The sequence below is a fragment of the Pipra filicauda genome, unplaced genomic scaffold (genome assembly GCF_003945595.2).
Source record: "Pipra filicauda isolate LSUMZ 115617 unplaced genomic scaffold, ASM394559v2 scaffold16_size7369187_pilon, whole genome shotgun sequence".
In the NCBI taxonomy this organism is placed as follows: Eukaryota; Metazoa; Chordata; class Aves; order Passeriformes; family Pipridae; genus Pipra; species Pipra filicauda.
In genome coordinates this window covers 769780-1058137 of record NW_024104207.1, presented here as the reverse complement: position 1 = coordinate 1058137, position 288358 = coordinate 769780, and the positions used below count along the sequence as shown (strand labels likewise).

Here is a 288358-nt window from a genome sequence, read left to right as displayed (position 1 = left end):
TGACATTTTTTTGTAGGCTCATCTCAGCTATAGGAGAGTTTAACAACTAATCACAAAGGGATAAAAAGATGCGCATGCCTTTTACTTCCCTCTGTTAACGGAGACAAGTCAGATGTAGGAAATCCCATGTAAACTGTAGCAGTCCTTCCTCTGTCGCTAGTGGATGGTAGTGTCAAGCATGTAACAACACATTAATTTGTAATGCTCGGGAAAAATGATGCCTAGAAGTGCAAAGCAAGTCCCCGCAAGATCCCACAACCTGTGAAGATTTCTTGAACTTCTTGAACTTCAACACCAAACTTCTCTCTTAACTTGATTATATAACTTAATAAGATTATGTATTACTAAAAATTCAGAACTTGGTCTGTTCTTTAATCTATGAGATAAGGAAAAGATGGCATGGAGACAGAGCTACAGCTGCTTCGTTGTACCCAGGTGTGCACTGAGAAAACTCCTACTCGCTCATTAACTCTGTTCTTCATAGCTAATGACTACAGGACAGTGCCCTCTCTTTATCTTTCAAGCCTTTTCAGAAAGGTAACACACAAAAGGCAGGGGATGCTCTATTTTTCAGGAGCCAGGCAGCACATGATTCATTTTATCAAACTTTTGTGCCTTGGAGCCAAAGCTGGAGGAAAGACTATAGTACTTTAGGGACCTCAGGCAGGTCTCTAAATTGAAAGCTAGTGAATCCAATTTAAAAAAAATGCAATTTGCATGTGATTATAACTCGTCTGTATAAAATGCAGTTGTTTCACTGCTATTTTTGGCAATCTTAAGCTTCAACAAGTCCTTTTCCTCACACTTTCAAAATTACTCATTTGCATTTCTCATTTTCTCACCTTTGTTTCCCTGAAGCCCTGAATGTCAGAGGATCAAAGGATTATCTGGGTTACCCAGCTGCAGGGGTTGCTGAAGACTACACTGGGACCTTGCTTCCCTGAGCCTCCGAGAGATCTTGTGTTTGGAGCTGAAACACCACTGTATTATATGAATAACCGGGGCTTCCCTGCATTCACAAAACCTATTCTTACAGCAGATATGAGCACTTAATCCACTCAGTTTTGCTCCCTGAAGATTGAACCAAAGTTTATCCAGTGCTGGCTTGTCTGAAGGCATTCAGAAATTGCCACAAAACCTCCTTTGGAGCAGCAGCTAAAGCAGCCGGGTGATTACAATGGATGAGCTCATGCTTTTCCCTGTAACAAGCAGGGCTTTGTTCTCAGCTCTGGGGATGGGAGCCATGAATGGCAGGGAATACACCAAATATCAGGGTCATATGATGCAGGAGTAGGAAATTAAATTGTTTTCAATGGTGAGTAGGTTAGAAAAGTTAAAAAATAGATTTTACAAATATGGTGGGCAGGAAGGGAAAATTTTGTGCAGAAATCATTCTGCCCTGCTGTCCTCTGCATGTGAGCAGTATTTGCCCATCCACTACAGAGCTCGGTCTCTCTCTCATTGATGCCAGCTACAAAATCCTGGCTTCAAGCAGCAGAACAGAGATTTTATAGTCTGCAGTGCTGTTCTGCAGTGCTAAGCACGAGTCCTTTCATTTCACCCTTCCATTAACGTCACTACAATTTTTTCTGTAGAAGCATTAATGTAGAACCAACACAGTAATAATAAACTACTGCTTGTATATCAAAGCAGAAAACATTCTAGTGCTAAAAAATTATCAAGGAACAAAACAGAAAGGCATTTTAAATCTTCTGGTTTTATCTAGATGTGTAATTTTTAAAAAAAAAAGCTCTCAAGTTAAATTCTTCCCAAGTGAAACCTCATGCAGAACAATAGCAGAGACTGCAAATACCGTTAAATGGCTAAAAAGGTTAAGAAGGGATTTATGTGGAAAACCTGGAGATCATTAATTCAGGTTCCTATTTTGAGATCAGCTTGATGGTAGGAGATTAAGACAAAGACAGGCACAAATTCAGAACAGATGCCAAGATATGCTAGTTTACTACAGAGAACAAATGGTGGAATTATTCTACTTTGGCAAAAATAGTAAGCCATGTAATAAATATTTAGATAAAGAAACATTAAGAAAACATGGAGTTTCTGTACTTCTCTTCCTTGGATTCTTGTGTATTAAAACAATGGAGTAGCTGGATGATTAATTTTGCAGAAATAAAGAAAGGGTGTTAACCTGAAATGAATCACAGCTCATGAAGTTTATGTCATATTCTCGAATTGAAGGAATTTCCTTCAGCCCAGGAACATTGTGAGTGACATCTCTGCTGAACAGCATGCTCAGAGTGCCACCTGATGGCTAAGCTCTGCTTTCTCCTCACTCAGCTGCCTCCAAAATGTAACAGGGCCATCCATGGTCTCATCACTGTTTTCCTAAGTTATTCCCATACAAGAAAAATCTTCTGCCTAAATTACAAATGCTCCTTTGCTCAGGAAGGGGTACCCTTGATGTTACGTTCCCACCCGCTGTCGCCACTTTGCTAAAGTAGGCTGGTCTACACTGGATCTTCATTTCAGTGGGTGTATTTGGGGGACACACTGTGGCACTCAGTGGGGCTCAGTGGGCTAGGGATTGAACATCCAGAGGGGATAGGCCTGGGAGATCATCCACAGCTCCAAATCACCCCTAGGAGATAGGAAGGAGACACCTTCAAGCTTCAGAGAACCAGAGGCCTATGGATTTGAAAAGATATCTCAAAATCCACATTTTATGAATTAAATAAAGCCACCCTCAGTTAATGCTCCATTCTGCCTGCTGGAATTCCCCCAGATTCGCAAATGAGGATGACTTTTTCTGGAAGCATATGCTGGGTGAACCAGGTCACATCCACTGAGCTGCAGCCTGGAACTGATTCCTCTGGATGGACATTGCAGGGAAAACACGAGATTCTTGCCTGATCTCTGCCGAGTCAACAAGAGCAGGTTCTTCCTTCAACACTCCGTATAGGAGCCAGACATGATCCTGTCCTTCAATGCTTCGTTGCTGCATAGAAACAGGGCCATGGTCACACCTTCCCTTGCACTCCTCTCAGGTTTTGACAGAGGGGGACAAGAGCATTTGCTCTCCCCACTGAGAACAGTAGGCATGAACTTGCTTTCTGGGGAGGAGATGTCCAGGTCCACTTCAAGACAGAAGCACAATTCCCACTGACTTCTACAAGGAAAAGATCTCATTATGTTTGATATCCAGTTTTAATGTAGAAGGGCTCCACTTTGCCACCTGCATGGGCCAGCACCTGCCAAGTCATAATGCAGCCTGAGGTTTGACTTTGTAGCTGAAACAGGCAATCATGGAACAGCTGCAGAGGCTGCTGCCAGAATACAAAATAAGTATGATTGAAATATTGCTTTGTGTTCTTAGGTATCTCTGGTTCCCAGGAGAAACTGCAGGCAAAGCTTATGCACAGCAAGCCATGGGTTTATCTTTCCCAGAAGGAACCAAGAAAGAAGCTCATAATTGTTTTTTAAATAACTATACTTAGCCTTTAAAACAGTGTCTCTCATTCCTCCACTGGGCCATGAAGCTGATAAGATTTCAGAATAAGCATTCATTATGGTAATGTTTGCAGGAAAACATTATCAAGGACAATCTTACTTTATTTTAATCCTTAGGGGGTAAAACACGAATCCCTCTAAAATCTCATACCCTCTACAGAAAAACAGAAGAGGCAGCATTCTTACAAGCCAGGTGTATCAGAGGAAGATATTGATCCAAGCAATATTTCACTGTGACAGGAGTGAGACACTGGAGCAGAGGGCCAGAAACATGTAGACTCTCCATCCCTGAAGATATTGAAAACTTGACTGGAAAAGGCCTTGAGCACCTTGATCTAACTTCAAATCAGGCCTGTTTTGAGCAGAAGGTTGAGGCAGATGACCTCCGGGGGTCCCTTGCAACTTAGATCATTCCCTGTTTCTATGATGCGGATGAGAAGACTGATCAGCAGACCATGAATCTAGCATTGCCTCTCTCTCTATGGGAATGTTGCACCAACCTAGAGCCACCAAGTCGCTGATTCACCCAGCAGTCACGTCAGGCCAAGTCCTGCAGCATCACCCCTTGGGAAGCTCCTCTAACTGAGGCTGACCAACATGCGTGTGTGTCGTCCCACATTACAGGAAACTCCCAGAGGTTATTACCACTAAGAAAACACAGTATTTTAAATCCAGCTGACAAAATCAAGTTTGGGGACTGTATAGCACACCCTTTCCTTTTGAAAGTCCCCATTAAATGTAGGCACATTTCTTACTCATCACACTAGCTTTCCCACAAAACCTTCCTCCAATCCGTATGTCAGAAATGATCCTCTTTTCGTCATCCAGAAGTAAAGCTTCTTTATTAAGAGCAGCTGTCAGCTCATCCAGCTAGGCCAAGCTGCGGCTCTTGCTGGGCCTGTATAGACCTTTCCTGTGTCAAGAGGGCTTTTTGTTTCTCTTGATTCCCTACAGCCTATCCGGGATGGACAAAATACAAATTTCAAAAAGACCTTTTCCCTCCATTCTCTTACAGAAAACACTCCTAAAGTTCTCTTTGGGTTAATGTTACATTTATTATCTAAGCTATTTCTGCTTTGTCATTGCAGCCTATGAACACGTGGTCCTATGAACACAAATTTAAACAGTGGATCTCTGCTGCATGTTTTGACCGGTTTGGATTGAAAAATTCCTGATCTAACACCTTTTTCTGCTCAATTTTCACTTTATATTTGCCTGATTTTACAGCTACTCAGTTAACTGCCCTTCATGGTCTGAAAACCTCAGAGACAGCCTGTTGAGGGACACAGAGACATGCTTGAAAAGACACTCAGAGTCTTCTTATGGATGATGGTTGACCTCACAAATTTCCATGTGATGGTGCAAGAGGGAGTGAGCAAGCACCCTGCAGCACAAAGCACGTGGCCAGGCACATGCCAAAGGCAGACCAGTCTGGACCTTTCCCTGACTCTGCTGCCACCAGGGTCCCCCTCAGCAAGGTCCCCCAGGATCAGAGTAGATCAGGGCTAACAGCATCCACTGCCTGCCCTCCTGACCCTGCTTAAATTACTCTCACGCTGCCAGACATGATTCACAGACAAAAACAGAGGCAGTGTTCAGTGTGACTCCTGCTTAGCCCAAACCAGAGTCTCTGCCACTAACTCCAGCAGCAGAGGAGAATTATTTTTGCCTTGTTGTGTGGACATGTATCTGCTGGGACTTGAGCTCGTGACATGCTGCCTCACATAGAGTTACCAATAAGGAAAATAAGTGGGCTATGTGTCATGCTCAGAGTTTAATTAAATGTCTATTGAGTAGCCCAGCTTTCTCAGCTGGCAAAAATCTTCTGGAGGTACTGAGACACATCGACCTCTGGTAAAGTGTCATGGGATCACTGGCCACCGTTCTCCTTCCCCAAGGTCACCAAAGCATTTGGCAATGCATCGGTGCTTTCCTATTCACTCTGAGAAGAGCAAGACCAGCAGAGCCACCAATTCTTAAAAAATCTTGGGGTTTCAATAAAGCCCTGGAGGCAAAGGAAGGGAGCTGAGATGAGCCCATGGTGGTGTGGCCTGACATGTCTGTTCGCTCAGACACAGATTGGCTGAGGGCTTGTGTTTGCTCCTGATCAATGCAACACCAGAAACAAACCTGCCAGCTGAAACACCGTGTCCTTCATGCAAGCCAAAGCAAGCCTGACTTTATAACTGACTTCACTTCTTTCCATGAGCTCACACAAACAGCTGCAAGCCATCTCCAAAATTCACAGCCCTGTGAAATAGTGGGGTGAAACAGAAATGGAGGAGATGCGTGCAGGAGCTGGTGGTGGCACAGGCAGCCTGCAAAGGCAATCCCTGGCTCCTGGGGTATTAATGTACCCCCAGATTATGCTTGTAAACTGTTTCAGCAATCCCCCTGCTAGTCCTCAATTCCAAAAAATCTTTGAAAGACTCAGTAACCTGGAGAAAGCACACAAGGGCTGGATGCATGGACAGTTTGTGCTCCTTCTTCAAGCATCCCAAGGGCCCCACAGAGCACCATGGCCATCACACCACCAGTGCAGGGCTGAGCTCACCCAGTGCCTCCATTTGGGGTTGCTGGGGCACATGTAACTCCAGGAGCAGCTCTTCTTGCTCAGTCCATGCTGGCCTAAAGGGCTGTGGGAGGAGGTGGAAATACTGCAGGGAACAAAGGCAGGTGGATGAGAGGGCCAGAGCTGCAGTGTGGTGATGGCTTGCTTGGCTGTGAGTCTCATGGACCAAAATACCTCAATTGAACACTGCTGAAAAGCATCTGTCATGTCTGCCACTGATTTTGCTGTTTAATTCAAAACTCCTGAACAGTTCTGGGGTTCTCAAAACCAGAGGGGACATTATGTTTGTTGCTTGCAGTACTAAATTATTGCTGCAAACTTCTTCTTAGGGGCTTTGGAGAGAGAAAGCTCTTAGGGTGGAAAATACAGTGTACTAGAAGTGAACTTAACCCAAAGGACACAAGTGTGGACTGTCTCATGGGAAGCATGGTGCAGAAAATGCCAGTAAGGAGGATTCAGGGAAATACAAATTTATTGGTGCAGCTCAGGACATGGGGTAAACTTTTATTTCATACAGAGCTGGTGTTCCTGAGTCCCTTTTTCATTGCAGAGAACAACAGAAAAGGCCATCTGCAGGGCTGCCTGCATGGATAGCACATCCCTAGGAGAGCTTGGTCCTGGGTGTCCCAGGTCACTAGGAGCCCCTGGAATATTCTCCACCTCCTGCAAGCTGAAGGGTCATGGTGCCACACCACATTGGCTTGGACTCATCACTTCCCCTCCTTTTAGTGTGGTTTCCTCCTCAGAAAAGAGAGCTGATGGCTGTGCCCTCTCTGCAAAAATGCTTTGAGATCCCTGAACGCAGAAGTGCAAAGGGAAGCTGGTAGCTGCTTAACTGCTATTGCTGCCACTCCTGATGTCCTCAGGAAGGGAGGCAGGGCTGCCAGGCTGAGCCTGCTGGTTTCTTAGCAGCTGAATTTACAAAGAATGATTAAATACATGTAAAGCAGAGGACAGGCATCGATTTCCTTTAGTTTATTCCTCAAAAGTACATAAAAAGTGTAAATACTTTCAGATTTCAGCCGTGGGGAAAAATCCAGGCAGAGTCTTTTTCCTTCCCAACCTCACCTAGTTGCTCATCTTCTCCCCTGACACTTGCCAGGTCTCCTCTGCTTCATCTCTATCACAATCACACAAGTGATGCTCTGCTCTCTCCGCTCATCCAGTCTCCCCTACCTGGCACTCAAAGGTGTAAATACACAGTGTGGCTACAGCTGGAGCCAGAGCTTGCACAATGAGCAGTCCCAGCGCTCAGAGAAGAAAAACCCAGAGCAGAAAGCCCATGACATCGCAGAGGACATCCATGGAAACAAGTAGACCCGTGGTTATCTGCCAGACCATGACTGCCCACTTCCAGGTTGCTCTGAGCTCTAAGAAACTCTGTGGCTCTTCAGGGAATGTGGATTTCCCTCTTGAGCCCTGAGCCACAACCACTTGGTGCCCACAGTAGGAAGGTGAGTGCAGCCCTCTCTCCTCACAGGTGGAGCTAATGTGTTAAATGACTTCCTACCATCTCGTTTTGCAGACAGGGCTGTCAGGCCTGGCTGTCACTTGTCCCCAGGCGGATCAGTGTTGGCAGAGAGATGGAAAATTGCTTCCTCCCCTCTTAGCTTTTATTCAGGGATGTTAAAAAAAAAACCTAATGCTTACTGGCAAAATTTGTGGAGTTAACTACAGGAGATTAATAACTGCTGGATTTTTATATTGTTTGAGACTACTCAGCACAAGGATAACAGCTGCCTTTTGCTTCTGAGAAAGGTCCAGAATGAAACCATGACTTAGCTATTCAGCCAGGTGCTTTTTATCGAATGAAAAGTCATTTGCTCCACAAGGAAATGCTCCTAAATTTGGATTCAGCTCATCAGGAGGGTACCAGGTACCTGTACTCTGTGCTGTGAAGGTCGGAAGAAAAATCCATCCCTCATGCATTAAATAGGGGGCTAGGGAGGGTGGACACTGATGGGGTAAAAAATTAGGGAATGCAATATCAACAAAAGGAAATGAATGTTGAGCAGTACTGCATGCAGGTACCTGTGTGACAGCAGTACACCCTCTGTGGTAAGTCCTGTAGAAGCCTATTTTTATCCCTCTTCTTTGACTCAAATACAGCAAACACAACACTCCGGCGCCGTCTCCAGACAGCAGGGCTGGTTCTTGGAACAACATTCCTGTTAAAGCATCTGCACCTCTCACACCTACCAGCTTCTATTCAGTATCTCAGGAGAAAGTGGGCAGTTTTCCAGCCTCCTGTGGAGGAGCAAGAGGATTTACTTTTCTCAGTGCCCTGGGTGACTGTAGCTGTGTGCAGCCAGGTTGGTGTCGCAGAGGCAAGGCTGGGGCTCTCCCAGGGCAGTGGGGGTGCAGTGGAGGGCAGGGACAGCAAACTAACACAGCTGGCCACTGTTACATAGTCTGGACTCACAGAGACAGACCAGAGATCATAGTGGGCAAAGTAGCCAGCAATGTGCACAGATAAACCTCTTTCTGAGGAAATGTGGGAGACCTTTGTAGAAACAGTGAGAAAGTTGTTTATTGAGGGACAGCCTTGGCACATCCAGGCTGGCAAAATGTGCCCACGTGCCTGAAGAGAGAGACCCCAAGGAAATCCTATAAAAAACATGCTGACACAGGCTGCCACATGAACACAAACCAACCCAGGAGATGATGTGATTTTGAAGCTAAAGGACAAAGCCGGCACAAGGACAAATGGCTGGTTGTGAGCAACCTTAAGTGGGACACTGCCAGACTATGGCTAGCAGGGAGGTTTGAGAACAGGGTAACGGGAGTATTTTGGGAATGACTTGGTGAGTTAAAGGAGAAGATTTGTATGAAGTGCTGTTTGCAATAGCCAGGGTCAGCAGGCAGTGACCCACACAGTGCCAGCCAGCACCATGCAGCTGCGTGTTAGCTTTGGTCCCCGCGACAGCAAAGGATGGTGCCTGCCTGGTGCTGACCTGTGTGCCAGGGCACGAGCCCACTCCCCACTCCAGCTGATTTCAAGTGTAGGGGCTGCGCTCACGCCGGGCAGCTGTGGAGCTGTTTGCTGGAGATAGAGCCAAGGAGCTGGAAGGGTGCCCTGGGTGTGTCCCACCGCCTATCACACCACCGACGGCCTCCGATTGCCTTCATTTGGTTACCCTGCCATACAAACAAGATGGACAGCAATTCTTGGAAGTGCTGCCCTTCTCCATATGCTAAACCAGCAGGAGGGGAAGAACAAAGTCCCTGGGTCAGCACGTTGGGCTTTCCAAGTACACATCAAGGAGAAACTCAGGATCGAATTTTTAACAAAGACTTCCTATGAGCCATTTCTGTTCTGGCCAGGTTTATATTTATTTGTTGTCGTTGTTGAAAGGTAAATCTTCTGTTGTTTTATCATCAATATGGGGTGTTCTTGGCCAGTAAGAGCTGCCTTAGGTTGGGTCTTCAGGTCATATCGACCCTGAGGTAAAAGCTCACAATCCCAGGCAGTGTTAGTTTGCTAAGCAAGTCATAAATGCAGATTGCATCTGGCCTTTCATGCTGTCTCCTGTGCATGGGTTTGTACATACAAATGACTTTGCTGGCTGAAGTAATAGAGTTTGCATTTATGAGCCAGAAACAACTGAGAGACAAAAAAAAGGCTGGCTAAGCACTAGTGTCATGATGTTTTCTGAAAGGAGCTCTATCAACCTAAACCTCCTCCTGCTCACTTAGTGCTTCTCTTACCATTTACATTTGTGAAGAGCTTTTTTAAAAAAACCTTCATGCCAGCATTTATGTTGATGAGTTGTATTTAAGAAATATACTCAGTCTGAAAAATGCAGATACATTCCTCTTTTTCCATTTTAGGATTTCATTTTTGCAAAATCACAATCTCTTCTTCTCTGGGCACTCAGTGAGAGAAGCTGCAGTGCCCTGTCTGAGCCATTTATCAGACCCCTCACAGCCTCACACCTTCAGGAATTTAACACCAGTAGCTGAAGACATATGAGCACCTAGTAAACATCTGCCATTGCTTTCTTGGCACTGTGAGCAGACAGGCTCTCTCTCCACCCAGGCCACTTGAAGTGAGGAGAGGCTGAGGATTTTGCAAGACCACATTCCTGATAGCTTTGGAGAACCATGAGCTGAGGGATGAAAGTCAGAGCTGGGCTCTCTAGCTAAGTGAAGAAGCCGATACTGTTCCCTGCAAATCCACAGGCAATAATCCCTCTGACTTTTTGCACTTCCAAAGTGCCATTAAACTACGTTTGTTTTATTTGTTCTTCTAGTTGTTTTGTAAAAAGGTGAAGCCAACAAAGTCATTAAAGCCCTGCTGCTTTCAGTTAGAAAAGTGACAAGTCAGGTTGGCAATAAAAGCCCTGATGAAAGCTGAAGAACTGCTTTTCCTGTTCTGCACCCTGTGACAATACAGCAGCCACTAAGTACTGCAGCTTATTTTGAGAAGTGTGTCATGCACTCCAGTTATAGACAGAAACCAGCAGATTAGATGGTGCCCTGTTTCTATCAAAATCTTCATGAGATTTAGGGGACCGGGCACAAGTTTGGTGTCCAAGAACAGGAACATGTCAGACAAAATGGGTAAGTTGAGAAGAAATGGAATTGCTCACACCCTGCAAGGCAGCAGCCATGCACAGCAGAGAGCAAGGATCTGGAGCGGTGTACAGAAATAGAAAGCTGGTACTGTCCCTCCCCCTTCCTTCCCAAATGAAACCTACTTCCACCAAACTGCAGTGACACCTTAACTAAGGGACCACCTGGCTTCGTGCTTCAAAGTAGAACCATCCTGGTGAGATTAAAAGGTCACAGCAAATACTAAATCAGAAGGAAAATCAAGGAGCAGCACAAGACACTGCAAGGTGTTGTCAAAGGTGGGTTTTCCACCCACAAGGAGGAGGAGGAGGAGAGATGAGACATCCCACAGCAGAGAGTGATCTGCTGGAAAGAACAATGGTCCAGGCAGACAGCAGACACTCCCAACACACCCAGCAGCTCATACAATGGCTGGAAGTATCCAAGTGCCTTGCAAAGAAATGAAGTGTTTAACCCTTTCTGACTACAGATGAAAGCAACTCCTTTCCTCATATCAAAGTGTGAGGAAAGAGGTTGCTTTCATCCACAGTCAGAGGCTCCTGCCTGTGCTGGCTTCACACTTTGAGTCTCATGAACAGCTGGGGTTGCCTTTTGTCCTACTGTGTTTCTCCAGGTGGGCCAATGGCCCTTGGTGAGGATCCACTGGGGAAGCAGCTTCTCCCTACAGGGTGAATTCATCTGAGGGAAAGGCTGAGATTAACTTCAGGTTGGCAATCACAAGTGGGTATTGTGGTGCAGGTGTTTGTACAGGAAGGTGTAGATCTCACAGAAAGGCCTTGGAGAGAGCTAAGCTGACATCTCAATATTTACATTCAAAAATCATACTGGAAACAGGTTCAGTGACCTGTGAACTGGTTAACCCCTGGGAAAGGTTTCTCTGCTCTTGGTTGTGGTGGCTTATCTTCAAGTGGTGGCTTATCTTCACAGTGCTTCCATCCAGATGCACCCAGGGTTGGAACTGCTGTGGGACACTGAAGTCAGGCTGGAAACTCCAGTTCAGCCCATGGGTTCAGACTGAGGCAGGTATTAAGGTCAAGCACAGCCTGACCTTTCTGCCCAGTGTCACCAGTCTAACTTCTCACAGTGCTGGATATTGCACCAACACATAGAAGGATCTAATCATTAATTTAGGAACCAGCAACTCAAGGGCCAGATATCAAAAGATTTTCCCAGGCCTGTGGTAACGATTGCCACCCACATCTATCTTCTTCCTTTTAAATATTCTTCCCTTTCAAGCTAGAACACAGATGAGAAATACAAAGTATACAGAGAAAGCCTCATCTTAAAATACAGCCTGGCAATCACTAATGTAAGTGATCCAGTTCACTGTCTGCCTTAATCCAGACTATGTGGAAGAGAATGTGTTTGTCCCCAAAGAGCTACACAAGCCTATAAAACCCCAGAGAGTGTGCCCTTGATTGCATGAGCAGATGAGCATGCCAGAAAGCAGAAGGCACTCCTATTTTCAGCAGCTGAACATGTAACACTAAGGAAGGGTGTGGGAATCAGGAGAAGGCTCAGCAACATGAAAAGTTTCTAGTGAGATCTTTTTAAGTGCTCTCTTACAGCTCTCTGAACAGTTCTTTTTCTTCAGAAGATGTTTGAGAACTATCTCTGAATGAGACCTGTTCTGAAGGTTTCAGAGTGAATAGTTGAAATGTCTCATTCTCTGGTTAAACACCTTCCCTTCAATTGTCCATCTTGATAATTCAGGGTAGAAAAGTTTCTGCCTGAATCCTTTCTGTCTTTTGAACTTTCAGAAGATCAGAGGTGGGACAGGAAAGGATCTGGAGGTTGCAAGTTTTTCAAGCATCCACAAAGCTTAATGGCACATAGGATGCCTGGCTGGGCAGGAGCCATCAGGCATCTCCATTCACATGGTGGGGCACAAGCTCCAGGATGCAGCTGGAGAGGTCACTTTCTGGTGGGACTGTTTGGCAGCTGGTCAGTGAATCCCAGATGGTGGCAGCCAGCCATGGCTGGCATGGGGAGCTGTGGTGCAGGCAGGAGCCTTTGCCCGGCACAGCAAAAACCTGCTCTCACCCTCACTGCAGGCAGGACAGAGGCAGAAACCAGGGTCAGGAGTCCTGCATTTGATGGGTAAGATCAGACAGGTCTGGGCTTATGCAGGATCATGTGCTGAATGTGAGTCAACTGTGTGCTGCTCTTGCAAGGAAGGTGTTCTTGGCTGTGTTTATAGGACTGTAATAGCTAAAATATGAGAGGCAATTATGCCATGCTACTAATTGCCAATGACTCCCCAGATGTAGTCCTGTGTCCATTTTTGGGAATAGCACTTCAAGAAATAGGCCCATGGTGAGCATCTCTGGGAGAGCCACCCCACTGATAGAAATGTAAATAATGTGGAGTTATTTTATGATGGAATACTGAAGCTGTTTGTGTGATTCATCTATAAAAGCAAATGCTAAAAGGGGAGCTGAGGAAACATCTATTTTCTGTGAGTAATAAGGGATTAGTTATTTATTACTAATCATTACTTATTCTCCACATTGATGGTGATAGAATAAGAGGGGAAAAAATCAGTAATATTTAAATCTTTAGATGAAGAGTCAAGCTGTTAGGAAAACACTTGCTAACTATAGAAGTACTAAAGAGCTAGAACAGGCTACCTGCAGAGGATGTGGATTCTCTGAGAAGGTTACACAAATACTAGTCACTCATGATCTGTTGATACTAATCCTCCCTTAATGCAAAGGTCTTCATTAAATGCTCTCCTTAGGTCCCTCCCAAGCTGATTCTGTGACTTAATGTCTGCCAGACATCTGCTTCCTGGGTTACTGTTAAAAAATGCCTTCATTTGGTGGCTGTGGGCTCCTGAAAAGTGTGCTCCCACACAGTCAGTGAAGGCATGTTAGAGATGAGCATGTAAATTTTAACATCCTGCATACTAAGTACAGTGCGGCATCTCCCACCAACAGGTCTCCAAAGCCAGTTAGAAACAAGGAAAAATAACAGCCTGAGCTCCCCGTGGGTGCTCTGAAATCAAACTCATCAATGTCAGTGAAATCTGCTGAGGCTGTGATGAAATTAGTAATGGTGTAGTCAGAGTAGGATTTATATTACTTGCAGGAAATTATATATGAACCCAGATACTGAATAAGGAGTTTCAAGAGAAATATTGAATAACTTTTTATGCATTGTTACTTAGCCACATTACCATCACAGGATGGCTTCATGTCAGGAAGAACTGAACAAAACCTTACAGCTACTCTGAAGTGGACAGTGCATTATTTCCAAAGAAGGGAAATAATAAATAGAAATAATTAATGGAAATATATGACATATACTAGCACATCCACAGAAGATTTAAGGTACTCAAGGACTCAATGTTATCTCTGGGGCAATCAAATCAAGGCAACATCTTATATAGCTTCCTTCACAAATTGTCTTTTTCATTTCCAGTTGGCTCATTTTTATTCATTTGTATTTTTGCCCACACCATCCATTAGCTTAAGTAATTACTTTTACATCTTTGATACTTACACTACTATTTAGAGAGAGCAATCTTACGTTTTATTCTCACTTTTCATTTTTCTGGGCTACAAAACCCAGCTCTTTTAATGCCTTCCACTAGAGCAGGCCCTTCATTCCCCTGGTCTGTTCTGCACCTCTTGTGGTCATTAAGCTTCCCTGAGTGGGGGAATGACCAGAAGCGCATATGATACTTCAAAGGATGTTTCTCTATTGCCCTGTGCAATGACAGGAATGTTTCCCTTTCTGTAATGGAGATATTGTCTTTGATGCATTGTAGGAACATCTTCACCGTCTTTATGTCCATACAATAGGGATAGATGTGCAGAAATACTCCAGAAAGCTCTCTGTGAGGTAGTGCCAAAACTGAAAAGGATGCTGCAGGGACCACTCAAATTTCCATGTGAAGTTTTGTGCAGCTCCGGTGAGTCAAGGTCAGTTGGCCTTACATTAAATACAAATATTGCATCTTCTACTCTTCAGTCATGTAGCATCATCCTATGGTAAGCAAGTCAGAATGCAGCTGCATCATGAACTTTGGATGTTCAGGTGTGTAGCTGACCTTGTATCATATGATCAAAATTGCATAGTTGCTGAAGGTCCAGGCCTTTTCCATGCTCAGGTCCTTGAAATATGCAGCAACTGGATTTATAGGAATGCAGTCTTATGAGCTGAGACCAAAACCAACTTTCCCCTGGTTTATCCTTGTGCTGATTCAATCACTGATTATTTTCCATTACCAGCTCTTCAGTGCTCCCCTGCTTAACAAAGCCTCTCTAAAGCATTTTCATCTTTGATTGTTATCATCCTTTTCATCTTTGATTGTTATCATCCTTGACTACTTGGTCCTGGGGCCCTGACCCCAACCCTCTGGCTGTGTTCCTGGCCTAACCTCAGACCTGCTTTATCACCAGCCTTGTCGGGTGGTCTGGACTCCTGGCAGAGCCTGGATATTGTCTCAGGACTTCCACTGCCCTGCTGTCATGCCGTCTCCTGGAGCCCCATCCCATTCTCCATCTTGTCTCCCAACACCTTCTATCAGCTGAGTATATCAGCAATATTAGTATTCTTCGTCACCTTTTTGGCTGTTCTTCTTCTCTCTCATGTTTTCTTATTTGTTTCTGGAACCTCTTAACGTCCTCTTTTTCTGTATCAGGAATGAAGTTCATAAAAGTCCTCCCGGCTGCCTTGTTGCTTAAACAGCTTTTTCACAACTACCAGAGCCTTGGCCCCAGAGATCCATAACACAGTAATTCATGTGGAGACCATGTATTTTTTCTGTGTCTCCAGGTCTGACCAAGTGAGCAAAATTGACCTTTACCAGAGAAATGCACCCTGAATATAAGCTGTAAGGTTTGTACCGGGACAGAGAAATAATTCAGCCAGTGGTCAAGCGTTGGAAATAGTGCCCACAAAAGAATTAGTAACTTGGGAAGCAGCTTGTGCTTGGGAAGAACAAGATGGACCAGATATGATGAAGTTTGCCACAAAATTGAATTAATGATTATTAATGAAAAGACAGAGATGAAACACATCAGAAACACAATAGCTCTGTAGAAATAAGAGACAAGAAATTGCCTTCTGCTCTGAAAACAGGGTTGCTGAGAAATGTCCTGAAACACTGAGTTGGAATGAGGCTATTCTAAGGCTTCCCAAAGCAGCCACTGGCTCAGTAATCTTTCCAGCTAGCGTTCTGCAGACTCCCAGTGATACCTGGCACTTTTAGAAGTCAATTAACCATAAGTATTTTTTGAGTTTATAATTTGAAGAAGATTGAAAACCACAGCACACACCCCATACAAATGTCCACTTGTGTATATATGGTCAGCAAGGTGTTTTTTAGTTTACTGGATTTTTTCTAAAAGAGTTTAGTACTTCTAATAATGAAAATTTGAAATCACATCTATACATTAAGCAATGTAAATCATCCTTCTACACTATGGCCACACTTACTAAGCAGTCTCCTGCCTTAACTGATGATTTCAAAGAGCTTTGTCACGAATGAGCATGGGCTCTCCCTGGGGAACCTTTTAATCTAGTTTGGATATTATTGCACTTGCCTAAGTAAATTCATACTTCCAGTCAAGCAGAATGATCAGCAAGAGGTTCTGATCTAAAACCACTCTGTTCCTTCAAACAACACCACACCTACTACTGCTGCTGCAAAAAAAAAAACCATAGCAGAAGTTGAAAATGTTTCCAGCCTCTTTCTACACTCAAAATTATTGATTGCTAGAATATCCAAATGGCTAAGCAAGCTGGGCATGAAGACGATGCCGTGAAGAAAGTACTAAAAATACATAATTCAGTTTTTTATAATTTCACTGCTAGAGATGCGATTTCTTTATTTTATTTATTTCCTTTGAAACAATGCATCAAACAATGTAAATCATCCTTCTGCACTATGGCCCCATATGTCCTGTATGGAATCCTACTTCTAGTTGGAAGTTTTAGTCTTAGATACATTCAGAACTGAAAAAACTCCTGAGAAAAATTGAAAAATACTATTAAAATTTTCTTTGGATTCAGAGAATAGATATTTTCAAAGGAGTTCAGCCTGTTTGGGTGTATTTGCTTGGTAGCCAAGCAAAACAGGAGCTGAGAGGCAATTCAGCTGTGGCCTATAAATATATTGTAGACTACACACTCGGGGAGAAGAAAGCTTCTCATGAATATGTTTATGCTGGAAATTAGAAGGTTACTCAGTCCTCACAGCAATGATGCTTTGGAACAACCTTTCACTGGAGGAATGAGGCAAAGCCATTTTAAGTGGCGTCTCGATTAGCTGCAGGGATGATCCCACGGTTGTCTGTGACAAGAAATGACAGAGCGTGTGGGTCTGTGGATGGTCTCCTTTTCAAAACAAGCCCTTACTTGTCACAGTGAGAACTTTGGATGCTGAGTGTTTTGGAAAATCTTGCTTTTACTAGATGTCTCAAAGTGGGCAGAGGCCATTCATTAATATCCATAGGCGGCGGAGCTCTTCAAACCTCCTTTTCATGTGGTATTAACATGAGGCACCTGGAAGGTAAGAAAGAGACATTTGATCATAGGCTACAGGTTGATTTGAATAAATCAATGATATGAAGAATTTTCTTCAAAAGCCTAATAAATTCAGCATAAACACACAAAAGAAATCTTACTTGGACTTGCTACCAGTTATTATACAATCCCTTCCAACTGCCAGTTTATTATGGGATATAACCTTAGTGTTGCACACTGCCTTTCTGCAAGCCATGCTGGTATTCCAAAATTCTGCCATGACCAGACATTTCAGAGAGAATGAGGGTAATTATGGCATCCCTGGAGATGGGTGGCACCCTCTTCCCCAAGGGCACAGCAAGGCTAACCCCCATCAGCCAGATGATGCCCTGGAGGAGCACTTAGGGTGACACAGGGTGGAAAACAATGTGGAACTGCAGGGTGTAGACTAGGTATAACTGCAACAAGGCCAAAGGGAGCTTTGCTTTGCTTGCTTTTCTTATATCATAAAACTAAAATAAGTCTGTCAACCACCCACCTGATAATTATACTAGTTTTTTGCTTTGTTTTCCTCCAGCCTTCCTTGAGATTTTGATTTGGTTTATAGACTTCTTGGTGATCATGATCACAGATTTGATTTTGTGTATGTGTTCTGGACCTCATTAGGAACGTTTTGCTGCATCACTGTGTTTCCTCCCTCGTGAGATGTTTTTGAATAGCTGCCTGAAAGACAGGTTTCACAAGGAATTCCTGTAGCACAGAAGTTTGTCTGGCAAAACTAATTGAGGAGAAATGGCCCAATTAAGAAACTCATTGTACTTTTCCATTTCTAATGGCAAACTCTGCAACAATTTATGTCCTGTAGGAAGAGTTTGCAGACTTAGAAAAGGTCCTCATTATTTTTGAGCTGACAAGCAGTGCAACTCATGCAATCATCTGTGCTTGGCAGTCCCCAGAACCAAATGCTGCAGAGAGAAAGGGTAAGTGTTGTGGAAAGCTTTCAACAAAAGCACAGCTCATCTTTTGGCTTCTTCAGTTAATGACCAGCTTTCAGCTGACATCTACATGCCTACTCATAGAACTGAAAGCATTATGGACATCATTGTTTCATACAGCAAACCAGAATCACACCCAGGTCAGCCTACAACTAGTACATGCCCCACCATAGCTCAGCAAAAACTTTACATGTAATTTCTCAGCTTCATCTAAAACAGAAAGCCTGACAGCATTTCAAGGAATATTTCCCTAAGAATCCATTTTTTTAATGAAAGCTCATAAGCAAGAGTGGAACAGATATAGAGCTTACTCAAAACATCAGCTCTGAAAAACATCTGGTTATGTCTCTGCTACCAGAATATTCCTCTAGCAGGAATATTCTCCTGGATCTTGCCATTTAAATGTCTCCTGCTGGCAGCCAGCTTGAACCCCCAGGCCTTCAATCCATGAGCTCAGTATTAATGTCCTTCCACTCCTTCAAGTTCTCAGCTGAGAAATCTCCAAAGGAGAGGATAAACCTAAATGGAAATAAAATTCAGAGTTTTTTCAGTTAAACCATTTCAGGCACCAACATCTGCCTGTCCCAAACATACACAAAAAAATCCTTAGCAAAGTAATTCCCTCCTTTGGCAAGCAAACAGGTGATTGAGACAAACAGGTCAGCAGCTGGCTGAGCCACATCTAGGGCCATGGCCCAGATGACTTACTGGTCTTTGAAGAATACATTTCCTTCAAACAAGCTATATTGTTAAAAGGGAGATAAAAAAGATTAAGTTTTTACCTATAGGAACATTCAACCTTTTTAAAACTTCTTACCTGTCTTCTGGGCTAGGCTTATCCAGACTGCATGTAGTACATTGACAAGATTGTATTTTGTCCAGAGGTTGGACTCATGGATCTTGGAGGTCTTTTCCAACCTTAATGATTCTGTAACAAATGATCACTTGTGACATGATCACAAAAGTGCGATTGAAAGCAACTGGTTTATTTTCCATACATGATTCATTTGTGTTGCCTTCGTCATATGCCATTACTAAAGCAGAAAATTCCTACTTCTCTGTAGGAGTCAATAGTGACACCTTTCCTTCTTCCTCCTCCAGTTATTTAACTATGCAAGTTGATCTAATGAGTGCTACTGAAAATCTTACCCTTTGCTCCCTAGCCCGTGGCTGCATGACCCACCCCTTCCTTTTGCAGCACTTCTGGCCCATATACCTTTCTAAAAGCCATTTTGGCTCATTAAACCCCCCTCCTCCATTTTTGTTGTTTGTTTTCTGCCATTTTATTGGATCGACTCATTAGAGTTGGCCAAGCAGCAGAAACTGCACAAAGGCAGCAGCTTTCTGGGCAGAAACAGAATTCCCGATTTCTGTCAGCAGCGAGCCGATAACGTGGCTCACTGCATCTCGAAAAAACACACCGAGCCACCAGAACAATCAGGGAACCTGCCTCATCTGCACAGTTGAAAACCAGATTAGCTAAACTCCTGCTAGAGGTTCTGGAATCCACACTGACTTTGCGCGAAGAGACTCGACGCCACCCGTTTTGCCAGCTCATCTGTTCCGGCGGCATCCTCCAGCAGGAAAGTGGCGAGATGTCAACACAGCCACGAGCATTCCTGCAGTGATCACCCAACTGGAACCCGGGAGGATGCAAAGCTGCCAGTGAAGAAGGAATGCAAGCAACGACTGATGTGATGTTAACTCAAGGTTGAACGCAGAGAAAACCAAAAGGCAACAGATTTACCAAGTAGGAGTGGTATCCACACAAAGAACTTTATTTTCATAATTACAGCAGTGAAAAAGCAGACTTTTAAAGAAGGAGAGGAGAAAGAAGAGAGCTTTATGTCTGCATGTTTAATAAAAACACTTTCTCTAGGACAAAAATCATTTACATTCTGATAACTCACATTCAAACATAAATAGAGAAAGGCATCAGGGCATAACATTCAAATGAATACCTAGCAAAAGTAGTAACGTATTTGTATTAATAATCAAGAATGTAACACTGCAATATTTAATCTTGAATCTGTATATACAAATGCCATATCCTACACAGCAATAACTGAAGACATATACACCATTAGGAGCACATACATCGATTTCTGTTAAATAGAAAAGGTAGGAATTGTACCTAAAAAAAAGCTCTTCCAAGCTGGTATCACACAAAAGCCACTCTGAGCGGCAAACAACAAAAATAAACACTGAAATAACTAAAGAAAATTAGTTTAAAAAGAAATTCAATTAACAAATAGGAATCACAATGCAGGATTACCTCTCCCCCAAACATCCAATCGATTATTTTCCTCTAAGGTAAGTAACACAGCACACAGAAAAGTTGTTCTATTTCAGTATAGTACTAAAATGCAGGCTTTTGCCATTTGGTCCATTTACATTTTGCTGATTATTTCAGCCTGCTGTATCAGAAAGAAAAGTTGTGTGTGTCTCGATCTTTGGACATAAAAAACCAGAGAAATTACATTCTTCAGCATAGAAGCAAATTTTTGAGAAATCTGTGCATTTTTTTTTTTTTTTTTTTTTTTTTTTTTGGTTAAGCATATTTATTTTATTACTTTCATTCATGCAAAAACTGTGAATTAATCCCATTCCAGATGAGGATTTTACCATAAAATTTAAATAGTCAATTTATTAGATTACAGAACAATGGAAAAAAGCTTAATCCACATAATACCTTGCTACTGAACTCAGTCAAAATTACACTAACCTTACACATTTGCCTTCTTAGAGATGCAGGCATAATAATTCATTCAGAAAAGCTAAAAGACAAATTTAAAATAGAACAGATCTGATAACTATACTTATTCATCTTTACGTAAGAGGCTCAAACATTTATAAAACTACATGTAACCTCCAGAGAACACAGACACCAAATTGTTTAAACAAACTACAAGTACTCACTGCAGACCTGACAGTAATATTAAAGAAAAATTAATAATATCATTATGCTATCAAAATCTTATCTTTCCTAAAACTGTAAGTGCAAATCTGAAGTTGCAGTTCAAACGTGTAGAAAGCTTGAAATGAGTAAAATAATTCAGGTGTATAACACTATTAATGTTCTGTGTTAGCCACACAGTACTCAAATATAGATTGGAATTTTAACCAGGGGAAATTTCTTTTTGGTGAAAGAAAGATAAATTCAATGGGGTTGTGTTTCTGAAGGAGCAGGGAGAATCCTCCAACAAACATTCTGTCATTGCCAAATTGTGCTTAGGCACTGCACTCAATTAGATCAGCTTTGGCAAGCAGATTTGCAAAGCAAACACCTGTACAATCACAAACAAAATCTATTCACACTCTGAAGGTATGCAGCCTTCAATCAACATCTCACAGTATATTACAGAACATATTCTTCCTGGAGCAATAGGCATAGAAGACCTGCCCAGTCCCCCACCTCCACATCAATGCTTTAGTTTTTAAGCAGAATCCACATTTCCCAAATTTGATACTCATTCTTGGGACTCTACAGGACAACTGTCACCTATTCTACCATGTTAACTTGACGTATCCTATAGTAGAATTAGATATATATGTGAAAAATCCAGTTTGCAAAGATTACAAATGTAACAAGCTGCCAGTAAACAGTTCCTATATCTACATATGACGGTGCAAGTTAGCAGTGTCATAAAGGCACTTGTCTCTCACAGACAGTACTGTCTTCTCTAATCAATCAAAAATAGATCTTAAAAATATTTAACATCTGAAATGGTTTTTACTCCTTAAAGTGGTGCAAATCATCATCTATAGAACAGTAATTCCCTAGTTCATCATGAAAGAGCTGAGTGCAAATTATCCATAATTGAATATATCTTTATAATTAATTCGTTTTAATGCCATGCTCTCATAAAATGCCAAAAAACATGCCATAGTAGAAATGTGATTGGCACTAGCAGCCACAAACAAAAAGGTAGGTGCGTACAATTCTACAAGCAAGCTTATTTATGAAGATAATAAAACAATTAAGTGATGAGTTGCAAGGAGAGACATTTGCCACAAGTCTTTTCCAAGACATTCTTGAAGCCACACCTGACCATGTATCACACATTTACATCATTAGGACATCTTTATAGCTAGCTACCTAATTTTACAAAAATAATTCCAAAATGCTCGTTTCACTTCAAAGTGAATTCTGTTTGTTTTCACCAAATGTGAAAACAAGATGCAACAGCAGAGTTTTAAAAGACACCTAAGCAGCCACTAAATAAAGTTCAGTGCAGTTTTCAAGGGTTTATGGATGGCAGTTTGAAATCCTCGAAATCCCCTTTATCTGTTTGGTATAAACGCACAGATTTTCCTCTCCAAGTCTCAGTACCTTAAAGCAATGACTTGAAAGAGTTTCCACCAACAAAAGATGTGTTTTTGCAAATCAAAGGGCTCAGGTATTATAAAAAATTGACATAATTGGCTTTGCCTATGTAAATGCTCATTTGCAGTTGGCATTACAGCTCCATTAACTGAGAAATCTAGACGGTGTGATGGATGGAATAAATCAAGTACAATCCAGAAGCCAGCAGGCTTTTTGCCCTTAATACTTTCTGTTGTAACAGCACATTAAGAGTATATCCAGACTGCTGTGAAGTTGCTGGATGGAGCCTCATGCTTGAATACTAATTTTCACGTCCAGTCTCTTTAAATAATTTTGCCAGTATCATACCATAAGGAAGTTTCTGTGTCTTTGAAAAATCTGCATTCACTGAACATTGCACAAGGCTATTGAAACAAAAACAGGAGAGAAAAAAAGAAAGAAAGATAAAAAGCCATTTGTTCAAGTATTAAGCTATTCCTTCAGAGAATTGCACTTCTTTGCTTATAGCAGTGACCAGAATTGCTGATGGTGTACTGACAGTTGCCATGGCAAGTGGGTGACTGCGTGGGATAGCAGACATATAGCCCAGTCAACTGCTTATGCAATCTCCGTGATTTCAGCAAGCACAGAACACACCACTTTATTATGTGCTGCCAGTGATCTGCATAAAGTGCCAGAGGAAAAAGTGTTCTTCTGTGTCAGGCCGTGGCTGTTTCAGTATTCCCATTCATCTGTTTTCATGTCCAGGTAGTAAAGAATATTCTGTGCAAGCTTTACTGCCTGCTTCCTGGCAGCCTTACACCGCTCGTCACCTTGTGGATCAACAGCATCCAGGGCCAGAAGCTGTTTTGTAAGAAGTTCTTCCAATCTCATGTAGTTTTTATCCGTTCTGTTTCCATCAAATGAAATCACCTCTTGCTGAATTTGAGACAAGTTTCCAAGAACAGTCCAAACTGCTTTATGAGATTGATGTTCGGCAGCAGTTTGCTCTGGATACATTTGCCTTTTCTCCAGTGCTTCCTTCAAATCAATATATGTTATAAGAGTCTGAACTTCAATTACTGCTCTTCTCCTGGCCTCTCTAATACAGGGATTTTTTCCAGCACTCACCTCATCTAGGTGGGCAATCAATCCCTGCAATTCTGCTTTGGATCCCAAATACAAATCAGAAGCATTCTCTGTTTTTAAAAGTAAAGAATTAACTTCCTTCATCTTCTTGCGGATCTCTTCTATTTTTAGAATGGACTGATTTTGTGCCAAATCATAAGCGTGAGTAGAATTTGCTTCCTCTTCCAAGTCCAGGTATTTCTGCAATTTATTGATCTCTTCTACTACTTCCTTTCTGTAATTTCTGATTTCTGTGCGACCACAGACATCCAAAGCATCTAAATCAGCAATGAGGCCTGTAAGCACACAGGACAGGTGCCTGCAGGTGTCATTCCTGCTCACTCCCATCAGAAGAGCAATAAGAGTTCCTCTTGCTTTGTTCACATCACACATTACAGAGTTAATTTTGGCGACAGAAGGATGTGCATCATTAGAGAGTGGCAGGGACAGCTGTTGCTTCATACCATTTTCTATAATCTCCTGAACAGCACACACTTTTGTCAGAGTGCGATACCTTGCTTTGCGTAAAGAAACTTTCCCTCCAGTTTTCACCTGGGTAAGCCTCAACACAATGTCCTGGATTCCTTCTTCAAATTCGTCACTAATACAGTTTCCTCCTTTGTAAAAAGGCGTGATCTCACGTTCCACAAGAGACTGTGCCTCCTTGAATATGGACTCTATTTCCAGTCTGCGCGGATGGTTTGCATTTTGTTCCAGTTCCTTCAGCAGCCTCTCTGTTTCCTGGGCAGCTCGCTTTCTGGCTTGCTGGATATCCCCCTTCCCTTCCGTGTCTACAGAATCTATTTCAAAGAGCTGTTTAGTAAGGCTCCTTTCCAATTTCTTGTAATCTCGGTCGGTAGACAGACCACTGAAGACAGCCACTTGCTGTTCAATCTCTTTGACTTCTTTCTGTATTTCATGCAACCGTTTTATGGATGGGTGTTGGTTACCCATATCCATTCCTCTTCTCTCGTCCAGTTTCAGATGAACTGTAAGGCAAAGGAGAACAAGACTTGCTTAAGTGCTATGCAAGCACAGGTCGCAACTTTCACTTCCTGAAGCACTTCAGCACTAAAGCTATTTTAAAAATCTCTAGCAATAGGCATAAACCACTTGGCTGATATTTCACCGCCCTTTCTCTAATTTTTTTACACCTTTCTCCCGGTCGGGCCGCAGGGGTGATGCTTGAGTTGCCACACAACCAGCTCTCGGCGCTCACCCACAGCCTTCAGCCCTCCCTTCCCCACCTGCTCTGCAGCTGAAGCCACCGCAGAACAAACAGGACACCCGAAGCCCAAGGGAGAACCCGGAGGGGAAGGGGAGAACAGCGGCTGAGCGGAAAACAGCGGTTGTGCCACAACCCCGGGGCAGCGCCGCCTTCCCCGCACTCACCTCGCTCCCCTTCAGCACCCGCCGCCCGCGGCCCCTCCACGGCCGCCACCTCCCGCCTCCCCCGCGGCGGGGCCCGGCGGGGCGGGCAAACGACAACGGGCTGCCGCGGAGGCACCTGCGGGAGGCTCGTCCCCGGCGCCCCCGCCCCGCCGCCTCAACTCACCCTTCGGCCGCCCGGCCCAGGACCCGCTGCCCGGCCCGGCTCTGCGCCACGGGCCGAGCGCCGCGAACCGCCCGAGCCCCGCCCGGCCCGGCCGCGCGGAGGGAGGCGGAGGCGGGGGCGGGACCGGCCCCGTCCCGGCCCCGCCCCGCCCGCAGCGCCCGTGCGGCACCGCCGTAAAGCGCCGGGGCATGGCGGCCGTGCCGCTGCTGCTGCTGCTGCGGGCGGGCGGCTCCTGCCGCCGCCACCGCCGCCTCCTCACCGCCTCCTCCTCCTCTTCCTGCTCCGCCGGCGGCGGCCGCGCGGCTGAGCGCGGGGAGCGGCCGGACAGCGCGGTAAACCCGGACGGGGGGGCGGCAGCTCCTGCGGGGGCCGCGGGGGAAGGCTCGGGGGCCGACGCCCCCGCGGAGCCCCGGGCGGGGAGCGCTGGTGGGGCGGGGGCGTCCCGATGGAAACCCGCGTTCCCCGCAGAAACCCGCGTTCCCCGCGGCCTCTCGCCGCGGGTGTGTTTGCCGAGGCCCCCGGGGTTTGTTGTCGCCCGGCGGGGCCGTGAGTGGCGGGGCGGTTGGGTGACAGCTCTGCCCGAACCCGTCCGGGGCAGGTACACGCTGTGTGTGGTCACATGGATGCAGGAACAACGCCGGGCTTTGGTAAACTTAGAATCATAGAACGACCTGACTTGGAACGAACCCATAAGGATCATGTAGGTCTGACTCGCGGCCCTGCACAGGACAGCTCCAAGAATCACTCCATGTGCCTAAGAGAGTTGTTCGAAAGCTCCTTGAGCTCTGTCAGCCTTGGTGCTGTGACCACTTCCCTGGGGAGTCTGTTCCAGTGCCCAGCTACCCTCTGGGTGAAGAGCCTTTTCCTAATATCCAGCCTAAACCTCCCCTGGCACCACATCATGCCATTCCCTCAAGTGCTGTCACTGGTCACCAGACTGCAGAGATCAGTGCCATAAAAAGCTTGCGTATGTGCTAGTTCTTGCCATCACGTATTTTAACGGAGTGTTAGTGATAGAAAAATGAAAACAAAAAAAAATGTGCTTTTAAAAAAACATACTGTGATTCATGTAACAGAGTCAAAAGTATCTTCTCTGTAGTGCATTTTTAAGTAAAAGTAAATTGTAAATGTATCTCATTGTTCTTGGTTACAGTAAATGAACGTGCATAATTTCGGAACTTATTATGCTTGTATGTTTTAAGGTGGCGTGGAGTTTTGGGATTTATTTCAAATCAAGATATGAGCCGAAGTGCTCATAACAGAATTCCGTCTGTATTTCCCAGGGCCTGGGTTTCAGCCCCCCCGCACACTCCCACAACGACTGGATCGGGCCCCCGGACAAGCATTCCAACCTGCGCCCCGTCATCTTCTACGTGCCCCCCGAGGAGTCGCCCCTGGAGCGGCGGCTGCGGGAGGCACGGCAGGAGGCCCAGGCCTGCAACCAGCGCTTCTGGGCACGGCACAACTGTGCCTTCCGACAGGTGAGCCCGACACAACACCCGCTGCCGCTCAGCGCCCGCCTGCACACCCGAAACGGGGAGGTGTGGGCTCCCTGAGGTTCTGCCTGCCCTCAGTGGCTGGTAACTGCTACAGTTTCTTTTAAAACACAGTGTCTTTGCAGAAATTATATTTTTTGTCATTCATCTCTTTAAAAAAATCCCACATGTTTTATTGCTGTTTAGTATTACAGAATATTTGCCTTTTATCCTGTCTTGTGCTGAAGGTATAAAGTTGTAGCTGCCTGACATGCAAGACCTGTCTGTGACTAGAGCAGCCGTTGAAAATGATTCTATAGCTTGTCTTCTTCTGTCCTAAGTGAGAGAAATTAGGTGTAATTACCACAAGTAAAAAGGGACATGCACCATTTCACCCCAACAGTGCTAAAGTGAGGAATTTTCAGTCATGCCCTGTCTTCTTTCCTGATTTCAGCATCTCCTGACCAGTGCTCTGGGGTTTTTTTGAAGCACAGTAACAGTTCAGTAATTCACCATCATTTGTGATGAACTTTGAATATCATATGCTCCCAAAACTTGCCAAGATCCCAGACAGAAATGAAGCTTGGTTGTGTTTTTGTTTTTGTTTTTTTTTTTTTAATTCCACAGAAATGCTTTTTAAGTTTGAAAAACACACAATTATTGTGTTGCCATCTAAGTAATGTTAATTTTTTTTAGGCGGTATGTTTTTCTCTGTGCTCAAAAACTCAGTTACACAGTACAGCACATCTCCATAGTTTGTCTTATAAGTTGAAAGTTTGGATCCTGTCAAACAATCCTGAAGCTCAGCTGTAGCATTATTCCACAAGTAAGTTTCATAAGTATCAGTAGAACGTTTGCATGAATTAATTGAGCCTTGCAGAGAGCAGGATCTAAGTAACAAAGTTACGGGTTTAACTAACTCACTGGATTGAGGAAAATGTTTAGTTGACACTTCGAAGTATAATGAGTTGTTGCTAGTTATTTCAGAGGGTGTTAAACACCACATTGCTATGTAATTAAAAACAATGGTTAACTTCAAGGACTGACTACATCAGATTCTAATGTGGAAAAACATGTTTTAGGAAAAAGAAGAATTTATTTATTCAAGACTGAAAGCCAAGGGTCTGGAAATGAGAGATGAAAAAGGTTAGTGAGATCTTTGTTTAAAGTTTAGGATGCATTCTGAATTCCACTTAAATTTGAATTTTGTTAGTTTCTGCTCTTTGTCTTCTGTCAAAAGTAAATCTTACAGGTAGGATTTAGAAGTGTTTTCAGGAGCATGATAAAAAAAGAAGGGAGGAGCTCTTCAGAGATGTGCATGTGGGGGTCAGATCATCTGTTGCACTCTTCTTCCCTTAATTCCTTTCCCGCAGCAGGAGGGGATGTGCTGAAATCTTAGCCCAGTAATATAATAGTTTTATAGCCTGTGGAGGAAGGGGCTTTTTACTTTCACACCTCCTAACCCAGTGAGCTGGCTGAGGCAAACATACAGAGTGTTTGCCTCAAGTGCATGTTACAGTTGGGTGGATAAATTCACAATATTTGCCTTCAGGTCCGTAGTGTATACAATGAACACAATATTTTTCCTTCAGGGGAAATAAGACAGCTTCTGGGGAGATGGCAGCTGCTATCTGCCTGTGTTTGCCTGAGCACAGTTGCTGTAAAATAGTTGCCTCTCTAATTCATTATGTGAAGCTGAAAACAAAATGCCTTCATAATAACAGTGAATTGGCCATTGTAGTATGAGGTTGAACATTTTGTTCATAGAATAATGATCTGTTTGAGTTTAGTAAAGCAACTGCTCTGACATTCTGTGTATCACAGACCATTATTTTTTATCTGTTTGTATCCTGGTGATCAGTGTATGGTTGAGAAGTAATTTTAATTAAGTTCTGTGTTGTTTTGAAAACACTTCTTTTATATTGCTATTTTGTGTTTGTTTTGGTTTTATACCCTAGAGATAAAAAAGAGTGAGCATGTACCTTCCTTAAAAATATAATTATATTGACTGCATGCATCTATTACACAGCTGTGAGTGTATATAAAAATAGACAATAACCATATACATGAACAGTTGGAACAAAATTTACTGTTCTATGTAATTAATCAGTTCTGCTGATACCAATATTAAGGTTTTACTAAGGCAGCCTTCAAATAGTTTTAAAGCAAATTTATCCCATAGTATGTTAATCCATTGTAACATATTAGTTTTGTAAATAATGACAAATAGAACCAATCAATAATTTACACTTCTGTGATCAGTCTCAGGAGCCTTAAAATGCGTTTTGAAACAGTAACAAGTTGAATATCACCATTCCATCTCCCTCACCATATTCATGTTCTCTGGGACATTCACATTTGACTCTCATTGTAGGGACATTTTGTTCCAGAAGGTTTGTATGGGAATTGTCTGGTAGAGTTGAGAATATTTGTTGGTTCTCAGGATTACACATCTGTGTTGTATCCACAGGTTTTCCTGTCCTTCCTTTTATATTCTGCTGATGAATGGCACATTTAAAATCATCTTTTGTATTTGTTTCTTCACGAATCACTAGATTGTTTGTAAGTCTGACATCTCAGAACGTACACTTTTTGGTATAAGTTACTTGAAATTTATCAACAGTAACAGAAAAAAACATACATCTGAAAATACCATGTCAGCTATGGATAGTGTTCTTTCAATATTTGCTTTAAGGGGGGAAATTTAAATAACTAAGTGCTCTTACTGGTATTGTTTAGACTTACAGCCCTGGGAGAAATTAGTTTTATTCAAAAGATAAAAGGGCTTTTTCATAGGGGTTCACTAGTTCCCTAAATCATCTAAGGGCTGATAAACTTAATCACTTCCATAAATAATAGGGACTTAGGAACTATGTCAACTTCAAAATTATCGGTATTTTTAATCTGCTGTGTTCCCTAGCTAAGTTTTGAAAAGTTGGAAGATAAAATTCAGAGTTACACAGGAAGCTTGTAGGAGCAAGGAGTCAGACCTCGCTCTCCTGCATCTGAACCCAGGGTTTTAATCCAATTGCCTTTGTTAAACAAACACTTATTTTTAGGTCAAAAAGCAACACTGAATGCAGAAGAAATGGCTGACTTTTACAAGGACTTTCTAAGTAAAAATTTTAGAAAACATATGCAGTATAACAGGTATGTAGAAGGTATTTATGTTGACCATTATACATTACAGACTAAGAGAAAGATAAGGTCAAGTTTAAAATTTGAACATTTTTCCCCATAATTGGTGAAACAGCACCTAAAACTATAATTTTAGACATTTTTTACGCTATTACGAGTATTTGACAGAAATTTGCATTATTGTTTGAGTTCTGCTGCTGCTTATTGTTTATTTAGTGGAAAGATGAAGCTTGTGTCTGAGATTTAAAGAGACAAGATCAGGCACTCAATTTTTTTATCTTAGGGCATGGGTCTTTCCATGCTGCTAATTGAAACTGATAAATATGCAAATAAACTGGTTGAAATTTCTGTATAACAGATTCTAGTTGACTGTTAAATGAGGACTAATAAATGTGATTTGTCTCGAAAGAAAATTGTTTCATTGAAGTAATATTTAATATTCTTGGTTCTATCATTTTGCAAGCATATAGTAAAAATGAAAGTGATTAGCCTTGAGTTTGAGGGGGTTTTTGTGTGGCAAGGCATTAGTAAATTGATTGCCTGAACTCATCCAGTGTAGAACCTCAGCTATAATTTAGTAAACCCCCATCCACCTTTTCACAAGATCTTTGTTTCATTGTTTCAACGTTACTGTTTGTACAATAACTTGACAAACTGGGTTGGGGATCTGAAAGGACTGAAAAATTACTTCTGAACACACATAACCCTGCAAGTAGCTGTGAACACTTGACAAAGAGCTAGAAATGAGGAAGGAATGGGAAGCTGGAGGAGGACAGCACTTAATCCAGTCACAGTAATACTGCCCACTGAATATGAAACCACAACTTCAGTTTCCTCTCTGTATTGGATTGAAAGGTTATTGGGCTCAAAAGTATCGAGTGTTACTGGGTTCCTAACGGTGCAATGCTAGTGAGAGTTCTGCTGTCACTGTAACTGATCTCTAACAAATTGTGGTTTAAGGTTCTTCCTGTAAGAACAATTTAACTGTAAAAAATATTTAAAACAAATACAGACATCTGTCTTGCCCATGGGGGACAGGGCGGCAACCTCACTATAAACTGAAGCAACAGATGGAAAGTAAGAAATTGCTTTTAGTGGAAGGATTGTTGTTCAAATTGCCTATAACTGATAAATGGGAATGCAAGTAGTTTATCTTGGTACTAGTCACCATTTGCCATTGTTGGAGTGACCCTGTGATAGTGTCCCATCCTCATGGTGAGAGAATTCAGGCTTTGTGCTTAAATGTGATCTTCCTTGTTGCTGCCTTGTAAAATCAGGTAGTGTCAGCTGCATCACTGTAGTTTCAAAGTAGAACTGCACAGCCCTGAAAGCAGCAGAGCTTTTTACTGGCACTCTAATTTTGAGGGGTCATGTTATAAAAATCTGTTTATGCATTTAGCTGTATGTTCTTTTGCAGTATTGCCAGCTGGCCTGAAAACTGTGGCAGCTGAAGTGTCGCAACTTCTAAAATTTAGATAAAATGGAAGCAATAACTGTGCATAGATGCCTTGAATATTTAGTTCAGGGTACCTAGACTGGAAATACAGTCTAGTTTAGGAAAAAAATTCAAGAAGGATATAGGAAATTAAACATGAAAGGGGAAGAGAAACAGTTGCAATGTTAGCATGATATTTTGATTTAACATGACATCTGAAGGGGTAGCTCAGTGTTGCTTGTCAGTGTGAATTTGGCTACTGTCCTTACTGAGAGGTTAGTGTCTCGGGCTTATGTTAGATTTGTACATGCAAGATTTCCCACAAAGATCTCAAGAGAAGACCTAAATCCTAGTGTTCATTGTTCCTTGCTTGTTCTATGATTCTATGTATTCTATTACTGCTTGTGCAGCACTTTACAAAATGGGGGCAGGGTTCTTGTTAGAAATTAGAAAGAAATTTTGATATTATTTTAGTTTGTAATAAGGGCAAGAATTTGAAGCAAGTTCTCAGAGGTTAAAAAGGGCTGATACAGACTATTCTGTGTATAACTTGAACTGGTTCCAGAAGCCATGCACACTTCATAAAAATTAAATTATTTAAAGATGTAAAGACTAACTCCGGCAATAGTAAAGGCATCATCTTTAAAGGATACTGCAGTAGAAAGATAATGTTTCCTGTATTGGGTTATACAATAATATTTGAAGTGTGATTTGATTTTATTTTTCCCTGCCCTCACAGGTGGCCAACTATGCCCTTCTTGACACATCCACTTACAAACAAATCTTAGCCATTGCACAGCACTGTCAGGAAGTTATGCTAGATAGTTTGGTGATCAGCTTTACTTTTGAAACATGAGATATGGTGTTAACTACTTTATTTTACCTGATTTCAAATACAATTAGAACCCTGTAGTCCATTCATGGATGTGGACATACACGTAGACTTTTTCACAGGTTATTTAACTCCTATTAGGCAGGAAAAGTGTTACCACAAAGAACACAAAATGCAGGTTATCACTGAAGTGTCATTTGTCAATGCCAAAGGATATTTTAATATAATTGTGTACCCTTTTCCTGTTCTTGTTCTGTGTGCTGATTATTTTCTTGGCTTTGGAATCCTAGAGATTGGTATAAACGTAATTTTACGATCACATTCCTCATGGGACAAGTAGCACTGGCAAGAGCTCTGAGGTGGCTTCGTTGGAAAAAGAAAAATGTAGAACGTTAATCACAGCTCTGTGAAGAATGCAACACTAGCTAGGCCTGGTATAAAAATGTTTATAGTGATGTTCAGAATCTGAATGATGTAATAATTGCTTGAGTCTGTTTGTTAAACTATGTCAATAAAAGTCAATATTGGTCTTAATTTATAATCACTACGCAGATTTCCTTTAACCTTTATTCCAAGAAAATATAAAATATTTCTCCACCAAAATAAAACTAAGAAAACTGTTAAAAACTCTTTCTCGTTTACATCAAATGGAATGGGTAATAATGACTGTCACATTTTTACCACAGAACCATGGCTGCTAAATAACATGTGATTCAGTCTGCTCTCCTGAACTCTGGTCACAGAATGATGTCTCCACCAACCATATTAGTATATAAAGACAAAAATGCCTCATTTTGCAGCAGTTGCCTGTCTGGGGCAGTAGCAATCCATATGTAATACAAAATCGATGAAGGAACAAGTATGATTTGTGAGTATATATGCAATCCATTTTGAATAATCCTCTCTTCAGTGTGATTATTCAATATTTTTAGTAAAGATTTAAGATAGGATTTCCTATAAATTACTAATGCAGTAGGATCTTCATAAATATATTTTTTTTTATTAAAAGGAATGTGTCTTCCTTGGAGAAGAATTCCTCTAACCTATAATTGGTAAAGATTTTAGTTGCCAAGCAATAAAGCAGATGCTTTATTGCAGATGCAAGCCACTTAATCTTGGTAGAAGAGGAAACTGGTAACTGCTGTAAGGAGAACAACCTTACTACAAGTAAGCACTACTTTCTCCTGGTTCATTTCTTTCAAAAAAAGATGCTGTTCTCAACAGTTTCTCTGAGGCACTCAAAACTACTCACCTGAGGGTGATTTTTCTGGCCTCCAGGTATGTAACATCACTTGGAAGTATGTTGGTTCAAGTGAAGTCTTAAAGTGTTATGCCATGTATTTGTAATTTAAAAGAAGTTTCATTCCCCAGAATGTTCTCTCTGCCCTTTTATACAGTTAAATGATTTTTTTATCCACTGCCTACTAAGAGGATTCTGATAAAAAGAATGTATGCTGTCAGATGAAGTGTATTTTCCTAAAGCTTTGCTGTAGGGAAGGTTCTGCTTTTGGAAACATCATCTCAGTAGCCATTGACCTGTTTTTCATATCTAAACATGACATGATTTATTCACAGACTTTTTCAGCTGGAGCAAAAAGAGCTTTGTCTGTTGTATCAACTGTAATAATTCCTTTGCAAGATGAAATAAATATTAATGATATAGTAGTGGATCTCACTGTTGCATACAATGATGATATTATTGGTGCTAAAGTGGTCACTGAATTGTGTAAGTGTTGTGTTATTAGTAAATTAAAACAGTAATTAATGGTGTTTGCTGAGATAATAGCCAATACTTCTAGCAAAAATATTTGTGAATGTTACACTGCATCAGTGCTGTAATTAAAAATTTACAAAATGCCACCTTTAGAAAAATAACTTTTTAAAATAGACTACTGTGGGTATGTAATGTAAGTCTTCAGGGTTTTACAGTAAATCATATCTTACAGCATATAAACTTTGACCATAATGTGAATGCATACTTTAATAAATATTTCTGATGTAAAACAATGGATACTGTAAGAAAATACCCCAGAAAGGGAGGGACCAGACTGGTGGTTAATGACCATATGTTCTGACAGCCTGTGTGTAAGATCCCTGAGGTAGTTTCACATGCTTTAAGTGGGTAGAGGTCAATCAAAAGCATTTTCATCTCCTGAGCTGCTCACTTCCATTAACACAGACATTTTTGTGTCTGCCTGCTGAACCAGATCAGGAAATTGATTCACTGCTAGAATTAATCCAAGGAAAAAACTGTTCGATGTTGGTTGAATTAATATGCCTCATCATGCAGATATGTGTTGTTTGGCATGGGGGAGCTGTGGGAATTCAGATGGAAGGTTTGGATTGTGCTTCAGTAAATTCACAGTTAAAACTGTTTTCTGAACATGTAATTTTAGTATTGATCACCTAAAACCAATATGAGCACACAATGGATCATGCTAGGATTCCGCTCTGAGCTTTTTTGTCTTTTAAATACCTCCAGGGACAGTGACTCAAGCACTGCCCTGAGCAGCCTGTTCCACTGCCCAACAACCCTTTTGGTGAAGAAATTTTTCCTACTACCAGACCTAAACTTCCCCTGGCACAATTTGAAGGTGTTTCCTCTCATCCTATCACTTGTTATTTGGCAGAAGAGACCAACTCTCACCTCCCTACAACCTCCTTTCAGGTAGCTGTAGGGAGCCGTAAGGTCCCCCCTGAGCCTCCTTTTCTCCAGACTAAACAACTCCAGTTCTCTCAGCCGCTTCTCACAGGACCTGTGCTCCAGATTCTTCACCAGCTCCACTGCCCTTCTCTGGACTTGCTCCAACCCTCAATATCCTTATCATGAGGGGCCCAAAACTGGATGCAGCACTTAAGGTGTCTCAACAGTGCTGAGTACAGGGGGACAATCACTGCCCTCATCCTACTGGCCACGCTATTTCTGATCCAAGCCAGGATGTCATTGGCCTTCTTGGCCACCTGGGCACACTCTTGGCTCATGTTCGGCTGCTGTTGACCAGCACCCCCAGGTCCTTTTCTGCTGGGCAGCTTTCCAGCCACTCTGGGCCCAGCCTGGAGTGCTGTGTAGTTGTTGGGATCCAAGGGCAGGATTTGGCACTTCCCCTTGTTGAACCTCAGACAAATGGCCTTGGCCCATCAATCCAGCCTGTCCAGATCCCTCTGCAGAGCCTTCCTACAGTCCAGCAGATCAACACTCCTGGTCATCTTGGTGTCATCAGCAAACTGACTGAGTGTGCCCTCGATCCCCTTATCCAGATCATTGATAAAGTTATGAAACAGGACCGGTCCCAAGACTGAGCTCTGGGGAACACCATTAGTGAACAACTGACAACTGGATGTGGCACCATTCGCCACCACTCTCTGGGCCTGGCCAAACAGCCAGTTTATTACCTGGTGAACAATGCACCCATCTGAGCCATGAGCAGCCAGTTTCTCCAGGAGAACGCTCTGGGAAACAGAGTGAAAGGCTTTACTGAAGTTAAGGTAGACAACACCCACATTTCCCTCATTCTCTGCGGGTCATCTTGTCACAGAAGGAAATCAGGTCAGTCAAGCAGGACCTGCCTTTCATAAACCAGTGCTGGCTGGGTCTGATGCCCTCATTGTCCTGCCCATGCCCCATGATGGCATCCAAGATGATCTGCTCCATCACTTTCCCCGGCACTGAGGTCAGGCTGACAGGCCTGTAGTTTCCTGGATCCTCCTGGCCCTGTAGATGAGTGTCACATTTGACAACCTCCAGTCAACTGGGACCTCCCCATTTAGCCAGAACTGCTGATAAATGATGGAAAGTGGCTCAGTGAGCACTTCCACCAGCTCCCTGAGTACACTGGGGTGGAGCCCCTCTGGCCCCATAGACCAGTGTGTGTCTAAGTGGTGTAGCAGGTCACTGACCATTCCCGCTTGGATTATGGGAGCTTCATTCTGCTTCCCATTCCTGTCTTCCAGATTAGAGGGCTGGGTACCTGGAGAACAACTGGTCTTGCTATTAAAGACTGAGGCAAAGAAGGCATTAAGTACCTCTGCCTTTTCCTCATCCCTTGTCACTATGTTTTTCTCCCATCTAATAAGGGATGGAGGTTTCCCTACATAATCTCATGTCATGCCTGTAGTCCTCCTTAATTGCCTGCCCCTACTTCCAAATGTTATCAACTCTCCTTTTTTCCCTGAGTTCCTCCCACGTCTCTCAAGTTCAACAAGGCCAGTCATCTTGTCTTTCAGCACATGGGGATGGCCCATTCTCAAGCACTTCCATGGTTTCTAACACATCAATATCCCTTGTGGCTTTGCTGCCACATGGATTTCTGTCCCCTATCTCTCCTGAGACAACAGACCGAAGGACCTCCCCAGCACACTGTCCCTCAAACACAGGCATGTTGCTCCCAGGCTTATCTCTAGCAGGCCTGGTTTTATCCATTTGCCCCTTCCAATTCATTAGGATTCTGTGTGGAGTACTGAGTCCCTTCATCTAAACCCTATTGAAGGACTGAGGTATTTATCTATTAGGTAAGTGTTGAGCTCTGATTTAGAGTATGTAATAAAGCCACTGTGAAAAGATATTAAAAATAATCCATCTGAAATATTGAGTCTCATTATCAAAACCCACATACATTTACTGAGATGATTACATTTTCTGAACAGACAAAAGCCATATCCTTTTCACCAGTGTTGCGTTGCTTTTGGTTTGTTTTTTTCTTGACTCAGAACAATTGTAATAATGCCAGCAGCTTCCAGATATTATTGATCATAAAACCTTTATACATCAAAGGAAAACTAAGGAGCTGCCAAAGACTACTAAAAATAAATTTTTTATATATATGAAGGCCTGCTACAGTAGCTGAAGCTAGTGAAATAGATCAAAGAGTGACTTTTCTGAGCACATTTTCTGAGTATGGGAAGAATACAGGGGAGTGTTCTTATCATTTAGGTATTTAGCTAATCCTGTCAGAAGGAACAGCAGTATTTAATATTTAGTAGTGTCAGCATGTGCCTTTTAATCTGTCTCATGCACTCAGTAAGTGCATAATAAAGCAACAGTATTTTGGTAATATTTGAATAGTTTTAGTTAGCTTGAATTGACTTGGGGTGGTTGTGTTCTGATAATCTATGTGGGAGCTTGCTATTCACTGAATTTCTCTACTGGAGCATTAATTCTGATAGAATATGAGAGGAGTAAGAGGAAGTGTCAAATGGGGATTGAGTGGCAAACTGACTAAAGGTTGGGTTGAATTGACTATAGCACCTTTAAATATGATTGGTAACAAACTGTATATCTTAAAAAAATTAAATGCATTTCTCAATGTCATTGTGAGTTTTAAAAGTAGTGGTAGCAACTACTAAGAAGACAGCTTCTATGTTTAACTGAACATTCCCAGGGATAATATTAAAATCTAGTTCAAAACTCAGATTTGTTATTTAGGAGCTGACCCTTCCTGGCCCCATTTTAAGCAGACTGTCCTGTTGGCAATTTTTAGCTTCTACTGTCACTAAGCAAGATTGGTACCCTACAGGGTAATCAGATTTAGCCAAACAAGAACTTAATTTGCATCCTGTGCAGAGCCCATGGGCCAGTCTTTTGCATAAAGACTGGAAGGTTGAAATGGTTTCAGGAAAGGATAATATATGCTTGGAACTGTAATATGCATAATAACATTTTCATATTAAAAATTATATCCACTGATCGTTGTAAACTGATTCACAGAATAACAACCCCATAGTTGAATATTCAGGTTTATTTCACAGGAAAAAAAATAGTAAGGGAAGCACAACTTACTTTATTTTTTATCAGTTTATGCCTTAAAAAGAGTTTATAAGTACATGGCATGTAATTATCTTGAAGTACATACTCATTAATATTCATTATTATATAAATCACTTCTTTGTGCCTTGACTTTGCATTCATTAATGAATTAAGATTTACCCAGGTATTGTGAAATTTATATGACTGATACATTCAAATAGCAGATCCTGTGGAAGTGCAAAAGCAGTGCTTTTGGCTAGAAACAGTAAAGGCAAAAAATTGCGTGATCCCTTTTTAAGTGTGATCTTACTCAGGAGTATTATTTTGTAATAATTTCCCCACTGTCAAATGCTCTGAAGACTTGGTTCATTTCATATAGTGGCTTGTGTTTTACTAGTTCAAACCAGATACACATTTAAATAGAGTCTTATATTTTGCAGGGAAAGGCACAGTGATTTTGCTTGTTGGTGTATGCAGGTTCTCATCTTTAGGGTGGTCCCAGGGGTGTTGTGACCAGGGCCTGAGACAGCAGGAGGCAGAAAAAAATGACTGTATACATCTCCCGAGGCTGGCAGGAGGCAATCAGCACTCATCCTAAGCCAGGGCAGCCCTGAAGCTGCACCTGTGATGGACCATGACTGGCATGAGTTTCCAGCAGCCCCCACGCCACTCAAGAATTTCCGTCATTCAGCAGTGCTCTGTTCACACCGCTGCCTCCAAAGAGCCCACTGATATGATTCAGCTGCAGAATTGGCTGTGATACTTTCATCAGCTGAGCCAAAACACATTAACAGGCAAAACACAAGTTTCAGACTCATAAGAAATTCAGGTCACTATTCATATCTCATTGTAAAAGAACTTCCTGTTGACAAATTGTAAGAAGTCCCTGCCATGGAAAAACTCTCATATGGTGATCAGGGTGTAGCAGACATTGGCTGTTTTTAAAGGATTCCAGAAAAGTTACAGACTTTAATTTCTAGAATGACTTGAATAATTAGAAGTCTAAATTCTTGGGGGAGGGCAAGGGGGGTTATGTCTTGTTTTGCAAAACAGACTTTGTAGTCAAGGCTATTTAAGAAGACAAAATCCATGAATTGCAAATTTCGAAAGAGATTAATTGACTGCCTTGATTGCCTTCCAAGTGATTGTATTATCCTGGAGTGTCATATAGAAAATAGCTGGTATGACGCAGCATAAATATTCTTTAAAAAAAAACAAGTCAAGACAGTTCTGACCTTAGTAGCTGTAAACTACAAATACTTTGGTAGAAAACTCTTATTTGTACAAAATTGTAGGAGAATAAAAGACAAAATGGAAACTAAATTCTAATGATTATGTAAGAAAATGTCTTCTGGATTTACCCACCTTCTTCTCACATTTACCAAAATAGTATTTCACTTTTACTGTCATGTCTGGAAAACCTCCAGTTTCCTCAGGCCTCATGAAAATTCCACCATGAAAAACAGAACAAAATACTAAGCTGACATATGAGTAAATAGCCACAGGTGCCAATTTGTGCCAAAGAAGAATTCAAGCTCACTTCAAAGAAAAAAATCAACTCTGCCATAGGTTATTATAGAGCAACTTTAATTGACAAGAGATGCTAAAAATTAATTAATTTGCTGTGGTCCTTTGCTGCTTCTCTGATGCTTCTGCAGTTGGGAAAAGAGGGGTCTATTCAGTGTGACATCTGGAAGCTTGCTGGGCTTGCCTAACAGTTACCACGGTATTGCAGCCATAAATCTGAGTGCCACAGGACTGAGTAAAACAGGCTGACACTGGGACAACGTGGCTGAAGAGCTGCCACTGGACAGAATATATTTCCATCTCAGAAAGATTCTCCTCAGGCTTTTAAATCATGAGGTTCACACTTTCTCTAAAAGCAGCAAAGCAGATTATTGCTTACTGTCTTGAGTCTATAATTTATAGGTATTATCTAACAGCCACTTAGCAGTCAGTGTTCAATTTTGTATCTAATTAACAATGCCATTTCAGCTTTTAGTTCTACTGTATGTTTACATGTAATTTAGAAAAGCAATCTCACTTGTTTACAATGAGAACTTCAGGTTTGGGCACTACTCAACAAAGTTCACAACCAAAAATTCAAAGAGAAAGAAAAGAAGTGAAATTACTGAGAATGACAGTTAACACAGCATTCCAGCCTCCTCTGGCTGCAAAATGAGTGGGGTGGGAAATGACAAACATGTGAACCATCCTTTAAAAATATTTAGAGTGCTTTCTGCATTGGTGCACGATAAACCTGGCAGCAACATTTTGTAGTTATGCAATTAATTACAGGGATATGGGGCATGTTAAACTGCTCCCCACAAAGGAACCCTTTACTGGGCAGATTTCTGGTCGGTGTTATACACTGAGGAAGGAAGATACTGTTACTCATCAGCCTATTCCGTGTGAGTCATGGCAGTTTTCAAACATATGGTGATGGTGTACTTTGTGGCCCTTCGGCATGTAATAAGAAGTGTAACACTGTGTAGGCAGAACATTTCACTTTCATAGCTAATTTATATTTATCAGTTGTTGCCAGCTTTCTCCTACTGTTTACTGAGGCATGTGTCAGTTCCTGTTTACAGCTACGTTATCTTCAATAGGTAGGGTTTGATACAAAACTATGTAAAATTGCACTATATATATGTCTTTGAAACAATTTCAATCTATTTCAGCTTTCATTAAACAATCTTTTTAAATATTAAGGAATAATCTTATGTTAAAATACACATATTCAAAATCTAAAGCATTGCATATGGCGTGTTTCAGCAATTCCCCAGAACTTCCCCAGGAGACTGTAGTTAATTGATGTGGCGGAGTGAACTGCTCCGTGTAATCAAAACACCACCGGGTGTTTTAGGTGACAATGGTGTCATAGAGAACTGTGGAATCATGATTTTTTTTTTTCCCTTCAAAGAAATAACTACAAGCTCTGCTCTCTGAATTTTACGATGCCCACCTGGCCACCAAAGTCAAAGGTCAAGGAGCTCTGCTTTAAATTCCTATCCTGCTTTAAATTATCTATAATTATTTGTCCTCTAAAGCAAAATTGTAGCCTCAGAATATCTGTAATGACCTACATAGTGATGAGATAACTTCCTTCTTAGCCAGTTGCTGCATAAATTACCTAAATTACCTAAATTGAATCTAGCCTTTTTGGCTCAAGGCAAACTGCCAGAACACAATGTGATGCAGCAGTATCTGCCAAACTTGACAAATGAATAGCATCCCCTCACTGTGTTTTCCTATACATATACTGGTCAATAAAACACCTATATGCAGATGTATGAGGAATTCCTTTCTTCAGAAACAGAGACCTACAAGGCTAGTTTCTAAGACCTCCTCTCACAATCTCTGATATAGGGAGTGGATATGCTAAATTTGGATAGGCTAGATTACTGATGGGCCCCATGGAGATCCTGGGCAGAACTATCACATGGGAGCCAGGTCCTTGTGGTTGTCCAAATCACACAGGGAGCAGGGAATAGTACAGGACTGAGAAGGCACAAAGTTGGTTTAAAACCATTCTCTCAAACTCTTCTCATCTTGGGTATCAGTCTCAGTTCTAGAATTTTTTTGGAGACTGTCCACAGGTTGAGTTCTTCAATATTTGCTCTCAGGTAACCGACAGACAAGCCTGAAGAGCTAAGTAAGACACACCATCCCTCCTGTAGGAGTGAATTACACAGTCATCTCATGTTTCAAATCTAAGACTTGATAGCAGTGATGTACGTATCTTGTTTTCTTCTGTATCATTCTGAAGATACAGAAGAAGTGAAGAGTGTGTCCATGGACCGTCTTTGAACTTAGTACTTTTCAATGGATTTCTCTATAAACTGGAAAGAAAATATTTTATTAAAACAGATAGAAAAATATAGAATTATAATAGAAAGGATAGGAATTATAGCATCTGGAAATTAAGCAAAAACTCCACAGTACATACTTGCTGTAGGAAGAAGGAGGCAGCAAGGAGAGAGGTTTCGTATCCAAACCTCTGGGAATAAGATCATCTGTCCTTATCCTGCATCTGCTCTGTTTCCCAGGAGACAGGACAGGGAACAAAATATCTAGCACAGGCAGTTCTGTTTGCTATTGATTTTTAGAGTGACTCTGCCCTTCTCAGCCCCACGTACTGTCTACCATCCATCTTGCCACAGGCATATTCACAGAAGCCATTTTCTGTAGAGACATAATTGGTCACTGGCACAGAAATGACAGAAACAATTGTCACACAGCAGAAACATTTTCATTTCCCTTTTCCTTGGGGCAAACTGTATTACCATGAATTCCCCAGTCCAGTGCAGCTGGGTACTGCCTTGGTCTGAAGGCTAACTCCAACAATGAAAAGTGGATGTAAAATGGCCTCCCATAAAAAATGAGAGATTCCAATCAACATTGGATGCCAAATGAATTCGGTATAATTCCATATAGAGTTTTAGTTCAGGAGGAGAGAAAAACATTTAACAGAAGAAAGGGAGTAAAACTTTGGCAATTACTGTGGCATGTGCAGAAAAGAATACATCAAGTGAAAGGGAGATTACTGATAAATCAGACTTAGGAGCAAGCGTTTTCTACAGTGACCATGGCACAAACAATTGCAGCACGTTAGACTCAAGAAAGATGAAGCAAATGGGAACAGAGAAGGACAAATTGAATGATCAGGGAGATGTAGAATCTCTCTTAAAGAGATTAAGAGTTCAGTTTGTTTAGCCAAGCAAATTGATGGTCGGGAGGGGAGAAAGGAGTGCAGAATCTGCTAGACAGGTGAGTGGAGGAAGGACCAGCTAAGAGGGTTATCCAGGGAAGAATCTTCTTTCTCTACAACAATTTAATTAAACATCTAAAAGAGAAGTGTTACCTTTGAGGACGTCCTTAGAAATGCAAACACATAGAGAAATGGGGCCAATCACTAGCCAGGGAAAAGAGCTAGAAAAAAAATCACACAGTTTGGCACACTATCTGTATGTATATATTGCCCTTGAGACTGAACACTGGAGGAGTGAGGTTCTTGGGCAGGAAGAGCAAGATGCCTGCTTGGTTTTCAATAGGGTTTGATAATTACATTTAGAAAAAGACCAGAAGAGGTGGTTATCTGTAATGCATTTTAGACTTTGGAGACTTAGTTCTCTTTCATCAGTATGTGCAAATTTCTACTTGGAAAAGGTCACATACAGGCATACACTGGCATTAAAATTTCTTGTGATTACCTTACACATGAGCTTTAATAAAAGGCAGCATCTGAAAAATCATAACTTCCTTCTTCTGTAAATGTATGTAGTACTTTTAAAGAGAATAAAGAGAATACATCTCCTGTATCTCCATGAGGAAGCACCAGTCTTCTTGGTACTCAGATGAGTTCATATCCCAGTCTGTATCTCTGCCAGGTACTGGCTGGAGAAATGAATGCCTTTCCTATATTTTCAAAGATTCGCTTCTCAAAATAAGAAACGTCTCACACTGGTTAATGAAATCATCCCAGATTTACATTGATGTGTGACTGAAATTACAATCACAGACCTCACAGGTTGTTTTGTGTTTATTGTTTTAGTTGGTTTTAGTTTTTTTCTTAGGAAAAAGCATTTTTCATAATGAAACTCTGTAGAATTTAATGAGAAAAGGTTATCTAAAAGCCTCCCTCACCATGGATCCTACAATGACTACCGAGATTATCAAGTATCACCTAATCTACTTGCAAGTAATCTGGCAGCAAAGCCTGATGAATTAGCAAATCTCTGTAAAGGAATGCTGACAAGCTGTACAGGGCTGGTGTTCAAAGAAAGGGAAGGAGATAATGTAAGCAGTAGTAAAGCAGGCACTTAGAATTTTGCTGCTTTTAACTACATGTTCCTGGGTTTGAACACAGACACAAGATTTTATGTTTGGAAGAGTCTCTTTGTTGTATTTGTGGAATAAACTTTTTCCTATCAATACTAGGCCTTTTCCCAATATAAAGGTAAAAAAGGGAGCTGAATCATAGTTGGGAAGTAAGGATATGGGAGAGTGAACAGAAGTACTGTACCACAGACCAAATGTTCTTATTCCAGTAGTGGCCAAAACTGTGATATTCCACCAAGAGCGTGTTTTTTATTTCCTCTGGAATATTTAATACACTTCTGCAATGGTTCAGTGGCTGAGGTAGGTGCATACAGAAATAAATGTAACTTCCTGTGACTCATATGCAGCGATTAATAATCCTCATAACCTTGAATGAGCAACTGGAACCCCAAGAGAGAATAAACTCACTGAGAAGTGAAAGTATAGAGGAAGGAAGGGAGGAGCATAAATGGAACATTATCTTTCTTCATGTAAAAGAACTAAAAGCCATGAAGAGTGAATATAGAGAAGAGAGTATTTCCAAGATAGAAGGGTGCTGGTAGTCAATTATCAGCTGACTACAGAATATGGAAACAAGTAAGAAAGAAAATTGCTTCATCTTTCAATGAAATGAGAGGTATGGCAGAAGTAAAGACAGAACAGAAATTGCTGGTTGAGCACAGTAAGTATGTACTGGTGTAAACATTCCCTTGTAGAGGTGGGAACCTACTCCTTGAATGCACAGAGTAAAGATACAAGTCTAATTATCATCATGAGCTCTCCTCTGCAGACCTTTAACCTGTTGGGAATTTTGATGCTTAGAAGTAGGATCTTGAAAAATATTGCCAGTATCTGTAAATTCATACAGCATTGAGTATTAGAGGTTGTCAATCCTTAGCCCCTTAATCATTTATTATGAAGATAAAAGTGGAAATTGGGATATATAAATATAGCTGCATAGCTGAAATTGTCTAGTATTTATGTTCATATTAATATCGATGTGCAAATTCTCTAATATAAGTTTCTAGCTTCCCAGTAGTTACTTTACCTGTATTACCTGAGGTTTAGAAGTCTGTTTTTCACAGTAGAAGTGTTTTAGAGCTACTTGAATGTGCTGCTTAAACCTTTCAGTCAGTATCTTTTGGTCTTGAGCAACAGCATAGCTCTGTAATAATTGAGAGATGAAAAAATATCTTGTTAACAAAATATTTATGTCCAGTGTGAGCATTATGCTCTGAAAAAAAATAACAGAAATTAACTGTTAAGAGTTGACTTAACACCGCATGCTTTATTTCCTTATTATTTCTCTGTGGATGGAAAACAGAAGGGAAAAGCACACTGGCTTTCATTCGTTACAGCTTCCTAGAAATCCTTGTGACTCTGAAAAAGAGAATTCACTTGTGTGTAAATAAAGCTTATTGACTTGGGAAGCAGGATCATGATCAGTGTTTATTTTACTTAGAATTAATGCCTTGCCCAACAGTGGGTTCCCAATGGTAAGTTCAGGCATCTTGACAATGAGTCAAGTGAAGCAAAACACAGTCCTTTCACCCCAAAGTGCCTGAACTCCCTGATAGCAAGGTAGATCTGCATGCAATAATTGCACATGTGCACAAAAGAGTTGGGCCAAAATTGTGCCTGGGACTGTGTATTTGACACTTCAGAGTCCTAAGCAATGATTTTTATGTTTCCTCTTTTCCATAAAAGATATTCTTGTAGGAAATACAAACTAAAAGCATATGCAACTGTCAAGTGATTGTGATGAAAAGCCAGACAGGTTGCTGAATCTGGCCTTTCAATATTTATTATTGCCCGGATGCTTTTAAACAGCACTTTAGAAGCAGTTGAAATTATTCCAATGTAGTGCTTTATTGTGGCCCTTACTTCTAAAATGAAATCATAGATTTTACAGACTGTAGGAGTAGATTTTAAAAAAATAAAATTCTCTTTTGGTGGAAAGATCCTCTAAGACAGATGGATTTTTTTTTAATACAAAACTAAAGTAAAATGACCCACACTTCCTAAATGAAGTGAACCTGAATTTCTTTAGAGAGGCTTGTTCTATTTCTGCATGTCAGTTAAACCGACCTAAGTTTGCTGTGTGTATTTCTCACACTGTTGCACTTCAAAAACCCAAGGGCTTTGTGCTGCATTAGTTGAACTGTTTGCTTTTTGCTCCCCCACTGTGAATTACAAACCTCCCTCTCTATTCTGGGAGAGGAAGGAAATTGGTATATTGAGAATAAAGAATCCAGCACTGTAAATAATGTGTTTTGGGGTTTTGGTTTAGTATCCACTCAGATGTCTGCAGAAAACCATGGTGATCTTGGTGGTGGTAGACAAAAAATAGTCTAGAGACAGCATGTCTAGATAATTTAATCCAAAAAGCAGGGCATACAGCATAACTAGTTCCCTAAGAGAAAATGGAAATGTGGGCAGTAAATAGTTTTTATGGCTAGATGAACCTGGATAATTTTATGTAGATGAGACAGGAAAAACAAGATCCAAATGGAGAGGAACTCTTTGGATATTTCAGGTCAGGCAGAAGCCTTAAGGATGGGGTGCATTCCCCAAGTCTCTCCTGTGTCTATCTGTGTGCCATAAACAGAGAGGAGTAAAACTGCACTTTAGTTCCACTGAGCTAATCAACCTTCCTGCAGGAGGGAGCTTATAGTGTGTGCTGCTTATGTGGGAAATTGCCAGCACACATATACTTGATTAGCCAGCATATTATGAATCAGGGTCATAGCCGGAGTAGTTGCTTTGTTCAGAGATGCTCAGATCCCTCGGGTAAACAGCTAATTGCAGGAAATCTTTTAAAGCAAATGTGTGATAGGAAGAAAGCAATGAATATTGTTTATTCAAAAGGCAGGAGTGGTTCCTTTGAATCAGTTCTCTTGCATAATTATGTAATTAGGGCATGTTCTATTTTTAATTAAGTCTCCTGCATATTCATGAAAATACTCTGAACTTGTAGATCAATTGGCATGACTCTTTAAAATGTAGTTTATATAAAGGAATGCCCTTCAAATCTTTTTTTTCCCCCTTCATATTACTGTGCAAACACATATTTCACATTGTTATAGTTAGGCTGTATCACCTGTCAAAAGTAAAATATTATGGTAAACCATCAATACAAAATTTCCAGAGAAACGTTTTAAATGGAGATGAAGAACACAAGAAGCTGCTACTCTGAAATACTAGTATCAAAATTGTTTTTTGTTGTACAGCTTGACCTTGTAAGATACCAATCAGTGTGTGGAATTCAGTAAGTATACTTCATTTCCCTCAGCTTTTCAAATCCAACAGTAATTCTCTGTATTTGCAGTCTGCAGACTATCCATGTTCCTCTAACTTTGTTTTGTTTCTTGTGGGCTTCTGTGGCTCTTCCTGTTCTTCTGCCTCTTTGACAACAGCATTAGCTTTGATTCCTCTTCCGACTTCCTGCTTATTCTTAGGAGTCTTGCTTTCTCACCCGACTCTTGTTCTCACATCTGCCATTCTGTAGACTTGCTCAGTGCTGTATGTGAGGGCAAACAGATGTAAGCTGTGCTTTCCTTGAATATTTTTAATATTACCATTTAAGTGAGGCTGCACATTTTGATTTACCACTATACCTGTGTATGTTTCCATTAGCTTATGATTCATACCCTGTACGTACTTCAGGGTTACACAAGGCAGCAGGACTAGATGGTCTTTGCAGGTCCCTTCCAACTGAAGAGTGTTATTCTATTCCATGTGGAGCTCAGATGATAATGCACCATAATGTAACTCTTTCATAAAGATAGGTTGTCACTATCCCCTGATGATTTACAATGTTCATTTTACTTCTTTGCTATATTTAAGAGTTTTCTTTCACCTCAGACCTCTTTCACCTTCCTCCCAGATCTCAGGGCTTAACTTCTACCTAGTGGAACACAACATAAAGAAAATACTGTGGCTGTGCCTGCCTTTCTAGCGAGAGTGGAGATGAAACTGGAAGCTGAAGCAAAGAAATAATTCTTGTGACAAGTGTCACTGAGTTCTCACAGAAGTCTGTCTTTTCATGTGTAAACCTGGAGAAGAGTAGGGATTTTTCACTTAGTTCCATGTGGAATAAAGACAAGGGCATTGAAATATATTAGCAGCACACACTGAGCCGTAAGGGGGGGCCCAGCCTTTACCACAGCGTTCGTCCTTCAGCCTGTTTCCTGCGTTGTGACTTGCTCCATGAGCCACCGCATGCTGTGGAGCTCTTCATGTGCATTTCATAGAATCATCAAGGTTGGGAAGAGACCTTGAAGATCATCCAGTCCAACTGTCCACCCATCACTGCCACTGAAACCTCTAAACCACATCACCCAGCGCCAGATCCAGACATCCCTTAAATACCTCCAGGGATGGCAACTCCACCACCTCCCTGGGCAACCTATTCCAGTGCCTGACTACCCTAACAGTGAAAAATTTTTTTCCTAATACCTAATCTGAATCTCCCTTGTCTCAGTTTAAGGTAATTTCTTCCGGTCCTCTCATTGCAGGCACGGTAGAAGAGACCAGCTCCCACCTCACTATACCGGTACTTTCAGGTAATTGTAGAAAGCAATGCGGTCCCACCTGCGCCTCCTCGAGTCTGAACACCCCCAGCTCTCTCAGTCCTTCCTCATAAGATACGTTTTCTAAGACCTTTCATGAGCCTTGTTGCCCTTTGATGGATATCCTCCCGCACCTCAATGTCCCTTTTAAAGTGGGGAGATTTTCCCAGACGCGTTCGACTGAGACAGAGGCATCAGTTTCACGAGTCCTGCAGTCACCAAAACCCTGAACTTTTTTCCACAACACTGGGCTAAAAAAAACAGCGCAAAGAGCATCAGCACCGGTGCCCCGCTCTGGAGCGAAACGACCCCAAGTGTCAGGGAGGGCGCCCCGAGGAAACGCCGTGTTCTGCTCTCCGCTGACATAAGCTTCGGGCAGACAAGGCCCTATCGAGGTCTAGCAGCCTCGGGGATGCACCTGAGCCCTTGACATCCCTCGGGAGCATCCATGTCTGCGCTGCCCCGCTGCCGGGGGCAGGGATGACGCCATGGGTGGGGGGCGGTGGGAAAGAAGGGCGCGCGGGCGCTTGTGGGAGAAGGGGGGGAGCCGCCATGTCAGGAGGGGTGGGAGGGAGGGAGAGGAGCGCGGGGCGGGACAGGGGCGGCGGCCGCAGCAGCAGCAGCAGCAGCGGGGCGGTGGTGGCGGCTGCCGGCAGCTGTCAGCCCCCGCTCCGCCGGCGCCCACCGCCCGCCTGTCACCGCTTCGGGGGGGGGGGTGGAGGAAGCACTGAGTGCGCCGAGGTGCTGACCCGCTTCCTTCCTTCCCTCCCTCCCTCTCTCCGGTCCTTTCTCTCCCCCCCAAAAAAACCCTTTTCCTTCCTCCCTTCCGCCCGCCCATCGCTGACATCCTCCTCCGGCCGCCTCCCCGCCCCGGGCTGCGCGGCCCCCGCCGCCCCAGCGAGCGCTGCGCACATCGCCCGAGCTGCAGCACCGAGCGGTGAGCGGGGGGAGCCGCCCGGGCCGGGGGCGGCGGGCCGGGGCCCGGGCGGGGTGTGTGTTTGGGTGCGGGTGTGCGCGGCGTTTAATTCTTTCGCCTTCTCATCCGCCGCTGCGCAAACAACAAAAGGCTGCGCGGGCCGCCGGGTCCCCCCGCAGCGCCGCCGCTGACAGCCGGCCCCGTCCTTCCCCGCGCCCAGGGCGGGGCGCGTTTCTGGGGAGGCTGTTTTTGGGGGCGTTTTGTGAGTTGCGCTCAGCGCTTTGGCTGTGGGGAAGGGGATGTCCCCCGAGATGGGGATCGGCTCGGCTTTGTCCCCGTTTCCTCTCCCTCCCGGCTCCCCTCGGTGCTGCGGCGGGCGCCGCCCTGGGAGGGAGCGGGGTGAGCCGGCCCTGCGGCTCCGGGCGTGCGGCGCTTTGTCTGCGCCTCCCCCGGCCCAGGGGGGTCATTCTGCTGCCGGTTCGGAATCGGTGGAAGGCGAGGCCGGGATAGGTCTTCCTCAGGCTTTGTACATAGTGACCGGATTTGTACATTGTAGGTCACCTGCCGTGCTGTGGTCGGAGGCGATTCGTAGACTTGGGACTTGGCCGGGTTTCTACACCTCTAAAATAAGGAAAACATTGATGAGGGATACGTTATCCTAGCAAAAATACACAACTGATTTAAATGATAACTGCATCTTTAGGGCAGACTAATTAGAAAGAGGCTTTAAAACCTTACTCGTTTTGTCTTCGTCGTTCTCGTATTTTTAGGTAACAAGATGCCAGATTTGTAGATCTGCATAGCAGTTGTCTGTAATCACAGGGAGGAACTTCTTGACACCTTATTGAATTCTATGTTCTAGGCACACTGAAGCATATTTTAATGACCAAGGTGGCATCACCTAGTGTGATGCTATCGCCTGACTTTTTGAAGGCTACTAAATCAAATGATGGTGCTGTTACGCTGTTTTTTTTCCCCCTGCTAATGATTTACATCAGGAGATGTGATGTAAATGTAGCATTAATACTCAAATACTGGTCATGGAACCAAAATACAGACTCAGAAAGTAAAACTAGCTAGCAATAAAGTAAAGTCTATTTTTATAGTTTGCTTTGAACAGCAAAATTGCGAGCCAGGGTCATTCAGGATATAAAATGCTTTCATGGTTATACATAAAAATACATAAAACTAAAACGGTTAGAATATAATTTTTAGCAGTTTTGTGATTGGCAGGAGGTTTTGCAACAATTACTCTGCCAAGTAATTGTCTCTTTCACTTCCACTTTTGCATTTGCTTAATAGCAAATGTCACGTAAATAGCAAACTTAGGGGCAAAGGATGTGCATTGGAAGCTAAAAATGAACCTTCGAGATTTTAGACAGCATTTTAATTAAAAAAAAAAACAAACAAAAAACTGAAAGCAACACCTTTTTGAATGCACAGTTGGTTTAAAACTCTTTTGGAAAATAGCTGTAATTGAGTATGAATTCCAAAGCTTCAGCGAAACACGATAGAGGATATTATAACCCTAGGATTACAGATACAATTGGAAGTTACACATTCAGCATTTACTGGCAGCAGAGAGAAAGCTGATCCATCTGGTGAGTCTGAGCAGAAGACCTTGTAAGTCACTTGCTCAGTAATTTTTGTGACCACATGGTTTAAGAGGACCTTTTCCCTGAAATTACAACGGATATGGAGAACTCTAACAGTTCCATTGGGATACTCGTTTTATATAATGCAGATGCATTTGGGTAAATGCAGGTAATCCAAATGGTCTGTTCCTGAAATTTGCCAATCAATGCAGTATCACTTCTGCATCATGTTGCAGTTAAAGTTTGGCAACCGTCATGTTTCTGAAGGATGATGATGGAGCTGGACAATTCTAGTAATCAAAAATTTTAATAGCAGTTCAAACTTAGATTCCCTTCACCTACTACCATATGTAATTAAAAAAGAGAATAAAGTTGTCCTCCAAGGGTCTTGTGAAATAGCCTCATGTACTGTTTGTCAAATCCCTATGATATGCTTAACAGTGCCTTTGTTAATGGAAAGAAATTTTTTAAAAGGTCTGTGTTTGACAAAAGAAGAATCACATAGACAATTTTTAATTAAATATGCAGGAGTCCAGAATACAATCTTCTGAATGTTTTTGACATACAAGATTCAAAATACGCTGTACAGAAACTTTAGGCATATAAGGGCAATTGCTGCTTCCTGCATTTATGAAGAACTTCCCATATTAATGTCAGAAACACATCACTTCTGTGCTGCTCATACAGTGCACATCTCTCTGTGTATCTTCTTGTGTATACACACATACCTATGTATGCCATTTAATTGGGAGTTTGGGGAGATATTGTAGCCTCATATTCAATTCTGAGTCCATTTAATGCAGCTTCTGTTTCTCTTGAGATGTGGGCTTGTGCAGTTACTCTTTCATTTCTTCCTCTGTTTGACTCCTCTGGCAGACATGCAATTGGATTTACCCTGGGATTAACAGCATCACTTCAGAGGCATAGCTCATGATTATGTTAAAACTCAATTTGGTGTACAAATACTTGTAAAATAATGTTTTTGTAAGAGGAGCGACAAATATGGAAATTCGGGTAAATTTGTAAGTAAGCAGAATATACTTCTGTATTTAATGTTGAAGAGCAGAGTAACAGATAGTGATGGGGACAAGCGTGCTAGGTCTAGTTAAATAAACATCCTTTGTAGCCAGTCTACCTCCCGGGTGTTGTTCAGTATGACACAACTATTATAAAAATGGACCAATTCCATCATCATTGCAATAAAATGAGTAGTCACAGGCTTTTCTCTTAATTCAGCCTCCATAATACTTTGTGTTTTCTAAGTATTTCTATTTGTTTTCTAAGAACATTATGTTTACCGTGGCCAAAGTTTAGAAAAATATTTATTTTTCAATGTTAACTCTCATTTTCCTTCGAACAAAGGCATAACAAACATGATGTCTAATACGTACTTTGTTTTAACCAAGTACCAGTCAAAGACAGATTGTTGATTCTGAAAAGAAATCTCTTTGACTTCAAAATAGAACTGGTTGTAATAGTTATCCTGAGTCACAATCAGCTTCAAGTATTTTTGAGGTATTAAGGCTTTCCCAATATTTTCTTTAGTGAAATGTTTTCCTTTCTGAAAGCAGGGTGTAGAAGAAAGTGTGATTCTTTTGAAAAATGCCTTGATAAATACCTGACCAGAAAAAGGTGCAGTTATGCTGACTTAGACTTGCTAAAATGCTTTTGTTGCCATCATTTTACAGGATTTAAGTTGGGCACTTTGTTATGAGGATCAGAATCAGAATTACTGATGCTTGCAATGATAGAGGAATTATTTCCATAGGGTTCTGTGTGAGGTGCTTTGTAGTCATCAGGCATAAGATGACACTATATTTGAGGTTCTTTTGTGCTAGACAATTAATATACTTACTAATGACTAAAGATGTGTTTGTGCTTCTAGTACCCATGATATGTTTGGGAATGTGAATGAAGGGTGAACACTAAAGCACAGTTAACACTAGATATGCTAATTTCTGTTGATGTATAGAGAAAATTAATGTGTGGTAGTTGACAGTTTCTTCAGATTCAGTTGGCTAAGAAAACAGATGCAAGTAATAGTATCTGTGTGTTGATTTAATCACTTTTTGTTTCTTTGAATCCAGCTTATCTCCCAGGGATTCTGCTCTTTAACTCTTTTTAGTGCAATCAGGAACAATCTTTACTCTTCATGGAAGCTGTGTTTTGGCATTTTTGTAGAATAAAAATGAGTTTATTTTGTCAAATTATTGTTTGTTGTTTATGTTTCTTTTTCAAAATTAGGAAGTCATCTTATGTTCCAAATATGCTTTCCCTCTATCTACTTAAATGTACAGATTTTGTATATGATTTCTCAACATCAAGTCGTGCTTACAGGTAAAAGCAGTAAAATACCTTTTGCAGATAGACTAAAAAGCGAGCAGTTTCCTATTTTAGTTCTTTTAGATTCTGCCATAAACCCCATTCATTGTGTTTAGATTTTGTTTCTGGGATTATGTCGGAACTATAACTGATTTTATTAAATTTTAAAGTGACTAGAGCAAAGGATGTAACCAGTCTAGTAGGTAGTGCAGGCTTCCTTACATATCTGTAGGGTTGGGGTGTGGCTAATTATACTCATCTTACTGTGTGATGTACCCCGACAAACCATTTGAAAAGTTAACGTTGCACTTATTAATATTCAGAAGTTCAAGAAATGTCTGATGTAAACCAACTTTTTGGTACTACTTAAAAAGTTGTATCTACAAGTTAGTCTTTTTAAAGGACAATACTTATATTTCTCAGAATTATCAGATAACTGTTTATCTTAATTCTTATCAGTGTTTGTATGTAGTAGTTAAGTAGTTAAATGTTAACAAAAAATTAAGATTGCTGGCAGCGTGGTATTATTTGTATGTGTGCCACTCCACAGTGCAGAGCGTGGTGGTTTGAAGCTTTGAGTAAGGGATTGCAGTAACTGCATTCCTCCTGTATCTTGAGTTTGCTCCTTCCAGCTGACAGCAGCTGAATGATTTGCAAACCATGTCATACAGATTAGGGACTGGCAGGGGAGGAGCACAGTTGTGTTGGGGTGGTTTATTTTTTTCCTGAATAGAATAGTGTGTTTTAAGATTAAGTGCTTTTGTGGATGTTCCTTTATCAAACAATGGGTGAATAGCATAGGGAAGTCATGGTTCTGTCTTTCTCTTCTGGTCTGGGCAGCTTCCATTTCAGAGAGGCTGCTGTTACCTGTCATCCCTCCTGTCTTCGGCAGGTGTGGGTTTTACTGTGCCCCCGCCTTTAATGTTTCATTTGTTTGTGTGCTTAAACTGGATGTTCCTCCTTGCTCCCTGCCCCCAATCGTATTTAGTGTGTGTTTGGAGGGAGGAGGGCTGATTAAAGATGTGGGATTCCTCCCTGCCCCTCAGTGCAGAGGTTGGCAGTGTGTAGTCATTTTAATGCAACTAGTGGGATGGTCATCTGTGAGGGTATAGGAGAGGTAACGGGCTTGAGCTGGGAGGAGGACTACAACCTCCTAAAATGCTTCTGCTCACAGAATAGGAGTATATAATTGATCTCTAAGGATATAATTGAACTGTTCTTCTCTTTCAGAGCTGGTTTATATAGTTCGACAGGCCTGCAGCTTGTTCCATGTCCCTGTTCTACCAGCACATCTCACTGCTTGGCAGCCTGGGGAAATAGGTGTATTTTGAGTGTTTGTGTCCTGGACCTTTTCCTTTTCTGTCCCCTCATTTCTGACTGAAAAATAATCCAGTAAAAGGCACAAAAATCTTGGTTTTGATTTATTATGGACAGGAGTGCTTGTGCTAGGATGATGGGGGATGTGAATGAAATGTATGGCTGGATGAGGAGCATCACCAGGTTATTATCTCTGGCCATAGCCTTGGTGAGTGAACAAATGCTCATGGTTTGGTGTTTGCACGAAGCCAGACCAGATGACTCTATGGCCATTTCTGACTCTAAATTCCTCTGTACATAGAAGGCAATAATGTGTGGAAGATACAAGAATGTGCTGTTGTTTATATTTACAGTTTCCTTGGATGTAGTAGCCCAGTTGCATTCAGTATAATAACTATTACTGTACTGAAACACAGAGGGGTGCAGGAGTTATGATGATGTTTGGAAGTGTGTTAGGCATAAATGATAGTGACCCAGAAGTCTTGCTAGAGGTACGAATGAATGAATCCTCAGGAAGACATGTTATTTTTGAGGAGTGATATATATTGGAAGGGTTTGGTGTGCTAACCTGATCACTGTGCCTATTATAAGGCAGAATTATGTTTAACAGAGAGGATGTGATAAAACTGCTTCGTAAGGTTCTGGTCTGGGAGCATTCTGGAATGCAGGATACTGGTCCTTGGTTGGCATTCCCAAAGTCTTAAGAAATAGTGCAGATATGACATGCAATGTTTTGTTATGGTACTAATAGATGTCATAGCCAGATTTTGTCATTATTTTTTAATTGGTTGTCCATTCTATACCTTATGAAAAAACAAGAGGCACCACAGGGTGACTTTGAATCAGAGTAATTTGATGTTACTTAATTACATCTCCTTTCCATTGTTCAGAAAAGAGATAAAGGCAGATTAATGAATCAATTACTTTACTTTTAAATATTTTTTATTCAGTTAGTAGAAATATCTCTCCCAGTACTTTTAAGTAAAGATTATATTCTGCATGTTGATTTTAGCAGACGCTTAAATTATTGTTGTTAAAATACATCATTTAACTTAAGAAAAAATTTCTTGAGTTTGGAGTGTGTGCAGAATGCAGGTGGGAAGCAAAGATGCACAGCACAGTTTTGAAAGCAGCAGTCAGTGGGGTTTGAGTTACAGTGACTGCTGGTAATTTGTGTGGCCATTGAATTTTGATCCCCACCCATTTGTTATGATAACAAATGGCCTGAAAATATGCTCACTGGCTTTTTTTTTCTTTTCCTTTTTTTTCTCTCAGCCTGTAGTCTGACTGCACATGAAGCAATATGTGCCAGCACATGATATGGTGCTTTTAATGGCACAGCTGTTTTAGGAAGCCACTGTTCTGCCATCCTTTGGAGGAGGATGCTTTCAAAACATGCTCATCCAAGTGAGATGGTTTAAGAAATAGCACTAAAACGTAACTTTAAGCTTCTTTTGTGTTTATTTTCCAGTTAGTGTGTGCTCTTGTTCTATGTCAATCCACCAGAAGAGTGTTGTGCTGCAGCAGGATGCTGGGAACTGCCACACTAGTGGTGTTACCACAGCAAGGATTTCAGGAGTCCCAAAGGGTCACCCGTTGCCCAGCACTAGCTAAGATAAATCATGAATGTGAAAGATCAGTGGAGAGGGGGCTGGAATTATGGTTTGGTCCTCAGGTGTGAGTGCACACAATGTTAAGGTGCATTTGTAAAATGCTGGGTTAGGGCCTGCTGTACATCCTGGCCCAGTAAAGTTCAGACCACCTGAGTAAGACCTGCAGATTATGGAGTACTTAAAAGGAAGTTATTTCCAAATCAGCTCTCTGCAGTAGTAGGTAAGAAACAGTGAGTGATACGAGGTTCTTTTTCTAGATGATTGCATCATTTTCTATGCTTTCTATGAAATTAAGTATGTAAGGTATAGAAAAAATTAGTCTGATAATTGGTGATTGCCATCAAAAGTATCAATTTGATGTAATATTTTATGGGATAGCATTCATTTCTTCTTAATATTAATGCCTGAACAATTTAATTGTGAAACTTTTTCTGTAGTAATTTCGTAAGAATTAGGTTAGCGGTTTTGTATTTCTTTTTTTTAATAGCAGGATAAGCAGAGGAAGCTGTTTTTCCTAAAGCTCAAAGGAAGACCCTACACAGTTTATGCATCTTAAAATGTAAACTATTAGATAGCTTCAAAACCAGATTTAAGGACTTGTTAAACCTAAAGGCTAGTGTGTACTGAAACAATGTTAGTGGATGTTCCTTTTATGTCTGCAGAAGAAATTGCTGGTTTTCTTGTTTCAGTTCAAATAACCCTTCTCTTTAGTGTCCTCAAGCATGTAAAAGCAACGTAATCTGTACTCACAGTAAATTGTCAGCAAAGTTTCCCACATAATTCCAATGATACAAGACAAGATATGGCCCTCTCTGCCCTTCCTGAATGCATTTTTTAGATGTTTTTAGGTATGCTATTAAAAGTAGATTTGGTTAAGATTATGGATCTGATGTTAGTAAGTGGTAGCTGATGGAGTTTTTAATGTATTATGGAAGTCTGATTTGATGGGAACATTCCTGTGCTTTTACCTAAGTGCTATTTAGAGCTTAGATAAATAGATAACGTAAATGGATGCTTACTTTCATTAGTCAATAAAGCAGTTCTTGTCCAAAAATAACACTGCAAAATGAAAGAACTAGAGGCAAGCTCAAAAAATGTTTTGTCTACACTACTGACATCTTAAAATTCGCTTTGAAAACGCTTTTGGTTTTACTGTACCCCTCTATCCCAGGCTCAGACTCTCTCACTAGGTAGAATCAGTCTTACCAAGACACTTTGCTGAAGACATGGTTGCATGAGTTGGCAAGTTCATGAAGAGCCAAGTGCCATTTCCACACAGAAAGAGATGTAGATTCATGGAATATTGAGGGAAAAACTGTGGAATTTGATAATGATGATGGATTTGTAGCACAAACTGTCTTGACAGTATTTTTTAAAAAATACAGTCAATTTTCCTTCAATCCACTTAACGTACATAATTTATGAAGCATGTCTTTGTAACTACAAAATACTAAACGACAATACAATTTTTTGAACAATTAGCCTTGATTTTTCCTGATGTGTCTTTGATTCTTGTGACAAGCCTTTTTAATAACTAAAGGTAAATGTAATTGCTTTTTAAGTGATTAAACTTCTGCCTTCTGCTGCATTTAAATATGTTTATTCTGTTTTTATGTAACTACTCTTAATACAGTCACTGTCATTTTGTTAAAATGATCCAGTGAGGTGGGTGTTTTTGTCATAAGCAGAAGGCAAATCCTCTGTGGCCCAGACTGGTATGTTGTCAGCATTTTAGGGAAGGCAGAAAGCTCTGCTTTCTCGAGGTCCATTGGTGGCAGCTTGGAAGTGTTTGTTTGTCCTTGCAGAAACTAAGGAAGTGCTTGCTTTGAAGGAGCCCAACAGACGCTGTTTGCTGTTGACACAGCAGTGGTACAGAAAGGAGGCAACTCCCTTGCTCCAAGGGCTCAGAGACCTTGCGATTTGCAGCCTGTGCATGTTCAGAGATTGCACGGACATAACTAAAATCTTAAAAATCAGCAGTAGAGGTCTTTGCCCAACACTACCAAGCAGTGAAAGAGGTTTGTATTTGGTTTTTTAACTCTGGAAAAGAATGGGGTTTAGATCTTGCCACAGGTCTTAGGGGTAGGTATGTTGTTTCAGATTTTGAGTAAGGAAGTTATGTACCACCAGCCTGTAACAGAGGATGGTAACTTCAATTAACAAAAGAGTTGATCAGGTGTACCTTTTTGAAAGTGTGGCTTTTAGTGCAGTTGCTCTGGACTGCTGACTGTGTCTACTAAACTGCCTTAGACACACACACGCCTGTCGGATTCCTTTTGCGCTTGCTTCAGCTTTGCCGAACAGTAATCTTTGATGTGACAACAAATGCATGGAAGGATCTTAATATACACCCAGCTTTATTTGAAACCTGAGATGTTAGAAGGGCTTGGGAATGTATACAGAGAATAAATTTGTTCATTTTACTTGCTTATGGTTCATGTGGACTGATTGTAGGATCTAAACAGATGACACCTTTCAGAGAAAGACAATCTACGCTGATTTTAGGACATGTTACTATTCTGTGTTTTAGTAACTATCTGTTTTTAGGCCTTCAGAAAGGTAAAATGTAGTTGGTGGGATATGCCAGAAAGAGGATACTTTCCCTTAATCTGTTTTACACAAATAGTGGGGGTAGTCACATCGTGTGTAGGTCTCTGTCTGCTGCAGTATGTGAGCAGGAGGAGCAAGGTGGGATTTGGCCTGCAGCATTAGGGAATTCCATATATGCTTTAATCTAAAAGAGATTTTAGAAATAGATTGACAAGTCATCTGGCTTGTCTGCAGTTAAAAGGATACAGATTTGCTGTATCATGATAATTGCAATGCCAGCTAGTAGCTAGTGTTTATTCAGTGCAGTACTGTCAAGGGATTGACACCATAATCGTTTCTTTAAGAGGGAGAATAATCTGTGTAGTTACAGAACGCTTTTATGTCACTGACTGCTTTAATACTGTGTGAGGATTTTTTTCTGAATTAACCATTTCAGCAGGAAGTAATTTTAATGAAAATAGTTTGCTACAAAAGAAGGCAGGCTGAGGGCTGAAGTTACTCTCAAGGGTTTTTATCTGTTATCATTGAAATGTGCAAAAGTATTGATTTCAAAATAGTGTTATTTATCTGTAAGAGTCCAGATACAATTGCTAAGAAACAGTATATGCTTCACTAGTATTAAAGTAGCTATAGAAATCTAAATAAAAGGACTCTGCAGCAGAGCAAATCTTCATAGCTTGTACTTTCTCAGCAGTGCAAATCATCTTAGCTTGTGCTTTCTCAAAGAGAATTGTCAGCATCCCCCTTGCTAAGGGTTTTATAGGAGCTATTTTTGCTATCATCTCTTTTTTTAGCAAATATAGTTTGTTAGCCTGCTTTTCTCCTTAATAATTTTTTCATCTTCCAAAGAATCCCAAGATGTCCCCTGAAACGTATGATTTTTTTTTCTATGGCAGGCTCCAATGTTAGAAGATTCCAGGATTTATCAAGGTAGACACAGTGGCTTATGTTCTTCAGCTAAACAAGTGCATAATCCTCTTCACTTAAACATAGTTTAATGCAGTGCATTGGCTTATTGATAACCATTGGGGTTTCCCAGAGCCTGACAGTGTTTTTCAGAGATGGATGCTGTTGCAGTGCAGCCTCTTCCCTCTGATGCCATGTGGAGAGTAGGCTGCTGCTGGCAGTCTTGACAGAAAAGCAACACCCATGTTAGTCTGGTGGAAATCTCTGCCTGTATTGAAGTTTTCTGGTGTTTTACACTTTTTAGTCAAGCTGTCCTCTGCTTACTGGGCATTTCTTCAGAAATTGGTGGACTTAACTTTATAAATGCTAAAACTCTGCAAGTTATGAATGAGTGTCCAGTTTGCCTACGAGCACAAACATCTTGTGGTGGTAAGGGTTATAGGTCAAATTATGAATATGATCCTGAGCTTTTCCTGGAATATGTGCTGTTGACATTAAAGGACTACAAATGTCTTTTTTATAGTATTTACCTTGCATACCTTCATTTTAAATCAAGTAGTAGGTCAGACTTCTGCATTCAGTATTAGCTCAGAGTGGAAGGCTGACAGAAAGAGCACAGTAAGATTTTTTTAAAATTCAGGTACTTGTTAGTAGGAAGTTGGTAGAAAAAAGTGACTCCCCTTGGTAGAGGGGCAGTTGCTCTTTAGCTTCATGTTGGTTGCTAGTCATGAGCAGCTCCCTCCTCTTACCTGCCTCTGGTCAGTGATTCACAGCCTCCAGGATGTGCTGCTAATTGTCCTTTCTGAGTGGTTTTTGATGTAGCGTGTGTTACCTGAGTGCTAAATTGTGAGGATGCTTTCTGTGAATACATATTTGGAAACCTGAGGCAGTGCAGAAGTGCAGCAGTTTTCTGTTTATAGAACTGGGTCAGTGAGTGTGCCTTCAGTCTGACCTCCAACAGGACGCTGTTTGCAGGTGCAGTTCCAGATTTTCTGTTCTATGTCGATTCAGGTACAGATGATGAAAAGAGGGATGGATGGATAGCACTGGCAGTAAAGCTACAATCCTGAGTATGTCAAGAGGAAAAAGCTGCTTTTATTCTTTCGGGGGGTTAGAGATAATGTATTGGAATAAAATAAAGGCAAATCAAACACAAGAGAGAAAGATTATAAATTTCCTTATGTATGGGAATGTGACTTGTGATGGCAGAAATAGGCTCACAGAGAAAGAGAAATTAGCATCTTATATTAAAAAAAAAGAAAGTGATCATTGTTCCTTCAGACTTGGAGATTTCTGATTGTAAACGATAACAAATATATTCAAACCAGAGTGTTTGTTATCCGAGTCATTTGACAAATACCTTTCTAAATGTATGAAAGGCATCCGTGGGTGATTCATCCTTGTCGTTTCTGCATTTGGCTGAGTTGCTTTAGGGAAGAGTGCAGTTAATGCAGTGTTTGACACACAGCTCAGTCCCTCCACAGACTGTTTTTCATCTCCTGCCTTTGTTGGTGATTTTCTTTTTGTGCTTGCAAGGCCTGTGATGTTTTGAGGATTGTTTGAGAAGGCAGTTTTCCACATTATGAAGATTAGCAGTTAAAGCAGCTCTGTAGTATTTGAAGATGGTGCATTCCATGATGTAATGAGACGTGTTCTTGGTCTGAACAGGGAATTAATGATTTGTAATTTGCAGCTCATACAGAATTGAAGTAAGCACATGGCAGATGTAGGATGCTGAGCCTTGCCATTTAATTAAGGGGGAACTAAGGGTGACATTAGGGTTAAAAGCCCTGAAAAGACTGATTATTGTTACAAAACAGAGACCTGATAGGTACATACTAGAGATACAAAAAGCTCAAATCAGTATATACTGTAACTGTGTGGAATTTGCAGTGCACATAGATGAGTGGTATGGCTTGAGACAGTCTTGTAGCAGCTTTTACTGTTAGGAAGGTGATTTTCTTTTTGCAAACACATTATTCTGTAATTTTCAGCTATGCTGCTTGCTAGCTGTATATTCAGTGGATAAAGTCAAGGGAGAATTTGGCTTGACACAGCAGTTTAGACTTTGGGGGTTTTGAAATTTATTTGTTTTTAATTGTGTTTTGAAGCAATAATGATCAGACACTAGATACATTAAAAATTTATCTCCCAAGCTTTTAGTACTTGAAACCTGTTAAATAATGAAAATATCAATACAGAGAGAGGGAATCCTTAGGGATTCATCACAAGGAAAAAAACCCCAAACTGGTATGGTTTTGTTTATTTTTCTTTCGGATCTGTGCTAATCTTTAGTCAAGGAAAAAAAATCTTGTAGGTTTTTTAGAATAAAATTCTTCCTTGATAGGTTTTCCTACGCAAAGAGGGATTCATATGTTTGTGTTTTGGCCCAAGAATATTTTGAGGTGATCTGCAGGAAAATGACACTTCCTTAAAAGTAGCTGAGTAGGAAAAGCTATTTATGTTTAAGAGATCCTTAAATATGAGTTGAAGAGCTTAAGTAGCTAGTTGTGATGTGTGTATGTCTGTAGGAGAATTTAGGCACAAATTGTGATGTAAGCATTACTAGTACAGTTGTTTTGAAAGTTTTATGAATAACAATATACTTAAACTGATTAAAGATAACAGCCACTTAAGTCGTTTGTATATGATGGGATTATCCCAGTGGTTACACGACTGAAAGACAGGAGGCTTGGCTCTGCTTCCTTTATGCTTTCTTTGGTTCATATTCTCCTATTCTCAATCCATTTCTTTGATTTGAGTTTATGTTGCAAAATTTTGTGGAAACCTCTTTAGTAGGTGTCATTGCAGGGCTTTTTATGTTGATCTGTCAAAGTTATTTAATTTTTATGTGGTTTAAGAAGGTGGCTTGATTTTTTTTAAAAAAGTGTTGGAAAGCACTAAGTTACTTTTGTACTTCAGTAAAGTCTATATTGTCAAAAACAAACAAGGAACGTAATACTCAAGATTTATGTAGGCACATACTTAATAAGAGATGTAAATTTCTTAAGCCACCAGGTGAGTTTGTAACTCTGGCTACATTCCATTTTTTTTTCTCGTCCAAAATTATGTTTTCCAAATAAACTTTTCTGCATCTTAATTCTTTGTTTTGTTTTTCAATTGTACACTGAGTTAAAAAATAGTATTTTAATCTATAATTCCTGTTTTATAACAGGTAAAATTTTCAGTGTCAGGATAAAACTGACAGGAGCTTAAGAAGCCTTTGCCTGTGCCCTTTTTCTTCTCTAGGGAAAAAGTATATGAAGAAAGAGTTAACATTTTTTGAAAAGTGACAATAGGAAGGCAGGGTACGTTTTGTCTCTTTTCCTCTGTATGCATCCTACATACAAACTTAAATTTGTTGGCTTCCTGTATGGGGTTTGCTGCCTCGGGGTATGCAAATCTAATAGTATGATTATGTATTAACATATGTTGCTTGATGAATAGGTAATTATCTTTTGTAAAATATATTAAAAAAATAATGGAAATAGCATCACACCTTCACGCTACTCTTAAAGGATATTTATTCATTTTACTCCTACAAAGAATCAGATCTGATAGCATGACAAATTACACGTTTGTTATGCTCCTGTTTTCTAAATTATTCTCCCAAACACAATCTATGAAATGCAGAACAGCATTGTCCAAATTTTCTGTAGTGTTTTATGCAGAGGTCATTTAAACAGACACCCTACAAAACCTATGCCAAAAGTTGTATTCGTGTGAGCAGGAGAGATCGGGATTGTAACAGTTCTAACCACAGAACACTTGAGAATTGTTCTCCAGGCTGCATGGACCATCAGGTCAGTCTGTGTCTTGATGCAGCTTTTGGCTTGACTCCAGCTGCAGCATGGTTTGCTGAGGCAGTGGAAGCTTTTAGCTGCATTTGGTTTGGAATGAGGTGGCTAAAAAAATCTGGCGCACCGGATTTAGACAGCACGTATTAGTAAAGCAGGTCTGCTGCTGGGATGCTTTTAAGTATGTTTTTGCCCCATTGGGTTTAAACCTGCTTTTCCTCTCTTCAAAAGCTGCTGTGCTGGCTTAGCCATCCTTAATTGCTACTTCAGTGTATTTAGCCAGGGCTGTGGACCTGATCTGACAACCTTTTTTTCCTTTTGGTAACAAATCAGTGTCCTGGTTTCACAGCTTAGCTGTAACTGTGCACACAGATGTGTGTTTAGGCTGGATTTCGTGTGTCACACAGGTGCTTGCTTTCCAGGCTACTTCATTCTTTTTTTATGAAGACATGGCCATTGCAAGGCCTAATGTACTTCTTGGTGTGAGTTTCTGGGTTTTGTGTAACAGGGAGTGGGTGCTAATTTATCAGTATTCACCCCTTAGAATTCATTTTATTTCTACTGTGGTGTTTAAAATATGTAATTTTTTTTAAAAATGGCATCTATACGTGCATTACAGCCATACATGGATACACCTGCTTTTCATCTTTGCTGTAGAATGGCATAATACTCAGGCATGCAGAAGGAGCTGTTCACATGGGACACACAGATGGTCACTTCATTAAATGTTCTCTGCTGGTTTTATTTCCTTATAATCAAAGGTTTGGTTCTTTGCATTCAGGTGTGAAATTACCAAGAGTAATTAAGGTTGAGCTGTATGCTGAAGTTAATGTAATGGATAACAATTTCTTATATGATTGTGGGTGTTAGAAGCATTTATTTACAAATTTGGCTCCCATTAAATTGCAGTTAATTATTCTTCACAACTTCAGAGAGTATGTGCTTTAAAACTGTGCTTTTAAGCGTTCTGGGTAATAGTTCTCAGGTTATAAATGAGAAATGTGTAAAAATCCTTCTCCTCATCAGGTTTTCATGAGTTAATTTCTTATGTCATGCTAGATTAGCTGTTTTATACAGATTTATATGCTCCATATTAATTTATATGTGAATATGAAGTTCTTGTATTGAACTGGGGTAAAACTAAATTCACTGCTTCCCCAAAGTAACTGTGTTTTGAGACAGTTGATTATTACAAAATAAACCAGTGTCATGTACAGCTTTTTTTTTTTTTTTTGTAACAAATGAATCTGTTCCTTTTGGGTATTTCATTGCAGGAGATCATAGCAGAGAGGGTAATTTGAGTACATATAAACAGAAGGAACAGTCTTTTATTTTTAATGTAATACAAGTGCATAAGAGCACATCTTCTGGCTGTTGTCATGATGTGCATATTGCATGTTCCTTATAGCAGTTTTAATTCAATATTTAAGTGGATGTAATTTTTTTTCTTCTAAAACTACACTTGTTTCTGTTTTAATGCAGTTTAATTAACATTAAATGTTAGTTTATCAGTGCTTCTCCAAGTGTCTTTACATAGATGTGATAATTTATTGCTCTTGAAAAATCTTTCCTATTTCATTGTAATTTATATTTCCTGGTTCACTCAGAGATATAAATATATTAAGTGTAAAGGAGTAATTTCTCAGTTCTCGTTATTTTCATTATAGAACATTTTTCTGATGACATTTAAAAAAGGTCAAATTATTTGCGTAAACCTGTTTATCACTTCAGTAACAGCACGTGGGATAAGTTTCCCGAGTTTCTAAACTTTTTTGGATCTTCATTTGCATTTTGTAGAGATGTTGACAAACATTCAGAAATTTGCTATCCTTAATGTAGGACACAAGATACTGACAAAATAGCACCAGTGAAATGCTTCTTGCAAGGGTTGTGTTACACAAACTGCTTTTTCCAGCATGAGGCAGCTGTTGCATCTTGATCAAAACACCTGCATCTAGACCTGTAGGCAATTGAATGTCTGTGTGTAGCTGTAGAGTTACAATAATGAATGTAAAATAGTCTTAGGGGGAAAATATGTAGTCATAACAGTTTTTGTAGCCTTGGGAAAGGATGGTGTTTTCTTTTTACTGGAAAAGGATGACTTTTTTCTCATAATTGATTGATCAAGCCTTTTAGAAGGCTGGATGGTATTTCTTCAAATTCTTCAAGCTCTATTTTGTGGTTATTTTTAGAGTTCTAGATCAGCAGCACCTGCAATTAGCTATATTTATTATAGTGTCTGTTTTATACACCAGCTACTTTCGTACCAGTTTTTGCACAAACTAGAATCCTGGAGATGCAGCCCTGTTCTTCAGTGCTCCTTAGAAATTTTTCTGCCATGCTGTAGTCTGTATTTTATTATCTGGTGTTGTCTGATTCATGAATGAGTGTTAATATTAAGTCTGGAAGTAGAAACTGGAAAACTTGAAACAGTGTTCAAACCCAGAACTTAAAACATTGTAAAAGTTGTGCACAAATATAATTGCATTTCGAATATACATTTCAAATTTGTATGTTTAAATGACTTCTTAAAAGAAAACTTCATTCATTAAGAGAGAATTACTTGTTTTATTTTTACTTTTGTATTAACTATCGTACTCTTCCATTTCAGAATGTATGAAAACATGTCCACAATGGTGTATTTAAAGGAAGAGAAGTTGGAGAAGCTTACTCAAGATGAAATCATTGCCAAAACTAAGCAAGTGATCAATGGACTAGAGGCACTGAAGAATGAACACAATTCAATTTTACAGAGCTTACTTGAAACACTGAAATGTTTGAAGAAAGATGATGAAACTAATCTGGTTGAAGAAAAATCAAACATGATTCGAAAGTCACTGGAAATGCTGGAGCTTGGCCTTAGTGAAGCACAGGTAAAATTGCAGTAAAAATAGAGCTTTTCAGACTTTGAGGATTTGCATTTGCCTTACTGGGTATTAGTAAAGTGCTGGGGCATTTACATTTTTCTTGTATGTTAAGGAAGACTGCTGTAATTAATAGAGGTACTTACTGTTTGTCTTGCCGTGTTACTGAACTAATTGTGCATTCAGTGTTAAAGCACTGGAGCTATTAACTGAGCTCCTCTTTATGTCAGTGAGACATTTATATTTTCTGTTTGGACTTTTCCACAGCATTAGGCAGGTAATGTTCGAGCAGCTCAAGAACTGAGCAGTGGCATGTTAACTCTAAATTATTGCATAGGAAGGTCTCACACGTACTCCCACACACATAAATGAATTTGCTCCAGCCTTTGAGCTCTGACACAACCTTAAATTCTGTGTTTATATTCCCTTGATTCTGAGATTCCTTATAGTAACTCATGCTGCTCCTAGAGCTTAAGAATCTCTAATGCTTATTAAAATTTTACTAAACCAGAATTGAATCTAAAACATTTCAAAAGTTAAGAATTGAGTGCAGAATCTGAACAGCTTTCCATGGTGCATTAGAGAAAGGACTCTGAGCTAATTTCGGGGAACTCTCCTAGTTAAGGAAGGTATCTTGTGCAGAAGATGAGTGAAAAGATGCATGCTTAGTTGGGCTGTCAGGACTATGTTTACAGTACAACTTTAGGGTATTTTGTACTAGATCAAAAACCTGAAACAGTGTGATGTGACAGTCACCAGTGTAAAATGGCAGAGTGCTCACAAATGAGTTGAAAATACCAGTGAGTTGGTTCTATATTAATAGAGAATACTAATAGGCTATATTAATATAGAATATAGGCTTCATATTGGTCTATAACTGTGCTCAGACTTCTCATCTGAATTGAGCTATTATTGCTTGGTGATCTGGAAGCTGTGTGCATTGGATCGTGGTGAATTGAGACTGAGAGAATGAAATATGGGTTACCAGACATGGGAACTTAGAAGCCCTGGACATTATGGTACAGACTGTCAGGCCTTGTTATGTTATATAAGCTGCGATCCCTCGTATTGGGAGGAAATACTAGAAGATACATGGAATAAAATTGCAATAGTCGAGTTACCTTTAATGGTTGTTTGTAGAAGATCCGTGAGTGAATTAAAAACTTCTCTGTCCTAACTTTGACATGGTATTGGGACTCTGAAAAGCTGGTTCTGATTCTTGGCTCTGTCACATTCAGCAGCCTCAGTTGCAGATATTCCTGCCTTGTTTGCTTCACCTGGTGCTTTGTGAACTGTGATGGTGAGGAGCCAAGAAGCCTTCATTGCTGCCTTTGTTAGGAAACCAATTACACTTCAAACTACTGCTCTCAGACTCAATAAGGCTACTCTTCCTGCAGCTTGGTTGTAACAATGTAGTAATTTTTTGTTGTTGTTTATTTAAATTGAGAAATGGAAATACGTTATAGATGTTTTTTGTGATATGCATGTAGGTCTGGTGACATAAGTGTTATTTCCATGAAAATGAAACTAACATTGCTGAAGAAGTGATCAGCCTTTCCTTTCAGTTAATTCTAAAGTAAGATTACAAGAGATTTTAGTTTGCCATTGTAGCTTGTTTGATGTTTGAATATGTTGACCTTATTACCACAACTTTCCTAAATGTTCTTTCTGATGTTACAAATGCCACTGTTTGAATAGACCATGTAATTTAAAATGCTGGATATGTAAATATGTAAATAGGTGGGTGCTGAAGTCTGGAGATTTGGACCAATTTGGAAATTATACCTGGAGTTTTTCTTACCTTTATAGGAAAAAGTTGTTTGTAAAGGCTTCATGAATTTTTTGACACCTGAAATTTCAGCTAAGGACACCATCTGTTTCACATTAAATACTTAATTTAAAAAAGAATGAAATTGAGGAGATGAAATACTAGTAACTTGGGGACATCAAACTGATCTAAAAGATTTGTATTCTCACCAGTGGTCCACTCTTACAAATTGTGCTTCCTGGGAGCTGTTCTGCATGTCAGTAGGAGATTGCATAAACAGTGAAGGAGAATATCTTATGCTGCTAGTGTTTGGCTTTCATTTAATAAGCTCCTTTTTCATTTAACTTTGCTTAGCAAAAAAAACCCCCAATCCAAGCAGACTGCTTTTAGGGCTGTTCTATTTTTGTCCGTAATATGACTGGGTTTGAATGTCTGCACTCTCAAGCTTATAAGTAATATAAAGTGCTTATATATATTGCGTGATCAATGGCACATTTAGAGCTCAGTAGTGTAACTGTCCCTTTGAAGTATCATCGTTATGCTGAGGTGTTCATCCTTATGAACTGGAAGCAAACGAATCCTCCTCTGTCTGGAAAAGCTGCTAAATTAGGACTTCGTGTTAGTTCTTAGGTTATTTTTGTGATCCTTCAAGTTAAAAGTGCTCCATTTCATGTTAGTAGAACAAATAGTTCATTAATTCCAGTTCATCAATCTAGTTCAAATTTTTCATATATTTTAAGATTATATTTAATTTTCAGGGAATTCTAAAGCAATTTAAGCTTCTGATAGCATCATGGAAAACAGTAATTAATAAGAAGTTCCTCTAGGTTGGGACCCCAACATAGGAAGGACATAGACCTGTTGGTGCAAGTCCAGAGGAGGCCATGAAGATACTCAGAGGGCTGGAGCACCTCTCCCGTGAAGGCAGGCTGAGAGAGCTGGGATAGTTCAGCCTGGAGAAGAGAAGGCTCTGAGGAGACCTCACAGCCACTTCCTGTACCTAAACGGGCTAGAAGAGAGATGGAGAGGGAATTTTACAAGGGCATGTAGTGATGGGACATGCATTAATGGCTTCAAACTGAGAGAGAGTAGGTTTAGATTGGATGTAAGGAAGAAATTCTTCCTTGTGAGGATGGTGAGACACTGGAACAGCTTACCTAGAGAAGTGGGTACTGCATTCTTGGAAGTGTTGAAGGCCAGGTTTGCTCAGCCTGGTCTAGTGGAAGGTGTCCCTGCCCATGGTGGGGGATTGGAATTAGATGATCGTTAAAGTTCTTCCCAACCCAAACTATTCTGTGATTTTAACTGGTAAAAGAATTTCAAGGAACAGTGAGAACAGATCTGTAAAGAAGAGAAATGTGAATGTTTACCAAGATTTCACAGCTGACAGGTTTAAATAATAAGAGGCTTTTATGTTAAATATAGGACTGGATTCTAGGGGAAGTAAGTCATGTGACACCTTCTGCTTTTTAGGTAATGATGGCCTTGTCAAATCACTTAAATGCAGTGGAATCAGAGAAGCAGAAACTGCGTGCTCAGGTTCGCCGGCTGTGCCAGGAAAATCAGTGGCTACGGGATGAACTAGCCAATACACAGCAGAAACTACAGAAAAGTGAGCAGTCTGTGGCTCAGCTGGAGGAAGAAAAGAAACATCTAGAATTCATGAATCAATTAAAAAAATATGATGATGACATTTCACCATCAGTAAGTAGCTGTATAGTAAAAAGCACCTTACATTTACATGTGTTGTAATCTGCCTATTTAGCAAGAAATAACAAATACATTTTGCCTTCAACATAAACTTGTCATTAAAATTCTTACCTTGTACCAGTGTCACATAGGTTGCAGAATGATTCTGAGTTCATTCTTTTAAATTTTTAAAGAGTATGTATTTTACTGTCTGTAGATCATAAAATACATGAGGATCAAAATCCATAATACTCATTTACTATCATGTAAGCTTAAAAAGTATGAAGAACAGAACCAACCCAAAATCTCACTTCTATAAATTCAGCAGGTAAAATAAGTCAGGAATGTAAGCTATGAGAGATCCTAAGTAACTTAGGCTTATTTTGACTGCAGGAAAAATACTTAATTTTCATCCAGTGAAATCAGTTTTTAGCTTTTGTTGAGAATTTACACTAGAGTAGTCCTTTCAGGTCCTCCTGTCAGACATTGTGATCCTCTACACATTTTCAAGCCCATTGTGTTACATATCTGTAGATTCAGAGAGAAATTGGATGCAACTTTAATTTACAGAAATAACTTATTACTTAAAAAAAAAATCTGATTTATTTGCCCTTTTAAAAATATTTTTGTTTTATTTCCTTCAGTTAGATGGCACTGTAGAGAAAAATTTCATTTTTTGTGTTCAGACCTTCTCAGCTGTGTTTTGGAAGGAATAGTTTTTCATAACTAATTATTTCAGCAACATAATGGTTAAAGATATATGCGGTTCAGTCATACTTAACTGGCTGCTTGACTAATCCTTTCTAACATGTGTAGTGAGAGTTGTTTTGGTTGGTTGCAGGCGGAACTTTGCAGTTCAGTTTTGTGGTTTGTAGCTGAATACTGCCTGAGAAGCCTGTTCAGAAAAGTGACAGGAGGAGGGAATATTGGGATTTTGATGTGCTAACTGTCAAGCTGTAATCTGCAGATGGCCTAAATAGCACTATTATTTGAAGTTTAATTGGCAAATAGAGTCAGAGTAAGCAAAGCATCTTTATCATCACTAACCATATGGACAGTGTCTGCTGTTAGCCTTTGAAATAGTCAGTTCTGTAGACTCAGGATGAGGTTGAATCTGCACACTTAAAATTATGAACTTCCCGTCTGAGATGTAGTCCCATCAATTTGCTATTTTTGCAGTGCACCTGCCTTACTACCCTTGAATTTGGATGCCAGCAGCAGCAGTTGGCTTTTCCTCCCTTGTGGAAAAAGGTGTTGGATGGAGAGTCAGAAAAATAGGACTGTGTTCTGCTCCTGGGTCTTCTCCTTACTGAGCTTAACATTTCTGAGAACTTCAACTATTTATATTATGTAGAGTCCACATTTAAGAAATGGAATTGAGGGGTGATCTGTTTCTCTGTTGTCCATTTGGAATGATGTAAAATACATTTGGATGTTTAAAGTCAATATATACTGATGGATTGTGCAGAAATTAATATGATTCCAGATGGAGACTATTGGAAATGAACTTCCTTCCAAGTGGGTTTTTTAAGTTTTTGAACTTAGAGATCACAAATGCAAAATCAGTTATTTGTATGGAAGCTGAGTACTCAGATATTGAGGTCTCCTTAATCCTCTGCCTTGCTCATCTGTAACTGCTCTCTATGACTAAAAAAGGTACCATGGTCAATTCTGTATTCAGCAGTGTTTACTCTTCACTGGGTACTTTCATTAGATCTAATGCCTCTTTGAGAATAGCAAATGTGTTCTCGTGTGCCAAAATTGAGACTGAAATTTAGGAGACCTGATTTCTATTCCTGGCTCTTCTGAAGGTGTCCTGTATTGTTTTGGGACAGGGTGTGTAAATACACACCCTGTAAGACCTTTATAAAACTGTGAGAAATGTTATTCTTGTCAGTTCTGAAGTTCTGAATATGGGATTTTCCTTTAACATTGCTGATTAAATGGATTGTCCTTTTATGCCTTAAATTTAATTTCTTGAGTTTGTGGTTGTTCTATAGGAGGATAAAGATACGGATTCCACCAAAGAGCCTTTGGATGACTTGTTTCCCAATGATGAGGATGACCAAGGACAAGGAAGTAAGTGCACCTCAGATTACAATGTTGGTGTATTTCTGCAATGCAGAGTATGAAGATGCTCTTTACAAAAATGAATCCATGCTTGGGATCCTCTGGGACACAGCTAGAGTGGTGAATGCCTCTCCTGGAATAAGGAAACCAGTCATTGATACACGTTATATACATTGATGTGTACAGAACTGGAGCCCAGTTTTTTAAAGAGAGTTTAGCAACTGTTGTAAAGATCTTTAGAGCGACTTAGTTTCAAGATTCCTCCCACAATCTTTCCTGTGGGCCTCAGAATGGAAAAGGTTAGTTCCAAGTGACTGAGGTGAATTGTGGCCAAATTCCCTGAATTCTGTTAATGACCTTTTTAATGATCTAAGATTTTTATGGCAGGTTTCTGTATGAAGTCTTTTTCATATAGTCTTTTGTCCTTTGCTCAGATTGTCTGCCTTAGTTTTACTACTCATTCTGGAAGTATTGTTTGTCTTCAGGTCAGAAGGGCTGAGGAATATGCAGTGGAGTTTGAGGTAGAGGTTTGGTAGTGGGATTGAAAAAAGGTATTAGCAGATAAGCCTTGCTTAGTAAAATGTGCTTTTTGTGTGGGTGTAAAGCTGGTATTATATAAGGTATTGATATTGTAGTGCCTGTGCAGTATGCTAGGAGAAGAATGGTTCTTAGTAGACAAATGACTTCAGGAAAAATGTCTGAAGTGACCCACCTTTGCAATCCACAGAGTTTCAAATTTCCTTTATGGGCATGCACACAAGGCACACTGCATTTTTGATAGCATGGTAATGCTGCCCATAGCCAGCAACGAAAGGAAGGCTTGGAGAGTTTACAATAGGTTAGTGTTGATCATGACCTCCTTCCCTAGAATTTTGTAGTAGAAAAGGTGAATAGCAAAGCTGTCCATATACTCATGTAGTCATGTCCCTTGTTTTGCTTTACAAAAGACAAAGATGACATGTTAACTCTCTGACCTCCCAGAAAAATGCTGGAAATGCTTTGGTGCTTTGGCAGGCAGCGACTGTGGGCATAGGCTTGGAATTGTGTGATTCCAGTGACATAAAAAGACTCCCACTTGCCATAAGAGTGTTTCTTGTGTAATAGAAAGGAGAGGAGAAAGTCCGACTCTTGGCTGGAATCCTTATCCTGTGCGTTCTTAGAATTTAATGAAAATGAGTTAGAAGAAATTTTCTAAATCTCCTCAGGAATCTCTCAGGTGAAGAGAAAAGGAGGAGTAGATTTTTCAGGGAGTGGGAGAGTGAGGGTTGCAGCAACCAAAGGTTAAGACCCCCTGGCAAATAAGTGGCTCAGCCTGATATTAGTAAGTAAAACCTAAAGGTTGGCTTTGATGACTCATTGCCTTTTTCTCTGGCAGTTGTTATTTCTGGCATCCAAGGTGTTTCAGTCCTTTATGTGCCAACCTTAAGTGCTCCTTGGCATGGCAAACAAAGGGAAACAAAAAAAAAATTGTATCTTTGGAGGAGAATCAAGGAAAAAGGACAAATCATTGAGCTTTTCTGCAGGTGTTCATCTTTTCTATGTTAGTGTTCCTTTCCATGGGGAAACACTGATATTTGCAAGTGCAAAATTATACAATCTTGAGAACTGTTAATGGTTTGATGAGCTGAGTTTCCAACTTTCTCCATTAGTTTATTACATTTGGTCCTTTAGAATTGTAAAATAATATTATGATGATACTGGAAAGAATATGAAGAATAAAATGGTCATATTTGCACTGTCACTGCTCAAGACAGCATGACTGCTGTGAAGTATGCTCTGATATTAATGCTGTGTATTGAAGAAGTAAAATTCAGTGAGTCTCACTGTGTCATTGAGCAGTAAGATATTTTAGTTACAGTCATCTTTTAATCAACTTGAAACCTTGCTGATTTCTTTCAGTTCAACAGCAGCATAGCAGTGCAGCAGCTGCTGCCCAACAAGGTGGCTATGAAATTCCAGCAAGATTACGGACCCTTCATAATCTTGTTATTCAGTACGCTTCCCAAGGGAGATATGAGGTTGCTGTGCCTCTCTGTAAACAAGCTCTTGAAGATCTGGAGAAGACTTCGGGTCATGACCATCCTGATGTTGCCACTATGTTGAACATACTTGCTTTGGTGTACAGGTTTGTATACTGACACAGATAAATACCAGTTTAGTAAATACTTAGTATTTGGCTACAGCCTTTTGATGTTCAGACTAGCATTTTTTGACTATTCTATTTTCCATTAAATTTATTTTCCTTTTTTTTTTTTTTTAATTATTAAAACCCTCAAGAGGGTCCTGAAATATTTGCATGTCTCCCTATACTTAAAAGTCAAACAGCTTGCTGTATTTTTGCCTGTGCCTTGGCTTTGGGAATGAAGCTGGGTTTGCTACTTTTTGTGTATGAGGGGACATGTCTTGATGACTTAGAGATAATCTAGAGCTAGAAATTGGACAGCAGTGTAGAAATAGTACATGCTCAGTACAGTCCCCAAGCAGCAAACTACTTTATGGTTACAGGCTTCAGGTTTTTACTTCCTGATTTCTGAATATATTCTTAGTTACTCCTCTTTTGTTGTAGCATCTTTAGGCCAGTAGGGAAGTCACTTTAGTTTTCATGACTTTCTGTTCTGAATCACCAGTATTGATTGTGTCTCTTTAAAAATTCAGAGACCAGAACAAATACAAAGATGCAGCAAATCTCCTGAATGATGCCTTGGCTATCCGTGAAAAGACTTTGGGCAAAGATCATCCAGCGGTTTGTATACACACAATATCATAATTTTAGTTGTGTTTGTCACTGAACTTTTTTTCAACTAATTCTAATATCAAACTTAACAGGAAAGTTTTTTTTAAGACCTGGCTTGTCTTTAAACAGTACAGGTAGGAGACCACGATGTGACATCCTTTGTTTTCTCTTAAATATTTATCCTGCCTTTTGAGCATTATATTCAGTGCTGTTTTCACTGTGAATGGCTTGCATATACTTGATTTTGGATTGCATGGATTTTCTATGGGAAATCAATTTGTGAAGAAAGATTTTAATTTGCTTACTGAAATCACTCTGTTATAGTCAGATTGAAGGGGCGCTTCTGATTTGTTTTACTGCTGCTTGTAAATGAAACATAAATGAAGCTTTTTGTATGATTCATGTGATGCCTCACTTCTTGTAGCCTGTGGGAAGCAGGGCAGCTCTGAGTACAGTATTGATGTGAGAGGTTTCTTTGTAAAAGAAGAATGTGTCAGGAAGATGTGTGCACTAAGTGATATTTCCAAAAATGAAACAAATTTATGTCATGATTTTGGGTTTTTCTTTCCTCTGTTGTGTATGTATGTGTTTTAATTATAATTATTTCTTTATTTGCAAATTTCATGTGCATGGAAGATTTGAAAACATAAATGCCTTGCAGATGTGTTCATTTTTCAGGTATTTGTATCAGCAAATTTCAGTGAAATTAACATTTCTCTACTGTTGGCAGGTGGCAGCAACTCTAAACAATCTTGCAGTACTTTATGGTAAACGGGGAAAGTACAAAGAAGCTGAACCACTGTGTAAGCGAGCTCTGGAAATCAGAGAAAAGGTATGAGTGCCAAATGCAGCACCTTTGAATGGATTTTTTTGAGGGAAAGGGCAAAGTTCAACTCTTCTTTTTAGTGTTTGGTTGGGTAGATCTGCCAAATAAACCCCAGAGTTAGCAATGCCCTAGTAGTTAGCAGTTTCTGAAGTTCAAAACAGTGGGAAATTCTGGTTGTGCTACAGAATTGTTGAAGCACTCTGAGTATATACTAAATTCTGTATTTTGTAATTAACCTTCTTGACATTTTTCTTTCCCATTTGATGGCTAGATAGTCTTTGATTTGACAAGAACATTGGAATTAAAAAATGAAACATCATTAAATTTTTTGATTGTTCTCTGACAATGTGGATATTTATTTTAGTCCATGAGACTGAATGCCTGTATCTTCAGACTTTGTATAATACTCTCCTTTACTCCTAAAGTAAATTTTACTACTTACTTTATTCCTCTTATGGGTTGTTCTACAGCATTCTCAGTTTGTAATAGAGTTCAGTAATTTTCATACTTTTCAAATGCAGCTTTTGTTTTTGTCATCCTCCTGTTGAACTGATGATCCATAAAAGTAACAGGGTGTTTCTAAATTATTTATTTCTAGGCCCTGATATGATGATTAGAGAATGTTTTAATACATTATATTTAATTTTCAGGTCCTGGGGAAAGATCACCCTGATGTTGCCAAACAATTAAATAATTTGGCTTTGCTATGCCAGAACCAGGGTAAATATGAGGAGGTTGAATACTACTATCAGAGGGCACTTGAAATCTACCAAACTAAGCTGGGACCAGATGACCCAAATGTTGCGAAAACAAAGAACAATCTGGTAGGCCTTTTCTAGACTAAATACGAGAAAAATGTTCTGATGGATTGAAATGCACTTTTATTCATCATGTATTTATTATTTATTATTGTATTTGTTATTTATGAAGATAAGTAAAGCAGTGTGCTGATACCTTTGGGGGGGGGGGTATTTTGTTTTTAGGCATCCTGCTATCTAAAACAGGGCAAGTTTAAGCAAGCGGAAACTTTATACAAAGAGATTCTTACTCGCGCCCATGAACGGGAGTTTGGCTCTGTAGATGGTAAGAAACTGAGTCCTTGTTTCATTTGTGTAGTTATTTTGAAATAAAATTTGCAGGAAGTCAGTAGTACCCTGATTAAAAGTGTTGTCTGCTTTAGGTGGACTTAAAAGTGGACGTAGAAGGGTTGAAGTACATTCATCAAGAAAGCTTTTAGCTGCAGCAGTAATTTTTTGTTCAAAAGCAGAGTTTTTCTTACATGAGGTAGACTTGGTAGCTTATGATTTATGAATTGCCTTTTATCTTATGCCCAACCAAACCCAATTTTGGTATTTTTATGGACACAGAAAAATACATGTCACTTTCCAGTCACAGGAAAATGTCAATGCAGGATTTTTAATTATATAAATAATGACATTGTCAAGGCAAGTCTTCCTTTTATACATTTAAAGAGTGAGGAAAATACATTTAAATTGGGAATTACACTGTACATTGAAGTCACATGCATTTTATCAACTATAAATTGCAGAAAAGAATTTTCATTGCATTGCATGACAGTAGCATACACACCACTTAGGAGACGTCAGAGCAGTTGTTATGATAAAAGAAATAAGTGCATGTTTTCTAGCACAGAACTAGGCATATGACAAATTGGTGGTGGTATATATTGACTTCAAAGCTTCTCAAAAATAACTGTTTCTAAGTTCAGATAAGAAAAGAAGACAGAATTGTAAAACTGTAAAAGAAGAGGTGCATGTTTTATTTATCTGCTGCTTGTAGTATGGACAGTAAGTTTTTTTTTGTGGTGGTAATAGTATAATTCCTTGGTTCACAACTTCATTTCAGAAATCAAACAATGAATGCTTTGTGGTTTTGTTGTTCTATAAAATATTTTCTTCTCTTTCACCAGAGGAAAATAAGCCTATCTGGATGCATGCAGAAGAGAGGGAAGAATGCAAAGTAAGACCATTGTCGTAAATCTTTTTTTTTGAGCTTGTTTTAAGTTGCAAATCAGTTATTTTTTTTAATGATACTTTTGTTCTAGGGGAAGCAAAAAGATGGCACATCTTTTGGAGAATATGGTGGCTGGTACAAAGCTTGCAAAGTTGACAGGTGGGTAGTTTCTTGACAGGACAAACAACACAGCAATACTCAATATTGCAGATTAAAGCATGTTTAAAAATTAAACCAAACCAGCTACTTGCTTAGGACTATAAAAACTATAGTTTTAAAAATTCAGCGCTCAAGGCTGGGTTTCAGGAACACAGTAGCAGTTTTCAAGTCCTGAGGCTGTTTTTAATCTAGGCTGGTTAGATCTAGTAAGTGGCATAAAATTGCATCAGTTGTGTTCTTGGCAGTCCTTCATGTGGCAGCACAGGTCACCATTCCTTCTTTCTGTACTGCTGAAGGCCTACGTGCCTTCTCTGCCCCATCAGGGCCTCTGAAGAGAGCCAGAAATGAGTCTGTGTAAATAACTAAGCCTTTAGTTACTTAGCTGGCACAAGAAAACAAAGTTAAACTGCTGCAGTTAAGTGCTATTTGAGTTTCTAAAGCTTGAAGAATATAGTTGTGTTAATGAAAGCACATACTTTAAAGTGCAGTAAGAGAAATAAGGACTTCAGCTTGGATTATACTTGGTGAAATATGTTTTGTTTGCTTTAATTTTGTTCCATTACTGCAATTTTTTTAATGTGCAGGTGGTACAATGGTGAAAAAACCTGCAACTAGTACTGATTATCAGTGAGGGTTTTTAGTTTCTTGAGTGTTTGAATTCTCCTATTTAACAAGCATCAGAACCTTTGTACTGAAATCTGCTCTTTTTTTATCCATCCTGAATTCTGGGTGCAGTGTGTTTTGTTGGTTTGTTTTTCATGTACTAGTTCATTCTAATGCATGAGAAAATCTTTTGTCTCCTGTTACTGGAGCAAAACTGCACACAACAATACTGTGACTGAGCTAATTTTGTGCCATTGAAACAAAAATGTCTTGTTGGAGTGTGAGACCTGTTAATGGAACAGGCAAATTTTTTTTCTTTTGTTATTCAAGCACAGTTTGAATGCACAGAAACTGCAAATAGGTATTAAATAAAAGCTGGTGAAAGAAACTGTTAATTACTTCAGTGACTAACACATGCTAGAGTAATAGTCACTGTATGCATGAATAAGCACATTTTCTGGAAGCTTCACAATTATTCAGTTGCACACGCTCCTCTAGAGCTAAATTTTCACCTTGAGATGCAGCTGAGGAACACAAGGACATAGCACTCTAGTTTCAGGGATGTTGACTAATCCCAGTGTGAGCTGTTAATGCACTTTGAAAGGGATCAGCAGGTTATTCCATGTACATGAAGTACAGTATAGTGTATGTCAAGAGAGACAATAAATTATTACAAAAAATACGATAAATACTTTCTTAATTTAAGTTTTTATTAGTGAACTGAGAAGAGTTTGTGTGTGTGTGTATATACATAAGTCTTTTTCTTATTTTTTTTTCTTTAAATAGTCCAACAGTAACAACTACTTTAAAGAACCTTGGGGCACTTTACAGACGACAGGGCAAATTTGAAGCTGCTGAAACATTAGAAGAGGCAGCAATGAGATCTCGTAAACAGGCAAGTATGAAAATTCACCTGAATGATGTTTCTGCATTGTGGTCATGCAGATTTTCAACTTCAGTGTCACACCTACAGAATATATAAACTTGGAGCTATTCAGTGTCTCGTGCCTGGTGTTGACCTCTGACTGAAGTGGTGATAAAATTACAGTATAAGCGGGGACTTGCTTTTAATGTGGGGAAGTCCTGTGCTGTCTTTGAGCTCTCAAATCTACTGTTCAAGTAACCCTTTCTCCCTTCTCTTAGAAGGTACAAGAGAGTTTGTTTTTGTTGAGGTTTTATTGGCTTTTTTTTTTTTCCTTTCCTTTTTGGATGATTTGAAAGTATGTAAGACTGGACAAAAAACGTGTTGTCAGTCAATGTTAAAATGGAAAGCAAAGTAAGAAAATATAAGTAACATGGAAGTTCAATTTTAATTTCAGTATGTATACAATAACAAATAAGACTTGTATTTTTATCAGAAGTGTCTTGTTTTGTTGTGGGGGTTTTTTTCCTTATATGTCCATGTAGAATTCTAAACTTAATTTCTAAATTGAAGTGAATGGACTTAGGTGATGGACCATATCTTTATTGATAATGTACTGGTTTTTTATTGGTTATAGTGATTTGAAGTTGTTTTTTAAAGAATGATACTGCAGTGTTTGATGTATATAGAAATAGATGTCTGGAAAAGGGAGAGAGTAAAAAAGTTCCTGGCAAACCTCATGCTCTTTTAGTGAATTCAGCAGCAGCTCCCTTTGATATAAGGTGGCCTAAGTTCTTTCTTCCATAAAAAAGAAAGGAAAACCTGTGAGTGTTTGCCAAAGAATTGGAATGAAACTGGTAAGAAGAAAGTATAAATCTGGGAGAAAAGTTCTTCAGCAAAGAAAATTCAAGGAGTGGGGGAGAATAGTTGATACAGATACTTTCTTTTACTGAAGATGATTTTCACATACTTTTACTGAAGGTCCATTTTCAGAGTGTCTCATTCAAATATGATTTGAAAATAAGAAATGAGCGTGCATTGCATCTTAACATAACTTGCTTTGGTTCTTGGTTTTACAGTTGCCATTACACAAGATAACTTTTTAGCATGAACAGATAAAACCAGGATAAATTGGCATAATATAATAGTAATTAAGAAGCCTGGAATCAAACTTAGCATGTTGTTATGTTTGTTTCCTTCTTTATATTAGGGAAAAAAACCCAAAAATCAGACCACCAGATTTTCAAGTTCAAATTTTTACTGGGAAGCATGGAATTGATTATTTGGGAATTAAGGCTCTTGCTATTGGAGAAAGTCTCTTTTTTAGAGTCCCTATTTAATCATCCCTCTTCTGGCTTGTCAGTACCACTGCAAAAACTCTTCCTTATCTCCATTTTCCTTAGAGGCTGCTGGTGACTTGCTGATGACACTTTATTATTAAGCAAGCTTCAGATTTTCATTGTGCATCATATACCACCTATACCATTAATCCATAATATATGACAGTAAACACAGCACTAGTTTTAGACATGTAGGAAAGAGTGTTGTGTTACTGGCAGCATTTAAACACTATGTTTTTATTCTAGGTCATTCAAGGAGGACAAACAGGGTTAATACATTTCTGCTTTTGGGCTAAAAGCAAAGAGGTACCTTTGTTCCCAGGTGTGGAAAAGCATCAGTTTTCCACATCTCTGTTCTCCTTCATGCAAATTTTGTTTGCTGTAGCTGCTGGGTGGGATATCTGTGCTAGACTTTTGAAGACCAGTAGTGTTCTTTGTCCTTTGTCTTTCATGACAGAACTGAACAAACTGAGAAGATGCAGTTTCCTGACCTTTCGTTATTTTATTTTTTTCACATGTGAGATAAGTGAGAGATGATAGCTTTGGAACAGACCTAGACTCTGTTTTACACACTTTGTGGTCTGTGCTGCTGAAGGATTGGTGCAAAAGCCATTGTGAGCCTTTGCTTCTCTGCTGTCTGAGAGCTGCAGCCACTTTCTGCACCCTGCACCCACGGGGAAGTGAAAATACACCATCAGTATGTGTTGATTTCATGTAGAATTGCATTAGGATGAACTGTTCAGCTCCTCAGTTAGGAGTAAACTCTATGGGAATCAAGGACCTGATTTCTCCGTGCCACTAAAACAACTTTCATTGTTATTCATGGACTTTTAAGAATTTTGACATCCTTTTCCCTTTCTGTATTGTGGTCAATGTTATGGATTTGTCACACAGATCCCTGCTGCATTTGCTGCTAATGCTGTACTGTAAAAGATGCAGAATATGTTCTCAAGTGTAAGGCATTCATCTGGAATCTCTTCCTATTAGCAAATACTCTTTATGATGTGGAGTAGGTTTATTGTAAAGAAAACAAAACAAAACTGAAAATAAGTATGGTTTGAGCTTTGCTATTTTGTAGTTTCTGTATTAAAGATTTTGCCTTTATTTTTAATGCAGAATTTTCATAGGAGGTACTTTAGCACTTTTAAGATATTTAAAGGATTATTTGATAGTTGATGGACATTCTTTACCACAAAGTAAATGTATTTTATTGACACATATGTAATCTGTTTATTATAAGCTTATTTGCTATTTTATTTCTTTTTGAAGGATTAAATTGTTCTACAGTGCTAAGTGTCATATGTCAGTATTTTTAAATAACACAACCTGCTTCTTAGGTATTAGATATTCAGACACCTGCAACGGTCTTTCCAAAGGTGGGTGAGGGCTGCTCCATTTGATAGGTGGATAACTAAGGATTGCATTGACTATTCATGACCTATAAATTGCTTAAATATTTAGCTGGTGGCCAGATGGCTTCAGGTAAGTGACACAAACACCATGAGGCTTAGACAAGTGATAAGAAAGGAGGAAAAGAATGTGAAGTCACTGAATTCTCAAACTACCAGAACTGTCTGTCCCCTTCACACTGTGTTGGTTTTTGCAGTGTGTAAGCTGTAGATTAATGCAGCTTGTAACAAGATAAAGCCTCTTCCCGTTTTATCTAATTCTCAGGGTCTTGACAATGTTCACAAACAGAGAGTTGCTGAAGTGCTGAATGACCCTGAGAGCATAGAGAAAAGGCGGAGCCGGGAAAGCCTCAACGTGGATGTGGTAAAGTACGAGAGTGGCCCTGACGGAGGCGAGGAAGTGAGTATGAGCGTAGAGTGGAACGGGGTAAGTACAGTACACAGTTTAGAACATAGCCTAGAGAAATCACCACCCTGACAAACGTGGTTGTCCACCCACCAGCCTGTTGTGCTTTCAGTAGTTTGTTGGGTTTTTTGGGTTATTTTTTTCTTTTTTATGGTTGATCTACTTTGTATTTTGTAATTTTGCAGAATCAATTAAGAAATGAAGAATTAATGTTTTGCCTATTCATAATGTTAAAAAAATCGTAATATTTTAAAATTTTAAAACATCCTTTCTGTCGTTGTCCTGAGTGGTGACATTTCTGCAAGAATCCCAAGCAGTTGTATTTAATGCCAAGTTGTTTAATGCTGATTGAATGTCCTGGTGGTGGTCTGGTGTACAATTGCTTGTCAGTGGTTTCTTTTACTGGTAGAAATATTCTGGCAATTAACTTACTTTTGCTTTTTTCCCTTCAATGCCATATTTGCCTGTAATTTAAATGTTTCTTTAAAAATACTGCATCAGTTGGAATCACAAAGACCATTTGCTATGGAGATGTTTTGAGTGTTAGCTGTTTTAAAATAAAGTGACTAGTCTAACACTAAAGTAATTCCAATCTCCTTACCCAGCTTGCTGGAGGAAGGAATGTAACTTTTCAAGCTGCTGTACAGTACATTTTAAGAGGCAGTGCCATCACATACCAATGTGATGGTGTCTTCATGTTTCTTAATTGAAATTAATACCCCTTTCCCCATATTAAAATTTGACTGGAGTCAGGGCTTGTTCCTGTTTGTTTCCCATATATTGGCGTCACTGTGTTACACTGATCGTCATAAAGTAAAAGCATATATACAATGTGATTATTTCATGTGCATTTTTCTAACCATTGTTTTCCTTTAATTTGAAAGACAGTGCAAGCTTTCAGTTTTTGGTCTGGCTTATGTAGTTGTTTGCTTCTGTCACCAGCTTTCCCATGCTTTATCCCATTGCCAGCAATGGGATATATATTGTACTGTTAACTAACTCCCAGCTGTAGTTCTGCTGAAATTACTCTGTTAGTTTATAAAAGTGGTGTTGCTTTTGCTGTATGGGAGGGGAAGTAGCCTACTTTGCAATATTGAGTGTTCTGAAGCTTCATTTCTCTTAAAATAGCAATCTTTTTTTTTCCCATCTTTTTGTTGGCCACATAAGACAAAGCATTCCTAAGAAACCTTGGTAAAACACATAGTGCTTTAGTCTTAAAGGAGAATGTTCTTTCCATCTTTGCTTTTGTCTCTTTATTGTTTTCTTGGCATTGGTGTTCTCAGTGCCAAGACAGTCAATCAGCATCTACTGTGAATAATACTGCATCATTAATAAAGCCAAAGTCAGGTTGGATAACTCTCTTTAATTCTCATTTTGCCCATTCAGCATTAGAACTGTGTACTGTACTCCTCCCTTAATTTTCACTGTACTTTGCATGACTAAATGTTCTAAATGGATTAAACTTTTTTCTGTTATTGACATAAATTAAACATGCATGCAGGTTTTGGATGGAAAGGGCCTTCTGGGGAAAAGCAATAGACAGTATTTCTAGGTCAAACTCAGTGATAAAATTTATTGATCTGAAAAATTAAATTTTGACTTCTCAGGGTAAACAAACCTCATTTTTAGTGTGCTGAAGTGGCAGTGCTTTATTCTCATCTTCGTTATTTCTTTCCCCCCTCCCCCTTAAGAGAAGATGTTTTGTATTACATGTTTTACATGAAGTGGGCAACTCTCTCTCCCTCTACCCTGCGAGTGTTTCTCAGTGGTGTTCTTCCCTCTACTTCATATTGTGTAGTTTTTTCACCCTTGTGTGTTCCCTCCAGACAAAATATTCTGATTCATAAAGTGTAGTAGAATCTTTGACTTCTGCGTGCAGAGCCTGAAGAGAGGCCTGCCTTTTCCATTTAAATTCTTTGGAAGTGGTCAAGCTGACTCCTGCTCTTTGGCTGTCAGAAAGAATTGTTGGAGTGTGTAAAGTGACAAACTTCGACGAAAAAATTTTGCTGGAAGATGTAATTAAGTGCCTTCCATGTGTAATGTGATCCATATTAAGCATTTGTATACTTTGATGTAAAGTCTTGCATTCTTACAAAAGAACTGAAATACCTATTGAGGTAAATCAGCCATTAACTGTTAAAGCAGACACATTACGTGAGGTTGTTATAGTGCATAAACATGTTACTTATAAAATCCATCCAAAGAAATACTTGGCCTTAAAAATTTAAGGTAGAAAGGCCAAGATTTGAATCCTTTATTATATTCGTATATAAAAAAGAACAGTGATTATCTGTAATTGGCATTTTTGTAAATTGATCTTGCAGCCCATTGCAGAACAAATAAAAATCTTTGTGGTACTTAATTTAAGAGAATGTTCTTAGTGTGAGGAAGCATCTTTTCTTACTCTAACCCATATGCTTCAAAAGGACTTTTGGGCACATAAGCCCACTTCCAGATGTGAAATGAAAGCAGTAAATTTCACTGTTAATGAGAGCTGCTCTTGTTTTGTAAGTGTCAGACAGTCAGAGGGACATTGTAGCTGACAACTACAAAGTACAGGAGACGGTGACAATGGGGAGATGTAAGCAAAAGTAATAAGGTGATTCTCATTCTGAATGAAATAAACATTGTCAATTAAACTTTGCCATAAAAATCTCCTGTTTTGTTTTTGGTTTTTTTTTTGGTTTCTTTGTTTACTTTAGATTTAGGAATTTTTTTTTTTTATCCTGAACTTATGTTTTAAAGGTGTTTTGTTAATCATGCAGTCAGTGTTTAACTTGGGAGTTTGATGTTCTTATTTCAGATTCAAAGTGCCCAAAAACTCGTCTGCTTACTCCTAATGTACTGATTAGGTTTACTTTACAGTTATACTCTGTACCTACCAAATTTGTCTTGCCTTTGTTCTTTGGATGATTACCACTACTATAGTATTGCTGGTTTCAGACTGTAGGAATAATTAGCCTTTTCACTCATCTTGTGCTTCTAGTTGGAATTTAGATTTCAATTTAATCAATCCTGTAAAGCTGAAGTCTGTTTTTAAAAGTGTGAACAATATATGCGATGTAGTTTGAAACAGAAATACTCAGATTTTGATCTTCTGATCACTTGGTAGCAAGGCATTTTGCCATTTCCAAGGATAATTTTAATTACTGTTCACTCCAGTTGTTACAGGTAAAGGCTCTCAAGACAGGTGTCTTAAACTTATCAATAATAGTCTCTATACTTAGACCGAGAGGGAAAATGTGTAAATTGAACCACAATTTATTTTAAAGGTGGATTCTTTCAGCTGCCTCACTGCATAAGGGAAAGCAGAGAAAATTCCACTTGGATTATGTATATATATATATATACACACACACAGATATGTTCTAAAAAATACTTGTGAAACTGAATTTACCCGGGACAGTTGGATTTCAGTTCCTTAAAGCATGAACAGAATTTTGTCTGGAGGTTTGGTGAAGACTTCTTTCTTCTTGCACTTTTTTTCCAGGGAAAATTCCCGACAGAAGTTAAAGCTGAAATGAATGCACCTTGCTCTGTTCCTTGCTTCTCTTTTGTTTATTTATTTATTTTATTCTTATTTTTGTGTTAATGTCAGCTGGAAAAAATAATTATTTTTTTTTGTTGACAAAATGTAATACTAAAGGTGTCCCTTCTTAAAGGTGTTTTGCATTTTATACAAATGCTAACTTTTATGCTCAGCATCTGTCATGCTCATCTGTCAGTCCCATACCAGTGATGTAGGTGAAGCTGTATAAAGATGTAGGTTCTGGTATTTACAAGAGCCTGCACTTTGTGCTTAAGGGCCCTCCAAACACTCACCCTGGACTCCAAAGCTTTTGAATGTGACCTAGAAATACTGTAAACATAACTGTTCAAAATTGAAAACTGTTGAATTTTTCCCAACAGTTTCATTCAGTTTTTCTCTCTCCGTTTCTGACAGGCCTAGATGCCTTTTGTGATTCTTATACTGTCTCCTGCATGACGGGCGTGCACCATCTTCAAGCTTTAACTTCTCTCTTCAGTACTGACTGCTGTGTTTTAGCAAACCCCTTAAGATTCTTGTCAGAGCTACACTTCCCTGTAAACTGGCCATTCCTTCAGTGCTGGTGTCTTTTTTGGTTTTCTATTTCTGTACATGTGTAGCTTTGCCAGATATGTATCTAGTCATACAAAATGTTATTACAACCATTTGCTGTGTAATACATTAGTAAAAAAAAACCAAAACCCAGACAAGTAACAATGACCTTTATAAGTAGCTGTTCACTATGGAATAAAGGTAGTTAAAAGTATCACACAAGGTATTATTGAAATGGCATGATGGTGATCTTTACAGGAGAAAAACCAAACCCGTAAAAGTAAGGCATGTTCTCCAAGTGCTTTAAAATGTATTTAGAGACCTATTATATGGTTAACATCAATATGGAACTCTGGATGTCTTCACTTATGATTATTCTAAAGTAGCATTGCTGTTTAGTCTTTGTGTGAGATTTTGGCAATTATGCTTTTCTCTACTAATCTTGGTGTTCAGTGATTTGTGTATTTGTCTTTCTAACTTCTAATAAACTCACTCCAACTCAGGTGTCTGTCTTTGCTTAGTAGTGCTTTTTTCTTTCACAACTCTTCTTTCATAATCACCTATGTTTTCTATGAAGTAGGAAGTGGTCACTTCTAATCTTACTAAACTGTTGGGATCTTTTTAAGAGTAAAACATTTAAAAATAGAATTGTGGTCAGTTGGAAGTTTCTCTAGGTCAGCACAGCAGTGTAAAACATGAATGCAATATATGAAAAATTAATTTCATTGTGTTTTATGTTTTCTTTGGTGGAAAGTTAAAACAAAGCACCAGAATTTGACTATGAGTGTTTCTGATCAGAAATATATTTTGTTTAGGGATTTTAGGATTAATTAAACATATTTGCAAGTAATGTAGATGTTTAGAAAGAACGAAACAGTTTTTCTCTTTGATGGAATGCTTTTGCTCGGGGCTCTGTACTCTGTTAACCACGGTGTGCTCATGTGAAATGGTGACATGGTGGTGGTGAATTGTTGGACTACTGTGGTGGGGTTTTATTAGTTATTATGAATCATGGCTTGGGCATGTCTTCACCTTTAGAAATCTGTGTTACGCTTTGGAAGGAACCCTTTTGTTTTGGTAAAGTCGTAGCTGTATGGTGTTACGTGTTTAGGTAATTGTATATGGTATAAGTATATATTAATAGCAGTTAAAATACAGTAATTCATCAACGAAAGGTTCTGGAGCCATGGCAGGGGGAGGGCAACAACCTCTTGCAGTTTCACATGTGTTCAATTTCTTTCAGGATGGCACTGGATCTCTAAAGCGCAGTGGTTCCTTTAGCAAGCTTCGTGCTTCCCTTAGACGCAGCAGTGAGAAGCTGGTTAGGAAGCTGAAGGGAGGAAATTCCCGGGACAGTGAACCAAAGAACCCAGGGTAACTATCTGTTCTTAGCTGTGCTGGTGTCTCCTCCATCTGTGCCCCCACTGTAGCCTAGCGCAGTACCTAGGGCAGTGTTTTCTTCCCTGCTTAGCACCTGCATATCATACAGAGTTATATCTCAAAGAAAAATAAAATAGGAAATTATTTCTTAAAACTCTCATTGTAAGTTCTGTAACATCCGAGGAATTATATCTGCTTTTAAGAGTTAACTCAGTTTTAACAATATTTTTTTTCCTTTTTACTGCTTTAGCTACTTGAAGATTTAGAAAAGCGTCGTAGAATTATCGATAAGTGTTAGTTATCTGAAACATTATCCTTTTCACACAGCAGTGGAGAATAATATATGTTACTGAGTTTTACAGTAAAGCCTGAATACCGTGAACCCACAATCTTCTTGATATTCTTGATACAGCTTTATATATTCCTGTGGGTATAAAGAGAATTACCAACTTGAGCCCTTCTCAGTTTCTGTTTTTGGAAAAGTCAGATGTCAGAGAGCAGAGAAAAATGTTGAAAAACTTGAACCTAATTCTGCATCTCATTAATATTCTGGCCTCAGCAAAGTCAGTGGTAAAAATTCAAATTTTAATGAGTCTGACTGCTCAGTCTTTCCTATTTACTATAAGATTATGGATTTGAAAATGTCTAATATTTCTAATAAATCCATAAAATCATTTCTCATGACTGCTGCGGAGAAATGTTAAAATGCACCTACTATTTTTCATAATGGCACTTGTGAGTGTTCACCTTCACCCCCAACATAATTTCAACCAGTTTTGTAGGGTTTTTTGCCCTTGCTGTGGAAAACTGGAACTCATTTAGTTGACAGGAAACTCTGTGACAGTGTGAACTTATACTTAAAACAGTCATATTGGAGAACTTGGAGCAACTGACTCTGGGGAGTGTAGTGGATGATGATTATGATGTAACTTGAGACAGTGCCCTGGAGGCAGGTTCTCACTGTGTTTCTGTAAGTGCTCCAGTGAAGTTTTGCCTTATTGTTTTTATGTGGCTGTAAAGCCTTGTGTACAGCTGCAGTACATGTAAAATTATCTTCCTCACATATCTGTTTCAAATTCAGCCTGATTTTTAGAATTATTACTTAAAATTTCACTGCCAGAGACTTGATGTTGCAGACACTGAATGGAATTCAAGATCAAAAATCCCTTTGCATTTATTGATACATTACTAAGAACTACCTCTGAGATGATAAATTTGGAATAAGCTGTGAAAGGCATGGGATTAGAAGAAGGAAATGTGTAGATGTAAAATCCTTTGGGGAAAACGAACAAAGGCAAGCCAAAATAGAATAAAAGGGATTTCCTTCTTTTCTTCAGTATTAACATTTTTATATGTTGGGTTTCTGTTTCTGTTCAGTTCTGTCCAGAGTTCCTACATTATAGTTCAGATATATTCTTTTATAAATAGATATATATATCCATAGCTAATTCTGCATTTTCTCCTCGTTTTTGTGAGACGTGGAAAAGTTTTCAGTTCCATAAAAGCCAGGACTTTTGTTCCTTGTTCTCTATAGTATTTGTAGCTGACTCTTTCTGAAGGTAAAGTAACCCTGTGATTATAGGTGTAGAAAATTATGGTTATGTATAACTGAAGACATTTGGCTTTGCAGTGTCCTGCAAGAACTCACTTGCCTTGTTACTGTTTGCACTTCAGTCGTGTTACCTGACCCATGTAAAAGTCATCTACCAACATTAACAATCACATTGTGGGGTCTGTAGCACCAGGTGAGATTTCCTCAGATAAAGGCAGAAATGTGAAACAAACTTGAAAGCAGAGCAATATCTTTCTTGCTTTTCCTTACTGATAAAATATTCTTGTTTTTTACATGTCACCATAGTTCTCAAAGGATAATTTAAAACTTTCAATAAGTGTATTGCATTGACAGGCTTTTATGTAGATAGTCACTTTGAGTATGTAAGACAATAAATATTATAATTTCTGTTCTTGTAATAAATAGACTTTTAAAATCCTAATTTATATTAGCTGGTTTTAATATCAAATGCAAAGATTGCTGGTATTAAACACCAGCTTTGTAGATCATGAAGCATAGCTGTACATATTGATATTCCAAGGAATCATTTTGATTTCATTTTCTGAAGAAACTTCAGTAAGTAAATCTTTTTTCTGCCTCTGAGTTTAACAGAAGAGATATTCAGTTTTTATAATGCAGATCTTTTGGGTTTAGTGTGTTTGATAGCTGAATATTACAGTAATGACATAGCACACGTATAAATAATTTTTGCTGTGAAATCAGCCACTCTGGGTAGAAGACTTGTGTGCCTCCCTCCTTACCAGTGCATTCCCTGCCTGTGTCTCTAGGAAGACTTTGTTCCAAAGTTGATTTACACCTCTTGTTCATACTCTGCTTCTGTAAATAGGAATTGATAGTGCTGGTGTGATTCTGAGTAAGAAGTGTTTGAATAGCAATGCACTAATATAACAGGATGAAAGAAAGACTTAGTTTTCATGCTGTTGCTTGATACAGAATGTTGAAGAGAATAAAGTGGAAAACTCATCAGGGAAATTTTCTTTACAATCATGCAAAAACCTTTTTGACAAAAGACAAATATCTTAAAACTGTCCTTTGAAACATGCAATACCTGAAGTGAGGTATCAGTTCTTTATCATATTTCAAAATTCAGTTCTGTAATAATTTAACTTTGCTTAATCAGTGTTATTTTTTCACTTCGAAAATTTCGACCATAAAGCAGAACAGTTAAGATTTTTTAATTTAAAAGGGCAAACCAAGCTTTCGTTATTGCTATTACTTATGCACCAGAAAAACAACTGCACGCTTTTTATACAGTTGTGTTTTAGCGTGGAGGAAATTAAAAGTGCATTTGCCAGACTAAATTCTTAAGTATGTTGTTTTAAACAAACCCAAACAAATAATCAACCCAAAAGCAAGCCGGTATCTCTGGTGTGAATAATTTTTTTTGATTGGCACTTTAGCAAGAACCTAAAATATGGGTGTAAATTATTACTGATGGATTTTCTGTTTCCCTGGAATGTTTTCCGTAAACCTTTATGCTCTTTTGGAGAATTTTCTGTAACGTTTTGTTTGTTTTACAGATTAACTTCCTTTGACTTCCACATATAACCTCTGTTGTACCTGTTTCCTTGAATAAATGAGAGGTGTACACCATGCATGAGTCCTTGCTTTGTTGTTGCTAACACTCATGTCAAATATTTTAAATTGTGTGCTTCTGGCTTTTGAAACATTCAGATGTAACTAGGAAAAACCAGTCAGCCTGTGCTGTGTGGCAGCTGTTGTCTGTGTTAGTGTTTTGGTTCATTGTCCTGCTAAGCTTTTGCTTTATGAAAGCATTTAAAACTCGGGCTTGACTTTGACTGTTAGTGGTCCTGCTTCAGTAGAAAGAAAAAGTGGTTAATATCTAACGTGATCTGTATGGATAAACCTTTCCGTGTTACTGGAAGGCACTGGAAACTTTGCACAGGCCAGTTGTCTCAGGCTGTGGTAGCACTGCAGGGTTAGGGCTCGTCCTGTGAGTTGTTCATCAAATACATATTCAAAGCTCTCGTTTAGTAGTTTTGAACTAGTTAAAGAGTTAATGAAAAATTGGAGCAAACGCAGAACATCCTGAGTCACGGACAGACACTGGGGTAAAGGACATCAGACATTCCCGTTGTGGTCACCACCACCGTAGGAATCTTAAGGCTGATGTTGAATTTTATTACATACACGTCAAAATATTTTTGTTAAATTTTGTATAGGTTTGAGAAATGTAGGTAAATTATTAATCCTCATCTCAAACAGCAGCAGATATTGCAGTTAATGCAGTGATATTTTGACTGTCAGTAGCTCCTGTGTAGGTGATTGATTTTTTCCCTCATCTGTTGCTTTCACCATGTTCCAGGGTGCTTTTTATCACTGCTTGAAGTGTTGTAAAGCCAAAAGCACAGCCAAAGTTAACAGCAGCAACCGTCTTGTTTCTCTTCACTTAAAAATGTTTAAAATAAAACATTTAAAAATGCTTTTTAAAATTGATTTTGAAGATGAGGCAGAAAACTAACTTTTGTTGTAGCTTTTCTAGGGTAAATGCTGCCTACATGACAGACATACTTATGTTTCACGATTTTTTTTCCTAAACTGTCTGAATGTTTTGATGCTTTTGAAAGAAGCCACATAAAATCGAAACTGAGAATTAGTTATTTAAAAATCAATGCTAAGTTAGTGTATTAATTTGATACGGTTTAAAAATTGACATTTTTATCTTGAGTTGAAATTAAATTAGTTGCCTGAAATGTTTAAGCTCTAAAGAGCTTGTAATTTTTTGGGTTTACGTGTAATTGAGAGCCAAATATGAACATACTTGAAGTTCTGTAGTTACCTTAAAGAGTGTCCCTCAGATCAGTTCTGGGGCATTGTTCCCGCTCCCTTAACTGTGCATTGCTTGTTGTTGTACTTGTGTTTTTAGAGCTGTTAGTTTTCAGCCATTCTGATCGGTTTATCCTTGCATGTTCACTGTCCTGGTTGCAGCATGAAGCGTGCCAGTTCTCTGAATGTTCTTAACATGGGTGGCAAGGCTACTGAAGATCATTTTCAAGTAAGAAGCCCTACAATACTCTTACAGAAATAAATATCGTTAGTAGGGTTTGGGATAAAAGAGTGTGATAATAAAACAACAAACTTACAGTGATTGTAAGATCCTACTTTAGTAAGATGTTTGAAGCACATGCTTAAGGCATCATTGTGTAACACTTCTGTGAGTTATGCTTAAATTTAAGCAAGAGCTCAAGTCCATCCAGTAAGGAGCACTGGGTTTTATGGTACCAAGCACTCTCTGGCTTTGGACTTTCTATTACTGTGGATATGAAACTTGAATATTATGTTCTTGTAAAAGCAACTTAAAAATGCAGGAACTGTTAAGCCCAGATCAGTATTTTTTAAATTCAGCCCCTTTATTGCAAAGAGCCCAGTTACCTTAATTGTTGTCAGGTTCCCATAAACATGACTTCAGATGTTTCTGAGGTTGGACAGGAGCAGTCTGACAAGTTTGTCTGATCTGTGTTGAGCTTCTGCTAATACAAGACCTTATTTTGCTTAATTGTTCATGGTGTACCCAAGTGCTACTACTCCCCACTGCCTGTTTTTACCTAACAAATCACTGTTTCTTAGATTGTCAAATGAGTGAGTGATGTTCTGCCTTCTAAACACTGCTGTGCATTTTACTAACACAGTAACTGCAACTAATTTTAGGAAGATAAAACTGCTTCTGTACTAACAAAGCTGTAGGTGAGGATCTTCAGCACTGTGTGTCCTGAAGTAGGAAAGCCAAAACTGTGTGGCTCTCATTTTTGGTGTAAAGGTGTCATAACTGTATTATCTCTAAGGAATGTACTGCAGAGTTTTCTGTTGTTGGAATTGTATGCAAAACCTTGCTTAGGGTGAGCTTCAGCCAGAAAAAATGCAGGGTAAAGCACAATTCTCTGCAGCAGCAGCACCAATGTTTCAAAGTGCCATGCCCTAGATGCCCCTAGGCTGGATCCTTAGTGTGTATTTAATTGGTGTGACTTCCAGAAGAGGAGTTTATTGTTTGTGTGTACACTGTGATGTTATAATTCTTGTGAACTTCTGTGGTTCCCCCATCGTAGACACTCATGGCAATTCCCATAAATGGGCCCTTGCATTTCTGGTAAGGCTTGGGTCAGGATTGGAAAGGTGTATGTATATACTTTACAGTATTGCTAGTGGAAAGTTGGGGAAAACCATGTTTATTAGAATATGGAAAATCAACCCCCTCCCCACCATCAACAAGAGCAGTTCCCAGTAGTTCCTTATATTTGCTTGTTCCTGTTTGTTAAAACTAGTAATTTTGTTTGTTTTCTTGAACCATCTGGACATTTGCTTAATGTATTTGTTTGTTTTTTTCCCCTCCACACAGGAACGAAATAATTGTCTGACAGACTCGCGAGCTCTGAGTGTCAGTCATACAGATTTGGCGCATTGAGATTTTGGACAGAAGCTAGTTAATATTCCTGTGTGAATAAAGAAGCACTGAGACCTTCAAAGCTTTGGTTCCTCATCCTTGTGTATAGGAACACCTAGTTTGTAGATGTTGTTGGTTTTTTTTCCAATGGACTGCTGTTTTTACTTTTTAAATAGGGATGGTTTTAAACACAGCATTAGTGTTTTCTTTAAAGGAAAACTATAGATACGTATTGCTCATTGCACTGCTCCCATTCATGCTACTTACATTGATTTCTTTAATAGATCTGAATATTACAGCAGCCAAAAAAAAAAGTGACAATACAAACACACTCAAAGCCTACTGAAATGCAGCGGTGTTTGAAAATGCAGGCAAAACTAAGGGTGTGTCCAGAAATACATACAGCGCTGGAATGAGAAAAGGATAAATTCATGTGCATTGCTGTATAAATTCCAATTGAGCATTCTGTAGTGGGAGGGGCTTGCCCTTGCACCACTGATCCTTGTAATGAGAGAAGCCTTGGCTGGCAAAACAGCACTTAGACACGACTGACTGAACCACTAACTGAGCTGTTAAATTTTACAGAAGCGATACGTATGAATAGCGTGAGAAGCAACACCTGTGACCATAACTTTGCTAATGTAAGTCTTAGGGCACAATAGTCAATGGAGATAGGATGGGTTTTGTCCATCAGGAGGAAAGGAAAAGACCTTTACCTTGTGTGGTGGAAGAATATTCAAGTCTTGGACTGCAACTGTCCCAGAGCAGCTGCTGCTGCTCTCAGGGGAACACTGAGCCTCAGGTTGACTTTCTCGCTTGTCCACTGGAATTCACAATCCCATTCTCTGTTTGCTGAAAGTGCCCCAACGTTTCCTTATGCTGATCCCAAATCCTGCCTTTCTCCATAATAGCTGGTGACAGCAGAAGCAGGCAACTACACGCTGGGATGTTAATACACTGTGGAGTAGCTGCTCTGCAAACGACCACTCAAATCTTAAGGGCCTCCATGGAAGCACCAGATGGCCAAAAGTGATGGCAAATGACCTGTGTGACCACATATCCACATTAAATCCACTTAGGTTAATATATATATACATATATATATATGCTGTCTGTATACAGGACTGCTGCTGGAATTAAGTACGTATGTTTTAAGGGTTTTATAGACATTAGGATTTCTTTTGCTTTTCTGTAAAGCTTGTAATTTTGTTCTTTTGTGAAAATTCTTTGTGTGAAGTTGGATGAGGAAGTAAAAAAAACCCTACTGGTGTGCATACAAATGTATTTTTGGTCATAGTTGTGAGCTGGAAAATGCTGAACAAATTTGACTTTGGGAAAAGCTGGAATATTCAAAGTCAGCAGTAACTGAAGGAGGTAAAATATAGGAAGATACGCAAGTTTTAGTATTTGAAGAGGCTGTGAAAAGTCATTAGAATTAGCACTTAGTAGAAGTATTTGACTGGGTTTGCACCTGGTTTTAAGTTGGTTACAGTAACTGATGCAAAAAGGTGTCTGTGTAATGCACTTAACTATGTTTACCAGGAGGTACCGTCTGAGCATCTCTTCAAAGAAAGCTGCATGTGGTGCACCTGCTGTAGAGACAGTTTAGGAAGGGTGAGATACGATGCTGCTAATAATTGTGTAGAGGTTTTAGCACAGAGTAGTGCAATTCATTAGTGAACTCGAGCAGGAACAGGTTGTTGCTCGGTTATCTTAACAGTAGATACTCATATAATGTTGACTCTTGAGTTTTAATCTTTTTATTAAGAGCTTTTTATATTAAAAAAATATGTAATATATATACTTTTATTTTCCCCTCCCTAAAGCAAAACATGTTCTGTAGAAATTGGCAAATAGACTCTGCACAAAGGCAGACTGAGCTGGCTTTGCAAAAAGAACTGTAGGTGAGGCTGCCAGGCCAGGGGTGCCCATCTCTGGCCAGGAGGCAGCAGGAGAGCCCTGCCCCAGCCTTGTGCCCTGAGACACTCACTGCAAACACCCCTTGGAGACTCTTTCAAACCAGCACGGTGCTCCTGCTGCAGGAGCAGCTCCATGGGCTGCTTGGGAGAGAGACCCTCACAAAAGTCTGGCTTCAAAAAAACCCCCCTGAAACTATTTAGACACAGAACTGATTCAGTAATAAGGAATTACTTAAACTGAACAGTGTGTTTCCCACATTCGTCTTTTAGGTTTGAAGAAAAATGATTTTTTGCAACCTCTCAAAAAAACCCAACCCAGTGTAAATAGCCATAAACTGTAACCATGCCAAATTACAGTGTACAGTAAGCTTCAAAGTGCAACACCATGGTGTGTTGATGCTGATAGCAGGGGAACTTTCTTGTTCAGGATGTTGCTGTTGGTGGCGTTACTAATACTGTGCTTTTAAATGTTTTAATCCTTTGTATAGATTTTTAAAGTGTGATGGAAGTTTAAGTTGTTGAGCTACTGTTTATTAAACAATTCTTACATTTAAAAGGTTCACTTTATTTTTTCAGAGAAGAAACAAATTACAAGACTTCTTTAATCCATAAATCCCCAAGAATGGTAGCCAAGTCCTTACTGTTAGGAGCCAGTGAGCTGTTTGCAGTTTGAGAAGAACTTGTAAAGTAGAAAAACCAAGTTAAAATCAACATTCCCTGAGTTTGAATTGTGAATGAGTTACTGTCAGGACATGGTTTGTGTACATTTATATTTCAGATGGGCTTCTCAGTTCTATTTTTCCAAGATTTTCTTTCTGGGTTTCCTCTGTTCCAGTTGTAGCTAAGTCTGCATAAAGAATACATCCAGAACATCCAATTGTGTAATTCCTGGGTGTCTTCAGCACCAAACTAAATCAACAGCTCTGATGAAACAGAAAACTAGAAAAGACTTTCAGAAGTGACAGACATCTTGTTAGGAAAAGTGCAGCCTTGGTAAACAGTTGTGGTTTAATCTGGCATTTTTGTCCTTGACCAGAATTTCAAGGGCAAACTTATGGAAAACATGAGAGAGAACTCCAGGTTAGGCCAGTTCCTCTGGATTGTCTGTGAACAGTGGTGAATCCCAGGGTGTACAGCAGGATGTGGAATGAATCATACATGGAATTGTTTCTGACAGAAAGGTGCTTGTTGCCCTTCTGTCTCTGGTTGTGTGCCAGTCTTTACCACTATTGGCAATATTTGGTCTTGAGTTTAGATCTTACTAAGTATTCTTGTAAAATGTACCTGTTTCATTATTTGCTCCTCTTCTGGAGGAATAACCAACATATTGTTGTGATATTTGTGATGGTGATTGCAGTACTGCAGTGATAAAACAGCACTTGCAAACCACAAAAACAGTTGGACATGTTGTCTACAGTTTGTACATTAAAATAAATGACACCCCATCCCCCCAAGTCCTCCTGAATGGTAGTAAATTAAAATGGTTTGAGCTTGAGAAGTATCTTTGCTTAAATTATACCATCTGAATCCAGAAATTTTGCAAGTAGTGTGTTTCACTTGTAAATATTTAGTAAAAGGGCTGTGCAGTGCTGCTTTGACAGTGTGTTTACAGTATGTGGTGAGTTAAGTTACTTTTGTTGTGCAGGTCATGTATTGTGTCTGAAGGCTGCTAAGAGAATTGCATTTTTGGTTATGTTAGTCTGTACTGAGAGAATAAATGTTCCAAGATGTGCTGCTGTGAAGTTTCATTGTCACCGACTTGCAGAAGTGCACACTGGCTTTTAGTTCTTTTGTAAATAGTTAGAATTGAGGGAAATCTTGGAACATCTGCATTGGATTATTCCCCTCCCCATGGCCCCAACTGTTCACAAACCCAAAACCCAGCAAAAGCAAAACTAGAAGAGCGTTCGTAATGTCAGTGTATCCTTATTGAGGAGATCACCCCCATATATGACTTTCATGTTTGATTTAAAAAAGATAAATAAACCTTCCAAGACTGGCTTTCAGATGCTGCATTTGATCTGAGAAGTTACTTCTCCTCAGAGCTATGGATGAAATCCCACTGAGAGTTCACCTGCCTGTCTTACCCCATAGAACTGTGTTGAAAGTAAACTTCCCCAAATGTTATCTGTAACACAGTAGCAAATCACTGTGATTGAAGAAACTTGTAATGAAATTGTTTAGAGTGTTTTACTACATCTGTTTTGTTAATAGGTCAGTTGTGTAAATTCTTTACCAAGTACAAATGAATTTGATTCTCCTTTTCCAAAGCAACAAACATAGAATATGATCTTTTTGCTGAAAAATGCCTCTTCAAATACATCACAGATCTGTAGTTTAATTTGAACTGTTGAAAATTTTTTCAAGTGTCATTTAATGTTTCTTTTCAAAGTGTAGAGAAATATTTAAATGTAGTCTTGCAGGATAAAGACTTAATACATTCTAGAATGTAAATCATCTTTGTAAAAACTACTTCAGTTTTTTCTTGTATAGAAACAAATCTCAGTTGTGAAACCCAAAGATGAATAAAGCTGTATAAAGGGAAGGTTCTTAAATTGCATTTATTAAAGTTCTGCTTCTTACAACCCTTTTGACAGAAGGGTTCAAAGCAGGCAGGTGCTTTGTTCAGTTCCCATGGGGGTTTGCAGCCCCAAAGCTGCACTTGTGTCAGATGGACATTCCAGGCTGGATGGGGGTGGGACTGAGGGACGGGACAGGATCTGGAGATGAACATTCAGCCACTACAGGTGACCCACTGATGGCTGTGAGCTGAAGGGGTCAGTTGGATGTGAGAGGTTTGGGGTTTGTGTGTGATGATGAGCCAGAAGACAAACTCTAATTGTCCTGACTCAGCTGGAGAGTTAAGAACCAACACGGGCAGTGATTGACAGGAAGACTTGCTCAGGCAAAACGTTACTTCAGTTTCCAGGTAAAGGTGTTTTTCACCAGGTAAACTGGGACTTTGATTACAGACTCATCTTTGACTTTTAATGCTTATGGCTCATTCCTTGCAGAAGAATGATCAAAATATTACAGACTGAGCCTTAAGGTGTGTGTGTATCAGACTGATCCATGTTCAGAACACAGTGAAGCCAACTCCTGGGATTGGAGCCCAGGTTTGATGAGGCTCCTCTGTAATGCATGTCCAGGTAGGAGTTGACTGACTCACAATAATCAGCTACATCTCTCTGTGGCTTTTTTTTTTCCAGTCAGTAGTAGGATGAGCATTATATTGGGTACTGTTCCAGTCCCAGATACACAGGCCGGGGACAGAAGAGGAAAAACTGGAGTGTTACCTATGCTGCAGTGGTTGATCTTCATTGAATTGTTAGCAAGGAGGCACAGAAGGGAGAGATTTGAAGAGGTAGCCATGACACTGAGCTGTGGCACTCTCACTTTTTCCTTAGAGTACATAAAGGCTTCTACAGCTCATGGTTGGATTTTATTAAAAAACACCATCAAGCACAGTTGTTTCCAAATACAGAGAATTAAGACACTTTAAAAAAGCAGTTTAGAGAAAACTTGTGCTATTTGCACAAGGTCCCTTGAGATACCTGAAGGGGTTGCAGAAGCACTGAAAGCAACTCATCCTTTCTGCTTGCTCAGTTTCCTTCCTTCAGCTTCAAGCTGGGATTGTTCCTGTTCTCTGGAACTTCCCAAGGCAGTCACACAGGGACTCTTTTCCTTGAGTCACAGCTGTCCCCTGAGAAGTCTTCTGGCCAGGGAGTTCCAGCTGAGGCAGCATACAGCCAGACAGAACTCCTCCTTTCTGCTGCCCAGCTGTGTGCTTCCACATGAAAGGATGGCTGCCTTTATCCTGAAAGAGGATGACTGGGAAAAGGTAGAGGAGGTCTCTGTTTCACTAATATAGTGTACCCTGGCCAAAAGACAGACCTGAGCTTTGTAACCACAGAACAAGGGGATGGGGGCTGTGGTTCATTATTTTTCAAATGAAAGAGGCTAAAGAGGTTTTTGCTATGAAGGGAGTGGGACAGGAAAGCAGGAAAAGAGTGAAAATAAAGCATTAGAAAAAATTGTAGAAGTGCTGTGAAGCTGAACATGCCCATCTAGTACAAAGGCAGTACAATTTTAAATCTTACTGTAAGGTGGTAAAATCAAGTACATTTCTGGTATTGTATTTTTTAAAATCCAAATATTAATATCAAGTGGTTTTAAAACAGGAGAGCTGCTTTGTGACAAAGCTGCCTTGTGTTATTTCAAAGAACAGCTATCCTTAATGGCAGCATGAGGCCCAGATCCACCAGCAGGCAACATCAACTGATTGAAGTTGAGTCCCTTTGGGTCTGGAAACAGGGTACACAACTGCAGTAAATGCTGGTTCTAGATGAGTATGTTATTAAAATAAAATTAGACATCAGGTGTCCCCCATCATGGGGGTTGCCACATCCCACTTCACTGTGCAGCCTCCACCTGCCCACAGCTTCCCTCCTCCAGAACATTTCTCTCACCAGGACAAGATGAATATTCAAGTGTAAAAACATCTTTCACAATGCAGACAAGGCTAAATGTAGTCATACCATTGTTCACATACTTGACCCTCCACTTCTCTCATCTAGGAGGAATTGCATTTTAGTAGTAATTCTTCCTGAAGCATAGTTCTGATACCTTTTTTTGAGCAGAATACTTCACTATGCAAAGGAGTTATTTTATCCCTTTTACACCTTCCAACTGTACTGTATAGTAGCAAGAGGATGGAGGGAGATGAGGAGCAAAAACTACCCTTAAAGTCCTCACACTTCCAGTGCAGTGTGATGCCACTCCAGATGCTTGTCCAGGCAGGGATATCCGGCTGGCCATCAGTCTCATCAGCAGCTGATTTGCCCAGGTTATTCCAAGTGCTGGAACAACTCTGTTACCCACTACCCTGTAAAGAGAGTATTACACATTTCTGCACACACCAATTTCATATGAAATCACTTCCGTTGTAAGAAAACTGCACTGGAAGAAATGATCTACTGTATCTCTATTTAACATTGTTTACCAAATTGAAAACCATAGTCTTAGCAGACAGAGGTGACAGGGTGTTCTCACAAAACTACATGCTAAGTTCTCTCTATGGCAAGGTAACGGCTGGAAGGGCTTCTATGCAGAACAACTGTCATTCTTCCAAATACAGCCATGGGGAATACCTGCCTCTGGATGGGCCCCCTCTTGTGACAGGAAAACCACTAGAGAAAAATGATTGAACTGTAAGTGTTTGAAGTGTGTAACTGTTGGCCCTGGATTCCATTTGAGGTTATATTTAGAAATGCTGGGTAAATATAACACTGCATACATACTACTTTCAACCCAAAGTTTCAAACAATTTTTTTTTTCATGGATAAAGTGCAATTTCTCCACTAAAAGAATCACAAGATAACCAGGGAAAAAATAATAATTCAATCTTATCCATGTTCTGTGTCAGTTTCCGAATCTGGTGGTCATAGAGGACTCCTCACAAATAGCCATTTATGTAGCACTCAGCTTATGTAGTAAATCAAGGTTAAAGTCAGGATTCAACCAACAAATAAGTATCTTTGAATCCTGTTAATATCCTGGTGTCAAAAGATAAAATTTTGGTTTTTTTCTGAACCCACTAAGAAAGCCAACTGCCAAGGTTTGGTTGCTGTAGTTTTTAAGCAGACAGAAAATGCATTCAGTTGTATCAGAGATGAGATGCAAAAATACTCCAGTGTAAGCAAGGACACCAGCCATTAACTCCAGGGAAGTTTTCCTGCTAACTTGCTGCTGAGGAGTTATGACCTAAGTGTAGATGACAGCTTCTCCCCCTTTATAGCACATGAGTTAGTGCTGATCTCCAGCAAACACAGCACTGCTGGGTAAATGCCCTACTGCCCTTCACAGGCTCTCCTAGTTTATACTGGAGTTACAAAAAGCACAGTGTTTAAATGCTGCTGTGTTTGACATTGTTACCCTCTGCTGGGGATGACTCACCTACAACTGCATTGAGCAGCTTCCAACTCGCTCACTGCATCTGTCACCTAAAGCAGAAAAACAACATTTGCAGATGACCTGTGCTTGTGTATTTGTGTTTAGTGAGCAGGAGGGCAGGGAAGGGAACAAAGACAAGAAAATCCAAATTATCGGATCATACATGAAGCCAAGTTAGAAACCCCTTATTCTTTCAGCCATAAGAGAGTTGTGAACAAGCTGAGTTTACAGTGCTAGAACTATTTAGCTAGCTACAGCCTATTTGAATTAAACTACTTCTAGATGCTTTGTTTGTTTAAAAAAAAAAAAGAAAAGAAAATACAAACAAAAAACCCCACACTCACAAAAGATGTCCTGTTCTCAATGATTTCATGACCTTTGAATTTTCCCATCGGTGACCTGTCTGCACATTTACTTACCCCTTTCTGAGGCCATATTCCAATTGTGAGTGCTTCACCTCCAGCATTCACATGCTCCTTCAATTTGTGAGTGGACTAAGAGCAGTGTCTTGCCTTGTTTTCTTAAAATAATATTCTTTTTGACCAGTATCATTGTGGCTTTTTTTTGTTCAGCTCATGTCAGCGCATGCATTCTCGTGCTTTAGTAATCTCAGCAGTTACACAAAAATGCTGAGCTCCACAGAAATGCATCAAAGGCCCTGGTGTTTCACTGTATCCTGGAATATAACTGTGCCTGCAGAGTTCCCAGAGCAATCCTGCTGGCAATGGCATTTGAAGCCAGTGTTAAGAAAAAACTCTTGTTACTTTGTTTTGGTCTTTTGTGCCATTGCTATACATACCTGTTTTTGTTAGCTTTAGTGGGCAACTTTTGAGAATGTTAGTGGTCTATAAAAGCTTGGATGATGTTCTTAAATTTTGAATAGAAAATTTACTAGTTTAAAGTACATCAGTTTAAGTAAGCTTCAGTTTCCATCAGTCATTAATACTCAGTTGACAGTGGTAAATACACCACCATGAAACTGGCACACAGAGAGTGCACCATCATCCTCCAGCCATTTATTAAATGGTCCCTGTAGAATAAGCAGCAATTTTGATGTCATACCTGATTAATGCACATTATTGGAGTCCTGAATCTTGTGCTTAAACTGTGAAGCTGTGCTCCAAAGGTCTGCAAATACCGAGCCTTCATGACGGACTCCGAAGCCCCGAACTCGCAGCGGAACAAGGCGGCGATGGAGTCGATGACCACCAGCCTCACCATCCCCCTCGCCAGCAGCAGGGAAAGCCTCGTCGTGATGCACTTGTGGAAGGTGTCCTGCCACACACACACAGCAGTGAAACAGGGCAAAGAACTCCACTTGTCACACCAAGAGAGGAACTACAGGTATCGTCACTGTAACACGAGCTGAAGGAATTCCTAATCACGAAGGGAACTTGTGGATCTTTAAGTCTCAGTAGTAACAATTTTTTTGCAAACATCTTGTGGCTTTACTTAAGAAAAAAATGAGAAGACCAAACTGCACCCAACAGTTACTGGCAGCTCTGCCTTTTTAATTCTTTTACTGATATTTCAAAATCTCAAGGGTGCAATACTACAATCCTAAGCACAGAAACTGCATCTACACACAGCAACAATGAATTGTAATAATCTGTCATGCTGGACTTACCAGTGAGTGTAGTGTTTTACTTTCAAAAGTATTTTAGAGATATTTACATACTACTAAAGGACAATTCTCTCCTTTTTACAAAAACATACTCTGTAGCTTCCAGAAACTACCATTAGAACTTTAATTAAGATTTCTAATGAAAGGGACACAGAAAAGGTAGCTTAGCTGCTGCCTGGACCACACAGTGAATAAGTTTGAAGCAAGATGATCTTACACTTGCAAACTACAATTAAAAAAACCAATAACTGGAATGATTCAACAGCTGCTACTTCAAGCCTTAGAGAAAACAGAACTTCTGATATTCTATCAATAAAGAGCATACTCATGGCTACTTGAGAAAAGGCACAGAAATGGGTTTACAAGGCAAGAATACAGGATTGAGGTTCATTTATTTCCCCCTCCAGTTCTACTCTGACACTTTACAGGTAGAGGGGCAAGAGAGCTGCACTGCTGTGGTGATTCTTTGCCATTACCCATTCCAGGCATCCCTTTTTGTATCCTTTCTTCCCATCTGCAGTTTACCAACTGTGGTGTTATACTGCAGGATAGTCAGTACACACAGCAACTTTTGCATATACACTTATATCCTGTCTCCAAACTCAATGAAGGTCTCCCCAGTACCTGCAGTAGAACTAGTTAGCAGTAAGTCTACTACACTTCAATAAACATAATGACTTACAAAATCTACTGCATGACTCATTCTAAAGAAATATTAATACTTATCTTTCAATATATTTCATAGTAAAACTCCAGTAGTTCTTTAACAGCAAATTGTAGATTAAGTAGTATTTATCCATTACAGATCTTAGTTTACTCTCAGCCTTTTGAAAGGTCTCCTATATAAAAAAACACCCCATGGTTACTGGATTAGAGTGTAATAATTAGGCATTCTTATTTTGTGCTACTACTTACTAGGTCTGCTGCATGCTCAACAAAAATACTGTTTCCAAATTTGATCTTCTGTATGATTTCAGCTGGAACATCTGCACGCAGCTTATGTTGTTGGCCTATGAGTTGCTGCAAACGTTTACTTGGGAATGCATCTTCTGTGCAAATGTAGACAGCTCCTGCAGCCAAGGAAACCACCTGTGATTACAACAGGGCTCTTACGCGGTTTGCTTAATAGCACAAAAATAAAATAAGACATTCTGCACTCAAAAGCTACACATTTGAACCTGGAAATTCATGTTACTTTATTTGCAACCATATTGAATCGATGATGAACAAAAACCTCAATCCTGTGACTTTCCTGGTTTTGCCAGGTTTTGCCTTTTTTTTTTGGTGCCTGCTGACACAACTGGATTTTGTCCTCTCCACTGGGTGACGCTGGTTGGAATACCCAACCACCTACTCTGGGTGATCAGAAGTATCATATTTATCCAGCCTACAAATAAGAGTGACACTGTGTGGTCTGCCTGTTTCAGTTAGAAATCTAAAACACAGCACCAGACCATGAAGAAAATTACCTATCCCAGCCCAAACCAGTACAACTAGTACTTTGATTCATTTCACTCACTGTTTCCGGATTCTAGGTTTTAAATCTACACATGGAGGGGTACTGATTGCCACAATTTCTAAGCCAGTTTAAAGAGGACCCCTCATTCCAATTAACTTTTCCTGAAAATGGTAATTAGATTAAAAAAACATTATACTTCAATCACGTTACTGTGAGTGATGTCTAAATATTTTCACTGTGGTTTCCAGTTAACAAGTAACGCAGAGAAAATTAACCATACACATCAAAGATGTTGGGGAAAGAAAACAAAAATACATGCAGTATTTTCCTTACAAAAAATTGTTACTGTTATTGCAGAACTAATCAGAGTTAACAGCTAAGATTTAGAGGGCTACATCCAAGGATTAAGCCCACTCACTGAAGTGGCTGGAGCTGCCAACACAGCTTGGCAGATGATGTGTTTGGCAATATGAGACATCCTGACCATTTCCACCCCAATGGTGCATCCCTACACTGGCTCTCCAGGAGGTGCAGAGTCCCATTTCCACATGCAACTTTCAAATCCTCTACACAGTCCACTCAAAAAACCATGAAACTATATCCAATAGTGGAAACAGAAAGATCTCAGGACTAGATCAAGTAAAAATTAATGGTTATTATATCAATAAAAATATTTTGCTGATAGACACCTGCATAAGACAGGGTATTGAATCCTGATAATTTTCTATATGAGACGAAGACGAGTCTAAGCCAAATTTATTTTAGGACTAAAACTGCATCTTCATCTTAACTTTCCCCAAACTCACTGTAAATTCACATGTGAACACCCTTCACATGTGAAATGTCAAAGGAATTTTAAAGTTCAAGTGAACACAGTTATTCAAGTAATTTTTTTTATCTAAACATTTGTAAAAAAAAAAAAAAATCTAATTCTTCCTTAAGAACAGTTCTGCTTCATAGAGTATTTCCCACCTCAGTTTAGTTTTGTAGAGCTACAAGATACTGGTAAATTACTAAATCAATATTGAAGATCAATGCCTAATTATGAGGCAAAAGCACTTAACAGGCACGCATCTTTAAAGATAAGTGAGTTGTCACAACCCAAATAAAAAGAGGAGAGTTGCACAACACAAACAGAAAAGCCTGTGGCATCGTGCTATTTGCAGATTATTAGGAAGCTGCAAGTTAAGAGTTAGGGTAGTTATCACTTTTGAGAAATAAGCTGACGGAGACTCTTAAGGAGTCAGTCAGTGATCACCTAAACATCTTTCCTCCACAACAACCAGACAGATATCAGCTATTTCATCAAATCTATTTCATCAAATCTGTTATTCAGGCCAACAAATGTGCTATGGTGGTTGTTGACAAAAAGCACCCCCCAAAAATCAATCAAACAAAAATAAAAACCACTAAAACCCCATCCCCTGAAAAGGACAAGTTTTGATTCCTATGAACATAATCTTTCATGCACCAAGTCAACTTGCTACCAAGAATCAGCAGCAAACACAGTTTTCTAATTCGGAATTCCAATATAAATATTAATTTGTCCCATTATATTCACATATTACTTATGAATATGGGCATATAAAATAAATTCAGCCAATATGCAGCTGAATACAACTGACATTCCTGGAATGGCAGAAAGATAGCCTGGAGGCAAAGGATGCCTTTGTTTACTTTCAGGATTTCTTTGCTGCCAACCTGCTAGCATTGAGAATTATAAACAAGAATAGCACTAAGTCAAATGAAGTACATGCAGAATAAATCCATACTGTTTAAAGACATGTATTTCAACATCACCACTTAAGAAAAGGGAAGTTTCTAAGCAGTAAAAAATACAACCCACTAGCACTCAGATCAATCCTACGCTGGTAGTGCTAGAGCTGTGTGAGAGTTTCTAAGCAGTGTTGTTCTCCTCAAGTTTCCTAAAGGATAAAACTCCTCATATTTAACATAAGCTTTAATTTTTGTATTTCCCATCAGAGACTCAACAGAACCCTTATTTACAGACTGCAAGGACATCAAGTTTCATTTTCTAAGTGCTTTGCAAAGAGCAAAAGCACTTTTTGCTGCTATGACTGCGTGCAGCCTAACAGATGGCAAGATACCCCACTGTGAATAAAGAACAACGAGAATTAGGATTCCACCTCTTCTTTAGCTCTCCAACTTCAGCAACAGGGTATTTCCACCTTCTATACCTTCGAGTTCTGTCCTCTGAGCCCTCCAAAACGTTCTGGTTCTCCATTCTATCCTATCTTCCAGGAAACACTTGGGAGCAGGTAGATTGGGAACACAGACATGACAAGGCAAATGTAATAGCACTGAGTGTCTGGGGCATAAAAACCAGGATCATCTTCAAACACAAATAATGAAAAGACTTGCCATCCTGTAGCCCTACAAGCAAGACTATAGTCTGGTACAAGAGACCAGAGTGCCATTAGGATGTTGGGCACCTTCTTCTGTATGTCGTTCTGGTTTGTTCCTTTATTTCAACCTAAACAGGGAGAAGTGCTGGAGCAGGAATAAAAACACATTTGCATCCTATTTGCAGCAGTTAGCAGCACCACACAAAGGAATCAAACAAAATATACTTGCTTCTGATTAATGACATAACTTAGAGTAATGTAAGCCAGGGGCTAATTATGGCCCTTTAAGCAAGATCTTAATTTCTACATTCCATGATTTTTCCACATGGGTGGATATAGTTCAAGAAATTATTAAGTTTCCCCACAACAAACCACTGAGCTGCCAAATAAAGCCAGTGCTGCATGGAAGGCACAGAGAAAGTCACAGAGAAAACACACCTAAGGCAGACTACCAGGACACCAAACTCTCAGAAGTGACACAAGTTTCCTCCCTTTCTAAGGCACCATAGAATAGTAAAAAAAAAAAAAATAAAATAAATTAGGAGTTAGATCAGTGTGATAGAAGAGGAAAAAATATACTCAAAGAATAAACCTGTATATTTAGAATTCTGCTTTAAGACATCACTTTGGCAAATCAAGGAAAATCACAGCTACAAAACAATGCTGCCTTCCTTCAATGACATTTCCATCAATTTTACTCTGTAAATCACTATTATTATTGTTTATCAAACAAAATATTCTTTGAAATTTCAAAACCCCAACTAGGGAATATATACCATGTACCCAAGATGTTTGTGGAAAATTACCTGTCCAGCTGTTTTGCTGAGGTTGTTACCTGAGGATTCAATGGGTACCCATGACAGCAATACTTTTCTTATATTGTTTGAGTGTGTTTAGTTTAACCCAGAGTGGCAGGCAGGCAAACAACAGCCAACAGTAATTTTGAATTAAATTCTCCTGTGCTGCAGGACATGTGCACAGCATGCTCTACTCTCTGTAAAGGTGCATTACTCACTAACCAACTTGTTACTGAGGTTAGACATGCACTGAACATGTGCATCTACTTCAATGATGTTCTTAAAGACAGTAAATTCCTCCAAATAGCAAATTCATCAGTATTTACATTTCAGCACTTACCAGACTCTAATCCACCATATTTGTAAGGATACTGCACACACAGGCACAGCTGTAAACTAATCTGAGTCTTCCCAGCAGAACTTTCCCCGGCAAGCTCGGTGATTCCCACTAAAGGAATGCCACCTTTCAACAAGTTATCCAGCACTGAACATCCCAGGCTCAGCTTCTGGCGTTGGGAGGTGAGATTATCATTATCTTGGTAGAGCTGAAGTGCTGCAGTGTTTGGGATTTTTTTTAATGATTTAAAAAAAAAAGAAAGAAAGAAAAAAGAGTTTAATTTATTATCTTTCTAACAGAGGCTGCCTACAAGGATTATATCTACAACAGATGCTTTCTTTGCTGATGGAGAATTTTCCTAATTCAGGATGGTCTTCTCCAGTTTCCTTTCCCCACAAAGCAACTGCTGAATGTCTGTTCAAAAACTGGTAATTTACACTGAGCCCTTTTCCTCCTCTCAAACTTTTTTCCCTTTCTCTGCTTCCAAGGTGTCTCTATGGAAAGCTACACTCTGGGAAAACATTGACAGCAAGGTTCAAGCCCAGCAATTATGGAAATGGAAAGCTATAGCAGAGTATACAACAGCACAGCAGGCAACCTGGCCAAGGCCTAAAGACATATGCAATCACAAGAAAATAAATCTTAAGTACAGAGCTGTCATGAAGCATTTGTACAAGAGGAACTATTATATCCTGCTTGATTTGGAATGAGGTGTTTTTACCAAATCAGTTTATGCAGCTTTTAATATATAAGTTTTGCAACTAGTCGTAGTCCAAAAGGAAAATGGCAAACGAGAAAGAGCATGTGAAAGAAAAATGAAATATCTTGTTCCTCTAATTAAGTTTTTCATACTGGAGGACCATTTTATCTTGTTTCAAGCAGGCTTGATCCTGAAGAACGACACCCATCTATTTCCATCTACTCCCAGAGCTTCCCCTAGGATAGTCAAATAATTCACTACAGCGAAATAAAAACACTTGCTTTTTCATTTTTAAACCACATTACTGTGCCAGTGATGAGCCAGAACCATGTTTTCTCCCAGAGACAGTTATTTTAAGTTTTAAGTAGAACACCTTTTTTGTATTGACTACATTACCTGTGACCATGCTGTTCCTCCTCAGCGTGAGAGAGACTGTTTTCAGCAGGCACTGTATGTCTGCACTGGAGAGCTTCATCAATCTTTGCAAGTCTGCTCCAGAAAGGTTTAAAATCTCTTTTACTGATTTGATGTCAGCTGAAATCAGAAGAACTTTTATAAATACTTTTGGGCTGGATGACAGTCTTAACACAGGAAAGTTTTCCCAATTTCTACCACTCGTTTGCCTAAAGTTTATCTACGCTGCATTCTGGTAAGGTGGGCAGGCAACACTCACCTGGAATGTATCAACACAGGCTACAAAATTGTTTGGAAAATGATTACAGGAGCATGGCCTCACTTCTAATTACTCAAAAATTTGTTTATTAAATACTTAATTATAGTTCTGAAGTGTTAGTGTCCATCTACAGGCTTACACCCACAGACAGTTAGACAAAGGAAGACACTGTAGTAGCAGATCTGTTAGTGAGACTTTGGCAAATTAAGTTACCTTTCTTCAAGGCAGCAACTGTTCTAGGGTTCAAGTCAAATTGGTCCCAGTCCATTTCCTGACACTGCACAGGGACGAGCAGAGCATCACAAAATTATCTGTGATTAAAGCAGCTTTTATTGCAGACACATGCAAGAAAAAATAAGCATAAATCAGTATCAAAAGTTTCTAGGACCTTTTCTTTTTTAACAACATACATAACAGTTATCTTAGAGAAGTAACAATTATTCTGGGATTATTATTATTATTATTATATTATGGGAATTATTTTATATAATAATAATAATTACATATATTGATACAATAACTATTATTCTATTATGTGAATACTGTGGCCAGCAGATTGAGGGAGGTGACCCTCCCCCTCTACTCAGCCCTAGTGAGGCCACATCTGGAGTACTGTTTCCAGTTCTGGGCTCTTCAGTACAAGAAAGACAAGGAGCTCCTGGAAAGGGCCCAGCAGAGGCCACAAGGAGGATTAGGGGTCTGGAGCATCTCCCTTCCAAGGAGAGACTGTGGGAGCTGGGCCTCTTTAGGCATGCAAATATCTCAAAGGTGGGTGTCAGAGGATGGTGCCAGATCCTTTTGAGTGGTGCCCAGTGACAGGATGAGGAGCAATGGCCATAAACTAAAACACAGGAACTTCCACCTCAGCATGAGGAAGAACTTCTTCACACTGAGGGTGGCAGAGCACTGGAACAGGCTGCCCAGGGAGGTTGTGGAGTCTCCCTCTCTGGAGACATTCCAAAGCCACCTGGATGTGCTCCTGTGTAACCTGCTCAAGGTGACCCTGTCTTGGCAGGAGTTGGACAGGATGATCTCCAGGGGTCCCTTCCAACCCCAATGATTCTGTGATTCAACCCACTGGCAGAAGTCTTCTCAGATGGCTGTTTACATATATCCTACTAAAGAGTTCAACTAATAATCCTGCAGTTAAGAACTACTAGTAATTTTAATTGCCTGTGCTTCTGGACAGTGCTTTTGCTCTGAAGCTTGCAAATACACTGGACAGTCATTTCTACCCTGACACTCTTCACGTGAGCTTTTCATTCTCAAATAGAAAAAAAATCTCACACGTGCAATTTGGGATGACCCACGACTACTCATGCATTGGACAGTCAAATACGCATTTATTACCTAAAAGCAAATTTAATATTAAAACGTTAAAATCTGTTTGTTGCTTTTAACAACATTAAACAGTTCTTTTAATACTTTGGTCTAAAACACAACTCTCTGGGTGCCTAGAGGAGTACTGTGAGGTTCTCAGTATTATTCTGATAATGTTTATGAGGGACAGCGGCAGACACTCCCTCATAACTCCCAGGAGTTATGTGAGAATATATGACTTTATGAACAATCCCTTTTCCAACATGGGGAGGAGAAGCTGTGATGGACGCTGATGGCAGACCAAATACAAGAGAAGAAACAGTTACTTTGAAGCAATACCTATTTAAAGTTACATTCTGACAAGGGTTAGAAGCCGAGACTTACTGGAGTCAACCATGATTACGACGACCCTTGACTGAGGGGCTCCAAAACATTGCGCACGCTCCGCTCACACTGATGAGGCACCGGGGAGAAGGGAACACCGGGAGCGGGTCACGGGGCAGCCGGGGGTGTCCCACGGGCCCGGCACCAGGCGGGGGGAGCGGAGTGCAGACACACTGCGGAAGAACAGACAGACGGACGCGAGGACCGACCGCACCGCCTCCCCGCTCTCACTCGTCACGAACACCCGCAGCCAATCAGCGAGCAGCTCGCCCGCCGCGGGCCAATCAAAACTCCTCCGAGCGGCCGCCCAGGCGGGACAGCCAATGGCAGGGCGCCGGTCGCCACCGCCCCGCGGGGCCGAACCGTGCCCGGAGCCCCGGGCGGGCGCTGCCGCACCGGCCGCGGGCCCTCGGCGGAGCCGCGGGATCCGAGCCTGCCTACCCGCCCGCTCGGGGAGCAGCTGAGGCGCCTCCTCCAACGCGGAATTCGGGGGGGCGCGGCCGAGGCGCCCGCGCGCTTCGCTTCCGGGTTGTGGTGCCGAAGGGGCGGGGCGGGAACAAGCCCCCAAGCGACACGCGATTGGCTGGGGCGCTCATCTCGGGTAGGCGGAACGCTGGCAGTTCGCTCTTCCCATTGGTCGCACGCCGTGTCCGTCCCGCGGGACCGCCCGGCCATTGGCCAACGGGGGTGCCCGTCCCGCGGCCGAGCGGCGGCCGCGGCGGCGCGCGGGGGAAGATGTCGGGCGGCGACGCCAAGAAGCTGGTGCGGTCCCCGAGCGGGCTGCGCATGGTGCCCGAGCACCGCGCCGCCCGCAGCCCCTTCGGCCTCGACGAGCCGCCGTGGGTGCCCGACAAGGAGGTATCGCCGCGGGCGGGGGCGCTGCACTTATCTTTCCCCTTCCTTCCCACCCTCTTTATTTCCCGTGCGTTAATAGATTAAAGGACGCAAGGCTGGGGCTGTCACTCGTTCTTCAGGGGCGTTGCGGCCCCATCACAAAAATTAGCGACTTGCTGAGTTAAAAGTGTCGCGATCTGAGCAGCGTTGCTTTAAATGCTTATAAAGGTGGTTCTGAAGGCTTTAAGTGCTTACGAAGGTGATTCTGAAGGCTCTGTAGATGTAAAAGTAATTATACAACGTGTTAAGGCGATAAGGCTGAGTTAGAACAGCCCTTCTGGCTCCCGGTGCGAATGTTCGTGGTGTTAAACAAGCACTGAACAACTTAAGACTGTTTCAGTTGACTTTGCTTTTAAACACCAAGTAAACAACGTGATCGTGATATTGTATCTAATTTCATGTAATGTGCGCTATTTGTTGCCAGTCCCCACAGCCAGATGATAATGCAACATAGAACCGATTGTTTGTTTATTTATTTATTCTGCGGTGTGGACACACGCCAGTGCGTTTAAATGTGACCGGAATGGAGATTTATTTTAGATGAGCCAACGTGAATTTAAGCCGGGAGTCACCAAACAAAGCCATTCTTTGGCAGATACGGACGTGGCTGGTCTGTTTTGTGTGGGAACATTGTGTCCTCCCTTGGCTAAGAACGAGGAAGAAAGTTTTTTTTACTCTACCTGATGTCTCTTGAGGCAGAAAGTTCTGTGTAAAAGTAATAATTAATAATTCTGGAGACTTGCTCTGCCAGCACAGCTTCTACATCTCAGGCCCACCTGAGCTGCCATAAGGGGGATGAGCAGTAAATCAGCTGCTGTTTTTGTCTGAAATAACAACCCTTTTTTGGGAAGTGACCTTTTCTATTTATTTTAATAAACAAGCGATCTGCTGCAATACCTAGTGTGAGTTTCCTCAGGTTATTCTCTTCCATGCTTAGAAAACCCATCACTAGCAGCTGTTTTCTGTCTTATATGTAAGACAGCTGTTTTCTGTCTTATAAGTAAAATAAGATAAATTTTCAGTGGCCGGAGCAGGGTGTCCTTGGAAGTCTGGGCTGAGCTGCCCAGATTCCCACCCAGCTGGCGCCGTGTGTGCTCTGGGGCTCTGGGTGTGCTGCAGGTGGGGTGTGTGTTTATCTGTGAGCTTGTAGCAAAGTCTGAGCAGTTATTGTGCAAGTACCTTCCCTTTGTGCTTTGCTTCTGCTGTGTAGGTGAGTTGCTGCACCCCTGTGCGCTCACCTGGGCCACCTGGAAACCTGATTCCTGACAGATATCATTTGTGTAACAGTTAAATTGAAACTGTTTTTCTCCTTGACCTTCTGAAATGCAGTTTAGCATGTCAGTAGTTCTTGCTTATAGCATGCTGGTTACATTAAGGAAAACAAGGTACTTAAAACTCAGTCTAATACACAGACCCATCTTAATTCTACTAGAGGTTGTTTGAGGGTTGTAATAGAGTTTATTTAAACTAGTTGGATGTATTTAAAGAACTAACTATATTTTAGAGACATCAGTCTGATATGTGTTGTTAGTTTGAATTTTATGTTACAGTTGTACTGCAGGTATTCATTCCCCTTAAAGTTCAGCTTTTCCCCATAATCTGCTGATCTGATGGTGTTGAATTGTGACTGAATGTTGTCTTTGCATCAGGCTCAGTGATATTTGCTGTTGAGAGGAAGTGTCTTACGGGCAAATGTTTTAAGTGCATTTGTTAATGCCAGATTAAGAATATGAATTGTTGTTTTGTAACTAGTTATTTTACTAGATTTCGTAAAGAATTTTGAAGTTCTGAAATCGTTTTGGTTAACAATTGCCAAACGTGTTACAAACATTTCCCTCAAAGAAAGCACATATGTGATACACAGGGAAGCTTAGAAACACCATGTTTTTGCTAAAAAATGAAATCTAAAGAGACAGTGTTATCTAGTTAATGAATTAGTTGAGAACTATTGATCTTGTTACCATGTCAGACATAATTAAAAACTGTCTTCGTCCAAGACAAGACATTGACTGGTACTAGACAATGCTAATCTGGTTTTTCAAATCCATTGGCTTCTGCTGTGCAGCCAGTAACACTCACAAACTCAGTAGCTTTATTTTTCTTATGCAGGGATAGTCTACTGTCTTGGTTTTTTGAAATTAAGGTCACCTATGACTTATGGCAGTTAGTTTTGTGAAGCTTATATAGCATTGAAATATAATTCAAGTTATTAATTTTATGTCACAAGATTATACAGTCTTAAAATATCAGTTACTTTGAGGAATTTGAAGTCTAAGACTGAAGCAGGACTATTGACAACTTTGCTTTTGGTAGTCTTATTTGTAATACAGACAGAGAGTTGAGGTGGATAATATTATGAACATCTGCGCTGAGCATCATTAAACTTGAGACAGAGCTTAAAATGCTGGTCACTGCCTGTGTCTTTTCTGACTCGGAATTTCTTTGTAAATCACCGGCAGAGCTCAGCTGGTGATGTTTCTATTAAGGAAATCTTGGACTAGAAATCGAGTGAAGTTTGTCAGTTTGGCTGCAGAGGTGGCCAGACCTCGTGACATCCAGCTGTGCACCAGATGCTGCCATGGCTGAGGAACACTGTGTGCTGCACAGGAACTCACAGATGTGGTGAAAGCGATTCCCTGGGGTTCCTCAGTCTCTGCAGGAGGGAACTGAGCTTCCCAGAGCAGGGCCCTCCCTTGGCTCGGGCTCTCGGAGGCAGCTCTGGTTGTGTGGCAGAGCTGCCCCTGGAGTGCTGGTGAACTTGGGCAGCTGCAGTATCAGAAAGCACCATGAGCTGTATCTGGCCCGAGTTCCCTTGTGCCGTTTCCCCCGCTGGCACCATCTGCTTTGGTCAGGCGTGTTCCTGGGGGGAATTTGGGCAGCTCCTGAACTTCCACGTTTGCAAAGGTTCACTGTGTTAACGAGCTGAACCAGGTGTTCCTGTGCATCACTTCTTGAAACGCTGTGTTATTATGTATGCAAATAAAGCATGTGAAGTGTAACTATAACTTCCTGTCCATCTGTGGGAGTCTCACCTCTGGTTGGATCCGTGGTATTATGAAAATCAGTTACCACACTTGAGCAAACACCTGAGAAATTCTACTCTATTTGTAATGAACCAGCTCTCGGTATTTTTAAATTAATACCAAGATGCAACAACTGTTGGATGCTCTTCCATTTTCCTCTTGCTAAATGAAGTAATCTGATATCAGTATTAGTGGCTGACTGTACGTGAAATGAATATACTTGTGACATAATTTTTTTTTTCTTTTTTTACGTCTTTTTGTTTGAAGATATGAAAAGTAACTTGGACATCGTGCTTCCTTCCCTCTAAATGTGATAAAACCCCTTCAAGCAATAAAACTTAATTCAGTACTTGTCACTCTCTAATTCTGTCAGTGTACAGATGAATATGAAAATATCACCTTTCAGGATATTCCACAATAAAGGTCTTGTCCCAGGCAAAGCAGAATTTGATATTATGCAAATGGTTTCACTTGGTTCTGGTTACTTAAAGCAGAAATGCCCTTAAGGAACAGTGTATTGAACCTACTTGTGTCAGAACATTTTCCTAGGAAAATCCTGTTCTGCAGTGCCAACTGCCATATGCTGTTGGACTTGTGATTTATTTATGACTGCTCAATATATCAGGCAGGGCTATCATCATGGGTCTGGAATTCAGAAATATTTTTCTATAGAGTTTGTGTTAAATAAGAGGATGGGTAATTTGACTTCTTCCTGAGAAGGACTTGTATGTTTAGCATAACGTTGTGTATGAAATCTACGTAGGACAGTATTTGTAAGAGTTTGGGTTTTGGTTTTTTTTCTAGTTTGTGACTTGCGCTTTCTGCATTTGCCAAAACACAAATAAAAAGACCAAAACCAGTAAAACCAACCAAACAAAAAAACATCACCATGCAAACCCAACCAAAAAACCTCCCACTTGTTTGCATTCAGTATACCAAAATTCTTGCCAGGTCCAGCTCCCAGACAAGCTACACATCAAAAATTAAGACACTCAGTCAAGATCAGTGTAGAGTAGAACCTGGTATTAGCTGTCTGAGTTACAGACATGAAACCGGGGGAATGCTGAAGTTACTTCATGTTGAAGGTTATTCATCAGTGAGTGTTGGAATAAGCTTTTGTGAAATAAGCCATTGTGAAAAGAGGTGGTTGGATGCCTTAGCTCTGTATGTGTTATTTGAGACGGTTCAGGAACATTTCTAGTTCTCTTTTGTGTGGGATTTAGAAACAGCTTGTTGTAACAAATTCTACAAGTAGCTGTTTATGTTCCCTTACAGTGAATGCCATTACTCTCTAATGTGTTAAATGTCTGTTTAGACATAAGAACGTTTCATGTAAACTATTGCCAATTATTAACAAGCTTACACTTCAGAAGAACATGAAAGTTTCTAGAGAATTTTTAATTTAGCTGCTGTAATATTTTTTTTTTTTTGCTGTAGTTGTTGAACTTGTGACTGATTGAGTATCTGCTGGAGCAAAAGTCCCCCTATAGAAGCTGTTGTAATCTGAAGGGATTTATAGAAAAAAGGGTTAAATATTGAAATATGTTAATTAAAGGCAAAGGGTGATTACTCTGTTCTTAGCAAATAGCACCTGCTTATCTTAGGGCATGTGTTTAAGATGACATTCTGCTGTAGTCTGAGATAGTCTGGTTTAGGTGTTTCAGTTTGTAGAGTTAAAAACTTACTACAGGATCTAACCATGTTCTCCTGAGTCAGGTGTCAGGCACAATTTTGAATTAGTATTTGCAAATCTAGAAATAATTGCACTATAAGCCTTGGAAAGTAGGTTTTGATACGGTGGATAAAAATATGTAAAATCTTGTTGAAAATCCAGTGATCTAATTGCTGAGTATCAGCCCTTTCGTAAGTGACTTTTATACAGAAAAATCTGGTTGTCCTGCGGTTACTGATCACTCCTGCTAGTTTAAACAATGAAAATTGTCACCCCTTAAACTCTGCTTAGTTGTGAGAGATAAACTCCTTCAATTTTTTTTCTGGTATTTCTTTTGGGAGGAGTGTGGGTGTAAGCTTGTTTTAGGAAAGAGATATTTCAGGAAGTGACTTCTTGTAGCTGGAATAAAAATTAGGTCTTGGTGGCTTGGAAGAAAACCAAGTATCTCCTAGCACGTTTCAAAAATGTGTGAGTACTGAGAGCATTAAAATACATAAACAATGTTTTAGAGAGTCAGCAGAGCATCACAGGATAAAATGGTGAGGACAAAAACTTATATAAAAACGGTTGACTCTGGAATATAGAACTGTCTGGATAGCCAAACATTATCAAGTGTGGTAAGTACTTCTGAGACGTAGTTTTGCCTGCTGGCAAGATGCACTATTCCTAAGGGGGAAGTTTGGCAGCATTTTTGGTCTTACAAGTGGGGATGACATTATTTTGCTACATCAATATTAAATGAAAGCCATCCATGGTGGAAAGATAAGGGATAGAAATTTGTTGGAGGTGTTTCTTTATAAGGCGTAATATAAAGCTCATTCTTTGTATATGGTGGTAGAATTAAGAGTTTAGAAATTTTGTAGATTAATCTTAATTTGTACTGTTTTCCAGTGCCCAAGATGTATGCAGTGTGATACAAAATTTGACTTCATAACTAGAAAGGTAAGAGAAATCAATGAAACTTAAAGCAGTAACTGTTGCAAAATACTAATATGGACTTATTTTGAGTTAAATGTAGAGGATTTCGGTTGAATACCCTGCAAAGTCTAATGTAACTTAGTTTTTCTTTCTGTTCTGCCTTTTCTGAGTAGAGTCCTTCCTTTTGGTTCTGTTTCTTTGCAAAGCTTCTTGTTGCTCACTGTGTAATACAAGGGTTTTTTTCTAAATTACTGGGTACCTGCAGGATTTACAGTCAAAGGAAGAGTTCGAGAAGCTCGTGCTGGAGTGGGATGTTAACATCAGTACTGACATAGCACCCAAATCAACTAATTCAGTTGTCTTTGGGGAGAAAAATTAGTTGTGGAAATGTAATGTTTTCAGGAATAATGAATTATAGTCTTACATTAAAGAACCATATTGTTAAAATGTAAAGAACCAAAACTCAGATTTTCCTTCTGTTCTAAAAGTAAACCAGGATTTATCTTCGGTTTGGAATAGAGAATTTCTGATTAAAGTAGAAAGTATAAACTACATAATTAGTATGTATCTCACTGCATGAAAACACTAACATTAGAGTAATTATGTTCATTACATACCAGCAAGCAGATCACTGGGGAATGCTACTGGTGTGCAGAATATGACATGGAGAAGGAAAGTACTCTCCCAGAAAAGGCCAACAATGATTTTTAGGAGGGAATATCATTCCTTCGTATAACTCCACTGACACTCTTTTAGCATGCCCTTGTGAAAGTGAAGAAAGATGGGGAAGTGTGACTTGTAGTGCAGTGACAAAGTCAATATTTTTTATTTATTATTTGGAGGGAGATGGAAGGAGAAATTTTAAACCAGACACACTCATACCAGATAACAGGCTGCTGTATTTTACTTGTGTTACTTTTGGGAAGCAATTGCAGGCAGCCCTGGGAAATAGGTACTCCAGAGAATTTTGCGTTTGGAAGGAAAGCCTAACACTGACCGAAATTGCACTGTATCAGTTCCTTGTATCAAACTGCTCAGGCTTGTTTTGAGCCACAAATTAGTTCCTGCTTGCCTGGGAATACTTGTTCTGTCACGAGAACTTGCATCAGGAAGATCTGCTGGCACTGTCACACCCCAAGAGTGATCTGGAGCACAAGCCACTTGTTGCAGATTTAAGAGCTGTGAAACACATTGCAATACTTGTTCTGGTTTTGCAACTTCATTGGATTTGTACTCTGCTGCCTGATATTTCTGATAGAGGAATAGCTTTAGGTTCTCAGTATGAAGATTTTTATCTTTTTTTCCTTGGGAGAAACTTGAGAATAAGTTTTAAAAGAGAAGAATAGTATCTTCAGTTGAGGAAGAATAGAGACTTCAGTTGAAGTTTCCCAAGATCTTTGCTTGGAAGTAAGAAGGGACCTGGAAACCAGTCTTGGGTTTTTATTGACAGTGAGGTGAAGGATTTGCTGGACACTGGAGAAGCCCTTTCCTCTCTGGTCTGCTTCAGAGGCATCTTTACAAGAGTGCCAGCAAAGGCTTAAAGTGCTGCTGTTCACGCTATACTCAGTCCTTTGTGTTCAATCTACAGAGATTTCTTTCTGCCACTCTAGCACTTACATTTCCTTTACCTGTCCCTCAGCCTGTGTCTTTCACACCCGAGAAACTGTTGGGGAGGACGAGATGTAACATAGTAACCTTATCAAATTATCCCCTCCTAGTTTCCTTTGTAAATAAATAAACAAAACGTTCTCTCCCGCTCAGCATCACTGCCGGAGGTGTGGGAAGTGTTTCTGTGACAAGTGCTGCAGCAAAAAAGTGCCTCTGCCTCGCATGTGCTTTGTGGATCCCGTGCGCCAGTGTGCGGAGTGTGCCCTGGTCTCACAGAAGGAAACGGAGTTCTACGACAAACAGCTCAAAGTGCTCATGAATGGTAAGGACCCCGTGCACAGATGAGCTGTTGGATCTCGTTTGTGTTTGTTCAAATTCTGATAAACACTAAGAGTAATGCCTCTCGTCCTGCAAGCTGCGCTTTTGTCTCCTTCTTGTCGTGCCCCTTGTTTGGCAGGTAACAATTCTCTGTTACCGGTTTATTTAGAGAGAGGTTCACACTTCTTAGAAGTGTTTATACCACGCTTCTTAGAAATGTTTACATCTCTCAGTTTATACTTTTTGGTCTTTAAAAATAGTGATTTAGTTAAAGACATATTTTTAATGCCTGTGAGAACAAATGTGTATGCAGTTGGCATTTTCCTTGAAATAATGCGTCTTTTAGCCATATTCCTGCATCTATTTAGCCATTAAATAAGGATGAAAAATACTTTAGAGTAGAGAATAGTTTAATATTTTTGAACAAGATACAGTGCTTGTTTCAAGCTTCATCTGAGAGCTTTGATCTTGCCCGTGGCCTACAGCTGTGGTTGATGGCAGATCATCCTGAGTGGCCAATTTTCCATGGGATTAAAACTACATGCAGTATAGCAATTCGTGCTCCAATTACATTAAGAAAGCTGAATCTTCAGTTTTTAAACTATTCTGTGATCCTCGAGTGCCTTTTGATGGTCTCTCAGCATGATGCCAGTGTGCACACTGGGTAAGCTAAGCCCCACGTCTGGTGAGCGTGGATACTCCTGGGGAGATCCCGGGATCAGAAGGGAGTGTGTTCATCCCTGTAGCACACAAATCATTCTTCACTCTGCTTTGCCATAGGGGTGCAGACAAGTTTTCAAACAATGTCTTCTAAACTGAAGACTTTTTTTTATAAAGCGTGTCCTGTTTGCCTTCACGTTCTGCTGTTCAAGTCTGAAGTTGTTCCTGACTTGCTGTAGAGCCACAGTTTGTGTTATTTTCTCATTTCCCAGACCAGCAGTATTGGGATGAGGTAACACAGGGACCATGAGGCATGGAGGAAGTAAAGGGGTTAGGTGTGTAGGCTGCTTGAAGTTATGAATCACTTCTCTAATGTAGCAACGATGATTTTCCCCATGTCAAAGCAGTTTTGAGGGGGAAGAAACACAACATGAAGGCTAAAGTTCACTGCCCTCACAGCAAGACTGAGCCAGCCTTCAGTAATGAAAAAGAGATGTCTTTGCTGTTTATTAAGCATAGAACTGAAGGTCATGTCCTGCTATTAGATTATTCTTTTTTGTTGTTGTTTTGAATACTGAAACAATAACTTGTGTTATGATGACCACATAGGGTCTTTAATTGCCTGTCTTTGCCACCTCCAGTTCTCTTCTGATTTTTAAAAGATTCATCTTAGATATCATGTGCATTTCTACAGCATGTGGGAGAAATTACATAGCATGTGTGAAAGGTCCTGTGATTCAGAACATGATAATTAAAGATGAGATTTTTATACTTGAGTGTTCTGCTGATGTTAATCAGTTTAACATTTCAATTACTCTCTTTATTTCACCCAATTTTGTGTATTAGTAGGTAAAAATTAGTTATCCTCTTTGATACTTGAATGTTCCTTCTTGAACTCTGCATTAGAATACTGAAACATTTCTTCCCAGGTGCTACATTCTTTGTAACTCTTGGAACATCTGATAAATCTGAACTTATGGTTTGTCGACTTTCCAGCAACCAGAGGTAAGAAGGAAATTGCACTTGTAAACTATAGTATTGTTGCACTTACAGCTCTATTATTATCTGATACCCTAAAGAAACTATAAGAGTAATTGGAGAGAGTAATCACATGGAAAGGATAGATTGATTTATCTGACGTTACTGGAGTCAGTTTGTTTGAATTTATTAGGGGTGTGGATCAGAATGCCTTGGAAAGGTGGATCTCCACTCACTGATAATGCCTCTTGGTGCCACTGGAATACAGTGGTTTTGCCACCTAATAGGGGATCACAGGAAGCAGGGGCAGGGAAAAAAGCTTGTAGGCACTGAAAAAAGCTTGGTTTGGAATGATTCTAACACTACACCATATTGTTTAGCATTACAACCAAAGTATTACTTTGGTCATCCCCTGTAATTTGGTTAACTAGACCACTTTGGACTCTGTTCACTTTTTCCTCCGGAGCTTTGGAAGAATAAAATTTTGTAATAAAAGAAGAGCTTTTAATATTTTGGACGGATCTCCTGGCAAACAGAAATAGGTTTTGTGGGGTTATTTTCCTAAAACTGAAGAACTTAAGTGAAAAGTAATACTTCCTGCTTGATTTCTTTCCCTCTTCACCCCAAAGAACACATAAACAGCATCACTGAGAGATTATGTTTATTTTTGTTTTCTTTGATTTGGACTTGATATTGTAGAAAAAAAATTATTTTTTTAAAAAAAGTTTTTCTTCTGTTATGTAGATACCTGGTTTTGGATGGAGACAGCCACTATGAAATTGAAATTATACAGATTTCAACAGTTCAGATACTTACAGAGGGATTTACTCCTGGAGGTAAATTTTTCTTTTAATATAAATGAACTATTTAGAAAAAAATGTGACATTGTAATTATCGCTTGAACTAGACAGTGCACTTCTAGGTTATTGGTAACTTCAATGTAACTGTGTTAATTACAGCTGCTCTCAGAATAGAGTGCAGTGTGTGAAACCCTGTCCATGTGGCTACTGGGATTTTGGAGAAAACCTAAGAATTGAGAAATTCCTTTACAGCTGTAATATGGGACAGTCTCTCAATAAACCTGAGTAAGGGTGGTCATCATCTGTTCAGATCCTTTCTCTTGGCTAAATACAAATGTCTATTGATTTAAAAGCTCATAGGAGGAAACTGTGGTCTTTGGTATTAGCCTTTTCCATTTCAGAATCCAGCTGGGATTTCTCTTCTGCTGGTACAAGCAGTTGTTAGGAGAGTGGAACTGTGGGGGAGAAAAAATAGTTAAACTATGCTTTTTAAATTTCATTCAAGATGAAGGGGTGGCCAAATGAAACTGGTAACATCTGTATTGGAGTGCAGCTACTTACTGCCTCATCTCTTACCAGATTTTAGAGTATTTCAGGATGAACTTGAATATGATTTGACTGAAATGAGAACAAACAAGGTCAGGAGTTTCAATAATTGTACTTTATCAACACCTCTGTCACTGCTGCGTTTTTCTAATTGCATAGCCTGTCTGTGCAGTATTCAGCCAGTGCAGCATGTTAACTTTAATAAACTTACCTTGGTATTCAAATCAACCAGATGTGCTGCTGAGTCACTTAATGCTTTAATTCTTTGTTCACTACTCTTCTGACTGCTTTATCTTTTTTCTGCCTGCCTTCGTTCTCGATGGTAGAAAAAGATATTCACACTTACACCAGCCTTCTGGAGAGCCAGCCTGTTACTGAAGGTATCAGCAGTGCTTTTGAGCGTGACTCACCTCAGCATGTTGGAATGACCCCCCCTCACATCTCCCTGCAGTGCTGTTTATTTGCGTGATCTGTAGCTGCTGTTCAGTTTGCCTTGTGTTCAAATCTGAGGTGCATCTGTTCCTTTCCATCTGTCTGTTTATTAAACCAAGAATGAATGTTTTGTAACACTTTGGAGGAGAACTAAAGCACTCAGGGCCTTCTTTAGACCAAGTGAACTGTTGTCCATGCTGGAAGGGAGAAGGGAAGATGAGAAATGGTATCTTCAGTGGTACAGTGTTACACACCACATGCTTTAACAAGTGTGCTGAATTGGGTATACCAGAAATGAAAAATATACTCCCTGTGTGCTGTCCAGAAAGGCTTTGCACTGGAACTGTTAATTAATGGCTTGCTTTTACATATTTTTAAAAGAAAGAAGACTTCTTATCATGCAAGGTGTGTTCTGCCTGACTCAGTAATGTCCTGAAATGCCAGACATGGGCAAACTAGTCAAGGCTGTAGGTGTTTATTTCCACTGATTTAAATAGTCCCTTAATCTGCTGTTCTGACTGGCAGATGCAGGGGAGCAAGTGATGAAGTTGAATTTCCATTTAGCCTCAGAGAGGAGCAAATAGCTACTTTGATAAACCCTGCTGTGGGCTTCTGACTGGATTGGTTAGACCGAGACTGTGATTTGTTTGGCTCCTCAGATATTGCAGTAACAGCCTTCGGGAGCCCTCTCACGCAGACACTTTTTAAAAGAGCTTTGCAAAGTGGCTGTGTGTGCTGGTGCTGCTCCTGGGGCTTAGTTTATGCTCCACTGCTGCAGGAAGTAATGATAATGAAGCATAGCATTCTGAAAGCTCTTGTTTAATTTGTGTATTTTTGCTTTGGTTTATCTTCATCTCTGCAGCCAGAGTAAGAGAGATACAAACGTCTGTTGTGCTATTGTCAGAGCAGCTTCTTCTGTTGCAATTTCCTTCAGGAAGTAAATTTGTCAGCTGTTATCTAGTCTTGCATAAGCATTTCTCTCAACCTTTGCCAGGTTTGGAAGGATTTCTGACTGCTGTGCCAGACTCTGTATCCAGCTTTGCCATCAAAGTGGATACTAGTAGCTAATCTTACAGACTGCAGGCTACAGTGTGAAACTGTGGTATCACGTCTTGACATGATGATAGTAAATCATGAGGGTGTTCTCAGTGTTCGTGGCTTCATCTGATGGCTTATGCAGGTTCTGCCTCGGTGAGAATTAAACAGTTTTGAGGCTGCGGGTTCCACTGCCTGGCACTACCAGCCGTGGTCACAACCTCCTTGGATACAGCAGCTGTTGGTGCACCTGCAGCTGGTTGTGCTTTGAACCGAGCAATGAGCATCTTTCTGCAAACATGCTTATGAGCCGGAAGAAGTTGTTTTACTTAGTTGGCAAAACCTTTTGCTGTTCAAGATGTTATTTCTCTTTCCAGGAGGCAACACTCGTGCCATAGGTATGATTCTGCAGTACAAGGTACCTGGGTCGGAGGAGGTAACGCAGATGAAATTCACTGCCGGTGAGGACTTCAACTGTAACAGGAAGCTGTCAGCAAGTTGGCTGGCAGCTATGCATAAGGTAAGCACAGCAGCCAAAACTTAGAGAAGGCTTAGAAGAAAATCTTTACATGGGGTGTTTAGTAGCACTAAAGAGAGCAGGCTGCCTTAGGAGTATTTCTATTATTTTTTTATTAAGAGCTTAAGGGCGTCATTGCTTAGAAAACAGAAGCTATGGATGGCTGTAATGAACATGACTTTAGATTTATGCTCAGATAGTTGAAGAAGTTATGCACTCTAAAGGATTTTCCAAGATCTTATGTATATCATTAGATGAAAAGAAGTAGGAATTAGACTTTAAAGTTCCTTAGGATTTTGTTTCTGGCTGATGAATGTGCATTATGAAATACTCTTTTGAACCTAAATTCAGCTAATTGTTTTTACTGCTTTATGAATGCTCAAAGACATTGTTGATTTTTGAAAACAGAAGACTTTAATCTTTTGCTGTTAGGCCCTGTATGGGTAATGAAGAGTCATATTTCCTAAGTCAAAGTTATGGTGGAAAAAACCGAAGCCACACCAACTTCATTCATCTGATCAGTTGCTCATCAGAACTGTTACTTATAAGGTGCCTGCCCAGGCAGGTGTGTGGCTGTTTGCTGCTTTACTGCCATTGCTGAGCTCCCCAGTTTTCCCAACCCCAGCATTTACCTCTGTTCAGCCCAGTGTGCTCAAACTTTCTATTGCCATGAAAGTGCATTCAGTACTTCCTGAATCCTAGTACATGCCTTGGGTGGAAGAAAACAGAGGAAGAATTTAAAGCCTTGGATTTAAAGGAGATTTTTAAAGGGGTAAAAAAAAGAGATCAGGTGGCTGCAAGTGAAAGTTCAGTTAACAAAATGACGTTTTGCCCTGGTGTTTGTTAGGCAACAAAACTTCTCTATGAGTCCCGGGACCAGTGAGAACTGCAGACTTGGCCTCCTGAGGGAAGACACAGACACCAGCCTCCACAGACCTGCCTCTCACTTTTTGCTGATTTGACAGCTGGAAATATTTGCTGTTCTTGACTCTCTCATTCCAGTGTGGTTCATTATGTAAGAACTGGCAAATGCAATGTGAGTATTTTTTGAACCATGAGTATTCACGGTAGTGTGCAATATGTATACAGTTAATGCTTTAAACAGCCTCATCTTTTAAGACTTTGTATATTTTGTTAAGCCTTTACTGGCACTTAATATGAAAGTGACCTGCACTACAGCTAATGTACAGCACAACTTTTATAGTAACAATTATATAAACTGTTTGCTACAGAAAGCAAACAAATGTGTATGTCTCTTCTACAGAGAATAGCTTTTGGGTATAGATCTCAGGTTTTTCCCTCTATCCAAATGTTTAAAATCAATGTACAAAAAAAATCTGCCTTAGATATGATTTTATAGAAATCACTTGGGTTTTTTTAAACATTTCATTTTCGACATCTAAATATTTCACCAAATACCACCAAATTTGACTTACATGAACATGACCTTGAAACTTCACTTCTGTAATAAATAAGCTTCCAGAATAATTTTTAGTTTTGTATTTTCTTTTTTGGTAACTAGCTTTTGTTAATCTAACTGTAATACTATCGAAATTGTATACAACTTAATGTACAAATATGAATAAATTAATTCACTTATTTAAAAAAAAATGAAGTGATGCTTAATTTTGTAATATAAAACTTCTTTAGTGATGGACACCGTGGTCTCTGACCTCTGAAACTTTCAACTTCTTATAAACAGCACTTCAATTTAATGCTAAATTAATTAATTAATTTGTCACACTTGGAACACTGGAATACTAGTGTAAGGAGGTTTCAAAAGCATCTGGCAAGTCCTTTTCAGTGCAGCTTATAAAAAACAATGAGGAAAGGTGAGTTTACAGCTAGAACCTGGCAAGCTACAGTTAGTGTTTTCATGCAGACTGTGACCAAACCCACGTCTGCTGCTGTGACCTCTATAAAGAGAGTGGAGAATGCAGCCATGCCTTAGCAGTACTTTATTGTGCACATTTACATGTTCTCTGAATTAGTGTATCATAGGCTCTTGAAATCATCACATTCATGTAGCAAATTCTTCAACAATAATACCCTTTCACTTTTCACCACAATATATACAGTTAATGCTAACCTGTGGTAAAAGCAAGTTACAGCACTGCAGAAATGGATATATAAATTATACACAGAACTTGTACATGAAGAGTTAATCAAATTGCATACTGTTAAATGGGATAAAATTACAAGAAATATGGCTAAAACTTATAATGGGAGATTCAAAATATACTTTTGGTATATAAAATCATGTACAATTAAAACTCCAGTGAAGTGCCTGTTTGTGGATTTTTCTTTTTTTGCTTGAAACTACAATGTAGTGGAACAGGTTATTGCATAACTTGCCTTGGCAGCAGGTGTAGGCTGCCAAGAACCACAGAAACTGTCCTCAAATAAGCTATTGCCTTTCTTAAATCCTTCTCTAAACCTTGTTTCTTTCTTCTCCTTGTCTTGGCATCTACACGACCCTCTTCCTACTTCTATCCCGTCCTTCATATTTTCTTCTAGACTGACTCAGGCAGACTTCAGCTGACACAGTATAACCCTCACCAGACTCTTACCCTTTTCAACTATTGCACTTTCATCCCTGCAGACGTACAAATCCTTTAGGCTGCTGCAACTTCAGTACTAACTGTTCTGTCCAGGCTGGACAAGCTCAGGTGGTTAGTAGGGAAACCTTTACATTTGTAGAGGTAACACCAGTGCTGTAGGCTGAATAATAAGAAAATAAAACACCACGTGAGATACTGTGTAAGGACTTTGAGAAGTGTATAAATACTGTTGTTTTGTTAGTTCTCTAGCTTGATTCTAAATGCAAATAATGCAAGATGCTAGACTAGGTAAAGCTTTTGTTGGGGTTGTCCAGACTAGGATTTAAGTGTTTAGCATGTTGCCACCTAAAATCCTAGCCCACATCAAGCTTTGGTAACTACTTAATTATGCATGTAACAGGTGAAGATCTCGTGTCCTAGAACCCAAAGAGCTGATTGGTAATGAGAACTCAACATTCACTGGTATCGAACAAAATATCCAAAATCCTGACGTGGGACAGTTGCTGTGGGGGGGTTGGAGCAAACCGGACAGCGCATCTGCACTCCGCAAGTGACACCTCTGAACATGGAACACAAGAAAGCTCCTACCACGGAACTTTGACTCAAAACACTGCTTTAGACGAGAGTTAGCGCAACACTGTAGGTAGTGGAGGTATCGCTCTCCTCATCAGTGGTGGGTCACATAGAAACGATCCTCATTTACAAACTGCAGATCTTGAAAGTCGTGGATGCTGTCCATTTAACAAGAGAAAGCACCATTAAAACTAAATATCATAGTTTTATTTCTCTGTGTGAAATGATCAAAAATGATGGCTCCAGTGTATGTTTTAAGTTTCCAGTTACCAGCACGGTATTGCACTGTTGTAACAACTGAATTCAAGCAAGGGTTCGCTGTCGAGGTTTTATTCGTGGATATAACTAAAAAAAAAAAAGAATAAAAATATTAGGCTTTGGATGGTTAATACCAACTTAAATAATTTTTAACCAAAGGGTAGTTTACTAACAAGAACTGAGTGATGAAGTGTTTTGGGGGGTGAGATTTTTGTAAGCTACAGTATGTTCTTAGGCATCTTCTGAAACACTAAACCAGAAGCAGCAGGAGGCCAAGGATTGGCCAGGATTATTCCTGCCAAGAGGAGCAACATCACTGCTCTGAAAATGACCTGGTGCATTTAGATCAAGATCCACACTAGACAAAGGATGCTTTTACATAAGTAAAAGAACTCCCTGTTGAGCACTTGAGAGAACTTATTTCCTGCTCTGCAAGGTTTCCTTATGCATGTCACCCTCTGTAGCTCTCTGCTTGGTCGCTTTACATTCCTGGTCTCTGATGACAACTGTGTTCCATCTGACTGAGAGCAGCATAAACGACTTGCCCACAGTTGTCATCTTCAAGGCTCTTTCCTGTTTTAAACTCGCACATACTTATGTTCTTATCTTGTGCCACGTACTAAAAACCTTCCCAAAGAACTTTCTGAGCCAAGGCTTCAAGCTACCTAATACAGCCACCACACTTTCCATAAGGGCTCTATGTTTTAGCCAGGGAGGGAAAAAAATCTCATTAAAGCATGAACTGTATTAAATATACTAAATTGCCAAATGAAAACCAGCACTAATCTAACAGCAGCCTCTCCTTTTTGTTTACAATGGCACAGAGGCCAGAGAGAATAAGGATAATCTGCTTCGCACCACTTCATAGTGGTATATCTGGATGATGCACAGAGGGATTCTGACCAAAGATCCATCTTGTGTTCCTCCTTCAGGTGCAAAAAAAAAAAATAGAAGGGAGAGGGTGACTTAAGAAGAACTTACCCCAAGGAGGTTTTTAGGCACATAGCCTTCTTTGTCATTGAGGCGGGCCCACCACCACTCTGTTTCATTGTCATCCTTGCGCCTTAGAATAGTGATGGCATCACCCTCGTGGAATGACAACTCGTCATTGTTCTGGGCTTCGTAATCCCACAGGGCATACACCACCCCTTTATTCATCACTCCCAGTTTCTCTTGCACTCCTGTTAAAACAGATTGGAGAGCACACTCGATGGTAAAATAGCCTGGTTTTGTCCTCTTGAGATTTTTAGTATTGACACAGTGGCCCAAATTAGTCTCCTATTAAAACAATTTCATGAACGGTTTTCAGCACTTCCATGGTGAAATGCTGTCAGAAATTTCACTGCATGATAGAACCAAATCTTGCAGAATAGTTTAGAGCATGAGGTTTTTCTCTTATTATATAGGTAATGGAAACTGCTTCCTACAGCAGGCCTTGTACAGAAACACTTGAGGTTTTTGAAAATCACACAATGTCAGATATACAGAACCTTAATGAAGCTTGTATACTCTGATGGAAATTAAAATTTGTCTGCTCCATCGAAGTGCTTTTCTGGCAAAATATCTCTTAGTAACTAAACACATTCTGTAAGTTAATTATTTATAAAGTACACTTGTTTCTTCATGTGATCTGCTAGAAATTTGTGCATCTGGAAGTTGGAATATTTCTGTGAAAACACTTGACAACTCGCTGTTACTGTCAAAACCTCCCTGTGGAAGCGTTTCCTTGAAATAAAGCCAAACTAAAACTTCAAAAATCTGTAACATTAGATTTTGCCTGTGAAGTAACTCAAAAACCAGAAGGACTAAGAGCAACATCATAACAAAAAGACAATTCTGTTTTTAGCACTTTGAAAGCACAGGCACATGATGGGCCATATCATCATAGGGCCTAAGCAGATGTTTCATGCACATCAGAGAGACAAAACAGGATGACTGTTAGAAAAGCTAAATGAGTTTGTAAGGCAGTGTCACAGCTTACCATACAAGAACTGGGAACACTGAATATAACCTTCTTCCATCTCCTCACACTTGTCTGCAGCAGTTTCTATATCACTTATAGTTGAAGCAAAAATAGCTGCCCCAGATTCAACCAGTAGTTTACAGAGATGAACACTATTGCAAGAAGCAGCACAATGCAAGGGTGTCCTGAAATAAAGCAAAAAAATGTACATGTGAAAAAATAAACTTCCATGAATCCTAATTACTTTGTCTTGCAATGTAGAGCCTGTCTGTTTTGAAAGGAAGTTGCTCTTTATGATTACTGTATGTTTATGTATTGTCCAAAACCTGTCAAGCAACTGGGTTGGATTCCAAGATTTACCTGACTCCAGTAAAACCAAGCATTCTAAAATAGATGATAGCAAAAATACTGATTTTCACAGCTTACAGAGCTGCTGGGTATAAAAGGGTATTTTCCAATACAAGGAAACCTGAAAGGTAAAAACCAAGGTGAGGGTTCACATGCCCTCCCCAAACACTTCAGGAATGCTACAGCTACCTGTAAGGCGAGACTCTTCAAGAACACCAAAATCTGTGGTGGGTTCCATGGTGATGAAACTTAAGTAAATTAACTTGTCATTGGTTATTTACAGTTTAATTATTTCACCATCTGAACAAGAAATGCAACTATACCACTACTTAAAGCCAGACTGTAGTCTAGTTTATGATTTAAGTGTGCTTGCTGAGGAGCTGAACACAGTGTAACTTTGCATTTGAGTTCACCTCCACCCAGAGCTTAGAAAGTTTGCTTGGGATAAAGGGGAAGGAAATTGTTGCCAAAACAGGACTAGACTAAATTTTAAATGTGCATCCAGATGGTTTTCCTCCCAGATGCTGGGTTAAAAGTCTTGACACTTACCACCCATCACTATCTGCTGCATTTACATTTACACCAAAATCGAGCAGGAACTTCACAATGTGGTGATGACCAGCACACACTGCATTATGCAAAGGTGTAATGCCTTCGTCGTTTGGTTTACTGGGATCATCAACCTGTTGAAAACATAAAATAGTTCAGCACTTTCTTTTTTCTAATTGTGGAATGAGGTTGTCACTGTTTAGAACCTTACCTCATATATGATTCGTTGTACCAGATCAAATTCTCCCTCCAAAGAAGCATCCAGGAGGAGAGCCAAGGGATTGAACTTCACTCTCAAACCATGGCCTGTTCTTTCTGAGTTGGGTTTCTTCAAGTTGGTACGTTTTGTCTGAGTAGAGATGAAGGTTGGAAGGCATCATTTCAGGTTGTACAAGTGTGAAAAGGATTCGGCTATGAACCTCAGCTTCCTTAAATGGTATTTAGAACTAGGCAAACATTTATATTTAGAAGTCTCGAAATAAAAGGCTTGATATATTACTATGTCTTATGCAGTTAAAAAATGAAAAGGTAAGCCAATATAATTTCAAAGCTTCTAAGTAAAAGATAGTGAGTATAAGGAATGAAATAGTTAAGTCAATGTTTTTTTAAGCACCATCATCTTAATAGTATTTAATATAAGCTGAATGTGTTTCTGGTGGATTGTCTGTAACACTGTGAAAACTTTTGCTTAGCCTGGAAAGCACAACACTGTTAAGACTGAGTTATCAGTCTGCACTCAGAGAAATCTATGCCTTGAATTAGCAGAAGTCTCTGCTGTAGCTGAGTGTTTGCTGAAGGAAAAAAAAGTACAGAACATGAAGGTATTTTATGTGACATTCTAGCAGGTGTTATCAGAAGCAGCATTTTCAAGATCTGAAACACATTTAAATGTGTTTTGAGAATATTCTGAATCCTTTGCATGTGTCCTTGTCACTTTCTGGGGAAAAAAATAATCTATTATTAACTACAGTTTTTATAGAAAGCTTTTAGTCTCTAGCTCTCTAAGATCTGTTTTCACTTATGCTCCTATTTAGTATGGCTATTTCAGATTGGAAAATAAACGCCTCACAGTATGAATAATATCTGTTGCTGGCATATTCCATTCTCCCAGAAGTACCCTGGCCCATATGCTCATGGAAGATGCATACAAGGCCTTGTGCACACTGCAGTTAAATTCTCAGAGGAATGCAAGGTCCCTACCTGAGTCAAAAAATGGAGATGAACATTGGTTTCAAAGTGTGAGTCACATCACAACAACTAAGACTAAAATTCAGTTTTCTCTGTATTTTTCAATTCTACAAATGCGGTAGATTTTGGCAATGACAAGTATTTAAAAGATTTTGGTGCAGCTGGAGGAGGGACTTGGGAAGCAATTCAAACTATGCGACAAGCCCATTAGGAAAACATTTTTGCTATCACAAGTCAGCTGTGCTGCTGTTGGAGTTAGCCCTGGTCTCCCATCTCTGTGCTGAGGGGAAAAGGAGGGCACTCCCCCTCAGAACAGCTATTTCATCTTGCCTGCAAATTAAAAAGCTTCACACTGACATAGCTTATCCTTAGTTTTGTACACACAGTTATCTTTGCAGGCCTGGAGAAAATAAATAAAATAAAAAATTTAATGGAATCTCAAATTCCAGAATTAGTTCTACAACAAGAACCCCAAAAAAGTTCTAAAACCTACATACACAACCTCCTCTTGCCTGTATACATATTTTCCTTATTAACAGCTACAGTAGTAAAGAAGCTAATCCATCAGAATTCTCCCTGGAATTCCTCTGATTTTCTTTTCTTTTAGTATCGTGAAACTTCAAGTGCAAACATACCATGCAGCAGAAGCTTGCAGACTTTCAGTTATGCTTAAACACACAGCTAATTCCATAGTTCACAAAGCTGTTCTTTCCTTAGTTACTTACTGCAGGAAGTGGAGGAGGAAGAGCAGGTGGCAAAGGAGCTTCCTCTTCTACTGGAGAACTGACCTCTGGCGTGGGACTGGGTGACTGCTCAGTAGAAGTAACTATAGCAGGATTGTTGTTGTTGTTGTCTTCGGTTGTCTCAGATGTTTGATTTGTAGTTTCAGTGCTTATCAGTTCCTCAGTAGCAGGAGAAGGTAATTCATTATCATTGGCATCTGACGAAGGGGGAGGCTCATCGGGAAGAGGAACCGTAGGTTGCACAGGAATTGGTTCTTCAATATTGCCATTGGTACTGGCATTCCCATTATCAACGTCAGCTAAGATACCTATGAAGTCCTGTGGATTGCCTGGCTGATAAAAGGGAGCACTTTCTATTCCTCCTGCCAGAGTATTAAAGCGCTGATACAATAATTTTTGTATGTTTGGTCCACTCGGGCCTTCTGGTTCAGTGATAGAGCTGCGTTTCTTCAACGGCCTCGGAGCGTTGGCCAGTTTTCTCCTCAGGGCCTCAAGGTCAGCGTCACTCTGGTACCGTAGGGGCGAATGCACAATAGGGGTGAGCTTAGTAGGGCTGAGAGGACGGGGAATGTTTTCCACGTTGCTGTTTTCACTGGGTGGTGGAGCGTTTTCCAGCTCTTGATCTTTTTCAGAGACCTCAGGCTGAGGCTGAGGCTGTGGCTGTGAGGAAGTCTGGGCGGGCAAAGAACCGTGAAGGAATGGCAAGGGTGAGGGAGAGGTTGAACCAGACTGTAATACAGGTTTTCCATAAACTGAAGAAAAGAAAGAGGGAAACCAGTGAAGAACTGTTCTCAAATTACATATCAAAATATTTACAAACAAACTCTGTTGCTATTTGTTTGATACTAATATAGAAAGCAAAAAATACTGTACTGGAAACTATCAATACAGAAAACACTTACCTGTTGGTGATGCTGATGCTTCTTACAATTATAAGCTACAAGTATCATCTGGAATGTTTTTTCCTCTTTCATGAGGAAACAGTAAGAGGAGAAAAACTGTCTTATCTAGACACTGTTTTTTCAACTTAATTATGAAAGTATTGGTAGAGTAATCCAGGCTGTATTGTTCCAGTTGCATCTTGTTTTAAATAAAAGGTAAATCAATGCATACTTATAACCTCAAAAACAGATAGAATAATTTTGCTGCTATGCTGCACACAAAAATAACTTTCCTCACAGATTTAGACGAGTTTTTGAAATTGATATGGAAAGTAAACTAAGCCCAATAAGTAGATGTGAACAGTGTATTTCAAAGAAAAAAAATAAAGCAAAAGATATTCTACCTGCTTTTACTGACTTATTTAAGGTATTGTACACAGCTTGTTGATAATTCTTTGGTGGCGTTGCTTGCTGAAGATACATGGAGTAGATGGAACTGGAGTTCACTGTCTGTGGCCCCTTTCTGGGAGACTGAGGTCTTGATCCTTTATCAGCTAGAAAAGGTCTGATTGCCACAGTCAAAGGGAGTTCTGGCCTGCCGTCTCCTCCTGGGAACAAGGGGGGACCGGAGGGTTGGTACGTGGGGCTGGGAGGTACCGAAATTCTCTGCTGGATCTGCTGTGAGGAGCTGGGCTGGTGCACGTTGCTGGGCGGCGGGAGGGGAACGGGCCTTTGCCGGTTTGCTATACTGGTGCCAGGTCTGGGCAGGCTGCCATCCTTCCTTCTTTCTAGAGAGTTTGTAGAACCTGTTCCTAAGGGAACTGGGCTTGGATAGGTCCCATAGTTTTGAGGCAACTGCTTGCTTACACCAGGAACTGTTGGTGGCACCTTTCCCAGGTCAAGACCCTATTAAGAACAATAAATAGTATATATCATTTAATTAAATAAAATACTCATGAGCAAGAACATTCCTCATTCAACAAAACATACTAACAATCTTGTGGGACAGCAAAGAAGTTCATACAATTTGTGTTCTACCTGAGTTTATCACGGGACCTCATCATACCTCAGACAGAGCCCTCTGTTTAAAGGCACCTTCAGCTGTAACACATTTATATCAATACAGAACTATTTGCATACATGCAAAGCCTGAATAACTTGTTTGAGGTTCTGGATCTCAGTGTCTAGTTGATAACATATCTGACAACATATAGTGTAATAACAGAGTTTACTAAAACTATTTAAAGACCAGGTATTTATTCTTTAAAGATTATAGTCTTAAAGAATTTTTAACATACTAGACCAACAGTGCAGACAGGCAACATCAGTGGACTTGCTTAAGGATGGATTTAATTACTACTTCTGTGAGATTTTTATGAGTGAAAGAGTGCACTGAAAAAGTAATAACGTACACCAAGGAAAAAGACTAACAAAAATATGAGTTCGAAAAACAAGAAAGAGGAGGAGATGATTAGGAGAAGCAAAGAGAGAGAAAAGGGGAGACCAGATATGTAAAAGAACAGGAAAGAATATGAACTATTGAAATTAAAAAAATTATATAAATTTAATAGATCTATAAATATATCACAGATGAAACCCACCAGCTTATCAGTACTTCCTAATGCTGAAGTTGGCAAAGGCTGGCTGGATATAGTTCCTTGTTTTAAAGCAGTATCCATGCTTGATTCTTTCCAGTCTGTGTTGGAGATCTGAGGGGGTTTTACCACAGGAGTTGAGCTCTGTTTAAGTATTGGCCAATTTCCATCATTAGCTTGAAAACAGACAAAAATACTAGATTTAAGATAATCCATAAAAGCATTGCAAACAAGCAAAACAACATGTGAAATAGAATTGCTTAGATTACAACAGGATTAATTTGATTCTAGAAGTGAGATACATCATTATTAATGTGTGATTCATAAATTAATCCTGAAAGCCAAATCACTGCATATAATGTGCTGTTCATTACCCTTTGGCATTCAAATTGCACGGAAAATTTCTATAGAAAAAAAGATGGGTAAAATTTGGCTTGAGTGTTGCATATTCTGCTATTAGAAGGCAAACAAATTCAGAACAAAAGTCCTTACAGAAACACTTCATCAACACAATTCTCTGGGTACTATCCAGAAACACAGTCAAACTACGCTCAGTGTTAAGTCTACATAAGCTCCCAGTGGACCTACTCCAAATTTAAACTATGGTTACCAGATTCATTCACTCATAACAGGATGTAAAAATTCCTTTCAACAGCAGGGTGGAATAAAAGCACACATGCCTTTGCTGGAAGTGGTGGTTAACTTACCTTTTGTTTTTCTTTAACATACTCACTTGATTAAAACTGCCCCAGAGATTTCATATTAAAAAAAATGTATAAAGTCAATTGACATCAACAACTCAAGTATCAAAACACAAGTCATGGGCTTTTATCTTCATCATATGCAAAAAAATATGCATAGCTGCACATAAACTGAGGCAACAAATCCTTAATGAAGTCCTAGATGCATTGACATTTTATTAACTGTGTGAGACTATTTAGTTTCAGTTCTCTAAGTAAGCAAGAGAGTTTAAATAGCCTAATAATTAGATCTGGTTTATAGTAACTAAATAGATCACATGTTAGAGCCTAAGGATTTGATTTGCCTTTAAAAGATTAAGCTTCAGGTTTCTCTTCCTCTAAGGAGACCAGAGATCATTTCTCCCTCTCTGTGGCCTGTAATTATCTCAGTGGAGCACTTGAGATCAGTAAAGATGACACATAACACATAACTAACTTTACTAGAGGACAGCAGCTAAAATGGAGTGGGCTCGTGTGTGAGAGGAGGGAGATTGAGATTTCTGGACTCCACAGTAAGGCAACATCAAATGAAAATCAGGTATTTAGTGGCAGTTCCCCATTTCATTTCAGTTTGGAGCCCCTAGAACACAGAATCAGCAGGACTATTTCTAGAATTCTTTGCCATCCTCTGTTTAGTATAATGGATAGTCTCAGAATAAGCTGCATAGGAACATTCTATCGACAGTGAATTTAACATCACCACTCTCTACTTTCTGTCCATGAGCCTTACCCTCTTTCTTGAGTAGCCCTTGAAAAAGGGTTAACACTTGCAAATGTTTACACTGACAATACAGCAGATAGTCCAGAAATCACTTCTCAGACTTGCAAACTGCCAGGAAGTAATGAGGCCCAGCTTCAGTACTGGCAACATCCAAGGACTGAAGCTTTGTGTGTTTTGTTCATGATTGTTTATAATGATCTGGTTATCAAGAGCGAGACCAGAAAGAGATGACTGCCTAAACACTTAGACCCTAAATAATGGCAAATTTTCTAACTATGGACTGAATGAATGTTTACTGTACAATATATGACATTCTGTAACTCCAGTAAAACATTTGATTTGAAGATCAATAAAAGCTGTCATAACTGATTCATGCTAAACATGAAAGCATCTTGAGCTGTAAGTTTAGTTGTGATGAAAACACAGGAACAACAGCAGAAGTTACAACAAATTTAATTATCTTACCTGCAAATTCAAGTCTACACTCTTCTAATAGAAAGACAGATATACAAAACCTTATTGTAATCCTTGGAATTCCAAATATCAGCACATTCATCCCCAAATTCTGAGGTAACAGATTGGAAGTAAATTCAGACTCTCTCTCCTCTCTCTAACTTCACTGTGAGGGTGGTGAGACACTGGAACAGGTTGCCCAGAGAAGCTGTGGATGCCCCATCCCTAGAAGAGTTCAAGGCCAGGCTGGATGGGGCTCTGAGCAACCTGCTCTAGTGGAAGGTGTCCCTGCCCACAGCAGGAGGGTTGGAACAGGATGATCTTTAGCATCCTTCCAATCAGCATTTGTCATGAGTGCAGCTCTCAGGTACTCCCCCAACCCAAGCACTTAATGGAGCTGCTGCTGGAATCTGCAAGTGCAGTGTATGGCACCAGAGGCTGCCTGATGGTGCTAAGGGGAGGCAACCAAACAGCATTTGCCTTCTGCGATCTTTGGCCACACTGAACAGGTTTTGGACGCTCTGTCCCATCAGCAACACTCTCCTGACAAGGCCTCCCCAGCTCCTCTCTCAGCCACCCCACAGCCATTCCGGCCAACTGGCTTCATTTTCTCCTCCACATGTACCCTCTTCCCAGCCTCCTGTAAACCTAACACCTGGTGTATTTCAGCTTTACATAAATAAGACAGTGACATGCAGACACAAAAGGTTTTGTACATTTTCTCTGACTTTACCTAAAATTTTTGTAGGTCTGGATCCAGGGTATTTAGTACAGCAACTGAAGCGCACTCCAAGTATAACATTTTAGTCCCAAGGAAGGGAGTAAAATTTTGCTATTGACTTGGACAGAGTGAGTTTTTATCCCAACTCTGCAGCCAGTGCAACATGGAAATTCAAAGTTTCTCACAAAGTAACTCAAACTAAGCCTGTATGTTATATATCTATCCAATCTAAGATATATTAAAACATGCTTTGGTGATTACCACAAATTTTCTAATAACATTTAGAGAATTTTGAGGTTTTTTCAGTGAAGAAAACTCATCCCTGGTGCACTACTCCAGTACTCCTGGGATGAATTTGCTGCAGACCTGTTTCTTTCAAAGATGAAAAGCAACTTCTCAACCATTTTACATTTCAACAGCATCTTCTACATGCCAGATCACAACACAAGTTCTAAAGATGCTGTTTAATATGCATCTGTATGCAAGAGCTCAGATAACCATATTAAAAACTGAGTTCTTAGCTAGCCAGAGATCTTCTATGGACTCACAGTGCTGGGTGTCAAACAGAGTAGGTGCCAGGCGGATGACATTGTGAACAGCAGACTGAAGAGAAGTGGGAGGTGACAGAATAGGATCCACTATTATGTCTAAATCAGAAACCTTCCAGGTGTCTGGAGATTTTTTCACACACCCACAGTCTGTCTCTACCGGACACACCAAGGCAGATCCAGTTACACAGAAAAAGAAAGAAAAAAAGTGGTGGAAAAATTATAACAATGACAATGGAGAAAATTAGAACAGGAACACTCAGATAATGAGAAATAAAAGCATGACAGTTGAAACAAAGTCTCAATTTCTTCTGGTAGTATATAAGCTTTTCCTTACATAAATCTATTTTACAGAACTTCATTCAAGTACCTTCAGAGTAATAAACACAAAGTCAGTCCTAAGGCAGAATAATTACTTTTATAAAATCATGAAGTCCTGAGGTAGGTCTAGAAGTGGATATGTATATCTCGGAATGTTGATATTACAAAATTGTGAATTATTTTTTTGTTGGTGAACTTCAAAGTTATGAACTGTGCCTTCCCATATGCAGAAGAAGAATGCATATGTCTGAAAACAAAACTGTTACAAATCTGTCCCTTGACCCCACAGTTAAGTGTTTCCATATTTTCCATAAAACCACAGTGATGTAGTTTGTACAGTCTTTGAATATCTTTAGCTTATAAAGGTATTGTTAAATCACTAATATCAATAGAAATGATTGGGGCCTCTTTTTAAGTTCTGTTTGGATAATTTCACTTCCTATCCTTGGGGTTTTTGGGGGGGCATTTCTGACATTCTTTCCTACAGAGAGGTTCAGAGTGTCTTCCCTCCATCTCTTCCTCCCCATCTGGAAGCATGCTACACATTTTGCTGGAATATTCAGTTTTAAGTACTTGAATGTACGTAAATATTGCAGAAGCTATGGTCTACTAGTCATTCCTTATCTCATTTTTTATCTCTCCTAGGAGACCAGGTAAACTAAGTTCTGTGGTTAGACCATTGGGATCATGCACTTTTATTTGTATTATGTATGTTTTCCTAGCTAACCATTTCTTAAGAATTCTGATTTTGCCAAGATGTGAGCAGAGAGGTGAAACTTGCCAGAATTGAGAACTTAAGGCACAAATATCATGACCTGCTTTCTTCAGTTTCCAATGTAAATTAAATAATAACAATAATAATAATTCTATTTTATAATGTAGATGGAATTATTGATTATTGGAGACATGGGAGCCAATTTTAGACAAAGTTCTGGGGAGTCCTCTGGAGGGGAAGCTTCTTCACTGAGTAAGGCAGAAACAAGTAAACAGCATCAATATTAAAGTTATTTTGTTTCAGAAGTGCTTCAAGCATCACAAATTCTCATATCTCAGCTGGAGAAAAAACCTCATATAGTTTTATTCTATTTCTTTATTTAGTCTCTTTCTGAGAAGTAATATTATTTTTACCTGCTCACTAACTTTGTTTTACCTGACAAAAAGCAACATATCGTAAGCAGTTGTTTATAATACAGTTTGCCACAAAGTTGATTTCATTTTTATATCAAAACACATAAAGTAATCAAAAACCCATTAAAAACACAACATCGAATCTGTGAAGGAACATGTGCTCCCTTTTAGGGGTGTAGCAGACAGTAAAATTTCAAATAAAACACTCAATCTCCTAAGAAAAAAAAAATCACAGAAAGAGGCAAAAATATCACATATCAAATGATCGATCCAATTCCCAGAACAGGATCAAGACATCGAAAACCTGCCCCTTCCACTACAGAGATGATGTCAACACTGGGTCTCCTAAGATTATTCCCTTTCTTTATTACCCCTTTTCAAACCATATGTATTAATAAACATCACACAAGTAGTTACCGGATTTTGATCTTCCATGTGTTGAGTTTGAAGCAATGGTGAGAGACTGTGGTTTAACTGGATCTACTGGTACAGCGTAAGTGCCAGCACTTGGAACTTGGATGTAAGGTCCCACTGCTGCCACCCTTCCTGAAGCACTCAAGGATGACTGGGGTGATGAAGTTCCATTAATACGATTCAACTAAAAACAATCAGACAAATTGAAACGTGAATGTCCACTTAGCCCAGGCCTTTGTGCACAAACAAGGACGTCTAAACTTACCATGCGCTGTAGCTAAAGCACATTAATAGTTATCATACTCCATGCTTCTACAAAAAGATAAAAGTAGTAGAAAGCACAAATTTTATTTCTTAAAACCAAAACCTTGAAACCTAAATTTCTTAGTCACAGCACATACATCTCTCACAGAAACCCTTATCTGTGTCAGGTCTCTTTCACTGTGACTTTCTTAAGGCAACGGTCTAAAATGAGTTCTTAAATTATCAAATATTTATGTTGGCTTTTTTCTTTAAAAGAAATACCTCCAGCTAGGAATACATATGGAAATCCAGAACTGATCTCTCCAGTCCTTCTTTTTAAAGTTCCAGACAACTATTGTGACTAATTTTATCAGACCATTTCTATTTTTATCCATTTTCCATACTGTATTTTACAAAACCCAATTCTCTTATGCATTCCTCTTTTGAAACACAGTGCATAGTCATACTTTCCTTCCTAGAAATATAAACTGCTCTGATTTTTAATATAGTATCTATAATTTTAATATGTCTCTGCCATAAACAAAAATAAAAGGAAACATATTGTGTCTAACAGTTTTTGGATATCTATGGGAAACCTTAAAATATAGTTTTAAGAAGCCTGCTACTTTTAGCATAAGTTCTTTAGATGTAACTGTATTACTTGACTGGGAAAAACTGAGATTCTACGTAGTTTTTATAGGCCCTTGATATACTGAAGTGTGGCCCTTTTAACAGTTTATCTTACAGGAATGTTTTCTTTTTGACGTGCCTCAACTTTTTTCTTGTATAGTCGTTCACGGAGCTCGTTGATTCTCTTGTCCATCATAGCCACCTCCATATTGCGTTTGTTTAGGAGTTCTTTCTGTTGCTGAAGCTTGGAGTTCTGCTCCTGGTTAAGCCTGTTACGGATCTTCACAAAGAAAACAGGAAAGAAAAAAAAAAAAAGGAAAAAAGCACTTGTTAGGACAGTTATTTCATTCTGTCTGTTGGCAAGTTGGTTTTTAATACAGTGTTAAAAAACCTAAAGCAATTTGGATCAGCAACTTGTTCTGGCATCTCTAATTTATGCTTCCACACATCCTGTCAAGTTAGCATTTGCAACCATAAACAATTCTTAGAAGAAAACAGCAAAAGAATGTCCTCAAAAAACCCTAGTGGATGCCTATTAAATACATACAGATTGCATCCACGTATAGGAAATGGATTGAGGAATTAGGCATAAAGACATTTCAGAACAGAATTCTACTGTGAAAAATTAAGTCACAGAAAAGGTTTGCTAAAAGTTATGTTTAACCAAGACAGTTTGTCTATCATGAAAACTAAGTGATGGAAAACATACAACAAAAATTATGCTATTGATTCTACTTCGAGTTCCACACAAAGCTTCTCGGTGTCTGGAGGGGAGGTTGACTGAACTGCGAGTGCAGGGACTGGGCACAGATTTTCCTCTCTGCATGGGGATTAAACTGAAACCTTCACAACAGGTTTCCAGTAGATTAGAAGATGGATTACCTTTATGGTTTAAATCAACCGTGACACTCTTTATAATTATTTCTCTTGCTTTGCCATTGGCATTTTTTCATACCTTCAATAACTCTGACATTGTCTCAGTGTTCCAATTTTCATGGTAATGTTACATGCAAAAAACACCTGAGGCAAATTTAAGGCTTGATAAACATGTATGGGATTGTTGTGAAGCACAAGAGAGAAATCTTAATCTATTGAGCATCTTTGCACTTAGAAATACTCAAAGGCAGATATGCCTTGTATAAATGGGGAAAGGGAAAAAAGAGAGAAAGAGGACCCTTACTACTATTCCATGATAATGGGATGGATTAATTTGCATGTTGTATTTGCTCATGTAAAGAAATGAGTGAGACTAATTTTGAAATTAAAATTAATTTTAAAATATTCAATATATTAGAGCTGTTGCCTTGATCACAATAAAGTACACGAGTAAATTAAAAAGAGCCCTGAAAATCCCGATCTGCTAGCAAACAGATGGACAAAATTTCAAATGTGAACTGAATATTTCATTACTCGTGTGATAACTACAAAGTAGAAAAGTACCAAAATTAATTTCTAAAACAATTTTTGGGAGAAATTAACACAAATAATAGATTATGTAAACATTCGCTATTTCTGTATTAGGGGCTGAGAAATGCCACTTACGTTAAAGAAACATTATATGTTAAAGAAACAACCAAACAGTTATAAAGCTAATGAAGTTTTTTTTTGAAAAAGGCTTATATGCCAGCTACAACTTTACACATTAACAGCATTCCAATATACTACTTTTATGACATGTAACGGAACTTGTAAGAGCCATGCAACTTTTTAAAGAGTAATGCAACTTTTTAAAATCTGCATTTATAATCCAAATAGCATCTTTTTGTTACTTACCTGTAGCTCCTGATACAACTTTTTTAATTCTACTGCTGCAGGCCCTGTCATTTGTCCATTGTAAGACTGAAACCCATTCAGTTTCCCTTTCCTTAAATCCTCCAGTTGCTGGGTAAGTTGATCCACTTTTAACACTGCAGCCTGCAGCTCCTGCTGCTTTTCCTGGAACATGGCACTTATATGCTCAATTTCAGTTGCTAAAATTAACAAGATAAAAATAACAAAAAAAAAATTAAATAAAGGAGAAGTTGTTAATTTCTTAATTCTACAAGTATTAAGAAATACAATACGCTAGCTTTAAATCTAGTATATGCAGGCAAATATAAAATATGTGTTGCAAATTTGCTAACATTGTAATATTTCCTTATAGTTAGAGAGCACTTATTCTGACTTTATGTTTGACTATATAAAACAAACAAAAAGTTCTGTCATATACAAATTTCATGGAAACACAGCAACCCCTGTAAGACAAAAACCATTCTATCTGAAATCCTGCTTCCATGCTACATTGACTAGTAATTACAGCATTATTTGCTAGTCACTCAGTGAACAGTAAACAAAATAAATTAAGAACTCCACGTACACAGATTGCCATTCATAATCTTGCTGTAGTCCACTTGTCCTCTCATGGCACGGATTTTTTTCAGCTTTGTCTCCTGGGTTTCAACACGTTCTTTAAGTTTTTGGAGCTTTTCACTCTCAGAAACAGACTGCTGCTGCCGACGTTCTTGCTGCTTCAGGTAACGCAAACGTTGTTCCTGACAAAATGAGGTTTTAGACTTGTTACCCATTTATTTAAAAAAAATAATTTTAACATAGAAATACCTATCACTACAATCAGGTTTTTTACTTCCACAAATCAGAAAAGGTCGGATGTGGTTAAAATATGTGTCAGTTCTAGAAAAAACTCTTTAACATCAAGTTAACAAATCTGTTTCAGAGCAGATTTTCTTAGACCAAAAATATCATATTTACATACATATGCAAATGTAACCCTAGTTTGAACACCCATTCAAACACATCTGTGAAGCTTCCTCTGGTATTTCTTTTCTGACACTACTAACGGTTTTCTTGCTGTTGCAAAATAAATTTCCAGTGCTGTTATCCAGCTTCCCAAAGATGACAAAATATGTCCAGCAGACCATTTTAAACAAGCTGCTGTAAGATAATGCTCCACTTCTAAATAACAGTCCTTCTGCTGGGCCCACAAAGAAAATTGTCCTTTTTTAATACTATTTCCATCAAGAAAGAACAACAGAATCATTCGGTTGATTCCTAGGTGGTCCATGCATCCAAGGCATATTATGTATTACAATACACTTCAAACAATGTCAAAACCATTAAACCCACTCCCCACTCTACAAACACACTTGGATTCTTACATCTGGGAGACTTGGGAAATGTAATACATGAATTGGGTATATTCTCACCTTACACACTATTACTGTACTGGCGTGAACGAGCTGCTAAAGATGAGCACAGAGTCGAGCCTGGTCTGCCAAAGACCATGAAGGGGGCCACACAAAAGTGACAAACCCTCACAATATTTTTATAAAGACACACAGGTTGTTATAGTACCATTTACACCACAAGACTGTGCACTGCCTAGCCTAAGATTATTTTGGTAAAATGGATTTCTCAAGCTATTTCTTGAGCTTATTTGAAATGAATCAGTTTGTTTTTCTCTACCCATGAAACTTATGCTTGCATATGTTGAAGAAAATGGGTATTTATGATGATCTGTATATAATTATTACCTTAGCAACCAACATTTGCTGTTGATTTTCAATCTGCTGCTGTTGTCGGGCAGCCATATCTTGCAGCTCAGAAAGAGTGAGCTCAACACGTGGATTCCCAACCTGCAGAACAGAAAATTTTACATTAATGTGTTGATGTATATTAAATGTTCTGATGATACAAGCTAATTCCCCACTCCTCAGAGGAAGGCTAAAGCCTCCTCCCTGGTCCTCAGAGGAAGAATAACGATGGACACCTATGAGAAAGTAAGGAACCTCAGAGCAGAAAGGAGGGACACAGACGGAACAGGGGCAGAAAAAGCAAAAAGTGAATGGAAGAGGAAAACGTTAAGAGGTGAAACAAGAAGAAAAAAAAGCCCTTGTCCTACATTTAACACTGCTCTGTTCACATGTTTGGTAGCATTGGCACACAGTCCTGGTATGGCACATGAGAACACACATGCAAGCAGGTATTTTAAGCAGTACAGCAATCTGAAGCTTCTTTCATTTTCTAACATTTTCAGTGTAACTACCTTGGGAGCTTTACGTGCTGGTTCATGTTATTTACCTATGGACAAGACCATGTGAGAACCTTTATATAAAGCATCACTAAGCTCATATCCAAAGATGGTGAAATTAATGACATATTGGAGCATTTAAGGTAAGAATTTGTGAAAAATAGTCTGTACAAAGTGAAACAAAGTAAAGTTAATCCCCTTTGGATAAGTAAGTGGCTATTACTTTGAATGAAATGCAAGATGTAGCAAAGATTTATCACTCCTTTTGCATTTCAAAACTAACACATAATTTACAAAATAAAAATAGAGAGGCAATTGACGAAAATTATTTAAAATTCACGTGTGAGACCAAATCTCATGTGTTTCAAAAAATGAATGCATTGTTTCAGTATACTTACAGTTCTATCAACAAATATAGTTTACATCTATACATCAAAGTACTTCAACCACACTTTTTCCTACACCATGTCAAGAAAGAGAGTGCAGTGTAACAAGACAGATTCCAGCTGACACTTCCCAGATACCTGTTTTGCTGCTCAGAAAACCAAAACCCATAACCTTAGAACTGCACAGTTTAACCACCACTTCAGAATTTCCACAGAAAGAAAATACCAGTCTTTGAAAAATTGTGCTGCAAAGTTCAGAACAGCCCAAGATTTGTTTCAAAGTCTTTAAGCGCAATTCAATCAATTTATGGGATCAACGTAAAAGCTGGACTACTGCACTCTAAAAATTCAATAAACCATGTACTATTTTCACCAAACTACATGACTACACTATTAGTAAACCAAATAAAAATTACATCACTTCCTGTCCCCAGTATAGTCAACACTGCTGAAAAAGAAAAGACAATTAAATGGTTTGGACATATTGATAAATAAAACTGTTTCAAATTAATGTTTACAAAATGGAATGAGGTCTAAATGTTTTATGGACATACAGTTAAAAAAAAAAAAAGATAAACTCACCCCCCCCCCCCCCCAAATCAATCACACATCAGATTGTGGATCTGATCATACGTGATCCCAGAGGAAAGCTGATTTAGCTGCTCCACTTTTCTGGGCCCACCCTACTGACTACCAATAACCTTGTCTGACATATCCTCCTGCAATACCTGTACTTCACTCTAAGAAAAGTAAAATTCTCCTCTAATATCTTGTTGATATCACAGTACCTAAGCCACTTTGATTGACTTTTTTTCATATTTCTGCATCTAATTCCTACATAAGTAAGTATCAGTTCTCTAACCAATGCATAATATAAAACTATTTCTTTAAGCTTCCTTCAGGACAGGAAAATACTATTTGTTTTAACTGATTTCTCTTTGGGGTTTTTGTTGTTTTGTTTTGGTTTGGTTTTTTTTACCTGAATTAATATTGGATTGCTATCGTTAAAGCTGCTTCATCTTGGCATGATATAGACATGTCAGCTAAAATGTTTAGATAAAGTTAGTCCCTGTTCGAATATTTCCCACTGAATAAATTATGAAGCAAAATTATAAATCTTACTGGATACTACCACTGAAACTTGTCTTACTAGTCAACAATAATGAAAACTATTTATAGAAGTAATTTGAAAGGGTAAAGTCCACTCAAAACACTAATTTTCTATTTCAACATTTTGCTAGTGAACACAGTTATTAAAAAAAAAAAACCCTGAACTTAGAAGTGAGTACTTTAATTAGCAGTAGCATGACTTATGAAGAGTCCTTCCCAATATTCTCTAAGGCCAAATAACTTGTATGCACTTGTGGCCACCAAGAGAGACATTTTATTCTTAATTACTGACTGAAAGGCACTAATTGGCTAAGAAAGTAAGGAAGCTTTTCCAAGTGCCATCCACAAATCAAAACGTGCTTACTTGAGACAAGAAAGTAACACAGAAAAACCAGATGCTACTCTCAAAACATGTTCAGGCTCTGCTGACTTCCTTTGGTATGACCAACTGCCAGAAAAAAAAGTAAACCTCTACATCTTCTTCTGCTGGATTCAGCAGGTAATTCTTCCAAGGGGCTCAAAATGGCATGAAGGCTTCCCTCTGGATCAGTAATTTTAAAAAGTTAAAAGGGGAGTGTGTGTGTGAATTGATAGCATTTTTCTCACTATACATGTGCTCTCTCAGAAATATATAACTTGCATCAGATAATGTAAAGTTTTCCCAGTGCTTCCCTTCTTTCTGCTTTGATCACCAGTTTAGATAACAACATTCTATTTCCATTAGTAATTTTGAGCATAACACTGTACAAGAAATAGAAAGATGCGTTATTCTGCTAAGAAATCTTGTTAAAAATATATCCAGACTCAAAAAGTAGTATCTCTATACGGGTTGTGCATATTTCAAAGTGAAAAAGCCATTTTACCAAGTGAAAATTACAGATTTTCTAAATGGGTAGTATAACCTGGAATAAACAGTGACAATAAGAAAGTGGTTTGTAAAACCAACAGAAACAAAAAAAACACCCAAACCTAGTTTAATCCAAAAGCTCAATATTTTTACTCCTTTAAATAGGCATATTTGAAAGTATATCTTACAAAGCCTGGAAAAAGCATTTTGTATCATGTAAAATATAGAAGATTAATTATAAGATTAATGCAAATATTAGCGTCTCCTTGAAGAAGCTATTAACTACTGTAAAATGTTCCATTCAGAAAGTGTAATGTCTAAAAACCTTTTATAGATGGCAAAGCACAAGAACATGGGAAACAGTAATAATTAACCAGTTAAATACTAACGCCCTATGAGAAATACCTTAACGTTCACCTCACTGAATACCAGTAAAGTGTCCCTTTCACTTCCAACAGCTACACTACACCCAGGAAAGTAAAGAGACAGCTGAGGAAACGTAGCACTGAACCTGTAACTTCACTCGCAGCTTGTTCCTTTTCATCCACATGGCAAAAGCAGTAAACAGACTGAGCAGAATTCCTCTTCGACATCAAGTCAATTGGTTTTAGATAGACTGTTGCTGATTTCAGGTCTCCAAAACAGGACAGCATAATTTCTGAACCAGCATAAAAAACACCGAACCTTTCTCTTATCGAGATCTAGTTAAATCAATCAGTCTAGAGCATTTCATATTAGTTGAGTCTGCTTGCAATAATCTGTATGCAAACACCACCACTGAAAAAAGTCAGACTCAGTCCTTCAGAACTCCAGGCTATGGACGGCAAAGAGAGCACTGCATTTTTAGTTCTTTAATGAGGCTGTTGGTTTCTCAGATTCTTGAGTTTGTGCTGTCCATACTGGTTATTAACAATTCCATCCACGGAGTAAGACACTCACCTCTCATAACAAACATCAGCCTATCACATTTAAGGTCCAGACCTCCTCCTTTCTCCTGCAGCAAGGGAAACCGACCTCCTACAGAACTGACTCCTGAAGGAGGTACTAAAAAGCCACTACAAATACCTACTCCTCCAGATTCCACAGATTCATCTGCTACACGGTGATACATCAAAGCAGACAGTTTTGCTGAATTGTAAATTTCTTTTCATTGATTCACAGGAGCATTTACACAGAGATGAATTCCTAAATGAAATGCTAAGACAGTAAACACAGCACTATTAGGCACTAACGAAGTATTATGTATGTCTCATGTAGACAAGAATAATTTACACCTATATTCACCAATTTCATAGTATTGACAAGAATCTTAAAAAAATTGTATTTATGTTGTTGAACTGCAGTTTAAAAGGGCATGATGAAAGATAGAATTTGTAATGAACTGGAGTTTCAGCTTCTGACATCACCCTCCTACTACAAGCTAATATTTTACCATTTGATGATTAATATTTTTGAGACAGGTGAAATGAATGGTACAGCAGTAATTAAATAGTTTGGGGACTAGTTTACAAGCAGACTCAAAACAACTCATACCTTAGGTATTTAATTAAGGAAAGGAACCTCCTTTAATATTTATTTCTACATATTAGTCCTGTCACTCTGAAAATTCATTTTCTTATTCCTCCTTCCTTTCTATGCTGTTATGTTTAGTATCACAAACACCTCAGTCTACATACTTCTGGGCTATTATGAATGGCTTACTCATTGGCAACTCACAATGGTAAATGAAAAATTGCATCTGAACTCAAAATATTTCTTTGACAAGCAGGATATACTGCAGTCAAGGGCAGCTGTAAGCAATAAGGGCAGATTCCAGTGGTTTTTTGCCTTTACTCCCATCAGAAAACTCTCTTTTAGGAGAAATCTAATTATGTCAATATTAAAATAAAAACCCCATGAGACCAACCTTTTGAATAGATGATTTTTAAAAAGATGATAATTGGGATGTGGTCTGATTTTATGCATTTCTTTGCCTCCATGTTTAACCCATGAAGATACTTATTTCTGATAATTTTCCAAGTTTGCACTAGTAAGAACAGAGTTACTTTGAGAATAACAATGAATCATACGCCAAACACACACCAGAGACTGTTATGATTTCAGAAGATCTTTAAAGGAAAACAACAAATATTCAAAAGCTTTACGAGCCACCACAATGACTGGTAGTCTCATGTTTAGGTTCAGCAACACCCAGCCACTCAAACAGCCAGTGTAAAGCATACTGTGACCAATTAAATAAAAAAGAAAAGCAGAGTAGTACAAGAATTTACCAGTCATTTCCTGCACATTATCTCTTCGGATCTTTTTCTAGGTTTGCAAGAACCACCATGTCATCAACTTCCCTTATCTATTACTTCCTTCTTTTTAAGATAGGTGTTCACACCCATCTCCCACACAAAACTTAAGTTCCTTTCCCAAAACCCCCCACTAGGAACCATAGGTTCAGGTACCTCCAGCCTCCCGAAACTGGACAAACTGCTGTTTGTGCATATTCTTGTAAACTCAAATCACGTTCAATCAACTCTCACATGTTTTCTAGTCTTCTTCCTACCATTCACTCCCATCACCTCTATCCTTATTCCCTCATTTACTACTTCTCTTTTCGTACTTTGTTCCACTCTCCTCTCTTGTCACAGTGAGAAATTAAGGTGAGGTTAAACCACCAATTGCCAAGGTGCCACTTAAATAAAATGTAATCAACTGGCATGCAGACAGTCGAGAAGGTCTGTGCCTAAGCTTTTACCGTGGAGCCCAGAAGGGCTGGTTCTGACTTCAGTCAGCAAAAGTGTAACCCAGAAAGCTTTTCTGCTTCTACTTTCAACCACCCATTAATTTATTAAAAAGTCGATACCGAGCAGCTACTGAAGCTAGCACAGCATACATCTCATCTGCAGCCCAGCTACACTTTATTTTTTACATAGACTGCCACTCTAAAACTGTAGTACAGATAAGGCCTTTTTAGCCAAAAAAAAAAAAAAAAAGGTAGTCCTTCTCTGGAAGTCCATACCTCCTCTCCTGTGATGGTAAAGATAACCATATCTTCAACCAGAAGAAATGTGAAAGAGAGAAACAAACCACTCTTTAGCCAAAATGGGACAACACCAGCATATCAAAGGCTGGTGGGGCAGGGATAAACACTACAAAATCAAAACCCCAACCCCCCAAAAAACACACTACTATTAGAGGCAGAAACTGAAACAGAGAAAAATCCAAGAAGCAACTCCTTTGGGCTCATGAAAGAATTTACACCTCCATGTGGGATTCATTAAGGAGACAATTTTGCCATGGCAAAACCAAAATATCTTCATCATCCTAAGAGGAGAGAGACAGCAGAGGCCAGAAAGGAACTGAGTTGCTCCTGAGAAGGCTTAAAATGGCTACATAGAAATGCAAAGTAGATACTTTGGCTTTATTGCACATACTGAAAGACTCTACTTTCCATAATCTATAGCAGTTTTCAGTCATTCTTACTTCCTAGGGCACAGGAGGAAATACAGAACTCATCTCCAGACTAGGAATTTACCTTTGTAGGGCTGTCAAACCCCAGAAATCTACAGAGCTAAAAGACAAACAGAACTGACAGGTTCTAGGTATACAAGCACATGGACAAAAAGGGAGTGAAGTCTATTACATAAATGAGCGTTTTTCCCAGAACAAAGCAGAATGACAACCATAAAATGAACAGGGGTAGGTTGGAGTGCTCCCCAGCCAGTGAATTCCAGACTGGGATCAGGGCTCTGACAGTTCTCAGCCTCCCCAAACCAGGGAGATCTTACCTCTGTGGGCCATTCCTGCATTTCCTCCTCTGTGCAGCACAGGGAGAACAACTCTGGCTGAACAACTCCAAACTGCCAGAGCAGGAAAGGAAGGAACAGCTCGCTGTGTCTGCTGAATCTAGCAAAAGATTTCCTAGTTCTCCAGTGCTAACTTGGACTTGAGCAGCAGAAGCCTCATTCAATGTAACAATGTTTGGGGGATGCTTCAGCCGAGCCAGTTGGCAACAAAGCTTTAAAGGTTGTTGTTATGGATATCCAAAACACACTTTGGGTAACTCTGCCCAGCAGAACAGTAGTGATGTGGAAAACAGATGGAAGAGAGGGGAGTTCATTATACCAATTCTGTATCAAGGGTCTTATATGAAAAGTATGTGGCCTCCTCGTGCTATCTGAAGTCTTATAGAAGGAGAATGCAAGATGGAGCTGAAGATTATTGATCAAGATCGTCTTACATTTCTGAAACACACTGACCCTATATATCACCAAATTTAAGAGTTTTAGTAGATCTTTGACCACATTTTCAATAAAACCTGATCTCAGTGCAATGCACAACGAAGACAACTCGAAAATCCTTTGAGAAAATTCATGTGTAACGCTATAAAGACAAAAGAAAGTATCTGTTTTTATTTAAGCTGAGATAGAGTTTTTGCTGATCTCGACATGGATGACATTATTTCCAGTTTAGTGGCTTTATCCACAGCTCTGCCTTGCATTTTTTTTTTTAATTGGGTCAGAAACATGCCGATAGCAGAAATCCATTTTAAAGAATCCAATGACAATAGCACGTGCCTTTTTTTAGCTTAATGGAAATGAACAAGCTAATTAAACCCAGAAAAGGCACTCAGAATATTGGGAATTAAAGGAAAATATACCTTGTACGTGCTCTCTCCTGAAAATCAAATAATCCTGAAATTAACATTACAAATGGAACCGGGTAACTTTACTCCAAAAAGTTATTATAAAATATTATTGTATTGTGCAAATAAACACACTAACAGTTTCTAGGAACAAACACACTTCAGCTGTATCACAGTTCGCTGAAAAATTTCACATTATCTACAGCTGATAAAATCTTAACATCTCTCAATCTACACTATCTTGTTAGAAGTTCCTCCAACTTGCTGATGCTTGTAAGTCACTCTATAATAAAACGTTTTAAGTCTATTCAGCATAAGCCAGAGACTCTAGATTTCCTATCTTCCTATATTGCTTTCTTAGAGATCTCAAAAGTGAGGCTGTCCCCTATTTTGTCCAGAATGGTTAAAAAAGGCAGAATTTAACAAAAATTGAAAACAATGTTAAAATAAATTTTCAAAATTAGAAATGGATTTAAGCATATATTGAACATCTGCTACATCTGAAATAGACTGTTTATAAATTACTTCTAGGAAAGTAGTATCTGAAACTTGTTTATTTAAAGCACTACTTTCTTCCTTGTCCTTGCAGCCACTTTTAAACAGCCACAGAAATGTTTATATTAACTTTAGTGTTGGCTAAAATATCCAGTAGCTGATTTGAATTAAAATATTAACCTCATACTCCTAAGAAAAGTAAATTATCTTAAAAGAGATTATGCATTCTTGTAGAAATCTCAGTTGTGAACAAAATCTTCTTACAACAAAAACCTTTTTACAACACCAATCCTTGTACTCAAAATGATTTTGAGTAATAGACAAGTTACAATACATGTTGAAAATACACTGCCAGTACCTTAAGAAATAGTCTTGGAACTATATCTTTCTGTGTCTTCTGATAGGATTGCTAAGGATGGTTAAGATGCATTTATCATTAGTTTGAGTAACATTTTTAGCACCAATTTTGTGTTTATTCTTCCCTTAAGTAATTGTTTCAATATGAAGTTTTTCTGTGGTGATGTCCATATGTTCATACAAGAACAGCGTGATAAAACATCGCTAAAACACAGAAGCACAGAAAATAAGTATCCTGTAATTGAAAGATACGTCGTGACCTTAGTGCAGGACTCGCACTTCCCACAAAGCCGAAGTGTCAAAAGCCAAAATGCCACGGTCAACTTTTAAATAATGAGCTTTCGATAATGTCTTAAAACATAAGACAAATAGCAAATGCATGTAACAAAATCTGATTAACTAAGAATTCAAGTCAGAGATAAGGCGTTACAAAACCCGAGCTGGTCGGCATTCCAGTGATGTGACAACCAAACCCACAATCATTTAAACTAAAGTGCAAAAGCTTCACAGAATTTAAATAACACATGCACTAAAGTGTAAAACTAACAAATTTTGAAAAGTAATTAATTACCTGTTTGTTATTTTCCCATGTAATTGTAAGAAAGCACATCTTTATTTCGCAGCACTGCCCATCAGCTGCAAACATTTGTGTTGCTTCAACATGCTCCAACTCCATCTTTTCGTTATTGTCTACACTAATTGTTTAACTCTTTGTTGTGAACAAGCCAAAAAAAAAACCCTGTATGCATCTTAAGAGTTCCTGCATGGTTTTTTGGCTCAGTGCAATCAATAGAAGGTAGGATGCCTTTTAATCTTATTCCATATGAAATAAAGGTTTCCCCAAACTCTTTATCAATATGAAAAGCTGTCCCTCTGCATTCATCAACAATCAGCTAACGGAAAAGGCTAGTGGATTTTGCCAGCAGTAAAAGACCTAATCACGGCAAGATCAAGCCAGCTGTCAACTATAATCAGCTTGATTCACTGCACTTTTCATATTCAATGGAAAATGTTGAGCAACACACAGTTCTTTCACAGTTATCAGGTTAAACTGAAAGTATAAGAATATAGAAAATTTAGCTTTAAAAGCACATGAATTATTTGTTTCATTGTATTTCTGTAGTGTTAGCAACGCTGTGCCAAAACCGCATACCGAAAAGACCAGGAAAACCACTAATTTTTCTATGTAATTTTACTGTTTAAAGTGACAGCAAACCATACCACCTGAAACTTAAAGAATTTATTAACAGAGACTGCCTAAGATAAAAGGCAAACTGTACAGTCAGAAGAGATACCACAGTCTTATGCAAATAACCTTTCCAGTGTTTGCTATATGCTTTTTCCTACATAATACGGCTTCTCTTAAATCTTGCATGCAACAAGATGAATACGTGAGCCAGCAATAAAGCTAAAGCATGTGTGCAATGGCATAAATCAAAAAGCTGCAAGCCAGAGAAGACTGGAACAAGCCAAAACCTAGACCTAAGGATTTTAAAATACTAAACATTACAGAAAATACGAAGCTCCATTAACAACTTATGTATCTAAAAATCAGGATACTGTAGGAGATAAAAAAACCCAAAACATAAAAAGCTGTAATTTACCTTGTCCAACTCACGAATGACATGCAAGTTCACTCTCTCTTCCTTCTTTCAAGAAAGTAACTCAAGCATGATTCAGTGCACTTACACAAGAGATCCAGCCAAATGGGTCTCCATAAGGACACTGAAGAACTCTATGTCCAAGCACAATACAGTGACTATTCCAGCTGCATAAAGAACAGGCTTATTTTTAGCAAGCAAGAAAAGGTATGAGCTGCAGAGTAAGATCATCCACTAGGAATAAGAGAAGAAAAACAAGTTCAACTCCCTTGTTCCTAAATTAGCCAGAGGGACTTTCATTTTTCTCTGCTTTGATCTGAGGAAGACTGCAGGGGGGAACAAACCTAACAACAATTAGATCTGGAGGCAGCTGTGGAGACAATAGAGAAATAGAAAGGTTCATTTCCCTGGGAAAAACATGCAGGTGGGAAATAGGTATGCCTGGTGTCCAGAGGCGAGATGGACAGGAAACTAAATGAACAATTCAGTGAACACGGAAAGGAGGGCCAGAGAAAGGAGGCCACGGCAGCACTGCATAAGAAACACCACAGAGACTGTGGAAAAGATGAGAGAAAACACTGATCTGCAGATGACACAGCTACATAAGAGACACAACTCTAAAGGTGGACTGAAAATTAATAGTTGGCCTCGTAAGTACCAGAAGAATCTCCTGCTCAGAATTGAAAGCTGCTCAGAGAAGGAGGGACAGTCTAAACTCTCAAGCTTTCACATCCCAGCTCTTACAGCTCTGCACTGACACAGTGATTTTCATAACCCATCTCCTGTAAAGACCTACAGAAATAAAGGAAAGGACAAATCTCATCTTCCCTACAATAACTTATTAAAATATTTGGCTTAACTAAAAAATGATACTAAAGTGACTGCAAAAGGATACAGCTGTGACAAAAGGCACTGAGGTTTACAGTGCTCATGTAAGGACTGTAGAAGCACAGCAATGCTTCATGAAAAATAACAAATTAAGTCTTTAAGTAACGTTTACTTTATGAGCTAATGTGTATAATGTTATGTGTCAGGCTGAAACACTAATTTATTCTATACCGTTCCAACTTTATGTAAGGGCCAAGCAACTCAGGATCTCTATGTGCAGTGACAACTGGAGGCAATTCTCCATATGCTTCTTTTAGTTGGAAATCTAGGGAAAATGGTGAATTGTATTGCTCCATGTTCACAATACAAACATACGAAAATAAATACCATAGCTAGAGGTTAAACAAACAAACACACAGGACTTCTCATCCTCCTCCTTCCACGGATATCTGCAACTAGGTATTGCTGTAAAACTGCAAAGCCATGACTGAGGAAAAGCTAAGTCAGACCTGTAAAAATCACAGAATATGCAGAGTTGGAAGGGACTCAAAACACAAGTCCAGCTCCTGATCCTGTGCATCCCCAGGAGTCACACCACGGGAACTAAAGGTGTACATGAATAAATGGTACAGTTTAGGTCTTTCCTCCTCCACAAAATGGGAAGCCATCTGTTGCCTATTATGGACTAGAAAACCAAATATTTAGTACCTGTAACTTGAACAGAACTCTCATGGATGCCCACAAGAGCAGTAGAACTACAAAACCTGTATACTACAAGTGAGTGTATATAAGCCAATAAGTGTACAATATACAAGTCTGTATATTGTATCTCTCATATCCACGGCCATCTAGATAGATATCTGGTATCTAGAGTGACAGAGATTAAAATTTAGGTAAATACATGGAGAAAATATGGAGGAAAACAGTCCTTTCACAACGTTCCAAGGGGGTTCCAAGAATGCTTCCTGGTCCTGATTATTCAAACAACCCTTACACTCCTCAAAGCAAATTAAATCAGATGTTAAGAGTGAATATTAGTCAAAAACTAATGCTATCATAAATAAACTTGTAACAGGAAAATAATCACAGAGCAAGTGTGATGGAACTTATGAAGTTATTCTCATAAAATTTAAGCATCTAGTAACGTTGTCCATTATGGACTGAAATATATTTGAGATTGCACAGGACATGTCAAAACACTTTTCATGACATTCCAAATCCAAGAAGGATGTGATTCTGCCTAAAAAGTTTAAAAAGAGGCCTCAGAGTGAGGTAAGAGGTCAGAAGCATATGAATTCCCTACAATTTCACAGAAGTTCTTTCTATGGGATCACACAATTATTAGTCTTGTAGAGAGGCTCCCATACATAACCATCCTTTACTGAGGTGTGAAGAGACTGGGATTTCTAGTCCAGCAAGGATTCTAAACCTATTTATATACACTAAAATTAGCTTTAGACTAATTTTTTTTTTTTTTACTTCCTAATTTATTTTTTTTCCCTTAAATCCTTTAGTTGGATTAGTTTTTCTATTTTTCTGAAGAGCAAAATACTGCCAGCTGTCTGGAAAATGCTTCAGACAGACAAAGAACTGTATCAGTCTACGGAGAATCCAAACTCTATTAAGGTGACCTCAGAATTGAACTAGGAATGTGATAGTGCAGAAGGCTGCTGTAGGGGCAGAAAGGCTCCTCTCTCTGACAGGTAAACATAATTTCAGGAATGGATGTCTTAGATGGATGTCTTACCTTTGACAGTAAAAGTGGCGAATAAAATAACTTTTTGTCTTTTAAGAAGAGCAACAGAGAAAGTTGCAGCAGCAAATTAAGGAAACTTGGATCTGATTTAATTACGCTTTTATTAGGAGGTCAAAATGTTCCAGGAAGCCTACATGAAAATTTCTTCAGAAACAAAATATTTTTCTGCAAACTGTTGAAATTCCTTGTGCCTAAATTGCTTTAATTTTTTTAAATGGAATTATGTGCTTATACTTTGCTATGAGTCCTCAGAATCTAGCCTTCAAGAGTGACAGAGTTATTTATTCATTTTGAACAAATTTGATTAAAACCTGTCTTATGTGAATGGCAGCCTCTTCCAGGCACATTGTTAAATGTTACAAACAGAAAGTACTTAATACTTACAAGCTTATATTAAATTGAATTTGCAGCTCAGCTTTGAAGAACAACTTCTATCCAGACTAAGCTCTTTATCCTTCAATATTTCAAATGAGAAACTTCAAGCAAGTACATATAATGTACTTCTCATCTCTTGAGGTTACTACCTCTGTTAAAAATGTAATTTGTTTGCCTTTTCCCTCACAATTAGATTTTTTTATATCTTCACCTGACAGGTTAAGGAAACCTATTATTATTTTGCATGTGCAAGTATACTTGTAAATGGTTCCCTCACCCCTAACAAAATGTACATTAGATGTTTAATGCCTTTTTAACTGGTTACACTTGTATGGATCAAATTATTAAAAATAATGAACAATAGACAATTCTACACCAGGTTCTGGTACCACATGTAAATCTATTTAAACTCTAAGCCTAGAATTTGACAAGCCATACAACAGGCACTCAAAATCAGTGTAGCTTTACTACTGTCATGATGGAATGGAATACAGAGGCTGCACGAGATGGTATTCACTCTCCATCAGCAACCATTCACTATCCTAAATTAAATCAGTATTATGAAAAACTGCTTTGCATGTACATATACGTAGAAGTTTTAGCCCACCTGTTAATGGAATTTTTCTAAGAATTCCCCCAGTATCTGAGTCTCCTGATGCCAAAACAGTTGGACTACGTGTTGTAAAGTTTTTACAAAAAGCCAGATTTGAGACACTTCTACAGAAATAGTGAAGATTAGTTCTGTTATCTAATCAGCACAAAATTTTAATTCTCAACTTCATCTATTGGTCACAGCTTCAAGATTAAGAAAATTTTCAGGACCATGTGTCTACAGTTTGGGATGATGGTGAAGTTTTCTTCCTGTACATGAGTTTTTTATGCTAATATTAACACAAATTTCATAGTGAGAGATAAAAGGAGGTTCCATTTTGTACTTCTTGGCAAGGGCTTCAGTCGACATCCATTAAGAAAAAAGCTTATTGATATCAGTCTTTCTAAATTGAGGGAGCAATTCTAATATTAGAAACAGCAATAATAACTTTAGAAGAAAATGGTACAGGAGACCACAAACTGACATTTTATACTCCCCATGTAAGTTACCAAGTATAAAATTTAATTTAAACCAAACAACTACAGCAAACAAATATTTCTTCATATACAGTTTTCATTACACTAATCTACTTTTATTCAGTCCAATATATGTGACTTCCAATGTGTCCCTATACCCCATCCTTTTTTCCCCCCTGAGCTACATCTGCTTTCCTGTTTTCTCATCTCTAATACATTTCTGGTTATCTGATTACCTTTTCATCTGTACAAATGTCATCACCGGGTCAGTGCTCTTTCTGGGACTTCCCTTAAGCACATCTGATCCACTTCTCCTGTCGATGGCCAGTGGCTACACCAGGATGGGGCTCCCCAGTCCCTCTCCTGTCTGCCACTGACCCCCAGTGGTTACACCTATATTTGCTCTGCCTCGCCGTTCTCAAACTGCTGCTTCTATGGAATGAAGTCTGGATCACGATAGGACATCTGGAAGCAAACAAGACCCAGCACTGCATGACCACTGTTTCATGGCCGCTGATTACAGAATCAAAGAATAATTTAGGTAGAAAGGAGCCTCTGTAAGTCTCCCGGTTCAATAAGCCCTGATTGGAGCAGTTCAGACTGCTCAGGACTTTAATCAGCTAGGCAGAGATTCCACAGACTCCAGCCTGTCTTTTCCAATATCTGTTACTCTCAATGAGAAAACGCTTCCCCCCGTATTTATTTAGAATTTCCCTTGTTACAGCTTGTGTTCAGATCCAACTGACTCAGTTACACAAGCAAAAGAAAGGAAGAGAAGGAAGAGGCAGCTGTTCTCAGAGAAGAGAAGCCTTCCTACTGACCAGTCTCCCTGGTAAAAGGAAATGTTTAGTTATGTAAGTCTTATCTTCACATATCTATACCTTTGTATAGCAGCAGAAAGAGCCAGGTCCTGATTACACCATAATTCCATTTCCAAGAAGTCGTAAACAAAAAGCCAACCCCAAAAGGTTACCTCAGGAATAAGAGAACTTGTCAATTTACAAAATCCTGCATAGTTTTTCCTTTAGATTTTGTTAAGCAGAATGCAAAGTTCTCAGATGAACACTTACAGGTAAGTATTCTTTTTACAACAACATGTTTCACCACTGGAAGCAACTTACGCTATTCTATTTTTAACTTGGAAGATAATCTAATAAAATTTCAGCATTTACATAATGTGATTTTAAGCTAACCACTATTTAAATAATTGCTGATCAAGCACATATAGTTTCAAGGAACAAAAAATCCTACTGCATATGACAAAATGCCAATTAATAGAGTCATCCAATTTTAATTCCAAATAGATTGACCATCATTTTTTCCAAGATTATTGATTCAATCAAAGCAAATATTCATCTTAAAGTTTTCTATGCATGTCACACTTGCAGCTCTAACCAGATATTAAGTAAAAATCAACTATTTCATCATTAAAGCATAATAAAAATATACCTGAATGCAGAGTATTTGATAAGATTTGAGCTGTCTTCAATGTTCCATTGGTTTGTGTTGATTTTAGTGCTAGTCTAACATTCAGCATGCCAGTAACAATGAATAAGCCTAATGCATTACGTAAGTGTAAGCTGATTAAATCCTTGATCCTGAAGCCACCTCTTTTTCCCCCTCCCCCTCTGATTTAAAACTTAGCACAATTAAAAATCTTACTTTTAAACACTTCCAATACATAATTTGTACCATTTCAGGCACAAAACCCACCACAATTTTACATTATTATAGCACCTTCAGGTTTTTGTCTTTCTTGTATTTTAATATTTTCCTAAACCTGGTAAAAGTCCTTTTTAAAGTGATCAGTTCCCTAACAAATTTTAATTTTGTGGCCAACTATTTGGGATTAAAAAAAAATAACATGTATTGAATGGCATGAAGATAGCAGTGTTATTCAAGTTACTAGGTCTAAGCTTTACCCATAGAAGTTCACAGCAAATTGAATTAAACACAAAGCCATGCTACTATAACTTAGTGCTGCCAAGAAGGGAGATTGTAAGGCATTCCGCACATGCTAGTCCTAATTTCCAAATATATTATGTCTCTAATGTAGTATATATGCTACAACCTACATGGAGGAATAGATCAGGGGAGGTCATGAAAGAGTTATGTCCCCCCAGCACTTTACAGCACTATGATCTCACTACATTGTCAATATGACAATGGAAGCAGGATAAACGGATCCCTGCAGCAGAGGGTATCAGCCAGTGTTCTCTACAGAAAAGGAACGTAGAAAGCAATACATGATTAACTGCTTTGAATAGGGAAAAAAATTCCTTCCACTGGGCCCACACGCCATACACAAAACAAGCTGCAAAGACCTGCAAACTGACTAAACAACTTTGCTGCTACATGAGCGTGTCTGTGAATTTTAGATGTTAATTATCGGGCAATGCACAGAACTGTTGAATCTGCACAATTATTTTTAACATTTTAGTTATCTTTTTTATTTAAGACCTCTCAGCTTGAAAAACCTGATTTGTTTGCTTTTACACCTTTTAAGCAGTGTTTTCCCTGAGAAACAGCCATATGCACATTTGAAAATTAACAGTGTTTCATAGAGACAATATAACTATTAATTGGTGACCTCAAGTGCTTTTATTGAAATTTAAAAATGTTTAAAAATAGCAAAATATAGCTACAGTGCTTCGGTAAAGGCAGCAGAATGGCCCTGAGCAAACGAGAGCAGACTATGCTCTGCAGAGTCTTCATTAGTACTGAGGACGAGACAAGAGAGGAGAAATCAAGGGGAGTTTCAGCTCAGGAGTGGAAGGATTTTAAGCCATGGTAATTTTGAAAGAGATTTCCTATGTTTTACTTGTAAAAGAGACAGTGTTCAAACCAGGATTCACAGGTTGCCTATGCTACGTAATATGTGTTTTAAATTAGAAACCGAGTTATATTTTAGTTAAAAAATCAGGCATAGAAATGAGCCAAGTTCATAAAAAACAGTATAAAGAGACAGCTCTGAGGGGTAAGCAAGCTCTTCTACAAGCATCTGAAAACATCCCAATCCCTAGATATATTCTCATGTTTTAACATATGAGGCAATGCCATGAAGAGACCAGTGAGAAAAATCAAACAAGAAAAGATGTCTGGAGAGGCAATACTAGCATGAAAAAACAACATAGTTGTTTTTTTCCTTCAAACAGAATAAATAAAACAGATTAGAACATTCAGTAATTAATAAGATTCTGAAGCTTCTCACATCACATACATGGATTTCTTTCTAGACAGAAAATTTAGAGTAGTTGATGAAAAAGACATTGTCCCATTCAATTTATAACAAAAAAAACCAATCAAAATAGAACAAGATATTTTTTCACCAGTTCCCACCATAACATCTTGAAAAGTAGTAATTTTTAAAGCATTAAGTATTTGAGTGGCATTGATCCAAACCTTTAGGACTTATTACATACCCCATTCTCTGTACGTTTCTCCACAGGTATATTTATGCCATTTCTTTGATTTTGGGCTTGACGGCCACCTAAAAGTAAAGTATCATTCTTAGTGCAAAGTTCAGTTTTCAACATAAATGGGTTTTACTCTTGAATCTGTTCTTGAATGTACAACCAGTTCTCTTCAAGAATTTACATAAAACTTTTACCTGTGAATTTTTATTCTGCCAGTTTCAACTCTTTCCTATCAGGTTATCAGCAGAAATAAAGCCATTTACTTCACAGACTTTCTCAGTTAAAAGTACAGACATGCAGCTCTACCTTTCTGACTTCTACTTAGGCAATATGTCATGAAGAGCAGTGTAAGTGAGCGCGACTACTCAAATTTCATATTTTGCATCCACATGAAGCCATAGCTTCAATTTAATACATTAACATTATAAATATATATAGTGGAGGAAACTTTTCTAATTTCTAAAGTTATAAACAACTGTAATCTACAAATTGATCCATAGGTCAGTGACAAATGAATGAGTTGTGCATGCATGGTTCACAAGCAACATTGTCTTTGTACATGAAACTCTGTGGCTTCAGGTGTATCTTAAATTTCTTAACATACTTTATATTTGCATTGCCCAAAGGATGACAGAATTTTCTGAAGTACCTAATTAACACAAAATTCCTCATACATTTTTGGGCTTGCTACTTCTGAATTCAAAACAAGCAGGAACAACTTAAAAATAAGAGAAGAAACCTAAGCTGAAAGCAATAAGGAGTCAGCCAAGACTTGAAATCCTGTTGTTAGAAGTAGTCAGATTAGTTGAATGAGTAAGGATAATCTGAGCATGCAAACACACATCTCACTGAGACACCTTTCCTGTCCTTCAGACAGTCTGACAGCTATTAAGTAAGTTTAGAAAACTAAAACCCTTCTATTTTTTCATTCTGATCTTTTTAAGAAAGCTCGCTTAATAGGGCACTGTTTACTATAAACACTTGTCCTGTAGAACCAAGTAGAGCAGTGATTTTTCAAGATGCAAATTATCACCACTATTAAATATACCTGCATGAAGTACTGAAAAGTAAAGGCACTGAAACCTCTGCCAATGATGCCTGTAAAGAAGACTTGAGTTTCTAAGGGAGCCAAAGGAGTTTACAAGTCTCCCTCTGGTGCAACTGAAAGAACACGAGGTCAAAAAGAATAATCCCAACCTCTAAAAATGTAGGGACTTTCTTTCAATAGGAAAAAACTGCCTCAAGTCTCTATACCCACCAAAATTTTCGGATCAAAATTAGGATCAGAAGAGAAACTGATCTTACTATTACTAAGCAGACTGGTAGAAATTATTCTAGAGAAAGAAAGAGAATAAGAATAAATGTGCCACTGAGGAAGTTTCAAAATGGCTTTGGTACAAGGAAGTTGTATTACATGCAATTATTGAAGCTTACTGAAAGAACTGATAACCAAACTCACTTCAGAAATCTTTGGAATATGTTTTGGTAACAACACTACAGGATGACTGTACTTACTCTGTTCATTGCTTTCAGCTGGTGACTCCTCATGACGAAGAAAAAATTTCACCTCTTCCCTGCGGGGACCCCATTTCTGTAGGTGGTCATACATCATGTGATCGAAGGGTATGGGACGTTCTGAGAGCACAGGACCAAAACAAAACTTGTTAAAACTCCTTTAAATTAAGCAAAATTATACAAAACTCTTATTAAGGATCAGAATATCCTTTTGGGTAGCAATTGAATCGATCCAATGTATTTTGTCTCATGCAAAGTCAAAGAAACAGGTAGCAACAGACAGCAGTTGCACGGTACTAAAAGCTGCCTTGTTACTGTGGCACAGCTCAGTGTTCCACAGCAGTACACAAACAGTTCGCAACACCAGACAAAAAAATATCAGTGTTTAGTAACCCTAATTTAGAAAATAGCAACTCTGCTCCCCATCACCACCACATGGGTATTTTGTTCTATTATTAAAGTGATTCATTCAGTTTGAACTGCTGGGTTTCCACTCAGCCTAAAAGCCTTATCATTATATTGACATTTCGTCTCCAAAGAACTTGAGCAGGTGCTCCCACTCCAGTACACTATGCTAGACACTGACTTCCACTATATCTGGAATTACTGGCAACTCAGTGAACAAATAAAGACTAAATTCCATGCAGCAGTCAGTATCTTTGTTTTTCCCTAAAGAAACAGAAAACATAGTGTAGTTATTTCTTCCAAACTGATAAAATATATTAAGATGCTGCATGTAATATAATCAGTATTTCAAAATGAAAATACATTTAAAAAGTGAAGTTTTTCACTGCTTCCATAATTATGCTTGCATTTATTATCAAATGTTTTTATTAAGGTAAGAAAATCTCCGGTTTAAGATCTAATATTAAGCACAGTATTAAAATACATCTTCTAAACAGAGTAAAATTATATAGAAGATATTTAATTAGCTTTCCTGCGTGCAGCACCATGTCAAACCAATACCACTAAAGAAAATCGTACTTCAGTGGAAACCAAAGCTGAATTTTGCATTCTTCATTGTTAAAAGCAAAATGCTCTTGGCTGCCAAAACCCAAACCACAGCAACTCCTACCAGGAAAAGCACCACTAACAACAGATTATCCATTTCATATTTTACCCATTTGTCATGAGAAGACAAAATCATTCAAAGATATAAGAGAAATCTTGGGGAAATCTTGGGAAAACCACATCACAAATATACAACAAAATTCACCTAAAGTTATATGCATTGTGAACTACATAAATGTATAAATGTCTTAATACTCTTGGGATACTTAGTTGTACTACAGAACACTACATTTTTATCACTTGTTTCACAATGCATTTAACACAATAAAGTGTTTTCTCAAAATATGTCATCTCATATATGTATGTGATTAACACAATTTAGCCACAGTTAGATCTAGTGGCTTTCAATGGGAAAGGGTCATTTAAACCACAAGCTAATTATATTCATCAGCTGACTGGTTACTTATCTTAAAAAAAAATCCTGCAAAACAAACAAACAAATCACAACACCTGGATTTAAGAAAAAAATCAATTATTTTCTTAACTTCAGCTCGCTCCTCACTCAAGTGGAGTCCAAGAAACATTGTCAATAATGTTTAAGCACACAAGAATAAGGTCAGTGGCTTATTACAACTCAGTGCTTAAGCAGGAATTTTAAAAACATGATTTTCAGGTTTTTCAACTCCTAAAGTAAAGTAAGATTTCAAGTGCTTTGAAGCATATCCACTAAAATTGCAGCATGAGTCTTCTAAAGATCACAGAGTGTAAAAATATTTAAGTGGTTTACTTCAGAGACTTTAGGACATAGATGATATGAATCTTTAGGAATTTCTCCCAAATAGAAAAATTGCTAGGTAAACCCAGCTAGAACTGAAGCTTGGTAAGAAGGTACTAAGAAACTGGATGTCTGAACAGGGCTGGGCTAATTCTGGAATGGTGAGGAGTGGCTGCAGCCTTGCTCCTGGTTAAGCTGGTCTCCCATTAAAAGTAATGGGAGTTTGTCAAACAAACTCCTAGGAGTTAGTCAAACTAAGAGGTTTCATTTACATAATGTACCTCGAATGATTAAGGCTAATATTTTTCAGACATGGGAATGGAAAGAAATGGCAAAGACATTTTCTACTATTTGTGCAGTTTTTTTACAAAAGCAATTTGGGATATGTTGCCCTAAATTAGGCAGAAAACAGGTTAAAGTAATAACAGCATCATCAGCATCACTGAAGCAGATGAAAGATAAAGAAGCACTAACCATTCTGTGCAACTTGGCTACAGGACAGATCCAGAAAAGAAAAAGGACGAAGAAATGGACATTAACACTTGACACAAGGCATAGTGAGAATCTACGTCTCCATTCCTTTCCTCAGTTTAAATCCTTTAAATCTATTAAAACTGCAAAAAGAAAGCACCATCTTATATTTGCTGTATAATAGTACTAAGAGATATTTTCTGGAAATCTCTGTTCTTTAAGAACCAAAATCAAAACAAAACAAAGAGCCAATTGTTAGAGCTTCAGACATATTTCACAGAATATGCTGAGCTGGAAGGGACCCGCAAGGATCACCAAGTCCAACCCTTAGCACTGTATATTTGTCACTAATTGTTTTCACAATACTACTTCAAACTTTTTTTTTTAGTTAAGTACAAAAGCATGAAGAAAAGGTGAAATAGGAAAACTAGTGTAGAGAATAATAAACAGGTTGTGTCCCTATACTTTAATATGTCAAACATATCTAAAGAATATTTGTTTTAATGATTAAGTGGAAAACCATGGTGTGTGCATATACCCATACTTATTTGCAAAAACTGCCTTAGATTTTAAGTTGGATCAAAATTCTAAAATATTTTTGAGAACTCAGCTAGACTCCTTTCCTTTTAAGTAAAAGTTTTGAGGATGGGCTTGTTTTAAGTGCTCTGAAATGAAACACCCTGTAAGACAAACACAGATACTGCAGCAGCGTTTCAGAAAAGAGTTGCAAAATCCTTCTGTTGGAACTACATATCCACAACTTAAACTTTCAGGCTTCAGAATCTCTTTTTATCCTGACTAGAAGTGTCCTGCTAAATGTGTAATAAACACATTTATGCCTGCTCTACATGAAACCAGAATGCACAGTAATGGATTATCTCCACAGTGGGGGAGTTCACTGTGAGGTCTGGAATGAGTCTTTTTCCCCCCAAGTTTGCAGAAGCACACTTGTAGTAAGCAACTATTTCTTTCACACCCACTTGCCTCTAAGTTACCACTGCATTGAGGAATATCAATTACGACCAAATACTGAAGGGCATTCCAGATGTAAATGAAGTGAACTACTGGGTGGATTTAAAGGCTGAAATCCATTTTCTCTCGGCATATACTACAAGTTCCTGGCATCACACCTGTCTTTCCACCTCCTTACCAACTGCTATTTGCAATAGCTGGGGAATGAGGAAGAATATTCCGTGTTTTTTTCTGCTGTTACAGTATGAGAAATCTATGTAAAAAGAGGAAGCTTCAAACTGACAAAGCACAAGGTGGTACAAAGTATACTGATGTATCAGGCATGAATGCTATTGACTTTTTCAGCTATTACTCATCTCAGGAAACTGGAGAGGGAACAGGAATGAAATACCAAAATCAAGTGTGAATAAGCCAAATGCTTAGGTCATGCAGTTCTGAGAAAAATCAGCTTCTTAACTTTAATGCAAAGAATATCTAAAATATTTTACAACTCATGGGAAGCTCTTCAACCATTTCTTTGTCACACAAAAACAAACAGATAAAAGCTACAATAATAAATAAACAAGTATGTTTTCCAACAGCTAGGTTATTGTAATGTTCCTCTGAACTCTAGAAATCTTACATAATTTTTGGAACCAAACTTGCATAGATTTTAATACCATTTTTCTGGAAGAAAAGAGTCTCTCTCACCCTCTAAAGATAAAAATGAAGTGTTTCTCATTTTTCTGTACATACACATTCAGAACAGGAAGATTACTGGAAGAGACTTTTGGAAGAGTATTTTGTCAGATCAATACAGTTTGGGAAATGGACAAGCTTTTGGGCAGACAGACTGTTATTTGTACTGATAATAAAACTACAGTCTGCAAGCCCTGATGCTTTGAATTTGAACAGAGATGCTTTATTCAGCTGGGCTACCTAAAAGAAGCTGTAGCTACCTGAAAAGAAGGAGGAGTTAAGCACATTCACAAGAGCACAGGTAGAGAGCTCTTTAAACCATAGTTTAAAGATTTTTATTGTTGCAACTGTTTCATGTAACTGTTTAGACTCCTATTTCCTACATGAGACCTTTCTTCTGAGCAAAATTATTTTTAAAAACTTCAGCAGAAAGAGCTCAGTTTAGCTCCCAAGAGCAGAAGGAAAAGTTATCATATTTACATCTTGTTAATAAAAAACAAAACCCAAAACTGTTTCAGTGAGAAATTTATGTACCCCAGACTTCGGGTCAAGAAGCTGAGGTGACAGATTTTATAACATTATCCTACATTTAAGAACAACAAAATAAATGCTTGCATCAAAATTCCTGTCAGAGAACCTTAAAACCCGTGTGCAGGGTGCAGGACACCTTTTTTTGCTGACAGTACAGGCCTCTTTGAAAGATCCAGAAACAGATGCAAGTGTTCAATTCTCTCTTTCATTCCCTCTAGTCTTTTCTGTTCCACACTTTCAGCGGAACAGACCTATACAGTTATCACCTTGGGAATTTACCACGTGAAGTTAAGATTTGTGACTCTTGCACCTTCGTGTGAGCTTTAAAAGAAACTTGGAGCCAACAACAAGTAGAAGCTCTGGGCAGGAGTCTGCTCCTACACTTAGGTGTCTGTATGTAAATCTCTGCTTCAGGACACTGGGTGACACACAGTGCTCAAAGTTAACAGACAACAATCAGCTGAAATGGGTAATCTCCATGTTCTACTCACCATAATATCCAGATGTCCACTGACTTTAATGGGACCAAAGACATATGATTCTCAGGGTAGTTACCTAAAATTTAGTCTTAGTCCCTCCATCACAACTTCCTAGATAAGTTTTATTTCCCACTTTATAGAAACTTTTAGCTTTAGGAATCTAACATTTGAGAAATAACATAATGCATCCACAGATAAAATATTTTCTCAATCTTAAAAGTTATCATAGAAAAGCTGTGCTTCTAAGGTCCAAAGGTTGCAAGGTATAAGTGCTCCTGGAAGATGCTGTGGATCACTTTTCCAGTTTCCAGTCACCCTTTGAAGCTAGTTGACAACATTCTTCCCTGCATTTTTTAAGAACTACACCCTCCAAGTATTGCGAAAACAAAAGTATGTTACGTTTTCACAGACAAGTGATTGGAAAATATTAAGGATATCTGAGTTTCATTAAAAAAAGTCTGCAGACCCATTTTAGAAATTGGTGATGCACTTGGCATCATGCACTCTCCATTATCTAAATTCCCAGTTTGAAAAAGTTTTACCCCTCCTGCAAGTTCTATCCTTAAAGACAATTTTCTAAGTAACCATATATTGAATTTGTGTTCCTAGAACTGCAGACATGCTTAACCTGTCCCCTGCTCCCTCTTGCCTAAACTCGGAGTTTTCATCCAGTTAGGAAATTACTACTTGAGGCACCTTTTCCCTTTACAAAGTCTTAGAACACTTTGGAAGAGAGGAGGAATAGTTTTCCCAGGAGGAAAATATTCTGGATTGCTAACATGTAAAAGCTCCAAAGGCATCTGAATAATACCTATTTTGTCTGACAAAAAGCCCCCAACCAAAATAAAACACCTCTATGCAAAATTTAAGAATTCAATATCAAGTTATGACCTCATCAGTCTTTATCCAGAACAAAGGACATAAAACAGCTTGAACAAGGGTGACCTCAGTAACTAAGAGATAAGAACAGGGGAGTTGAACAAGATTATCTTTAAGGTCCCTTCCATCCCAAACCATTCTTTGATCCTATTCTATGATTCCATGAGCATATCTAACTGTTATCCTCACCCATCCATCAAGTCTACTTACATCCATTCATTGATAAACTAAAACCTGGAAGCTTCTACTACACGCAGTTGCAAGAATCCCTCTAGAAACAGAAACCATTACACATGGATTTTGACACATTCTTGAAAAAAAATGGCCTGCCCTGTTATTCTATGAAATGACACCGCAATACAAATAGGATATGGGCACTACTACCTACCCCGAGAGAGGCTGTCAAATCTTTGAGAGGAAATGTTCATGAATATCCTGGAGATACTGTCCCATTCTGGTATAATGCTGCCTGCAGAACATTTGCTCTTCATGATAACAAGGAAAACTTTATACCCTTTCTTAACTTCAGGTTGTGTTTACATGCCTAACAGTGAGAAAACAGAACTGGAAAGAATGCAGGTGGTGATCTGCACCCACTGACTGTAAGAAAACATCCTGAGATTCCCTACTGTCATTTAAATACCCTCCATTCTGTTTGAAAAACAGAAATAAAGAACACTAACAGCTCCTATACATTCATTTTATCAAGTGCTCCATACTGAGGAAGAAAACAGAAAAAAAAAATAAAAATCAAGAATTACATTATTGTCTACAGATATTGATTTACCATGCTTTGTGTCAGTTTGCTAGAAGAAGAAAAAAAAAAAAAAGTACAATTTGAAATAATATTTAAAAGGCAGCCTTGCTTTTTTATAACTGGTACCCATATTTACATCCATTTCCACTGAACATTTTACTTACCATTTCCACGCCATACTTCAGCCAGATGGCAGCTCCCCTCTCCAGGCTCTTTGCAGAACTCCACTACATCGCGACAGGTTGTTTCTGGTGTAATTGGAACTTCTGTCAGAATCTGTTCATTGTTGCTCAGAAACACAGTTAATATCATCTGAAAGAAATGAAACAAAAAGCAGCAGAACATTAAAAAAAAGGCAACAAGATTACTGGTAAAATTTATAATCCCTTTGTAAATGGAAATGTATGCCTATGATTGGCTACCATGTTCCAAGGTAGTTTTCAGATCCTTGTAACTTTGACAAAGATTTAGTCTTTTGTGTTGATTTTTTTCGACAGTGCATTGAATTGACAGGGTTTTTTTAAAAGCTTCAGCTGAAATGGTTTAGTTCTTGAAAATAAGGCTGTGAGGGAAGGAACTATGGCTATGTTGAATGCTTGAAATCACAGTGTTTGAATGTTGAAAATAAATACATACTTTGGCAAAGTAACCAGAAGCTGCAGGTTGTATACAAAGACAAGCATTTCTATGATGCATTAAATCCTCTGAAAGACACCTGACCCTAAGCTCCTACTTAAAATTAAACAAATAATTTTATCCATTGTCTCTGCACCTTAATTTTCCATCTGTAGTCACAATACTGTTCTGTAAACTCATGGGGATGGAACAGAGATAACGTGACGTTTAGAAGGCAAAAGATACCATAGTAATAGGTGTCCCTAAAGAGTGTGACAAAATTAGTGACTTTGTCTGCTAAGACAGTTCTTCCAGATCTTTCCCATAAATAAAATGTGGCATCACATATTGAACCACAAAGACTAAACCTAACTATTTAAAAGCTCTTCATTAAACGAGCACTCTCCACTTAAACATAAGTTGTGCTTCAATTTGCATAGGCAATTCTTAAAAACATTCATAATACTTTTATCTATGGGACACATACAACAGCCAAACTGGAGATTTGCATTAATAACAGCTAGATACTGAGCGAGAGCAGTCTGGCTAATTTAGAATTAGACTCAGGACAAATTCCAAGAAAGCCCAGGCTTCAAGCTCTCAGTCTCCTGTCAGTCCTCCAGGCTATTTCAGTCCATGTTCCTACTCTCCCTCAGCCTGCCAAGTTTGCATGCTGTATCCTGAAGTTTTCAAGTACCTACACTTCAACACAAAAAGCAGCCAAGACTGTAAATACACCAGAACTCACCCCTGAATTTCTCCATCAGGAGCATTAAGGAAGCCACACTAAAAGCTATAGTACAAGCTGGAGGAAGCTACAGGATGCAGCCAACAGATAATAATTAAAGTGCCTGTAACCACCTACAGTAAACAGCTCAGAATGTTATTTTTCCCTCAACAAAAGATTCAGACATAGTCCCAATATTCAGTGGCTGTGGACTGTATGTATTGTTTTACATAATAAGTATCTGATGTGGAATCTAGTAGTGGAATTTGACCTCATATTTAAGAAGAAAGAGTCATATATATGAACACAAACCAACAGGCTAGAAGAAACCTTAAGAGGTCATCTAATGAAGTCTCTTGGCCTCTGGCAGGATCAACTATACCTACATTACTCTGCAGAGATGCTTGTTTAACCTGTTCTGAAAAGGCTTTCATGATGGAAATTCCACCACTTCCCCAACCATCCACCCCAGAAATCCAGGATTGCTGTTTCAAGAGGAAGTTTCTTAAAGTCTAGTTAAAACTTTCCTTACCACTATTTAAACCCCCTAGTTCTTCTAGCCACAGGGGTAATAGAGAACACATTTTTTCCTTTTTTTTTCCCCCTCTGCAGTTAAATTTAAGGAACATATAAATATGTAAGTAAATTAAGTAAATTAAACAACACCGGTTTGACAGAAAGTTATTAACACCATTATTCTAAATAGTTTCCCCATAACACTTGATAGTAATTTCAAAATAAAACCCAAGCTTCCCAAACTTTATGAGAATATCAAGAGACCTTGGCTTTATTGAAGTCATGATATGATGCATACTGTCTCTTAATCATTTGCGTGACAGACCTGTTATCCTGGCATGAGAGGATAAATGGAACGGCTTAACACCATGTCATTTTACAGTTTCCAAGTTTTGATTTTTTTATTGCTGTAAAAGTAACACTGGCCCAGAAAACTTGTTCCATGTCTTCAAGATTATCTGTCTGCTTCTGCAGACAGGCTGACAAAGAAAGAAAAGCCTTGGAGGCGTGAGTTATTCTATGTATCTCAGTCAATTCTCCATAAATTCAGATCTCAAGCACTGCATAAACTCCAAGGCCCCTCGGCAAGACCAGGCCAAAGTTTGTTGTGCGTCAATCACACCACTTGATTCCCTCAGCTCAGAGTGTTCCAGTATTGTCCCTGCAAAGCTGTGTGTCACAGTTTCAGCCCAGGGAAAGGTATCTTGCTAATGAGGAAGCAAGGTGCTGTAGCCAACTATTGTCATAATACTCCTCAAGGAAACTTGATTGAGTAAGGATCTATTTTTAACAGGTTGTCTGAGTAATACCAAAGGAACTGAAACACTGTGCTGCGAAACAAATGTCCTGAAACATACACAAGAAGATTCAAAATATTGAAAATTAATATATTGCAATATTAATTGGATTTTCAAGTCAGTGTCATAGCTGTCCCTATTTATGGAATAAGAATCAGAGGTATTTTATAGCAATAACATACAAAGAAGCATTGATAGAGCCTGGAAATTTGAAACACATGCATGAAATACACAGTACACTGAACTAAATCAGCTTTATGAAAAAAAAATCCTTAGTCAAAGATTAGGACACAGGAGAACTGGTAAGTCCTTTGATTTTTTTAAAAAAATTGATTCCTAAATAGGAACAGCTGTATAAAATGCACGATCATGACCATTGTAATATTTCTTTGGTAATCTCTCAATTCAACCATTCACAATAATTCAGTTTAATACCTGAACATGTTACACAAAAGGATCAACTTAACACTCATGAGTAAGTTACCTCAGGGCTTTTAAATTAGGTATTTTTTCCACAATGAACATCAAGTTCCAAATCTTACATTTCCCTCCTCCTCACCCCACACATGGGTGTTACCTGTCTGCTACTCCCCTCTATGGCTCCTGCTACTTAAATCAATGGATTTATTCCAATTTTCATGAATTCTCATCTCTTTTCACTCTTTTTTTTTTTTAACCTCCTCACAAAATCTAGTGTATCCCTTCACAGTTCAGGTCTTTTCCATGCCAGATAAGCTACAGCAAACCTCACAACCTGCCTTTCAAACTACTCCATCATCTCACTCATTTCTCAGCTTACAGACATCCTCTTTCTAGGAAAGACTTGGAATCAGAGCTCTACCCAAATCTTCTCTGCCCAACAGATGCTTGTCAAATAGCTGTACGCATTCCTCTTGGTATGTCATCTCCCCTTTTTCCATTCCCTCTTCAAACCATAGTCCCTGTATTATTTAAAGGGCACACTTCATAATCCCTGCAGTTTCTCAAGGAGGTAGAAAACAGGGATAAATCTACAAGATCTTTTTCTTCGCTTATTATCTCATCTCTTCTACAGCTGAATAATGTCACCTCCGAAATTTCAACAGGCATCATTCACAGCGATGACACAGTTTTATCTATCTAGACCTGATCTCTTGCTAAGGAAGATGAAATGTTGACAATCTTCAGTTGACTCTTATGAGTGCACAGCTGTCAGTTCAAGTTTCACAGGGCTGTAACACAGTCCTTAGTCATGTTTCTCCAATGACTCCCTGGATTTCATTCATCATAACACAGAAGTACCCATCACTGTGAGCTGTAGGAGAGGCATCTGTGACACCAACCACTGTGTCTGAGATCTATCTCTAGTTTTCCTGTACCGTGTGTAAGACAGAGAGAGTTCTGGGTTTTTTTTCCAATCAAGTGGTCCAGCTAATACTCTCAGAGTTTGGTAACTGGCCTATTCCGTTTCCCAGCTTTTCACTGGTGTGCCTTTTTCTCTCATGATGACTACCACAACAAAATTCATTCTTCATGCCACAGCCTTGACCGTGTTGCCTTTCTGCATCAGCCCTGATAAGCACAATTTATTTGCCTTCACCTCCTCACTGGAAGTGTAATCTTGTTGCCTATCATTTTTCACTACCAAGAAACTGATGCAAATTGGTCCTTTCCATCTGTTTCTACTCTCCATGTGCTTAACAGGTGGTTTTATGGTTTCTTCTGTGTTGTTCATCATGCCTTATATGCACCTGCAAAGTGACATCATTATTTCCCTTGAAGATCCTCCCTTGCTGTTCTGGCTAAAAAAACACATTAGACACAAGAGTAAGCTGTCAGTATGCTGAAAAGTGCTGCCAGTCAGGCTAATAAATATTGTTTTGCCTCCTTAGGCTTCTGTAACTATCCAGTTCATCTCTTTCTTCAACCCAAACCAAGATTCCAAAAGCTGTGAAACAGAGATTCATTCATAACTTGGCTATCACATGGCAGAGACCCCACAGGGCCACAACTAAATGCCTTCCATACAACAATATAGAAACAAATAATCTTTCAAATTAATCTGATGTCCTTTGTTCTAAATGAGTTTGGTCAGGCTGTCCTAGAAACCACCTTGACTTCCCTACTTGAGTTTTGCTACTTGAGTTGCACTCCCCTAGTGCAATGCAATTACTTATGACTGGAATAAAATTAGACCATGACCATAAAAACAGCTGATGTGGCATATTGATTTTTACCTAAGATATAGCCTGGAAAGCTAAAATGCCCATTGCTGAATGAAGTCTTTGCCTCACCGTTTTTCTACCATCTTACTGAAAGAAACCTATTTTTTTTAATCTTCAGTTAATATAAAAAATTAAAAAGCACGTACACATTTAATTAAATAATCATTAAAAAAATTTTGAAGACAAGAACTATATCTCACTCAACTATTACCTTATGCTACCAAGACCTGAAGTGCTGCAGCTTGAGAAGAAATTAACTGCACACCCACACCTCCACTGCCTTATGCCCAAGCTAATTTACTAAGTCAGACAGCTGACAATATTTATTATAAAAACAACAACATAGTCCATATAAGTAGGTTTCTCCTGATACCCTACTCATAAAAAATTGAATTATTTAAGCTATCAGAAAGCAATCAGACAAGTACTATTTCAGGTCATGCTGAAACATTAGAATTCAAAACAAGTCCAAGATTATTTTCTTAGAGTAATATTGATATTCAACTAGCAAAAGAGAAATAGTGAGTTCTGTGGATGAAGATGGGAAATTACTCAGCTGGCTTTTTATTTTACATATAACCATTTTTTAACTAAACCCCATATTTCCACTCAAAACCAGAGTTGCTGGCAAAAAATTATAGGAAGATCATTACTTTTCCTGCATGTAATTTTATGTTCACAATCAAGTTAAGTTAAAAAAAAAAAAAAAATCACATCCATGAGAGTTTAGAAGCATGATCCCTCAAACAGTGAATCAAAGGTTAAGAAAAAAAAACAAAACCCACATCCCAAGAAAATGAAAACCATGAATTTTTTCCTTTGTGCTACCCACTACTCTCATTACCCAAATTCAGATACATGAATGCCTACCTGATATTAAAGGTATCGCGCATAATACAGAATTTTGTGTTAATACTTCAGTCAATCTAAGAATTATCAAGCATATGATTGCAAGTTAAAAACATACTGGATATTTAATATAGCTAAATTCACACACTGTTTAGTCATATTAGACTCCCCTTTTGCCTTTTTTTTCTTTAAATCAATCTAGAAATTTCACTGTGTAAATGAACAACAACAAAACCCTAACAACAACAAAAACAAACAAGAAAAAAAAACAAAAACAAAAACAAAAAAACCCCTTCTCTTCCAGCAGATCAATAAAGAGACATTTCAGATACAAGGCTGACACGCAACAAACTTAAAGTACAAAACACATTTCTAATGGAAATGCCAACTTCACTCCTTCTGTTTCATAGGAACTGGAAGGCATTATCCTCTCACCATGCACTTTGCTCTAATAGAGAGTTCCAGAACATCTATTTATGATCTCAAGCTTTGCCATTTCAGAGGGTTTAGTGGTGCCTACAACTTCAAGACGAGAAGAATCAGCGAAGAAAAGACTTCAAAGTAAATCTCTTTTGAACAGTACAGACCTCAGCATCTCCCAAAAAGTTTTAATAACTTTCATCCTCAATTTTGCTACCTTGAGAGTCCCAGGAGTTTGCTATATTCAAGGTACTACTACAACAGTTTTAACTGATATGTCCAAACCCATGTCTTACTAAAATGTCACAGTCCCATCAATCACATATGAACTTTGAGGAAGACCAAGGTTTTCAATTACTAAAAAAATTACAGAATAAGAGGCAAGCAAAACATGAAGAGGTGAAAAATCATCCCCCTGGTGATGACACATACTAATATGCAGAACTTTGCATGTAGAATGGTCAGAGAAAAAAAGTTACAAAGTTATCAATTATCTCATGCAAGTTTGCTTGCCTGGAATTCATGCCATTACATAAAACTTGCATCAGCTACAGATGTAGAAATTCTAGTTGCATATTTCAAGCATTAAAGCAGAATATTAACTTTACTTGCAGTATGAATACTGACCCTTTTTAAGATTATAGATTTAATTAGGTAAAGTTTTAAGAAAGTACATTTTAAAACAAACCAGACTATGAAATTGTAACCACAGAATTGTTTTAATTAAAGCCATCTAAAGATAGTTTCTTGACTCAAGTCATGAGTATTTCTTTATACTATTGAGATTTCAGAACTATCAAGTCCCAAATAAATCTGATGTTATTGTATGTAAACTCCAGAAAAACAGCAAGATTAAACAATTTGACTTCTCTATATTAAAAAGAAACATTTAAAGTCCATCTAATAAACAAGTTATTCACCAGCATGCTTTGTTCCAATAATTATCTGTCTTCAGAATGTAGCTTTTATTTTTAGAAACAGATCAGTTAAGAATTTCTTGCAGTATGTTTATGAGTCTTATTTAAAATAAGACCATTAAGACATATAGCAAATTTATTAACCATCACTGTGGTTTTCATCAGATTTCTTTCCTCTAAGATCATCTTGTTTCTTTTCCCCATATATGGTGTTAGAAATAACTGCATTCTATTTCCATATTTCTAAACACCTAGTTTGCAAAGAATACAAAAATGAGTAAATTTTTCTGCCAAAATGTAGACTTGTGAAACCAACAGTTTCTTACTACACTTTCAAATTTGAAGCCAACTGCTTCCATATGGCCTGTGAAAGAATCCACAAAATTGGGAGTAAATCTCAGACACTAAAAATGTAAAGCATTCAGCTATGGGCTACTAACAAACATTAAAATCCTTAAATTTTACTACTGATAGACTCAAGCATTCATAACGTTACTCAAAAATACAAACAAGTTAATATTATTTATGGCTATTTATGATCTTGATAAAATCTGAAAATTTCACATTGCCTAAATGTACTTTAATATACTTATCACACAAAAGCATTTTTTGCATAAGCTCATATGCTGGTTACATTAACTTGTTATTTTGCAATCACTTAAAAAAAATAAAATTGATCCAACTTGAGATCCACCTTCAACATGCTCTGCACAAGACAACCTGCCCACAGAAAACATAACCAGGAGCTTGTCAGACAATAGTTGTGCACAAAGTTACTTCTCTTGCTGGAGCACAGAAACCATTTTAATTAAGAAAAAAAAAGCCACAAGTATTTAACTCCTCTTATAGAAACGCAGAAGTATAGTATATATAAAAGCCTTATAAAAATGTAGGAAAATCTTGTGCAAGACCTACATGTATGTGATGGCTTAAAGCATTGACAGAACCCACAGACATTTCTTCCCAGGACTTTCAGGACTTTGTCCTCTTCATGAGCTTTCACATGTGACAGCAGGTGTTCAACAGGATTCAGACGATCTCAAAAACCTACACCTACCTGATATTTATTTGCTGAAGGGATACTTATGACACTTTCTTGCTTTTTGTTATGGGAAGAAACAAAAAAAAGCTACAGCAACAACTGTAGATCTGGAATTTGAGGCCCCTTACAACTGCAGTGGCAGGATTTCTGCAGGGCAGGGAAGTAAGCCAAAGGAAGGAAACAGCAACTATCATCATCAAGATAAATCCACAGATTACTAAATGACAGGTACGTAGTGGTTAACTGAAAGACTTCCAGAGCTCTAGGAAAACAATACCTAATGACAACAATAGCAACTAAAAGTTCACCTGTGTAAACAACGAAAACAACCCACAATCTCTACAGGCTGTGAGAAGCAAGACATGAATAGGCCCAAAAAAACAACTGACTTAGCAAATGTTAAGTTTCTAGCATCTCCCTAAGGCAGAAGAGTGACACGATCATTTAAACATTGTAATCCTACACTTTGTTCTATTAGAAGTCACAATCAATCCATGGTAGTGAACCATTGCCAGATCTCCAGACATTATCTTTACAGAAGCTGTTTATTGTTTGTCACAACATTGGAACACCTTCTTATAGATTCAGACAGTTCTGTTAAAAGTAAGCAGGAGCTGAGATTTGGATAAATTAAAATTTAAAAGGCGGGCAGTAAACTTGTGGCTACGGAAGGGAAAAACGAGTATAGCTTAAAATGGACTAGTTAAAAAAAAACCAAAGAGATTGCATCACAAAGAAAACTATTATTTTAAAAGAATATCTGTCCAAGTGCAATATTTAACATTATCAGCTAAAGCAACACAGCCTGACATTAGAGAAATCTATAAAACATGCCTCTTGTGATGTTTTCTGGTGGAAAATGTAATTTGGCACTTGCTACAGAATGAGTTCAACATCCCTGCATCATATTATCTGTTGGCTTGATTCCTAAATTGCTACATCTGGAGAAACAGCAAGAGATCTTGTTGTTGCTCTTTGACGCAAATAATTCTACCAAAGGACTGTCAAGACACCAGTTACCATGTAAAGAGACTTTGGAACGCAGGGATAATTCCAGGTATGCTGACAAGTTCTTGCTGAGCACATTTCTCCATCAGGCAACAAAGATTACAAATGGAGAGATATTTATTCTTCACACAACAAGGCTTTGAAATTTTATTTTCTTTCCTAAAAGACTGTGGGCCAAATGTTATATTTCATGATATACACAACTATTACTAAGAGGTGGAAACTGGAAACTTTTCTTGAAAGACTCTCTGCTCTAATCAGTTGATGCTGGATTTCCTAAACCCCTTACAACGTTCATGACAACTCAATGCATAAAAATAAGTTTTCCTCACCTCGCAAATCAGCATTCTCTGATTTGTTACAGGATTATTGCAAATGGGTCTTACCATCTACCAACCAAGAACACAAGACTGATCTTCAAATTAAACAGTTGTGAAGAAGTCCCAGAGGTTTTCTTGACACTTGCTGTCTTCAGTGAGGATACTGGTTTTTACCTTTTGGAATTTTATTTTACTGTGATTCTTAGGATGACAAACCTCATCTAGTACTGCCTGCCTAATTTCAATGAGATTTATCTAAAGTACCTGTAAAATAAACCAATAAAAATCAGCAGGCACGTCAATTTTGTGCTGATTATTAAATAAAAAAGTAAAAGAAATTGCTAATCTATTTAAGAAACTAGCAAATAGCCTTGCTATAACTATTTTAGTAGGTGTTTAGGCTTATAAATATGAGAATTCTTTAAATAATGGATTCCTGCCAAACTCGAAGAAAACTGCAGCAGTTGCTGCATTTGCAAATGCATGGAACACCGCTAAGATGCAGGAAAAGTCAGAAACTCAGAGGACAGCAAGATTCCAGATCAAAACAACAGCTGCACTGGTACAATGATCTTTCCTCAAGTCCATTTGTCCATGAACTCCAACAGCTCTATCTTGATACAATATGAACATGATGCCCACAGTTCTACTGTTCTTCACATCTCCAACCCAGGGTCCTCCAAACCAAACACTTCAGAGAGTTCAGTGGGGACCTCCAGTAAAGGGCCAAGCGTGGCCCCACAGCCCTCAGGGAAAAAGAGGGAGGCACTACTCCCTGTGGCACTACAACTGCATCTCATTGTTCAACAGCACACACAACTTAATCCCAATGTTCAGAGGTCCAAATCTTTCGTATCTGACAGGGTAATCAGCATACCACACATCAAATGCATGAGAAGCTTGGAACAACAGTCCTAAAGTATTAGCTGCCTATTCCATTTCATCAGCTGATGGGATATGAATAATATGTTAAGAAATACTATTAAATATTTTACTCTCCAAACCATTATGGAAGCACATGGCTGAAGAACAACATAACTGTAGCGCTGTAAAATACTCAGTAAACGTGGGTGAACTGGCAATAAATTAAAAACAAAACTAAATGAATCCAAGATGACTCAGCTTCAGAGATCATTTTATTACATAAGAATCTCAGTTTTCCAGTGAGAAAAAAAAAATTTGCATTCACCAAAATGAAAGGTTTTAAAAAGACCCCACCCAAAACAAAAAAATCCATTAACAAACCAAAACCAAGAAAAACATACACAGTCAAAACCCCCTGAAGCCCCAAACTCTACAAAACAGGACATTCTCCCAACAAGACTCATGAACCAGGTGAGAGATAAGAAAGACAAAAAATTTAATATTTTATTTGTATTTGGTGGGAATATGGAGCAAAGTCCTATTCAAGCTTTCTACATATTGGCATTAGCAACAGTGCAATTCATTTGGAAAGAAAGCTCAGTCTGACACCCCAAGGCAAAGCTGAAGAGCAGGTTCAGTGTAAGGGTCCATTTCCCTGAAAGAAAACTTCATCTCCAAAATCCACATGCAACAAAAGTCTCCCACCAAATTTGTATCACAGAACTGAGTGTTCTCAAATTATTAAAAATATTTTGGCCTAAGATAAGGGCAGGGAGGTGCTGATGTTTCTACAGTCTTGTGTTCGACCTTGTCAACAGCTACAGCAAAGTCATCCAAAATCCACTGAATTCCAGAAAAGCCTGACCTACCTACTGCACTGAAAAATCATCTCATTGAAAAAGTTTAGGATACAAAGACAGTCATTTGGATCTTTTCTTTCACAAACTTTTCAACAAAGCACACCCCCCCCAACCAAAACAAAACCGCTCAATGTAGTATTCTACTAAAGGTCACGCTATTTGGCTACTTGTCAAATAAAGGTGATTTGCAGCACCAAACAAAATTTTTTGATTTTACAAACAAGGAAGAACTTGTACAAAATCTACAGATACAAAAACATATGCAATGTTCCAACTGGAACCAGCACTATTCTTTCCTTTTTATTTTCAATCGAGTGAAAGCAGAAGGGACTGCCACGGCTTTCTCCCACTGAGCAGAAAGTATTAACAAAATACTGATTGTTTAGTGCACTGCTTTCAGGGAATACCAGCCATTCAATCTCAGATGTAAAGATGTTATCTGGTTTGGTAAAAAAGTAGTAAGTGAAAAGTGAATACATCCTTGGGGATTCAACAGGCAGCCTGCAGAATTTTCCTTCCATCAGAGTGGAATAACTATTTCCAATACATTTCTTCAGTTTTAAAATGGCAAATTTAAAAATCAAAAACCATTCTGTTTTACACTCAGAAGTCCACTTTGCTATAGTAATAATAATAAGTCCACTTTGCTATAGTAATAATAATAAGTCCACTTTGCTATAGTAATAATAATACTATGCAAGGTAAAGTCAAAAATTTCAGACATTTCATATACAGCAGAAAGTCATAAAAGGCAATAATCTGTGATCTTCAAGCAAAAATCCCACATACACTCTAATCCATTATAAGGATACATTGTTCAGTTTTACAAAAAGAAATCTCAAAATGCTTAAATTTACAGCTAATAAACAAAAACCAATGTTATCCCACCTTCTTTTTTATAGTTCTGTCCTTGGTCCAGTGTTTAGAGTGAAGTCGAGTCTTTCCTGGTAGCCAAGATTTCCCCTTTGATGTTTTTACAATATTCCGAAGAACCATCCTTAAAATATTCTTCATGTGGACAGTTGTAAACAGCAGCAAATATAAAAATATTGTGTAGAACTAAAACCTAAGAACAGTTTCTGCGCAACAACTACAGTGAAAAACTACTTAAATGGAGTATTTTTGGTCTACTGGCACATGAATTCAGGCAGTAATGACGAGCAGTGATAAGATGTTCTAAAGAAACTAGACAGGCCACAGTTGTGACAGGAACAAGATAGGCTAGATCAAGTTTCACCTAATTAGGCAAAGTTGCAGTAGGGGAGTTCTGCTATCCTCTCATTGTGCAATAGTAATCTTTGTTTGCTATTATAATCATGACAAACAGTAAGTATTTATCTTAAATAAATTTACATATAAGGCTCTGACTGTCACAAAAGACACAGAAGTGATTTTCCTGTAGAAGGGGGCAACGATAAGAGCAGAAGTCCTAAGAACAAATGAATTTAACAACTATCAGAAGATAATTCCGAGACATTTTCTTAAATCACAAAAGTGTTTTAAAAGGACAAATCAGCTTAGAAATAAAAGAAACAACACCTCCACCATGTATTTATACCTAAAACCACTATAGTTCAAGCACTCCATTCTTGGCAAAGTCTGTCTTTTTGCTGGACATAATTCAGGCAGCAGAGAATATAAAACAGTAAACTATGTTTCTGATTGTCTCTTCGTGTCAAGGGACAGCAAATGTTTATCATCATTCCTGTCAACACTATACAGGGTCCAGAGTGGGGAACAGGCAGAGCAATGGCACCACCAGTGCATTTAGCTCTTACTCTACAGTTGCAGGAGCAAAGCATATTCTCCAGCCTGATCCATTCCTTTAATAGAGAAAATGGGGAGAGGAGTGAGCAAGTGATCCAAGGAGGTAAAAAACTGAAACAAAAAAAAACAACCTACACTATGAAAGATCAACTGAACCAGATAACCCACCTCTCTTAAAACAGAGCTGTGAGTTATATTTTATGTGGAGCACCTTACACATTAACTGCAAGAAGAGAAAAGGGGCTCAGCTTCACTTGTGAGCCACAGCACTGCCACTTTACCCTTCCCTACAAGAAGCAGCAGACAAATCTAGTAAGATTCTGTATTTAGCCTGCTTCAACATCCCGAAACACTACTGTCCTCCCTTAACACATTTGTCACTAACATTCTGATCCCATGGAGTATTCTTCCTTCCTCCTCAGCAAACATGTACCATGTTGAGAGATTTATTGAGAATATAATTGATAGAATAATGTCAGATTTTTTAAATGTGGCGACGTAAAAAAGTTAACCTTCTATTAACTGAGAACATTTTAAATAAATGAGAAATTCGAGGATATTTTGTAGAAGGGAAGGGTTGTTTTGCTCTACGAAGGACGGAAAAATTTAATCTGGTTGTTCTCCAAAACCAGATTGTATCTTTATCTGCCAAAAACCCAAACTATATCACATGAATAAATATTTGAGAGGAAAAGCTGAGTGTATATTAACACATATTGTGCCACTCTTTCAACTATGGCTATTGCCTGAATTCTTCTAAACGACCCACCAGAACTCATAAAAGCCTTACTTGCCAGAAACACACAGATCAAAAGTATATGGGAAGGCTGAATACTAAAGTCTGCCATGTCTATTGGATAATTGGGTTCTTTCAAAAGAAGAATAGGAACTAAAATAAACATACGCCACTGAACTTCCCTTTTTTCCTGTCATTCCCCCCTTCTGAAATGACTGAAACCACCTGTGTATAATTAAATCAGGTAAATACAAAACAATAAAAACAGAGGGTAGCCCCTTACTTTCCCTCATATAGTGAGTCAGAGGATGTATCATCTCCACACTGGGTACCTGATCCAGTGCAGTCACTTGGCTGACTGCTCTAGAACTGTTACTGTCAGGTAGGGAAACACAAATCTGGGACATATGTAGAGAGATGAAGATACCACAGCCTCTGGCTGCTTAATATACCAGCCTGAAAATCCTAAATTAAAGAAACAAGGGGATTTGCCTCACAAAACCAAAGAGGTTTTGAACGTTCTAAATGAAGGAGATGAGGTGCATGCAGTATTTAATTGACATGAATTACGATCCTTTATTAAATGCAAAAAAGCCCCAGGTAAGATCCAAGAAGACTTGGCCTGTGTGACAAAGCTCACATTTAGCAAATCTATATGCCTACAGATTATGTAAATCACTCAGTAAGAAAGTAAATACAGTTTATGATCCCACTAAAGCATTTTAACATGAAGACACTTGTGATCTCTGAAAACTACATGGAATGACGTAGGAAAAAAAGCATATAAAGGAAAACTGAAAGTATAATTCCCTAAAATGTATACAACTTCATGCCAAACATCTACACAAAATGTAAAATTATTGAACACAAAGCTAAAGATTAAAACCAGTGGATGTGAGCAACCAAGAATACACAGAGAAGGAAGGGACAAGTAAGAAGAAGAGCAAGTGTTCAGATGGAATATAACACCATACTGCATGCAGGGTATCACTGACTTGAAATTAAGGCTTATTTGTTTTAATAACTTTTGTTCCACTTTGCCACCCCTATCCTACCCTCTCAGTATTGTCACTTCTTTCCTCCTGCTATATGAGCCATACTGTAAATGTCTAATGTGCAAATGTACAATTTATTTATTTTAAACACACTTAACTACAAATGTGCACAATTGCACAGGGGCCCTCTAAGCTAAGCTTTTCCGTATTTGTTCAAAATTTATTTCAACAGACACCTTAATATTACTTCCAGATGAAAATTAACTTCTTGTAATTTGAAGACAAGATTTTTAAAAAATCAAACAGCTTGGTTTTTTCGATATATTCTCTTTCAGTTTCTCCAGTAGGATCAATCAAAAAAATCTATGGATCATACTGGGAAAAGTAAAACAAACCAACAACCCACATAAACAAAACCCCATCAACAATAACAAGATCAATATTTTCACAGATCATTGTAAATTAATAGCACCTAATGAGACAGGTACTAGGCTTACTTATCACTTCCACTTCGGTAAACTGACAACTAAGTTTATGCATTTCTTCGTCCTATGTTACCGATGTAAAAAACGTGATGCTCCATTACACTAACAACTGTACACTTAATATCCTACACAGAGAATGATTTCTGGTGAGTATATTTCCTTTTTCCCCCATATGGGGCTGCGTTGTATGGAAGGGATTTAACAATCTACTCTCCAAAAGATGTTAGAAACACAGTGGAACCTCTAAGTCCCCAGGATATCAGACTCTTTATCCCAGTATGACTACAGACACCAATACATAAAAACATATATAGATAGATACATGACAACATTCATATTTTTGCTTTCTTTCACATATTTGAACACATCTTGTCTCACAAGAAAACTGCAGTACTTGACAAGAAGGATGACTAGAAAGACTTTGGTCTCCAGGTGGGGAAAGGAAGATAAAAAGTTTATAAAGAAATTCAGACACAATCAGAACACACATCCCTGAGCACTGGAAGAAAAGAGGGTGTTGAGACCTCAATGCTTGAAAAATTTCTACATCGTTTGTGAGATAATAAGAAAAAGCTGACCAAAAGCTTTTTCCTGCTTCTGAAAAGATAAGGGCAACTACATGCATGCTCCAGATCAAGCTTACTTGTAATTTTGTGTCAAAGCTTCAGTTCTTCAGAACTCAGACAGCGAACTGAGCAGTATTTGGTAGCTTCAGATGACTGGGGGAAGGGAGCAGCAGTAAATGGGGGTAATCCAGTAATTCCTTGAAGACTCAAATCACAAAGATTTGTTGGGTTGAATGTTATAAAACCCCCAGAAGCACAAAAATACCGTATTGGAAACACTGTACAGTAAATCCTCTGATTCAGTGTGTCTTTTATGTCCCTTTTTCAGGTTATAATTTTGAACCATAAATACCAAAAGTCCTCTATAAAAAGGATATCAAAATATTCTAAAGGTTAGTACATGTGAAAGTGAATCAAATTCAAAAGTTCTTTATGTGTAGCTAAAAATGAGCAAAACTATATATATATACACACAAAATATATAATTTAAATTATTCCATTGTAAATATTGAGTTGGATTTCAAAGTCACACTGGGGCAAACAGAACAGTTTATAATTCAGAGTTTAAACTGATTTAAAGCCCCTTCACCACTTTACCTTCTATCTGTACTACAAAACCAAATACTACTACTCTCCACCATCAGGAAAAAAAAAAAAGTAAAAATAAAGTACACAGTCAGGAATTCAGCAGGGGGAGAGCACTGCAAACAAGACTTGAAATTTATTTGTTTCAATGCAAAGCTTGGATTTTTATTGCATCTTCCCATATCCAACAAGCCCTTGCTGAAGTGTTAAAAAATGACAATAAAATGATAAATACACTGTACTGTTAGTACACCAAAAAGCCATTCAGAAAAAAGATTGAAAAGATTTCCAAGTGACATGGGCTAGAATAGACTCCAACCCGTGTGATATGGTTTTAAAATAATTGCACTGATCCTGACATGACTTACAAGTGTAAAGGAGGTCAACCATTACAGATCTTTTTTCCACTAGTAGAAGTACGTGATTCAGACTTGCAGCTAAAATTGACTGAAATTTAGATGACTTGGGACAATAAAGCAGTACATAAGGAAATTAAGCATCAGGCATGCTGAGACATTCCAAGCTACATGCAGAGATGAAGCTGCATACAGACATGAGTTTCATAGTTTATTTGTACAAGACACTGTTTCAAGAATTCAGTCATCTCCCAAAGTGTACACACAGTCCAACTGTTTAGTGTCTGAATAGTAATTAACCCATTCATTAGCCTGAACAATCATTTAGAATTTCAATTCCAAGAAATTGCATTTTAAATACACAGCAGTAAAATCTAACCACTTCTCTACTGATGTATTATAATAACAACTTTAACACTAAGAACCCTGTTTGACTATTTCTAGGCATGTATCTAAGTTAAGTATCTAACATACCCATGTGGTATAAAAATTATCTTACAGGATTTGTAAGCAATGGCTGTCAGTTCACAGATGCTGGTACTTTCTCAGATGCCCAAATAAGTTAGTTAAGCTGTAAGTGGGTAACAGTTTCAGGCAAAAACCCCCACAAGTTGAACTGTTTAAACTAGTCAGAGATACTAGTTTCCTGTACTGTCCATACCATCATGCAGTCTATGCTCTGGCTATCACACTATTCTCTCTACAAAACACTAACAGCCTGTCAACCATTTTACAGACATCTAATTTTACCATAACAATGTAAAAATATCCTCTCCTTACTCTGTATCTTTTCAAAGGAAGTGACAGAGATATTAGTAGCATTTATTAAAGATATATTATGACAACATTTTGGATGTCAGTAATTTGAAAACTCCAGCTAGATGGGATAAGTTCAAGTCAGATTTTGATGAACACCCTGGGTTAAGGTTTTAGAAGATAGTCAGACAGGCTTTCTGAAGCCTGTTTGTTTTTAAAGTACTAAGTATGGGGGAGGAGGAGGCGGGGGGGGAAAAAAAAGTTGAATTATGTTGAAAGTACCATAAGTATGTTGAAGGTATCACCTGCAGAACAGGAGTAAGAATGCCAACAGGTGCAGCACTGTCTTGAGTCAGAAATTAGACAAATTGCATTAGGAAACAGGATCAGAAAAGGATTTTCTCATGCAAAAACTCATTCAAAGTATGTCTCAACTTACACTGTACATGTTATTATAAACTAAGACTTTACCAACCTCTTTTGAGAAATCAAAAACAAAATTATATAGAGGTAAGCCTGTACTTTATGGCTGTGGTAAACTTTGCTAGTCTCTAACCACCCTGTTTCTTTCCCTTTAAACATCAGAGAGCAACGCAGGCAATACTTTTCTCCGCATATTAATAATGCAGCCCTGTCTACTTTTTTCATCTAATACAGGAACTCTCAAGGATTCTCAGCTATTCACCTTAGTAGGTCTGCACAGACACATTCTGGATTTAAGTAGAGCAAGGTTTGCTGGTCTCCCAGTGTCCAACTGGCTCCCAGGAGATTAGAACACAGAATTAATCCAGATGCTAGTCAGTGCACTGGGCTTATGTGCATGGGGTCAGCCCATGGGATTTGGGACTGGAGAGATTCTCCTAGATCAGCCTAGCAGAGACCTTGGGAACTGCAGTGTTTACTTGTTCTGACTTCAGAGAGCAGGGAAGTTACACTTTGCCACTTGGGACACAGATTCATACCAAAAGCATCTAGATGTATCTCACCATATTCACTCACCACCATGGAGTTGTTTCAGGCTGAAAAAACCAAACAACCTAAACTGATAAAACTGATTACATCCTTCCTGCAACCTAGACAATGCTGCCCTTTCTTGTGCTGGTTCCAATGCTTATCTGACCCTGCACCGAGTTGGTTTCAGTGTGCTCAGCTGGCAGAAAAGTATCCTGGTGGGGGGGAAAGAAAGAAAGAAAAGAAAAAAAGTAAAGACAAACAACTTCCTGCTGAGTTTGCAGACTGAACCAGCTCAGCACAGAAACAGATAAATATCAGAGCCGAGACAGGAGAGAGGGCAGCAGGTAGGCAGGACTGCAGCAGCCCCTGAAGTTACATCCATTTCACCTACACAAAACTGAAGCCTCAGTTTCCTCCCCTATTCTCGATTTATAAACAACAGTTTAATCATGTGAAAACTGAAATCCTTTTGTCAAACTTAGACATAAGGATATACGGGTTAAATACAGTGTCTGCAACATATGCAAGTTTAGATTAAATTGCTTTCTGCTGAAGTTAGAATTCCTTAAATAAAGTATTTTATAGCTACAGATTCTTCACCCATAAATAGAATTCTGCTGCTATGCAAAGCAATGTATTGGAAACAAACAAAAATATAAATAAATAAAAAAAAAACTAATTCTACTTCCACTACTGAAAAGCTAGGCTAAATTACACTATGAATCTAGAGGATAAGGAAATAATGGGCAGAAATCAGAAGGAATGAAATACTGCAAAGCGAAGGGAAAAAATGATGGCAGACCAGCAACTGCCAGTTAAGTTTTATTATTTTTTTCCTTTTTTTTGGGTCCCAACTTCATATTTGTTTCTCAAGACTTCCTCAAAGACCACATATTTTACCAAAAAACCAATATCCTTACTTTTTCCCATTTCAGTGAAAATGTGTTACTGAGTACTCAATAAAGATGTGAGCACTGGTGAAACCATAACTTATGTCTGAAGTAACAAAGTTACCACACTGCAGAGACCTTTTGTTTCATCTCACTGTTCTATTCACCTGCTAAACAGCCAGAGAACAAAATTCAAAATACATCCCCTGGGGTACAGCTCCACAATAAACCAAACCAAATAAACAAAAATAGTTGAAGGGAGAGATTCCACTTCCCCACCCCATTCCCTGTAAGCCAAGCAGTCTGCTCCCTCCTGTACCAACACGGACAACAGTCACAAAGCATTATACACAAACGTACATGTATCTCTTCCTTCTTTGGATACAACTATTTTTTTACATTCTTAGTGGCCTGTATCAGTTTACTGAGACAAGCAGTGCAGTCCATTCACAGCCAATGGTGGGAATGAGCAGCAAGGAAGAGGAAGCCTCTTCCACCGGCCTCAGGAAATGGTTAACCCAGCTCATCCCTATTGTGAAACCTCAGTCCCGAAAGGAATTCAGTTGCTGCCGACATCCTACTGCAGCACAATGATAAACCTGCACTCTCCCATACCAGCACGATTACACGTACTTGCTTCTAAGCATGAACTAGAAAAATAACAGTGTGACCTAAAATCCAGGTAAAGTGACTGAAAACTGAAGCTCAAAACAATTCCTTTCCTCCACTAAGCAGTTCATATTCCTGCTGGTCTTTTGAGTTATTACAGAATTTACACTTTGTCCTCCAGGTACCACTGCTGCTTTTGACACACGAATCTGCTTCTGAAGGATGGAGTCTATTATTGCACAATATAATTCTATTATTGTCTGTCATAAAAAAATTGCTTCCAGAACCTCAGAACATTGAGCACACTCCATGGATAAAACTGCCTAGTACATTCGAGATTACTACACGCTTCCCAGTTTAACAGATTCTATCTGCAGATTTCCAAACTACCAGAAAAATGTACTGACCTGAAGTGTTAAAATTAATATCTTAGACTATCTGTTTACTTAAAAATCTAACAATTACTTAAGAACCAGTGAGATACAGGATACAAGACTAACAGAAAAACTGTTTATAAATGTAGAAATACTTCAAAGTTATTTGAAATCACTTCATAGTATAATGTTTCAATTCGAGAAAAAAAAAAGTAACTCATTTTGCTGGGGTCTGACACAAGCCCAGGAACTGAACCTCCTATATCCCAGGCTAGCATGTTCATGTAAGAGGTGAAGTGTTTTGAGCTATCTTGTGCTAGTAATTAATTTATGATAATATTAAGCTTTTAATTTAGACAAACACGTAAGACTTGTAAATTCTAGCGGTGAGTCATGAGGGAAAGGGAGCAAGACACCTTCCTCCCATCACCCTAATCAGGCAATAATTTGTTTCCTTCTTCAAACCTCTACTCTCAACAATGATTTTTTATTTTTAAAGAGGCCTATAGCTTATAAAGACAAAAAAATTATCTAGAAGTCCCTGGACACTTATAAATGTGAGCTCTGATTTTAACACCAAGCATTAGACTACAAATTCTTTACAAAAAAGCACTGTCTTTATTTTATGTATGGACAACTGTTTGCATAATGGGGGCTGTTCCACAGCTATATGCCATCTAAATATAAATACACAAATAGGCTAGGTTTTTTAAAATAATATGTTTCATATCAAACTTGGATTTGTTAGATTAACATAAATCAATCTGGTGGAATGGAATTTTGTTGTCAAACAAATATTTATTTTCTCTGAAGTCTGCAATGGACAACAAACTCATCTCTGTTACCATATGAGAGCATATCTTTCCCTCAAAATTTTCTCATATGTTTCAGCTGAACCCACTCATATCTAATAAATATATTTAAATATTATATTATCAGAGTAGCATATGAATAGTACTTCTTGTTGACACGGTGAAGCTGATGAACTTATTTTTACCACAGAATAGGCCATATTCTGTCAACCTAAAAAAACAGTGACATGATCCAAAAAAACATGAAATGGCCTTTAAGCTTTGTTGCAATAAATAACTCCATTAATAATGGCTGATAAACTTGCAAATTATTCTCTACAGTCAGTTCAGATTTATTCAGCACACAAGGATGATACCGGTATTGCTGAGAACTACAGTTCTGAATTAATCACAATATACTTTATCTCCACATCACTGAGAATTCCTAATATTAATTTAAGTGCATTAAAGTGACACACCTTCCTTTAGACTTTTACAATGTATAATTATATCAGTAGCAACCTTCCTAAGAGAAGAGAACAGTATACACTGATTTAAGAATATTTGGGCAATGCCCACTTTAGACTTTTTGGGAAATGTTTTAGACTGAATACAGGACAAGTGTGTACTCATTTAAAAACAAACAAGCAACAAAAAATAAAAAAACCCCACACTCATCCAAACAACAAAAAAACACACCAAAAAAACTACTTTTCCTTAATTCACCTGGAAGAGAGCTTAATTCAAAAATTACTACTGCAGATGCCCAGCTTCAGTTTGTTTTATCAATCATGTTATTTGTATTCATAGGTCAGGAACTTATGCAGCAATTCTCTAGTCTAACATAAAATATGCATTGGTCATGGCCTTCTTTGGAGGAGAGCTGAAGTGTCCCACAAAATTAAGTAGACAAAAAAATAATAAAACCACTAAACACTCTCCAGACTTTTCACTCTCCCTTCTATGAAAATAACCATCACAACTACCTGATCCTACATGCACAGACATGTCCAAAAAGTCCTTGACTCTAAGCCTCACACAAAGTCCCATGAGGTTCCTCCTGGACGCATTCAAAAATGCAAATGATGGCTGCAACCTCACTGATACTCATTTCTCATTATTAAGGTAAAGGCAAAAGTAGAAAAGCTCTGCTAGAACATGAATACTAACTATTACTCCTAAAAGATTCAGTCCATCACAGTTTCTTACACAGCATCCACCATCACCACTCTTATCACTTTCCTGATGGTGAACAGACTCTACACAGTTGTATGCCTTTGGCATGATGTTACCCCACATGTGCTGTAAGAGAATAACACCCAAAATTTAGGCAAAAAATAGGAAGTATTACAGGCATCTCAACTGTAGCAGTTCCTTATTCCACTTTGTAAGTGGAATAAGTCATCTCTTTTTAAGTGGGAAAACAGTGCCCCTCATAAGTGACTTTTTCTTGTGTGCACACTAGTGTCCAAGGAATGCAGCTACTACTTGACAGAAGAGGTAATTTTGGAACCAGCATCCAAGAAGAAAATGCATTAATTGCATTCTTTAAGGGAAAGTTTCCAACACACTTTCAAATACAAAATCCACCACCAAAAAAACCCAAAAACCTCTACTGGGGCAAATGGAAAATAATGTACATAATTAGGCTCCTCCAATCAGGTTATAGATCATGTGGCTGAAAAAGGAGCTATATCCACAATATTTTTGCAAATAAATAGACCCGTGGTTGTTTTAACCCAAAAGATTTAATGCCTGAAAGGATACCACATAGTTCTAGGCTTGCACATTTTAGTCCAAGAATGCAATAAATACTAACATTTATTTTTCAGGGAAAAAGACATCACTATTTTCAAGGCATACCTATAGCAACTCTTTTAGTGTGTTCCTTAGCAGAGGTGATAGTCAGAGTACCATCACAAGCTCACATACACATAGCCCTTATGTCTTGAAGGCAATGACATGAATGCTGACGTGCCTTGTCAGCAAAGCAAAGAAAAAAACCAAACAGGTGAGGAAACTGCAGTCCAAATCATTATGTCTTCTTCAAGCCCAACTGTATTCAGGAGCAAGAATATAGGTCTTTTTGTATTTTTCAGAAACAGAGTAGTGTAAGAAACATGAAAAAGGATAATAAATAAAATCCTCATGTGAAAAGGATGCTGAAGAACAGAAAGGGAGGTATCCTGCTCACAAAAGAAACTGTAACTTCATGTGGGGGAAAAAAAAACCAAACACAACACACAAGAAAGTAGGAAAATAGATAACTCAGTTTCTGAGTGCTTCAGATATTACTTCTTAAAAATGGTTGTACAAAATGCAAAAAAAAAAATTACCAATCCAAAAATGGCCCCGAACAATTACCTCAAGTCTGATAAATGTCTTAAGAAACTACAAAAGTTTGTTAACACTTAATTTTAATTTGATGACAAAAAAAATGTAGTCATATTCACTTGTTACAACAGTTCAAGTCTAGCAGTATTAAAATCTTTCCTCTTGCTATTGCTCTTACTAATGGTATTAAAAAATCTGAAAACCAAAAATATCCACAAATAAACAAAACCTCAAGACGTTTAGGGAAGAAAAAAGCTTCTGTGAATATGAAGTCAAGGAATTTCATCACAGAACAAGTTAGATCACTAGCTTTTCCCTTCTCAGAATACAAAATCTAGAGTAAGAAAGCTGAAACATTTGGTCCAGTTCTATAGCCATATGTCCACATTATTCTGATATGTTGCTGAGTCCAGTAAATGGGGTTGGTTTTCTTCATCCTTGAAGTTCAGAAATAAAATTGCTGGGATGAAAAACTGGAAGACTAAAGGCACTGTCAGTGTCCATTTAAATACACATATTTATTTAAATACACATATTCCTGACTATACACAGTCCATAACAGCATTTCAAAGTTCTTTAGAAAAGGAACTTTTTATCATTTTAGGACTCAGACTCAGGAAGCTCTAATCTGCAGCATTACTACCACTGCAGTAAGGTAATTTGTTTTTATTAAAATTCATCCATCATTTAAAAATGCTTTGAAGTGTGTTTCAAAAACATAGTAAAAAGTCTGAATCTTCTAACACATTCCAATAAACACAAACAACTGCTACATTAAACAGGCAAGAAGGTAACAGGAGACACTGGCAGAAACTCTGAAATAGGTAAAAAGAAACTTTCTAAGAAGTCAATCACTGCACTACCTAAGTTATGATGTTTGCCAGAAACCCACACATGGGTTAGTAATGGCAAGCAAATACATTTGTTCTGACTTAGCATGTCATTGGCATGCTGGGTTTTCAGTAGGAATTCTATGAATGTAAAGCATAACCCAGGTTGCAATGGAAGATGAAGAAGCTGCCACCTTGTTTTTGTTTTTACAAGCTAACATCGGTATGTTTATAGCACAAGTCTGTAACTCCATGAACTTTGTTGCTGGTTTCTAGTGTGCCCAGTGCACTGAAATTCTCATCAGTATCAATGGAGTATTTTGGCACCCAGCAGCTGGAAGTTAAAGAGCACATTATGTTAAAAAGCTGGTCATAATACCTGCTTTTTAAACACAACCTGTACTCTTCAATCTGAAATTTTACACCTAGTTTGAGCTATTTATTTCCTCCTCTCAGTCACGAAACAAATTTAGAGCAATGAAATTTTGAAAAATATGTCTTTAGTGTTCTCATAGAGAAGCATTCTGCTGCAGTGATTCGGCTGCAAACACTGCAGAGGAACTGTAAATAAAAAGCTCATTTCTACTGGAATTAGAGAAAACATGGGAGATAATCCATACAAGGGACTATCTCATAAACCCACACTTGAGATCAAACAGAGTTTGAAAGAAATCAACAAAAGGAATGTGATTGTTTATTACTCCCGTCCCAAAGGATCCTGTCATAAAACGAACAGTCATCAGGAACAACTCTCCTCTGACCACTGCACCAGCCCACAGCGACAGGGGAGGGGAGCACGGGGCAGGAAACGGAGAGGGATTCTGTCACAGAAGACAATCAAGGTTGTTTGCGGGAAAATGAAAGGGTTTGTCTTCGGTAAATAAGCGGCGGCTTCACAAAAGCGGTGACAGGAACCGAGGAGGGAGCCAGGCTGACACGGAGCCCGCCTGATCCCCGGCCCCGGGGCCGGAGCCGCCTGCCCCGGGACGGCAGCGCCCTTCCCCGGGCGGCGAGGGACCGGGGTTTGGGAGGAAAACCCCGAACCAAACACACGCACGCCCCGCACATCCACTCACCCAAACACAGCGCGCCCACCCCACGCCTCACCGCGGGCCTCGGCGACCGAACCGACCCGGGGGCGAGCCCCGCTACCCCCGGGGCGCGGGAGGCGCCGCTCCGGCACAGCCCGGGGAGACGCGGCCCCCGACCTGTCACAGCTGACGGAGGGGTGGGAGCAGGTCGCGCCCCCCCAGAGCCACGGACGGCGCTGACCCGCGGCCCCACCCCCGGCGCGGAGCCCCAGGGCGATCCCGCAGCCCCGCCGCCCCCTGCCCGGGCCGGCCGGGGCTCCGCCGGGGGTGACGGCGGCGCCGCGCGCTCCATCCGCCGCCGGCAGCCCCGCAGGAAAAGGCGAGGCGTCCCAGCGCCCGGCAGCGCGGCGCCAGGCCGGGCAGCGGCGCCGTGAACCCGAACCCTTCTCCTCACTCACCGGCATCATCTCCACAGCCGTCCCCGCGCCGGGCGCGTCGGGCCCGCCGAGCCGTGCCGGGCCTCTCCCGCCGCCGCCTGTGTCCGCGGAGGACGCCGCGCTCGCCCTGGCGGCTGTGACAGGTGCCTCCCGCGCGCCTCGCTCCCCGCAGCGGGCGGAAGGAAGACGCGAAGGCGGCGACGGCGGCCGGGCTCCCAACCCCCTTCCTCCTCCTCCGGAGCGCGGCCGCCTCTCCCGCCTCCCTCCCCGGGCGCTTCCTGCTCCGCTCCGCCCGCGCCGCCCCGCCACGGGTTAACCCGCCGCCGCCACCGCCTCCTCGGCCGGGGCGGGGCCGCGCGGCCGCACGTGACCGCGGGGCCGCGCCGGGAATGCGGGGCCGGGACTCGCGCCCGCCTCCCGGACCTGCCGGGGCACCCCCGCTCCCCACAGCGCCGCGCTCAGCGCGGGGTCACCCCGCCGGTAGTTCCCGGGCTCGGCACCTCCTCCTCCTCCCGCCGGCGCTGTACCGCCCTGCCCCCGGGCCGGGCCCCGGCGGGCGCCGCCTCCTCTGGGCGGGCTGCCCGGGGCCGACTGCCCGCGGGCCCGGGCGGGGGATGAAGGGGTAGCGGCCGCGGGCGCTTTCTGCCCCCGGAATGCGGGGAATGCGGGGCGGCTCCGCCCGGCCCCGGGCGTGCGGGGGGAGCGGGGCGGTGACACGGGGCCGGGGCTCTCCCGTGCCCGGGAGCTCAGGTCTTTTCCCAACAGCTTGTCCCGGTCTACCGAAACACACCTTGGTGGCTCGGGTAACGTCATGGGCAGCGTCACCTCCCCTCTACCGTCCCTCCCATGCGAAACCCGCCTGATGTACAAAAACTCGGCTTAGCAGCGGGAGGGGAAGGTATTTTTGTCCTGATGTCAGACTCATGAGATCTGGTCTCGTGTTTGAAAGTAAGGTTTAGTTCCTTCATTTTCTAGTCTCTTACTCTGTAGAGCTACAACAGCAAGATGAAAGTTAACAGCTTGGAAGAAGCCAAGCTCAACCAGGAGTCAAAACATCACCATATGTTGGTACGGCAACACATGCAATGTAGACAAATTTCATATTGCTGTGAGCCTTAAACCCTAATTTACAGCATGTATGGACCTACCCAGTGCTCCAACTGTTTCTGTAAATGGCTGTTTTCCAGTCTTTGTTATTTTATTTGTAGAACACCATGACAGATCTCAGCAAGGAGTGAAAAAAATGATAACTTATCAAGTTCTTGAGGAGCTTAGATAATGTTTGTGTAAGTGTTTGAGGGTAAGTGATAATAGCATAATATCTCAAATATAAGCTTCTATGGTAAGTGTACCCTATTCATGTAAGATTCTGTAACAGATAATTGTGTAAATCATCTTAACATATACATGCTTAAGATTTCATTGTGTATCCTTGTCAGTGTATTTGCAGGCTGTGGTGTCAGCTTTGTGATAGGTCAAAGCCTCTGCTTCTTTTAATAAATTGGTCCTACAGGGAAAATCTGTTAGTATCACATGAAAATACTTTGCCAGTTTAACATTATTTTGCAAGTACTAAGTGGAGTGCAGCTCGTTGGCAATAACACCAGTATTATAGCCAGGTTCTTGTAGACTGTGATTCTACCTCACACGTGGAGCTTTGGAAATAGGCGAGACTATGGTACTTCAAGACCCCATAGAGAACTCCAAGATCTACTCAGAATAATAATATTAACCCTGACTTGAATGAAACAGGCTTTAATGTGCTTATAGTCATCTAGCTTAAAAAAAAAGGGGGGGGGGGCTTGTCTTCTATTCACTGCTATTATTTTGTTGACTAAATTTCAATATGAATTTGAAATTTACTTGTCCTCTTACTACTTGTAGTAATTCTAATTTTCGACTCAAAATTCTAAAATCCTAATTTTAACAGCAAGGGAATTGTGCACCTTTTGTCACAGTTATTCTTTAAAAATTAGTATTTCTCATCGACCAGGTTAATTTTCTTTGCCAACAATTCTTAAACAATGGTCTATAACTTCTTTGCAGGTATACTTGATAGCTGACTTTTCCCTGTTTTCTGTGAATAATAATAAAAACTAAAATACTGTAAATATTACCCCACTATTACTTTCCCACTGCAACAGCAGGAATGCCAACAAAATGAAAAGTGGGACAATATGATGTAGACAATTGCTGCTGGGAAGGCAGACACTCCTCCACGCAATTCCTCTGTTGGAATAATGGCCTCTAGTATAAAAGTTTGTCGACATTGTGTTGCTTTTGGCAGATGCAGGTTCAGCCAATGCAGCAACCAGACAGACTGGATACTGAGGGCTAAGAGGAAATGTCTCCAAAGGTAACGTACATACTTTGTATGCAAGTCTGCTTCAACTCCTATTTCTGCTTACCTTGAAAACAACACTTATCTCATCCCTTCCCATCTCCATTTTTCTATAGAAATTAGGAAAAAAATATTAACCAATATTTATAAAGTATAAGACGTAAACCTCTACCTGCAGTATGGTAAATTTAACATCTCCCACAGAAGAATCTTCTTTAGCAGTTAAGAAACAGAGAAGCCTTTACAAAATTTTTGATTCCAACTTAAAACTACAAATGTTTTGTTTACTGTGAGCAGGAAAATGGTCACTTGTAATAACGTAGAATTTTTTTTCCCCATTGCCATGCATTTCCATTCCAAATGACTGGTCCAACTTTGTAGAAGTTGTGGTGCTTGACCAAAGGGACCAATGATATCTACAAGTCAGTTGCTTGTCTTAGATAACTGAGGTTGCATAAAAGCAGTCAGGATTTGGGGAATGCCTAAGAAGATAAGGGAAGAGAATTTGGTTATGGAAGCAGATAAAGCCAGAGATACTGAACCCAAATTATTTGCTTCCAAATCCGTTTCCTTTGTGAAAGGTGTTCTAACTTTGTTGGCCTTTTTCTAAAGGAAAGGGTTTGTGTTTATTTGTTGGTGTAAGTATTGAAACATTATACCTTTTACGCTCCTCTTGGCTCCTAAAAAAAACAGTGATTCTATTTAACTTTACAAATTGAAACCACTGTAGCTTAACAGACTTTTTATTCAACTTACAGGATAAAAAAAAAAAAAGAATTATTGCTTATCAGTTATGGTATGGTTAGCTTTTTAGATTTGTGCTGAGGTTGTGTTTAGCTAGAAATTGCAATTTGATTGAAATGTATGAATTGTCATTTATAATGGCCAGTCTTCGCGAGCGAAGATTTTGGGAAAGGTCATTAACCCTTCCAGCCTGCGCAGTGGATTTTTTAGGTGAGACACAGCGTGCGCTGTTAAAACACTTGAAATTTATGGGTACACAGAGAAAAATTACCAAAACATGGTGTGTATTTAACCTAGATTTATTGAAAAAAGGGATATTAACTGCAGTTAAGAAATTGTCAAACCTCTTATTTGATCATGCACAACATTATTCATAGGACAAGTAGAGATTCTGAAAGATACAGCTGTGAGGCTAATGAAATTTTCAAAAGCACTCCTGATGAAATTCCAAATCCTACTTGTGTTTTCTAAGTATCTTCTAGTGAGATTTTCAAATGTAGATGTTTTTAAAGTTTTTAAAACTACCATGTCTGAATCTCTCCTACTTCTTTTTCATGCACAGACAAAAGGAGGAAAATGAACTTTCCTACCTTCTGAGACTCAGGTGTTCTCCAGTTTTGCATTCACTTGTTAAGATGCTTTTCTAGACCATAGGAAAATGTTTTCACGCTTTGGAAGTGTCACAGGAAAATAAGTATTTATTTTGAATTAATTTAACACTTTTTCTTTTCATGTGGTATTATTTTAAATAACAGATACTGCTATTTATAGCCAGGAACAGTGTCAAGAGGTCAGACATTTAGGGTGGGATCCATCTTATCAATCTTTAGTAATCTAGAAGTGAGGTGTGTAGTCTCAATCAGTCATCTGGGCTCCTTCTACAGATAATTTGGGATGGGGAGGGGAGAGAGGCAGTTCTGCTGAGATACTCATCTCGCTATCTAAATCTCCTGGTCTTTGAAGGTGCCTATCTCTGTGTTGATTTAAGATGGAGCCTGGATGACTAGCTCTGGTTAGAGAGCAGAATTTTTGGCTACAGTTAGGATGGGTTCCCTCACAACCAGCAGAATAAAATCTCTAAAAAGTGAGTATGGGTGGGAGTGTCAGGGCTTTTTGTGTATGTGTATTAAAAGAAAATCATGTCTTTTCTCTAAATAGATGAGTGAATTACTTTATTTCAGAATACAACTGTCTCCTTTCAAAACTTGCATTTGCTGTAAGGCAGGAGGAACTGCCCTGAGTAGGTAAGCAATTTTAGAACCTGAATCACAGAAGTACTTCTAACTTGCCAGGCAGTTAACATGGTGGCTGTGTTGCAGTGGTGTGTGACAGATGATACAAAACAAAAAGACTTAATGTTTTAAGGGGAGTTTCACAGCAGGACCTTAAACTCTTTAGTGAAATACTTTGTAAAGTAAGTGTGTATATTTAAAGGCAAGGTATTTTAATTTGTTACTGTGGCCTTAACTAGCCTTTCATTCCAGAATCAAGCTTTCTAAGGCTGCAGCAATAAGGAGTTCATACTGAACAATAGTCATATGCTGCCATGTTTGAATTCATATACAGCCAATGCATTTCAAACCCCACCAAACCTGCTCAGAGATAAATAAACTACAAATAATAACCTAAAGGAAACACTTTGATGTCTGTTTGGTATACAGTATTTGAGACACGTGAATGGGGAAAGATACTTTTTCATCACTGCCTTGTAATATTCTAAAGTAATGTATGGTGGACTAGGTGACTCATGTTCTGAAGTTTCCATAGCCCAACACTCAGTGCATCATCCTGAAAAGGAGGGTGACAATTAAAGCAGGAGTGAAGCATTATGTGTGTGTAGCATAGCTGTGTGCCCTTCCCGGGGATTTGGGTGTCTGGTACGTCATGTGTTTCAGCCCTGCCTTTGGTGGATTAGAGAGATAATTTCTTTAAACAATAACATAAATTGTATTCCTAATCCCATACACATGATACAAAAGAGTGTACTTAGTGGAAAATGCTGTGGCCTCATTGGGAATGTGTTGCTATCCAGTCTTATAAAATTCCTACACCAACAGGTATTGTTTGATGTAGCTACAGAAGATAGAGTCTTATAAGACAGATGACATGCCATCATTTTTATACATGGAAAATCTAGTTCTGCTCCCCTGTAATTTATAACAATGAAGCCATTAACTATATTCAAAGAGGTGGAGAAAACAAAAACTTAAATGTCCTGGGAGAGGTTCTCTCTGCTTGTACCTTAAAGCTTATAACAATTTGGGGTCTCAAGATGTTTCTTTACAAAAATTTTTTTTCTTAAATTTTCAATATGCCTATGATGAGTGAAAGTATCTGAGACAAGCTAGATGATGGGTCTTTAGTTGAAACATTAATTACCAAGGGGATAGAGTAACAAGTCAGTCCTTCACTCTTTACTCCTTTTATTTATATGCTATTGTGAGTGTACCACTTGGCCAACGTTTGAGGGGAGAAAGGATGGGTCATGTTTTGAGTCCAGCTACTTCATTTCTTACTGTAAGTCTAAAATTGTTCTCAGGTATCTCAGTCATGATTTAGTGAGTCAAGTACTCAAGAGTTTTTAACGATTCCTGTATGAAGTGATTTCAAGTATTTTCTCTTTCAGGGATATACTGAAAGGTATTTCTTAGCAATTACCGACAAACTGATGTGAAAAGGAGGCTTAGTGAGGAAAACATGCCTCTGAGCAGAATGCTCACATATAGTAGGAGAAAAAATTATAAACCAAATTAAATGTGTATTAAAAAAATACCTGTTTATACTTAGTATTTGAACAACTACATTATTATGACTACTCTGCTGAAAATAACATTCTTTACCTTATTTTTGTGTGTGAACTCATCACAGATTTTACAGATCAGAATACATAAGGTAAGTTTCCTCAAAAGATAAAATACAGTATTGAATCTGTTTAAATAAAACACCATTGCAATTGTGAAACAGGATATGGTTCTGATTTAAGATACACCTCTATGGACAACATTTCTGTACTGTCTCTCTCTCACATGTATATATAACTTTTTGGGCTTTTTGATTCCCAAAAATTGTCAGAGCATGTCTGTCTTCTCTACAGGTCTATGCAATTTATCGTGCATCTGAGTTTTTCTGCCATAGACACATTTTTAATAGTGCATTTTGAGAGAACAGCATCAACACACTGCTAATCTGGCCAGCAGATGCAATCTAAGACATTTGCAATGATTTTTTTTCCATGTTACAAAAATAAAAATGCTGGGTTTGTGCCTTACTGATGCTTAAGGTTCATCTTTTCTAACTGTTTGTATAAATATTCCTTTTCCAGGTAAAGCAACAGTGTTCTAGTCCTGGGAACAGTGACAGGACCCAAGGGAACGGCCTCAAGTTGTGTCAGGGGAGGGTTGGGTTGGATATTAGAAAAAGGTTCTTCAGCCAGAGGGTGGTTGGGCACTGGAACAGGCTCCCCAGGGCAGTGGTCACAGCACCAAGCCTGACAGAGTTCAAGAAGCGTTTGGATGATACTCTCAGGCACATGGTGTGACTCTTGGGGATGGTCCTGTGCAGGGCCAGGAATTGGACTCGATGATCCTTAGGGGTCCTTTCCAACTTAGCATATGCTATTATTCTGTAATAAGACAAGTTGATTTTGTCTCCAAGTGCCCTTGGTTTGTAATCTTCCAGAAATACATTTCTGAATAATTTTTATTTTTACTAGTGTGGTCCTACAACAAGGTTTACTACAATTACTACAATTCTTAGCTGCATAAATAGAAGAATGTCAACAGTAAAGGCAGATGAATTGTGTAGGGCATTGATGGAACCTTATTAAAAATGATTCTGTGAAAAGCTCTAGAAATAGTGACAGTAGAAGATGTATCACTGGTATGTGTTTAGAATCTATTTTAGGTTGATTTATTCAAAGAATTTATCATAATACGAAGCTGAACTTCAGAAGATTTAAAAGGCTGGAAAGGAGTGTGTTCATCACGGAGGAGTACACCCAATAATAACCTACTTACTGGGGGATGGTTAGATGCTACTTTAAAGGTTTGTCTACTGCTTATGACTCAAATTCAAAACCAGTATTTCTATTCTATAAATGAACAAGCTACAGCACAAGGTAAAGTAACTTGAATCTTTTCTCTGTTTCTTCCATTTGCTATGGGAAAGTTCTAAATATTTTTTTCTTGCCTTCTATTTCTGTCCTTCTAGACAGGCCTGAGTAGGTGTTTAACTTACTAGCCTTAATTTAAAAAGAGGTGTGATAGTTAGAATTAATAAGAATACATAATTTGAAAGCAAGGTAAAAGTATTTTTCGCAAGATTCCTTTTCTAGTTGCATTACTCCAAAATAATTAACTAAATCAAAGTATGCTGAAAAGTATTTATGTCTAGGTGTTTATTTACACCTAGACACCTATTTAAGAGTCAGATCCTTTGTTAAAATTCATATGACTGAAATTCTTAGCTTACTAAAAGGAATGCGGAATTTAAATTTTAGCTAATTATTTTAAAGAAGTGTCTTGAGATCCTAACCAGAACCAAAAGAATTTTCCTTTCAAACTGTATGTGATATGTTATGTGGAATACAACATCAGGATTATAAGGAGAGAATTGTAATGTCAGGTATAAGAGAATTTAAACGAGGCTACTTCTCTGTGCAAGTGAGCTAAATTAAAAGGTATACCTGAAGCATCAAAAGTAGAGTCTATAATAGTACTGGAAAAAAGTATAGCTTGAGACTGATACATTTGTATCTCCTCAAGATAAATAATGGAGTTAATTATAGAAGTGGAAATGCTTTCGGTTAGACCCCCCACCAGAAGGGTATCCCTCCCTGTATTCTTGGTCCCCTATCAAATGCCTGTTCACATTCTAGTCCATTTTATTAATTTCTCCTTTTTTCTCCCATAATACTCTGCTTGTGTTCAGTTTATTGCTGCCATTTTACTTGTTTACACAGCATTCCATATGAAATATATCACAACAGTTTCTATGTTGTACCTCAAAAATTCCCCCTTAATTGCAGCAATTCTTAATATTATCAAAAGCATGCTAAACACAACAGGTTAAAACAAGAAATGAAGACTACAACTGATACTGCAGAAAAAGTCTGTGTAGGCAGCAGTCACCACAGATGGGATTCATTCAGTATACTGCTCTTAGTTCTACCACCCACGTAAATCCCCATTATCATTTCCTAGCAAACGCACTTCATTAGCTCTGAAGAAAGCTCTATTGTCTGTCCCAGCAGATCACTGAAGGTACTGTTATGATATGGATATAAAATAGTTAAAGGTCATGTCAATTAAAAAATATTGCTTTAGGATTCTGAAGGTCGTAATAATAAAACATATTTTCATTTTATAATAACCAATAAAAACAATAATATAATTTGATTTGATGAACCACTACCAAATTTGTATTAAGCACTAGGATATCATCATACAATGGTTTTCCCTGTTCCCTACTTGTTTGTTCATTTGTCCATATAATTAAGTGATAGTATAAACTCAAGAAAGCCATGTGCTGTCCCAGAGGAAGGAAGCAAGGCTTTGCCTTTGCTGAAGCACAAGCTGACATTCCTGATTTGTATACAGGGTGGGGTTCTGCATTCTTTTTATTCCTCTGACTTTGACAGTGATGACAGTTCTGACTGGAGAGACAGTACTTTGATCATGTGCGTAGCTGCCTGCAAGGAGGAAACTTGCCTTACGTTATTGCAAGGGACACAATGACTTAGGGAAGTTGGGTGAGTGAATGGGAAGCTAGGAATTCTGATTCTTCTGCCCCTTTTCTGAAGGAAAAAAAGAAAAGCTGTTGTGCTATAATGCAAGTTATAAAGCAGCTTTAATTTAAACAAGATCACATGGGTCCAAATTAAAATGGAAAAAGTCCCAACAAGTGCTTGTTTTGCTATTTGAGAGGGGAAGAGACCCATAAAATTATGAAAAATTGCCTGATCTGATTCACAAGTAGTTGTATCAGCACAACTATAAGGAGCAAGGCGCTACAGCGTAAGGGTGGAAATGCCACAAGCTGGTGTAGCTGCCAGAGAATTTGTACTGCTAAACCACAACGAAAGACACATAGTACCCTTAGCAGAATTTAATTTAAACTCCCAAATTATCCATTCTTGTGGTGGTCAGTTCACTTTGAGTTAGGAGAGAGTAACTGTTTCCAAGCACTTTGTCTGCAGCAGTGCAGTAGACTACAAGACTGTCCTGTTTATGAGTTTTTCATAAATTAACAAATCAGAGTCATGTGGCTTTATATTCTTAAAAAGAATATTAGCTGCTAAATGTTAGTTGCTAAAGGTCATGGAATTATAGTTCGCAGAGCTTGCTGTTCAAGCACTATCTTGTCACTTCTTGTTCCTCCATTTAAGAAATTGTTAACTAACATATTTAATGCCTCAGGGAATCTCCATCTTACTATTCTTTCCTTCCTAGTGGCTTTACAGATTTCCGTGAATGGAACAATAGAGATTTCACACCTTGACTTCCTCGGTTTCATTTCAGCCAGCTGGTGGTGATGTCACACACAGTCACCTGTGTCTAATGAGCAACTGATAGTTTTCCTTCCTTGGGGACTGAAAGTACAATACACTTGTAGATACCAGCTCTGTATCGGGCTGTATTTGTAGTACAGTGGTTTGCTGTCATGATTCAGATAAACAGGAGACTAGTTCAGCTGTTTTAGTTACTTTGGATCATTTCCTGCAGCTTTACTCATCCTCCAAATTAACATAAACACACATTTGGGTTTTTTCCAAGTTAGCCATTAAAGAGGTTAAGTAGGTTGGGCCCTGTGACTAATGGTTCCTTGGCTCTGACTGTATTTTGCTGCTCCTCTAGAGTATTCCATAATATTTGATTAGCATGCAGAAGATATTCTGAGATTCCTAATTGTAGGAAAACCCAAATGTCCAAGAAATCCCAGAGCCATAAATCCAATGAGAAATCCCAGCCATAAATAAGATCCACCATGGAGGAGTACAGAAGTACTTGTACTGTAAAAAGACCACATCTTGCACTAGCATTGTCATTATTAATACAGCTTCCACTGCTGAGCTGTCATGTTCTGTACTAAGAAACCCAAACTACCAGTGCCACAGCAAAACTTAGCCACGATGGTGCTGCAGTAATTGGATAAGACTCTTTGACCCCTATGATGTTTGTTGTTCCACTAACATGGCAAAGGTAGTAAACAGTCAGGTTTTGTCACTGCTGATGCCTTGTCACAGGCAGCAAACAAAAACTGCAGTTGCTGAACTATTTTACTACACAAAGTTTAAATGTAATCCTCTGTTTTAGAAATGTCAGCAATATAGAGGCAGCAGCTAAATGGAAACAACATCATCCGCCAATGAGCACTTGGCATATCCTCCACCAGAGTTTAGCTGTGAATCATGATGAATATTCCCTCCTTGGATTGGAGTCCTGATTTTACATAGTCATTTGCATAGAAAATTGGTTTGTTCAGGAGCTGAGTATTGTCAGTATAGACACTTACCTGGAAGAAGAAAACCTTTTTGTTTTAAAGTTAGCTTTAGAAATCACTCTAGCTAAATTAGGGGAAAAAAAAAAGGTACATATTCTAAAATGGGAGTATTCAAGGGTGGGTACTCCCTGCAGTGCTTCTCTACCCAGGGCTACGCTGCAGGTGCTAGTGCTGCAATCGAAATTAATTGCTCCTTCCACACTGTAAATATGAAGTGGCCCTGACAATGCCTTAGCTATCTTTCCTCTACTGTCTTTTACACTACCTGCTCTTCTTCAGCATAGAGGAGCAGGAAGTATATAGATAGTACTACAGGTGTTACGCATTATGGGTGTGTTGATTTCTGCTTTTGAGTCAGGCCACTGACTGAATTTCCTCCTTCTGTATGATACTCAAGTAAATAACCCAAAACATCTATTGAAACATAAAGAGCAGTCTTACTTTGCCTGTCTCCTGCAGATATTTCAGAATCACAGAGGAGGGAATATTCTGTAGCTCATAGAAATTTCTGACAGAGAAGTACCAACAGAAGATCCAGTTGCAGATGGCATTGTTTCAGTAGAAACTGTTGTTTTTATAACCCAGACACTGCTGCCCATACGTAGTTTCTTTCCCTACTAGAAAATCAAGCAAATCAGACAGTTAACACTTGAAGCAGGTTAAGTTCACCTAAAAGTGCAGTTAACTGTGCTCCGAAGGCAGGTTATCAGAAGCTCCTCTTGCCTCTCAGCTAACACCCAGGAGATCAGACAGCATGTTGTGCCTCACTGCCAATGGTCTGGGTTCTACCTAAGGTGAAGCAAATCCTGCAGTGATTAATGTTTTTTCCCCTGGTCTGTTTTCCTCAGCTCTGTAATTGAAAATTGCTAAAGCAGCTCATTTGAAGTATGTGTGGTATCTTAGGAACTATAACTTTGTGATCATAAATTTGCATTACAAATGCACATATTGCTCCTTACCTGGCATAAATTTTCAATCTCCTGCTTATTAAGTACACCACAACTCACCCACCCTGTAATTACCACTGGCCTAGTGGTAATTATCTGTTCATTTGGAGCCCAATTTTCTTCTAGTTTTCATTCTCTGTTCCCTTCTTCTGGATGCTTTTGCATTTTTATGTAAAAAAACCCAAATAGTGAATTCTTCCTACTTCTCATTCATTCTTCTGTGGTGAGGAAACACAGAAAAACCCACATAGAAATGATTAAAGAATCAGCTAAAATATATCAAGGGAAGACACAACAAGAACACTGTGGAAGGTGGAAGAAATGTCAAGAATGCATCAAAGACAGATGTCACCTTTACAAATTCAGTAATGCTATACCTGCCTTCTGTAAAACAAGCTTTCAGAGAAATAAGACTGGTAGTTTTACTCTACTCAGTAGGTACAGCTATTAAGCTTAAGCATAAGGATAAATTTTGAAGAAATTAAAGGCAACACAATGTTTGGAATGTTTACCATCAGCAGGTAGGGTTATCAAGTTCCTGAGTATTCAAAAGTTATGGCCAGATACTGCAATAAGAGATTGAAAAACAAAACTTTACTCAAGCTGAAAGATTTAAGATGTTTCAGTGAAGTAGTTAAAAAGATGTACGTAAGCATTAAGTCATTAAAATGACTTAAGCCTCCTAATCTTCTCAAAAGCAGATTAGGCTAAATTTAAACAAAACATGACATGAAGTCCAATTTTGGTTTACACCCTATGTATCTGTGGTATAGAATTCAGTATGTATAGTTCTGAACTCTGATTTTTGTAAGACAGCATAGGTCCCTAGCGTCTCCAAAATATACTTGCTATGAAGTTACTTCTAAAAGTTATCTGCAAAAACCACTTATGACCCATCCCAGTAACACTCTGACTTCTAAATTTTCAGGAAAAAGGAAAACTCTTTGAAGTCAGTTAAATATTTATTTATGCTCATATTAACTGCTGCCCAGTGTGTGATGTCATTATTCCCTTTAAACTCTGAGATTTTCACAAGCTCAAATAGCAGATAAAAGCCCACCAGGTATCGATTTTCTTATACAATACAGGTCCTTTGCAAAATCTGTGACTAAAGGAAGAGCCTTTCAGAGTAATTCCTTAGCTCTACTGATAGATAGTTGTCAATAATGTACTTTTAAATAACATCTGTAAGCGTTTTGCATGGTGTTTTCTTAATAATACAGCTTTTGATTTTAAATCCTTTAGAACTAAAAATTCTTAAAAAAAAAAAAGTAAGGCTTTAAAAATTTTTTGTACCCTTGATTATTGCACCACAAGTTGACAAACAGCTGAGATTTAAGTACTCACACTTGGCATCCTATTACATTACATTTTTAAACTAAATAGCCAAAAAAGCTTTCATTAGGGGAAAAAATAAAAAAAAGGAAGATAACTCTATTAAGTACTTGTAAAAATTTGGTCTTTTTCAAAATACCATTGAAAAAGTTTAACGTGGAACTTGGAAGAACTGTAGAAAACAAAAAACGCTTATTCTAAAAATTAGGTTAACAATACACTCAGCATACTTTGTCCAACACCTTTAATTAGTTGTGACTCAATGGATTTATTCTTTCTCCCATTACAGCAGATGGATCAGGTACAGTTTTAGAGTAACTTCCCTAGGGTTGTGACTTGCTTCATTTACAGTAAAGATGACGAACAACCAAATTCATATTCCAAGAAGAGAAGGGGTCTTTAATGATGGCCAGAGGACTCTGAAACAAAGACACAATTTAGACTGTTCAAACAGTAAAGCAGATCAATTCAGGAATGTAGTACAGATCCTACAACAGACAACTGTACCTACATCTGAGCACAAGAACTGGCAATTCAAATAAAACCCTTGAACTATGTACATTAATAAACTTGTCCAATACTAAAAATCCTCTTCTGCAAGTTTTAAAGCACTATTATGGGCAAACATCCATTCTTCCTTAGTTTTGGTATGGTTCTTTCACAATGGAAGTTTATTTATAGTGTTATCTTGAAGTCTACTGGGCACTATTTTCTCTAATTACACATTTAAAAATGTAAATAACATTTACATGTACAAAAAAACTGGGAGCAAATGGATTATCTACCATGTGCAGACAGTTAACTGAGGTACAGCAGTTTATGAAAAAATAAATTCCAGTGTGATATCAGAAGAAACTGTCCATCAGTATCTAAACACTGCTTTATAAAGTACAAAAATACAAATTCAAAATATAATAGCAGCTACTCTTGTGATCATGCTGATTTAAGTAATTCAATTAAATGGTTGTTACCATTATTTATAAGAACTCCTACCACACAGAGTCAAGGTATACAACTTCCATTCTACTCTTCAAATCCATGCAAAAGACAGATTAAGACAGAGGTAACGTCTGTGCAGATTTACCAATGTTTCTAGGTTATAAAACCATCAACACAACCGAAATTACATATTTTGAAGTAGTCTTTAAACATTTTCTAAATTCATAACTTGACCCCCAAACTTATGTAAAATATTCTGAGCTAATTTTTATTGCACTCATTTAAGAAATAAAACAAGGTATTAGATTTATAATACTTACTATTTGCCACTGCTTTTTTGCCTGGGGGAAAAAAAAATAAGAAAAATACAAGCTGAACAATGACGCTAAAAAATTTTATTTCCTATTTACTTTTTGCAGAGAAAATTAGCTTATACTTCTTATGATTTGCTAATTTAGCTCAAACAAGATTTAGTAAGTGCACAAAACATGTACTTTCCATGATACATCTCAGTAAACTTGATACTGATTTTTAGAAGTTGTTTGTTTTAAATTAATCAAGACTCCATGAATTTAGGAATTGTAGCTGCCAAGACTTCTACTGCAATTCAAAAGAAATGTATACGGATTGTTAGTATTTTACATAACATATGGATATTTTTTATATATATATATATAAATAAACGACATACAGATGTAAACCAAAGCGATATGTTTGCTTTAAAATCTTCCATGAAATTAAAGGTTAAAGCAAAAGTTAAAACCTTTTCTTTTTTTCCCTACCTAACTACTTATATTTATTTAATCCTGTAAGTGCGATGTAAAAGTTTTGGACATGATACACATTATTTGGACAAAGCTGGAAAAATACTGAGGCAATATCACTCAGCTGGTCCCACAGCAAGGGGTTCCTTTCCCTGTTGACTTTGCCTACAGCTTGTAGCATTTCACTGGAAAGGGTTTGACTTGGGATTTTTTCAGCATAGCCTAATGTGAAAAACAGGGCCTTTAAGACACCATGTTTCTTTCTCTAAGAAAGCAATCCAGTGTCAACAAATAACACACATTTTCACATTCAGTGTGCATTTTGAGGTGCACCAGCCCAAAATACACTTTCACAAATTCACATGAGAAAACCTTTTAAAAAGGGGTGTTTTTTTCAGATCTTGAGCAAGTCAGATGTGCGTTTTTAAAATCAGTTCCTACATTTCCTGATCTTCATAACGTAGTCACAGTTACACTGGTATTTGAGTATTTTTATTACTGTAACCTTCTACAATGGCCAAGTTAAAACTTCTAAATTTTTATGGCAAGGACCTGGCCCTAAGTAAGAACGTTAATTTCTTTTTTGCTGACTGATTTGTTAGTTATTGTCTTCTATAAACGTTATCTATAAGGTAACAGCTAATGAGGACTGCAATGTGTAACTTACCCCCATATGAAATTTTGTAATAGGCATAAGCTGTTAACGCCACACCAACCCATATTTCTTGATATACAGTAGTGAAGTAGAATTTCATGGCTCTCCATGACTTTGGAATCATGGTCTGCACCATCTGAAAATTATAAAAAGTTTTGTCATGCTAAGTTTTGCAACTGTATTCTTAACCTGCTGGATTTTTAATATATATATACAGACACAGACATATATCAATATATCTGTCTTTATGTATACATACACACAGAGTCCTGATACATACCCACAGCAGTTCACAGATAAAAAATAATATCCCCAAACACACAAAAGTACTTATTCCAAAGGAAAGCAATGAAAATTCAGAGTTAAAGTTACAATTTATGGGCTAACACAATACCGGAAAAAAAATAAATTACAGCTGATGAAAGGGTTCAAAGATGAGTCAACAGAACATTTATAGAGTAGCAATTCCTCTCTCTCTATCAGTGACTCTGACTCTATCAGAGCTTTTTTAATGTTTCCAGATTCCCTCAGGAGAAAAGTCTCATTCCAGGCAAGCCAGAGAGGCTCCTTCCTTGCACTACCAATTTAGCTTCCCTCCCTCGAAGCTGTCTCTTCCAGCATGGTAATTTCTACTCAAAATAGCAAAATAAATGATGTTAAGCTAATGAATTCATGCTTTATCATGACTATTTGACTTTCAAAATATGCCCCAAGAACAAGAAGCCTGTCAGTGTTGTGTTTTTTCCTCTCTAAGCAGCTTTGTTAGACAACCAAAAAACTGGATGTTTTAGAATAAAGCATACCCTAACTCCCATAAATGTTAGTTCACATTTGCACCACGTTGCACTAAAATGCCACACGCTCCACTGCCTTATGCACAGCACTTCACCCAACAGTCACTATTTACACTTATTACAACCCCATAAAATGAGATATACACACACACAGATAGTATGTGGTAAACCAGAGTCCCAGGAAAGAAAAGCAGAGGCAAACTTCTCTGAGGTAATGCTCACTCACTTATGTGCCATTCCTAAATGTAAAGAATCCCTGGGCAAAGCCTCAGAGAGAAAAGCATTGAGAGGGCAGCCAATGCCAAAACAGCTGGAGAGATCTGGGTGCTTAAACAAGGAAAGCAACGCTGAGGCAACTCACGTCTAATTACAGACAAACCCACATTAATCTTTTATTTGTTTACGGGCAGTCATTTCAATCAAATTTATTACTGTGGCCGGAGTTCCTGAAACAGCGTCGTGCTTTCACCAACACTATCAAGGACACTGCACCTTCCCCTAAATTTCCAGCATTTGTAGTTTCAGATGAACACAGTCACTCTGCTACAGCAGAATATCAAGACACAGCAAAAAGAAAGATTTCTACACCACACTACTACAAAACACAGCAACAAGCGGTGCTCTTTCCAGCTAACACCCTGCTAAAGCCCGGCAGAGACCATTCCCCAAGGCCTGGGCGAGACGTCGTCCAGGCTATTTTTTTCTGAAATCTACCCAGAACAGCGCTGAATTTGCCGTCTTTTTGCCCTCCCCGCCACAAGCCCCCCTCAGCCCGGGGCACCTGCGGCCGCCCGAGGCCTGACCCTCAGCACTGGGGTGGGCGGTGGGTAACGGCGGAGCTCCAGTGCCGCCGGCCGCGCCTCCCTCCCCTGTCCCAGTGAAACAACGATACCCCCCTCGAGCGCTGCCCGGCAGGAAGGGGCAGGAACCGCCCTGAGCCGTTCTGGTCCCGCGGGCCCGGACCCACCGTGGCGGCGGAGCGCGAAGGTCAGGCCGGGGACGGGTCCGCTGCCGCCGCGGGGCGCGCCGGGAAGGGCCGAGCGGGGAGCGGGCGCTGCGGCGCCCCCTATGGCCGCGGAGGACCGGAGCGCTCCCGCACCGCGGCCGTGCCAGCCCCGCTTCCCTCGGAATCGCGGGAGGGGTTAGGCGGGAAGGCACCGCAGTGGGGCATCTGGTCCTACCTCCCTGCTCAAGCAGGGTCATTCCAGAGCACGTGGCACAGGGTTGCGTCCAGACAGTTCTTGAGTATCTGCAGTGAGCGAGACTCCACACCCTCTGTGGTCAATCTGCTCCAGTGCTCGGTCACTGCACAGTAAAGAAGTTCTTCCTCATGTTCAGGTGGAACTTCCTATGCATCAGTTTCTGCCCGTTGCCTCTTGTCCTGTTGCTCGGCACCACTGAGAAGAGCCCAGCTCCATCTTCTTGGCACCCACCCTTTAGATACTTACAGGCATTGATGAGGTCCCCTCTCAGTTATCTCCTCTCGAGGCTGAACTCTGTCAGCCTTTCCTCATAACAGAGGTGCTCCAGTTTCCTCATCATCTTTGTAGCTCTCCACTGAACTGTCTCCCTTGAACAGAGGAGCCCAGAACTGGACACATCACTCCAGATGTGACCTCACCAGGCCTGAGCAGGGGGGCAGGATCACCTCCCTGCACCTGCTGGGAATGCTCTTCCTAATGCACCTTGCTGCAGTGTCCTGCCCAACCTGCACCTCAGTCCTGTTTCCCAAGAAGGAGCACAGCAGGTGTCCTGCGCCAAGACAATGCCAGAAAGGGTCTGTCACAAGTCTATGTAGTGTGTCCCTTAGGGAATAGATTGTCCTGGAGGAGCAGGAGGCACCACTGGGCCAGATTCAGCAGGGCTAATGCACCTGCGTGCCTTGTGGGCCATTTCGTCTGGGCACAGGAAAGGGATGGGACAACTGGGATTCTAGAGTAGCACTCAGGTGTGAAGGGGAAATGACCACCCCGGCCTCCCATGGCTGGGAAGGAAAGGCAAAGCTCAGACTCTTTTCTCACATTAAAATTCTTTAGTGGGATCATAGACTGCATTTACTTTCCTACTGAGTGATTTACATAATCTGCAAGTATATACATATATATCCCCAGATTTGCTAAATATGAGCTTTGTCACACAGGGCAAGTCTTCTTGGATCCTACTTGGGGCTTTTTTGCATTTAATAGAGGATCATAACTTATGTCAGTGAAATACCGCACATACCTCACCTCCTTCATTTAGAACATTCAAAACCTCTTTACGTTTTTGTGAGGAATATCCCTTTGTTTCTTTAATGTAGGATTTTGAGGGCGATATGTTAAACAACCAGAGGCTGTGATATGTTCATCACTCCACATATATCCCAGATTTGTATTTACCTATCTGACAGTAACAGCTCTAGAGCAGTCAACCAAGTGACTGCACTGGATCCAGTGTGGAGATCATACATTCCCCAATTACATGGGAGAAAGTAAGGGGCTATCCTCTGTTTGCATTGTTTTGTATTTATCTGATTTAACAAATTACACACAGGTGTTTTCAGTTATTTCAGAAGGGGGAGGACAGAAAAAAAAAGGGAAGTTCAGTGATACATGTTTATTTTAGTTCCTATTCTTCTTCTGCGGAATATTATCCAGTAGGGATGGCAAGCTTTAGTGTTCGACCCTCACATATACTTCTGGTCTGCGTGTGTACCTCTTGCCTTCCTTTGGCAAGTAAGGCTGTTATAAGTTTTGGGGGGTGGTTTGAAGGAACGCGAGCTGTAACCACAGTTGGATGGGCTGGGCAGGCAGAGCAGGACCGGCCGACAGAGCAGAGCCGGCCGGGATCGCTCCCGCCGGGCGGGGCCGGCACCGGGACCGGCCCTCAGCCGTGCTCACGCGCCGGGGGCGGGGCCGGGCGGAGGGCGGGAAGGCGGGTGCGCGCGCGCGCGTGGCGGGAAGGGCCGAGGTGGCGTCGCGAGGCTTTGGCGCGGAGCCCCGTGCCGGGAGCCGCCCGTCCCTCGCCATGCTGCGGAAACTCACCCCGGAGCAGATCCGCGACTGGTTCACCGTCGGCAGCACCGTCACCGCCATCGAGCTCTTGGGCGAGGAGGCGCAGGCCGCCCCCCCGTGCGCTGGCCCCCGCCACCCCGCACGGGAGCCGTTGACGGCTGCGGGGTGAGTGCGGGGCGCTGCGCTGCTGTAGTTGGTGGTGTCCGTCCCTCCTCTCTGCTGTGTGCCCCTGGCTCCGGGTGTGCTGGGCATTCCCCAGCGTCTGGGCAGCCTCCTCTGACTCCTCTGTTCTGCCTGGGTCTGTGCACTTGTTGGATTCCAGCCTAAAACCCCTGGTACTGTGTGTGGTTCTAGCTCAGGTGTGGCTAGATGTGTTTTTCTTGGCTTAATACTTCTGTTACTTTCTGATTTGTTACTTACCTCAGTTGTCTTGATCGTCAGTAGACATGGTACTTGCTTTGTCTGAAGTGCGTTAGCGCTAGTGTGTAGCTCCAGCGAGTCTTGTTGAAAAACGAACAGAGTTAGGAAAGACCCAGTTTATCTTGATTCAGGTGTATTAACTGAATAATTTTGCCAGTGGCAAATGATAAATAAAATGAGATTCAAGAGTTCGTTGCTGTAGTGACCTAACTAAAGCATTTAAGTTACCAGGGTAAAGCTAATTTGAGGTATCTTCCCATGTCACTCCTTGCAAATGCTTTATTCTCTAATGGCAGAGTTTACAACCAAGGAGAACTTAATGTGTATCTGTATAGCAGCCAGGTACAACTGGTTTTCACTAATGTCTGGATATTGAAAAAATACTTTCCCCTGGATGCTGCCTAAACTGGAAGGTGTTGTGGCCTTCCATGCTAGTCTTAGTATTTAGAGTATCTGTAGTTGCCATAGAAAAGTATTTTATATGCACTTCCATACAGTAAAGTCTTTTTCACAATCAGATGGAGGGTACAGTCTACAGTGAGTGTTGGTTTGTTGTGTTTTTTCACCCTATATGATGTACAGCAGGATAGGTTGCTTGGTTTCTGGAACTCTCTTAAAAGGTGTACATTGGCTTCTGAGAAGGAATGAACCTTTTGCATAATGTTTGAACTGCCGATGTGCGGGAGTTCGGCAGAGACTGTTGGTTTCTGCCTTTGCTTTGAGTAAAGGATAAAACTGACATGTCAAAATATCCCTTTTTATCCTTTAATGTAAAAGTGCTGCCGTTATCAAGCTCCAAATCTGACTGAGATCTACTGGATTTTATGCAGGTTGTTAAAATTTTTCAGAAGTGACCAGACAAAATTTAATAGTTCTCTAAGATTATTTACTGTGAATATAATTCTGGAATCCAGTATGTACAAGATGTCTGAGACTTCTCAGTCTTTATTTAGGTGAAAATAACATTTCTGCGGTACTTGAGAAGTGTTTGACAAGAGATTCTTGAACGCAACTGAGCACTAAGCCACCAAAATATGTCAAGTAACACAGGAGAAGCCTTGTGTGCCTACACAGAGGCAAATTTTTGTCTTTGGTTGGATAAATATCTCTTTCCACTCACAAGTCTTAGCAGATAATCTAATTGTGGATTTCACAGTTGTGTTAACAGTGAAAAGTTAATGTTATGGGTTTGGGTTCCCCCCCACCTTAGGGGGAGAGAGAGGGATATGCACCCTAAGGGACTGTTTGTGTAAGTGTGGACAGAACTTCTGAGCAATAAACTTGTATAAAATCTATGAGGATAGATGGTAGGTGTGTATGTGCTGCCACAAAATGGACAGAACCTCTATGAAAAGGCATGTTTGCTTAGCTGTGTTTTGTTTCCATACATGCTTCTGTTTCACAGTTCTGGGAACGTGCTTACGTTTAAAGAGTTTTTTCAAAACTTGAGAACTCTTGAGGAGGTTTAGATTCAAGTGCTTAGATGGAAAGGAAGTGCTTGTTTTTTATTCACTGGCTTCTTAAGAAATTGAGTTCAAAGAGCTGAAAATAAAAGAATTTCCCTTTTGTTAAGGCTGCTTGTGGCATAAAAATCTATTTTAATATTTCTTTCAAAACTCTTGATTTGTTTCTTGGGAAAATCAAAACCAAAGTTTTTTCAAATATTTCAAATGCTTATTTGTATTTATTTCAAGTTGGATATACACTTATTGATGGAGACTCTGCCTGCCACTTTTGTCTAAATTTTGTGGGTTTAGTACCAAATTGGTAGTGATAATAACAGGTGTGTTATTGCACACAAATGTTAGTATTTTACAAAAATGCTACTGAGATTGTCTAATGGCATCTAAAAGCCTCACATCTCCCTTAAAAGAAATGCGGAATGTGTTTTTTTCTTTACCAATGATGCCTCATTTTCCAAGGCTTTTAAGATTACCTTGTTTTCTGAACTGCCTCTAGAATAGCAGTATTAGTAATTGAGCTTGTTAGGGGAGGGTAATAGAAACCACAGAAATTGTGGCTAGAGTTTTGATCCCTAAATAGCTCGCCGATTAACTTTTTAATTCCTCTGATTACATTTAACTGAATGAAAAGAAATTGAGACCTGTAAATCTTTCCTTGTTATCAACACAGTTGTGGTTAACATTAAGATAGTTAAAGGCTTAAGTGTGGAAGAGGTGGTTATTCTCTCTTTCATTTCTTGCATTTCATAGGTGTAGCTTTGGCCAGAAACATTTCACACTGTTTGCTCTGCCTGACACCTGTGCAGGTGGAGACATTTCTGTCCTCTGGAATTACTACCACTCACCTCTCTGTCACCAGAGTGGTTTGTGTTGGCTGCCTATGTCAGAAATATGGCTGACTTAGCATAAGGAATGATAGAGTTTCAGAGCACCTCGTGCTAATCATGTAGACCATAAATAAAAAGTGCCTAGAGAAGCAGTTGAGTTCTTGGGCAGTGATTTTCTGCAGGGAAGTGATGACTACCCTACAGCCATCTTACTCCTGTCTGATGGAGCTGAAACCTGAGGATAAACTAATTTCTAGAAAATGGCTTGTCTTAGCTGGTGAACTGAGGAACAGATTCTCTTTATAGCATGTTGCAGCAAACTTAACACGTTTCTTTAAAATATGTTTAATTTCCTTAGCTTCTTGCTCTTACACCTTTGCTTTTTCTATGCTTTTCTTTGCTTTTTAACTAGAGAAAGTATATAGTACTTTGGTCAGGAGAAAGTGCTCGTATTTTGCAAAGTTACCCCTAATTTTCTGTTTTTGAAAAAATGGAAAAAGTAAGGCCTTAGTGAATGGCATTTTCCCAGCACTTGCCTTATTTTTTTTTCTTGTACCTTATCCAGTTCCCCCTTGATTTCTCCCTCTCCTTTACCCCCAAATATGGGCACTAGGACTGGATGCAGTAGCTTAATATCAGTTTCATCAATAAAACATGCATATAAAAGTAGATGAGCCTTTTTGTGCCTTTCTCTAGCATTGCATTGGGATTTAACATTGAATTGACTGGGATGCCTAGATACATTTGATAACTATTATTCAACAACTGCCTTTTAGCATATGGTGTAGTTGATGGGTCTTGTTTCTGGACTTAGAAAAATGCATTTGCTTATACTAAAGTGAAATAGAAGTGAAATTAATGAAGAATGGGTAAGTTGTATCTGTGGTCAACTTGTGGGGCTGGTTTTGTCTCTCTTTTTTTTTTCCTTTTTTTATGGTGATCATAAAGGTAAGTGGATCTTCCATGTTTACTGGCCTTTCATTTTCCATAACTAAAATTTGGAAGCAAAATTTTGAGGGCTTTTTTCACTTATTTTCCAGTAGAAGGCTGTTGAGGGTACCATTTAAAGAAATGAACTTGCCATTGCAGCAATCTTGCATGTTTGACCAAATAAAACCTATTTTCTGAAACTGGTATTGTGGGTATTAATTCTCAGTATAACATTAATTCTGCCAATGCCTTTTTTATGTTCAGTATGTTACCCTCATTCCTATGGAAAAGGTACTTCACATTTAGCACTTTGGGGGGTTTTATCATTGAATGAAAACCTTCCTTTCAGTCCTTTCCTGCCGTCTTGCAGGGCTTAGAACTTCAGGAAAAGAATCTCTAACTACTTGTGTTGCCTCAGAAGAGCAGAATAAGTTCAGAGCAGCATTTTTGTTATTTATCCATAAACTGACAACTGGCAAAAGGAAGGCAAAGAGTTTATAGCAGCTCTGAGTGCAGATATAGTGAGTTTTGTGTATTTATTTTATGGTAAGTGGAGGGACTCCTTACTTTTGGTATTGAGCTGCAAGTTTTATTTTAAACCTATAGGAAATGTTTTCCTCTTGTCCTCCAATGCTTTATCCTTTTGGTGTGTGCAAGAGTTATGATTATTTTACATCCCGTGTATATTACATTTTACTTTTCTACATGAAATGTTCTTTATATTACAAGCTTTTCAGAGGTTTTTTTTAAGTAATATTTTCATCGTTTATGAAAGTATTATGCCATTTGTTTATGCAATTTATGTTGCATTATTAGGAAATTCTTTCTTGGGTGGGGGATACAACTGTGGAGCATAAGAAAATGCCTTGCAGTTGTTATTACCACCTAGAGGAAGTTGGAATGTTGTCTTTAGTATACCTGAGGAAAATATCAGAGGAAGCAGTTTTCCTCTGTGTTTGCAAAGTAGTGAGTTGGGCCATGTGAGTCTTACCCGTTTTTTGTGATGTGGCAGACAGATTAAAAGGAAATCTGGAGAAGAAGAGGTTACATAAGATATGTAAGAACTTGTTACGTACAGTGATGGGAGTACAATTGGAAATGTAGCCAACTGAGTTCTGGCATATGTTTTCATTGATTTTCTGCTCCAATTGCCTGCTGTGACCGTAACTCCTACATATCCAATCAGTCTTGTAAAACTTTATTATGAACCCACAGTGATAGATGATGGCAACTGAAAAAAAATGTTGTTATATTTAAATTTAGAATAATCACCTCTTACTTTGGAAATGATCTGGCTTGACTCTTCGGCTATTCTAGAAACGTACTGTCTGATTTGATCAAAATGGTTAAGTTTAATGCAGAATTAGGGTTTCAGAGCAGTTTCCAGTAAGTCAAATTTGAAATTATATACAACTGTTTGAAAAAATATAACTCATTAATTTCATGCAGAACAGAGAGCTAGTTGTTAAATGCCATTAAATATCCAACTAAATGCTTTCATTTAATTGTCCACCTTCATAATACTTCAGCACGTGCAGAGTACACTTTAGGAAAAAATATAGAAATATTACATGCAGCATGTTATAAGTTCTGTTAATGTTTCATGCAACTTACTCTTGAAATTAAGAAATAACTATTCAGCTTCAAAACATATTTACCAGTTTATTTGGTACAACTTAGAGTATATGAAACCATTTCATTTACACAGTATAAAGTTCCCATAGAGCCTAAAAACTATGTGACAAATACAGAAGTTTTTATCTAATGCTGTGTGAATTGATGCTGTTTCAAAATATGGAAAGTAGTATTTTTTTATTGTTTAAATACTTCTAGCTCTATACGGCTAAAAAATTAAATGCTTCAGAATTTTTTCGGAAACATCTACATTGCTTATTAAAAGATGGCTTCAAACACAACAGCTCTAAGAAACTATAAAGATAAAAGGGGAGTTGATAGTTAAAGTTATTGCATACTAGTTATAACGAAGTATTTTAATTTCTGAACTTGGAAAAAAGGGGAACAGGTCACATTTCTTACTGCTATATGTGTCTGGATGGCAATGACAAGAAAGGAATGCGAATGGCTGCATAACTTTTTGAAAGCAACACAAACCAACTTAACTTGATGGGTAGTAATAGGGTAGATTCCAGATTCTATGAGAGAAGGTGGGAAACATGCTGTGTGTGTTTTTGTCAACATAACTTGAAACAGTGGGGATTTCATCCTTGTCCGACTTGTTAGAGCTGTCGCCACGCGGACTGAAATGTTCAGGACAGTTTGTATTCCATGCATCTGCCAGCTGCTCTGGTTGGTTTTCTCTCTCAGTAGTGGTGAGAAAATCTTTTAAAACTTGCTTGAATATGTAGACTATTTCCCAGGGTAAGACATCATTTTCTGCCAAAACTTCACGAAATCTAGAAATGAACAAAAATTGAAATCTAATCATCAGCGTTGAAAACTCTTTTGTTTCCTCTCTGGTCACTGGAGGGGGGAAGGAGGAAATTACTGCATGTGGTGCTATTTTTTCCTTGCTGCCACGTTTCCCCACACACCTCCCCGAGAAGATTGTGAGAGGAAAAGAGCTCTAACAATGTACTGGATGTGCTCCAGCTATTATGAGGACAGTAAGTGGTTGTTACTGGGTATGCTTTTCTTTTTTCCTTTTTTTTTTTTTTTGGCCCATCTGGGTAACTTGATTTAAACTGACTTTGCCCTGAGGTATATTTTGGGCTTTAAAAGGAGCTTGTTCTGTTGTATCTGTGAGTCCCTAGAAAATGTATTAAAATACAGGCATAGGAGAATTTTTCTTTGTGAAATGTGTATGGGGGATTTTTTTTTAAATCTGAATTTTTTTTTTACACTGATTTGCTAGTTTTAGAAGCTTTCAGGTATTTTGGACAGTAAAGCTGGATTTTTTTGCATAATAGTGCATTGCATTAGTCCTTTGATTTTGGGTTATTGGGTTACTATTTTATAAATATTGGGGATAAATAACAGAGGAAAAACTGGAAGTATCGAAAGGTCATATAAGACTTCCCTCGTTTGGATTAGACCAGGAAAATCCTGATTTAAAACTTCCTTCAAGTACAACATATTAAAGTGAAGATGTAATTTATAGAACACCTATAAAAATGCATTCCAGTTGCTGGTCACTGCTACTTCTGCAGATCAGAGCCAAATACTAACTTCAACTAGGTAGAAAAACATAGTACTTTTTATAGAGTACTCAGAGTTAGGGAAATACGAAACAATTACCTGCTGAGAACAGTTCCTGTTTGGCAAGGCTGGATTTGTGAACACAGAACTTCGAGTTGCCGTTGCTCAGTAGCTGGAATTGTTGCTTGAGGGTTCTGGTAGTTCTTGAGCCAGTTGTAATCCATGCCAGTCTTCTGGACTTTTTGTTCGTTTTCGATCTCTTGCACGAATCTTTCACGCTCTTTCAGGTGCCATTTCAGCTCCCTCAGCAGGGTTTTTGTAACAACTTCTGATCCAGGACATCTTGTGGGCTTGTAGGAATCGGTTTTTGACCATTTCATCCAGCCAAAAAGTGGCATTTTTAAGCTGAGAGGGGGGAAAAAAAATGGTTGTTTCTGTCTGACCGATTAGTTCTTTTTACCTGTAGACTTCCTTCTTAGCAACTGCATGTCTGAATGAAAATTTATTAATGGTGCTGAACTAGCTTGCGGTACAATAAAAGTAGTGATAACATTCACCAAGCCATAATGAAATCTGACAAGCTTTACATTTTATAAAATTTCCCGTTTGTTTTCTGAGTTAAAATACTACATGAAGTTTGCAACATTTAAAAGTGCATATCTGTCATCTCGGAAATATTTCATTTTTTATCCTATAGTGTATATGGTTAAAAAAAAAAAAAAAGAAACCCCAGGGAACTGTTTCCCCTCGAACAAGCAAACCAAAAAACCACCAACCTCACAAAATACCCAAAACCAATCAAACGCCCCCCCCAACAAAACAGAAAACCCCAAACCTCCAAAATTTGAAGTTACATTTACATTTAAAGATTATACTAATTAATAAAGTTAAGTACTGGAACTCTGCATGATCTGGTTTTACAACCTCTGTATCGATTTATATTTTAAATATTTTAAATAAATTATTGTTCACATAACCTGGAATCAGAAATCTGGTGGAGTAGACTTTTAAATTGCAGTTTCTAAGAAATCATGCAGACACAAGCGTGCAAATTGGAGTAAAATAACATAAATTACCTTTGCAGCTGTCTGTGAAAAGTGTTGTTTCAGGTCAGTTTGCTTGAAGGTCTCTTATTCTAGCATGTCCTGTTTGCAGGTTGTTACTACTGCTGGAAGAAAACAAGCGTTTTTTCTCTTTTCCTTTTTTTTCTTTTTTTTTTTTTTTTCATTTACTCAGACTGTGCTAAAAAAAAATGACTTTCTGTACTGAATATGACAGTTTAAGTTTTTCTGCTTTTAAGGTTCTTTTTCATCCTCTGTATCAGAGAGAAGCAGTAATCCATTTAACCTAGCATGGTCTCTCAAATACTTTCTACCAAGTCCATTAAGATCTCCTACCTTTGAATTGAGTTCTGCCGGTGGCAGCAATTTAAAAAAAGATGGTGACAATTTCAAATGCTTGTTGCTAAATCCATCCAAAGGTATTGTTGGTAGTGAGATGAATAATGATAGTCTGAAGCAACTACAGCCCTGCTTGTAGCTAAAGTTAAGGCTGTCGTGTGATGTGATGCTTGGCTGTGCATAGCTGTAGGTCACAGTTTAGAGCTGTATTTTTATGCCTGTAGAGTGCTAAAAATAACTACATTGCTTTTATCATCAAACTAAACTTTCAGGCCATTGAGATGCTGGAAGACTTATCTCCCATTAGAGGGGGATCAGGCTGTTCTGCTGTCATTTTTAAACAGCTAAGAATAGTTTTTCTCTAGTAAAGATCATCTAAAGCTTTTGTTAAGTGAGTGTTGACAGAAAAGAAGTATTTGACAGTTGCTCAGGATTTTGTTGCTGCATTAAATGCTTCTTCCAGATGAATTTCATCAATCTCACGCTACTGTACTTTTTCATTGCTGTGCATTGCTGTTAGCATTTTAAATTAACATTCCAAATGTGTTTAAAGAAGCAAGGCTGCAACACCTCCAGTGCTCCACAAAAGACACATTAATCTAATTAAAGGAATAGAACGATAAAAAGATGCAAATTGAGGTCAAACTGATCCAAAAAGCCCAGAATTGTAAGTCTTACCATAGACATTGCCTCTCTCAACTGGCTGTCAGTTGCCTGCTCCCTCCTTTCTTGATGAATATTTTGAGCATATCCGTTTTTAAGGTTCATTCTCAGGGCTGGCAATGTGCACACCAAAGGTCGCTGAAGCAGCCATTTTCCGTTCCAGTTATCTGGTCTCTTCCTATTAATCTAAATAGTAGCCATGGAATGCGAAATGCTGCCTCTCCATCTCGCTCTTGTTCTAATGACTGTCTTTGCTTCCCCTAAGTATTTTTCATTCCTACCTTTTTTCCCTCCACTGGTGTGTTGAACTGTTGGGAGAACAGAGGTTCTGTAAATTTGTTCTAGATGTCATACAACATAAAGGATGACGTGTATGGCTGTTATTAAAGCTGATATTACTTATACATTGGAAAAATTCAAGTGTCAGTATTAATCCTCTTCAACTGGAAGGTTTTCACATTGCATTGTGTGTGGTACTATGAAAAAGGAAGGGAGCTAGGTTTATGATGACAGAACTGTCCTGACAGATTTTCAGATGAAATTAAAATGCTCCTTGCCACCTCCTTTACAGCACAGTTAACACGTCACCACTTTTTTCCACTATATCAATCTTCAAGTAAACTGCTGTACAATATAAAACCATAATAGTGTCTTTGCAAATTAGAGAGGCATACTGGAAGGTCTGCAAAGTAATTAAATGAGAAACCTACAACTTTTGTTTTTTAACCTAATATTTGGTTGCATCATTGAAAATGCAAGGCAGGATGCTGAGAATTATGTTTATCTTTCCATTGGTAGAACACTAAAGTTGAAAATGAATATTGCTTCTACTTTTGCAGGCATTTCAGGTGTGTATTCAGGAAGAGGTGGCTGCTCACGTGTGGCTGGTGTTGGAAACTGGACTTGAAAGTAGAGCAGTATTTTATGCAGTTTCTAGCCCCTGTTTATTCCTAGGAGCTTTGGGGAGTTAGCATTCCATCCAGCTATCCCTAAATGTACTCATGGATCTGCAGTGCTGTGTCAGGGTGGAAGTTTTGGCTTGCCTTTAGCTGATAGTGGGTCTGTTCCCTGAAGGCACTTCAGAGTTTGTCTTTATTAGTAACTTAGTTAATAACGTCATAATGCCCAGCTCTGTGCATCCCCAGTCAGAATAATGAGCCTACCCTGGTGCATGTGGCAGAACAGTTCCTACGGCCATGGACTCAGTTTATTCTGTTATTTTCTTCTACCCTGAAAATAAATTACATATGAGGCACAGTTCTGTTTTGTGCTTGATTTTTTTCAAGGCATGTTTAAGGAGTTAGTTATTCTTACTTGTCTGAGTGGAAGGGAGTGTCAGTGTGGTGTGGTACCTGTCATGTTGAAAGAATTCTTCCTAAGGTAGTGTTTGCACCCATGGGGATGGTTACGTTTTGGGTATGGTTTGTACTGAAGAGCTGCAGCTAAACCCAGCACTTGCTGGAAGAACCCTCATTTTCAGAGTGGTTCGGTTCTGCTGTGTGGGTGACTTGCTGTGAAGGTGTGGAAGTCCAGTTCGTGGCTCTAATCATTAACCTGAAAATGTCTGGTACTCAAAATTTCATCTATTCCAGCAGTCCCTCTCTTGTCTCTTCCTGCTTGACGTCGCAGTTGTGAGGGGGAGCTTGACAATTAAGGTAGAAGTTAGAAGTAGTGCTGACTTTTAAAATTGTTCAGGGTTAAAACTTCTTGAATCGCTCCTTGTCAATACTCTTAAAGCTCCTAGTTGGTAACAGACTAAGTTCTGTGGGGAAGGCATAGCATAGCTACAGAGTAAGAATATTTATGTACACTTATGAGTACAGCAGACAACATACAGATTTAAGTAGTTGAAACGTACCACAGGGAAAGGGGATGCATGTTTTGAGGGTGCTGAACGTGCCTGGATTTTAGCTTTTTCGTTGCAGTAGTAAAGCATAACTCCAAAGAAGTACTTTAAGAATAACAGCGAGGTGGTTTTGTGCATGTTCACAGGAGATGTCCTCTAGTATAAGCAGTAGCATTAGAGATGAATGAATTCTTACTTGAAGATCATCATGAATAATGTTAATACTGGCTACTTTAGAAGTGCGGCCGTTTATGGCAAGGTAATGTTTCTTGGCTAAAAAGAGGTGAAAGAAAATGTTTATTTTACCATTGATGCTTTTTGAAATATCTTGAAAGCTTTCTTAAAATACAAACAAACAAACAAAACAACTAAATAAAATAATGTCTTTAGCACAGGAAATGTAGGTATTTGCATGATATGTGGCTAAGTAAATTTTACATTCTGATTAAGACTTTCAACACTACAGTAATAAATAATTTGCTGTAATGATATGCAGAAGGCATATCTTGAAACAACCTTGTCATTCTTGCAAAATCTGAAATTCTCACAAAGAAGAAATGTTCTCTAGGGATCAGCTGTTTTTCCAAGTGTGGTGTTTTCTTCTGAAAAAGTATTGTTCTGTAACTGTATTCTGGGACAAAAAAAAAGCTGCAAATCCAAGTCACCTCTGAATACAGCAAGACTTTAGTCTTAAGACATGTGCCTTAACATCACATACATAAAGGAACTTCCTGAACCTGACAACCAGGTCCTGTAATAAATAAGGCAATTTGGTTAAATGTGGGGCTGTGCTGCTATGCCTGTCTGTAAGGACTACAAGTTCAGTACTTATTTGTACTGATTGAGTGTGCTGTTGGACAACACACTATTTTTCTGAGAGAAAGCCGGTTTGAGGAGAAGTTGGTGCTGAACAGCAGTTCATTCCAAGCCACTTCCATTTAACTGAACACTGCACCGATTTGAGGTACAAGGTGTGATAAATGGAGAGAATAGGTGAAGGAGAAGCTTCTTATTCTTTTCTTCGGAAAATTTTATGGCATCTGTACCATCTGAGGTGCTACTTACTCTTGTAATTGAAAAGGGCAAGAAGTATAGCTTTCTTTATGAATGAGACTCAATGACACACTGAGAAATGATCAACCTAATTCTTATTTGACCAAAAGTGCTGATAGCAGGTCATAACCATAGCTAGTGAGCTAACATTTCAGCACATTGTTGCAGCGGTGGATGTTCCATAATTCTTTGCTAGTATCTTGATAATAGTCACATCCTGTGATTTGCTGCTGTGGATTTTGTGTGAAGGGCTGATGAATCTTGTGGGTTAAGCCTGATAGGCACCTAAGAGCCCCTCACTCTACTCCCTGCTGACCCTCAATGGGATAGAGGCTAAGGAATGGAAGAGCAAAAGAAAAAAAACTTGGGTTCAAGATAAAAAGCTGTTTAAGAAGGGGAAGAAGAGAGAAAGAAAACAAAAGAGGTGATGCAAAGGCAGTTCCACATCACCCCTCATGGGCAGAGTGATGCCCAGCCAGGTTCTGAACAAAAGATGGCAAACAGAACTGAAGATCTTCTATCCTTTTGCTTCTGAGCATGACAGTGCATGGCATGTGATATCTCTTTGGTTAGTTTGTGTTACCTGCCTGGTTGTGTCCCCTCACAACACTTGAAAGCCCCACAGTCTGTTCACAGGGGCAGGGAAGGGGTGCAATGAGAAATAGAGAAGGCCTTGATACTGTGCAAATGCAGCTCAGCAATAACTAAAACATTTGTGTTTTAGAAGTATTGATTTGGTGACAAATCTAAACCACAGCACCATAGAGCTGCTATAAAGAAAATAACCCCATCAGTCATCTGAGGGAAGAGAGGTTTCTTAATATGATTTATCCATAGGTAGCAGGTTGGATCATTTCCTTTTATTTATAAATGCAGCCTCACACTTTGGATTTAATCATTAACTTTGTAGTGCATTTTTCTTTAGATTTGACAGAACAACTCTCTCTAGCTGTTTCAGGCTGCAGACAGATGGTGAGTCTACCTCCTCTGATCAGTTCAGACAGTATTTGACTACAGCTTTTGCTTTTTAACAACTAGGAGCAAAATTTGCCATGAGCCTGCACAAGAGGCCTCTTGGTAAGACTCCTTGTTTGGTCCTTTGCTGTGAGAGTGAACAACTGAATAAGTCTCTTTTAGCAGCGTTAGCTGACAGAAATTTGTGTAAGCTGTCACTGTACTTCTGGTGCTGAGATGAATAAAATCAGGATGTGGTTGAAGCTGATTTCTTGCAGTTGGACTGTCTGTAGCTTCAATGTCTCTGGTGCTGGTGGCACTTCACTAATAGACCAGGGAGTTACAGGCATCAATTTGAAATTGAGGGCATCTTGCTTTCAATACTACCCTTCATGGGCATTCTTTTAAATTAACAGCAGTCTTTTACTTGCGTTTTATTTTTTTTCAGAGATTTATTTAATCTTGATTTTACCAAGTGTGTAACCAAATGTTTTTGTTTAGGCTTTCTTGCTGTGGGATTTTTTTTCTTCTTTTTTGCCAAGTTTTTTTGCCTTTGTGTTCAGAGGGAAGGGGTGAATTTTGAAGTTTTAAGGAGTGTAGATGCTTTGTGAATGTTGCTAAAGGATCAGAAACAATGCTTGATAGAGAAACTGTGCTTTTGGTTGAAGTTAGTAAATATGAACACCTGTCTGACATCTAATTCATAATTAATTCTAACAACTTTGATTTGCCAAATTAACTGTTTCATGTGTGGTAGAGAGGTAGTTGCTGTGTGGCTTGTCACCATCTGCCACAGGTAACACCTGCCCTCTTCAGAGCATCCCGTTGGATCTATGGCTGCAGAAAGAGGAACTCATCAGCAGCTCATGTCCAAGTTCTTTGAAGCCCAGGAGTTCATCCCAGTCCCCCCCACTGGCATAAAATCCCAGAGCAGGAGACGGTAAATTTGATTTGGACCGTTTCATCATGGCATTTGTGGTTGTTATTTTTCTTGGATTTTAACTGTGAATAAGATGGAAGGTCTTGCAGAGCTGTTAGTTTGACATGTGTTAAATATTTCTGAGATGTTGAGTTTACATAGTTTATCCAAATCCAAACATTTGCATTAGAGTTTTTCAGGATTTTTGCAAAGTGGTTTTAGTGCTCTCTCTCTCTCTCTGTCTCTGTCTCTCTCTCTCTCTCCCCCCAACTGTTTAAGGTTTTAAAACTGGAGATCTGAATTACTGCTATGAGGAAGAGCAGTGCAAGCCTTTAAAATGCCTATATATGAAGACTTTATCACTAAATCTACCTATTTACATTTTAGAACAGCTCTTAGTGGTAAAAAGCATCAATCTCACTGATTCTTAGATTCTTAAAATAATCTGTAAATGACTTTGTAAAATCTGTGTTTTAGTATTTACTAGATTACACTTACTCTGATTTCTATTAATAGTCTTTTTTTTTTTTTTTTGGCTGAAACATTATGGGTTTTGAATGACAGTACGTGATTTCATTAAAGTTAGTGCATTTCTGCAGGTAAGACCAATCTTTTGGATGAAAAGCGAACTTCCAGCTAAAGGGAAAGTAATTTTTAGTATGTCCTTCAGTAAACCCAGTGGAAGGTTATTCACTGTCATGGCAAATGTTCAGTTATGTAAAGTGTCACATTACTTTAGTTTCAGAAGAGGCTTTGAAACAGTCTACTGTATATATCTTACTAAAATTGTACAGCAAAATATTGCTCTGTATATTACAAAGCTAAGTGTTTTTTTCAAGTGATTTTTCCTTCCCCACGAAGATCTGTAAGTAGGTGGACAGTTTGTGTGCGTGACAGAAGCCATGACTTGGGGCAGTCCTTCTCTTGTGATCTGTGAAATGGGTGACACTAGTTTTATGTTCAGCTTCCAGTCCCATGTGCTCAGGGTTTTTTGTGTTAAATGAGGCAAAACATAAATAGGTAGAAAGTACATCTATCAGATTTTTTTAAAAACACAACCCTAGAAGACTTTTTTTTTAAGTTTTGTCTCTGTATGTGTTTTTGAAGTTACATGGCCTTGAATAGGGCTTCTACCCCAAAGTTAGATAGTTAGTAGAAAATTGTTTGAAATTGGATAAGCAAGCATCTTAATCCTTGGAATTTTGCTACGTACTTGGATGTTTTCTTCACACATTCATGTGTGCTGCCTGAGTAGTGCTATTTTTTCATGGAATAACACTGTATATGTCTTGTTACTTTAATAAAGACTTTTTTAGCATTGCTCCTGCTGGCACTAACTGTGTTCAGTGTAGGCGGTGGCATTGTACTACGTGTCACTTCAAAGGGCCAAACAAATTGCTTGTCACAGTTACGGTTGAGATTGGGCAACTGGTTCTGTTTTTACTAAGTGTATGCAAAAATGCTTTGGTTCATATTTCAGATGCTCAAATACAAAAATTTACCCAGTGTACTCTGTTATGATGGCCTTGTTGACTTATTAGAGGTTATTCTGTAGCTTGAAGAAAAGGAAGACCTTTCTCTAGCTGAATTTATTTAAAGAAAGGCACCCTCAGTGTATTTGAAAGCATTTTCAACTGAATGTGTCAATAATTTTTGGTGTTAAACTGTGTTTCCCTTCTAGTAATTCCCCTAAAGTGTCAGCTCTATTTAATTTTATGTTTAGAAATACTTTGTTTCAATCAGATGCTCAAAATTAGTTTGACTGGGCATATGTACCAAGATCAGTCACACTTCAGAAAAATGTTATAGTAGCTAAGCCACATGATATGGAATAAGGAAAGTATTATAAGAAACAGTGTTAATTCACCTGCTTTTTTAAATGAAGGGGGGAGGAAGAAAAAGCAGAACATCCGAAATCTCCTGCATTTCATTCAGATGATGACTTAAAATTTTCATTGATTGTATTAGTCACAAAAATTCTTTTTACTGCTTCTCAATGTAGTAGAATTTGGACTGTTTGGTATATGCAGCTCTAAAGGCTGGAATCTGGAAAGCCTAGGGAATATATGCTGTTAACATGGCAGGTGTTACCAAAAGGCAGGTTTTCACTCTGAGGGAATAGAAGTGGGAAAAAGATAACTGATGTATCGGACAGACACTGTGCTTTGTAAATAGAATCCAGCCAAGTCTCTTCATTAGTTTGTACTTTTCTAGCCTGGAATGGATTTGAATTTCTGAATCGTGTTATTCCTCTGTCAGCAAATTTTGTTGAAAATCACTAGATTTCCATGTAATAGAAATCCCTTTCTGTTTATCCAGGTGTATATAGGACAATAGCACCTACTGATGGCTTATTAATGACCCTTATTTCATCATTCTGGTGATTTAGGAGAGCTCCAGAGGGCTTCACAGTGATTTCTTTATATTTTGCCTAAAGCCCCCCATTATTCTATAAGCTTTAAATTTATTAATGCTGCAAAGTTCAGCATTAAAACATGAAGAAATAATACAATGAAGCTTGTTTGTTCATTTCGTATTCTCATATGCAGTCTTGCAGTTGCATATGATTTTCCCCAAGACTGTAGCCTGATCCAGTACGTCAAGTGCTCAGTGTTCATTCCTAATGACTGGCTATTATATGTTTTGTTTATTCATTGTGTAGCCTGGGGTTTATTTACTGCGTGCTGCTTTCTGAAGACAGAAAACCTAATTTCTGAAATAAAATATTCAGAGTATCACCAAGGTCATAATGCCCTCATTTTCCTGGAGCTGTACAGGTGAAGGTTGGAAGCACATACATGCTTCTGGGAGCCTGTTTTGAAATGCTTAATACTCCATCTCCAGGAGATACTAAATAAATATTTATAAATAAACATATATATTTTTACACATATATGCATTATATATATATGCATTATATATATATGCATTATATATATATGTATATATATGCGTGTATATATATATAAACACCCCCTGTTCCTCAGGTACTGTCTAAATAATGATGTGTCTGCAAGGTCTTAACTGCAAACAAGGAGCATAGCCCTCCTTTGTCACCCTTAGCCTCAGTGAGATTTTTCTGTTTGAGTGATTTGCTTGCTGTTGCTCAGGGCTCTGACAGTCAAGCAATACCTGCTCTGCTGTGACAGCAGTGACTGCTTGCATTGGATGGCTTTTTTTCTTACAGAGAACCAAAGGGCAAGTTGTGTTTGCTGCATAACTCAATTTTTTTGTTTTCAGATGTGTGTCCAGTGCTCTCAGTGAGGCTACAGATTTATGGATGTGAAAAAATAATTGGTTGTATCACTTAAATCTGTATCACGTGCATACAGTGCTGCCAAAGTGAGATTGTGCAGCCAAGCTTCATTGGGGTATTTTCAGCTACCAAGTGCTTGACTTCGATACTGTTGTTGAATTTTTGGGTTTTATTTGTCTTAAGTGTACATTCAGTGGAACAAACTATTTTATAAGTGAATATTTTTTTTTCTGTATTGTACCTTTTATTCAGGCCTGTTGAGGAGTGTTCCCTGTTCCAGTTGTTCCCGAAGGGTTTGAGTGATGCAAGTGTTGTAGTTTGCTTGCTCAAAGTAGGCAGCTGTTGCTCATGTAGCCATTGTGCAGATGGGTGCAGTCCTGTTGAACATTGCATTAGGAGAGAGACTTGAGATCCAGGGGGAAATCGCTGTGGCTCTATGTCTAACATATTGTTAAAACTGGATCAGAAGCTATTTCTTAGTTTGTTGGCAGCAGTAGGTGATAAATACTTGGGTGTTCTGATCTGAATGAGTTGTCTGTAGGACAACCAAGCTGGCAGAGAGTTTGCCTTGCTGGAGAAGGTGGGTGCTCTGTGGCATCAAAATATTGAAAATTACTTCATGTTGAGAGCTGTGTGACACAGTGTCATGTTGAAAGTCTCATGTTGTTTTCAGAGTCATTGTTTTTGGAGTCAGCATTGCCTGCTATTTACGTCAAGAAACAAACACTTCTGCAGTGCTGTCATAAAACAGAAACAGATTTGCTTTGCATTAGTGAATTATTGCATAGCAAAGGCTGGCACAGGGCCCAGAATTTAAGCAAAACCATAGTATCAACTTCTGTATTTTGTTTTAAAAAATAAGGTTGCTTTTGATGTGTTCAAGACTCTTCTGCATTTAAGTTCATTGTTGATTTAATAACTATGATGATTGATTACATGCTGCTTCTTTCTCTAGTGAATTCCATGTGGATTTCTTTGCACTGTTTATGTAGAAGAAATTTTTTTCATCTTACTTCATTATATTCATGTCATGATTAGACTTTCTTGTGTGTAATAGATTTCCATAAAATTCAGTGCTCAGGTGATTGCATTAATTTTTTTTCCCTGATCACCATCATCTCTTGACTTAAAGTCAAAACTTTTTTCCTCAAAGCAGTGAGATGATTTTTTTTCTTCCTTCCTACTTGTCCTATCTCCAGGGAACCGTGCAAGAATAAGATTTTTACCCTATTTGTATTGTGTCAAGAACTGGTGAAACAGAGCTATTTTATCTTTGTTCAGAAGAAGTCGTAGTCTTTCATTAGAAGAGAAATTCCTAGGTATTAAAACCTTAAAGGTTGATATTTTGGGTGCTCCAATTTTTTCAGCCCAAACAAAAAGATTTAATGTGGCATTTTCCTCAGACTGGTATCTAAATGGAGAGACAAATTTTCTTTCTGAAGTTTGTTCATTGAAGTAGCTCCCGTGTGACATGGAGACTCTGAACTTCCTATGTAATGCTACTGTTCTCAGACATACGAATGACTTGGATTAGGAAACATTGATTTATCATTTCTTTCCTCTTCAGGCTGCCTATCACAGAGAGCGTTGGAACGGAATATGCCAAAAAATACAGACGAGCAGAGGAACAACAGCTAGGTGTATCTGGAAATGATCAGCCTGTCTCTAATAAACCAGGTAAAAAAGGAAATAAAAATACTATGACCAGATACACTTGTCCTTTTTCTCCCTGTGGTTTTTCTCTCTATCTCCTGTACTCAAAACTGTGAAACCCTTCTGTGTATTTCTTGTTTAATGATGTGTGTGTATTAGTTTGTTATATATAAAGGCCTGGTATTAGAAAGTAAACACCTTATTTTCTGGAAACCACACCATATAATGCAGTTGCATAGATAAAGGTGCATATATCTGGCTTGTTGTATTGATAAATGTAGATACATGATTGAAATAAATCTGCAAGGAAAAGATACCACTCGTTAGATTCATGTCTTTGTTCTGTCTTCTCATTTTCTATCCATTTTATTTCTGTGCCTACTTGATTATTGCTTTGAACTGCCTTTAGAGGGAAATTTGATTGCCCTTCTTTCCTAGGAGCTCTGGTAAAAGCAGTCTGAGGCTGACTCACTTGTCAGGGCAGCTCAGCTTCAAACTCTACTGTGCCTCTTAATTTCCAGTTTTGTTCATGTAGATGATTTCCCAAGAAAAGGACATTTATGTGCTTTGTCTGTTCTTTGTGTCATTCTGTTAATACTTTTTGTATACCTTTGCTGATAGACCGAAATTTGAAAACGTGAGAAATTTTCTAGAAATTGCTGTCCTTCAGTGCTTCTGCAAATCCTGTGGCCTCTGGAACTCAGGTAGCTGAGGAAGCCATTTGCTGGGTCTGTCATCAGCAGAGAGGCAGTAGGTTCAGTTGGCCTGTTCAGCATGTGCAGTGCACCTGACATTCTGTCCCAACCACAAAATATTGTCTCTTGTTCACTTGACATTACAGAGAAGAGGTGTTGAAAGGTTAAAATGGAGGAATAAGGGAACTGGTAAGGAGCTTCTAATGTTGTAGTTAAGGAATCTGGTGGTGTTCCCTGTTTTTTTCATGTGCTTTATTAGCAAAGGAAGGACAACAACAAACTGATTGAGCCTAAGTTCCTTAGATGTTTCTTTAATAGGGTAGTGGTACTGATTAATGCAATGAAATACCATAGATCATATAACGTCCTTCACCTGTTAAATCAAAATTCTGCCTAAAGTAAGCTAGCAACCTAATTTAGCAGCACTACTGGCCTACATAACTTTGAATGGAACTGATGCTAGCAGTGTTCCTCCTGTAAAAGAAACAGTTATAACTTCGGCTTTTTAGGAAATATTTCTGTGTAGTCATCCTGATATTTTATTTTAAAAATACCTGTTTTTTTTCTTAGCCTACCCTAAAATGTTTTTTCTTGAAATTTATACCTTTTAATATTTATTCTTTCCTTCCAGTTGTAACTTACCTAAACAGCATCTAATTAGCAAACTACCCTAAAATATTACTGAAATACTGGCATATTATATACTCTCTTATTATCGATCTGTTAGATATTTCCCTTAGTCCCTTTCCCCTCCCTCCCCCCTTTCTAGTCTTTGTCTGTGTCATTGTCTGGAGTCTTGTTGCTTCAGGAGCTGTTCCATGCAGTGTTGATGCCTGCCTCCTCTCATCAGTGCTGTGCTCCCAGCTGTGTACGATCCAGTGGCGGGTTCTCAGCAAACTGGGTAGTGACAGGACTGGAGCATTCCTACGGCATTCTGAGACCGAGCTGCCAAATCCCACCTAGATGCAGAATAACAGAAATACTTCAGAAAATCCTGGTTCTTATTGCTGTCAATTTTGACTTACAGGCAAACTCATGTTAGGATAATAGAACAAAGAAGCTCAGTAAGCGAGCATAAGATTTGTACTGTTAAATTTATAGGTTATAAATGTGTATGTTGTTACACATTTGAGACTGCTGCTGTTAAATGGTAAAAAGAGATCATGCAGATTTCAAGAGCTCCAAGAGGTATTTGTAACTACAAGCTGTATTGATCTGGAAGTGTAGGTTCTTTTTAAGAACGTGAGTGTTGTCATAAATTATCAAGAGTTAATCTAGACCAGGACATATGAGTTCTAGCTGTGTTGAATACATATGTAGTCAGGAAATAACCTTCACAACATGGAAATGAGAAGCTGATTTGGCCTGAAGGTTCAGAATTGGTATCCTTTTTGAAGCTTCTTTCTTTTGGAGTTGCTGTTGCAACTGTAGATGATACCTTCTGTATAAATTGACAGCCTCTTTTAAAACTTGTGGAGTTACTGAAACTGTTGTGGTGTTTGTATTGTTTGTGCCTTGTTATTTTATGAAATCCTGTTGAGTTTAAATCCTGTGCTTTCCAATTTCTTTGAAAGAGCATATGCTTTTATACTGAAAGGACCAACAGAAATCTACTTCTTTGTTGGGAAAACAGATCATCAGGGAATTGCATTTAGAGTTCTGACTCTGCTGTAAATGATAATACTGCTGTGAAAAGGAAGTTGAAGTGATTAAATAAGAGTAGAAGAAAATTCTTTGTCACAACTCTTAGCCAAAACAAGTAGAGCATTTGCAGTTCTTCCGTGGCCCATCAGACTGGTTTCACATTTGGTACTGGCTGTTTCAGGCTCTACACACTTTTGATTCTCTGAGCTCGTGGGATATTGTGCAGAGGGAAACCTTCTGGAGTTGTGTGTATGGGACACTCGCCTAATTTGAGCATCCTGTAGAAAATGGATTTTTTCCCTCTCCCTCCTCCTCCCCACCCCAAAATCTGGGAATTCTAAACTGTGTGCACTAAGAGTCTTGCTCTTTAGCTTGTAAAATCCTTAATAAATTCCCCCCCGCTTTTTTTTTTTTTTTTAAGTTAAGCATAACTATATAATTATTTTCATGCAGCTTTGTGGATGGCAATTCTTTTTCCTTTTCTCATTCTTCATTATTTTCATACCATTAAACGGATCTGTTCTGGAGGCGTTCTAGGTTCCATGTGAAGTAATTGCTTACAGAGAATAAGCAATTTAAACATCATTTATGCCACATGAAAACTTCAATTATAGAGTTCCTTAAATGTTTGGGATTCAGAACAGATGCATGTCAGAAAAATTAATCATAGCACAGATTTCACCTCAAAACCTTTTGTATATAAAATATATGCAAGTTGAAGAGAATTGTAATGGAGAAGTGTTTTCTTAGGAATTTTCATGTTACCTGTGAGCATCCTTCGGCAGTCAGCTCTTCAAGACCGAAAATTGTTAGCCTGTTTTCCTCAGTCAGGAAGTTTAATTGCTTTGCCCAGGCTCTGGATTAATCTTTCCAGGGCTCAGTCAGTAGCAACTTCATCTACTTGGTGTTATGACTGAAGTATGTGACATACTGGTAAGTCCTTATGCTTTGTGGCTCAGTGCAGGAACCGTGTTGTTACCTCTCTCTTTCCTTTCCTGTGAGCTTCCTCGATGACTGTGGTCACCTTGTGTATTTGCAGCTCAGCAGAGGGATGATCAGGGATGTAATAAGCATCTCATTTGACTCACTTAACCAGTACTTCCTAGTATACTTTGTTTTAAGGCTCTCATTTTAATTTGCTTTATTGGCAGATACCAAGATCCAGCTGTACAATCTCTTCAGCGATTCTCTTCAACTTTAGAACTGGTGAATACAAAAATCTAATCTTGTGTTAAAAGGATATGTTCAAATTCAATTCAGAAAATGGGTACCAGTGGGAATACATCTGCTTCTATGGCCTACAATAACTGAGATACTGGAAAATTGCTCTTTCCATGGGCACTGGACTGTTTTAGTCATGGCAGTCAATGTGTCTCTACAGAACTTTCATAATAATTGAAAAGGAAGTAAGCAGGCAATTTCATCTTACCCGTAATTGAGTTTTCTGTTTCTTTTTTGCACTTGCATGCAAAATAATTTCTTTAATAGAGAAATGAATACCAATATTTTGGATTGGCATCAATGCTTCTTATACACTGAAATATTTAGCTTGTCCTAAAACACCATGGTGGGCAGCTGCATGCTTCCTCAATTTACCATTTTCAGGTTGGAAGTGTCCTGCATTCTCTGTATGTCAGAATCTGAGGTGCAGGTTAGAGCATGGTGTCTTACACTGGTGTGCACTGGTTGGGTCAGTTATCCTGGTCTTATGAAAATTTTCCAGAAAGTAAAAGCAATGGAAAAGTTTGTGCCTTTTTTGCTGGTAAGTCTGTAGTCCTTTAGCTCCTTGACTCTGTAGATTTGTCTGTATTGGCAGAAGATCAGTTCTCATTTGGGGAGAACTCGGATATGAAAAATAGAAAAGAAAAACCCCAAGCAAAACCAAACAGTTGAAGGCAACTAGACCGTGTGCTACAGAGTTCACAGTTAAATGTTATTTGAATGAGTAGAATAACCTTGGAACTTTCAATGGGATGTGTTTTCAAATGTTTCTCTTCTGCAGCAGGTCTTCGTGGTACAAAACAACACCTTTCATTTTTAAAATATAAAGGTGAAGCTTCTAAGGTCTCTTAAGATGGTTACTCAAGTTCTCCCATCCCCATTTTGCTTTTTTTTTATTCACTAATGATCATAGCAGGTTTCAGATGAGGTTTGTGTCCTCAGTTTGTTAGGGTGGGCATTTTCATGGCTTCTTAGGTCACATCATTGTTCATCTGAAGTCGCCAGTTCAGAGGCTCCAGTCTGCACTGTCTGCTCTAGACAGAACTCTCACAGTTGTCATGGTATTAGTTCCCCAGGCAAACTCAGTAATGCTTTTTTCAGTTTAAGCACAGTCTACATGTCTTGAAGAGAGAAAAAACAAACCATACTGCTTTTAGTACTTGTAGCATCTGCTATGTGCTTATATGTCTGTCAGTTCTCAAACTCTTTGTGTTGACGGTGGCTAACATTGGATCACCATTTACTTCTGGGATAATTCTTTTCCAAATTTCTATGTTTAGGCGAAGGTAAGATGTTGCCGTCATAGAACTGTAATATAAAAAGCAATATTAAAGAAAGTTATGTTTCAGCAGTGAAAAAAAATTATGTATACAAAATTGATTAAATTAATCAGATTATTCAGCAGGTACGTGAATATTGGTGGCTGTTTCTTTGTTTCTGCTTTGGTCCTTTGTATTTTTAAAATAAATTTTAAATTGAATTTTAGGACAATGATTTCTGACTAATGCACTGTCTTTTTACTGAATTACAGAGGTTTAAATTATTATTTTTTTTTTACCTTCCCTCCTTATTTATAAGCACTGTTAAAAAATTGCTGCTGTCTTCTATTGTATACCTTTAATGTGCTTTTCAAAATTGCATTTGTTTCATGGAAAACCTGATAGAGGTGGGAAGGCTATGTTCCTTTATCAGGAATTTGCTGACACTGGGATCTGTTTCGTAGCAGCTTGAGGTTTCTTCCAGCATTGGCCAAATCACACAGAGCTGTGGATGTCCCAGAAGTGACATGTTTGTGCCAGAGGGAAGCCAGTCAGCCTCTGTACAGTGTTGCTGTGACAGAATGCTATATATGAATTTTTTTCTGGGGAATATATTTAGAAACTTGACCAAAAGTATTTTAGAAAGGGCAGACAATATTTTCAAGGCAGGCTGCTAATAAGTTCTGGTTTTCTGTGTGTTCAGTGGTGGTAAGTAAATCCTTGTGCAGTGATCACCTTTAACTGTTGCATTACACAGAGTCCAGGTAAAGAACCTTTCTTGTTGCAGAGTGTGGCTTCAGGAAAACTCTGTTTTTTAGTGCTTTATGAAACTGTCTTGTTGAACTGTATGCTGCTTTAATGTGAGAATAACTTAATTTGTATTGCTTGACACTTTAAGACAATTTGGGGGCTTGGAGCACATTCAGGTGTAGTACAGAGACAGAACATGTTGTTCTGCCTGCTTTTGCTTCACTGCTGTGTGAGGTTGTTACAACCTTTCCAAAGAAAGGGAACTATAACTGCAGTCAAGTATTGAGGTTATAGCCTTTATTTTAAAGTAATTATTGCCTTTGTAGAAAGAATACCAGATTTCTTTCTCCCCAGTCTGCTTATTGGGGAAATAACGCCATAAAAAGAAGTGAAGTATAAGGTTCAGAATTACTTCTGTGCAAGTAAGTCAATTTTACAATAATACCTGGTGAAACCCATTTGAAATAGAAAGCATTCCTGCTTTTGATTTCATTATGGTGGGGTTTTTTAGCCAGATTGTTTAATTGCAAGTTACAAAGCAGTCTTGTCTAGGTTTTCCCCTTCTGCACTTCCTCTACAACTGTCTGACAGCAGACCTCTGAGAGAAACTCATGCTGGCACGGTGAGATTTTTGTCCTGTATTACTCAGTGATAACAGTGACTAACTCCTGCCATGAGACTGCAGAATGTAGTATCACGTTGAAGGGTCATCATGGTGCTCACCAGATTTGTTTTAACTGCCAAGTGGTAGAAATATAATTGCCTTCCTGTCAAATGATGAGTTATTTTCCACTGTGGATCCAGTAGACTCTAGGGCAAAAAAACAAAGGCATATGAATAAGGCAGATTTTTTCAGAATTGTGAATTCTTGGCTGCACAGGTAGAACTGGCAATTGTAATGCAAACTGTGCAAAAATACTGTTTTAAGAGGAAAACATATAGAATTGTATACATTTCTTACACTGATGATGGTTTATACACAGAAGCAATGTTTTTTCAGAATTGCTTCCAGTGCAACAGCAATTGCATAAACCTAGAAGATCTCCAATAATCTACTGATATTAAAAGTATTAGTTCTATTAATACTCACAAGTATGCAATTCAAATTTTAGAGAAGTTAGGTTTCCGAATCTCTAGCTGGATTTTCTTTTTCTCTATTGAAATAAATTATTCTTGGTTATTTTTTTGCCTAGGTACTTCATTGGGTCAGTGTCAATCAGGTGATTCAACTTCTATACCAATAATTAAACATAAATATGTGAATATGCCTACAACCAAACACAGGGAAAAGGTAATGTCAGTGTACTTTCTCTCATGAAATAAAGCTGAAAATAATGTTTTATTGTGGTTTTGGGGCAGGTTTTTTTTTTGTGGGGGGAGGTTGTTGTTGTTTTGTTGTTGGGTTTTTGTTTTGTTGGGTTTTTTGTTGGGTTTTTTGTTGGTTTTTTTGTTGGGTTTTTTGTTGGGTTTTTGTTGTTGGTTGTTTTTTGTTTTTGTTGGGTTTTGTTTGGTTTTTTGTTGGGTTTTTTGTTGGTTTTTTGTTGGGTTTTTTGTTGGTTGTTGGGTTTTTGTTGGGTTTTTTTTGTTTTTTTTGTTGGTTTTTTTGTTGGGTTTTTTTGTTGGGTTTTTTGTTGGGTTTTTTGTTGGGTTTTTTGTTGGGTTTTTTGTTGGGTTTTTTGTTGGGTTTTTTGTTGGGTTTTTTTGTTGGGTTTTTTTGTTGGGTTTTTTGTTGGTTTTTTTTGTTGGGTTTTTTGTTGGTTTTTTTTGTTGGGTTTTTTGTTGGTTTTTTTTGTTGGGTTTTTTGTTGGTTTTTTTTGTTGGGTTTTTTGTTGGTTTTTTTTGTTGGGTTTTTTGTTGGTTTTTTTTGTTGGGTTTTTTGTTGGTTTTTTTTGTTGGGTTTTTTGTTGGGTTTTTTTTGTTGGGTTTTTTTTGTTGGGTTTTTTTTGTTGGGTTTTTTGTTGGGTTTTTTTTGTTGTTGGGTTTTTTTTTTGTTGGGTTTTTTTTGTTGTTGGGTTTTTTTTGTTGTTGGGTTTTTTTTGTTGTTGGGTTTTTTTTGTTGTTGGGGTTTTTTTGTTGTTGGGGTTTTTTTGTTGTTGGGGTTTTTTTGTTGTTGGGTTTTTTTTGTTTCTGTTTTTTTCTGTTTGTTTTGTTTCTTGTTTTGTTTTTGTGTTGGTTTTTTGTTTTTTTTGTTTTTTGTTTTTTTTTGTTTGGTTTGTTTTGGTTTTTGTATTTTGTTTTGTTTTCTTGTTTCTTTTTTTGGTTGTTTTTCTTTTTTTTTTGTTTTGTTTTAGTTTTGTTTTTTGGTTTTTGTTTTGGTTTTTGTTTTGTTTTTGTTTTGTTGTTTTTGTTGTTTTGGGTTTTTTTGGTGGTTTTTTTTGGGTTTTTGTGTTTTTTCTTTATTTTTTTGTTTTGTTGGTTTTGTTTTGTTTTTGTTTTGTTTTTTTTGTTTTTGTTTGTTTGGTTTTGGGGTTTGTTTTTGTTTTTGTTTGTTTGTTTTTTGTTTGGGTTTTTTGTTTTATTTTTATTTTTGTTTTGGTTTTTTGTTTTTTTTTTTAATTTTGTTTTTTTGTCTTTTGTTTGTTGTTTTTCTTTTGGTGTTTTGGTTTTGGTTTTTTTTTGTGTTTTTTGTTTTGGTTTTTTTGTTTTTTGTTTGTTTTTTGTTTTGTTTTGTTGGTTTTGTCTTGTTTTGGGTTTGTTGTTTTTTCTTTTCTTTTTTTTGGTTTTGTTTGGTTGTTTTGTTGTTTGTTTTGTTTTTTATTTTGTTTGGGTTTGTTTGGTGTTTGTCTTGTTGTTTGTCTTGTGGTTTGTCTTGTTGTTTGTCTTGTTGTTTGTCCTGTTGTTTGTCCTGTTGTTTGTCCTGTTGTTTGTCCTGTTGTTTGTCCTGTTGTTTGTCCGGTTGGTTGGTTGGTTGGTTGGGTTTTTGTTTTTAGATGGAAACTTTGTGTTTTAAACATTGTACAAAACTTTTGGGTTTTGTACAAAACCACTGTGTAAAAATTCTTAGAGGAAAAAACACTGCTCTTATACTTTATGGGCACGCACACATATTTTATATGAATACCTCTGTTCTTTTCTGTGATCTTCTGATGTGTTTTAGAAGTCCAGTTATCTCCACATTCCTAGAAGATGATGGCACAGTGTTTTACAGATATTAGATGTGTGGCCTGGAAGCTGCTGATATTTCAAGTCTGTTAAAAATCTGTTTTGTTTTGTAGACTTACGAGTTTTCTTGAAAAATTGTTTCAGATACTGTCTCTGATACAAAACAATTCAGTTGTGATTGTAGAAGGAGCAACTGGCAGTGGTAAGAGCACACAGATTCCACAATATGTTCTGGATTACTGCATGCAGCAATCTATCCACTGCAACATTGCTGTCACCCAGCCCCGGAAAATCAGTGCCAGCAGCCTTGCCAGGTGGATTAGCAAGGAACGATCATGGACTCTAGGTGGATTTGTAGGATACCAGGTATAAAAGTTTCAAATGCTGTTTAAAAATGCATTAAAAAGTACTATGTCTTCTTTCTTAATTGCTTTTAAAGAGATCCAGCATACTGAAGTAATGTTAGAGAATCTGCTTTTAAAGTAGAATGGCTGTTTTCTAGCTGTCTCCTGCTAAATGTTTGTAATTAAATTAACTTTTAAAGTTGAATAACTATAAATCCTGGTGGGACTCCCACAGAAATATTTTTCTGCACTGGACACACCTACATTTTTTTTTTTTTTTACTTTAAACTCCTTAACTAACATACTTTATCTGTTTGACTTTACTACATTTACCTGTCAGCTCTGTCAAAACTTTCGTGCAGTTATGGCCACATTGTTTTGTGAACATCCTGTTGCTTCTTCTTAGCCTGTGAAAACTTGAACTAGTTTTTCCTCTTAAATCCATCTCCTCCTTTTGGTTTGTCTAGCTCAGCTTCAAACTCAGTTATGTCCTTCCTTTTCTAAACTGGATGCCACTTTCCTCTTTTAACACAGGTTACTTCATCTGTTATCCCACATCCACTTTCTTCCACGCCCCATCTTGTGTCTCTGCTTCCCAAGGTGTCTGCTACTCTACCAGGCCTCTGTATCCCTACATTACACTAAATTACTGTCCCAACGAGACCAAGTAAAGCAAAAATGAAGGCAGATAAAGAACGGTTCAAGGAGAGCAGCCCAGACATGCCTTAGTCCTGAGGCCTTGCAAACTCGGTGCAAAGATTATGGCCTGCTACAGAAATGCCATATTACAGGGCTGTGCAGATACATGACCTTAATTTTTACATCTAAAGGATCTTTATTGTCATCCCTCCTGATTTTTCTTTCTCATTTTTAACACAACTGCAAAGTTTCATTTTTCTTCGGGTAGGTTGGAAAACAAAGTAAAAAGGCTCTTCATGCTTAATCACCAGGTTTCAGTTCTGAGAGGTGAACACTCAAGAGAATTCTGTGATTATGCTCTGGCATTATCTCAGATTGTAACTAAGCCAATATTAATAACCTCCAGCTATCATATTTGTAGCATTACTGTGGGCTGTTGTCCTGGTTTAAGCCCAGCTGGCAGCCACACAGCTGCTCACTCACCTCACCCCTCCACCCCTCCCGACCCTGGTGGAACGGGGAGGAGAATCAAAGTTAAGCTTGTAGGTTGAGACAGGAGCAATTTAGCAATTGAAACAGTTTAAAATATACTAAGAATAGTAAATAATGATTAAAAAGTAATAACAAAAAACCCTCAAGGGATGCACAGTAGAATAGCTCACCACCTGCTGACTGATACCAGACCCTGTCCCCAAACCCCAGTTGGTTCCCTTGTGGGTAAATCCCTGGTTTACATACTGGGCATGGCATTCTATGCCATGGACAATCCCTTTGGCCAGTTCAGGTTGCCTGTCCCGACTGTGCTCCCTCCCAGGTTTTTTGTGTATCTCCTTAAGGGCAGAGCACAAACCACAAAAAAGTCCCTTGTCTTAGGATGAACATGACAGCACCAACCAAAACACCAGTGTGTAATCAATGTTTTACTAAATCCCAAAAACACAGCACAATACCACCTAGGAAGAAGAAATTAACTCTATCCCAGCCAATACCAGAACAGTTATAGGTGTTGTTTTTTTTCAAAGTAAGTTCTACATAAAGTCTATGATGTGATTTGATACCTTGAATTAATTAGTCATAAAATTGCTAAATTGATTTATTAGGCTAATGAGTCTTAAAGACATAAAATGGTGCTGTGCTTCCAAGCTATCTTCAGGACAGTGTATGTGGATGTGCTGTGCTTGTTTCACCAGCACTTTTTTGAGCTGAGTAGAAACAGGTAAAATGGCTGAGCTTGGACGCACCTGCTCTAGGCTGATGTGAAAGCTGCATGTGAAAAGGTGGTCACAGCTCTGCCTGCCTGGGTAGATAGCACCTGAGACAGCTAAAGTTAAACAAGTACTTTAGGAATCAAAAATCTATTGCATAACATAAGTTTGTAGAACTTTCAGGAATAAGTTGATCTTGGTATCTTGCACATCTTTCCTTTTCCTGTCCAGTAAGCAAACTACATTTTGGCAAAATCTTTTTCTTCCTCTTCATATTAGTGGAAAAGATGATGTACATACCTTTAGAAGTCTTTGAAGAATTCTTCTCAGGCTAAAGCCCCCAGCAAGGAATTTTGATACTTAGTAAACTTCAGAGGTTTAAATTTTTTTAAATTTCTCCCAAAAAACCCCAGTTAATTGGTTCTGGGATTTGAGAACACTTTTGTACAGAGACTTCTACAAGTGTAAGTAAATAATTTGGATGGATTTACATTGTGTTTCATTTTGGAGTACTTTCAGATGCATGTTTCTCTAAATATATTAAATATCTCTTTCCATCTTAACATATATTTTTGTTACTGTTGTTAGTTGAGTTTAGAGAACGTTTCGACAAAGGAGACAAGGTTGCTGTATATGACAACTGGCGTTCTTCTTCAGAAAGTAGTTTCTGCCAAGAGCCTAACTGAGTTCACGCATATTTTCATTGATGAAGTAAGTTGTTGGAGATAAGTTTAAATTTCATATTAAGAAAGCCTTCTCTTTTGTTGCTCTTACCATGCAAGAGAAAAGCAGACATCTGCTTGTAAAGATGTTTTGTATAAGGTGTCTAAGCTAATACTTGCTGAAATAGGCTTGTCTCAGCATTCCTTTGAGCGACAAGTGTAGCACTAAGGGTGTAGGGAGGGGTTTTTTGCGTGCTTAGCTTTTCATACAGGTGCCTTGAAATGTTTATTGAAATCTACCATGTGGAATTCAAGAACCTGTCTGGCTAGGCCTACTAGGAGGAAGCAGCTAGTTTTCACTCAGTTAGGTATTACGAAGAGTCTTTATTCTTTAGGGATAGCCTGAGAAATACCCCTGTGAAAGTTCTGTCTTCTGGCTGGATTTACAGTTCATTCATGTGGATTCATTGTTATTGCTGTCAGTTCACCAAAAAGCTAAAGAAAATACACTTGTAGGTTTTTTGTAATTTGCATATTTTTACATGTTTCTGTGCTTACTTCATGTGGAAAGTCAGATGTCAAATTGTGCTTTCATGAACCATGAACGTAAATCACATATGAGATATAGGACATCTTGGGATGTAGTGATACAGAAGAGGACTTAGGGATTTGTTTTGGGAGGATATTTTGGTTTTTTTGGTTATTTTGTTGGTGGGGTTTTTTTTCTTTTGGTTGGTTGGGGTTGATTTTTGTTTGTTTGTTTTTTATTTTTTGTGAGTTTTTTGTTTGTTTGTGTGGGGTTTCTTGTTTTTGTTTTGTTTGTTTGCTTTGTAAGTGTTGTTTTTCATTTTTATTCGGTTATGGTATTGTAGCTGAGAGCAACTTTAATTCTTGGATATTTGAGAAGCAGGGAGACAATACTTGGTATACCATTAGACTATTATAGCAACAAGTAAGGCTGTCATGACTGCACTTGAAGTGGCATATTGGAAACCTGGAAGAGATTGAGCAGATAGTTACATTTTCATATGAAGAAACTTTAGGACTTCATTCAAACAGATGAAAGAATCAAAATAACTCCACATCCTAAAGAATTGTACCACTTGTCTTCATGGAAAAGATTTGAGCACTCTAATGTATTACCAGTCTTGCAAACCTTAACATTTTAAAACCAAAAAGAAGGAAATGCAATACTGTCCCATTTCCCCAGCCAAAATTCTAGTCCCTTCTGTTCCCTATATGCCACCTTTCTCCCCACATCTACTACAGAGATTGTGATCTTGAGCCAACAGTCACTGTTTTAACAAGCAGATGTTTTCCATGACATTTCTGATTGCAAGTCTTGGTACTCTTAGAGCACTGCAGACATTTAGGAGCATACCAAAACAAACCTAGACTAAAAATCGACTTCTTACAGCAAGACCTTACTGTCAACCTGAAAACTGCCTTAGCTAAATTGTTTTTGTAATGGGACAGTATTGATTATAAGTTGATTTTATTTTAGAATATGCTAATTACTTTACAGGACTCAAATGTTGAAGGCTGAGCTCCAGAAAAAGCTGCTGCACTTAATATATTTAAACTGCAATTCAAGAAAGGGATATGATCATCATGGATAAAGTTGAGGATTGCTTGCTGAACTGCAAGGAGCAATCAAAAGCTAGAAGCCACTGAGAATGGGGCACATCTACTCAGATAAACCAACCTAGTCCCTTACTGGATCATTTGTGATTTTATCAGTACAGTTGATTCACCCAGCATCATTACCACTTCAGGTGTTATTGCCAGCTCTAATAGAACCAGTGGCTGGAGCTGATGATTGGTTTTCTAGTCACTATTCTATGATTTTCATGACTTAATAGTGACAAACAGTTTTCACAAAGGGTGCTGTAGTCATCTGAACAGCCTTATTGGAATTTTAAAGTGATTAACATGCATACTCTCAAAAGGCGTTTTCTTCTGTGAAAATGTATTATTGTTCCAAGTTACAAAAACAAAGCATACATTGAGTAGGAAAATAAGAGATTTTCAAATCATTAATTCAAATCATGAATTAATTAAAATTAAATTATGCATAATATCTTCCAGGTGCATGAGCGTACAGAAGAAATGGATTTCTTGCTCTTGATGACCCGTAAACTATTATATACAAATTCACAGTCTGTAAAGGTGGGTTCAAACTGAATTCTGCTGCTTTTTCTCACAAGAATATTTTTGCACGTTTTAAAGAATTTACAACAAATTGTTATGTTGTTATTTTGCACTGAAATATTATTTAGTTTGCTGCACTTCATAAGTAAGCAAGCTAAAGGGCACTCTTTTCCTGGCTGCTGTAATGTATTCTGAAAGACTTTTTTTTCCTCCTCATGTTAAAATGCATTAGTTTCTAAAGCCTGCTTAAGGCTAAAAAATGCAAGATGGATATTTGACTAGAATTACTTATTGGGTATTGAGGGCAGTGCTTATCCTTGGTTAAATATGGTAGCATTAACTCCTGGAAATACTGAGGTTTTTTTGTTAAAGTGGGAAAAATAGCAGAAGACAAGAAATGCTGTATTGTAATTTCTGGGCAGAACTGGTAGTAAAACGTGTCTGAGATTTTTCTCTGCATGTTAGGCACTCATGCTTTGTACTAAAGCAGATTTTACAGACATACAGCGTGACATATTTAGTCTTTGTGTCTCAGTAATGAACTCTTTAATTAAATACGGGTGATGGAGTTAGGCTAACTCAGTATCTTTATGTGCAGCTATCTGGGACTGCAGCTATTTTGTGAGACTCTATGTGTCTTCAGGTAATTGCTTAATTAATGTGACTTTTCCTGTTCAAAACAGACATAAGTGTAGTTCTGGGTTGGCTGGTTTTCTTGTCATTGGAAGGGAATCCACGTTCTTAAGTGCAGTCCATCACATTGATTTGAACTTGGATAACTTGGTCTTTAGATCTTCCAAACATGCTGTCACTGAAAGTGGCCTTCCAGTTGGCGTAGGGCATGACAGTGCTCTTCACATCTTTCACTTTTTAATCCCTTTTCATGCTGATAAGAAAACTCTCTTGTCTTTAAATTCAGAGACAGTAATATGAAAGTATTCAGCCTTTTTTAGCACTTGGCTCTGCCTATTGAGAAGACCAATAATTTAATCAAACTGAGTTTGTGAAAAGTTTTCCCTTGATGCTAATTACCTGGTTGGTGTCAATGGCAAGAAACCCTACAGGCCCTGTCATCGTTTTCTCTTAGAAAACATTCTTCTGTTATAGGTTCCTGAAATATTTTTTCCTTTTTCTCTATAATTGCATTTAAATCTCTCAAAATTGGCACTGGAAAATTTTATCCCTTTTATATTGTTCTCTGCAGTTGTTTCTGCAGATGATAGTTTCATACTGTATAAACCTGAGACAATCTTACCTTTGAGGGAGAGGGAGGATGTCCCTTTGAATTTTTGATTTTTTGTAATGGTGAAAAGGGGGGAACTCTTGATCTCAGTTTCTGGCTTTTAGCAGACCAAAGTGGGTAATTCAGTTTGAATTTATACACTAAGCCCAGTGTCTCCTACTTCATCCTTTTTCAGCCCCTTTTGAAAAACTATAAAGGAAAGGGGTTTTGATCATATGGCAAGTTAATCAGAACATGTAAGGTTTTCCTCCCAACCTCCTTGGATTCATGAAACAAAAGTGTGCAAGGATACCTGTTTAAGGGAGGGATACAAGACATTTATATGAAATGCATATGAGCTGTTTGTTTCCTAATCTGGACATTGCAGACCTCAGAAGTAGCAGGTAATTCAACATTGCATCAACTAACAAGATGGCAAGAGCAATTCTGATGTACTGAGGACAAGAACTACCTGCTGTGGTTCACCTATCAACTATGCTGAGTTTTCTGGCAGATGGCTGGTGCAGATTATTATTTTTAGATCACAGAACAGACATTGGATTGTTCTAAGGTTGATCTTGCTGGGATAGGGTTGTTGCAAGGAAACCTGACACTGGATCAGACCAAACAGTGCAGTTTCTAGTAGTGACTGATAACAGTTTTTGGTATTATCTGGTGGGTCTTTAGACATCTCCATGCTGTACAAGTGGTTTTGGACTGCTTGATCTTGAAGAACTGTCTGCTTTGATTACCTTCTGTTCTGATGTGTTTATCTGCCGTGTTGGGGATATAGGCTTGTTGAATTTCTGCTTTAGGAGTAAATTAAACTATTAGTTCAGTTAGGTGGTCCTTCAGGCACTCTGTTAAGAATCTGTCATTTCCTTTCAGTTTGGAAAGGCTCCGTGCAGGTTACAGAGTCCAAATTATAAAGACTGTCTAGAAGAAGAGGTAGTTTAATATTCCTTGCCTGTAACTGCAGTTAGAATAATTTAGATTGGGTTTTGTTTCAGTAGCCTTCAGGGAAGGTTACATTTAGCCTGTCGTCCTGGTGTAGGTGAGCACTGTTGAGGCACGAGGTAGTTCTTGCTGTAGTGGGACAGGTTGCATATATAATATTTGCAGAATTATGTCCTTTCAGGATCATGTTAAATGACTTCATGGTTTAATCTGCCCCTCTGTTGTGTATCTTTACCTATCCTGTGTATCTTGCGCTTTGGAGCTGAGCACTGTGGTACAACACCCACTTTGTTAGCTTGCCTTCCTGTCACTTTGTAAGGGGGATGCTCTTTAGCTGTATTTTATGGCATTTTTATTTTGGCATTTTATCAAGTGTACGATATGATTTTGGTTGAACTTCTACCATGTTGTCTGCCCTAGGCATCCAGCCTGAGCCATTTTCATACAGGTGCTTACCTTTCTTCATGTGCTAGCTAGGGTTCTTAAGCATTTAACCTTGATTGTCTTAAATGTGCTGAGGTAACATACCTGTTGTAACCAAAATCGGACCATTTTAGCATAAAAAATACTTGGAGATTTTCATGTAGCAGGGCATTTTGTGTTAAAATTAATGTGTTATATTTGCTATGCATTTTTTTGACAGATAATATTGATGTCTGCTTCCATCAACTCTAAAGAATTTGCTGATTACTTTGCAATTCCACTTCGTAATGGGCTGAATCCAGTCTGTGTATTTAAGGTGGAAGGCAAACCTTTTGCAGTTGAAGAGTATTATCTTGATGATTTAAAGGACACTGTTGATTTCAAGGTAATGTAAATATAATGTCATTTCTTTGGACAGAGTAAGAAAGAAATTGGAATAGTCAGTCCAACTGTGTAATAAAATTACAAATAACCAATTTTACATTACACTTCTAGGTAAGAATTAATACTTTATGATAAAACAGGAGTCTTCTTACCAGTACACTAGTTTCTTTCATGTAACAGAAATGGGATGCAAAGTGCTGGGAATTTTAAGTAGTATGAGGCATTTTGTTTGGTAGCTTGCATTTAAGGTGAACAATGTAAAATTCTGTGCAGAAAGTAACATATTAAGATTTTACAGATCTCTTTGAATATAGCTGAGAAAATGGGAATATTTCCTGGGTTGGTTCATGTTGCTGTTATGTATCAAAGGCAGAAAGTGCCAGGAAATTAAGAGAGTCATCAGAAAACAAGCATTTGTGCTTAGAACTTCGATGTTACCAAGTTGGCTTCTCTCTCAGCTGAGGATTTCCTATTCTTTTTTTTCTTTCCATTTTTTTTTTCCTTAATAAAACCAAGAGATGTTATGCAGCAGTTTTGAACATATTTCTGTCGTAGCTCCATAGGCCACCATGGCAAATGTGTAATTTTGAATAATGAAAATATGTTGGAATAACAGCTACTTCTCAGATCCCTGGGTGGGCACTTGACAGCCGGTACTGCTGCACTGGAGAGCTGCTGCTCTGGTGCCTGAGGAGGGTAGTAGTGGCTGAAGATTTGTTTGCTGTATCAATCTTTAGCTTATAAACTGCGCAGATTGTATTTTGAACATTTGGTTTGTAGAGCTCCTGACGTGCTATTTTATAGCAAGTATCCGTGTAGACATCAGATAACGAAGGAATTAACGTAAATACAAATTAATTTATTTTCTGCGGTTTTATAATAGTGGAGGTTGTTTTACATTTGAAAAGCAGCTGTGTAGGAATTCACTCGAGTGAGCTCTTCCAGTATTATGGTTCAAGGCAAAATAAACAGGTTAAAGCAAAGTACAACAAATGCACTCAGGCTTTAATTGTGACACTCACTCCCAAAACAACTGGGACATGGGAGTAATTATTGGTCAGTTTTGATAATTCAGAACGCTGTTATTACAATGAAGAAGATGAGGGATGCACTTGAAAAGAAGCATGTGTGAACACACTGTTACTATTTAGCTTTCATCCCTCAATTCTGCAGAAAATAAAACAGTGAAATAAAACAGGTAGTTTGAGAAACCCAAAAGATAATTGCTTATGCTGTACACAAAACAGGCATTGGTTATGTCTCAGAACAGGCAAGCTAAAATAAAAGGCTATCAACTGTTGAAATTTTAATGCAACCAAAAAAAAAAATAAACTCAATTCTTATAGCAGTTGGCCCATCAGTATTTATACATTAGTATGGCAGCTCAGATAGATAATGTGGAGATAATGTAATACATGGGGGTTTTGTAAAAGATTTCTGATAATTACAGCAAAAAGATTACCAGGAAATTCAGTAAGGAGTTTACTTCAGTCAAGTTGAATTTGTCATCGCTGCCCTTTGAGCTGAATGTCAGCTTCCACACCTTTCACCTCAGAGATCACGAACAAAAGGAACTGCTTTCAGTGCTTAGACCTTTTTTTACTTTTCATTTTCTCTGTGGTTTTTTGTTGTTGTTTTTTTTTTAAGTTTTCATCTGATTCTTTATCTTGTGTTGTCCTATCTATAGCCATTCTGTTTTTCAGCAGGACAAGGAGAGTATGTTTGTCCACGAAGTTACTTGTACCTTAGGGCAACAATAAAAGCACATAAGTGCTTTTGATTTTTTTTTTATATGTATGCATAAATTGAATTGTAAAGCACTGATACTTGGTCTCTATCCTGTTTCTTATGGTGCTGTATGTGAAGATTTTCTGTGAATACTAGTTATAATTAAAAAATACTTAAAAACATGGAAGGTCTAAGATTTGTGTAACATCTTAATAAAATGAAAGTGGAACCTGAGCGTTAAGACAGTTAATGAGCTAATGCTGCCATATGGAAGCAGGGGCACATCTTTCATCATGCTAAAATCACAATGAGTTGGATAACTGCCTGAGGTACAGACTTCAGGCTTTAGTTCTTGATGTTTTATTTTCACTTTTAAAAACCTGTAAAATTCACGTAGAAGAATCCAGCAGTTAAAAGTAAATGCAGTCTTTGCTCTTTCGATAAACAGGATTTTTCCATGTTTCCTTTTGATTTTAAAATTAATAACTATAAAACCAGATTACATAAATCTTAACTCATTCCTTAAAGCATCTTGGTTGAAATTGGTTTAGTCCTTTGTAACTGTCTTTGTGCTGTGAGCTATGAACCTTTGTCCATTCTCAAAAAATCTTAAAATAATTGGATGTTACTGTATAAATGTAGAATCTTTTATGAATCCTGCAGAGCTCTTGACTTTAATACATAATTTATTTCCGTGTGTGATAATGTTTTAAAACAATGCTTGAAAAAAAAAATTTCTTTGGGTAGTTCTGACTTGGTTATTTAGTGAATTCATTGATATCAGTTGTGATTTGGAAGATAAATAAAAACAACATCATTATTTTTTCTTCTTTATGCCTGTTTGCAGTAAACCCTTTGCTGTGGCTGTACAGACATCTAGCTGAATCAAAGATAAAGCTTTCCACTTGAATTGCTTCATTTGTAGAAAAGAGTAAGAGGGAAAGAAGTGAGAAACACTCTTCAGTGTAACATTGGCTTATCCTTGCCCAGATACCGGGTCATTTATAGGTGCTACTGTTTAATTTGTGAGCATAGGCTTATAAAAAGTAGTTTCTTCTGGCATAATGGGCTTTGTAAACATGTTGTTCTGGATGTTTAACAGGATCATGATTCTGTCATATCAGCAACCCCTAAGCCCCAAGGAATCATTGAAACACAGGCTTCATGAAAAATGCATCAAGGTTCTGTCTATGGGCAATTCTAAAGCTAGTTGTGTAAGTGCTTTCCTGTTGTAATGGATAGTATTGGAGATAGGAAATGGAAATTAATTGTATAGTTAACTCAGTGAGCAGACTTAAAAAAATGAAGCAAAGTGTAAAAATGCAAAGCCATTTTTGTCTTGCAGAGGTAAAAACTTATTATCACTGGAATTGGGGTCAGAGTCCTGAGATGGTAGTGAACTGCTGTCAAAAGCTATTTTGACTATGTTAGGTTATTTTAGTCAGGTCTGACAGGGCTTTTGGATTTGCTGTTTGTCGCATTGTTACCTTTTATTAGGAGAGATGTAGAAGCTTTGTCATGCTACTGATTGTACCTTTAGTACTCTTTAACAAAATTGCAAAGACAAATTTGATGGTTATTTAAGCAGGGATAATATGAACTCAAAAATCTTACGTTTGAGCAGCCCAGAAGAGATAAATCACTTAGATTTTTCACATATATTGGGGCATTTAAAAAAAAGTATTCAAGTATTTTTGATAAGTAATGTTTTCTGTTTTCTGATGGACTAATCAAGCTACAGTGGAAGCCAGTGTAGAATGCAGTTCAGAAGCTCTGGGACTGACAGAGTTGTCCACCTGAAAAGTCTACCCAGCTGATGGATTTCGAGGAGGATCAGAGAAGTGGAAAGAATATTATCCATTTCTTATAGATGGCTCTTTTTGACCCCCCAACCCATTCTCTGCCAGAAGAAAGTAGAATAATTTTCTCAAGGTTTTCAGAAAGGAGTCTTTCTGAAGACACCAAGGTGACCCAGGGTTACATGATGTAAGGGGTTGAAAGCTGAGGACAGAGGTTGCAGTAGCAAAAGATGATGTAAAGCAGTGTTGCCAGATTGGTGCTAGTAGTAGTGCTTTTGTGATTCTGTCATGAACTCCTTCAGAAAGAAAACTGGTAGAAAAATAACTAATTTCACTGTAAATAGAATCATAGAATCAGCTGGGTTGGAAGGGACCTCCGAGATCATCAAGTCCAACCCTTGATCCAACACTGCCATGGTTACCAGACCATGGCACTAAGTGCCACATCCAGTCTCATCTTAAAAACCTCCAGGGACAGGGAATCCACCACTTCCCTGGGCAGCCCATTCCAATGCCTGATTACCCTCTCTGTAAAGAATTTCTTCCTAATATCTAACCTAAACCTCCCCTGGCACAGCTTAAGACCATGCCCTCTTGTCTTGCTGATAGTTGCCTGGGAAAAGAGACCAACCCCCACCTGGCTACAGCCTCCTTTCAGGGAGTTGTAGAGAGTGATGAGGTCTCCCCTGAGCCTCCTCTTCTCCAGGCTGAACAACTCCAGCTCCCTCAGCCTCTCCTCATAGGACTTGTGCTCGAGTTCCTTCCCCAGCCTTGTTGCTCTTCTCTGGACCTGTTCCAGCACCTCAATATCCTTCCTGAACTGAGGGGCCCAGAACTGGACACAGTACTCAGGGTGTGGCCTCACCAGCGCTGAATACAGAGGAGGAATCACTTCCCTGGACCTGTTGGCCACACTGTTCCTGATCCAGGCCAGGATGCCATTGGCCTTCTTGGCCATGTGGGCACACTGCTGGCTCCTGTTCAGCTTCCTGTCAATCCAAACTCCCAGGTCCCTTTGTGCCTGGCTGCTCTCCAGCCACTCTGTCCCCAGCCTGTAGTGCTGCAGGGGGTTGTGGCCAAAGTGGAGGATCCGGCACTTGGCCTTGCTGAATCTCATCCCACTGGAATCAGCCCAACTCTCCAACCTGTCCAGGTCCCTCTGCAGAGCCCTCCTGCCTTCCAGCTGATTGACACTCCCCCCCAGCTTAGTGTCATCTGCAAATTTGCTGATGATGGACTCAATCCCCTCATCTAAATCATCGGTAAAGATATTAAATAGAACTGGGCCCAACACTGATCCCTGGGGGACACCACTAGTGACCGGATCCCAACTGGATGCAGCCCCGTTCACCACCACCCTCTGAGCCCGGCCCTCCAGCCAGTTCCTAACCCAGCACAGAGTGCCCCTGTCCAAGCCGTGGGCTGCCAGCTTTTTCAGGAGAATGCTGTGGGAGACGGTGTCAAAGGCCTTGCTGAAGTCCAGGTAATAGTTTAGATAGTTCAGTTCTCTGTGATTTTTAGCTCTGAAACTCTTGGTCCAGTAATGAGTTTTCCCTAGAATGAGGAGGTGAGCAACAATCAAAACCCACTTTCTCTACAACAGAAAAATGTGTAACATTATAGACCTTTTCCAAAGCATGTCTAGTTCATTAAACGTTTGATTTTAGACCTGGAAAGTTACTAAGTTACTGTGTTTGCTCTGAAGACTTGTGTTCTTAAATGTTACAGCCTTGAGTATGTCTCAGAATGCTAGAAAATACTGTAGGCAGAATCATCATGGTTCTGTTATGTACAACAGAACAGTAATCTTTTGACAGGGTATGACCTAAAACACAAGATCCATTAAATACAAAACCAATTTAAATTAGTAAGGTACGTGATTTCTGTGCACTCAGGTAGAGACCTGCAGTATAGTAGCTGTGAGAAGCATTGTACCTTCCTTACACAAATTCCTCTCCTTGTCATCCTGTTTCCATGGGTTGTGATCACTCTCATGTGCTTAACGCTCCTGGATAAAGGAGTATGTCCTGCAAACTAATGAAGTGTGACCTGGTGCTTATCTTAAGTGGGTAAATACCAGAAGTACTCCTTTAGCATAAAAATAGTTACATGCCTGAAGAAAAATGCCTGTTTAGAAGATAATGAGCGCATCAGATGAAGTTACTTCTTTGTGCAGGCTTCTGTGCTGGATCAGTTTTAATTGAAAAGCACTTGACAAATTGAAATACATATGTGAGCTACAGTCTTTCTGCCTGTTACACTGTGCTAACCTCAATACCTTCTTCTCCAAACAGCTTCATTCTCAAAGCATTGAGGAACCAGTGATAAAAAAGAATATGTACGATGTAGCAGTGTCTCTGATTGAGTCATTTGATGAGTTTGAGATGAAGAGGTAAGACACAGTTCAAGATCTGGAATTGGAGGTTCTTGGGGAAATGAGACACTAATTAAGCAGGATCAGCAGCCCATGTATTATAGTTATTAGTGGTAACTTAATTTTACATATATCTCTGCTTTTATTTTATATATTTGTTTGATTTCTACCCTGTGTTCTTGAAATACACTTCCTGCCCTGGAGTGTAAGTGATCATTCAAGACAACCACGTTGTATGGAAACTATATTCTTTGCTGTAGACCAGAGCCAAATATTGTTTATACGAAGAATAAAACTGGATCTACTATTTTGTATTATAAATTAAAACATATAATAATCCGTGGAAAAAAAATTATAACTAGGCAATAATTTTCACTGGCTGTTTAAGACCTTAATGCAATTTGAAATAAGTAAATACTGATTTGTGTTGCTCTCTGTGTTTTGAAATTGATGTCTAGTATCTGAAAATGTAATGAAGTTGCTCCTACAACTTTGATCTAACATTGTGTATTAAGTTTAGGAATGTTTTTTGTTTCCATATATTCTAGTAATCTGTAAAACTGTGTTGGAGAAGTAATTTTGTTTTGTAAGCTTAATTTTTTTCCTTTCAAACTTAGTATTATGTAAACTTTGACATTTTAAGAAAATGTTAATTAAGCTCATTTGAGCAGTTATTAGATGAACTACCAAAGTACAACTGTTCATGGAGGTACATAAATACAAAAAACTTGGTTCTGACATTTTTACAATGTATAGTGACTTCTAAGCTTCTTTCTTGGTTATTTCTTTTGATTTAATTAATTAAGCTGTTCTGCTGTAATAGCCAAATTATGCTACCTTTTACTGATAAGCTACCTTTAATAAGGACACATGAAGGAATTAGCATTTCAGCTTTCGAATACTGAAAGGGCTAATATGCACATTGTTATGTACCTTCCAGTAAAAACTATGCTTTCTGTTTATTATATAGTTTTAGAGTAGAGGCTGAAAAATACCTGAAAAAATTTTACACCAGGAATGAACACAGCAGAACAATGTGAGTTCTAAATTCTCTTAAGGTGATTTTGACTCACAACAGATCAGTCAAAGATGACTCCCTCCACGTCTGTCATGACCTGTAGTTCTTGATAATAGTGGTTGAAATTTATACTCGTTTGGCTTTTGTTCAAGTGGTATTTTTAGAATACAAGGGCATTACAGATACTTAAAGAATTACTGAATGAGTATGCATATCATTATGCAGTAGTATACTGTGTTCTGAGTTTAAGATCTTTGGTAACCTAATTCTGATTAATTTCATTGCTGAATAAGAATGTTTCTATTTTGACAAAACCTCTATTTTGAGGAAGAAGTTAAACCTAATGCTCTTGTTGCAATGTATATACTGTGCTTTTCAGAAAACGTAGTTGCAAGTAATGGTTTGAATTTCATTTCTTCAGAAGTTTAAATAATGCATCGTACAAAAAGTGTTCAGTTCTGCTTGTTCTTTCAGAATAAAATAACTTGGGGTAATGAAGTTAAACTGAGGTTGTAAAAGTAATGAAACTTCATATTCTTGTTAGGGAGGAAAACAGCTTGAGGGATGCGTTGGAACGTGGCAGTGTGCTGGTGTTTTTGCCAGGTGAGTATATGTGTAATACATCACCTGAAGTCAGGTGCCAGTCATATAAAGAATGCATAAAGATTTCACATCCAGTTACTTAAACTGCATTTGGCCTTTGCTGAAAATTGCAGCAATCCTGTACTGCAGTTACAGAATAATTTCATTTTTAATATCCGACCAGGGAAACTCTGTGTTGTGCAGATTTTGAAAATGGGACTTTTGAAATTGAAGTCTCAATAAGAAGTAAACCAGTTTCTCAGAAATGTTTATGCAGGTATTCAAGAACGTAGCAAAAATCCCTTAGTCATAGGATTTCCCCTGGCAGTGAAATCCATGACCCAGAGAATGGGCACTGCAGCTTCCAAAGACAAGATGGCTAAGGCAGAAATAGGGTTTTTTTCCCCTTGACCCTGCTCTTTGAAAGAACTTATGTTGAATGAAGTAGCCTAAACCAGACATTCAGCATGTGGAGAGCACTGTCAGTTGTAAGAAAGTGATATGAGGGCTAATAATGGGATGTTGTCAGATGACCTTTATATCTACTGTTGCAATTTCACTTTAATAAGTGTAAAATTAATGCAGAATGGCTCTTGAAAAATTGACTCACTCTGTTTCAGTGACTCATTACATTTGCTGTTTAACTCTTCTGCCATTTTATTATATAATGAAAGGAAGGTAAGAATGAAAGTCAAAAAAAGAATTTAAATAGATGTTTTAGAATTGTTAGTGTTGAGTAAAATGAATACAAACTCATGGTTACTTTTTTCCTAGGTTTGGCTGAAATAAGATACATGCACTCATGCCTCTCAGATAAGTTTAAAAGGTAAGTTAGACCACATTTGTTTTAGTTCAGTTAAGCTTGAACATGAGTTTTTCAACTATATGAGTTCTAAGTACGTAATAGGATTTAGCACGGAAGTGTAATCAACTTTTACATTCTTGCACTAATATGTTTTCTTTAGGTGGCAAGTGTACCCACTTCACTCATGTGTGACATTAGAGGAACAAAATGAAGTATTTTTGGCTACAGTTCCTGGCTACAGAAAAGTAAATATTGTTGAATCATTACTTTTCTAAAGCATGTGAAACCTTTTGCTAGAGTAGTAATAGCAAATAATAATAATGTATATAAGTAATATTAGCTGTTCTAACTCAGATCATTTTGTGAGGACAAAGCAGTTTCATTCTTCAGTGTGTGGACTGATTGCCTTTCTTACCAAGCTGTTGTTTTAACTGGTGTTTGGACCTCAAGAGAAGTGCAGTAACGGGAAGTTATCCTTAGACTATTGTGTGATGCTCCTTTTATCCTTCAGAGTAGTTTGTGCATGTTGATTCTTGCACCTGTATGACAGTAGTATGCTGCTGGTGGCACTGAATAGCAAAGTAGTCCCCCAGTTTGGGGGACTCTTACCTGCTTTGTCCCCACATTTTGGCTGTTGTCTTGGTCTTCTTCACCTGCTATCAGTAAGAAAATATTGCTGCTGATAGTATGAGGTTTTGTTATGGCAAAGGCATAAGGAAATATTTCCATTCTTCCTCTATATTGTCCTATGCTATACTACTTTATTACATTTTTCTGAGTTTGGAACAAGAAAATAAAGTTTTCTTGTATTGCCTTGTGTCATATTGCTTTTTTAAGTACACAGAGTAGAAATGCTGTGTTGCCACTATATTTATATTTCTTCATAGCAAATTGGGTTTTTCATGTAGAAACATTAACATCAGTATTTTTCTTTATGCACTCATTGCTCATTTTTTGCTTCAAAACTCAGATTATTCTAGCTACCAACATAGCTGAGAGCTCTATAACAGTTCCTGATGTTAAGTATGGTAAGTCATCTAAATCCTGTAATTCCGTATACACTGTATTTGTAATATTTTCCTTACTCGTGCTAGGTTAAGTCTACACAACATGTCATTTTACAGAGTATTGCTGTTGGAGGGGAATTTTGACAGTTGTTGAATTCTTGCTTTCGCAGTGGAGAACAGAGAAATCTGAATATATGAACAAATAGAGCTACTGAGTGGGGGGTTGGTTTTAATCTTCACTGGGGGGGTAATTTTAAATGCAGTAACAAGCAGAATCAGACCTCATGTCAAAAAGTTAAGCTTTTAAATCACATTCTGACTACCTTTTGAAATAAATGCATCAATTTAACCAGTTCTGATACAGAATTTCTAAATGCAGAAATGATTGCCTTTTAATGATTGTCATCTACACTAATTCTTTGTTATATATACATTAAAATCTCTTCCCAGTTCTGTTAGCATTCAGAGTATCCTGGGCCTGTTATTTTATAAATCTGGCGTTCTCTTTATTGCTATTCAAGTTATTTAAACTTTCCTTTTCTGATAGTACAAAATCAGCCAATATTTATTTCCACTGCCATGAGGATAAGTTGTTTCATAATGTACTATTTCTTTTCTTAATTGCAGTGATAGATTTCTGCTTAACTAAAGCTTTGGTTTGTGATAAGGAAACTAATTACCAAAGTTTGAGACTTTGCTGGGCATCTAAAACAAACTGTAATCAAAGAAAAGGTAAGATGACAATAGGTAATGCAAAGGAATTTTAGAAGCTCACCTCCATGGAGAATTCTATGTTGCTTTTCATTTTATTAACAGTAAAAAGAACAGACTGTTTTTGCCACTAATAGTTGATAATTCTTCACCATGTCAGGATGTAAAACAATTATGCATGAATGTTTTATTTTGCTCGAGTATTTTTTTCCAGGGGAATGTTTTGTATTTTATTAAAAAATATTAAAATTTATGGACCATAAATGGACCATGGATTTTTTGTTATTTAATAGTAATTTTTTTATTATGGGCCATTTTTAAAAAGAGGAGATAGGTACTGCTAGGTATTTATTAAGTGCTTGTGAGTTCCAACAGTAAAAGAAACTTTCATGTCTATGTGTCACCATTAAATCGGTTGAAATATCCACAGCAAAGTCTCTAGTTTAGACCAGTATTCATAGCATAAGGCTAAATAAGATTTTATATTGACTATTCTAGTAAGACAGTACTCTTTAATATCAACATCTTTTAGTTTCAGACAGTACTCTTTAATATCAACATCTTTTAGTTTCAGTCAAAAATGGTACTAAATAAATTAATAACCTTTCTTAAATATTATTAGGGCTTCACAATTACAGCTGGGGACCAGGTGCCCACGAAAGCTGCTCTACCACTCCCCTCTCCTCAACTTGTTTTGGGGGGGGGGGGAAATAATGACAGAAGGCTCAAGGTTTGAGTTGAAGACAGGGAGATTTAGTGTCTTGAAGTAGATGGTGTTTGGATTTGTGAAGATAGACTTCTGAATCATTGTGTTTTCTGTAAATAGTAGATCATAAAGATGTCTTGCTGGTTGTCATTGTATCTTAAAAGTTGTTTATATAGAAGATTTTTTTGCTAGCAATAGAGTCAAAGAGGAAATGCCTGTTCAACTGAGAAAAATGGATGTTGATTTGAGGGCAGTTATATGAAGGAGGTATTTGAGAGAAATACTTACGTAACTCTTTTGTTAGTTACTGCTGCTTTGAAGGAAAAATGTTTTCATCCTACCCTTATCTGACCACTGGGCCTGTCTGCTGCAAGGGAGCAGAACACTGCTCAGCCTGCAGCATCAGCTGTCGTTTGCTGCTCAGCTGCCCAGAGGGTTTGTGGATGGATGGGTTTGGGCACTTTACAAATTGGTGATTTGGGGTTTTTTTGTTCTGTGAAGGTCGCGCTGGACGAGTTTCCAGAGGGTATTGTTACAGGCTGGTGTGCAAAGCTTTCTGGACAAACTTTATTCCAGAGAAGTCAGAACCTGAGATACTGGTAAGACCTTTGGGTTTAGGGTTAGGAATATTAAGGGGTTTTTTAATGCATGCGATCATAGCAGAGAAGAAAAGGTTTTGCTTTATTTTTCCTGAAGACAGTGTACAATTGGATAGGTTACTAATGGCTGTAGCAATGAGTAGAAAACTAACAGACAAAGACTATTCCACATAGTTTCCTTATAGAAGGAGATGCGTTATACCAGTAAAATCAATGTGGATTAGTAATAAGCAATCTGCTCAAAACAAAAATAACCTTAGTTACACAAAATTGATTTCAGGTTTTGCAAACTGTAAATTTTAACCTATTTCTCATATAGAACACTTTGTCACACTTTCCATGGGGAGAAAGTAAAAATAATGTTGTCTTCCCTTCAGCGTTGCCCGTTGGGAGGGACAGTCTTAAAATTAAAAAAGCTTGATATGGGGGAACCAAAAACTTTACTGGCAACAGCTCTTTCTCCACCCAATGTAGATGACATCGAACGTACCATAGTTCAACTGAAAGAGGTAGGCTTCCTTTTAGTGTTGTTAACATCAAGGTAATAGAAATGTACTGTAGAAGTGGTTTTCTTGGTATTTAAGGTAGTAGTAGCCTTAATTGGAACCTCAAATATTAACTGTGTCTAGAGAATCTTTTCACACATTGGACTGTTGTTTGGTTCCCATCCTCTTGAGCATAATTTCTGTAATTTACTTCATTGAAACAGGATTGTAATTTCATCAGGGAGTAATGGTACTTGTGAACTAGCATCTATAGTGAGAAAGAATAGAAAAATGGGGAAAAAAAGATACCTTGAACTCTGTAAGTGCTATTGTTTGTTAAGTGAATAAGTAATAAATCACACTCTTATACCTTATGATGTGTAGGGATCAGCCTGAAGATACCCTTCTTACCTCTACAAGGAAGTTGGTGACCTTGCTTTTCAATTATAAAGTTCATAAGGGGTAGAATCTTTATTGCATTACATTTTCTTATTTTCCAAAGTGCATAAGAAATAATATTTTTATCATGTGTAGCTTACTTTTATATCCAGTATAGATAGTAGCTTTGGTTTCCAAAGTATACTAGGCTTTAAAAATTGTTTGGGATTTACTAAGTCAGCTTTTACAAGTGAACAAATTTTAATTTCTTTAGCTGGGAGCACTTGCCTGTGTGCAAACAGAAGAAGATCTGCATGATGGTGAGCTGACTTTCCTAGGAAGAATATTGATACACTTGCCAGTGGACCTGTATCTTGGAAAATTGATAGTGCTTGGGCATGTCTTCGGGTGCTTAGAGGAATGCCTTATTATAGGTAACTGAAAGAACAACATGTGAGAACATTTCTCTAAAACCAGATGATTTGCAGGTTTTCATTTTGATTTGTTTTTGTTGCAGCTGCAGCACTGTCTTTGCGGAATTTTTTTGCAGTACCTTTCAAAGAACATGTTGATGGATTCAGGTAGTAACCCAGACGTTTTACGAATTCTTAACTACACCTGGGAGCAGAGGGCAAAGTTGATGACTCAGTATTATGTTCTGTGTCATGAGTCTCGTGTTCTGTTCAATTACCAAGCAGTACAAAAATTTTTCCAGATAGCCAAGGTACTGGAATCTGTTTATGTATGAACATAAATCACTGAGCTAACTCATCCTTTCCTGAGCACAAGGCCCCATTGTTCAGCTTTGCCTTTCTGATGTGAACATGTGGCAGTGTCTATTAAAATGTTTTTTAAAATAGCAAGGATGATTTTTTATTACTACTCTGCCCCTACAAAGCATCTCCTTCAACAGAGAGATGTGAATAAGAACTAATAATTACAATAAGTGTATCAATCTTGTTTATATTAAAGACCTGGAAGGTGTTACTAATGTAGCATTCTGAACTGCATAATACATGCAATATTTGAAAAAAATATTGTTGATAATACTTTTGTTTTTATTGCCAGGAAAAAAATGGGTTTTGCTGGGAATAGTAAGAGCGACTGTATTGCGATTGTGAATGCATTTAAGGTAAATCTTTTTCTTCTGGCTTAGATTACGGTGAAATCTGATAGACCAAGACAGAGATTCTCATCTTTGTAGGGTCAGGGCAGCATTTGTGCTTTGGAGTTGTTAAAAACTTCACATTACTCTAGCTACTTATTGATATTTTTTGCAGGCTGTGTCCTACTGTGTAACACTATTAATTCTGATTGTCTCTATTGTAATAGCAAAAAGTAAAATGCCAGAGATGTGGTGATATTTGTTGATCTCTTCTAACTAAGGATGTTGGGACTAGTAAATTCTAGTACAGAATAAGTTTGGTGACCTTTCCCTAGACTTCTTAGCTTTGACTTTGTGATTTTTTTTTTTTAATGTTGTACAAATGTCATTTTTTGGTAGGCCAGTACCATGGACAGGGATTGATTCCTCCAGGTACAAACAGAGCTGGTACAGTGTAGCAAAGACTCAGGCTAGAGGAACTTATTATTCAATATTTTACATTATGCATTCTCTGGCATGTTTTGTAATCTAGAGACTCCAAAATCTTCAGCTGCAAATTTAATTTATTCAGTTCTTTAAATATGTTGTCCTTCAGTGAAAACTGACTTGTTTTTCTCTACTCTGCTGTCAGAATTTTATGAAGCACACGTGGGCATACATGCCACATGTATCCGCTGATCCTGAGCCTCAAAAATAATCTTTTCTGAATTCCCCTTATCCTATTCCATATTATATTTCCTTCATGTCACTTGGTAATTATGCCCTGTTAATCTCAAGATGATATTTCTATAAAGCAGTATGTTGTCCTGGAGAATAAATACAAACATTCAGACAGAGCTTCCAGTGCAGTATCTCTGTGTGTCAGTGATGTGAAAGCTTTGTTTTGAATGGCTATCAGAAAAATACAAGTAAGTTCTGGAAGGTTTGTTTTCAAATTCCCTGGTTCAGATTAGATTTGTTCCAGGGTAGCCTCTATCAAGAGGGGGAAGTTCAGTCTAGCTATTCAACTATGCCAATAGTCAATGTCCCCAGTAAGCTGGAAAATTGCATTATGAGGTCTCAAACTAGAAGAAGTGGATTCTGCCAGCATGTCATAGATTTCCTACCTAATAATGAACTTATTTTTATTAATATATTATTAATAACTTCTCTTCCAGCCTTGTTTTCTGGGAGGCATTTGCATCAGAACTGTAATCAGAATCAGTCAGTTCACTTACTTTTGTCCCAAAGTGAGGAGAAAACAAAGGTTCTGAAAGTAGTCTGCTTTATTACAGCATCAAAATAAAGCATCCAGTTTGTTCCATTAATTTATGAACGTTTTCGTATGCTTTAATACTCTATCCCTTTCCTCTCAGAAAACTAGGTGGAGGGTACCTGTTTATGTATTTACTGTGTTACGAGGTGGCTGTTGTACCTCTCCCAACACAAATTGGGACTTACTCCTTTAAAACCTTGGAACATAACTTGTTCAGTCTCCTTTGGAATGCAACAAGATCCAGAAATTCTAAGCTATGTCCAGAAATTTAGTGATTTAAATGCTGTGTCTCCAGTTTAGCTGCAGGATCTGATGGCAAGTTTGAGGCAATATATGTAATTACAGTTCATCCAGTAGTGCTTAAACTCCTTTTCAGTCTGACTTGAAGGCAGAACAGTTATCTTCCTACAGAAATTATTATTCTTTAGTGTGTCATAATACAGCATTTATAACCCTGCCACACTTTGAGCCCAGCAGTAATGTATTCTAGAATTACATTTTGCAGCCACACCACTTTTTGTGCTCTCATATGAGCAGCAGAAGACTCAGAGTTCTTGCCCATCCTCAAAAAAAGTAGACTAAGACTGTTCATAGGAATGAGAAGTATTTATATCTGCTTAGGAATCAACCAGACAAGCATCATGTTAGACTAAAATCATTAAATAATTAGGCTGGAAGGACCTCAAGAGGTATATAGTCCAGTCTCCTGCTCAGAGCAGGTTCATCTGTGAGGTCTGTCAAGGTTACTCAGGGTTTTTTAGGCAACATCTTCAAAAACCTGATCTAAGTTGGGCCTGCTGTGTGAAGTGTTGTAACAATTGATCTGAAGAAGTCTCCTCCAACCTAAATTGCTGTGATTCAGATTTTCTTACACTCTTTTGTGCTGAAATAGTTGTAGTTTGTGATAGCCTAGGTGAATTTTTCATTTTTAAAATGGTGTTAAAAGTTATCTTCAGTATTGATATGAAAAAAAGCTTCATAGTTTTAAGTGTTATACTAGTAGTATTTGTAATAATTATTACTGAAGCACTACATTTTGTGTCTGAATACTTCACCACTTCTTTCTTAGGCATGGCAGACCTGCAAACAAAAGGGGAAGCTGAGAGATCCCAAGGTTAGTTGTATTTCTTCTTTTCTGTTCAAGGTTGGTGACTTCAGTGATGGAGTCTTACATTCTTAGTACGGAATTTTTGCTAGCAAACCTTATTTGTAATGATTACGATTTTCCATAAGTAAATAGAAACATAGGCTTTGAAGGAAAATGAGTCTTTGAATCCAGTGCAGAGTTATTTGAAGACAATCCCTTATGTAGTCCCTTTCACAGATGAATCAACAATGGCTAGAGGGTTTGAAATCCAAGCTAAAAAGGGAAATTGAGCTGTAGTTGAAAGAAACACTTTTAATACACATAAGTGTCTCTTTTTATTTTTTTTTAAACACACAGATTTCTACCCTCTCAAAAAACCCTAAAAGACAGGAGATGTTTATATGCATCAGTCACAAAAAAACAGTAGTATGCACACAGTAACTGCCTCTAGTCTTTCTTTTGTGTGTATAAGATAAAACCTCTTTTATTTCTCTGCTTCTTTTAGAGCATAGTATCTTTTGTGGGTACCAGTGCGTAATATACACTGAGTTATAACGAGTAGCCAAGATGACCAGAATCTCTCTGGTAAAGTTATACATTCAGATAAAGAAGTTCTGGGTTTTTTGGAAGTGTGCCCAGATGGCCATGAAGGCCAGTGGCATCCTGCCTTTTACCAGCAATATTGTGGCCAGCAGGACCAGAGAAGTGATTTGTCCCCTGTGCTTGGCACTGGTGAGGCTGCACCTCAAATGCTGTGTAGAAAGTACTGTAAGATATTGAAGTGTTGGAGTATGTCCAGAAAAAGGCAACTGAGCTGGGGAAGGGTCTGGAGCACAAGTCTTAAGAGGAGCAGCTGGGGGAGCTTGGGGGTGTTTAGTCTGGAGAAATGGATGCTCAGGGAGGACCTTGTCACTCTCTCCAACTTCCTGAAAGGAGGCTGTAGTGAGGTGGGGATTGGCCCTTTCTTCCGAGTGGTAAGAGGAGAGGAAATGGCCTCAAGTTGTGCCAGGAGAGGTTTAGGTTGGATATTAGGAAAAATTTCTTTACCGAAAGCATTGGCAAAGGCTGCCCAGAGGAGTGGTGGAGTCACCATCTGTGTGAGTGTGGCACCTGGGGACATGATTTGTTGCTGAACATGGCAGTGGTGGGTTAATGGGTGGACTTGATGATCTTGGAGTTCTTTTCAAACCTTAGCATGCCTACGATTCTCTTGCTGTCCATCTTAAACTAGATTTTGTAGTAGCAACACAGAGGAGTTGGACTTGTGGATTTATATGAAAAATTTACATGACCCACAGCTGCATTGGTGGTAACCAAAGTATACTTTTAGTTAGATATATAATTGTCTTATGTTTTCATACATGTCATAATACTTAATATGAATGCAAAGAAAGCTGTGAAATTATATAACATTCTTCCATTGCTATATGTAATTACTATTTATGTCCACACAGAAGAGTATGAGACAAAGCTTACTAGCAGCAGAAGAAACAAGTTTCTAACTTTCTTTTTCAGGAAGAGTATGAGTGGGGTCGATCAAATTGTGTTCATGTCAAGAGGATGAAAGAGGTAAGATTAAATAGGTAAACAGTTTTATAAGCAGAAGGACTTCCCTTGTTTTCTGAAAATGTTAAGATCTTAGACAAGCCTACTGTGTTATGTATCTATCAATATATATGTATATTTTCTTGAAATGATGTATGAATTTAGATGAAAGCAGTTTTCCTTTTCTTTAGGATGAACAGAGTGGTGTTAAATTATTAACATATTTTTAAGAGACCTCCAGCATTTGCTAGTTTTGTAGGTTACTCAGGTCACTGGTTGTGGTGTGACTGACTGCTGTCTGTTGTTACGTAACTTCTGTCTTCTGGTTAGGATAACTAAGCAAATGCAGTTATATAATGAGACCTGGACTTGAAAATTTGTGGGGCTTTGTTGCTAACATTACTGCAGCAATTAATGAAAATTCTGCTTTACAATGGGCTTCAAGCCGAATGTGATATGTTGAGGGGGAAATAAGTAAAACTCCTGGGTACCTGTGATTGGCAGAATGGCCTGCCCATTATTCCACCTGTTCATACCTTTGGCATGAGCAATGCGGGGCCTGTCTTCAAAAAGCACAGGAAATATAAAAAACTTTTGATAACAAGCAACCATCTGGATAAAAAATGCCAATAGTTTTTTTGCTTGTATATGTGATAACAGCAAAAAGATGAGAGAAAGGCAAATTCTGTAGAACTGGACAGTGGAGTGATCAGGCTTACACGGTAGCCTCTCTTGGTTCAATTTCAGATAATGCAAGAAGAGGTTGTGCATGACATGTAAGGAGTTTAGAATGGGCACCTACACTAACACTTAGTAAGATTTGGGGGTTTTTATCTGCCACACTTTAAGATACTAATTTTATAATTCCTTGCGTGGAAGTGAATTTGCAGAACTGAGTCAGTCACATGGGTTGCTTTCTTGTTACAGTAGTTTTTCTAGTAGTATCCTAAAACCGCCAGGAGCAGAAAGGAAGAGACAGTGTAGATACAAATAAGTTGAGTGAACTGTACTTTTCTACATTTGCTCCAGAATCAGTTGAGAGGGTGACGGTATTCACTGTGTGGTTGGAGGACCTTGTGGAAGCTTCTTGGAAATGCTGAAAATGAAAAGCTTAGTATGTTCTGCTGTAGAGCATAAGTTTGATCTCACAGTAATCATGGTTGTCTGCTGAACCGAGGGTGCAGCATAGTCACTGCTGCAGTTAGGTACAGAAGTCCAGGTTGTCAACATGATTTTTACCTTTTAAGATGCAAACCTAAAATGATTTAAATGGAGAATATCATCCTATTCTTTCCTAATTTTGTTCTATATCATATATGCATAATATGCTTTGCGACTACAAAATTCTTCTTCATAAAGAGGTGTCAAGAAAACTGCTTGAGTCACAGTACTGAAATTATCTTCCAGCACAGAGGTGCTAAGCAGTATTTCGGTGAAAAGTATACTAGTCACCTAAAAAGCAAAGGGAGTTTGCCCAATTATTTTACTTTTACTGACAAATTTTATTTTAACTTGTGGATGTTTTTGACCTATTTAAAATGTAACTTAGAGATCAAATTTCAGGTGGCAGAGTTATTTCACAACTTGAAAAGGCGAGTCAGAGCTTTTAACATGTATGTTAATGCTCGACCATCTGCTGTGGACCAGGAGTATGTGAACAAACAACGCTTCATTTTGCAGGTAATGCTGTGTTGTCATAAAGAGACATTATTTACAAAATTTATGGCTGGATTTTTATATACAAGTATTGGTGAACTCATGTTTCAGAATTCTCTGTGGAAATTGAGATTTCGGATAGAGAAAAAAGTAATTCTTTTTGACAGTGTATTGACAATGTAGAAGGACAACTAATGTTAGTTATTTGAAAATGACATTATCACTCGTTTGAAGTGCTCTATTTTGAATGCCTTGTGTCTTGGTTAGTAGTGGGGAGGAGGTGCTGGGAATTAGATGTCCTTCAGCTATCTTAACTTTGTCAAATTTCCAGTTAATTTTCTTGTCTTACTTGATCTGATTAGCAGTGATTTTATTTTCACAGACATATTTATCTTCTCAGTGGCAGTTGTTTTAACTGTGTAAGCAGTGAACTTCTTGAAGCTGAATTCTTAAATACCGTAAGATGTAACCTGAAAATGGAACAATTTACCTGTGACTATCTTATGTGTGTTTATTTAAGTTGAGGCTCTTCCTGAAATTAGGACTAACAATTACAGTTTTCATAGAGCAAGTCTGCATACAGAAATATTGAAATGTTGTGGACTTGTTCCAGAAATTGAACTCTTTTCATGAGAGTATGTTTTTAAGGATTTGCATGAACTAGTGTTTAGTCTGCAGTTCCAGTAGTTGCCTGGAAAGAGACAGTAAAAAAATATCCATAAAGATCTGTTAGTGTCTCTTAATGTTGCCAGTGTATTTCTTTTCAGGAAACTGAATACAATGTGCTGCGTTTTACAAAATATTTTCTCGATACAGGTTGTAATAGCTGGTGCTTTCTATCCGAACTACTTTACTTTTGGAGAATGTAATGAAAAAAGTGCTGCGAAAGAGCTCGCTGGCAAAGATCCAAAAACCACTGTAATGGTATGTTAAGAAGGTGAATGACTTAATTAAGAATTAAGTAATAGGAATACATAGTGTTTGGGTGGTATATTCAAGTTCTGTTCTGTGTTGGGCAAGGACAGAAATAATTATCTACTCTAATCCTTGCTTGGTAAACTCTCTTCCCTCCCATCTCCCTTTTAATACAATAAACATTATGTGGGTGGACAATTTTAGAAGAATTGCTGAGAACTGCCTCTATGCATTTGATTGTTTGCCTGTGCAAGACTAGCAACTTCCATCAAACTAATAAAATGTTTGGAAAAATACAACAGCACTCTCAAGGGTGCTTTTCAGTGAGTACTTATGTAATGTGTTGTTGCAACTTCAATGTTACTTTTTTTGTAACCTGCTTGATAGTGCATGGCGTACATGCTTGTTGCTTTAAGGTTACTCAGGTATTGCACTGAGCTTTCTTTTTATCTTCAAAAATTACTTTTCATCTGATTAGATAAGTGCAAGTTTAAAATGTCAGGTTTTTTTGCAAAATGGTGCACACTCTAAACTAGGAAAGTGTTTGGTGTATCTGAACTAGTAAAATAACCATGACCTATGCTTAAAGAAAGCAAACCTACAAACCAGGGAACCTCAAAGAATAGAATTCTGTTGGCACAAGAGAAAATAGATAAAAAGGTAAGAGAGAAATTCAGAAAATCTTATTGAAAAGTGGTTTGTTTTTTTTTTTTTTGCACTTCACTGCTTACCTAAGAAGAGAGGCTGGTTCTATACTGAAGGAGATGCTGGCATGGCAACATGCGTGCACAAACATATTTATGTATGCTTTTGAAGTATTTACCATATTATTTAAGGATATTGAAGCAAAATATCAGATTAGAGTCAATCTTGTAGAATAAAGACAAGTCTTGCCACAGCAGCATTGATTAAGATTAAACTGGCAGATTTAAGGAGCTACTTACTTTTAATATATTTAACTCTTGATCTACTTGTACATCAACTGCTTGCTACCTTGAAGAAGGAAGAAGTAGCTGGTGTGTCTTTATCAAGGTAAATGATCATCTTGGGCACAAATGCTGCAAGTCCCTCAAGCTCATAATCTGAGAGACTCTTGTAGCTGTATGCTGCTCCTAATGGTGTGTTCTGAAATTAAAAAATAATTACTCTTCCCACTCTCTGGTCTCTCTAAATCGTCTTGCCTTGAGGCAGTTTCTGCAGTCTAACCTAGACCATGTTTTTGACTAGCAGCTGATTTTAGTAATGTCACTCCAAGGCATAGGAAGATTCTCTAAAAATAACCTGGTCTTTCCTGTCTAAGGCTGTAACAGCCAAAGAAAAGAATAGACAGTTGCATAGCCCCTGAAAAATAGTTCGAATTCTAATTAGGATTTCATGATTATGTATTAAGTCAGGATCTCCTATGAGAGATTATTAATTAAGAACAAGTTAGAGAAAGTTAGCTTTTCTGTTACAAGCAAAGCCAGGGATACAAGAGAGCTTTTTGGAAAAATTATCAAGTTAAGATATATAATTACAAATTAATCTGCTTCATTTATAGTTAGACAAAGAAAACATTTATCTACTGTTTTGAAGCAGTAGGGCATCACTAGCAGCAAAACTATGCTTTTCATTGTCTTTTGACATTTTTGAATGTACTATAGCATTTTTGGAATTTTTGGGGGTTTAGATTGTATATCGTTATTACAATGTCGTTAAGGAGAAAGCTGACTATTTAGGTGAACTTTAAAATGCATTAAAACAATTGAATGTATCCAAATTTAACTTTTTTTTCTTAACAGCTAAGGAATATTCCTCCTTATGGATATCTGTACCATAAACAGTTGCAGTCACAGCTTAGACAGTGTGGGCAAGTAAAATCTATTGCCTATAACGGATCAAAGTAAGTGTGAGGTGCTTTTAAGTATTCTGTCTTTCTCATGTTCTCTGTTACAAATCCAGTAATCAGTTTCCTTGTCGATGATATACTGACAAAATTAGTTTTTCTTCTCTCTTTGGAATCAGAAACTTATTTATAGTGTATTGGCTAGAGTTAAAAAGGTGGTTTTGAAGTATGATGTACCTTGGTTGGAATAACATTAGGTAAACTATCTGAAGTAGAGCCTTCTGTTTTGTCTCTTCTGTTCTCTTGTGGTGGACCTTAACTGCAACTAATGTCTGTATTTATTTCTAACTTTTATACTCACTTTAGCTCATTTGTACAGTCTGATGTCTTTTTTTAGCTAATCATCAGGCTGACTTTGGCTGATAACTGCCCGAAGTTGAGTTCATGTAGCCCTTCTTATTCCTTTTCCAATCTTCAGTTATTTTCTTATTCCCATATATTTTCACATCCTTTCTGTTCGTATTAAATACGCTCAGTAAATTTGGCATGTGCTTCTAAGAATGTTAGAAAGTTTTCTTATATTCATCAGGATAATTAAAGTTTGTTTGCTGTTGGGGTTTTTTTGTCTGTTTTTTTGTTTGGTTTGGGGTTTTTTGGGGGGTGTGTGAACAGGGCTCTCGTGGAGTTCTCCCGCAATCCAAAGGAGGCCTTTAAGGTTCTACCTGAAGTGTACCTGGCAATCAAGATGTTAAAACTGAAGATTCCTTTTGAGCTGGATGTTCATCATCCAGATGATATCAGAAAACAATTGCAAGGTGTGGCAGCTGCAAGTTTGGAATCTTTGAGGTAATTGTATTCTGTATGGAAAATGTGTTTCTTTGCAGTGAAATGAGGTTTGCTGGATTCAGTGGAAATTTCCTTGGAAGCATCACCAAAGAAGACATGCTAGGTTCAAAAAACAGATGTAAACTTTGTCTAAGCACAGTGTTTTTGCAGGACTAGAAATAATGTGATTGTCTTAAATATTTTGGTGTAGTTAAAGGTGTTTTACTGTTGAAGAGAACTCCACACATACAGTCTTCTTTTTTTCCCCAAGATTTACTCCATTTGCCTTTGGCATATGGAAGTGTGGGTGTACACACTGCTCGTGCCAGAGGCAACACGGGAATTGCTATAACCAAAATAATTGAGGAGTGGCATTTGGGGACAAAAAAGAAAGGGAGGGAGATGGACTATGACAACAGAAACTGTGGGAAAACCTACCAACATAAGGTGTAACAACATAATAGAAAGTACTGCTGAGGAATGCAATCTAGTGAGTCTCTATGGTCCACACCTGCTTTTGCTAGGAAAATCTGGCACGTGGGTTTCCTGGTTACTTGTATGACCTGAAGCTCAGAATCACAGCATATAGTAACCTGATAAAATGCTAATCTGCCTAGCTCCTGATTGGGCGGCAGCCACTTTAGTATTTTAAAACAAGAAATCTAAAATAGGAAGGCAGGAATGAACTGGGGAGGTTAAAGTACGGGTGAATATTTCACATCCAGTTGATTGTACTTAGTTTTTAATAAAGCATTGTAGCAGTTTCGCTGGGCCCAAAAGAGCACTTAAAATCTTTGTGAAAATTAATTGTTGAGAAAGTCAAGTCTCCTAGGCTGAAAGACTTAATTTTAGAGTTCTTAACATTTGCAAAGTAAAAGGAATGTTTTTTATATATATAAATTCATGTATAAAAATTTGCTGAATTTATCTTTGTGTTGTTGTGTACTCTGTTTTAAAAAAATAAGCTTAGAAGGCATGCCATAGCAAAAAGTCTCACTGTTTAACCTTAATTCTTTGTATTTTTAATCAGTTGATGGCACAGTTGTGTCCTGGTATGTATCTTTCTGTGCTTGGTTATAATGCAATTCAGACAGTTAACTCCGTAGTAATTTGGTTCTGTGTGGTCATTTTACGTTCTAATTGAATTCATGTGTTCCTAAATAAAAGTCATTAAGTACATAAATGTGCCCCAGGGACACTTTGAGAAGCAAATGAAAGTGAAAAAAATTGATTCCTTGAGTTTTCTCTTGTGAGTGAAGCATTTAGCATCTTTATTCCATACGTTTTTTAGAGTAAATGTAGACTGTCAGAAGCAGACAGTGGAGCCCGTGGAAATCTCATTTGGTGCTTTAGAAATGTCAATGATCCCAAGTCATTTTCTGTGCATCAAGATAACGGAGGTAGGAATGTTCTACATCTGAAGTAGGTCATATCTAATAATTAGTACCTAGATAGCTTAGTAGAGATTAATATCTGATAAGCTTAAATCAAAAAAATGGGTACTGATAATGTTTTTAGCAGGAAGTATCTGTCAGAAGCGTGGAGAATATTCTTGGTCTAATTTTTAGTAGTTCTTTGTTAAACAGTACTCACATGTTTGCACTTGACAGAATTTGTGGGATTTGCTGGCAGTAAATGTTAGCTGGAAGTAGGAATAAATGTGAAGCGGATTAATGGAAAAGAGGTAAAATACTTGTGTAAACTACAGAAATGAGAATTAGTAGGTATTTAGGCCATTTACCTGGTTATTATTACCTGACAGTTTTCTTCAGAAACTGTACATATGACAAATGAGATGAATTAATGGTAGTATATGCTTATTTGGAAAAATATGCATAAAAGTGTATTGGAGAAAATTATGTGTATATATATATACATACTTCTGAAATCTGAAGATGAGAATTTTTAAATGTTGTGTTAACTATCATCTTCTAGAGTTGAGTAACAGCAATATATATTCTGCCAAAATAGAAATAATAATAAAAACATTAAAACCACTGAGGAAGGGGAAGTGATAGGATGAAATATTAAAACAGCTCTTGATGGTAGTGGCATGTTTTGCAAGTGCAGAAAAGAATATTTTCCTCCTTTTATTCAGCTAAGTCTCTTGGTTAAAAAATGTTAATGAATTTGATCAGACCCATTGCAGTCACTTAGCTTGTGCTACTTCTGTTTCAATGTGTCAGCTTTAATGACTGTATATAAAAATTGGTTTTTATCACAAGCATTTGATATAAGATCTGAAATGGTTCTATGCATTCAGTAAGCCATTTGAAAAGATGACTTAATCAGTTTTATTTAAATAGGTGTATGTTCTTACCAGTTTCCTAAAGTATGGCTAATCATAACAGTAACAATGCTGATTTGCTGATAGATGTAGCTAACTGGTATTCTGTCACTAATAAGAAAAGTGCACCAAATCTGTATGCATCTGTCTAATCAACCGTTGGCCTTGATTTTCTTGGATGTTAATTTGGTTTAGAAAAATGGAAGCAGTCTTTGATTAATTTTCTGGTTTTTAGTAATGCTTATATAAATCTGTTCAGATGAAAAGTTTATTGCAGTAGCACAGAAAATAAACATTTTCAGATAACATCTAATTATGAGACAAATGCTTCACTGCATTATTGCAGTATGTGAACTGTGTGTGTCAGGAATAGGAGTGTTTTCATGTATTTTGCTCAGATGAGTGTTGTATTTGATGTAAAAGTATAAAATAATATGAAATCTGATCTTGTCTAACTTCTTTACTTTCAGATAGTAGAAGTTGGACACTTCTGGGGTTACAGGATAGATGAAAAAAATAGGACTGTACTCGAGGCTCTAACTGCTGAAATCAACTATCAGAACCTGATGGATTTATCAGTGCCTCCACGTCCAGATTTGCTTTGTCTGGCACCATTCGCTTACCTGGAAAACAGAGGATACTACAGAGCTTGTGTTCTGTATGTTCATGGAGATTTTGCTGAGGTAATATGCTATGTCATATTAAGTTGATAGGATGTAATTGGGTTAACAATCCTGGAGCTTTGCCTTTCTTTATTTTTTTCACAAATCACTGGCTAGAGTAGATTAATTATGTTTTTTTCCAGAACATGAGATTTTTTAGTGTTAAATTGAGACGCTCTAGTTGGATACAGTAAAGGGTCTTGTGTGCTGAAGCAAAGCAAAACAAAATAAAGACTAAAACCTCCAGTAAATCTGAAAACATGGCAAGGAATGCTTGGATACAGTCGTGCATTGCTGGCAGGAGCCCCATTCCTTGTCATGAATATAGTGAGAGCCATCTGAAAATAAGTTTCTTGCCTCCATTGTATTGGCAATTTTTAGTCATTCATGGCAAATTCATCTAAGCTTGTTCTGCCAGTGTTTCTTGCCCTTGTTGGCATCTCTTCTTCTTTTCTTCCTCTCCCCTCTAGTTCCTTGTCTCATTTTCGTCCTGCGCTCCCTTTTGTTAATTGAAGCAAGCTGCACTCTTTCTCATCTCACATACTGTGTTGACTCTCCTGGTCTCCATCTCACTGCTCAACTTTGTTTTGACCTCAGTGTCACAGTTCAAGATTGATACTAATTTTTCAGGCTAATACTTTTCAGCAGTTCAAGGACAGTTTTTCTCAGTTTTGTATGATTGGCCTCTGCACAGCCAGTTCCTCCTTTGAGTTTCTTTTATTTCTTAACCTATCAGGGTGTCACCACTTGAGTTAATACTGAATATTGCTATCTGGTTAGTCATGGAAAGCTAGTGAATAATAATGCTCATCACTTTCTGTTTTGAATTTTTAAACAGTCACTGGATACATGTTCACATTAGCTTATCTAAAAGCAGTATTTAGGTAGTAAATTAGGTAGGTATCACTCACTGTTAAGAAGTAAGGTTACATAGCTTTAATTGTGGGGAGAAAATTTAGAGCCTTTAAGAGAAATTTGCCTTTTCTAGATTTAGTGGATTATTCGTATCAGAACTGAATGTTTTAGCCAAGGGATCAGATAACAGGCATGATAAATTTTGACCTTTTCTTTTTGACATGACTTCATTTGCATGTTTTCCAGACTTTGAATTTGCTTCCATGTCACTTGATAAGATGGTGTTGTACTGTAATTATTAAACTCAAGTTGTGGCTTTTCTTGTCACTAAAATAGCACTTTTAATGTTGTGGAACCTTTCCAGATACTCTTCATTTTTCTTCCAGGTTTTTTTTGTGGATTATGGCAATAGATCAGAAGTGCCTTTAAATAAATTAAAAGAGATTCCAAGCTGTCTTCAAGAGATTCCTTTCCAGGTAGGGGTGGTGCTTTTTGCTGCTGCTTACTAGATATTTTAGTGTCTGGCCTGGCAAACAGGAGTGTGCTTCAAAACAGAGAATGCTTTTCAGAATAATAATTAAATAATACATATTTTGCTGATGCAAGTACCTACAAATCACCTTCGCTGATAATCAGTTAGGTGTTTTCCACAGATGTGTATTCATGGAGCAGGAATTGTATTTAATTGAACTACGTTGTATTTAATTGAACTATGTTGTATTTAATTGAACTATGTTGTATTTAATGTCAATCCAGCCTTATGTTTTCAGGGGCCCTTCCTAGAGGGGAAAAAAAGGAAAAAAAATGGGAAAAAAAAATAAACTCCTGAACTTTCTGCCTGACTGGATGTATAAAGCATTTTGTATTCATTTTTTTAAATTGAATCTTTGAAACTAGTCCTGTTTCTATGGGGACAGCAAAGTGGGATCTGTCTTCCACCTGTAATCACAGGAACAGTGGAAGGAGAGAGCTGCCATTTGCTGTTGTTTGTTTGCTGTGAGTCAGTTCTATGAGAAGTAGAACTTCTCCCTGGTAGGAGAATGTTATTCTGGATCCTCACACAGTGCTCAGGAGTAACAGGCTGAGCAGTAGATCAGCTTTGCTTTAAAGAACACCTGAGCAAATGTCAGTGCTTTATACAGCCCAGAGAGGAGAAACTGTCAATGGCTGGCTTAATCTATAGATCCCTGCTTAAACCCAGCTGCTCCTACTGCATGGAGGCAGAGGAGCACAAGTGGCAGCACAGTATCTCTGCTTGTCTGCATGGCACAAGTCTGTTGTGGCAAGTACCTTGTGTACAGTTACTGTGCAGAGTGTTTTTGCTCCATCAGATCTCCTGCTCTGCTACATTACCAGACAAATACATAGGGGGATACCTCTTTTAAATTTTGCAAAGCTGGAGGTCTGTGGTTTTGCTTTGTGCTGCTTTACTATTCTTTGAACTGCTGGCTTTACTTGGACCTTTTCAGGCAGAAGTCTCTTCATGATTAAATATATTACAGATCAAGTGACCTGTAACACAAGTGTGAGGGATTTTGTAGCTAGTTTTTCAGAATAATAATTCTCTTGAGCTGTATTTACAAATAAATAGACTTCAACTGAAATTCAGCTTTTCAGTGCTCGTCGAGATACTTTTAAGCTAATAGAAATAGGTGTATTGTATTAACTGTATTCTCTGAAGCATGTGTTGATGAAAATGAGAAGTGGACCAGCAGAAATATGATTTTATTTTATTGATCTCTTTTTAGGATTAGATCTTGACAGGGTTAATTTTCTTCAGTTTTCTTTTATAACTGATGTAAAAAAATAAGTAGAAATAATTTTCACAAGAAGCATCCTTTTTTTTGTATTTTCTACACTTGTATTAAACGGAAATGTATTTCTGCTTCAGGCCTAATCTTTTAATCACTAGTTTTAAAGACTGGCTAGAAAAAAAATAGGGTTTCTGTTATAAATTCATTCAAAGACATAATTACAGATAGTGACTGTGGAAAGGGGTTAAATGAGAAATTAATTACTCTTGCCTGCCAGGGACAGAAGACCTACAGTGGTCTTGCCAAGTTTTCTCTTACCTTAGTTGAAAACAACTGTGGACTGTGAAGTTTTTTTTCCAGGGAAGACATCTCTGTGCTCCTAAGATTTCAATCTGAATAGTGAATTAATACCAAATTATCCTTTATGCACTGTTTGCTCTTATTCCTTAGCAACTACATACTATATTGAAGGGATATGAGATGTCATGTGCAGCTGTGTTGTCAGTGATGGAGTAGGAATAATGCCAGTAGCTTTACAGCAGTCCTAGGAATTAACATAAGCTGCCGCAATAATTATGAAATAATTTACAGTTATTAATTCAAACGGTTTGGGGAGGAAATGAGATACTTTCATGCTGATTCCCTACTCAGGCAAGTGTTGTCTTCAATGTTTTTGCTCTAGGCTTTAGAGTTCAAGATATGCAAGATGCGTCCGTCTGCCAGATCGATCGTGTGTGGGGAACGGTGGAGTTACAGCGCCAGCCAGAGATTTGCCTCGCTGGTCGATGGCTGCAGTCTGCTGGTGCACGTGTATTCAGTCGTGCACGGGGTCCTGCACGTCGATGTTTTCCACTACTCCAGGTGCCAAGACCTGGTGAACATTCGAGACGTGCTTATTGAGGAACGTTATGCCGAACTAGCAGAAGAATCGTACGAGTCACAAGTATGTACTGACTGAGCTGCTTCTGCTTTTCTTACTCTGATTTGTTTCGGTTCAGGCTGCCTGAAGTCCTGAGAAGCTGAGCTGAAGCACTGACTAGTGGCTTGGGAGTAGGCAAGGTTAATACTTGAGTACGACAGTGTGTTTTTATGTGTGTGCATAATGGATATTGAGCTGTTGGCCAAAAGTATTGCTGTTTTGACACCCTTTTTAGAAGAGATATTTCCCAGGAGGTTATTTCATCAATTCAGCTGCTCCACTCTTACTTGAAATTATGAGAAACTGTAGCTGTTTTATAGTTTTAACTGTCTTCCGTTTTTATGTTTTGTATAATCTGAAAGGTCATTGGAAAATCGGGTTTTGTATTTGTATGAGAATATTTCTTTGTGTAGGACCTGTTTTGTAAATTTTTTAAAGACATAATTGTTTTAAAGTTTTAACACTCTTCCTCTATTGTGTAGCAAAGCCACAATTTGCTCAAGGAGTTACTTTTGGATGAAGTAAAGAAAGAAAAGCAAGTGCATGTATCTTCAAGACAGGAAGAAAAGCGTCTCATTGGAAGATTGTTAAACTGTTTTTCTGACAATAAGTCTGATGCGCCAACCCATAAGGTAACTTGGGTGGTGGTTTTGTCCTGTCATTACATGACCCTGCTTCTCACACTGTTAGAATGGAGATGAGGACTGACAGTACCTGAAACAACCAATTGGTGCCTCTCATAGGGCATCCTACTTTCTGTTGGTAGAAAGCCATAGTGTGACCACCATTTCACTGCTGCAGCTTTTAACAGAGTTTTGAAGTATAGTCTTAGAATTAAGTTAACCAGCTCTTCTAACACATTCTAAGGCAGCACTTTGAACCAGTGCAGAACAGACATAAAAGTAAAAAACTGAACACAGTGTTTCCATAGGTAGTCTTCTTTACATAAGCTATAGCAAAAAGCAAGTTTACAATCCTATCAATTTTTCAGAAAATTTAAACATGGTTTTTACTATACATAGTGTTTCATTCTTCCTCAGCTAGTGATAGGTAGGCAGCTGGGATAAGTGATGCAGCGAATTCTCCAGCAACTGATAGTAATGAAACTGTGGATACTTTTCCTCTGCCAGTTCCAAACTCAGAATTCGTTCTTACTTACATGTTTTCATATGTCAAATCACTGCTAAGTTGGAATGTAAAACATGAGAATGTTTCTCCTGTTCTGCATTCTGATTACGAGTTAGGCCTCATCTACATTCTAATTCTTTCTCTGTTTCAGACCTGACAAAATTTCAGTCTTTCAAGAACCTAATCATGCTCCATTTACCCACAGGAGTAGTCCTGTTTAACAACTCACTTTGATAAAGTGAGGTATTTTCAAGATTAAAGGCCTGCTCATGTAAACAAAACCAACCTGATTTTAAGTGATCTATGAAGTCTGAACTTGTGTCTAAGCCAGAGGAAAGTAATGAATTTCCAGCACCTGTGAAAATAGATTATTTTTATTTAGATGCCTCAACAAGCAAAGTTTGCTTTAGATGACTACAATGGAAATGCTGTTTATCAGTTTATCAGCTCACTGTTGCTCAGTACATGCTGAAATGCATTTTGGCTTTCATTTAAAAAGAATTTTGATTTGGAGAGATCCAGGCTAACTAGAATGTTATTTTTCTCTCACTTTTTTTGAAGGTAACAGTTTCGGGCCCATTCAGTCCTTATGAGCTGAAATGCTACAGTCTGACTAGGGTATCCCGGTTCAGGTATGAGAAGACTTTTAGTGTGAAGTATAATCATGTTCTTAGATGTTATTTTCAATAAATAGGCAAACCCCATCCTAATTATTCTTACAGATTTTTACTGAATTTTTATTCATTGAAAAGAGTGAAGTAGTCAGGCCTGAATTGCATTAATATGCATACTATGGTTATTTTAAAATCTTAAGAATAGCTTTATCAAAGGTGCATTATTGTCTTACAGAGAGATTTATTAACTATCTTATACATCTGCTAAATGGCATTCAAGTAACCTAAATAACCAGTAACAACTATTTTGAGTTTGCATTGTGACTTTGAAATCATTCTTTCATTTATATGTTTGTATGGATTTTAGTGTGGGGTTTTTAATGTTGAAAATATTTATTATTTCTTCCCCAGAAATATTTTCATATGTAAGGAGAGCATAAACTCCATTGTTGTCCATGATACTGCAGAAGATCCCTTTCAACAGTTGCTGGTTGCTGCTGATATATCAGTAAATGCAGCTGGTAATGCCTTATAAAAATGTGTGGTTGGTTTCCCTAGACTTCTGGTTTTATGAGTAGTTCTGTTACTAAATATGTCACTGTAGTTCAGTGTTACATCTTTCTTAGGTTTCATTTTCGCTAGATACTCCTTTTAATTTTTTTTTTTCTTTTGGTGTCAGGATCTACTCTGTTTTTAGGGGAAACATCTTTGATGCCTCCTATTCCTGGCCTGCTTGCACTCCTCAGTATGCTGTTTGCTCCAGCAATAGAACTCAGGTATTTGTGCATTTTAAAAAGTGGTGGTTCTTTATTTTTAGGACCCTCAGAAATTTTTGACAGACTTTTTTTTTTCCTCTGCTTTCAGCATTTTTATCTGTTCTCTTCCTGGTATTTTTTATGAGTTTTAGTATAGTATGTAGCTAAAATAATTTGTTCATGTATGTATGAATTGGTGCTGGAGATTCTATCCTCGTGATAAGGCAGTACAGTTCCTGACAGTTGTGCTGGATGGCTAGGAAAATGGAATGTAGAACTGGCTGTTTTAAACCTACATGAGGAGAGGAACTTCAGTAACTTTTTGTAAAAGCTGAGTTCTGGCAGTTGCATTGCTGTTGTTTTTTCTTTAAAATCTGGTATTTGTAGATTGTAATTTCAACACAGTGAAGCTAGTGTTCCTTAATTTTGCTTATGTATGATTTTTTATAAGTTTTATGAGTACATGTTTACATAACCAGAACTTTAGTTTTGTTTCATCGCTCGATTTTAAAAAAACAGTATGACTGCGTGTGAATACATCTCAGTTGTTTTAGCATCTTTAAAACACGTCTTGCTTGGCATGGCTTAAGACAAGTTCATTTAAGTCTGTCTTCATATGAGTTTAGTTTCTTCATCTCTAGGTGAGACTGTTTTCTTTCTTTTTCATGCAGGGTTGATAAAACTGGAAAGTATTTTACTGGTGTTCTGTGTGGTTTGGGTTGGAGTCGGACTTCTGGGGCTCCACTGCTTCCAGAAAATGATATGGCCCTGACATTTGATGTGCAATTTGGAGTGGAAGACATAATAGAGGTAAAACTTGCTTAAGAATTTTTGCCACAGTAGGAATTCAGTAGAAGTCAGTGCATCAGAACTTGTTAGCTCTCAGAATTAACAGAAAAACTTGTTTGGACCTGTTAGTTTGGGAGGGTTGTTGTTTGATTTGTTTGTTTGGGTTTTTCTTTGGTTTTGTTTGTTTGGATTTTTTTAATGTACTGCCTGTTTATAATCTTGGATTCTTATAGGGAGAGACAGTTGCCCCCTCCCTACACTTTAAACAAATAAAATGTTACGGAATTTTATACACTTTCCAAAACAAAAGCATCAATTTTGCGCTAACCAGATGTCAATACTTGTTAGTCTTGTTCGTAGGATTATTATGGCTTTTACTGACAAGCCTGGCATTGCTGCTTTGCAGGCTTCAGTTTGATTTTACAGCTCTGATAAGTCATCTGTATCGAGCTACTTCTCTCAGAGCAGATCAGCCAAACAAATGATAAAGCCCCCGCGTTCCTCATTACAGCCTTTTGCATCTCACAGAGTGAGATCTGTCAGAGGGAAACACGTACATAAAATGTACTGTGAAGGACAGTGACATGTGCCTTAGCCAGTGAAGGACCTCACATGCCCTGGTCAGGTCTGTGTACAGAGCAGGTATGTGAGGTAGTGACCAGTGGTTTCTAGAGGTTTTTTAAGGACACAGTGGACAATGCTGGTGCACACACCTGTGAGCTGTTGTTTGCTGAAAGCACTGACTTGGTGTGATGTCTGCATTCATGGTGCTTTATCCAGAATGGTAACACTAAGCTGTTGTTTGTGTGAAAATTAAGGAGAGATAGAGAATATTCTTAAAACTTTTACAGGAGGAATTCCGTGATGGAAAAGTCCAGGTAAGTGGTAGCCTCTGTAGTTTATGGCACATCTCAGTAACCTTGAAGATTGTGATATCAAGTTGCTGAACTAGTAACATCTTTGACCAGCAGAGATGCAACTGCAGGAAGAAATGTTTCTGAAGCTTCAGATGTTTTTGCTTATGCAAATAATATTCTAGTTGAAGTTGGATGGTATGGGTGCCATGACCACCTTCATGGCAGTGTAATACAATACAAACCTAGTGCTGGTTTTGGGTTATACTCTGTCACTGATGTTTTACAGATAAACAACTTAAGGACATCCATTAATAAGCTGCTCTGTGAACGTGCAGTATATTCTGGACAAGAGCAAATGATACAGCTGCAGGAAAATATTCGTCAGAAGCTTCTATGGTAATAATTTTGTAGAAATAAGATCTGTTTGCAGTCTCAGCAAAAACAGGATGAATGATTGCTTGAAGCATAGCTCAGTTTAGGCTTTGGAAAAATAATGTATGCTCTCATTTAATGATGCATTTCATTTACTTTGTTTATTTATAAAGCAGTATACTAAACAGCGTTAGACTTCTTGTGGGAGCACTGGTTCTTCAGGGAAGCCCGATCACTTAAGAGTCATAAAACCTAGACTGTAAAACCTGTTCTGCAGGATACCAGTTCTTATGTATCTTTTTTTTTTGCACCAAGGACAAAGCTAATGAAGTCCTATGGCATAAGAGTGCAGAAAGATTTAAAATCTTTCTCCCTCTATATTAAATTTGGGTTGTGTGTGCTGCCTTTCCTCCCTCAGCAGACCTGTGCAGGATGGGTGTTGGCCAAGCTAACTGGAAGTCCCAGGCTAATTTAGGAACTGAAATAAGGCTACCTGCCCTTTTTCGCAGCAAGCCCCCCTGCTTCTTGTAACTCAGGCAGTGGTTCTGAAAAGACCATTGTGAGGCAGTGCAGCCAACCTTGAGAATTTTTTCAGCTTGTAGTTTAGAGGAAGTAGTGCAAAAAAGTATCCCTGTAACAGTTCCTTCCTATGTCTGCCACTGCTGAGCATAGTGTGAAAAATGTTCCCTTGTTTGTACACACAGTGTGCATTTTAGTGCTGTCTGTATCAGCAGGAGCATTTTCTCATCCTGACCTGGCTCTCTACTAAACCTGTGTTAAGAAGAGCTCTGGTTCAGACATGAATTAAGAGTTATGTTATGGACTCTAGTATTAGCCTCATCTCTAGAAAATATGAGCTTTTTTGCCAGTAGAGCTTTTCTAAAGTAACTGTATGATGCTAGAGTGAGGCAGTTCCTCATGTTGATAAAGATCAGAAGCTTTTAAGCTTAGCTGCTCTTACCCAGGGTTATCAAAATTATTATCAAAGCAGCTGTTTATGCTGATTTTTTTTCAAGTGTTTCTTGGTTTTTAATGTACCCGCTCAGTTGATTTTTTTTTTTTCTTTCTTATCTGTGAAAAAAACTTATTACATTGCCTTAACTTAAAAGCAAGCACCCATACTTCCTATTTCCAAACCTCAAAGTTCAGGTGTATTGCATGATAAATTAACAAGTGCAGGGTCAGCCTTATCTTTTGAGGCACTGGAAATGAAATTAAAACAGCATAAACAATAGAGAAGTCAAGGAATGTGGGTAGGCAGAAAGAAGCAAAGCCACAAACCCTCCGCTGGAGGTGACGGTGACGGTAACAGCTCGTGCTCGGTCATCAACACTTACGTGCAAAATTCAAGGCACTAAAATGTCACTGCTGTTTCTTTGGACATGTGAATACTTGCTACTGTTCTGGCACCTATTTGGGACTGATTGTTCAGACATCTCCAGCCATTTGGGAGGGGAAGGGGCAGCCTGTGCAGCTCCTTGGCTCAGGTCCTCAGCATTGACCTGTTCCCCAGCTCAGTCAGCACCAACTGCCTGACTTGGTCATTCTCATCAGCCATCTGGGCTTTTTTTCTTCAGGATTTTATACCTTTCTGTGGTAGCCTTTTCTCTCTTGGAACTTTTATGCTTTTACTCGTTGTCTTCCAATGATCCTACAGCTATTTTTTTTATTTAAAATTTTATTTTATTTTTATATGTTTATATTTGAAGGAATAAACAGTCTGATTATTGCAATGATTTCTTCTTTTCCCTTGTGTAAAATCTTTCTTGGTTTTGAATATTTTTTTCCCAATTACACGTTTTTAAAAAACTAACATAAGAGTACATAGGTAGAAATTTAGCCTGAACAGTCTTTCATAACTTTTTTTCATTTTTCAAAAGCTAATTGTATTTACAACATGTCACTACTACTTAAGACTAAAATCAGTGTTTGAAAAACACATCTAGACAGAATTAATTAATGTCTGCTACTATTGTACTTTGCACAGCTTGAGGAAATAACTGGAGCAGACAGACAATCTATAGTAATTGAGTTGTCATGCAAAATAAAATACCCTAAAACTAGCTGTATTATACATTCTAGTGAGTAAGCATACATAAAACTTACAGAATAAATCATAGTTGCAAATTCTAGTACTTTGTAATAAAAAAACCTCATTATATTCTTTAGAAGAAATACATTCTGATACAGATTTTCACAGAGACATTAAGTGTATTTTGACTTTTACACTAGAGGGGGCAAAGTACAGAGAAGTGAACAAATCAGACTAGATTAACAAGGAAATTTAAGATTCCCTTCAGCACAGACACCTTGTAAATACCTGGTTGTATCTAGCATTAAAAAATCCTTTGTGTTCATAATTAATCAAATACAAGTGTGTTACTTAAGGCCATTTCTATGTAATTTCAGTTTAATCTGCAAATCAAGGCCTCGAGATAAAATTGTTCCTACGTGGTGTGAGAACCCATATGCATGGAATCAGGTAAGGGTGTAAAGATACTTTTTTAAACTTCTTTTTTCTTGAGGAGTTAAGAGTGTTAAAAGGGAGAATTTCCTTTGGAAGGATGTCTTCTTTTTGATTCTTGAACTTGAAAATACTGAAAGCACTGTAGAGTCACATTTAAGCACTTTTGTGTATGCATCAGTCTCTATTGATACACTCTTTTTGTCTGTTTATTAGTTGAGTAGTTTGGTTTTTAATTTTGTGTATGTAAATACTTAATCTTTTCAAGCAGAACTCTCTATGGGTTTTAAGTTTAGAGAGATTGTAAAGGCAACTTTACATTTGCTGGAAGTTAAAATGTTCTATTTCTTTTTTCTATTAAGCAGCCATAGCTAAATTTTCCTTGTATAGAATTTGTCTGAATGCAGTGCATTTTAGTTTTGTTTTGAGATGCTGTGCTTTGAGGTGGCTTTTCCTTTCTAGGTGGAGAGAAATGTGGCTTGTTTTAGAACAGATGTGGTGGGATCAGGCAGGAGGCCAGTTTTCTAGAGACCCAGCAGAGTTTCATAAAGCTGAAAACTCTACTAGCTTCCTACTCTATTAGAAATTTTACCTTTCTTTCTGTGAGGGCCTCTTCAGGCCACTAGATCTCCTGAAGAAAAAGTACAGTTTCTTAATTAAAAGCAGGTGAGGAATTGCTGAGTGCAGGAGTAAGTGCTACACACACCCTCCCTGTGCCTCTCCCACCCTGAGGGGGGTATAAAGGAGGGGTTTGGGTCCCTCCCTCTGAAAAGAGGGGCAGAGAAGGAGCACTAAGGGCACTTGTTTATAGAAGGCATTTTTTTTAGAGTGTATTGTAATATACTGCCTTAGGCCTAAGTGTTTCTGTTTTCATATTTCAAATTCAGTTATCCTTGGAATTATGAAGATAATCTCCTATTCACTTTTACTGGTGTTCAGTTTTTATAAGAAGCTAATGTACAGGCCTTGGATCAGGATTTTCCCCACTGCATTTGAAGAATCTCAGGACAGCTTTTTTATGTCATCACATAAAATGCTACCTGTAATGCTTTGGAATTGATTATGGAGTAGTATTCTGGGCAAACCATGAAATACAGCACTGGCTCTTTTGTTGCAATGTGTGGCATGGAACTGGAATTCCTGTATGATTTGAAACTCAGAACTGTTCAAGACTTTTTTTTAAACTGTGTTATAAAGGAAAAAATTACTAGAAATGCATTCTGACTTTCATCTTGCTTCTTTTGGTTAGGTGGATTCTCAGCGTATTGTTGACAAGTCTGAAAAGCAGCGTGAAAGAGGAAATAGTGTTTATCAGCTCCACAAGCTTGTTTTGTTGAATGATTAAGTATTCCTAGAAGTCTTTCAGAGGATGAGGTATTACAACTAGTCTAAAAATTAATTCTGTCTTGGATGCATGTTTTGCAAGACTGTTCCTTAAGATTAGTGTAAGTGTACTGAAATATGGTTTGGAATGTGTTCGTGTGTTTTTGAAAAAGTTAAGGTTTGCTGGCCTAGAGCGGACGAGTTTATTCATAAAACAAACTGATGTAAAGCAGGATGAAACTTCAGTAATACTTCTGAGCAGGTTTATTGCAAGGTACATGAAAGATGAAGCAAATCTAGGTTTAGTTGTTCATTTTATGTCTAAAAGCTCATAAGTCAAGAGGCATGAATTTTTTTTTCCCCTTTAAGTACAAGTTGCATTTTCCTGTTTTCTTTGTCATTAGTTTTTCAAAAATACATGCAACAAAGGGGTTTGGGGTTTTCCCTAACCAAAAACTGGAAGTCAGAGGAAACTGATGATCTAGATTATGTTCTGATGCAAACTACAACTTGATATATAATTTTTTCATTAGTTTTTCATACAGCAAAACATAACCTGATTTATTTTCCTGTATGGAAGAAGAATGCTTTTGAATTACTCATTCTTGGCACTTTGTTTCATTCTTTCTTCTTATTCTTACCTGCGAGATCTTTAGTCCTAAAAATGAGGTCAGTGGTTTCAGAATAAAATGCAGAAGTGAAATAAAATGTTTTTGTCTCTTCTGTTGTGCGGTCATGCTTAATAAAAGCTAAATTTAGTTATTAATGGTTTGTGATTGCATTCATTAAAAGAATCCAAAAACAATATATGGAAAAGTATTCATCTTCACTGTTTGAAGGTCATATAATATCCAGTCATCCTCTTAAGGAGAGGAAGAATCAGTGGTCACCATAAAGAAGTGGCAGATTTGGGGAAAATAAGGGGATGCTTAAACTAAGAAATTATTTTAAGCTGTACTTAAACAGGGGGGTGACTGTATAACAGGCAATTTTAGTGGTTTATTAGAGCATTACTCCCTTAGACCCATTTTACTGATCCTTGGGAATTATAAACAGAATACTTAGTGAGACAGGTCTAAACAGAAAAACTGTATCTCAGCTGGCTTAGACAAGAGGATTTCTCAGCAGAGTGTCGTACACCAATGAAGTGTTGCACCTTTGGGGACAAATGAAACAGGCAGGATTTCAAATCATTGCTTTACCTATTAAGGATGGGAGTTTCTGCTGGAAAAGGAAACTTGGCAATAAAAAAAGGCATGATATAAATAATGGAACTTATTTCACATAAGCAACACTGAGAATTTTTAATTTTAAACTCTGTTACTTCTGTGTGTGGGTCTGTCCCGTGTGCATGTGCTGCCACCAGGCGGGGGCTGCTGTGCTGCTTCTCCCTCTAATGGTTCCTGTCATCACACAGCTGAAAGGTTTCCTTATGGTGAGAGGAGTGGATAATGCCAACTCCCCTCCCAGTGCAGTAACCCATAACCTGCCCTTGCTCAGTTGAGAAATGAAAGTTCTGTATTGAGAAGTCAAAGGAGCTCCCAATTTTGTCCTGGGTGCATAAAGCACCTGCAGATGTGACACGTGACAGAACACCCTTGAAGGAAACAGAACA

General features: G+C 38.5%; 9 protein-coding genes across 23 annotated transcripts; 4 read left to right on the top strand and 5 right to left on the bottom strand.

Moving 5' to 3' along the window:
* Positions 1 to 19835: 19835 nt before the first annotated feature.
* BAG5 (BAG cochaperone 5) lies at positions 19836 to 25175 on the bottom strand. The gene is made up of 2 exons (XM_027732900.2): positions 25074 to 25175; positions 19836 to 24507 (listed from the first exon to the last, which is right to left on the bottom strand). The coding sequence occupies exon 2, from the start codon at positions 24476 to 24478 to the stop codon at positions 23126 to 23128; it is 1353 nt and encodes a 450-aa protein (XP_027588701.1). The 5' UTR covers positions 24479 to 24507; positions 25074 to 25175; the 3' UTR covers positions 19836 to 23125.
* Positions 25176 to 25236: 61 nt separating this feature from the next.
* LOC113994171 (cytochrome c oxidase assembly factor 8) lies at positions 25237 to 33813 on the top strand. Of its 2 annotated transcripts, none has more exons than XM_039379490.1 (5): positions 25237 to 25405; positions 26357 to 26554; positions 27631 to 27694; positions 29608 to 29698; positions 31861 to 32336. In XM_039379490.1, exons 1-5 carry the CDS (start codon positions 25262 to 25264, stop codon positions 31907 to 31909), a joined length of 546 nt encoding a protein of 181 aa, XP_039235424.1. In that variant the 5' UTR covers positions 25237 to 25261; the 3' UTR covers positions 31910 to 32336. The 2 variants fall into 2 exon arrangements, with proteins under 2 accessions (XP_039235424.1, XP_027588695.1); XM_027732894.2 differs by having other exon boundaries at positions 25243 to 25405; positions 32244 to 33813.
* Positions 33814 to 48690: 14877 nt separating this feature from the next.
* KLC1 (kinesin light chain 1) lies at positions 48691 to 93319 on the top strand. Of its 6 annotated transcripts, none has more exons than XM_027732876.2 (16): positions 48691 to 49024; positions 65715 to 65976; positions 69209 to 69439; positions 71425 to 71503; positions 73394 to 73619; positions 74150 to 74237; positions 74959 to 75060; positions 75705 to 75878; positions 76038 to 76137; positions 76985 to 77034; positions 77120 to 77187; positions 78577 to 78685; positions 81691 to 81828; positions 87129 to 87259; positions 91788 to 91854; positions 93193 to 93319. In XM_027732876.2, the coding sequence occupies exons 2-16, from the start codon at positions 65716 to 65718 to the stop codon at positions 93256 to 93258; spliced, it is 1890 nt and encodes a 629-aa protein (XP_027588677.1). In that variant the 5' UTR covers positions 48691 to 49024; position 65715; the 3' UTR covers positions 93259 to 93319. The 6 variants fall into 6 exon arrangements, with proteins under 6 accessions (XP_027588677.1, XP_027588676.1, XP_027588679.1 ...); XM_027732875.2 differs by having other exon boundaries at positions 81667 to 81828; XM_027732878.2 differs by lacking the exon at positions 91788 to 91854 and having other exon boundaries at positions 81667 to 81828.
* Positions 93320 to 95700: 2381 nt separating this feature from the next.
* On the bottom strand, positions 95701 to 111180 carry XRCC3 (X-ray repair cross complementing 3). The gene is made up of 8 exons (XM_027732883.2): positions 110769 to 111180; positions 109278 to 109390; positions 108788 to 108925; positions 107695 to 107907; positions 103648 to 103802; positions 102171 to 102383; positions 101112 to 101158; positions 95701 to 100041 (listed from the first exon to the last, which is right to left on the bottom strand). Exons 2-8 carry the CDS (start codon positions 109330 to 109332, stop codon positions 99819 to 99821), a joined length of 1044 nt encoding a protein of 347 aa, XP_027588684.1. The 5' UTR covers positions 109333 to 109390; positions 110769 to 111180; the 3' UTR covers positions 95701 to 99818.
* On the top strand, positions 111158 to 125780 carry ZFYVE21 (zinc finger FYVE-type containing 21). Of its 2 annotated transcripts, XM_027732884.2 has the most exons (8): positions 111158 to 111626; positions 117249 to 117299; positions 119037 to 119205; positions 120791 to 120866; positions 121584 to 121675; positions 122512 to 122565; positions 124030 to 124172; positions 125017 to 125780. In XM_027732884.2, exons 1-8 carry the CDS (start codon positions 111504 to 111506, stop codon positions 125050 to 125052), a joined length of 744 nt encoding a protein of 247 aa, XP_027588685.1. In that variant the 5' UTR covers positions 111158 to 111503; the 3' UTR covers positions 125053 to 125780. The 2 variants fall into 2 exon arrangements, with proteins under 2 accessions (XP_027588685.1, XP_027588686.1); XM_027732885.2 differs by lacking the exon at positions 122512 to 122565 and having other exon boundaries at positions 111410 to 111626.
* Positions 125781 to 126110: 330 nt separating this feature from the next.
* On the bottom strand, positions 126111 to 195628 carry PPP1R13B (protein phosphatase 1 regulatory subunit 13B). Of its 5 annotated transcripts, none has more exons than XM_039379486.1 (18): positions 195371 to 195628; positions 169879 to 170026; positions 163162 to 163281; positions 161653 to 161720; positions 144278 to 144379; positions 143104 to 143278; positions 142521 to 142717; positions 140887 to 141027; positions 139878 to 140058; positions 138012 to 138167; positions 134835 to 135004; positions 133638 to 134139; positions 132335 to 133104; positions 130633 to 130770; positions 130422 to 130555; positions 129543 to 129709; positions 128543 to 128742; positions 126111 to 127648 (listed from the first exon to the last, which is right to left on the bottom strand). In XM_039379486.1, the coding sequence occupies exons 1-18, from the start codon at positions 195377 to 195379 to the stop codon at positions 127607 to 127609; spliced, it is 3420 nt and encodes a 1139-aa protein (XP_039235420.1). In that variant the 5' UTR covers positions 195380 to 195628; the 3' UTR covers positions 126111 to 127606. The 5 variants fall into 5 exon arrangements, with proteins under 5 accessions (XP_039235420.1, XP_027588671.1, XP_027588669.1 ...); XM_027732870.2 differs by having other exon boundaries at positions 140863 to 141027; positions 195371 to 195623; XM_027732868.2 differs by lacking the exon at positions 195371 to 195628 and adding an exon at positions 181742 to 181867 and having other exon boundaries at positions 140863 to 141027.
* Positions 195629 to 208443: 12815 nt separating this feature from the next.
* On the bottom strand, positions 208444 to 212418 carry ATP5MJ (ATP synthase membrane subunit j). 3 transcript variants are annotated; one of them, XM_027732891.2, is made up of 4 exons: positions 212336 to 212418; positions 210587 to 210710; positions 209476 to 209496; positions 208444 to 208635 (listed from the first exon to the last, which is right to left on the bottom strand). In XM_027732891.2, exons 2-4 carry the CDS (start codon positions 210708 to 210710, stop codon positions 208616 to 208618), a joined length of 165 nt encoding a protein of 54 aa, XP_027588692.1. In that variant the 5' UTR covers positions 212336 to 212418; the 3' UTR covers positions 208444 to 208615. The 3 variants fall into 3 exon arrangements, with proteins under 3 accessions (XP_027588692.1, XP_039235491.1, XP_027588693.1); XM_039379557.1 differs by having other exon boundaries at positions 212265 to 212361; XM_027732892.2 differs by lacking the exon at positions 212336 to 212418 and adding an exon at positions 212150 to 212253.
* Positions 212419 to 214312: 1894 nt separating this feature from the next.
* On the top strand, positions 214313 to 287509 carry TDRD9 (tudor domain containing 9). 2 transcript variants are annotated; one of them, XM_039379555.1, is made up of 37 exons: positions 214313 to 214526; positions 232816 to 232925; positions 239664 to 239761; positions 241717 to 241938; positions 244349 to 244471; positions 246511 to 246591; positions 249396 to 249560; positions 255381 to 255478; positions 256431 to 256496; positions 257023 to 257081; positions 257835 to 257886; positions 258026 to 258110; positions 258836 to 258893; positions 259500 to 259604; positions 260791 to 260888; positions 261266 to 261397; positions 262026 to 262185; positions 262269 to 262332; positions 262820 to 262883; positions 265181 to 265225; positions 266714 to 266767; positions 268307 to 268423; positions 269216 to 269323; positions 271096 to 271196; positions 271812 to 271985; positions 273256 to 273364; positions 274722 to 274934; positions 276155 to 276244; positions 278205 to 278465; positions 278924 to 279073; positions 280131 to 280201; positions 280595 to 280704; positions 280863 to 280959; positions 281610 to 281748; positions 282871 to 282980; positions 285366 to 285438; positions 286670 to 287509. In XM_039379555.1, the coding sequence occupies exons 1-37, from the start codon at positions 214375 to 214377 to the stop codon at positions 286763 to 286765; spliced, it is 4110 nt and encodes a 1369-aa protein (XP_039235489.1). In that variant the 5' UTR covers positions 214313 to 214374; the 3' UTR covers positions 286766 to 287509. The 2 variants fall into 2 exon arrangements, with proteins under 2 accessions (XP_039235489.1, XP_027588697.1); XM_027732896.2 differs by lacking the exon at positions 256431 to 256496.
* RD3L (RD3 like) lies at positions 220118 to 223311 on the bottom strand. Its single transcript, XM_027732899.2, has 4 exons — positions 223236 to 223311; positions 222234 to 222325; positions 221257 to 221562; positions 220118 to 220415 (listed from the first exon to the last, which is right to left on the bottom strand). Exons 3-4 carry the CDS (start codon positions 221553 to 221555, stop codon positions 220118 to 220120), a joined length of 597 nt encoding a protein of 198 aa, XP_027588700.1. The 5' UTR covers positions 221556 to 221562; positions 222234 to 222325; positions 223236 to 223311.
* Positions 287510 to 288358: the final 849 nt, after the last annotated feature.

Excerpts from the sequence above, each read along its gene's own strand:
- BAG5 (XM_027732900.2), bottom strand. The coding sequence starts at position 24,478 with ATGGATATGGGTAACCAACACCCATCCATAAAACGGTTGCATGAAATA.
- LOC113994171 (XM_027732894.2), top strand. The coding sequence starts at position 25,262 with ATGGCGGCCGTGCCGCTGCTGCTGCTGCTGCGGGCGGGCGGCTCCTGC. Across the intron at positions 26,555-27,630 it reads ACAACTGTGCCTTCCGACAG|GAAAAAGAAGAATTTATTTA; the intron begins GTGAGCCCGACA and ends AACATGTTTTAG. Across the intron at positions 27,695-29,607 it reads GGAAATGAGAGATGAAAAAG|GTCAAAAAGCAACACTGAAT; the intron begins GTTAGTGAGATC and ends ACTTATTTTTAG.
- KLC1 (XM_027732875.2), top strand. The coding sequence starts at position 65,716 with ATGTATGAAAACATGTCCACAATGGTGTATTTAAAGGAAGAGAAGTTG. Across the intron at positions 81,829-87,128 it reads TGAGCGTAGAGTGGAACGGG|GATGGCACTGGATCTCTAAA; the intron begins GTAAGTACAGTA and ends AATTTCTTTCAG. Across the intron at positions 91,855-93,192 it reads CTACTGAAGATCATTTTCAA|GAACGAAATAATTGTCTGAC; the intron begins GTAAGAAGCCCT and ends CCCTCCACACAG.
- XRCC3 (XM_027732883.2), bottom strand. The coding sequence starts at position 109,332 with ATGGACTGGGACCAATTTGACTTGAACCCTAGAACAGTTGCTGCCTTG. Across the intron at positions 107,908-108,787 it reads GAGGAACAGCATGGTCACAG|CACTTCAGCTCTACCAAGAT; the intron begins GTAATGTAGTCA and ends CAAACACTGCAG. Across the intron at positions 100,042-101,111 it reads GCTGCTCAATGCAGTTGTAG|GGTAGTGGGTAACAGAGTTG; the intron begins GTGAGTCATCCC and ends CTCTCTTTACAG.
- ZFYVE21 (XM_027732884.2), top strand. The coding sequence starts at position 111,504 with ATGTCGGGCGGCGACGCCAAGAAGCTGGTGCGGTCCCCGAGCGGGCTG. Across the intron at positions 111,627-117,248 it reads CGTGGGTGCCCGACAAGGAG|TGCCCAAGATGTATGCAGTG; the intron begins GTATCGCCGCGG and ends ACTGTTTTCCAG. Across the intron at positions 120,867-121,583 it reads CGACTTTCCAGCAACCAGAG|ATACCTGGTTTTGGATGGAG; the intron begins GTAAGAAGGAAA and ends TCTGTTATGTAG.
- PPP1R13B (XM_027732868.2), bottom strand. The coding sequence starts at position 181,867 with ATGAAGAATATTTTAAGGATGGTTCTTCGGAATATTGTAAAAACATCA. Across the intron at positions 161,721-163,161 it reads AGCTGAAAGCAATGAACAGA|GTGGCCGTCAAGCCCAAAAT; the intron begins GTAAGTACAGTC and ends CTTTACTTTTAG. Across the intron at positions 129,710-130,421 it reads GCAGCAGATAGTGATGGGTG|GACACCCTTGCATTGTGCTG; the intron begins GTAAGTGTCAAG and ends GCTTTATTTCAG.
- ATP5MJ (XM_027732891.2), bottom strand. The coding sequence starts at position 210,710 with ATGGTGCAGACCATGATTCCAAAGTCATGGAGAGCCATGAAATTCTAC. Across the intron at positions 209,497-210,586 it reads TTACAAAATTTCATATGGGG|GCAAAAAAGCAGTGGCAAAT; the intron begins GTAAGTTACACA and ends TTTTTCCCCCAG. Across the intron at positions 208,636-209,475 it reads CAAAAAAGCAGTGGCAAATA|AGTCCTCTGGCCATCATTAA; the intron begins GTAAGTATTATA and ends TCTTTGTTTCAG.
- TDRD9 (XM_039379555.1), top strand. The coding sequence starts at position 214,375 with ATGCTGCGGAAACTCACCCCGGAGCAGATCCGCGACTGGTTCACCGTC. Across the intron at positions 257,887-258,025 it reads CTCTCAGATAAGTTTAAAAG|GTGGCAAGTGTACCCACTTC; the intron begins GTAAGTTAGACC and ends TGTTTTCTTTAG. Across the intron at positions 259,605-260,790 it reads AAACTGTAATCAAAGAAAAG|GTCGCGCTGGACGAGTTTCC; the intron begins GTAAGATGACAA and ends TGTTCTGTGAAG.
- RD3L (XM_027732899.2), bottom strand. The coding sequence starts at position 221,555 with ATGCCACTTTTTGGCTGGATGAAATGGTCAAAAACCGATTCCTACAAG. Across the intron at positions 220,416-221,256 it reads ACAGGAACTGTTCTCAGCAG|ATTTCGTGAAGTTTTGGCAG; the intron begins GTAATTGTTTCG and ends GTTCATTTCTAG.